General features: G+C 51.6%; 6 protein-coding genes across 18 annotated transcripts; 2 read left to right on the plus strand and 4 right to left on the minus strand.

Annotated features, from left to right (window-relative positions):
- Positions 1-70,899: 70,899 nt before the first annotated feature.
- DCDC2C (doublecortin domain containing 2C) lies at positions 70,900-151,234 on the minus strand. Of its 3 annotated transcripts, XM_043604618.1 has the most exons (11): positions 142,198-142,248; positions 133,343-133,419; positions 127,929-128,057; positions 123,464-123,601; positions 120,386-120,428; positions 114,692-114,818; positions 112,798-112,898; positions 105,052-105,120; positions 85,168-85,231; positions 71,191-71,387; positions 70,900-71,131 (listed from the first exon to the last, which is right to left on the minus strand). In XM_043604618.1, exons 1-11 carry the CDS (start codon positions 142,213-142,215, stop codon positions 71,072-71,074), a joined length of 1,023 nt encoding a protein of 340 aa, XP_043460553.1. In that variant the 5' UTR covers positions 142,216-142,248; the 3' UTR covers positions 70,900-71,071. The 3 variants fall into 3 exon arrangements, with proteins under 3 accessions (XP_043460553.1, XP_043460554.1, XP_043460555.1); XM_043604619.1 differs by having other exon boundaries at positions 70,900-71,387; XM_043604620.1 differs by lacking the exons at positions 70,900-71,131; positions 71,191-71,387; positions 85,168-85,231 and adding exons at positions 102,688-103,031; positions 150,886-151,234 and having other exon boundaries at positions 142,198-142,249.
- A 988-nt stretch (positions 151,235-152,222) lies between these two features.
- Positions 152,223-178,676, minus strand: ALLC (allantoicase). Of its 2 annotated transcripts, XM_043604621.1 has the most exons (13): positions 178,551-178,676; positions 171,308-171,404; positions 168,133-168,227; positions 165,918-165,968; positions 163,491-163,578; positions 162,249-162,374; positions 161,105-161,184; positions 160,145-160,277; positions 157,228-157,383; positions 156,762-156,835; positions 155,669-155,777; positions 153,262-153,386; positions 152,223-152,567 (listed from the first exon to the last, which is right to left on the minus strand). In XM_043604621.1, the coding sequence occupies exons 3-13, from the start codon at positions 168,220-168,222 to the stop codon at positions 152,361-152,363; spliced, it is 1,239 nt and encodes a 412-aa protein (XP_043460556.1). In that variant the 5' UTR covers positions 168,223-168,227; positions 171,308-171,404; positions 178,551-178,676; the 3' UTR covers positions 152,223-152,360. The 2 variants fall into 2 exon arrangements, with proteins under 2 accessions (XP_043460556.1, XP_043460558.1); XM_043604623.1 differs by lacking the exon at positions 171,308-171,404.
- Positions 178,677-185,202: 6,526 nt separating this feature from the next.
- COLEC11 (collectin subfamily member 11) lies at positions 185,203-214,087 on the minus strand. Of its 7 annotated transcripts, none has more exons than XM_043604626.1 (7): positions 213,943-214,083; positions 209,440-209,582; positions 202,382-202,453; positions 190,091-190,162; positions 187,254-187,307; positions 186,054-186,149; positions 185,203-185,916 (listed from the first exon to the last, which is right to left on the minus strand). In XM_043604626.1, exons 2-7 carry the CDS (start codon positions 209,555-209,557, stop codon positions 185,507-185,509), a joined length of 822 nt encoding a protein of 273 aa, XP_043460561.1. In that variant the 5' UTR covers positions 209,558-209,582; positions 213,943-214,083; the 3' UTR covers positions 185,203-185,506. The 7 variants fall into 7 exon arrangements, with proteins under 7 accessions (XP_043460561.1, XP_043460562.1, XP_043460564.1 ...); XM_043604627.1 differs by having other exon boundaries at positions 185,203-185,898; positions 213,943-214,080; XM_043604629.1 differs by lacking the exon at positions 190,091-190,162 and having other exon boundaries at positions 213,943-214,087.
- A 10,623-nt stretch (positions 214,088-224,710) lies between these two features.
- On the minus strand, positions 224,711-230,609 carry RPS7 (ribosomal protein S7). The gene is made up of 7 exons (XM_043604631.1): positions 230,517-230,609; positions 230,208-230,291; positions 229,876-229,947; positions 229,002-229,145; positions 228,242-228,306; positions 225,405-225,555; positions 224,711-224,818 (listed from the first exon to the last, which is right to left on the minus strand). The coding sequence occupies exons 2-7, from the start codon at positions 230,280-230,282 to the stop codon at positions 224,741-224,743; spliced, it is 585 nt and encodes a 194-aa protein (XP_043460566.1). The 5' UTR covers positions 230,283-230,291; positions 230,517-230,609; the 3' UTR covers positions 224,711-224,740.
- A 12,201-nt stretch (positions 230,610-242,810) lies between these two features.
- On the plus strand, positions 242,811-265,010 carry RNASEH1 (ribonuclease H1). Of its 4 annotated transcripts, none has more exons than XM_043604633.1 (9): positions 242,811-243,000; positions 243,867-243,982; positions 247,290-247,448; positions 249,298-249,397; positions 250,252-250,306; positions 250,638-250,722; positions 251,790-251,914; positions 253,655-253,773; positions 254,075-254,301. In XM_043604633.1, the coding sequence occupies exons 1-8, from the start codon at positions 242,870-242,872 to the stop codon at positions 253,739-253,741; spliced, it is 858 nt and encodes a 285-aa protein (XP_043460568.1). In that variant the 5' UTR covers positions 242,811-242,869; the 3' UTR covers positions 253,742-253,773; positions 254,075-254,301. The 4 variants fall into 4 exon arrangements, with proteins under 4 accessions (XP_043460568.1, XP_043460569.1, XP_043460570.1 ...); XM_043604634.1 differs by lacking the exon at positions 254,075-254,301 and adding an exon at positions 263,951-265,010 and having other exon boundaries at positions 242,813-243,000; XM_043604635.1 differs by lacking the exon at positions 254,075-254,301 and adding an exon at positions 254,358-254,638 and having other exon boundaries at positions 242,813-243,000.
- Positions 265,011-275,165: 10,155 nt separating this feature from the next.
- Positions 275,166-282,614, plus strand: ADI1 (acireductone dioxygenase 1). The gene is made up of 4 exons (XM_043604637.1): positions 275,166-275,377; positions 279,333-279,452; positions 280,498-280,677; positions 281,914-282,614. The coding sequence occupies exons 1-4, from the start codon at positions 275,258-275,260 to the stop codon at positions 282,031-282,033; spliced, it is 540 nt and encodes a 179-aa protein (XP_043460572.1). The 5' UTR covers positions 275,166-275,257; the 3' UTR covers positions 282,034-282,614.
- Positions 282,615-283,854: the final 1,240 nt, after the last annotated feature.

Raw genomic sequence — 283,854 nt, forward strand, 5'->3', positions numbered from 1 at the left:
AAAATCCACCAGCCTTGGGGCGCCTGGGGGCTCAGTCAATTAAGCATCTGACTTCAGCTCAGGCCATGAACTCACGGTCTGTGGGTTCGAGCCCCGAGTGGGGCTCTGTGCTGACAGCTCAGAACCTGGAGCCTTCTTCGGATTCTGTGTCTCCCCCTCTCTCTGCCTCTCCCCTGTTCACACTCTATCTCTCTCTGTCTCTCAAAAATGAATAAATGTAGGGGCGCCTGGGTGGCTCAGTCGGTTAAGCATCTGACTTCGGCTCAGGTCATGATCTGGCGGTCCGTGAGTTCGAGCCCCACGACGGGCTCTGTGCTGACAGCTCGGAGCCTGGAGCCTGTTTCAGATTCTGTGTCTCCCTCTCTCTCTGCCCCTCCCCTGCTCACGCTCCATCTCTCTTTCCTTCAAAAATAAATAAACATTAAAAAATTAAAAAAATATATTTTCAATTAACTTCTGTTTGGTGTTTAAAATGAATCCTAATAATAGCTCTTGGTTTGGGGCGCTTGGGTGGCTCAATCAGTTGAGCATCTGACTTCGACTCAGGTCATGATCTCACGGTTGGTGAGTTCAAGCCCCGAATGAGGCTCTGAGCTGACAGCCCACTTAGGATTTTCTCTCTCCCTCTCTCTCTGACCCTCCCCTGTGTTGTCTTTTTCTCTCTCTCTGTCTCTCTCTCAAATAAAGAAACATTTTTTAAAAAAGAAAAATCCACCAGGCTCAAAACAACAGTAGCAAAGCACAGCCACCTCTAGGAACCAAATCCTGGGGCTCCAGCTTCAACACGACCCCTTCCAGACAGACATCGTTTTCACGATTCTGTGCCACACGGCATGCGGGTCCAAATTGTATTCCCTTGTTCTTTGCAAGCTACCTTAACACCTGAATTCATAGCACACTCTTCTCTCAGGACTTGTGAGATATGAGCGAGAAAGGCAGGTAGGGCATCGCAGCCCAGGAAAGCCTCAGCTACGGGCTTCGTACCTCACGAAGCAAATCAGAGAGTTACAATACTGGGATGTCCACTGGTGATTTTTTTAAATCCATACTGATCCGTAAAGGTACAGATATTCAGAGGCCTTGAGGCCACTTCTAAACATCACAACGTAAGGATATAAAGACACATCTCCCTTGGGGCGCCTGGGTGGCTCAGTCGGTTAAGCATCCAACTTCAGCTCAGGCCATGAACTTGCGGTCTGTGGGTTCGAGCCCCAAGTGGGGCTCTGTGCTGACAGCTCAGAACCTGGAGCCTTCTTCGGATTCTGTGTCTCCCTCTCTCTCTGCCTCTCCCCTGTTCACACTCTATCTCTCTCTCTGTCTCTCAAAAATGAATAAATGTAGGGGCACCTGGGTGGCTCAGTCGGTTAAGTGGCCAACTTCGGCTCAGGTCATGATCTCGCAGACTGTGGGTTCGAGCCCCGCGCCGGTCTCTGTGCTGATAGCTCAGAGCCTGGTACCTGCTTCAGATTCTGTGTCTCCCTCTCTTTCTGCCCCTCCCCTGCTCACATTTTGTCGCTCTCTGTCTCTCAAAAAAAAAGTTAAAAACAAAAACTTAAAGACACATCTCCCTGCATCACCACCCCCCGTAGCAATCCTAACAATTTCTATTTTTTACATTTATATCCATATTTTACATGCATTTCACATGTGTCTTATCATGAAATGGCAAATATCCAAATAGCATGCATGTTTAAAGGATCCTCGCTTTGGAATATAATTTCACATTATCCCATCCCGGTGGGGAGTTTGCCAAAGCAGCCTGACTTTAGTTTCAACCATTAATGTTTTTTAGAGTCTGTTATGCCCCCAGGAAGGTGTGTGATGCCATGCAAAGAAAATGAGCTGAGTAAAGCCCTGACCTCAAGGAATTTCCACTTGATGCTGGATACTCTCTCCGTTGCCAGCCACTGCGGTCCAGACAGGCAAGCGAGGCGGGGCCGGATTGAAAAGGGAGCAAGGAGTAACGCCCCAGTGGGTGGTACACCTGCTCGGGTCCCTGCGACTCAGGACAGGAAACCCCAGGTGTGGGCAGCTGGTCGGGGAAGGTTTCTGTCACCAGGAAAATGTCAGCCACCCCCCTGCGTCCAGCCCTGCACCCTTCCCATCTCCCTCCTACTACAATACAAATCAGCTTTCCAAAACTCCCGTAAATATGTCATTTTCCTGTGTCAGATGTTTGCGTCGTTTTCTGTTATCTACAGAGACCAGCTACTTCATGCCCTGCAAGGCCCTCCAGAGGGGGCCCTGGCCTTGCTTTTCCAAAAAACCCTCTGTCACTCCAGCGCACTCCCTTCGAGTGTCTGTGTTTCTGTAAATGCTCCTCCCCTGGCCTAGAGCACCATTCTTCCTCACCGCGGTCCTCCTCCTGAACTTCTACTCATCCCTCAGAACCCTCTCTGAAATCCTCTCTAGCTTTGAAAACAGTCTAACATGGCTCCTCCTCGGGGTCAGCACCAGGCCATGGACACGGTTTATATTTCAGCTGCAATGATGTGTTTGCCTCCCCGTTCAGCCTGTTGGGGGGCGTGTGTGTGTGTGTGTGTGTGTGTGTGTGTGTGTGTGTATGAGTGTGCACACGTGTTTCTCCCAGATATCCACCTGTCGGGCATGTGACAGATGTTCTAAGTGCCCAAAAATGTTTCTTGAATGAACACTGGTCAAGGAGGACTCTGAGAAAACCCTCGGAGGACGTGGAAAAGCTGAAGAAAGCAGAACATTCAGCTTCAAGACCAGCACGGATGCCAGAAACGTCCGAATTCTCTCCCAGAGCTCAGGGAGCAGAGACCGAGAGTGGGAAATAGACGAGCCTGATCTTAAGCAAAGGTGTGTATGCGAAATACAGCGTTGGGGAGGTGAAGTTCGCCCCAGCACACCAGGTGGGCGTCACTGGGGACAACTGCACCGTCACAACCGGGAAGGCTGGACCCCGTGAAGAGAGACCTTAGGACACTGTGGTGGCACGCCTGAGTTTTGCCCAATGGAGAACGTTCCAGCAAGCTGTTTTCCGTACATGGAGGGCACGTCACGTGCACCACAGTGAAAGGCTGACGACAAAGCCAACACGATGTGCGTTCTGAACAAAAGGGGAAAATGTATGTACGATAAAATATGGCTCTCACCATCCTGATTACTCATCCCATCGCCGTTTCCACGCCGGACAATTTAATTTAATTTTCTTTCCAGGGTTGTCAAAACCTTTCATTATTTATTGGCCAGCCCTCCGGAGGTACTGTTGCAATGCATACATTTCCATATTGAACAATTTCGTTTTGACAGGGATGATGTTTGGATAGATGCTCTTTGTTTACAGAAAGATGCAATCAGCGTGTGAGGGCACGGGAGGACAGGCGTGTGTGTTCTAAGAGGCAGTGTTATAAACTAGGGCACAATACGCCACGGTTACATGCACTTAGCTCTGACAAGGTGTTAGGAAGGCAATTTTTCCAACGCAAAGTAATCGTGATGAGGTCATGGCTGGATCCAGAAAGCTAAAAACTAAACATCAAATTTATGCAGTGTATTTAAGGACTTTCATAACAGAAATTATTTACGTGTCAGGTACCATCTATCCTAAGAGGACCTACTTAGAAAACTTTTCAAATGCATATTAGCTACTTGATAGACTGACTAGAATAGCCCTCTAGAAATTACTGTCGTCTATCATGTATATGTGGAGCGTTGGGTCTTTTTGAAGAAGAAAATGTGTATTACGTTTTCAGTGGAGCAAAACAGCTTCCCTGAGCCCTCTTGGTTTATTCTATTAGTCCCTGTAAACCAACACATAGCCTTAGCTCCTTTACTAGGCATGGCCACAACCCTAGCACGAAATGTGATCAAACAAAACCGATCAGGTCTTGGATGTGGTCATTGGCAGTGGTTCAATACCACCTCGCTTTGTGTTGAAAAGTTATTGTGACATTTGCCTAAGCAGCCAGTTTAACCTTCCTCTGCAGAATACCCCTAAGAGGGCACCTGACTTAAGTAGACGAGTTTGAGCCCCGTAGACTCCTGCCCTGTTTGCCTGGAAACACCAGAGAACCTAGGAAGGATGGGAATAGACAGGTAAGAACAGAAAGGGAAACCCCTCTTTGGAAGGCGATCTTTGAATGAGTCCCTGACTGAGCGCTGGGGTGTGTGTGTGTGTGTGTGTGTGTGTGTGTGTGGCTGCGGGGGCGAGAATAACCCATGACCTCCCATCCACCACACACACAGAAGTTAGAGCTCTTTTTGGTTGTTTAGAGTCATTCACTGGGCTTGGGGTTTCTTAAGACAAAGGTACAGAACTCCTGGCAGGTATCTTATGTGGAGGTAAATTTCCTAAAGATAAAGGCATACGTATAGATTTCTTACATATAGATTTCTACCTTCCTGTTCCCATGGACCAACATAGGAATGTTTTCTTTTGCATGGATTTTGTTTTTCGAAATCAAGTTCTGAAACTGGCCCTCTGTGTCACTGAGTCATGGAGCATAAACTGTATTTGACTGGATCTGGTCTAGGCGGTCTAGCTGTCGTGTCTGGAGAGCACTGGGGATTGAACAGGAGAACTGGCATTTCAGTATTTTGTGTAAAGGAATGTTTTTGTCTTGGGCTCTCACGCTAGGTCTCCAGGGTCTCACGGCCTGAGTATGATACACACATTGCGGACACACTGGCTGGCACGGGCCTCCTAGCTCACATCCAGAGCCTGGGTACCACACCAAGGGGTGGAGGGACCCCGTGGTTAAGAGTATGTGTGTGGGCACCAAGACGGTCTAGATGACCCCAGCTTCATTCAGCCCCTGCATGCCTTTGGGGAACTTCCTAATCGCTCCCAGTCTCATGGCTAAAAATCATGCCTGTCTCAGAGAGCAGAGAGGACACAGCCAAATGCATTCCAGGAGTACCAGCTCCCAGAGTCAGGCCTCCTGTGTGCTCAGCGAGTGGCTGTGGGCACCTGTGGAAGTCACGGCTTGGGGCCCCATCAGACCATAGAGGAGGGTGAAACATGGACCTATCCCATCCACCTCTAGTGGGTTCTAATTTAGTCTCTGGTGAGAAGCAGAAAATCTCATCTCTTTCTTCCATAGGTTTTCTTATTTGAAGAATTCAGGGTCGCCACAGAGGAGGAGCTAACAAAATCCGGAATGGTATTCCCAAGCCTCATGGGTTATTCACGCCACTGTAATGCACACGATCGTGTGCATTCATACCTATCATTGTTTGCTAATAAAAAAGTAAAGCATCGTATAATAAACTTAGTATAATAAACAGATGCCTGTTTTTGCCAGAAGTTCATCATGAATGGGTGGGTAACTATCGGTCTGATGTTCACCTGCAAAGGACCAGGAGTTGAATGACCTCTTTTTGCACAGAGCTTTGCTGTTAATCTTCTGGAGACATGTAGGTATTTTCTTTGAATCAATTATATTATTTAAACCTACACTAAGAAATATTAAGTGTCATGCATTGTAATATATAACAGCACGATGACTGAAATCTTGGATCTCGGAGGCAGACAGACATCATTTCCAGTTTAGACCCCACCGCTGACCAGCACCAGCTTCATTCACCAGCCTTCGGTTTCACTGTCTGTGAACTTGGAATTTCTACCCCGTGGGACAGAGTTATACACACAGCCCTTCACACGGCCCCTGGAAGACAGGAAGCACACACTAAATGGCGGCTACCAGTGTTACTCTGTCAGAAGTTAAATAATTAAAGTCAACATAAACGGAGAGGCAGCACTGGAAGGAGGTTACACACTCCCAGTACGACTTTCCAGTACATTTGAGGACATGTTTTTAACCAGAAAAAACATGGGGGAGATTTACAGAAAAGAAACAGAATAACAAAAGGCAATATATAACTTCTCATGTAAGTCAAACCGCCGTAGTTAACCAAAAGAATTGCTAAACAATAGTGCATTAGGAACAAAAGCAGGACCAACCCACCGTGGCGGCGGCACTTAGCTACGAATTCAACCAAATGCCCGCGAGCGCTCTCTGTCAAACGCGGCGGGTAAACCGTGCTGTGCTGTCCATGACCTTCCTTAGTGCCTGCCTTTTGCTTTCCGCTTTTCCAGAAGGAAACATGACAGAGAAAGTGTTTGCTTTGACTCTTTCACTCCAGTATGTTTTCTCTGGGAGAAAAAACCTCTAATTTCATTAACTTGTGGTCATTCAAACCCGCTTGGGTGCACTCGGCGCGCTGTGGCGAGACTCCAAGGTAAAAGCGTGCGCTGTGTCCCGGGGTTCTAAAGGCCCAGCTGTCTTCACTCTAAGTGTCACCCACTAAACCATTGACCCCTTCACTCCACCAACCAACCAGTATTTATTTGCAACAACTGTGGCCAAGCATCAGGGGAAATTACAAGGGACAAGACGGTAAGGTCTCAGGTAAGGCGCTGGGCACCGCTCCCCTCTAGAGAAGTGAGAACACACCGCTTCCTACATTTCCTGGGAGAGCCCAACGTGGGCACTTCTGTATCCACATTCCTCCCACTGAATCTAGAAATACTTTAACAAATTATATGCACCTGGTAAAGGAAGAAAGGATGGAGGGAGGGGGGAGAGGAGGGAGGGAGGGAAGGGAAGGGAAGGAAAGGGAAGGAAGGGAGGAAGGAAGGAAGGAAGGAAGGAAGGAAGGAAGGAAGGAGGGAGGGAGGGAGGGAGGGGGAGAGAAGGAAGGAGGGAGGGGGGAGACAGGGAGGGAAGGAAGGAAGGGAGGGAGGTAGGAGGAAGAAGGAAGGAAGGGTGAAGGGAGGGGGAGGGAGGGAGGGAGAAAGGACACATTTCCTTTAAATTTCTTTAACATACATGGGGCAACCTCAGGAATATTCTGCTAAATCTGAAATGAAACTAGCCTTTCAAATAGAGTCTTGACTGCTGGGACAAGACAGTAATACACATGTTTGCCTTCCAGTTCCCCAAAGAAAATTGCTAAATAATCTGTTAAAAATTGCACACATCATATACACATCAACTTTACAGAGTAAACTGCACGTGTAAAATTATAGCAAACAGGAAATTCCTGGTTCTGGCCGTTCCCTCACAGAGAGGAGCCTGCAGAGGCTGGTGAGGACCAGAGGCCATTGGAAAGTCCCTGTTCTAGAGACACTTGGGAGGACAGAGGATGGAGAAGCCCATGAACGTGGGTGCATGGGTAAAGGCAGCACTGTTTTTTGATGAGGCTGATCCAGGGGAGGGGAGACGAGACAGCTTCCAGAACTGCGGCAAGTGTGATGAAGAAAACAAGCCAAATCTTTAGCCAACGTGAACCAGCTAGAGAAAGCTTCAAGGATCAAAAAACTGGTGATATGGGGGGATCGCCGCACAACAAATTGCCAAGTTCACAATGCCTCGTGTTCGTTTAATTCCTGTAACTCTGTGGGCAGCTCTTTGTCCCATGTTTCTGTTTTCCCAGATGGCTGGGGACGCGGGATGGGCCGGCCAGTGCTAGCTCATGAAACTAACTGACCATGGAGCGGCCAAGGTCTCTCCCTAAAGCGTTCTGCAGCCACGAACAGGAAGCCATGTGAAGCAGGAGGGAGGCTCTGCAGTAAAAAAGAGGGATGGTCTGAGCCTTGCCCCGGAGTTTCTGTGTGGCCTCAGACATCTCACTGACCTAGCTGGGCTTCTGTTTCCTGTCCGTCCCCACGAGGAGGTGGCTATAAAGACCCTCACTGCAATTACTTGGGTAGAGAATGTTAGTCCTGGCCTCGCATCTCAGGTACAAGAGATCTCTCTCATGATTTTCTTTAAATCATCTACATTCTGACTTTTACCGCCGCCCCAGTGAGGGAGCCAATGTTCAACCTGTTGTCATCAGATGATCCTCCTTTCGATCTTGTCCCCAGGGTCCCCCATAGTGCCCAGGCATCCCAGCCAGCCCCGGTTACCATCGAGATAGATGCTTGTGTCCCAAGCAGTGTGGACTCCTGGGTTGGTCTCTGACTCTGTGCCGTGCTTTAGTACAGGGAATTGGACAAGCCAAAGAGTTCTATTCCAGGGTCTTCCCTTTTCAGTTGCCACAAGCAATAGCGCCCATTGAGGCTGCCACCATCCCAGGTGACACCACCGAAAGGCCTGGAGAGAAAGGTCTCTCTCCAAGTCCCAATCTAAATCCACCACTATCCCTGTCTGGCCTGAACAAAGAGCCTCTCTCCCTCCAGGACCCACGTATGCCCTTGTGGAGGGTAAGTTTAGATTGTCACAAATAACAGGAGATAAAGTGTTCTGTGGACAGAGTGCACTGGGGCCCCAGGGTGGACGTAGCAGAGGCAGGTGGTCACAGGTGGCCACTTCCTTCAGAGAGGAACAGGGACAATACTCAGGAAGGACAAAGGCAAGCTGTGTGTCAACAAATGAGTCCCCCGCACCTAAACTCCTCGAGCACAGACCAGTTCGTTAATTCCAGAAATACACCAAGAAAGGAGACAAGTCACATGTCAGGGAATAACCCTGACATCAGAGTCCAACGGAAACCACCCACGAAGTGCACGGTCCAGCCACCAATACCCGCAAAGTGAATGTGCTGTTCCTCCCATCTTTGCTAAGAAACTAACTGTGCCCTGTTTCATGAAAGGATCAGGAGCTTGAAAGGGATTCTTTTAAACAGGCTATAACGGAGGGCAAAAACTGGGAAGGCATTAAAAAGTTCAGCTATACAATCACTATTTTGCTGTGAGGTTTCCCTGATGAAGACAAGTCCAAGGATGTATAAAATTATATAAATGTAGTATCTTCTGCAGTTTCGAATGTGACCATCGGCAAAAAACGTCAATGTGCTAAACTGTTTCCTAGCACATACATGCACATGTTGCTGTGCTTGTAGAAGTTGTGTTGCTGTTGCTGTGTGACAAAGCCCTCTGAAAACTTAGTGGCCTTAAACAATGATGGTTTTAGCCAACCCTCAGTCCTGTGGGTTGGCTGCATCCCCAGCAAGAGGCTCTTCTCTTTCATTCGGCGTCAGCAACGCCCGGCGCCCGCCCCGGGGCTAGGATGTCTGAAATGCCCCAGCCATCCACCTAGAGCCTGGGCAGGCCCGGCCAAAAGAGGACACCCTCTCTCTCTTCCCACAGAATCCCACAGCCCTCCTCTCTGTGGGGCCTTCCTACAGCTCTTAAATGGGGACTCAGGGCTTCCAAGAGCTCAGAAGCAGAAACTGCCCAGACTCCTTCGGGCTCCCATCCTGACACCTGTGCAGAGACACCCAGGGCACCTTCTGTTTGCTAAAGCAAGACCCTGCTTCAACATGGAAGAGCGGTACAGAGGGATGTGGAGGCCAGGGTCACCGGGGACATCTCTGGAGACCAGCTACCAGGAGTACAACAGGAAATGACATGATTTTCCTGATCAGCCCTCAAGGGGAAGATTACTAAAGAACTGAATTATCAGCACCTATTAAAGAAAAACCCTACCAGGCCACCAAGGAAAGACACAGAAACATGGCTCCCACTTCTGGTCGCATTCTACTTAGCACAGAAGCCGCATCTCGTGAGAGAAAATAAGCTGTATTTTAAGGAACTATCCCATCCTGATAAGAGTGCAGCTCTGATAAACACACAAGGCTCACTCAGGACAGAGGAGGGAACATCCTATCTAGCACCTTAGGAGTATTCTTGGTTTTTAATGAGAATGCACCCAGCAAGCCTTCGGTGGTGTTAAACGTACCTCACCTTGTTACCTACTAAGTAAAAAGGCACCGTGTGGGATTTAGCAGTGTTTTTCTCAGCGAACCAGGGATGCTGGCGCCACACCAACCACACCGTTGGCTGCAATTGTGCTGTCCTTCTCACCGGCTATTTCCCACGCCCCCTTCCACCCTGCTCCACCCCGCCGAGGGCCAGGTACTGAAGCCAACGCATAAAACGTAGTAGCGAAATCCGTACGTGAACAGTGTGTCTTAATCGCTGGAATAATTTCGCCAAATAGCGATATTCAAAAATCCTACCGGGAAATTAAGGAAGTTTTGGAGCACAAAGCTTTACACAATGGACAGACACCCTTTTCTCTCTCCTTGATACACAGCTTCATGTCTTAAATGGGCTCTTCTGTCGGATGCTGAGAGCACTGCGGGGTCTCCCGGTCACGGTGGGGAGAAGAAGGGAGCGCAGCCTGGAAGCGCCTGTCTCTCCCTCCTGTGTCCACGAGCACACCTCCTCCAAGCGCCGTCCCACTCGGTCCATCCCCGGACCTACAGCCCCAGTGCCCAGCCTTGCACACCTGCTAATCATGCCACACACACACGCACCTCCACCCACAGCTCGCTGTCCTGAGACCCACGCAGGTCTCTCCAGATGTGCCATCCAGCTGTGTGACACGGCCAAGGCCACCTCTCAGGTCACCTGGAGGCCAGCATCTCCCGCCAGACTCATGTTCTTCCCAGCTTTCCTCCTTCCCTGTCTTTCCAACCTCACCCCATGGCAACAGCGTCTGTCCACACCCGCTAGGAACTCACTGATGGGAAAGCCGGTTCTATTATTTGCTAAATGAGTCATTTGTGGGAAGGTGCAGCGTTTACCTCTTAGAGTCTGAGAAGTGGAAATAACACGCAAGATCCCAGCACAGGGCTTGGCTCAGGGTAAGGACACAAGAAAGATTAGCCATTACGTAAACTTGCCAGTTAGTCCTTATTCTAAAATTGTTTTAATGTTTATTCATTTTGGAGAGACAGAGAGAGACAGAGCACAAGGGGCAAGGAGCAGAGAGAGAGGAAGACACAGAATCCAAAGCAGGCTCCAGGCCCCAAGCTGTCAGCACAGAACCTGACGCGGGGCTTGAACTCACCAACTGCAAGATCATGACCTGAGCCGAAATCGGATGCTCAACCGACTGAGCCGCTTAGGCACTGCAATTAGTCGTTATTCTAAATACCCTATTCTCGAGTCTACCTTACCATTAAATGTCTACTAAGCTAAACAGCATTGAAAGGAAAATGCGGAAAATTTTCAAAATTAAATTAAAAAGCAATCATAAGAAGACAACTTTCACACACACACACACAATATATATGTGTATATATATAAATGCTCAATAATATATATATTAGCCAGTTAAAGAAACCAGATGGACAATTTACAGAGGATATTTTTAACTACATGCAGAAATGACAGTGTGAGGGGGCTATGTCCTCTCCAACATTTTCCAAACAGGAAAAGCTGTCAACAAAATGAGAAGGGGAAATAAAGAAAATACAATATTATTGTGGAAATGGTCAATTTATGGGTTCCTTGGATTTCGTGTAAGTTTGGAGAAATTACTAGCATGTTGGTGAAAATGTATAACAGCAGGAAACAAACCTGAGCCATGCTGTTTGTGTACTTTTGACAACATAATATTTCAGGGGGCAAAGGGGACATTTCAGCCACTTTGGGGAAAATGCAATTACCATGACAGTCTTCAGTCCCCCTCTGCGATCACCGTGCTCGTGTCTTTCAGCCATGACCGTGAGCGGGGTGGGCACCTGGTGGTGCCCCTAAAAGACAACACATTTCTTTGCAAAACTTAAAGAAGCACTAGCAGCTTTAAGTCTAAATCATCGGATCAGTTACCAAAGAATTTACATTTTCAAAATAACAAGCTGGGAACTCTGCAGATCAACTGACCTACAGCCTCGAAATGTCTGTCATGAGAGACAAGAAGCTGAGGCGCTGTTCTAGATTAACAGAGAGCAGAGACATGAGGGCTCATGCAGGGCATGTACTCGATGGGATCATTTGGGGATCAGCCTGAAGGACATTATTGGATCAACTGGGGAAATACATTAAATAGTTGCATTACAGCAGTGCTAAGTCTCCCAAGTATAATGGAATAATATTCTCCCCAAAAGACGTTCAAATGCTACCACTCAGAACCTGTGAATGTGCTGGATTGCACAGCCAGGGGGAACGAAGGCTACAGATGCTATCTCAGCTGACGTGAACGTGGGCTGGTTTCCTGGACCAGCCAGGTGGATCCAGTGTAGTCCCGGGAGACTCGGTGCCAGAGTGATGTACTTTGGGAAGGACTCCATCAGCCATTGAGGGCTTTGAAGATGGCAGGGGCCACGAGCCGAGGGGTGCAGGCTCGCTCCAGAAGCTAGAAAGGCAAAGACGTGGATTCCCTCCTGGAGCCTCTAGGCAGAGCGCAGCTCAACTGACAGCATGATTTGAGTCCAGTGAGACCCATTTCAGACTTCTGATATCCAGATCTGCAAGGTAATACGTTTGTGTTGCTTTAAACCACCTACCATGTGGCTATTTGTTACACAGCAGCAGAAGAAACCAATACAGCAAGCATAAGAATTCTTCTGAAATTATGGAGAAGAATGTTCTTGTCTTGGGAAGTATATACGGAAGTATCTAGGACTAAAATGTCACGCTGTCTACAACCATCTCACAAATATCTCAGCAAAAACAAAAAAGGAGGGGCATGGGGGGTCAGACACTAATATGATGATATGAGCAATCTCCTCCTCAGTCTCCTGATCAATCTCCATGAAGAATGTGCGTGTTCATCATACCAACAACTTTCCTGAGAGGGTTTACGATTTTTCGGAATTCAAGTTCTCGGAATGAAAAGAGAAAAAAGAAAAGGGAAGGTTGTGAGATGGTGTCAGAGTTCAGAGTCGGAGTTGGACGAAGGGTTCTTCTAATCCATTAGCAAAGTCTACCATCGGCAACTCCCACTGTGTATTGGGACACCCCAGATACTCCACGGCAGGGGGGTGAGGAGACAACCCCAGGTCCCCTCCAACCGCCCCCGCTCCCCAGCAGAAATCAGCAGTTTTATTGTCTGGAGTGTGTGGGTGGGGGGGGCCAGGCCAACTGAAGGTAGATACACCATTCAGACAACAGGGATCAAGTGAAAGCTTGCTTCCTGCACGTCTGGTCAGTCTCCACTTCCCCACGGGGCCCCTGGAACCCCGGCAGCTGACTCACACGCTCTGGGTGGGAGACTGGCCGAGTCTGCTCTGGGGAGTCTCAGCAGCCGCGAGGGAAGACGTCACTGCACTGCTGGTGGGGTCCCCCCCAAACTGGCCGTGGAGACCACCCTGCAGGAAAGACCACCCAGGAGCCCACAGCTTTCAATCATGGTCTTAGTGCAGCACTCTGCGGTATGAGTCGTCGTCTGACATTTGAGAAGTATTTTAATATGAAAGACACAGTCCAAAATAATACACTTTGTTTTGCAAACATTCAAAACATCCCCTAGCATTTTATTAACAGTGTCAGAGAATGGGAAAGGGTAGCACATCCATACAACAAACTACTAAAGAAATTTTAAAAAAGGGGGGGGGAAGGATATGTGGAGAACAAAATATTTGGAGAACAAAAATGTTTTGAAAACAAAAACAACTTTTGGAAACTGATATTATGAGAGCAGAAAATTTTTAAATTCAGTGACATAGTTGCGAGACGGAGTGGAGAAAACTTTACAACAGAGGAGTCCCCGGGGCTTCCCGGTTTCCTGTTTCCATGGTGACCAGTCACCTTCTTGGCCTATTTCAACGTGACCACGGTCTAAATGCTCTGCCCTGGGGGCTGACCAGGGTCACTGGCTGGGGAATCCGTGTTCCAGAAACGCTATCCCAGCCTCAGCCACTGCAAGATGCATGAGGCCACATAGGGGCCAAGCTCAAGGGGACAGAAGAAGTGTGAAACCAGATCCAGAGTCTGGCAGGAGGAGAAAGGTGATACCAAAGGAGGGGCTCTGGGGAGGCAGGTGCAAAGCCGAGGTGGGTGGCACCAGCTGACCCTGGGGCAGAGTGGGGACAGCTTACTCGGTGTCTCTCCCATGTCTTTGTCTGTCTCTGACCTGATCCATTCCATTTTGGTTTTTAGGTATAACCACCAAAAGTCAACCTGATTCAGCCACGTTCATCCCAACACCATAGGACATTTTTAAAATAAGTTCTCTGAAAGCAGAGAATCATAAATGTTTTGATGAACAAACATGTCTTCATTCCAACTTCACTGCAAGAATAGTTGACTCTCTGGGACCCTTCGTACGGGACCCAGTGTCCCTGTCCACTGATACCTGCTCAAAAATACACACGCTGCTTCAGTTCACAGCGAGCGTTTCTACTGGGCCCTTGGAAGTCTAGTCGCTGCAGCCAGAAGTGAAGTGGCCAGCCACGATCCTCGCCTGCGGGATGCATTCCACCGTCCATCCACTCGTGGTAACTAACATCGCATTTCATAGGGACCTATCACTAATAAGCGTCGTGTTCCCATTCCGTAATTATTTTTCCAATTAAAAACCATTTTTAATTCATCAAATTTGTAAGGAATCACAACGTTCACATTAACATGCCCGTAGCAATTTTCCTAATTGCAGAAGTCATCACAGCATCAAAGCTAAAATTTCCATTACTTTACAAGCAATGTTTAAATTTCATTTATTTGCTGACGTTTCCTACACAGTCTCTGGTCATGGGCACCGATGCCCAAGAGGCGCACTGCTAGCAGGCGACGTTTTGAAAATCCCTCTCTGACCGTCAGCCTGCCCGTGAACCACAAGGGCTGAACAAGGGGTCATTGGCGTTCCACTCCGATTCTGGTGCCCAGCCTTTCTCCTTCTTCCCCTTCCCCAAGTTTTCCAAGTGTTCCCAAGTTTCTCCGATGTTAGGGCACAGAATGCTCGAGTGTGAGAAGTAATGTCTCACAGGAGTCTGATTTGCTGTAGAAAAGCCTCCCACATGGAAGAGGCAGAGAGAGCAGGCGCCCATGCGGGGCGGCCCCCGTGCTCACCCCCGTCCCGGGTTGCCAGAGCACAAACAGAAGTACGGGGCATCTCTTGGGGGACGGGCTGAAAATTACTCACTGTCGGTCCGTCTGACATTTAAACTTAACTGGGTGCCTACGTTTCACCCAGACCAAAATCCTGGCCATTAAAATCAGTGCGGGCACACCAGCTTCCGGCCACGAGAGGGTAACAGCGTCCAGACGTACACTTGGCCATGGACAGCCAGAACCCTGGGCCAAAGTGAAGGTGCGGTTCCTGACGTTGGATGAACACAGGACGGCGTTCCCTGCGGGGGAGCAATCCACGGGAAGGGCACCCCGGGAAGGCCCAGCAGCCAGGCGGGAGGACAGGCAAAGAGATCAAGCCAATCCGAGCGGTGGGGCCGAGGGTCCGGGCCGAGCTGTGGCCAGCCCTGATTCCTGCTGTCACGGTACTTGCCGGGGCCCCTCGACCCAGCTCCCTGACAGCTCCTCCTACTGTCAGTGCCGGCCCACAAAGTCCCCACCGCTGCATGCCTAGGGAGCCTGGTGGCCTCTCAGCCGGCCACCGATGGCCTCGGTGGCTGGCGTGGCCTCGGGGCCCTCCCGGGGGATGTGATCTTAGGTGAGCTACCAAATCACATTCCCTCCGTGACACCCGCTCCTAAGTCTGCTCAGCCCGCCCTCCCACAAGGGGGTTCTCATACATGGAGTTTCCTCCCGGGTCCCACCCAGCCTCCTTGCGTCTAGTGCGTCCTCCGTGCCGTATGCATCACAATCCTAGACGGGTGAGGTCCCCCTGCTTCTCGCAAGCTTTGACCCATCACTGTGTTCGCGTCCCACCGGGGAGAATCAGTCACTCAGCTCAGCCGGTTAGGCTGTGTGCTGAGACTCGCGGTCGGGCCTGGCAGGCCAGATGCTCCGGGCATCGCTGCTCACTAGAGAAGGGAGAACACGAATCTGGCGGGCAGCCAGCTGCCACGGCTTTGCATTCTTGAAACCCCTCGCCCCTGCCCCTGATTTTGCACCTTGCACTGGGTTCTGGATTTTACTTCCTAAATAGCTCTTGAATTGGTCACCTCTTCTCCTCCAGCACCAATTCTTACCTGTGCTATTATGATGTTTCTAGAACAGTCTCTCCTCCTCTCTTTGTATTCTCTTCAGGCTGCAGCTAGAGGATCTTTCTAGAACACAAAATGGGCTTATCCTCTCCTGCTTCTCATCACCCTCTGGGTAGAGACCAAACTCAAACCTACACAGCATGGCCCCTCTCTGACCTCAGCATCACCCCGTCCCCACCACATGTGGCCTTCTTTCAACCCTCATCCCCGTGCGCCACCCCCGCCGGGGCTCCACGCCCTTCCTTCCCTCTGGGATGACCTTCACGGCCGACTCTCCTTCATCCTTCAGATCCCGAGCCCAAGCCAAGCCTCGCGGACCTCTCCTCCCAGGTAAATCTGCTCTTACACACTCCGGTAGCCCCACGAAGCTCTCCCCACGCCATTCGCACTCCTGCATTTCTTTGTTTAATGGCTTGATGGATGTCTGTCTAGAGTATGAACTTGAATAAGGGCAGGAGTCCCTTTATTTTTGCAGCGACTGTCACAGGGGAAGTTTCATGGGTATTTGGGGAAGAAACAGAAGAGACAGAGAGAAGAGAAGGCAGAAGCGAGTGGTGGAGAGAGAGCAGGATGAAAGGAAGGGAGGGAGCAAGGAAGGGGAAGGAGGGGGAAGGACAGACTCCCCAGAAAGACCCACACACGAGCCCGACAGTCACGTCTCGCACTTCTTAGGTGAGGACGGTGCACGTGGGAGGGCGAATGGGAAACTGAGGAACAGGACGCCCGACTCCTCCGGGGAAGAAGCTGTCAGAGGAGAACACTGGAAATGACCCAGGCCATACAGTCACAATGTGGTGCAGATGTGTCACCTTCCGGGGCCACCGGTGTTTACTTGGGAGCTGGCAGGAGCAAAAGTCAGCGGAGAACAAGGACATCCTCCTGGCAGGAGTCAGGAGCCGGCACCTGCTCATCTCCACCAAGAGTCTCTTACGGGTCAGGCACGCTCCTGAGTAATCAGGTGAGTACTTGGGATCCGTGAGTTTTTAAAAAGCAGAGCAGAGTTTTTCTGTGGTGAGTTCACATTCCAGTAGAAGTAAGCCTAGCGCTTTCTCCTCGAACAGATGGGAATTAGTCACTTTCACAGGTCACTGGACAGACTGGGCTTACAGGTGGCCAGCAGACCCCAGTCTCAGGGTTGGGACTGTGTCCTCCTTCCACAAACAGGCTTGAGCATCTGACTTCAGCTCAGGCCATGATCTCACAGCCCATGAGTTCGAGCCCCACATCAGGCTCTGTGCTGACAGCTCAGAGCCTGGAGCCTGCTTTGGATTCTGTGTCTCTGTGTCTCTCTCTTCCTCTCTCCCTCTCTCCCTCTCTCCCTCTCCCCCTCCCCCCTCCCTCAAAAATAAAAATTAAAACAAAATTTAAAGAATGCTGAATGACAAAATGGTATTAGCAGATAAGTCATCAAACCACAGCTACATGAGCAAAAATGAGGAGGTGAAAACAGTTTTACGTGTGGGGTCTACTCTTCCAAAGGAAGCCCACTCACCCTGCTGGGCTAACCTGCCCCCATTCGAGTAAGTTCTCAGAGAGCCCAGCCAAGCCTTGTCATCCCTATGTCCATAGCACCTGATGCACTGCCTGGTCCCAGGTGTTGGGCCCAGAGAGTAAAGAAACTGGATAATCGCAAACACACCCGTGCTATCGATTCTGGAAAGCTGACTCTTTCCTGTCCACACTCATGATTATGGAAGCCCTGGAGATAATCTGACTTTGTTTCACTAAAAACACCAGTACTGAAGAAGAAACTAGTGGGTGGTACAAATGGAGAGGCATTACCAGAATTGATTTATGGAGGAATGTTCGTAGTGGCAGATACTACCAGAGTGCCTGCGTTCAGAAGTTCACGGTCATTTCCATTACAAGCGGAGGTCCCTAAGTGCCTAAGAGTTATGTAAAGGAAAAAAGTCCTATCTTCTTCTCAGAATCATGCCATTTGGGTCTATAGGAAGAGAGAACCTGTTCAGGAATGCATAAATATGAAACTACGTGTATGCATCACACCGACATAAACAAATTACAGAACAGAATTGCTACGGTAAGATAATGCGTCTTCTGGAAGGAGCCAAGATGGCGGAACAGCATGGAAGCTTTCTGTGTGTCTCGCGTCCACAAAATACAGCCAGACCAACACTGAACCATCCTACACACCTAGAACACTGATTGGAGGATGAGCACAACAATCTGCACAACCTGAACCACAGAATTCAGCAGGTACGCGGCGCAGACGAGGGAACTTGGGGAGCGAGAAGCCGCGGGAAGGGAGGTGCTTTTGCCGGCGGAGAGAGGAGGGAGACTGGGGGAGGGGGGCGGGGAGAATACGGGAAAGCACCCCTCCCCCTCCCCCAAAGGAGCTGGAGAGAAAGTGGAAAACGGGAACCGGCCGCAGGGACTACAGGAGAAAGGAGAGGGTTTCAATCCCATTAAGACTCTAAAGGAGGGGAGCGCGAGGCTGCACCTCCGCAGCTCCCTACCTGGCGGTGCTCTGGTGGGAAGGGCGAGTCCCCAGGAGCAGAGTGGGGTCCGGGAGGTGCTCGGGCCGCACGGGGAGAGGCGGTTCCGCTGCCGGAAGGACATTCGGTGGAGACTGTGGAAGCCACCTGGTCCCGGCAGACCCCGGAAGGCGGCCGCGTTCGCCGGTGCTGGAACAGGGTCGTGGAGGGTGAAGCCTGGGGCCAGACGTGTGTCGCCATTTTCCACCATCCCCGACACGCTGCTGCTAGCCTGTCTCGCCAACTTTTTCTGGGGCGGGCTGGCCTCGGGCCGCGGTCTCGGGGCACCGGCAGCAGCAGGGTCCAGCGGGCGTTCCTGGCTGCGGCCGACATTCGGCCGTTGCTCAGGGAGACCTTCCCGCGGAGGGGCGGAGCGGGTCAGGGCCGCAGTCCTTCGGGAGTAAGGGGCCGGGGAAAACAGCCGCGTCTGAGGCAAAACTCGGGAGCGAGGTACGGCCTGGGGCCTGGTCACGGAGAGTGGAAAAGTGGGGAGCGGAGGAGAGCTGACGACGGAGGACGGGTGCGCCATTGCTGATCCGGGAGAACAGACCGGGTAGCTGCGTGACGCCATTTTGACCACTCCCGCGCAGACGCAGACGCACCTTCGAGCCCCATAACACTCCACCCCAGGAGGCTAGCAGCGCCATCTAGTGGAGAGCGGAGCCGTTGCACTGGGCTCCCGCCAGCTGGGCCAACCTCGCTCTTCAAGAACACAAGTCTCACCGCCGGCTTAGTTTATGGACTATAAGGCGCTACATAGACTGACTTCTAGAGAACACGAAGTAATTCAGTCCTTCTTCAATCTGTTAGCGGCTCCATCTATTCAATTTTCTTTATTTTTCTCTTTTACACTTCTTTCCTTTTTCTTGAATACAGAAAGAGAAAAAATTCATTTTTATTTTTGATTTTTATTAGAAATATTTTTCTTTCATTTTTTACTATATTTTTTGCTTTTATGTAATTTTTTTCAAATTCTATTTTACTTCCATCATTTTATTTTAATCTACTACAGTGTATTCACTTTTTCAAATTTTCAAACGATTTCCTTTTTTTCTTTTCTTTTTTTATCTTTTTTCTCTTTTTCGTTTCTTTTCTTTTTCTGGAATACAGAAAAAGGAAAAATTCATTTTTACTTTCAATTTCTATTAATATTTTTATTTAATTTTTATTACTGTATTTTTTGCTTTTATGTAAATTTTTTCAAATTCCATTTTACTTCCATCATTTTATTTTAGTCTACTACAGTGTTCACCTTTTCAAATTTTCAAATGATTTCCTTTTTTTTCTTTTTCTTTTTTCTTTTTCGTTTTTCTCTTGAATCCAGAAAGAGAAAAACTTTGTTTTTACCTTCAATTTCTATCAACAATATTTTTATTTAATTTGTACTACTATATTTTTTGCTTTTATGTAAATTTTTTCAAGTTCCATTTTACTTCCATCATTTTATTTTAGTCTACTTCAGTGTATTCATTTTTGCAAATACTCGAAGGATTTCCTTTTTTTTCTTTTTTTTATTTCTTTTTCTTTCTTTCTCTTTTTCATTTCTTTTCTTTTTCTTGAATGCAGAAAGAGAAAAACTTCATTTTTACTTTCACTTAATGTTAAAAATATTTTTATTTAATTTTTTACTGTATCTTTTGCTTGTATGTAAATTTTTATCAAATTCTATTTTACTTCCATCATTTTATTTTAGTCTACTACAGTGTATTCACTTTTTCAAATTTTCAAATGATTTCCTTTTTTTCTTTATCTCTTTTCCCTTTTTCATTTCTTTTCTTCTTGAATACAGAAAAAGAAACAATTCATGTTTATTTTTAATTTTTATTAAAAATATTTTTCTTTAATTTTTTTCCACTATATTCTTTACTTTTGTGTATATTTTTTCAAATTCTATTTTACTCCCATCACCTCATTTTAGTCTACATCAGTGTATTCATTTTTACAAATTCTCAAAGGATTTCCTTTTTTTTTCTTCCCCCCCCTTTTTGTTCCTCTAATCTGTCAAACCACTTTCAACACCCAGACCAAAACACACCTAGGATCGAGCATCATCTATTCGATTTGTGTGTGTGTGTTTTTAATTTTTAATTTTAATATATTTTTTAATTTTAATTTTTTTAATTTCAATTTTTCTACCTCATTAATTCCTTTTCTCCCTTCAAAATTACAAAACAAAGGAATTCACCCCAAAAGAAAAAGCACGAAGAAACAACAGCCAGGGACTTAACCAACACAGATACAAGCAAGATGTCTGAACCAGAATTTAGAATCATGATAATAAGAATACTAGCTGGAGTCGAAAATAGATTAGAATCCCTTTCTGCAGAGATAAAAGAAGTCAAAAATAGCCAGAATGAAATTAAAAATGCTATAACTGAGCTGCAATCACAGATGGATGCCGCGGTGGCAAGGATGGATGAGGCAGAAGAGAGAATCAGCGATATAGAGGACAAACTTATAGAGAATAAGGAAGCAGGAAAAAAAGAGGGAGATTAAGGAAAAAGAGCACGATTTAAGAGTTAGACAAATCAGTGACTCATTAAAAAGGAAAAACATCAGAATCATAGGGGTCCCAGAAGAGGAAGAGAGAGAAATAGGGGTAGAAGGGTTATGTGAGCAAATCACAGCAGAAAATTTTACTAACCTGGGGAAAGACTCAGACATCAAAATTCAGGAAGCACAGAGGACTCCCATTAGAATCAAAAAAAAAAAAGGCATATCATACTCAAATTCAGAAAATATTCAGAAAAGGAGAGAATCATGAAAGCAGCAAGGGGGGAAAAAAAGTCCCTAAACTACAAGGGAAGACAGATCAGGTTTCCAGCAGACCTATCCACAGAAACTTGGCAGGCCAGAAAGGAGTGGCAGGATATATTCAGTGTGCTGAATCACAAAAATATGCAGCCAAGAATTCTTTATCCAGCAAGGCTGTCATTCAAAATGGAAGGAGAGATAAAGTTTCCCAGACAAACAAAAATTAAAGCAATTTGTGGCCACTAAAGCAGCCCTGCAAGAAATTTTAAGGGGGACTCTATAAAGGGAGAAAAGATAAAAATATATATATATATAAATAAATAAATACCAAAAGCAACAAAAGATTAGAAAGGACCAGAGAACACCACCAGAAACTCCAACTCTACAAGCATCATAATGGCAATAAATTCGTATCTTTCAGTACTCACTCTAAATGTCAATGGACTCAATGCTCCTATCAAAAGACAGGGTAACAGAATAGATAGAAAACAAGATCCTTCTCTATGCTTTCACAAGAGACCTTAGACACCTTCAGATTGAAAATAAGGGGATGGAGAACCATCTATCATGCTAATGGTCAACAAAAGAAAGCCGGAGTAGCCATACTTATATCAGACAATCTAGACTTTAAAATAAAGACTGTATCAATAGATGCAGAAGGGCATTATATCATAATCAAGGGGTCTATGGACCAAGAAGACCTAATAACTGTAAACATTTATGTGCCAAATGTGAGAGCACCCAAATATATAAATTAATCATAAACATAAACTCATCAATAAGAATACCATAATAGGTGGAGACTTCAACACCCCACTGACAGCAATGAACAGATCATCAAATCAAAAAATCAACAAGGAAACAATGGCTTTGAATGACACACTGGACCAGATGGACTTAACAGATATATACAGAACATTTCATCCTAAAGTAGCGGAATATACATGCTTCTCCAGTGCACATGGAACATTCTCCAGAATAGATCACATACTGGGACACAAACCAGCCCTAAGTAAGTACAAAAAGATCAAGATCATACCGTGCATATTTTCAGACCACAACACTATGAAACTCAAAATCAGCCACAAGAAAAAATTTGGAAACGAACAAATACTCGGAGACTAAAGAACATCCTACTAAAGAATGAATGGGCTAACCGAGAGGTTAAAGAGGAAATTAAAAAGTATATGGAAGTCAATGAAAATGATAACACCACAACCCAAAACCTCTGGGACGCAGCAAAGGCGGTCATAAGAGGAAAGTATATAGCAATCCAGGCCTTCGTAAAGAAGGAAGAATGATCTCAGATACACAACCTAGCCTTATGGCTTAAAGAGCTGAAAAAAGAACAGCAAATAAAACCCAAAACCAACAGAAGACAGGAAATAATAAAGATTAGAGCAGAAATTAATGCTATCGAAACCAAAAAATCAGTAGAACAGATCAATGAAACCAGAAGCTGGTTCTTTGAAAGAATTAACAAAATTGATAAACCACTAGCCAGTTTGATCAAAAAGAAACAGGGAAGGACCCAAATAAATAAAATCAAGAATGAAAGAGGAGAGATCACAACCAACACAGCAGAGATAAAAACAATAATAATAGAATATTGTGAGCAATTATATGCCAATAAAATGGGCAATCTGGAAGAAATGGACAAATTCCTAGAAACATATACACTACCAAAACTGAATCAGGAAGAAATACAAAATTTGAACAGACCAATAACCAGTAAGGAAATCGAATTAGCAATCAAAAATCTGCGAAAAAACAAGAGTTCAGGGCCAGATGGCTTTCCAGGGGAATTCTACCAAACATTTAAGGACGAGTTAACACCTATTCTCTTGAAGCTGTTCCAAAAAATAGAAATGGAAAGAAAACTTCCAAACTCTTTCTATGAAGCCAGCATTACCTTGATTCCAAAGCCAGACAGAGACCCCACTAAAAAGGAGAACTACAGACCAATTTCCCTGATGAACATGGATGCAAAAATCCTCAACAAGATATTAGTCAACCGGCTCCAACAATACATTAAAAAAATTATTCACCAGGACCAAGTGGGATTTACACCTGGGATGCAGGGCTGGTTCAATATCCACAAAACAATTAACTTGATTCATCACATCAATAAAAGAAAGGACAAGAACCATATGATCCTCTCAATAGATACAGAGAAAGCATTTGACAAAATACAGCATCCTTTCTTGATAAAAACCCTCAAGAAAGTAGGGATAGAAAGAGCATACCTCTAGCACATAAAAGCCATATATGAATGACCCAACACTAATATCATCCTCAATGGGGAAAAACTGAGAGCTTTCCCCCTAAGGTCAGGAACAACACAGGGATGTCCACTCTCACCACTGTTATTCAACATAGCATTGGAAGTCTTAGTCTCCACAATCAGACAACACAAAGAAATAAACGGCATCCAAATCAGCCAGGAGGAGGTCAAACGTTCACTCTTCACAGATGACATGATACTCTATATGGAAAACCCAAAAGATTCCACCAAAAAACTGCTAGAATTGATTCCTGAATTCAGCAAAGTTGCAGGGTATAAAATCAACACACAGAAATCAGTTGCATTCCTATACACCAACAATGAAGCGACAGAAAGGGAAATCAAGGAATCAATCCCATTTACAGTTGCACAAAAAATGAAATACCTCGGAATAAATGTAACCAAGGAGGTGAAAAATCTATATGCTGAAAACTGTAGAAAGCATATGAAAGAACTTGAAGAAGACACAAAAAAAATGGGAAAAGATTCCATGCTCCTGGATAGGAAGAACAAATATTGTTAATGTCTGTACTACCCAAAGCAGTCTACATATTCAATGCAATCCCTATCAAAGTAACACCAGAATTCTTCACAGAGCTAGAACAAATAATCCTAAAATTTTTATGGAACCAGAAAAGACCCCGAATAGCCAAAGCGATCTTGAAAAAAAAACCAAAGCAGGAGGCATCACAATCCCAGACTTCAAGCTATACTACAAAGCTGTCATCATCAAGACAGTATGGTACTGGCACAAGAACAGACACTCAGATCAATGGAACAGAATAGAGAACCCAGAAATGGACCCACAAACGTATGGCCAACTCATCTTTGACAAAGCAGGAAAGAATATCCCATGGAATAAAGACAGTCTCTTCAGCAAGTGGTGCTGGGAAAACTGGACAGCGACATGCAGAAGAATGAACCTGGACCGCTTTCTTACACCATCCACAAAAATAAACTCAAAATGGATGAAAGACCTCAATGTAAGACAGGAAGCCATCAAAACCCTCGAGGAGAGAGCAGGAAAAAACCTCTTTGACCTTGGCCACAGCAACTTCTTACTCAACACGTCTCTGGAGGCAAGGGAAACAAAAACAAAAATGAACTACGGGACCTCATCAAAATAAAAAGCTTCCGTACAGTGAAGGAAACAATCAGCAAAACTAAAAGTCAACTGACACAATGGGAGAAGATGTTTGCAAACGACATATCAGATAAAGGGTTAGTATCCAAAATCTATGAAGAACTTCTCAAACTCAACACCCAAAAAACAAATAATCCAGTGAAGAAATGGGCAAAAGACATGAATAGACACTTCTCCAAGGAAGACATCCAGATGGTCAACCGACACATGAAAAAATGCTCCACCTCACTCATCATCAGGGAAATACAAATCAAAACCACAATGAGATACCACCTTACACCTGTCAGAATGGCTAACATTAACAACTCAGGCAACACCAGATGTTGGCAAGGATGTGGAGAAAGAGGATCTCTTTTGCAGTACTGGTGGGAAATGCAGGCTGGTGCAGCCACTCTGGAAAACAGTATGGAGGTTCCTCAAAAAACTAAAAATAGAACTACCCTATGACCCAGCAATTGCACTACTAGGCATTTATTCACGGGATACAGGTGTGCTGTTTCAAAGGGACACACGCACCCCCATGATTATAGCAGCCATATCAGCAGTAGCCAAAGTATGGAAAGAGCCCAAATGTCCATCGATGGATGAACAGATAAAGAAGATGTGGTCTATATATACAATGGAGTATTACTGGGCAGTCAAAAAGAATGAAATCTTGCCATTTGCAACTGCGTGGATGGAACCGGAGGGTATTATGATAAGTGAAATTAGTCAGTTAGAGAAAGACAAAAATCATATGGCTTCACTCATATAAGGACTTTAAGAGACAAAACAGATGATCATAAGGGAAGGGAAACAAAAATAATATAAAAACAGGGAGGGGGACAAAACAGAAGAGACTCATAAATATGGAGAACAAATTGAGGGTTGCTGGACGGGTTGTGGGAGGGGCAATGGGCTCAATGGGTAAGGGGCACTAAGGAATCTACTCCTGAAATCATTGATGCACTATATGCTAACTAATTTGGATGTAAATTTAAAAATTTTTTAATTTAAATTAAAAAAAAAGATAATTTGTCTTCTTTAAAAGTTCTCTAATGGGGCTCCTGGGTGGCGCAGTCGGTTAAGCATCCGACTTCAGCCAGGTCACGATCTCGCGGTCCATGAGTTCGAGCCCCGCGTCAGGCTCTGGGCTGACGGCTCAGAGCCTGGAGCCTGTTTCCGATTCTGTGTCTCCCTCTCTCTCTGCCCCTCCCCCGTTCATGCTCTGTCTCTCTCTGTCCCAAAAATAAATAAACGTTGAAAAAAAAAAATTTTTAAGTTCTCTAATTGCCTCGGTAATTATGCTCATCTGACAATAAGGCACTAATGTAGTCTCATATTTTTTAAATGTTTATTTTTGAGGGACAGAGAGCACAAGTGGGGAGGGTCAGGGAGAGGGGGGGACGGAGGATGCGAAGCACGTTCCATGTTGACAGCAGAGAGTCCAATGTGGGGCTCGAACTCATGAACTGTGAGATCATGACCTGAGCCAAAGTCAGACACTTAACGGACGGACCCGCCCCCAGGAGCCCCGAGAATCACATGTTTGTTTTCCATGGACAAAATATGAAAGAAGTGGCTGAGACTGAGGGAAGTGGGTGGAGTATCGGGTGCCACATACACATCTCTGCCCACAGACCTATTTTCTTTTCACACCATTAGAAACAAGAAATAAAAGTTAATAACATGCTCATCACCTGATTTTTCAGACTGGCGTTTTTCTTCTTTAATCATAAATGCTTGACTATTAAGTGGCTCATTTCACGGGCACATCTTCTCCCCGCCTTTCCAATAACTGTAATGATTGAATATGAAATAATTCCGTGTGTTAAATTGCTTCTCCCTTCCTCAACATCATGCTGTCCGGGAAGCTCCCGCCCTTCGGCTTCCGGCCAAGACCCCCGATGACAGTGCACGATTTGGTCCCGACAGAGGCGAAAACGTTGTCACTGAAGGTGCCAGGTTTCAATTTGACTAAAGCAGAGACGTTAAAGGAAACCGCCCTGCACACGTCCGTCTGCAGAGAGCACAGAGCCACCCTGCTCACCGGGCTACATTTGCACACGATTAACTTTCCGAGCCCCAGTTTATCATCTGGAGGGGTAATAAATTGAGCCCCTTGATTTTTGGCATGCCTTGTCATGTGTATTTGCTGTTGTGTCTTTTTCAAGTGTCTTTACCTTTGAGTGCACATAAATTCAGTCTTTCTGGGGGTCAGACCCTCATTAATTCACTTGACCGGGCCGGGAAACTGCTCTTTAGAAAGAATAGGGGTGGGGGGAGAAAATAAAACATTCTCCCCCAGGCTCGCCAGCAAGAAATCAGTGATATTAAATACCAGGAAAATCAGACCAAAGAAAAACATAATTCAGCACTGACCGTACAACCAACACCCAGGTCCTACCACAATTCCAATGTGATTGGTAAAAAGGAAGTTAAAACACCTTTTTAAATGGAAGTTTTACTTTTAGCTGCAATTAGAAATGCTAATAAAATCATAAGCTTGGCATCCACCGTCCCAATGGATCTTTAGACTCGGACAGACTCTAAGTCATGAAAGTAAATTATGATGCTGACTTTCAAAGTGCTTGAGTAACGTGATGTATTCTCTAGGAAGACCCCAAAGAAATAAATATTCCAAGCTTCTGGCCAAGGTCGCCCTATTGATTCAGCAGGAAAGGGCGTTCTAAAAGGCAAGTCATTTTTAAAAATTAACACTATACAGATGCACCTTAATGCTTTTTTCAGAAATGTCTGAAACGTCGGATGGAATGTCAATTTAAAGAGTTAAGAAAAAACTCCGCTCACAAAGGAGAAAGCGATATTTAGAAAGCACGGCATACCTCACTGCCCCATGATCCTGCCTCAGAGGAAAGCCAGCAAGGAGAGAACACAGAAGGAACCAAGCTTTCTTTAGGGATTACAGGATCGCTCTGCGTTAATGGGCACTGGATTCCCACAGCGTTCTTAACACTGGAAAGACAGGGAAGGCCAGAGGTCACGGGGTCTGTGGGGGAGGTCATGACCTTTGGAAGCATTAGCTCCATTTGTAAATAGCCATGGTTTTGAGGGAGAAGAATAGAAACTCATTGATAAGTTGGAAAACGTAACTGGGCCCATGCACCATGAGCAGGGGGGCTCCGGACGGCCCAGAGGGGCAGGTCACAGCGCGACAGGGCTGGGTCACCACACCCTGAGTGGACTGTCCACCTGCAGGGCCGCTGGGGAAGGGACACAGGGACTTTCCAAGTTCTGTGAAATGCTCACATTAACACACCGTTCAAGGTGCTGCTTCTTCAAGGCAGACAGGCTCAAAGGTGGAGTCTGTCCCCCAGACTTGCCTCCCGCTTCGGGATTTAGGTCTCTACCTCAAAGAGCGAATCTCTGGTGTGAGAGACACCCTGGTTTTCTGTCTTCATCTCATGGTTCACTTGCCCCACTCGATCTTGCTCGCTCCAGGCCTGGGGGGTGCGATGCGATGCAATGCGGGAGGAGCTGGCCTAGGCTCATCCCCCGCGAAGGGCATTTCCTTCACGTCGAAGTAGTGGGAGAAGTCGCCAAAGCCATCGCCTCAAATGTCTCTTGGGACTCTGCTGGCTTCTGTGCACGCGGCCCTTTCAGACCCTGTCCTGGAACCACAAGACGTCACCCTGCCAGGATTCGAAAACTTTAGGCTAAAAGAGACATCCGTGTGTGTTTACTCTACCGAGCTACTCAACGGTAACTATAATTTCACTTAGTCACATTGACTTAGCACCTAAACACACACCAGGAACTGTGCTAATGGCCTGAAATGTCTGTAGGAACGTGCTTTCTCTCTGCCTGTAAGGAGTCTGCCGATTTCTGCACCAGCAGTAAGTCCTAGACCCGAAAGCCCACTCGACACAGGGGTGGGGATTCTAGAATGCCAAACCCTCAATGGAGAGCCCGGCTCAACGTCAAAAAGTTTGACATGCAAAACAATGAAGGCCCACTGGCAGGTGAGGGAATATCCAGGCCCCCAAAAGGTCCAAATTCTTTCTGCTAGTGTTTTGTTTTCTTTGACCTTGAACTCTGAGCCAGAATGTTAACAGTTGGTTCAGGAAACTCAAGCACGTAGCTAACGCTCATATTTGTAACTGGAAATTCCTAGTTTCTGTCGTGTGTACCTGGCAAAGAAGTCTGACGTGGGGTCCGCTGGCATCTAGGGGGCTCAGAACCACAGACCGCCTGCGGGGCACTGGGAGGCGGGGGAGAGAGAGGCCAGTCTCCCTCGCCGCCCTCGCCACCACGCCCTCCATGAATCTTCCATCAGACCAGGCTGTCTGGAGGCTGAGAGAGCCCTCCCCGCAACACCCCTGCCGGGAAACATTGAGGTTGACACACGTGAGATTAAATTCTGTCCACTTAGCCTCAGTCCTCCCCAACTGACTCCAGTCCTCTCCCTCCACTCTGGTGAGCAAAACCCTTCCCTCACATCATCGTGTGGTCCATCACCACTCTTCCCTGTCTGTTGGCTACCCCCACGCCACTCTGGCTGCCCACCTGTCCCCACGCCTGTGTCTCATGCCCACGTCTCCACCTCCGCATCCACCTCTGTGACACGCGCCGCCTCGGTTGGAACTCCCATTCTGATGATAAAGGAAGTTTTCAGTGTTTCCTGTTTGTGGGCCCTGCTCCTGGGCTCTCAGGGACCCTACACTCCAACGTTCACCAAGGTCCGAATGACTCAGTAAAACCTCAAAGCACGGGCTCTATTTCTGCCCCGGAACACATTGTACAGCTGCATCGTTAAAGAGAAATCACCAAAAAGGAGCATTCTGAACACAAAAGATGAGGAAAAGGAAGAAACTTGACTGGTTCCCATGAGGTGAAAACCACACAGCCCTGCAGGGGCTAGAAGCTTAAGATAAGGTGTGCAGCTTTCTGAAATGCCCTTTATCTATTGACTCGTAGCTTTTTACGTAAAACCTGGGCATAACCCTACACCCCAAGTCCCTTTGCGGGAGCACTCTCCTCTTGGCGAGGACCCGGATCCCGGACAGCTGCCCTCCCTGGGGCTGGAATAAAACTGCCCCCCTTTCTCTGGGAAGTTCTGAAAGGTTTGTTCATTGTGGGACGCTGATAAGGATCAGCGCCCGTTCATACGCGTGGACGGACGTGCCGCACAAAGCGAGCTCCATCCGCGACTCCATCGAAAACGTGGCCGTGAGTGATGTCACCGGAAGACTGTCTAGAAACAAGGAAGATGTCGCGTCTCCCCTTTTCTGCGTCAAGCACCACACAAGGCCCTTGCTGTCGGCACTACTCTGATCAACTAGTCCTGTGATATTACACTCACTCTTTTCTGATACTGTACAAAAATGATAAAGGCTTCTAGATTCAACTAAGCTTTCCTATTTTACAAAAAATGCATAGAGGTGCCTGGGTGGCTCAGTTGGCTGAGCGTCCAACTCTTTCGGCTCAGGTCATGATCTCACGGGTTGTGACATAAAGCCCCACATCAGGCTCTGCACTGACAGTGCCTGCTTGGGATTCTAAATAAGTAAATAAATAAAATTTAAAACTTAAAATTTTTTTAAGGAGGATAAAACCCAAGATGCTTGTGTAAGTTTTCTCCTTGATTGAGTGAGGACCGTCATGCTGAAATGTGTCCCGTTTGTGACTCTGTTCTGCAGAGTTTAATTTCGCTTCACAGAGACATCCAGTGTGAGGGAGGGATCAGGTCCCACATCACCTCTTTAATAGGACCCATCGTTGTTTTAACCAGGGGAGGAAGGCATCCTCTGGGGACAGCGGACAGTCCTCTGCTCCCACCGTGGGCCCTTCTCACCTCGCCAGGATCCACACCTGTGGGAGTCATAGACCGGACGGCCGCACTTCCTGCTGTCCCGGGTAGGGACCGCATAGGTGGAGGGTGACAGCCGTCACCTGGGGGAGCCACCACCTCGCTGTCGGCCCAGAGGCCGCACCCGAGATATCTTACATTCTTTCTCCCTACTAAGCCTTGGAAATCCGGAGGGGTTTGGCGCTGGCCTGTGGCGCCTCGGGACTCGCCATATTTCATACACTCAGAGGGCAACGCAAGTCTGAACTCAGGTGTCAGTTTGTTTTCCCGGGGAAGCGTGACATTTTAAATAAAATCCACCCATCGCTTCTAAGCCGGGCCAGATCTTTTTTCTTGAACAAAATCCTTTTTTCTGAACCTGTAATGCTGTTCTCCTTGGACCGGATGCCAGATCTCAGTAGCACAGAGGAGTGGTCCGTGTCTCCTTCGTCACCCGTCCGAGGCCCAGAGCTCAGCCTGTACGCGAGCAGTGCTGGGCACACGCACACACCTCACGCACATCAGCCGGCAGATCCCCAGCAGCCCCCCACCCCCGAGCAGCTCACTCGGATGAATCCCTGTGTGCAGGGGTGAGCCGACTGCACGAGAAGGGGCACCCCTCGCTCTTCCCTGTGCTTTTCTCTGCTTTCGCGCAATGGCACCGGGTGATTGGAGATGGCTTTCCTGATCTTCCGTCTTCACTGATTAAACTAGTGGCTGTGTCTCTTTACGGGGCGGTGAGGGATGCGTCTGCTTCTCTGCAGGTGGTGCAGGTGGCTTTGTCTCCTCCTGGGCCTTGTAGTCAGGACAGTGTCCCCATCTCCCGGCCCTGGGCTCACTCGTCCTCCTTCTCCCGTCCGAAACTGTTGTGTGAGTCCACTGTGCTGAAATCCGCGTTGAAATGACAACACTACATCCAAATTTCAACAGCAATGGATATGATCAAAGGGGCTAAAACTCTGTGAAGATTAACCCAACTTCAGCTGCTGTGGCTGGAGCTCGGAGAAGGCAGCCGCGGACGTCCTGAGGGACGGCGGGTCTCAAGGCCACCCAGCCGGGAGGAATCTGCAAAGTCTTAACCTCGGTGCCGACAGCGGGGGGCTTTGCCTACTTGTCTTTGAAAGGAGCCGGCAGAGAGGAACTACAACATAGCGGGTCCCGGTCAGTCCTCTGATCAGCCCAACACCCTGTGGCCATCCGCGCGCCAAGCTGTAAGTCTGATCCACGGGAGACAGTAGGCGCTTTCTTTTTTAATTAGACGATTCCAACCTAGAAAGGAGGAGGGATTCCCTGCAAATGATACCATACGAGTAGCTGCTTTGAGCTGTGTTTAAGCTTGGTATTATATCATTATTAATATCCGGAAGGACTCAAGTAAGAATTTCCGGTATCCCCAACTCACCGACGTAATAAGATCACAATTTCCCTCCTGTCCCTGGCCAAGAGTGAGCAGCGGGATTCAGCACACGAGGCCTTTTACGCCGCAGACTTCTCTCACTGATCGTGGGAACTGGGCAGGGCAGGGTGTCTAAAGTTTTGTCTCGACCCTTCACTGAGGTCAGCGACTCCTGCCAGGAAAGCAGATCTTGAGAATCCAGAGTCCGAGGGCTGTAAACGCCAAAGATGATTATATGATCCACACGTTTGTACTTTGCTTTTTCACTGTGATAAAATAGCCCATGGTTTCAGGTGGCAGCTCTCAGAGAACACCTTGTGAGCGTTTCTCAGAGGGATCAAGTCTGTAGTTCAATGGCGTGCTGTCTCATGGCATGGAATATTCGTTTAACAGATCTGTACAAGCCCCACATCCAAGGGGCCGTGTACCCTAGAACCGTACCACCTGTAACAGAGCTCTGCTCAGAGGCGCCCCCTTCTGGACACTGGACACACTTTACGAGCGTCTGGATTGCCACGGGAACAGGTTTTTACTGTGCCTCACTTGTGTCCTTCCTTAGCATTGTATTATCGTAGCATTATCGAACATGCCAAATGTGGCAAGGTAAGGGCGCGAGGAGGCCATGTGTGTGACAAGAAGTAATGTGACGCCAGGGCTGGGCTCCAGGTGGTCATGCTGTGGCCACGCCCTCCGTCACACCAGACAACCCTCCGCACAGGCGATCCGGGCCATGTGCCACCTTAGCGTACTTCCAGCCCTATTTGGAAGAAAGGGAGACAGCCTCCCCTAACAGACAGCGTCCAGAACAAGCCAGTTCTAGGCACACATCAAGACACAGCAGAACCTGCGTGCAGCAGAGGGAGGGGCCAATAGGAGGACCCCAGAGGGTGTACTCCCAGCATGAAAAATATTGCTCAACCAGAGATGCTCTCTGTGGACGGTGAGAAATGATGGCACGTCATAGAACTTGGGTAATTTAAGCTACATCTGTGATGTTTGATGATTTGCCTTTTCTTGAATGTTTATTTATTGTTGAGAGAGACAGAGACAGAGCGTGAGCGGGGGAGGGACAGAGAGAGAGGGAGACACAGAATCCAAAGCAGGCTCCAGGCTCCGAGCCGTCAGCACAGAGCCCGATGTGGGGCTCGAACTCACAAGCTGTGAGATCATGACCTGAGCCGAAGTCGGATGCTTAACCGCGTGACCACCCAGGTGCCCCTGATTTGCCTTTTTTATAATAAAAACATCCTCCTGATATATTACGCATAGCTTATCTGCAATTGAAGAGCCCAAGCTTATAGAATATTCTCAGGATTTCTGGGTAGAGGCTTTTATTAAAGGGCAGATCAATACCAGGCACTCTCAAGCATTTATGCTGGTGTTTGGGGCCCCAAATTATCTCCACCTGGTTCACTTGCACAACCAGCTTTCTCGAACATACAGTCTTTTGGCTCCTGAATGTTCTACAGGCAAGGGCGGCAGGTTGGGGTAGGGGCTCGGCCGCAGGGTGACCCGTGCCGTTTCCGCCCCGGGGGGACGAGGAGGCTCCAGTTGGGCAGGCTGGAGCCTTGCAGGCGGTGAGGGTGGTGTGACCATGGTGGCTCTCGGGTTTGTGCAGGAAGACAGGGAGTTAGAGCCCGGGCCACAACACCAGCCGCCGTGCTATCGCCCGCGTGCAGGCCGCGGGGCTCGCTGTGCCAGGGGGGCTCTGACCTCCTCCTAACTGAGGCTCCTTGAATAAAGTCTACGTGCTGTCATCACCGCGCTCCGTCACCCAGGCGAAGGGCTGGCCCGGCGGCAAGGTCTGCAGACCACCAGGGCGCCCCGTCCTTCCCCCGCTGGGGTCACGCACCCCACAGCACTCACGTGCGTGTCTCCTCCAGCCTCCCTTTTGTTTTGTTTTTTTTTAATGGTTATTTATTTTTGAGAGAGAGCAAGCATGAGCGGGGAAGAAGCAGAGGGGGGACGTGGGGACAGAGGATCCAAAGGAGGCTCCAGGCTCCACGCTGACGCACAGAGCCCCACGCGGGGCTGGAACTCATGAATGTGAGATCATGACCTGAGCCCCCCAGGCGCCCCTCTCCTCAAGGGTTCCTGAGCGCCTCTCAGACGGCAAGAGCATGTCACAAAGGGCCCTCCGGTCCTGGGAACCTTGTAACCGCCGAGATAGACCCCCACCACATCCACTTCCCACTGGGCCTGGAGGGCAGGCGGGCCCACGTCGTGTCACCACGCAGTGAGGTCCCCAGGGCCACGGGCGACCACCGATGTGCCTTCCCCGGGCGGCAGGAAGTCGTGAGCCGGGCTGGCCTTGCAGGCATCTCCCGGAGCCGCAGCACAAAGGCAGCAACCCTCCTCTGGCCGGAGTGGAGTCCGGACTGTCTACACCCAGCCGCCCCCCTTAACACCGCCCCTGTGGTCCCCACCGTGGCTTCAGTTTGCAGTGCGGGATTTTAGGCAAGGGTCCTCCCAGAGGGTCTCTGCACCAGCCCAAGGCTTGAAAGGTGGTGCGAATCTAAGGCAGGTTCTCTCTCGCCCCGTGCTTGACGCTAAGGGTCCAGCTGGTGGCAGAAATCTGCTACTTTCCACACGACACGGCCATTTCCTCCCTGACTCCACCCTCGGCGCCTGCCAATGTCTGTGTAAGTTTACACCACACTGTGCCCCCCACGGGATGCCCGGCTTTCTGTACCCCCGATCTCAGTCAATGGCAAATTTTCCTGGGCTCAAAAACAGACCCCACACCCACTTTCTGACTTTCAGAAGGAAGAAGAGACACTCGCTTACTCTGCGTTATTTCATCCATGTGCAATTTCAATTCCAAAAGTCTATAGAAATTACCAGAAAATTGTAGATTGCAGACTCCAATTGTTCATTTTTCCAAATATGGCATCTATTTGTACCTTAGGAAAAAAAAACCTTCTTCAGACTTTTTTTGCAATTGTATGCAGTTGCCTACAATGCAAACGCACCCCGGAAAACGGGTTATGAGAGCTTCATAATGAGGGAGAAATTCAAGATTTTTTTAAATTTATTAAAGTATACCTCTATGTTCCCACATCTTTATTATTTATATATTTTTCCAAACTAACTGAATCACCACAGAACCTTTTCCAGGTAATCGTCTTCCTTCCGTATGATCGTCACTCATTTAAGGCCATTTAATGAAGAAATGTTCTCTCCTGAGATACTCTCTACAATCGGGTTTTTAAAAAATTAACACTCAACATGCTTCAAAAACAACAAGATTCCACAGGCAAAGTCCCACTGTGAGATGCAGACATGAGTGTAACCTGGCTGAAACAAATACGAGTGCCATCCGTGTCTGTCTCTACCTATGGAACTGAGCGCAGTGAATTTTACCGTCCATGAACTTGCCCCAATGTTGCAGAGTTTACATTCCACCAAATGGGAACGATTAATCTAAGGCTATCTGGTTGGTTGGCTTGACTATAAAAGAAGCAATTTCTCCTGATTTCTTGCCATTCCTTTATTTATGCCAGGATCATCTTTCATTTAGCCTAGAAACGAAATCTGAAGAGCTCCAGAAATGGAATCAGACACCAACGTGCGGTCACGCGTCCATAGGGACGGATGGCCCCTTCTGTCCTGACGATGTTGGCAGGTAATGAGAAGGGTGGGAGGGGAAGGGAACGTGGGGATGGACACACCTTAACAGGCACCGGCTTTGGGCAGGGTGCCACACGGGGTCACTCGAGGAGGGAAAGTCCCGGCCGCAAAGGGCTCACACCTTGGTAGCCTTCTAACCCTGCCTGTAACGAGGCAGGTTACAAATGCGGGAGACAGACACCCTCGGCGACAGACCCTGGGAAAGCCTCCCTGAAGTACCGACAACACTCTCCAGAAAACAGACACCAGCACAGAGGAGGTGAGATCTGTCAGCCTTAAGAGGTGCATGGGTTTTGATCAGCCAAAGAAGGCGGAGAGGATCTTGCCAACAGAGAGAACAGCGTGAGCAAAGTTGGGAGCTAGGAAAACACAAGGCATATCCGGGGATCAGCGAGACATCAGCAATTCACCCGGAGCCTTGGAGAAACCAGTCACATCACACACTCATCCTGAGACAAGACTTGGGTCGACCCCATTCCTGGCCCATTAATTCCAGGAAGCTCCGTGTCACGCGTCCTTGTCCTCGTCTCATTAGGAGGACGCGACAGAGGCAGAGGGGTGAGAAAAGCATGGCTCTGGCTCTGGCTGGTGGGGTCACGAGTCCAGCCTCGCCGTCCTTCCTCCCGCGGCTCAACAGTCAGAGTCAACGTTGCCGGCCGTAGTTTCTCGCGGCCCCTGGATGAATTCAGACTCACCGTTTCCTGAACACAGTCACTCTAACACCATTTGCTGAACACAGACACTCTAAAAAATAGTGAGAGGAGTTATTGCCGTGGCCTGGGATCGGCATTCGGGGAGACGGAAATGATGCCTTATTAACTACAATTGTAGTTATTACCCAGTTCAAAGAATGCTCATCTTTGATGATTATTGTAAGTAAGAAAACTCAAGTCCAAATAAAGACTTGGAAAGTATTTGTGAGTTAAAGGCCAGAAATAAGGAATGTGGGTGAAGAACATGATTATCCAAAAGATCGGAGTCCAATAGACGAAGGTTTCTCACCGTTGTCAAAATTCTCTCAATACACATGGCTACGAAGGACGGGACGGAAGAAAGGTTAAGAATAATCTGTAATCGAGCCCACTTTCAAAATCACTGCATAGCTTGACATTAGAGCTTTGTGTGAAGTTGCAAAATATTTTTTTTGATGTTTTTATTTATTTTTGAAAGAGAGAGAGAGTGAGTGGAGGAGGGGCAGAGAGAGAGGGAGACAGAAGATCCGAAGCGGGTTCCGTGCTGACAGCAGAGAGCCCGACGTGGGGCTCAAACTCATGAGCTGAGAGATCATGACCTGAGCCGAAGTCAGACCCAAAGCTCAACCAACCGAGCCACCCAGGTGCCCTGCAAAAGATTTTTAACAATATGCATTAATAATTTCCAAATTATTTATGGATTTCTTGTGTATATGTTTGCACAGAAGTCCTTCAAAAATAAAGAATTGAAACCACGTGCCCAGAGCTGCTTAGAAAGCCCAGTATAAAGCATCCCACACAGCTTTCCTCAGTTTATCAATTCGCAGAATTACCAAGGGGAGAAAAACAGACTTCACTCTGACAGAACGTCTAAAATCCTGCAGGAAAGTCTCATATGCAAACAATCTTGCGTTAAAAAACCCGAGGCATGTGACAGCTAAGGGGGTGGGGACAGTGAATGTTATAAACGCTGAGAGTCTGCATGTCAAAATAATTCCTTACCTAAGGAAAGGTCGATCTTTACCCCTAAAAAAAAATTCTTTGATTCTCTGCGTCTTCTACCAGACTGAATGATCCCCCTGACAAGGGATCGCCTCCCATGCAGGAACTTCTCAGGGTTCTCCCCGTACCTACGAGGTAGAGCCGATTCTCACACAGGGGACACCTGCAGGCACCACGGCCAGTAAGAGTCACGGAGAGTTTCCTGACCATCTTCCGCAAGTCACAGCCTGTGCTTGTAAGTATCACCCCGTTTAATCCTCATGAAGCCCTGGGACATGGACTCTTCAATTGTCCCAATTTCAAGATGAGGAAACTGGGGCTATAAAGCTATTTCTGTGGCCCAGAAAGCCACCTCTTTGGCTTACCAAAGAGCCACCTACCAGCCCCGGTGGGTTTTAAATCCCTGACACTCACGGCAAAATGAGGTGGCTACAGGCACTGACCGGGTGGCCCAGAGCCACACACACCCGCGAGGAGGGGACCGGGACACGGCCCGGGTCTCAGGCAGGGACCTGTGGCCCAGAGGCCCTGTACACCCCCCTCCAGGTCTCAGGGACATCTTAACGGAGACACGAGAGCAGAAACGGGTGAGGACAGCCAGCACTCACGGGACCCCTGGGGGGTGCCAGGCCCGGCTCTAAGCTCGCGAACATCAGCTGGCTTAGTCACGACAACCTGACGGTGGTGCCCAAAGCCGGGGAAGGGCCAAGCCTGGGCCTTCATTCTCCCCCAGGGGTCCAGCCATGGCCTCGGGATGAGACAAATTGCAGGAAGGATGCAGGACAGTTCCTTTCTCCTCCATCAGGGCAGGTGACCCCAGGCCACAAGGGATGATGGGACGGACACCCCAGAGCACATACTGTATCCCTGAAGCGTCAGATTTCCTGCCGGGAAACAGGCAGACTTACCCCCCGCAAATCCTGTCTTTTGTGGTTCTCTTTACGAAGCAGGACCTGCGAACGGACTCCCAGAACCCTCCCCTCACCTGCGGGCCCATCCCAAACATCCGTGACTCCCGCTCACACGTCCCTCAAAGCTGCCGGGCCTTCTCATGCGTTCAGTCACGTCCCCAGACTCACTCGTGCTAAGCGAGCACCTCAGAGCGTGAGCTCGCGTGGGAATGGGCTCCTTGCGGACGCTCTTGGCCAAGGACACGTCTCGCCAGAGCAGGACGGGTCCTCACCCAACACGACCAACACGACCACGTCCTCAGGAAAGGGGGGATTTGGACACACAGGGAACAGCACACCAGCCCGAAGGCAGAGACCTACTAGAAACGCCAACGATGGCCAGGCGGCCATGAGAAGCAGGGGAGGGGGAGCAGGCTGTCCCTCGCAGCCTCAGAAGGAACCGGCCGGGGCCGCCCCCATCTCGGGCCGCCGGCCTCCTGACTGTGGTCTGAGCCACGTTAGTCACAGCCGCCCCCAGGGAAGTCACTCGGCCGCCCTGTCGGCCCCGAGCTGGCCCCGCTCCCACTGGGCCTGGCTGGGCACATGGCCCGGGCACCGGCGGGACCCCCGTGGGTCCCTTCCACCCGCCGTCACCCCTGCACCACTTGAGCCCACGCTGCCCTGTCCCGCGGCCTCGTCTCCTCCAGACCCTCAGCCTCCAGAGCAGCACCGGCCCCCCCCCCCCCCCCCCCCCCGTCTTGCCTGCCCTCCGGGCCAAGCGCCACCACACCGCCAGAAGGACCCCACCTGCCCCGAACACAGAGAAGGCTTCGCGGCCCCCTGCTGCTGTCCAGGTGTGGCCCACAGCCCTTCCCGGGGACCGGTCTGCCGGCCGGGCCGCGGGGTCCCCGAGAGCAGGGCTCAGGTCTGTCCTCTGCGCCACTCACTTGTCCCCCACAAAGCACCTGGACTCCAGCAAACATTTTCTTTTCTTTTTTTTTTTTTAAGCTTATCTATTTTTGAGTGAGAGAGAGAGAGTGGGGAAGGGGCAGAGAGAGAGAGAGAGAGAGTGGGGAAGGGGCAGACAGAGAGAGGCGGGGGGAGGGGCAGAGAGTGAGAGAGAGTGGGGAAGGGGCAGAGAGAGAGAGAGAGAGAGAGAGTGGGGAAGGGGCAGAGAGAGAGAGAGAGTGGGGAAGGGGCAGAGAGAGAGAGAGAGAGAGGCGGGGGGGAGGGGCAGAGAGAGAGAGAGAGAGAGGCGGGGGGGAGGGGCAGAGAGAGAGAGGCGGGGGGAGGGGCAGAGAGAGAGAGAGAGTGGGGAAGGGGCGCAGAGAGAGAGAGAGAGAGGCGGGGGGGAGGGGCAGAGAGAGAGAGAGGCGGGGGGAGGGGCAGAGAGAGAGAGAGGCGGGGGGAGGGGCAGAGAGAGAGAGAGAGAGAGAGGACAAGAGGATCCCAAGCAGGGTCCACACTGTCAGCACAGAACCTGATCTGGGGCTCAAACTCACCAACCGTGAGATCATGTCCTGAGTAGAAGTCAAGAGTCTGGCACTTAACCAGCTGAGCCACCCAGGCGCCCCCCCCTCCCCCCAACATTTTCTTAAGTGACTTCTCTTGGGCCTGTGTGTTTCCTTTCCCACACAGAGTTCTGAATTTGCACACTGGTCCCAGTCGCAAAGAACACAGACGTGATGTGGCTCGAGAGGCGGGTGACCCGGGCTCGGCCGATCACACACACTTGCTGGATGTCCGCAACTGGGACGGAGAATTGCAGCCTCCAGGCGTCTGTAACGGTCTAATGCAAGACCGTCGCCCGGAGCTGCCCGCTGCTCCAGAACCGAGGGGAGAAAAGAGAGACAGGTACGCACCAGCTTCTAGAAGTCAAGAGGAAGGAAGATGCGGTCCGTGTTCCCTAGTCTGTAGCTGCCACGCACACGGCTGCCACTAACTTAGACTCGAATTAGTGGCATTTAAATTAAAATTAAATAAAATGGCAGCTCTGGGGTCTTCGCCACATCTCCCGTCTCCGGAACTGGGGAAAGGAAGCGGGGAGGTGGGGACCTACGAGCCTCTGAAGGCATTAGGGCAGGACAGAGGGAGAGCCCCCACCTCGTCCATGAATTAACAGGGCCCATCATCGCCAAAAGGGAGGGAGCAATGAGATCCGTAGGGTCCTTGCGTCTGTGGTTAAATAGCAGGTTTGGGGGCGCCCGGGTGGCTCAGTCGGTGCAGCATCCGACTTTAGCTCATGTCATGATCACACCGTTCCTGGGTTCAAGCCCCGTGTCTCCCTCTCTCTCTGCCCCTCCCCCCTCATGCTCGCTCTCGCTCTCTCTCTCTCTCTAAAATAAACATTAAAAACATTTTTTCAATAGTGGGTTTGAAATTGTCAGTAAAGAGAGTGGGAGGGAAGCTCGGGCAGGGGGGCTGCGGGATCAGCAGTGACCCCGAGTCCCCGCCACGTGGCTGGGCCCTGCTCCGTGGTTCCCACCACCTCCGCTCAGCCACCCCGGGGAGGGGGACCCCAGCAGCACAGCCTTGGAAGCCTTGTCTGCAGGTGCACTTGCCGCCCCCACCAGAGACGGGGAGACGCGCACAGGGGTGTGGGGTGAGGCTGGCCCCTCGGAGCCATTGTCCAAACGAGAATGCCGTGGCACCGTCTCAGAGCCCCAGCCCGGGCCCTGGTGGAAGCCTTCCCGCCCCCGACTCCGTTTGGCCTTTGCACCGTGTTCACGGAGAGGATGAAAACCACGGACACGTGACATTGTTAGTGAGCTGTGGGCACGGGTCAGGTACTTACCAGTACATGCTCGCTGGAGGATGAAAAAAGGAGTCTGTAACCTGGAGGCCCCCGATCCGGAGGGAGGCCCCTTAAAGCCCCTTTAAACCCCGCCTTCGTAGAACCCAGCAGGACGCGCAGAAGAGGGAGCACGGGTCGGGGCCCCAGCACACTCCACCCACACCGGCTCGCAGCCTCAAACCACTCGATCCTCTGCAGCCACATTCCCCTGGGCTGGAAACAGGGATCGGAGACGCTCACGAAAAGAGCTACCAGAGAAAAGTGGCGACCGCGTCTCACAAAGAGCGACGCAGAATTCACCTTTACTCCTCATTCTTCTCACCTTTGTGCTCATCGGCCTTTGTGCTCATCATCTAGGCTGTCGGTATCCCAGCCTGCAGAATACGCCGTCTCTAAAGACAGGGATGCTTTCCGGCTCCGGTCCGGTCCCCGAAGCCTGGCCCAAGCCTCGCCCTGCGAGGCGATTTCGCCAGTGTGATTCTGCAAATAAACGGGTGAGCCCGTGAAGACGCACTCAGTGCCCAAATGGAATTAGTGCCTTTTGAAAATGAAAAGCCCTGGGGCGCCTGGGTGGCTCAGTCGGTTGGGCGTCCGACTTCGGCTCAGGTCGTGAGCTCGCGGTCCGTGAGTTCGAGCCCCGCGTCGGGCTCTGTGCTGACAGCTCGGAGCCTGGAGCCTGTTTCAGATTCTGTGTCTTCCTCTCTCTCTGACCTTCCCCCATTCATGCTCTGTCTCTCTCTGTCTCTAAAATGAATAAACGTTAAAATAAATAAATAAATAAATAAATAAATAATAAAAAAAATAAAAAATAAAATAAAATGAAAAGCCCTGTGTCTGATCACCGATGTAAAGCAGGTTGAATTGAATGAAGTGCGCGTCCCCCTGATGAAGCTGTGTCACACCCGGGCTTACTTTCCAAAGATTCCCGGGTGCAGGGCTCAGGGGCCAGGACCCACACGTAAGCGTCCCCGTAATTTGGAGATTGGGGAGATCAAGTTCCAGCTCCATCCTGAGCTTTTGGAGCAACTAGAAAAACAAATCCAATGTATCTGTGAGTGAGTTGAGGAATGTTTTATGTGCTGAATGCTAGCGCGTAATTGATAGAAACACAGCTCATCGTGTTGAAGCAACTGAGAAAAACACGTTGAAAAGAAGTGAAACAATGTAAAATATAGCTGGAGCTCGTGAATGATACGCATTTATTTTCCTTGCACACCATATTGGATCACAGAGAAGAGTGATGTCATTATTTTATTATTTATCACTACTGGGACTTAGCCATATGAGACTTGGCTGAGGTATCTGGATTTCAGACCATTTGTTTTCTGCTTTTATCATTAATCATTCCTCCAGCCAAACACCGAAGCCATGGAAATGCAGAGATCCCAAGCCCCCAGCTGTTATGAGTGTGCGGGACTTACATGCACGTCTCCATGTGCGCCGTTGGGCCGAAGATGTTGCGAAAGCATAACGCCATGCAGGGCTGGCGCTGGGAGGTCTCTCAGGGGTCACCTGGGCCCCTCGCTTCCCAGGCTAAGGGTCGAGGCCTGGGGAGAGGCAGCATCACACCGGAGAGCACCTTCATTCCTAGATGCATGGTTTGGGTGAGTAATGTAAGTGCCCCCAACCTATTTTCTTTTTTTTTTTTAATTTTTTGTAATATTTATTTACTTTTGAGAAAGACAGAGAGACAGAGCGCAAGCAGGGGAGGAGCAGAGAGAGAGGGAGACACGGAATCCGAAGCAGGCTCCAGGCTCCGAGCCGTCAGCACAGAGCCCGACACGGGGCTCGAACTCACGAACCGTGAGATCGTGACCCGAGCCGAAGTCAGACGCTTAACCACCTCAGCCACCCCGGCCTGTTTTCTTATTTGCAAAATCCCCTCCTTGCCCTCCTCCTGCTCCTCCTCATCATGGTCCCCCTCCCAAGAGGGGAACGTTTGTGTCAAATATTCCAGAAGCAACATCACTCCGCAGAGGTGGGCTCAGGCACTCAGCTCCGGGTCACTGGGGCGTCCCTCCATGGATGCCCTAAGACGGCACAGATCACTCGCCTCCAAGGGGCATGACTCCCCGTGGCCCTTCAGCCACCGCACTGCCCAACACGATGGGCCACCGGCCACACCTCACTGTTGAGTCGTTGAAATGTGGCCACTCCAAACTGAGATGTGCTGTAAATGTAAGACATTTACTGGATTTGAAGGGCGAATACAAAAAGAGTCAATTATCTCCTTCACACTTTCCTGGTAATTACAGGGAAATGGCAACATTTCAGTAGAAGAGGTCCAATAAAATATATTACTAAAACTAATTGCACCTGTTTCATTTTCTTTTTTTTTATTTTTTATTTTGTTTCTTTTCAATATATGAAATTTATTGTCAAAGTGGTTTCCATACAACACCCAGTGCTCATCCCAAAAGGTGCCCTCCTCGATGCCCATCACTCACCCTCTCCTCCCTCCCACCCCCCCCATCAACCCTCAGTTTGTTCTCAGTGTTTCATTTTCTTTTAATGTGGCTACTAGAAAATACGAAATTGCACACGTGGCTCCCATAGGTGGCCCACATTCACTTTCTCTCGGAAGCTGTCCTAACACCCCCGCTTGGCCCAGCCTGGCCGTCACGTGAGATTTCCTCTTCGTTCAGCAGCACCCGCAGTGAGACAGCAGCCCAGCTAAGACGAGGGGGCTTGTCCGAGGCAGCCAAGCCCTTGGCCCCAGTCTGCCTGCTCCTGGAATCTTCACACAGCAGTAGGAACTCAGTCTACACCCGTTCTTGCCTTGAAACCTTCGCTGTCAATTTTCAGGCTTTCCCCATGGCATCATTTAAAACAGACACTCCAGAGATTCTATAATCCCAGGGCCAATGGCATAGTTGAGGGTTCTGGGTTAATTGTGTCCCCAGGTCCTAACTGCCAGTGCCCATGCATATGAACTTACTTGGAAACTGGGTCTTTGCAGAAGCAATTAGCAAGGATGAGGTCCTCCTGGACTAGGGTGACCCTAAATCCAGTGGCTGGAGATCTTATAAGAAGAGGAAATGCCTGCTGAAGACAGACACAGGAGCACGCCGTGGACAACAGAGGCAGACGGACGGCGCAGCCCTGCGGGCAGGGACAGCAAGGATGGATGGCCGCCACCAGCTGCTGGAAGAGGCAAGGAAGGGTTCTACCCAGAGTCTCAGAGGGAAGCCGGCCCCTGGTGCCATGTCACTTGTGGTACTTGGTGACAGCAGCCCTGGGAAATGAATATGCTGTCAGGGAGGGACCTTGCTGCAAAGCTCGCGTACTCTCCACGATGAAAAGACTTAATTTGGCAGGTTCGTAACTAAATAGCTGTCTTTTTGGAAAAAATGTGTATTTTTTAAATTGTTTTTAATGTTTTATTTTTGAAACAGAGAGAGAGAGAGAGAGAGAGAGAGACAGAGCACGAGCAGGGGGAGGGGCAGAGAGAGAGGGAGACACAGAATCGGAAGCGGGCTCCAGGCTCCGAGCCGTCAGCACAGAGCCCGACGCGGGGCTCGAACCCACAGACCGTGAGATCGTGACCTGAGCCAAAGTCGGACGCCTAACCAACTGAGCCACCTAGTTACCCCTGGAAAAAATACATATTTTATTAGTACTCATAAGACATAGCATCTAAAACAAAGCATGAAGAGTACATAATGCACAGTTCCATTTGTCAAAACACAGTTTGGTGACAGAGAGTTGACCAGCGGTTGCCCGGAACTAGGCGTGCAGGAAGAAACAGGCCACCGAGGGGCACGAGTGAACTTCTGGGGGTGATGGAAATGTTTTGAATTTTGAATCAGTGGCGGGTTCATGGGTCTATACGTTTTTCAAAAGTCTTCAAAATGCACGGTTCAAATGACGCAGGTCCTTGTATCTTTCAATTAAGTTGATAAAAAACAGCATGGCATCGTAATAAACTCGGATGTTATTCGATAAATGCTAGTAGAGTCATTTCCATCCTGACTTGGCGTTAGCAAGGTCTCTGTTACCCTGCACCACCTCTACTGTTTTAGCTTCTCGAACAAGCTTCTGGGCTGCAAAGTCGGGACTGTGAACTTCCGGTTGTAGGTGTCCGTGGCATAGATTTTATTATTTTTCATTGAAGGAAAGACTTTTGTACTGCTGACACAGTGAAAGGAAGTGAAAGTCAAATGTTAACAGAAAACAAACACGCTTTTAAAAATCACATTTAGGGGGCACCTGGGTGGCTCCGTCGGTTGGGCGTCCGACTTCGGCTCAGGTCACGATCTCGCGGTCCGTGAGTTCGAGCCCCGCGTCGGGCTCTGGGCTGATGGCTCAGAGCCTGGAGCCTGCTTCCAATTCTGTGTCTCCCTCTCTCTCTGCCCCTCCCCCGTTCATGCTCTGTCTCTCTCTGTCTCAAAAATAAATAAACGTTAAAAAAATTTTTTTTTAAAAATCACATTCAGGTCAGAGTTTTTATACTAACATTTTTAGCACACGTATAGCTGCAATTTTTTTCACCTTTTAAATATTTCACACAATGCCTCGTGTGGTCCCATTGGGTCTCTTAACCTTTCCTTTACACTTTCTGAGCATATTTTTTCACAAGTATTTTTCATCCATTTGAAAGAACAGGTGGAAATAAGAATGCAAACAAACGGTCAAACATAGGAGTCTTTAAAGTCTTGTCTAGGTGGGTCATATCTGCTTGACACGCTATGAAAAACGATTAATCACAAACTCCTCACCTAAAGAAACTGCTAATGCTCAGGCTAATCACAATGTTCTCGTCATATCAATAGAGTAAGCAAATGATGCAAATAGTATTTTAAATATCAGTGAATCTTGATGAAATTTTAGCTACCCGAGAGTTTTTTAATGTGAGACACACACGCGCCAGTTTTCTTCTAGCCTTAAGCGATGGCATCATCCACCATTAACATACAATCAAAAAAATTTTTCTGCATCCTTTCCACCAAAAAGTGACCACATAGTCGAAAGAGCTATCCCGTGCCATGGCACTTTGTGTTTACAAAGGCGCTCTGATGGCTTTCAGCCAAAGGCAGAGAGCTGGGACCTCGCTGGACATCGATACAATTTCCATGCACACCACGGTCACTCAGGAACTCCAGTGAGCACAGAGTTAGAAATACTTTAAAGATATTCTTGGAAAAAAACAGAAAACATCTGGATGAAAAGGGGTGAATATGGCCACCACAATGACCCACAACGATGTTCATTTACATGCTTTGCCCTGTTTTTCTTCCACACCACACAATTTCATCACATACCTGCTTAACCAATTAGAGATTCGGAGGCGGGGGGACTAGTTATTACTTGGCCATTGGTAGAGCGATTGTTGGCCCCATACGTCATCAGAAGCGTAGATAACGAGCTCCAACGCTGATAGGATTTTACCCATTTTTGTGTTCACCCACGCCCAATACTAAATAAAACGTACGTGCCAGCATGACACCACTGTAGGCAGATTTTTCAGAGAATTCAGACAAAGTTGAATTCTTTCAAATAAAATTATTTGTTAGGTATGGCCTATTGGATCCTTAAATGCGTTGATTTTTCAGTGATCAATGGAGCCTCTTACTAACAGACAGGTTCCCCCCTTTACTCTGTGAACCACACGGAGTTTTATTCAAATCAGTGAGACCATTGGCCCACAATGGTACCTCTTCTGGCATTTTTTTCACAGGACTTGTGAGAATGGCTGTAGCTGCCCACCCATCATCTCAAAAGATTTCTAAGGAAGGGTGTCTGGGGGCCTCGGTCGGTTAAGTGTCACCCTTGATTTTGGCTCAGGTGATGATCTCAGGGTTCGTGAAATTGAGCCCTGCGTCGGGCTCTGCACTGACAGCACAGAGCCTGCTTCAGATTCTCTTTCTCCCTCTCTCTCTCTGCCCCTCCCCCACTCATCCTCTTTCTCTCCCAAATAAATAAATAACATTGTAAAAAATCTTAAAAAAGAAATTCTAAGAACAGAACGCCCACACTGAGCTGCAGTTCTTTCATATCTAAACAAACAGAAAATCTTGGGCTGAACAGAGCTTATCTTTACCTTCAAGGTCAACAGCAGGACGGTCCTCAGTCAGGCTGACAGCCTGGTTCCTGGGCATCCCCAGGGCTGTACCGGGCGCTAGGCTGTCCTGACTCTCAGACTCTGCGTCGCTTTGCTTGGGGACGCCTCTCATGTCTTTGGAAATAAAAGACAAACAACATTCCAGCTGAAGTGGCGACAAAGAGATCATTGTTCCAGGGTTTGGCAGAGAGTAAAGGAGGCTCGGTGTCGTCGTGGCCAACTGCTATCACATGCAACGTTTTCTTTCCAGCCTTAGCTCACGACGCGGCCCAGAAATAAAGGTGAACGATCGCTTGTCAGACACGGGTCGGAATGAAATGTAATTAGGAAGAAATATGTGTCCTGACTGTCTAGAAAGACCGAGCTCCCTGAAAATCCAGGCAGCGCGAGCCCGGGGAGACTACTTGTGGGAGCAGAGCACCAGCCCCTCGCCCTCCTCATGACCCGAGGTCACCGGTGACCAGGGCCCGTCCGTCACAGGTAGGCCGTTAGCCTGCATCTTGTCCTGTAGGAAAGTGGATGCAGCGACGTGCCCTCGAGTGAACGCAGCTTTGTTGTTTTACATGCTCGAAACACGTGCGATTTCAAGGACTTCGAAATGCACGGTTTTGTTTATCAAGTACACACGCCTGGGTTGTCCCACGTACAAATCCCTCGCTTCTGAGGATGATGAACAAGCAAGACAACAGTCAAACAAGTGCACCGAGGCTCACAGACTCCAGTTGGGTGATGGAGGCCACACAGCAGGTATGCAGGGGCCCGCATCCCTGTATCCTGACTCCAAGTCATGCTCCACACTCCCCCGCCATGTGTCTGACCCAAGCACAGGTTGTCTGGGCCCCTTCACCACGGTCCTGTGGGGTCAGCCACGGGGAAGGACGCCCGACTTCAGAAAGACCAGCCAGAGAGGCTCTACCCTACTTGAACCAGGAACAAAGGGCTGGTGTATATCAACCAGCAACAGTTGATTTTTTTTTTAATTTTTTTAAATGTTTATTTATTCCTGAGAGAGAGAGAGACAGAGACAGAGCTCGAGTGATGGAGGAGGAGAGAGAGAGAGGGAGACACAGGATCGGAAGCAGGCTCCAGGCCCTGAGCTGTCAGCACAGAGCCCAACACAGGGCTCAAACTCACAAACTGAGGGATCATGACCTGAGCTGAAGTCAAATGCTTAACCAACTAAGCCACCTAAGTGCCCCTGGAATTGATATTCTTGGATCATCTGCTACATTCTGTTGAACGTGGCCTCTGCCCATGGGACTCCCGCCTTCTGAACATCAGCACACAAGCAAAATGGCGGCACTCTGGACTCATCTCAGCAGACTAGGTTTGGTTTGTGGTTGAGCTAAAGTGCTCTGCTTCAGCATCAGACATGAGCAGCACAACAGAGCCCCTCACTGAATGTTAGAGATACAGAAAACAGTCGAAGAGAGGCGAGGTGAGGTGAGGCGAGGCGAGGTGAGGTGAGGCGAGGCGAGGCGAGGCGAGGTGAGGCGAGACGAAGCAGGGCAGGGCCTGGAAAGGCAAGGCAAGGCAAGGCTGGCAAGGCTGGCAGGGCAGGGCAAGGCAAGGCGGAAATAGAAATAGACACAAATGAGTTACTTCAAATCTCTACTGGCATTCGTCGGGGTGTCAATTATTTCCAACTCCTTTCATTAGGAGAACTGGAAATGTACCCAGAGCAGCCCATGGCCTGGATTTACATGTAGACTTCTGACTTTGTCTTTGTGATCTGACGTTTCTAAAGGTCTAGAATGGAGAACTGTTTGTATTTTGTGGTGATGTTTTAGAATATGAACAACAACACAAAGCTGGTTGGCCATGGCCAAGGAGACCCCGTTGGCTTCGCGCCTGCTGCAGCGACGGTGTCTGTGGAAATTCCATCTGGGGCTACGGTAACTCCGTATCGGACCTATCGGGACCCCCGTGAGCCCGGGCGGCCGTAATTCCAAATTCCATGTAGGAGCTCACCGGGAGCTGTTTGGGTAAGTTATTTCCTGTAGAAAATAGTTATTTATTTCCTAGTTATTTCCTCTAGAGACACCCACGATGACTGTGGAAAAGGTTAAACTGGAACAGAGGGGTTTCCTAGCCCCTGTCCAACCTTGGTGCAGATCTACACAGCAAGCGGTTGTGAGCAATTTCCCCAGAGACGCTAGCCAACCAGAGGCCGGCTCTCGTTCTGCCCCTCAGTGTATTGTTATATACTGACAACCCACACCACTGGTTGTCGAATGGCATATTAAACATCAGAATTAACTGAGATGCTAAACCAGATAGAATAAAACTAGAATCACAATGAGAATTAACTCACACTCTCGTGAGGAGTGGGGTGCGTAGGTCCAGGCCAAAAACAAATACATAGAAAGTCAACGGCTGAGGGTGTGCGGAGGTGGGGCCCAGCAGGATGGTCCTCAGGGCCGCAGCCTGTCACCGTTCTGCCCTGTGTCCCCAAGCATGGTGGCACACGTGAGTGCCACGAAGGCTTGTGCGGGGCGCTGGAGTGACACTCCGGAGCGGGAAGCATCTAGGTCATTGAGTGGCCGCCCCCCTTGCTCTCAGAGAGCATGAGGCTAACGGTCCTGGACCAGGGTGCCACACCAGAGGCCCTTCCCTAGCTGTGTCCGGCTTCCTAATTCGTGCTGCCAGTGAATTAGCGCTTCATCAGCAACAACTACGCAGTGGGCTGAGGAACGTTTTGGAATATAAATGATTCCTAGGACCACTGAATTGGGCAGATGTAGGTCTAGATTCATCATGAGCGAAGCATAATACGGATTCTAGACATGGCGTTCGTGAAGTATGATCGTGATTCTTTACAACCAAAACTGGGGGCGGGGGGGCCTGTCATTAGCATCCGACTTCGGCTCAGGTCGTGCTCTCGAGGTTTGTGGGTTCGAGCCCCACGTGGAGCTCGCCACTCTCAGCACGGAGCCTGCTTGAGATTCTCTCTCTCCCTCTCTCTCTGCCCCTCCCCCACATGAGCTCTCTTTCTCTCTCTCTCTCTCTCTCTCTCTCAAAAATAAATAAACATTTAAAAAAATAAATTTTAAAAAACTAGGTAGATACTGAACACAAGTGTCATGGAATACTTTCATTTTTATAAAAGTATTTAATTAAATTTTGCAAAAAGTACATTTCGACTATCAACTTTATTAAAATAATTTTATTTAGTTTTTTTATATTCACTAATTATTGTTTCCATTTTGCCTTTTAAGAATTCTGAATATTTTACCAAGAAAGCGCTCTCAAAAAACATCATGAAAAACCCATCTAATTTAACTTTTATTTACCTAGCTTTATAATTTATTGGTAAAATGCTTACATTTTATATTTTGCAACTGTATTTTCCTTCCTTTTTTTTTTAATGTTTTTAAACATTTATTTTTATTTTTGAGGGACAGAGAGACAGAGCATGAGCATGGGAGGAGCAGAGAGAGAGGGAGACACAGAAGCTGAAGCAGGCTCCCGGCTCTGAGCTGTCAGCCCAGAGCCCGACGCGGGGCTCGATCCCACAAACTGTAAGATCATGACCTGAGCCAAAATCAAGAGTCCGACGCTCTACCGACTGAGCCACCCAGGCGCCCTTTCATTTCTAATCTTTTAGGTCAGGGGCGGTGGACTTTTTTCTATAAAAGGCGTGTGTTACGTCATCAAGAATGATCGGGGTTGGTATTTTCCTGCAAATAGAAAACCTGAAAACGGAACCTAAAGGCAGAGAAGAAATAGTAACAGAAAACATTTGCAGAGGCAGCCTGTCAAAATTTTAATAACAATAAAGATGAGCACACTTTTGTCAAATACGACCCACGTAAAATTTATGAACGGGGCATCACAAGTTTATTTTGTGCAAATTTAAGTATGACAGCAAATATGAGCAAGAAAGTTATTCTAAATCAAATCCACAACTTGAGCAATTTGCTATTTTTGCCAATTTCAGTCATAAAAAAAATGTAACTTCCCATATATTTTGATTTTGTTTCTATGAACAAATATTGATTATGAACAAGTACGAAGGATTTTTGTTAGCACTGTTTACAGCTTGTTTATAATTTTTAAATGTGAAACAAAAAACATAGTGTGTGGGTCTCCATTAGTCACAGGCTCTGCGAATGTCAGGACGGGCCCAGATGAAAGCAGAGGAGGGGCTGCTTTCTGGGCAAACAGGAGAGAAGCCTACCCACCGAGAGATATGCATCAGGTGTCTCCCTGGAAGACTGTGTTTGGCCACGGAAAGCCCAAATGAGAAGGTGCAGATCCCCATCCCCAAGTTGCCTCTGGCCCCCGTTCCTCAGGCTGACAGGCAATGATGCCCACGGCGTCTCCAGAATCTACTGTTCCTCCCTCACTTCCCAGCACAAGTCTACCCAAAACGTCCACTCTGGTGCACCAGCCACCCTGGCCTGCTGCCCGGCCATTGAGACCCGGGCTTGCCTGGTATGGCTCCACCGGCCCGCCACGCCCGTCTCGACACTCGGTTCACATCTGCCTCCTTGATGAAGCTTTTCCCTGACTACACATGACCGTGTCTCTTCTGTCACCTTGGACAGTACGTGTTCTCTGCACCCCAGGAGGAAGGTGCTCTGAAGTTATGTTGCCAATGAGCGATGCGTCACTCCCCAACCGGTTTATGATTCTGGTAAGACCCGGAATTTGCTGAGGCACTACCACACCAGGTACTATCAGGTACTCGACATCTGCTCTCAAGGTGGTAACAGTCATCCAATGCTATGTATCAACTGTATCTCAATAAAGCTGGAAAAATTTTTTCCAAAAAAAGAATTCGTAAACAAAAACAAAAGAGATGTAAAAGGAATTATCATGGGAAAGTTTTTACAAAGATAATGAGGGATCAGTGACCGGGGGTTAACAAGGGAGGTAGCTGATATTGGTATTTACAAAGCTGGTCTTCCCTACTTTTCATCTCCTTATATTTTCTACCAGCCTCTATTAAAGCTTTAACAGTAGCATAAAAAGTATATAAGTGATTTATGGGGCGCCTGGGTGGCTCAGTCAGTTGAGCGTCCGACTTCAGCTCAGGTCACGATCTCGCGGTCCGTGAGTTCAAGCCCCGCGTCGGGCTCTGGGCTGATGGCTCGGAGCCTGGAGCCTGCTTCTGATTCTGTGTCTACCTCTCTCTCCCCGTTCATGCTCTGTCTCTCTCTGTCTCAACAATAAATAAACGTAAAAAAAAAAAAATTAAAAAAAAAAGTATATAAGTGATTTTGGCTTTAAGGTTTTTCAAAAGAAATGAAAACATGCCAAAAATAAGTGTTTCTTGGAAAGCTCAAAGTTTTTGTTGGACAGATTTTTTTTTTTTAAATAAAAATAAAAGAAGAAGTTATCGTATCTCTGTTGGTGGGAATGCAGACTGGTGCAGTCACTCTGGACAAGTGTGGAAAGTCCTCAAAAAATTAGAAATTGAACTACCCCGGGGCACCTGGGTGGCTCAGTCGGTTAAGCATCTGACTTCAGCTCAGGTCACGATCTCACTGCTCATGAGTTCGAGCCCCACATGGGGCTCTGTGCTGACAGCTCAGAGCCTGGAGCCTGCTTCAGATTCTGTCTCCCTCTCTCTGCCCCTTCCCCACTCGCTCTCTGTCTCTTTCTCTCTCAAATATAAATAAAACATTAAAAAATGTTTAAATAAAAATAGAACTACCCTATGACCCAGCCATCATACTATGAATTTATCCAAAGGATACAGGAGTGCTGATTCAAAAAGGCACGTGCACCCCAATGTTTACAGAAATTCTGTCAACAATAGCCAAAGTGTGGAAAGAGCCCAAATGTCCATCAACTGATGAATGGTTAAAGATGTGGTTTATATATACAATGGAGTATTACTTGGTAATGAAAAAGAATGAAATCTTGCCATTTGCAACAATGTGAATGGAACTGGAGGGTATTATGCTAAGTGAAATAAGTCAATCAGAGAAAGATAGATATCATACGATTTCACTCATATGTGAAATTTGAGAAATTTAACAGACCATAGGGGAAGAAAAGGAAAAATAAATTACAAACAGAGAGGGAGGCAAACTGTAAGAGACTCTTGTACACAGAGAACAAACTGAGGGTTGATGGGCCAGTGGGGGAGAGGGGAAAGTGGGTGATGGGCATTGAGGGGGGCACTTGTTGGGATGAGCACTGGGGGTTGTATGTAAGTGATGAATCATGGGAATCTACTCCCGAAGCCAAGAGCACACTGTATGCACCGTACGTTAGCTAACGTGGCAACAAATTGTTAAAAACCAAAGAAGTTAAGACATCTAAGAGCTACAATTTGCCAGCCATCTCACCGGCACCTGCACCCTCAGGAGACAGGTATCCCCTCACCTTTCTCCCGTGGCTATCTGGAATTTCCCCATTATGCAGAATGCCAGAAATAGGTCAAAATAGGTCACTCTGAAAATAAGAAAAAAATGTAAACTCGCCAATTCTCAAATGTTTTAAATGTGAGTATCCTACGTGTGTTTCCTTCTTCCCCCAAGGAAAGGAGTCAGCTCAGTTAGCATATCAACTTGCTTTCCCACCGAACAGTGTGACGGGGAAACCTTATTCGAACTGATGTGTGTTGGTGTTACCGGCGTGCAATAGCACAGACACACCACATCTAATGTTACTTTTAAACCTCTCCGAGTGGGCCATCCTAAACTTCCATATTCACATTCAAATCTCCATTCTAACTGCTTTATTCCTGCACTTACAATGAGCAACAGAAGCTAAGGAGCAAACAGAGCCTCAGATGAGACTATGAGGTGCAGTTGAAGTTGGGCTTTCACTGAATTTTTCATTGTTTAGCTGAGTCACCAAGCACAGATGCTGCTTGAAGCACCCCAAAACCCTGGTGATGGATGGGATTCTCAGGCAAGATGCCTTGTACCCCCCTGCTTCTAGATGGATTTCTACATCACTAATATTTCATTAAAAGACAAGGTGCACCTTTGGACAACCCCAGAGGCGCTTTAGGAAATGACCAGGGAACCAAGTAAAGGGGTCTGCCTATTTCAGAATGAACAAGGAGGTATCACTTCTCTGTCCTACATGGACTCGTCCAAGATCCACAAAGCAAGCCCAGAAGGCTTGCAGCTGGGACCAGCCTGCACAATTTGTGATTCAAACTCATGCATTTTCCGCAAATGAGAGCCCCCAACATTCATCCACAGTCTTCCGCATTCTTGATTTGTATGTCCATAGGACACGTTCTGTTCTCTTGTCTCCAGGCTACGATAGATTGAAGGTAGTCAGTACTGTGGGGAAAATGAAGTGTATAGACAAGTTCAGTAGGGTAGTAAGAAGAAGAGCTTGCTGACAACAGAGCCAGAAAGAGAAGGACAAAAACAACGGGACACCATCACTCGGGACACCATCACGCAGGACACAGGGCTCTTCAGTCCGCACACCATCACACAGCAATCTGTCTTCATAATGCTCATCCTGAGACAATCACATTGAGTGAGTACGCAAGATGTCCTTGCACACAGATTTACCCTCCCAGGGTGTGCACACAGGTATGTGAGCATTCTGCAGCCAGAGTTCAGGGAACAACCACACCTGTACCCCAGTCCTTGCAAGGACCAGCTGCCAAAGTTACTAAAATCCTGTTCTGGGTTGGATGGGTGTCTGCTCCTTGAATGGTGCCCCTGGGTCAAGTGGAGGCATATACAACACCCTTCCATACCCCCTTCCTACACCTTCAGAAAAAAACAAAAAACAAAAAACTTGTCCACTTGCCCCAGGAAGAATAAGAACCCCATAGTCTACAATCACTCACCATTGATGGGCAAAATCTCTCACCCCACTTCCCAGGTATTTCTCTACCAAAATTATTTATTCTCCCCAAAATCACCTTTCCAAAGGGGCAAAAAGGCAAGAAAATGTTCCATCTCTAATACAGAGAAATTCTGACAAGAGACAGATCCCCTGGAAAGCACAAAACTGAAGGCAAAACCCAGGGCATCCATTTCAGGCCAGGATGGGGTAACAGGGGCTGGACACACTCTCTGCTTAAACAACTGGAAAACCAGACAAAATATATGATTTTAAGACACTGGACAGCCAGCCTAACTGTGGTCCCCAAAGAAGGGAAATAAACAAGGGGGCCATGATTTCTTGGCTTTCTGCCTGAAGGCAGTTTCCAGGCCAGAACAGACAAGTCAGGAGAACCCAACCAGACCCGGGGGTCTTGAGAATGGGGGAGGGGGAATCCGGGAGGAGGAGGCTGCCCAAAGAGCAAGCTCCAAGATACGCAGAGTCCTCTGGTGAAAAACTGATCTGCATATCCAGGAGACAGAACCACCCAAGAAAAGACCCACCATGAAGAAACAGACAACTCCCAAAGCCCACCTAAGCTGGAAACAGTTGACATCCCTGCCAGCCATGTGGGATGACTTCATAACACTTGGGATGTCAGATAGACTCTTCCTAAGCCTTCCTTCCCCGAGATTTGGAAGGCCAAGCCAAATGTACCCCTGGTATTCTGGGGATCTTCAGCAGGAAGCCACCCTTAGAACCCCACCACTCTGGACCCAGCCCGCTGAACAAAGGATGTGAGGTGGACCCAGAAGTCTGTCCTGTGGGCTGTGGGGTGATGTGACTCGAGTCCAGCCCAGCCGGGGAACCCCAAACCAAACAGAAACTGGCCGAGTTATCAGACCTTCTCCCTTTGCATTAGGTCAAGTGACAGTTTCTGCGAATTAATCTGGCTCCTTCTGAGCTTCCTCGTTCACATACAAAACGTGAAGCAGTAGCTGTTAACGTGCTGGCTCCAGACGAACATGCGGAGATTTAAGTCATGCCAGTTTCATATCAGTGACACCAAACGCTGAAGATAGAAAATCAATTTAACTAATTCCAGGGATGATTCCGTTTTTCATCCAGTTCATAGAACAAAGCAAGTGGTTTTGGAATCCCGTTCTGTTGAGGATGAAAGCACCTGACGTTACTGTGAACGTCATTGCGAATTCAGCGAAAAAGCTGAACGTAAGACAAAATAATGGGGTTTGTGGGGATCACGTGAGTCCACATTGAAGTGGAACACTGTGTGGTGGTTCAGTGATATTCTTACCAAACTGAGGACTGATGGAGTAGAAACGTACTTGGAATGGTCATGTGCTGCATATGTAATATTCTACCCACCGGAACAAAGCTGTCATTGTCAAAGCTGGTATTTTTATATATCAAAGAGCACGCCAACTACAATGCTTTTGTGATAATGTTGTCCAGCAAAAAATACCTCCCGCATGCCAAGAGGCCCTTCTCTCTCTGCCTCCTGTCATCAGCCATTGTGGAAATGTTTGCGCTTTGAGGAGCCACTCTGTAAATCAAACTAAGGGTTCCCCAGTGTATTAAATATTTCTTAAAGTCTTCTAAACTTTCATTGTATTTTGTTCAAAATCTGTTGTGAGCTTTGATGAGATTATACAACCCAAAAGACCAAAAGCTACTCTTGAAGTCTGGGCAGCTTGCAATTATTGGGGGAAAGCTTGAAAACAGGAGCTCATTGAAGTTTACCCTTACAAAAACAAGGAAAATGTCCAACATTTTGAATGACGAGAGACCAACTGGAGACCACGATTTAATTCTGAAATCCTATAAGTTTGCTTGAAAACATCTCAACCTTTAGGAAGAATTGTTTGATAAGAGAAATATTGTTAACTGTACGAACTTATATGTTGTACCACAATTAGGTAAAATTCAGAAGCTTCGTGATTCCGCAGTATGTAAGTTTAACAAAACATTTCAGGAATCGTCGACAGAAACAACTTCTTTGATGTGTTTATAAAAATATTTGTCAATGAAAGACGCCCTAAATGGAAGCAACAGAGACGATAACCACAAAAAGTATTTTCCTGAGACCTTTACAATTTCAATAGGTTTTAAACGGTATGGAGGCTTTTGACAAGATGGCAGTGCAGCATGGACGTTCTCTGCTTCTCTCGTCCCCGAAACGCAGCTAGATCGGCGTCAAACCATTTTGCCCACCTGGGAAATTGACCTGAGGATTAACTCAACAATCTGCATAACCTGAGCCACAGAATTGGGCAGGTACGTGGCATGGAGAGGTGAGCTGGAGGCGAGAGAAGCCATGGAAGGTAGCGAGTGGTATTTGTGGAGAGAGGACAGAGATGGGGGCGGCGGGGGGAGGGGGTAGTGCAGGAAAGGCACTCCCTCCGAAAGTAGCAGGAGAGAAAGAGAAAGAGTAGAAGCACCCACAGTTGCCTGAAAAGAAGGGGAGAAGGGAGAAAGGAGAGGGTTTCAACATCATTAAGACTCCATAAACAGGGCAGAGTAGCATTAGAAATTCCACAGCCCAATACCCAGCGGTGCTCAGGTGGGAAGGGGAATCCCCGGGCGCCAGCAGCGAGGTCCGAGGGATCCGTGGGCCACATGGGGAGAACTGGCTCCCCTGCTACCCTGCTAGGAGGGCATTTGGTAGACGCGGGATAGCCTCCCAATAGGCAAAGTTCCCAGCAGACCCCAGAGAACACGATTGCTGGTATTGGAACAAAAACGCCAGGGTGTGGTGAAACCTGACACGGGTTGTGTGCTGTGACTTACCACAATCCCTGAAACACTGCTGCCATGAGATCACATGATCCTATTCTAGGGCAAGCTGACAATCAGTCACAACTTCCGAGCCTCTGCAGCAGTGTGATTGCAGGAACGTTCCGGAAGCAAGCGGCATCCGCCCATTGCTCGGTGAGATCCTCCCCCAGAGGGTCATAGTGGGTCCAAGCCACAGGGCTCTCGGAAGTGAGGGGTTTGGAAACACAGCCCCATCTGGGAAAAAATTCAGAAGGGAGGTGCTACCTGCCAGGATATGGATAAAGGGGGACCCTCTTACATTGTTCTTGGGAATGCACGCTGGCACAGCCACTCTGGAAAACAGCACGGAGAGTCATCAAAAAGTTAAAAATAGAACTACCCTACAATCCAGCAATTGCACTACTAGGTATTTATCCAAAGGATACACATGTGCTGTTTCAAAGGTGCATGTGCCCCTTTTTGCCCCACAATGTTTATAGCAGCGCTATCGACAATGGCCAAAGTATGGAAAGAGCCCAAATGTCCATCAATGGACGAACGGATAAAGAAGATGTGGTCTATAGATACAATGGAGTATTACTCGGCAACCAAAAAGAATGAAATCTTGTCATTTGCACAGTCGGAGAAAGATAAATATCATATGATTTCACTCATATGAGGAATTTAAGGTATAAAACAAATGAACAGAAGGGAAGCAAAAATAATATAAAAACAGGGAGGGGGACAAAACAGAAGAGACTCTTAGAGAACAAACTGAGAGTTGCTGGAGGGGTTTTGGGTGGGGGATGGGCTAAATGGGCAAGGGGTGTTAAGGAGGACACTTGTCCGGATGAGCACTGGGTGTTACACATGGGGGGGATGAACCACTGGAATCTACTCCTGAAATCATCATGGCATTATATGCTAACTAACTTGGATGCAAATTTTTTTTAAAAAATGCTTTGGATGAGTAGAAGTTTTAATTTTGAATAGAGTCCAGTTTATCAACAACAACCAAAAAAACCGGAATTGAGAATTTTCCATATTTAGCAAAATTTGCTCTGAGCTCAGCAGGTTCCTCAGCACCTCTGAGAATTTTCTCGGTTAAAATCTGAAAGTGAATAGAAAAGAGTCAAGTGAAGGTGTCAGAATTTCCAAGTTACTAACCACAAAGTATTACTTTGGAGACGACTGCTGGAAATTTTATGAAAAATTAAAATTAAGTAGACTATATTAAAACACGCATTTTTGGGGAAACACCAAGGACATGGTATTAGATAGATAATTTTAGGATGCAATTAACACATATGAATATGTACCAAGAATAGTTATTTTACTTTTTTTAAGTTCAGATAATCAGTATCAAAAATCTCCATTTGTTTTATTTTAATGCACATAGATATCCATTTATTTTATTTTAAAAAGTTGTTTTAAAAACAGCTTTTCTAGGGGCGCCTGGGTGGCGCAGTCGGTTAAGCGTCCGACTTCAGCCAGGTCACGATCTCGCGGTCCGTGAGTTCGAGCCCCGCATCAGGCTCTGGGCTGATGGCTCGGAGCCTGGAGCCTGTTTCCGATTCTGTGTCTCCCTCTCTCTCTGCTCCACCCCCGTTCATGCTCTGTCTCTCTCTGTCCCAAGAATAAATAAACGTTGAAAAAAAAAATTTAAAAAAAAAAAAAAAAGATAAAAACAGCTTTTCTAGGGGCACCTGGGTGGCTCAGTCGGTTGAGCGTCCAACTTCGGCTCAGGTCATGATCTCACGGTCCATGAGTTCGAGCCCTGCACCGGGGTCTGTGCTGACAATCAGAGCCAGGACCTGCTTCGGATTCTGTGTCTCCCTCTCTCTCTCTGCCCCTAACCCACTCACATTCTGCCTCTGTGTCTCTCAAAACTAAATAAAAACATTAAAAAAAAAAACAGCTTTTCTAATAGAACTAATGTCAGATGTACCAATATGATCAAATTAATCTGGAGTCAATAAATCTCTTTTCCTCTCTCTCTCCCTCTGTGTATGTGCCTGCGTGTTTCTCTCTTTCTTTGTGTGTGTGTCTGTGTATCTATCTCTCTTTGTGTGCATCCCTGTGAGTAGGTGTCTTTCTACGCATGTGTGTCTCTCCTTCTCCCTCCTCCCTATCCTCCTTCCTCTCTCTCTCTCCCTTCCTCTTTACTCACACATACATATACTACATTATCTTGAGTACTTTTTGCTATTAAAAATATCCCAGTTCAGATAATAGGTGATATGATCATCCCAATCATCGGCTCAATGGACAATGCTTCTGCTTTTCCTCCCCTCCTTCCCTTCAAGTGGAGGGAGACAAGTGCTTCCTCCCACATCCGCCCAAGGTCAAATGAAGGAGGGGGTCATACCTACCGATCACAAAAATTGAGGGCTTGCAAGAGAGACAACCTGGCGTGCCATTCCCCAGCTGGGAGCCCATGTGGGCAGCTGGCTTGCTGATGTGCGTCTCTGTGCTGACACGAACCAAGGGAGAACAGAAGAAAATACAGCAGGTGCAGAAGTGGGGGAAGCCTGCAGTCCCAGCACTCGCATGTCAAGAATGCATGCGAGAAGCACTTCCGAGATGGCGGAGTGAGGGCCATCCAAAGACCACCCCTCTATACAAGCAAGGAAAACACTACCAAAAAGTGTCCAAATTGACTTTTCCGGAACTGATGAAATTAACCGAAATGTCGCAGCTATCAGGGAGCATGGAATCAAGACAGAGAACTGAATCTCAGTGAGAACAGCAAACCTACTTCAGTCTCCCTCTTCCCAGCTTAACAGCCATGAAAACGAACAGCCTCCTAACCGCAGAAGCTGTGAAAAGTTGCAGGTTAGTGGCCACTGGAGAAGGCAGAATGATTTTAAGACTCACCAGAGGTTCACACCCAGGTATCTGCTGTCTGGCAGCAATGTGAAAATCTCCATTCTCAGGGCTTCTCTCTCTCTCTTTTTTTTTTAATGTTTATTTATTTTTGAGAGAGAGAGAGACAGAACGTGAGCAGGGGAGGGGCAGAGAGAGAGGGAGACACAGAATCCGAAGCAGGCTCCAGGCTCCGAGCTGTCAGCGCAGAGCCCGACCTGGGGCTCGAACGCACAGACTGTGAGATCATGATCTGAGCCAAAGGCGGACACTTAACCAACTGAGCCACCCAGGCGCCCCTGGGGCTCCTCTTTCTTCGACCTGGTGACTCAGAGCTCTCTCTGTACAAACAGCCCTGTCTCCCTGGGACGCTTCCAGAAAACAATCAGTGGCAACTGTTTAATATCACAGCTGCTTGAAGGGGCACATTGGTTAGGGCTGACCAAACAATTCTAACTTTTTAAGTGTTAGTTTAAAGGAAAAGCTAGGGAATCAGATATCAACGGGGGGCTCTGCAAAGTTCTGATCGATTCCTGAGAATCTACAAGGCCATAGAGCTGTGTGCGTACCCAGGAAAGACCTGAGAAGGCCCTAAGGTCCCACCTTTGGCCGACCCTAAGACGTGCAACCTAAGAGGTGCACATCCCATGCTGGATACCGAAGGGTCCCCAACACACACACAGAGCTCTCCAGGAAAGGTTGGAGACTTTCTGGGTTAAGGTGTTTAAGAAACTCTGTCCAATCAGCAGCTGAACCCTAAACTCAACAAATTCCGAGTCAGATCAACTCACAGATCTGCAGCCACACACCTCATAATCAAACTACCCAAAGCCAAAGGCAAAGACAGAATCTTACAAACAGTATTTTGAAAAAAGCGACCCCTCGTATACAAGCAACCCACAGTACAACCGATACCTGTACTGCTAAGACCTACAGAGAGAAGCCCAGAGAGAATCACCACTGGGACAGCAGTCACCAGAACAGCCATTACTGGGACAAAAAGAACCCCAGCCCCTCAACAGTGATCCTTGGGACGATGTGTGCCCTTCCCACAACTTTGTCAGGGGAAGCCAGTCACAATCCCAGCCTTGAGTAACTTGCCTGGGCTAGCTACCTCCGCGGTGGCTAAAATTGTTTCCTTGGCTATTACCTTTTTCTATAAAGAAGAAATAACCTCTCGTTGTTCCTTTTTCTTCTGGTTTCCACTACCAAGTTCAAGAAGGCTCAGCAGAAGTTTGCAAACTCTCCTCTTCTGCTTATGTTCTCACTTTTCCTTGTTGCCCCATTAGGTTCTGACTCCTGTCACATCAGCAGGATTTCTTTGCACCCTTTCTTTCCCAACCAGAGATTTGTTTTCTGGCATTCTTCCACAATTTTGGCCTTGAGGGAGTTCCCACAGTGAATGGTACAAAGTTGGTAACTTTTAATGTTGTCAAAGCATTTATTGTTCATACAAGTGTTGTGCCTTCTCAGTTCTCTATGGTGTCAAATTCCACCGGAACTATTTGCTCCCGAGTCTACCATGTAACCAGATTCAACTTCACCTGCTAGTACCCTGTCCTCTAGAAGCCCCCGTTCTAGAAGGGGCTCTGTACCTGCCCTTATACACCCGACTCTGTAAACTACCCACGCAGTTTAGACCCGGCCCCTGCCCGAAATACTGTACCATCTGCATTCCTGTGATTGTGCTAGAAGTACTCTCTCTTGCCTTCTCAGTCCTGAGTCCTTAGGGGACAGTTGTCCAATCGCACAGATTACTGAATCCCCACCGGCATCTTCAGTGGGTTTCCTGTCTCAAGGTTCATGACCCTAGGCTCCCTTTAAGAAAATAATTCCATTGCACCCTCTTAAACTTCATCTCTCCCTCTCTGTGTTAGATTTCTCTAGGCTCCCACAATTCTTCCTGACATGATAGCAACTAATACTCCTTTTCCTGGTTTTGTCTTTTCTCCCCCCAGGCTTGTCTTTTAAGAGCAGTTTTAGAACCCTCTAGCCTGGCCTCCTGTATCAAAGTATCCCTCAAGGTCCGAAAGCATCACGCCTTCTCTAAGCTATCTTCTAAGATTACAAACTTTGTCCAAAAGAAACCCTCTCGTCTTCCAGGTGAAGGAACCTCCCATCCTTACTTTCTCTTCTCTGCTTCTTTTTTAATCTCAAGACCCATCCTTGAACTTGGTACATATCACTGCCCCTTTTCCTAGTAAGTGTATTTTATCCTTTTGCTCTCTCTTACAATTTCTTTATCCCCCCTTGACTCTCCATCACTGACTCCAATGCATATTTCATTAAAACCTATTAAAGCAACCTGAGATTCCCAGCAGCAAACCTACAACTGTGGCCACATCTATATCACTCTCCCACTCCCTCCTGCCAAGTATCCAAATAGCCCTCCCTCCACGTGCTCTTGCCTTCTGTCCCTGTGGCTTTCTTAAAACTGGCCCGTCGCACTCTTTCTATGGAATCATCCTAATAATGGCCTGCACCATTTTGAGCATCAATCATATGAAAGAAAGCGGAAGAAAGAAAAGGGGGAAAGGAAGAGGGGGAGGGGAGGGGAGGGGAGGGGAGGGGAGGAGAGGAGAGGAGAGGAGAGGAGAGGAGAGGAGAGGAGAGGAGAAGGAGAGAAGAGAGAGAGAAAGGGAAAGGAAAGAAGAAAAGCAAAGGAACAAGAAGGGAAAGGAAATTAAAAACTTCCCTGGACCCGCCCCCCCCATCTCCCTGCTGCCATTAATAGGATTGCTTCTCCCAAAGTTTCATTTCTTCTCCTCTCACAGGCCCTCTGTCCTCTCCTTCTGAGACTCCAATTTCACTTATATTAAACCTTTTCACGAGGTCATGCAGATCTCTTAGAGTCGTTTATGTGTTTTCTATTATTTTCTCTCTGTGTGCCTCAGTGTATTTTCTCTTGATCGGTTTATCAGTTTCCTAATCCTGTTTTCTGCTGTATTTGATAAGTTATCTCCATTCCTGTGTCACGTGGGTCTGTTCCAAAATTTCCTTTCGATCCCTTTCTGTAGATTCCACCTCTTTGGTAAAAGTCTCTGTTCTTTTCCTTCTATGTCCCTGAACATGCTGATTATTGTTATTTTGAAGTCCTTTTCTGCCGACACCAGCAGAGTAGTGTGAGATCACTACATCCCCTGTGCTTTTGCTGTTAATTCTCTTGATTCTCAGTGATATAATCCCGTGTCTCTTCACACCTGATCATCTTTTCTTGAATGCAGGGCATTGGGCATTTAGGACCATGTTATTTCCCCAGGGAGGACTTCCCCTTTCTGCTAGACTTTTAGTGGGGGTGGTATTTTAATCCAATTAGGGACTGAGCTAAATCAGGACTGGACTGCAGTGCTCCTGTGACTCAACTAACCTCTTTCTCCTACTGGAATAGAAATCCTGTGAGCGTGGGGCTTTGATGGCTCTTGCTCATCATTTTTCTCTTATGAAACATACAGAACTACTCCACAAGGCATCACAGAGGCTCTTACCAATTAGAACTTTGATGCTCCGTATTTTCAAAAAGTGGACATACAGGAAAAATGAACTGCGCATCATTATAAACATAATCACAAGAAACAGGAGTCCATAGATTTCACCAACCTTGTCTAATTAATTTAGTGATCAAACTGATTCTTGAAGATGCAATTACACGTATATAGCTTCCTGGTGGGTGATAACATGGAGGGATAATTCGTCAAATCATTACGAAAGAGTCTAATTTTTATCAACATAGCTTTCTGTTTTACTCCATTTCTAGCCACTCCATAGGTAAACCCAATCAAATGTATTTGGCAAAAAGATCAAGCAACTTAAAGGAGGAGGGTCACACATTCCAGATATAATCATAACGGGAAATTGGCAATTCGTACCTTCATTCTGGAGGAAATCTTTTTGATGGTGGCAGGGGCTCAGCGTGGTAATAAGATCCCCCACGTTTTAAACTGTCCCCCCATGAAAAGAAACACCAATAGAAGAGAAATGATTCAAAGGAAAAAACGTGCAAAATATTCCTAATGCCGAAGCATCGACCCCAAGAGCCGACGTGGGTTATGACTCACCAACTGCGGGTCCCATGTGGAGTTTCAACCACTCTGAGGAGATCCACCAGTGAAATGGTGGTAGTGGGTCTTTTAGGTGGATACATTTTGCAGAGACAGTCGTTAAATTGAAGAAAACAACAAACAAGATGCTTGGGTGGAAGGTGGGGGGTGGGGGGTGGGGTGGAAATGTGTGTTAATGTTTCTGTGGGTATTTCTGCAGCTCTGAAGAAAGCTAGTTGCCTGCAGGTTTGGTTGGTCAGTGTTTCTTAGGCGACTAGAAAAGGAATACAGAAAACAGAGCTCAAATCTGCCCTACTTTCTCTGAACAAACACAGAGACAGATAATATTACCTAATTAGCAGAGAAGCAAATGGGTTTTAATACATTTTAAATTTGCAAAAACATCCCTGAAAGTCTTCGTATGTTTCCAAGCGCGAGAGACCCTAAGCCCCTAGGTGTGCTCCGGGGACAGATTTCAACCTGTGGTTTTGAGAATCGACACAGCGACCCCGAGAAACTCCAACAAAGAAAATTACTCTACAGGGGGAAAAAAAGTTCGTATTCAACTTTTTATAAAAGACTAGTTTGATTTAGAACGTATGAAAATGGAATTACAAACAATGAGAATTCTTTGAAAATTCTGAAAATGGGCCCGTACAGTACATAAAGTCTGGCTGTTTTCAAAGGGCAGTATGAGTCTTGAACAATCTGATGATGTTCAATCATCAGATGAACAATCTGATGATGTTCAATGATGTTCAATCATCTGATGAAACAATTCAAACGATGTTTGAAGTTAAATAAAAATAAACTTGAGGGGCGCCTGGGTGGCTTGGTCGGTTAAGCGTCTGACTTCGGCTCAGGTCACCATCTCACGGTCCGTGAGTTCGAGCCCCGCGTCGGGCTCTGGGCTGATGGCTCAGAGCCTGGAGCCTGTTTCCGATTCTGTGTCTCCCTCTCTCTCTGCCCCTCCCCTGTTCATGCTCTGTCGCTCTCTGTCTCAAAAATAAATAAACGTTAAAAAATAAAAATTTAAAAAAAAAAAAACTTGAGTGCAGACCAATTTCCGAAACATTTTGAAGCATCGGTAAAAATATAATAAGATGAAACTATTGAGTCTATTGTCGATGGTTGTAATAGTTTAACCATAGCTGTAACAGTAAATGCCTTTCAGGTTTGCACATGACAGTGTTCCGTACCCGCCAAATGACACTGAAGTCTCTACTGTGAAAATTTTGCCTTGTAAGTAGCACATGATTTCTTTTTTTTTTTTCACCCAGATCTAAAGGCAAACAGCCTACAGCTTCTTCAACTAGGACTAGAATGCAAACGGAAAACAGATAAGTGCTCTTTGCTAACATTAAAATCTTTGCTGAAGAAAACTCAAATCTTGGCACTTAGTTGTATGACTATCACTTTTGTCTTCGTGAAAATACGTAAGTAAACTAGGAAAATCCTTTTTCCAGCTAACCTTGGATATGTTTTCCTTTTGACCTGATCATTCAGAGGGTAAAATATTTTCATACTTAGAACTTCATATAGCAGAGGTTCTAGATCCCTCTTGGTGAGAACAACACCTTCCCATAATGAGCCAGTATCTTCCAAAACACATTCCAAGGAAAACAAACAAGGGGCTATGCGCACGGGTGATTCCAAATTCCTCCGATTTTCCAAATGATCTTTGTGAGGCTTAATTACGAAGAACTACATGTCATTCTTTCAAATGTTTACTAAAAAGAAATGCCACCAAGAAAAGGACTTAGAACACTATGGGACCCTTTGGAAAGCCCTCATCTTTAGCTTTTGAGAAGACACCGTGCATGGGTTTGTTTCCCCCAGACATGGTGTTCTCACTGTTAAAATGTCCGTATGCAAGATGGAAACACTATGATTGAAGGAATATTGATGTCAGGTAGATAGAAAAGTGATTTTTTTTTAGTTTATTGGTTTCTACTCCCAGGCCATCTGAAAGACACTAAAAAAAAAAAAAAGATTATGGGACACCTGGGTGGCTCAGTCGGTTAAGCGTCCGACTTCGGCCCAGGTCACAATCTGATGGTTCGTGGGTTTGAGCCCCCTGTTGGGCTCTGTGCTGACAGCTCGGAGCCTGGAGCCTGCTTCGGATTCTGTGTCTCCCTCTCTCTCTGCTCCTCCCCTCCTCTCACTCTGTCTCTCTCACTCTCTCAAAAATAAAGATTAAAAAAAATAAAATGAAAAACAGATTAAAAGAGAACTTCCCAAAACTGTTATCATTTTACTGCATGTTCTGGGTGCTTTTCCAGATGGCAGCCTGTGGCATGTTGAGAATCTACAGTATTGCATGAAAATATCCCAGAGACACTCTTGCACTGTTGGTGGGAATGCAAACTGGTGCAGCCACTCTGGAAAACAGTGTGGAGGTTCCTCAAAAAATTAAAAACAGAAATACCCTATGACCCAGCAGTAGCACTGCTAGGAATTGACCCAAGGGATACAGGAGTGCTGATGCAGAGGGGCACTTGCACCCCAATGTTTATAGCAGCACGCTCAACAATAGCCAAATTTTGGAAAGAGCCTAAATGTCCATCAACTGATGAATGGATTAAAAAATTGTGGTTTATATACACAATGGAGTACTACGTGGCAATGAGAAAGAATGAAATATGGCCCTTTGTAGCAACGTGGATGGAACTGGAGAGTGTGATGCTGAGTGAAATAAGCCATACAGAGAAAGACAGATACCATATGGTTTCACTCTTATGTGGATCCTGAGAAACTTAACAGAAACCCATGGGGGAGGAGAAGGAAAAAAAAAAGAGGTTAGAGTGGGAGAGAGCCAAAGCATAAGAGACTGTTAAAAACTGAGAACAAACTGAGGGCTGATGGGGGGTGGGAGGGGGGTGGTGGGTGATGGGTATTGAAGAGGGCATCTTTTGGGATGAGCACTGGGTGTCGTATGGAAACCAATTTGACAATAAATTTCATATATTAAAAAAAAAAAAGGAAAAGAAAATATCCCAGAGCATCCAGACAGCAGTTTGCTCCCAGGCAGGTACGGTTACAGAAACAGAATTGAAAATTTATTTTGAAATTATTTCACTGGTCATCTCATATCTCATTAGTCCAGCGGTTGATGTAAAGCAGCCCTCTCCTGAAAAGCCAATCAAAACTGCAATGAGATATCACCTCACGCCTGTCAGAATGACTGGAATCAGCAACACAAGAAACAAGACGCTGGCGAGGGTGTGGAGGAATAGGAACGCTCATGCGCTGTTGGTGGGAATGCAGACTGGCACAGCCCCTGTGGAAAACAGTATGGAGGCTCCTCAAAAAGTTAAAAGTGAGCTACCTATGATCCAACAATGGCACTACTGGGTATTTCCCAAAGAATGCAAGAACACTAATTTGAAAGGATACACATACCCTGATGTTCAGAGCAGCATGATTTACAACAGCCAAGATATGGAAACGGTCCAAGTGTCCATCGACTGATGAATGGATAAAGAAGAAGTTACTCAACCATACAAAGGAGATCTTGGGGCAGCTGGGGGGCTCAGTTGGTTGAGCATCCGACTCTTGATTTCGGCTCAAGTCATGATCTCACAATCGTGAGATCAAGCCCCGCATCAGGCTCTGCCTGGACATGGGGTCTGCTTGAGATTCTCTTTCTCTCTCCCTCTGCCCCTCTCCCACACTCACACTCTCTCTCTCTCTAAAGTAAAAAACAAAAAAGTGGGGGGTACCTGGGTGGCTCAGTTGGTTAGGCGACCAACTTCGGCTCAGGTCATGATCTCGCAGTTTGTGAGTTCGAGCCCCACGTCGGGCTCTGTGCTGACAGCTCGGAGCCTGGATCCTGCTTCAGATTCTGTGTCTCGCTCTCTCTCTGCCCCTCCCCTGCTCACACTCTGTGTCTCTCTGTCTCTCAATAATAAATATTTTTTAAAAAATAAAATTAGGGGCGCCTGGGTGGCGCAGTCGGTTAAGCGTCCGACTTCAGCCAGGTCACGATCTCGCGGTCCGTGAGTTCGAGCCCCGCATCGGGCTCTGGGCTGATGGCTCGGAGCCTGGAGCCTGTTTCCGATTCTGTGTCTCCCTCTCTCTCTGCCCCTCCCCCGTTCATGCTCTGTCTCTCTCTGTCCCAAAAATTAAAAAAAATAATAATTTAAAAAAAATTAAATAAAGTAAAAAATAAATACACAAATAAATACATAAAATGAAATTTTGCCATCTGCAACAACATGGATAAATCTAGAGGGTATAATGCTAAGTGAAATAAGCCAGTCAGAAAAAGACACATATCACATGATTTCAATCATAAGTGGAATTTAAGAAACAAAATAAATGAACAAAAAGGGGGAAGAAAGAGACAAACCAAGACACAGACTCTGAACTCTAGAGAACACACCCACGGTCACCGGTGGGGCAGGGGGTTGGGGAAACAAGTGACAGGGATGAAGAGAACGCATCTCAGGATGAGCACTGAGTAAGGTACGGAAGTGTTGAATCACTATATCGTACCCCTGAAACTAATACAGCACTGTATGTTGACTGCACTGGAATTAAAATTAAAAATAAAATAAATAAAATACTATAAAATAAAATAACCCTTCATCCATCATCTCCCATTCCAACCTCGGCCCCACGTCTTCACATGTACTAAGACACCATGGTATTGTTTGGGTCTGCATTCTCGTTTGATTTTAATACTGAATAACTCTCCGAAGGACCTCCCTGGGGGAGGTCCTCCCCTAAAACTAGGCCCAAAATATGAACACCTTTGGATGAAGCAGTACCCACGTATCCGCAAAAATAAAACATATCCATATTACGCCAGGATAGTACTAGGAATTTCAGAGAGCCTCGTTTCATGTGCTTCACACACTTACTCAATAAGGTTGAGTATTACAGTGGATTTAGAACTAATTTGGGGGGGGGGGGGAGAAAGGAAAGAAACACGTGAGTCTGAGCCCTGCCCCTGCCACCGAAAGGTACAGTCACACAGGACTCTTGCGGCCTCCGACCCCCATGGTGACCCACGACGTCTGCTGTGCCCTCCACCATCTCTAGGGGTGCCCGCAGCTCCAACATTCTTAGTTCACCGAAAACAGCTCGTGCTTGGAAATGACACGTAAATGTTCAAGAGCATATGGTCAACGCAGGTGGCACCTAGACCAGACCGGCGGTTCTCAACCACTGCACCCTCTTCACGCGACGACATACACCAGGACAGCGCACAGAGACCCCAGGCAAAAAGGAGCAGAGGATGCTGTTGTAACGTTCTTTCTCAAGCACCAAAACGGGGACGATGCATGGAGCGACATCAACACCCACGGGCTCTCCACCAGAAACTTGTTAGCCAAAAAAAGCTAAAGATGAGACGGAGATGGTTTCCATTTGACCCCAATTCCCTCCTTAAGGAGTCGTAAATGCTACAGTCAAGTCCAACAACAAACCAAAAAATCCATAATGATGGCGACACAACGGCTTTCCTTTCTCCTTCCACACGCCAGCACTCTGTGACTAACCAGCCGTGCAGCACAGGTTTGATTTCTACCTGGACCCTGACAGTCCGAAAATCCTTGCTTCCATGTTGGTTCTGGCAGGTAAGAAGCTCAAATACAATAAGGATCTTAGCAGAGAACCTGAGCGGAATGATCTGCTTGTCTTCTCTCACTTAATAACAAACAGAGGGGCGCCTGGATGGCTGGGTCGGTTGAGCGTCCGACTTCGGCTCGGGTCATGATCTCACAGTTCGTGGGTTCGAGCCCCGCATCGGGCTCTGTGCTGATGGCTCAGAGCCTGGAGCTGTTTCGGATTCTGTGTCTCCCTCTCTCTCTGCCCCTCCCCCACTCGCACTCTGTCTCCCTCTGTCTTTAAGGAAATAAAATAACAAACAGAAAAACAACCAAAATGAAATAACAGTAATAACATATTTTAGTGTGTCCAGCATTGTTCTAAGTACTTTAGAATAAGTATTATTGCTTTAGGGGCACCTGGGTGGCTCAGTCAATTGGGCATCTAACTCTTGATTTTGGTTCAGGTCATGATCTCACAGTTTGTGGGATCGAGCCCCACATCAGGCTCCGAGCTAATAGCGTGGAGCCTGCTTGGGCTTCTCTCTCTCCCCTTCTCCCTGCCCCTCCCCTGCTTGCGCGCACTCTCTCCCCCTCTCTGCCCCTACCCCCCCAAAATAAATAAACCTTAAAAATAAGTGTTATTGCTTTAAAATATCCCAAAAACTTATAATTCGGTATTATAATTAGCCTCAATTTATGGAGGAGTAAACTGAGGCACAGACATAGTTCACACACTTAATGAGTGGAGAGGCCAAACTTGTATCATCTGACTTGAGAACCCATTCTCTTAATCACCAAAAATGTACCATTCCATGGGTTCCGCTATCAATTTCTGACATATAAAGCATTTGTGTGTGTGTGATGTATATGTTTGTGCGTGTATATATATGTACAATTATTATACGATACCCTAATTCACTGTTAAACAGAAAAAAATTAACCATAGATAACTGTGTAAATAAATATGTGCCATTTTCAGGGCAACTGAGTCACCTGGAACACTACATATGGACTGATACTCTAAGAAATGAAGGTGTGAGCCAGGTGGTGATACACATTACATCTCACTAATCACTTCCCTCCCCTCTCAGTTTTACTAAAATTCAGGGAACAGGGGAAGGAACTCCAGATGAATTTAGTCTTAATCATTTTTTTAAACTTTGACCACCAAAATATGAAATGCCCAATTTTAATATTGTACTAGCATACCTCTTTAGCATACCGTGAAATAAATGTCTAATTTGCTTTTCATTTGCTGTGCGATCCTTTCTAGCTTCTGACTGTTATTCTTTACAACATGGCTGATATGTTGTTTTCATGGTATTTGTTCAGTTTTTCCTCCGTGCGTCATCTCTTTCTGCCCCAACGATGGCTGTTCAGGTACGATGGTTCTCGTGTGTCAGGTATCTGTTCTTGGGATGATTGTGTCAAGGAGGACTGTTCAGATGGTTTCGTTTGTCGGGTATCTGTTCTTGGGATGGCTGCCCCCAGGATGGCTGTTTGAGCAATTCTTGTTCTTCAGGCTTTTCTTCTGATCGTCCTGATGATGATTCTTCTCGTGATTGCTGTCCCATTGGTGGTTGTCTTCGGTCTTCTATTTTCACTGGGGTTTCTAGTAGTACAGGTGTGTTTTTTCCCTCTAGAAGGTCATATGGTTCTTTTTCTTCAGTAAACAAAAATAAAACAAAATCACCAATAAATGTAGTAGCCATCTAAATCAAGTGACATAAATCATAAAATAATAAACATAGCTACTATATCATCAATTTCATATCGATAGTGATAATATTAATAAAAATAATTCTCACATGGGCTGTTACACTTCCAAGGTGCTTTACGTACATTATCACTTTTATTCTCACTTGGAAATAGAATCTTAAATAAGCATAAAATAGGTAGGATGTACTAGTATCGGAGAAGGTCAAGAGAAGCCAGTATAAACGATGTGCTAATATTAATTAAATAGATGTAATCCACTAGTTGTTTGAAAATTGATAAACCACAGGAAAGACTCTTGTGTTTTCACTAACATAAAAAAGGCACTTTTAGTAAAATCAAAAAGGACGAATCAGAGCGCAGGAGAATCCAAAACCACTGTCTTTCTCCAGAAGAGGCACCAACACATGAAAACAACCTATGGAAGCAGAAAGATTATGAGGTACTTGGGAATCTGTCACTTGCCAAACCACATTCGTCGGTGACGGTACCATCTGTTCCTACGGCGGAACGTGCCATTGGACACAGGGAATCAACGCTGCTCCTGGACACTGCAAACACCGCTGCTGTACCCGCGGAATGGCGTCTTCAGTGAGAGGCCTCACGGAACCTCCGAGAAGGCAGGTGTGTCAGCGGACGTGCTTACCTGTTGCCTTCCCCCAAAACCTGTTCTTTCTCTCCTTCACGGAAGCAAGACCCAGGCCCCAGCCCAGAACCTCCAACTTCACCCTTGCCCCTCATATCCAACCTGTGGCCAAGTTTGGTCAATATGGTCAAATTCACAAATCTTCCTGCAAAGTCCCTTCCCTGCGGCCCAGTCTCGTCCGGGCCTCCGTCACCTCGCGGGACGCTGTCCTTTCCCTGCGGCCCAGTCCCGTCCGGGCCCCCGTCACCTTCCGGGACGCTGTCCCTTCCCTGCGGCCCAGTCCCGTCCGGGCCCGCGTCACCTTCCGGGACGCTGTCCCTTCCCTGCGGCCCAGTCCCGTCCGGGCCCCCGTCACCTCCCGGGACGCTGTCCCTTCTCTGCAGCCCAGTGCCGTCCAGGCCTCTACCACAGAATATTGTGAATGAAGGTAACACTGTCACCTTGCCCTTCTCCCCTGATGTCCACATCATTATCTTAAACATCAATGCGATGATGTCACCCACCTGCTCTGACACATGAAGCCTCAGACCCTCAGAATGACACATCAGGCTGTGGCGGTGATGCCAGGGGCTGCCAGGCCGGCTCCCCTCCCCCATCCCTGGGGCAGAGCCACCAAAGACCCTTCCAGACCGCAGCCTCCACGGGGAGTGGGGGGGGGGGGGGGGGGCCAGACGCCCATTCTGACCAAAGGGCCGTGAGACGAGATGCCCGCCGCTCTGGGCTGAGGAGGCGACGGCCTGAGGCAGCCTCCTCCCCACGCAAAGTCCACCGTCACCTGTGGGAGACGGTGACGCGCCCAAACCGAGGCCCCCGCGTCACCGCTGGGGGGAGACACCCAGGGGAGCCTCCAGGCCTCGCTACACTTCGCGCGATCCAGAGAGAATCTCTGTGCAAAGTCCCCGACACTCCGCCCTCGCGAGTCCCAGCCTACCCGGTAGGACCTAAAACCGACCTGAGATGCACACGCGCCTCCCGCCCCCACCGGTGCCGCGCATGCGCCTGTGTGGACTGCAGACGCCTGCACTTGCCGCGTGCGGCCACCGCTGCGCCCGTGGCACCTGCGGGCCCTTCTCCGCGGCGCCCGCTTGGCGGCTCCCCACGGACCGTCCACACCCCACCCGAGCCGCCCTCTCTCCTTCACGGCACCACCTGGAAGTCCCTGCAGCCCCTCCCCGGCCCAGACAGGCCCGTGTTCTCCTTCAGGGACCTTCCACGGCACCCACACAACCTCCGCTTATGCATCCGCCCCCATCCCCGGTATCAGTGAGCTTCTCGGGCACAGCAAGTCCGAGCCTCACTCGCATGCACCCTCGGCGCCCAGCAGGTACCCAGCGCAGAACCGGCAGCTCCTCTGGGAGCCCTGCCCCGCATCTCCCACCCCCACCCCCCCCACCCCCGACTTCAACAATAATATTGGACGAGTCGCCTTCCCCTTTCTGGGTTTCAGTTCTTCCCTTCTTGAAAAATTGGGGTAAAAGTATGAATCTTAAAAATGTAGGATTAAGGAGACCAGTGAATGGAAGCAGACAGGGAGCTGTTAAAATTGACGGATACGTGAAACGATACTCACCGTGATCACATGCACGTTTAAACAGCAAAGGCGGGGTGGGGGACTAACATGCAGGCGACTGTGTGTCGAAGGAAAGGCAGAGGCGGCGAGGGCTGGCGCCGGGCGGCCGCGCTTTACAAACCCCGGGAGCCACGCAGGCTCAGAAGCTCGGCGTCCTCCCGCGGGCGCCCTCCTGCGGGTGGGTGCGATCCCCGCTCACAGTCCGCCGCCCCCCCTGGCCGCCAAGAGGCTGCCTCCCCCTCTTTGTCCTCCGGCACCCAGCTCAACCCCACAGGCCGAAGGTACTCAGAAAATGTTTGATAAATGAAAGAGGGCAATAAAGAATGAATGGACCAGCCATCCCCTCGCCCTGCACACAAGGCAATCCTAAAAGCAGAGAAAATTAGAACGTGCAAGGTTAAAAATAGAACGAAGATATCAAAGCATGTTTACGGGTAATGTATTACCATAAAATGTAATATAAAATTACATTAAATATTAATATAACATAAAATACTATATGCGTTATGTTAATATATAATAAAACATTATTGGGGCGCCTGGGTGGCGCTTCCGACTTCAGCCAGGTCACGATCTCGCAGTCCGTGAGTTCAAGCCCCGCATCAGGCTCTGGGCTGATGGCCCAGAGCATGGAGCCTGTTTCCGATTCTGTGTCTCCCTCTCTCTCTGCCCCTCCCCCGTTCATGCTCTGTCTCTCTCTGTCCCAAAAATAAATAAACGTTGAAAAAAAAAATTTAAAAAAAACAAAAAACATTATTTCAAAACGCCCTGAGCTCTCCTTGCCTCTCAAATGCAATCGCCGGTGGGATATTGCTAGTGTCACATACGCGTGCTGTATTTTCCTTCAGGACTGAACCCCCGATCCAAGAGACCTCTAATAACGGCTACAAATGGGTCACTTAGGGGCACGTGTTCACTTATTGGTCTGAAGTCTCCTGTCTGAAACCCGTACTTCGTGTTACAAGTTTCAGGAGCTTTATTTTTTCTCTTCCCTATTTTTTTTTTTTTTTTTACCAACTATCACGAGGGTACGCAGTGAAATATTAAAGCAATTCCACGAACCATGAGCCGACAGACAGCGCCACCCTATGGTGACATCCAAACCTCCACTTGTCAAGTCACCTCGAAACCGTGCCATGTAAAATGCAGCTTAGAGGGGTCCCTGCTTAGTCAGGAAAGAGTAAGTCGTTTGTTCAAAGCCACGTAATCCAAGCGGAAGGCAGCCTGTAAACAGATGGCCGTGGATGGCCAGGTCAGGCTGGGGCAACGCATAAAGTGACCTGCTTCGGACATTTTCAAAAGGGGAAACTCACAAATGGACAAAGTGAGCCCAGAGCAGCCATCCGCACGGGTCATTCACACCCCGTAAGCGATCATCGATAATTCACTCTCTTACCAGGAAACGGAACCACTTTTTTCTTCTCACTGAGGGTCTTGAGAGGTGATAAAAAGAGAGAAACATCCAGATATTAATCAACGGACCAACGGGTTTACATATTATGAGATTTAGATGTAAGAGCTAAAAGAATTGCTGGAATATTCCCATGGTGACTGGCTTTGAGAGAATTTAGAGCCAATTTCAGTAAAAGGATAATCGCGCGTTATTACGCAGGAAGTCATGCCAACATTACGTAAATTGTAGTTTCTGAGATTACAGGGCAACTGGCAAAATTGTGATCTTAGTTTTCTTCCTCTGAGGAAAAAAGGCCTTTGGGGCGCCTGGGTGGCGCAGTCGGTTAAGCGTACGACTTCAGCCAGGTCACGATCTCGCGGTCCGTGAGTTCGAGCCCCGCATCAGGCTCTGGGCTGATGGCTCGGAGCCTGGAACCTGCTTCCGATTCTGTGTCTCCCTCTCTCTTTGCCCCTCCCCCATTCATGCTCTCTCTCTGTCCCAAAAATAAATTAAAAAAAAAAAAGAAAGAAAGAGAAAAGGCCTTTGGTGACGGCGTTCTTTTCTCTTCAACTGTTTCCTCATGCGGTTTCATCGAGGGCAGTCAGGGGCATAGGTGGTATTTCCCTGGCTCCACACAAGATTTAGGAGGTAACAGAGTCTCTCCGGTTACACCAGTAAACCGTAAAATGCAGGCGTTGGGTGTACCCTCCGAACAACCAGAAAACGTAAACCAGCTCGACTTACACAGCAGCTGTTTTTCAAAAACCCCAAGAGTAAATAGCAATAAAAATAGAACACTCGGTCTAAAATGAAAAACACTAAAAGCAGACACGTATGACTTATGTCAACGCTTGCAAGGTATAACATGCTAATCCACGCAGTACGTGAATAAAGGCAATCCAGCTTCTGCGGATTTGCCCCATTTAACATCTTATCTGGAAATTTTGCGTTGGCTTCAGGGATTTGGAGATTTATGCAGTCTCTGCCGATTCACGCACGTAGCATGAAAATATCTGTTCCATTACAGATGCGTGCTTCTAAGTGTATCTCTGTGTCAAGGTTTCCACTGGCGTGAGTAACACAGAAATACCTTTGCTAATAAGCGCTTCAGTCAACTTGAACTCCGGGGCCAAACAGCTAGACTGAAGGCCTGACATTTTGGCGAGCAGGATGAAAACGATATACAAGAGCGGCTGGGGTTGCTGACAGCCGCTGGAGGAAGAAATCCGAGAAGCTGCTACAAGATTTGATTGGGGGGATTAAACTGCCAACAGCAGCAGCTGGGGAGTCTGAAAATCGGGGCAGAGGAGAGTGAACGAGAACCGGGAGTTTCAGGAGAAGGCTGGTTGCGACGACATCGCAGGCGGTCAGAGACCACCAGGAACCAGACGCACCACGACAGCCGGATGAGTTCACAGAGACCCCTGCCTTCGTCCACAAAGAATGCCATCACTCGTCTGCTTTACTGCATAATGTGACTTGAGTGTGCCGTGCGTAGAGTCGTCAGCGCTTGCCTTGAAGACTCCTGTTCGTTTGCACTTACTTTTGTGACTGCCGGAATACACAGCAGCTGCTGGTTATGAATTAAGATGTCAGGCTCAGATTGGTGAAAATAAATCCAGTGTGTGGGTTTAATTTATAATTCACTCGCGATAAGTTAGAAGCCCAGAGTTAGGGAGCATTTAACTTTTATATTCTGTAACGATTACCTAGCCGTCTGATTTCTCTGTGGGCTGGAATGTTTTCCAATAAAGTAGCAAAGGCATTTTCCAAGTCCTTAGAGGGAATTACAAGTTAAATCAAAAAATAGTTTGAATTCACGGCGTCTCCGATAGTGGCTTGAAGGATGCGTCTCGCCCTGGCGACCCGGAATAACAAACAGGTTAACCTAATGAGCCCGCCTGCAGCCAATATAGACATTTTTACTCTTAAAATAGTTTTAATTTTCGGTATTCAAATGTGCTTATGATAGAAAATTGGGAAAGCAGAGCAAAGCCCCCCAAAATGGAAATAAATTGAAGTCACAGACCCGCCACTCACTGTTAGAAGTTATAATCCACGCCAAGGGTGGCAATGGGGAATAAGAAATTGTCTGATTTTGTAGCCTTGGGATAAACTTCCAGAGGCGGATTTTGCTGGCTCAGAGGTGCGGAAGCTTCAAAGTGCCCCGCAGAAGAGATTACCCAAGTCATACCCTCCTGAGGACACAGTCTCCCCCGCAGTGTCCCCAGGTGGTGGCGGCTGTCTCTCCCGCATGCTTGGAGGAGGGGACGGGTCCTCCTCGCTGCTCACTGCCATTTCTAGACCTTCAGCCCTTCCTCCTCCCTCTTCATAGCCCATGTCATCAGACTCTTCCTCCCACCTATGTTCCTTGGAGTGGCCATGGCGCTCCCTTCCTGACCCCCCGGCCCTCAGCCCCTCTCTCCCCCTAACAGAGCCCCCGTCACTGTCCTTGGGGATCTCAGCGGCCACTCGAGACACACCTTCCAGGGTTGGCCTCTCAGCTCTGTAGCCCCATCCCATCCAGCAACCCTGTTTTCTATCCTTCTCCTGAGACCACGCCTTGGGCCTCGTCTTTCCCACACAGGGTAACGACCCGTGTCAACTTCACTCTCCAATCCTGACCGAGCTCCAATCCTCTCTTCACCCAGCTTCACCTGGTGTTAACATCTTACACAACCACGGTTCGTTTATAAAAACTAAAATCAACAGTAAGACAACGCTGCTTCACTGCAGCCTTGATTTGGAATTCACCAGTGTTTCCATTCATATCCCTTTGCTGTCCCGGGATCCAGTTCTCAATAGCACCTTGCAGTCAGTCCCCGCGTCTCCTAGTCTCCTCCAAACTGTCACAGCTTCTCGGTCCTTCCTTATTTTCCATGACCGTGACACTTTTCTTGAAGAGTACCGGTTGGGTATTCTGTAGAATGTCCCTCGGTTTGGTGTAGCTGATGTTTTATCAGGAATAGACTGGAGTCATGGCTTTGGAGGAATACTACTTACTATTCGACTACGCTACTAGAGAGAAGCAAAGCCCTTCTCACCGCCTCATACCAAGACATCTACTACATTATTTATCACTGGTGGTATTCACCTTGACCCCTCAGGCCGGTGCTGCCGGCCAGATGTCTCCACTCTAAAATTTTCCCATGTTTTCTTTCAAAGATTGAAAACCAAGGACTTTGTCCTTACCTTTTATTTCACAGCTAAAAAAGAAGACCCGGGTGGTGACGGGAGTGGAACCTCCTCAGAAGAGAAATTGCAGGGGAAATGGGGAGACTGGATCTTTCGGGTCCCTTCCTAGACTAAATTCCAACCATGTTGTAAGCTAATTATTCTTTTCTTCCTACCGATGAACACGTGTCAGCATCTCGTTTGAAAGAAACCACGACACATATGCCACAGGCCTTATTCCTGTGAAATTTGCCAAGAAATTCAAGCAAAGTATACGGTGCAGGCAGGGGAGATGCGTTCCTGGACCGCGCAGGGATATTAAGGGTTTCATCCCGAGCATCCGATTGGTGCACAGAGACCGGAAGATGCCACCCGGAGGACCAGTCGAAATCAGGTGTGCGGAGATGGCTGGCAACCAGGTCAAGATCCCGATGACGGTGAGCCACAGCAGGAAGGGGCCCCTCGGCCAGGCCGGGAGACGCAGGTGCCTCTACACAACACATGCATACAGAGCTGCAGAGCTCGGGGAAGCACCCAGGGATGAGAGCGCACGATGAAGAATTGCCCTACGTCTGTTTACAGTTTAGAGTTTTCGATACACCTTTACGTCACTTTTCTCATTGAACATCACAACGGGGCCGCGTGCCCTCGATTCCGTAGATGAGCAAAATAACGTTCAAAGACTCTGAGTTACTTGCTCGGATGCCGTGGGTACCAGGGGCAGGGCGGGCGCCCGACCCCAGCGCGCTCCGTCCGGCACGCCTCCCCCTGCGCCCATGGCCGACGAAGCGATTAAGGTTCAGCTGAATGCTCACTTCCTCTGGTTAACACTTTGCTTCTCCTTATCAATTCCCAAATATTTTAAAAATAATTTTTAGGTCATTACATATTAATGTTCTCTTATCAGTTTCAATCTATGCCATGACCGCTTCTCCAAGATCATCTTGGAGAAGTGATGTCAACCAACAGAAGGAAGGACACCCTGTTTTCGTGGCCCTCAGGAAGACAAGGAAATGGCCCCTCTCCCTGCACCCCTGTGTATAAGGCACAGTCTCCCATCACTAATGGAGAAAGGTGCCATACAAATTCAACTTGTTTTATGAACACCAAGACATCTTTATGAACTTGGAAGATCATTTAATCAGCTAAGGTTACATATCCTACAAGACCGGAGAGGGGCTTCCTATTCGGGCATGCCTCGTGTCACTGTTGCAACTTTCCTTTATTGCACTTTGCAGACACTGGGGTGTTGTTTGTTTGTTTGCAAATTGAGGGTTTGTGGCTACTCTGAGTCAGGCATGTCTGGTGACATCACTGTTCCAACAGCACTGGCTCACTCCGTGTCTCCGCGTCACATCTGGGTAATTCTTTCAGTATTTCAGACTTTTTCATTATTGTTATATGTGTGATGGTGATCTGTGGTTATGACTCACTGAAAGCTCAGAGTATAGCATTTTTAGCAATAAAGTATTTCTTGAAGTATCTACACTGTTTTTTTTTTAGACATAATGCCACGGCACGCTTAACAGGCCCCAGTGTGGTATAGACATAACTTTTACACACAGTAGGAAACCAAAACCTTCATCTGACTTGCTGTATTGCAGAATTCACTTTAGGGGAGTATTTGCTTTATTGCAGTGGTCTGGACCCAAACCACAGTATCTCCTAAGAATGACTGTCGACCAAATACCAGACGGGAATCGAGTTCTGCTAGCCCAAGAAGGAGGGGTCTTAGATTCTCAGAATCAACTTAGGTTTAGCGGTAAGGAAAGCATTTAAGGAGAAAAAAGTATAGTGAACACTTTTCTCTAGGATTACTTGGACCTAGTCCTGTCTGAAGGCAAAGACTGGGTTCAAAGCTCAAGCAACCCCCAGTGAATGAACGTCAGTCCTGCTGCACAGCCCAAGGGACCACTGAGCTCTCGTCCCCCATGGCAGCTGTCCCCACGGCCACCCTCCCGGGCCCTCCAGGCAGCCTCAGCACAGGCAGCACCACGGAGGGATGGGGCGGCTTCTCTGCACACGCTCATCAGCCGAGAAGAGCCATCAGAAGGAGCCGAACCACACTCCGATTTCACAGTTCAGCCCAACTCAAACCCAACCGAAAGGGAGCACCTCCTCTTAACCAATTCCACCCGCCTCTTTCTGGGGCCCCTGGGGCCAATCTGAGTTGACACCGCAGGTCCGGAGTTACCTCTGGATGCCTGGTGCTCAGTCCCCTGTGCACCACGTTGTGGAACTAAGCGTCATTTCATACTTGCGTAAAAGATCACAGGACATCACTAAATGAATGTGCCAATAAATGAAACCTCTCAAGCAACAACACTCATAACGTACAGAATGGAAAGCCATGGCACTCGTGGAGTTGCTGCCTACCAAACATCTCAGACCACACAGAAGCATGTAGGCGCGCCGACGGGTAAACGGGGAAGCACAAATCAGGGGCCAAACACCAAGCCAACCACTTGCTTCTTTCTCAGTCTTCCTTATCCTTGGTCAAATAAGATGTGTGTTCAGTGGAATCACTTTCTGCTTGGTTAGCATCCTCCCCTACAGACCAGGGCTGGCCTCACAGGCCTACGCGGCCTTACCGTCAGAGCCCCGTCACTTCCTTCCCACCCCCTTCCCAAGAGTCAGCTCGTTCTAAGATGGCTTCCAAGCACAAAGGAAGCCGGGCGCCACTGAACTTCACACTATGGGGTAGATAACTGGCAACAGCTCCTGGAGCAGAGGGCTTCTCCTCCGGCCACCCACAGGAAGAGAGAAAAGCAGGGAAGGACCCTCTGAGGGGTGGGGAGATGGGAAGGGCTGTGAGGGCTGCGCGGAGTCACTCTGATCAAAGTCATAAAACAGCAGCCTGGTTCAGGCAAGTCAGTCCCCTAGCTTTACCCAAAGATAGTGAAATGAAACTTTAAAAATAAGTCATCGTGATTAATTTTTCCAGGGCAGGGTAGGGCACCAGCACAAGTCAAAGGAGGCTGTGAAATTAGACCACGTTTAAGAAAAGCTCAGAAAGTCACAGTGTACTTCTGAACCAAAAATGTGTCGATCCAAAAGGCAAGCCCGGGGTACGTGCTCTCTGCGGTTTGGGAGGCCCTTCCTGCCTGCTGGTCCCACCGTCCCCACCAACCGCTAGTGGCTCTTTGAATGACAATCCATAAGTTACGATTGTATCTTAAATGATTCCTAAGTTTCCAGACTGACTAAAATCCTAGGAAGAAAAAAAAAAGACACGCAAGGAAGCCTCCGGAGAGCGTGAGAGTCTGGCCTGGCCACGCGTCGCCCGGTGGCTGCCGAACTTCGGCACACGGGGGAGCGCCAGGCGAGGGGCCCCGTCTCACGGAGGCTGCGAGAGCAGGTGTCTGAGCCAGGCACCCGGGCGCTGAGCGGAGCTGTGCTCATTCCCTGACTGCCCCTGGAGCTGTGAACACTTTGAAGCAAAGTAACAAGGCTGAAAAACCACAGTGGAAAGACACCGGTCTTTTTTTCCGGATTCTTTTGTTCCTTCACTTTGAATATCCCTCTACTTCCCAATTCTCAAAACAAGCAAAGATAACAGCAACAGAACACAGCCCAAAATGACTCTCAGTGAGATAAAACAAATGAGATTATTATCACCTTGAATTAAACTCAGGGACTTCAGACGGCCTCACTCCCCCAGAAAAACGAAACGTGCAAACTCTGACAAAATGCAGCCAGGCACTGCGCTGTTCTGGGAGCAAGGGTTACAACCTGCCAGAAGTCCAAGGCTTCGTGCACCTGCTTCCACGGGAGTTGATAGGACGGACAGCCACTAACAGCCACAAGCACTCGGTGGGAAAGGTGACATTTCTTCAGTGAGGTATGAAATGGGCTCATTCCCTTCTCCCAAATAAGTCACAATTTCTGGTGGCCTCAGATTGGCTGATTAACTCCAACAGCCCTGTGTAACGCACTCGGGTGAAAAACCGCCCAGAGACCTTGAAGCTGTTGTTGAACCACACATCTATTGAGTGGAGCCCAAAGGTAGCCTGGTCACTTGGAGCAAACTGGAGGGGTCATAAAATCACTCAAAGCCACCTCATCAGGTGACCCGGGGCTGGTGTCAGGGGTAAACCCACCGCAGACCAGAGCCAGTCCCCTGGGGGAGCTGGCCCACCCAGCACGGTGCCTCATCGGCTCTGGGTGGGGGCGGGGTAGAGGGAGGAGAAAAGGATTTGCTTGAATTTCTGCTGTTTCTTCTGTCACCTGTGTCACCGAGGACAAGACAGGTAGTCATTCTGTTCTCTGTGAAGTGAGGATTATCACCTGGCAAGGGGGTTGAAATGAAAATAAAAAGGAAAAGGGAATGTCTATGAAGGTATTTTGGAATCTGTGCATAATTTTAAAGCGCCGTTAAAGCAGATGGTTCAATATACATTTCATACACTTAAGGCTCAATAAACGCCTGCAGCACTTAATAGGGTTTTTTTTTAAAGTACTCAAGACCTTGACCGCAGGGGAAGGGCACAGGAGGGGCTGGCAGCGGGAGACAGGTTAGGTGTTGCTCGCTGAGACTTCTCCCTGTCATGAACTGTCACCTGAAGAGCATCCTTCAAATAAACAGCAAATAACAAGGGTGCCTGGGAGGCTCAGGCGGTTAAGTGTCCGATTTCGGTCCGATTTCGGTCCGATTTCGATCTCACGATTCATGGGTTCAAGCCTGGCGCTGGACTCCGTGCTGACAGCTCAGAGCCTGGAGCCTGCTTCAGATTCTGTGTCTCCCTCTCTCTCTGCTCCCCCACTCATCCTCTGTCTCCCTCCCTCTCTCTCTCTCTCTTAAAAATAAACATTAAAAAAAAAAATTTAACTCAAATAACAAAAAGAGACACAGTGGCTCAGACCCATATTCCACACCCGAAGGAACGCTTGGGCCCGACTTACGAGTGGCACCCGGGGGGTTCCCTTCTGGTCACCAGGTGGCGATCTGGGGCCCTCGTGGATGCCACACCTTCCAGTTTTAGCATCTGGGAGATAACCATTTTCTCTTCCAAACAAAACAAAACAAAATTCCCCGATTATCTGGTTGGCATTTAGCATACTCAATATCATTTTTTTCTTAAGGTATCAAAAACCATAGAAAATCAAACGGTAGCCATTCCTGAACATTCAGTGGAGTTTGTTTTCCCGACATCCAATAGAAATTGTTGTTGAGAGATTTCAATCGTGGAAATACAATTATAATGAAAATGTATTAATCTTTATTTTTTAGGTTTATTTGTTTATTTTGAGAGAGAGGGCACACGCACAAGCAGGGGAGCGGCAGAGAGAGAGGGAGAGAGAGAATCCAAATCAGGCTCCACACTGTCAGCACGGAGCCCCACATGGGGCTGGAACCCACGAACCGTGAGATCATGATCTGAGCCGAAATCAAGAGTCAGTTGCCTAACTGGCTGAGCCCCCCAGGCGGCCCTATAATGAAAATTTTAAATTGAACCCCAAACAGAATAAGGTAGAATGGGTTCCAAGCCAGCCTGTGTCCCTCACTGATTTTGCTCCCAGCCTACAGACAGGAAGTCGTACAGAAAGTCAGCCGACACGAAGAACCTCACTACCGTCATGCAGCCTGAAAACCACCGACGCTCCTATGGTCCAGCCTTCCTGGTCCCCAGGCACCGCCCCCTCTGTTCCGTAGTGGCTCTACCGAACACCAGCCCGGTGCTCTCCACCCCCACACCTTGAACCTTCAAGGCTCTCGTGAGAGCTAGTTTATGTTAAAAATGAGTAATGCTAAGAAAAGTCAGCCAGTGAGATGGGATGGTGACAGCCGGCCCACCGGACCAGGGAGTTTGGGCTCCCCTACTCCCTACGAGCCAGCAGAGCTCCCTCCGGCCTCCCCTGCAGTCGACGCCCCTCTGTCTACCTGCAGGGGGAGCGATGCTTGGGTCCTCCCACGTGGGTCCACGGAAGGAACGGGGGAAACAGACAGTGCTAGGTAATCCCTACTGCGAGGTACCCTCAGAAGGCGTTCCTGTCTCAGGAACTGGAATCGCCACACTTTAAAGGAACAAACGGCTGCAGGTGGTTTGTTTTGGGGGCTAAATTACACCCAGAGAGCACAGTAGTTACTGATAAGGATCCGAGGCACGATTCGTGGCTGTGGAATGAACTGCCCACAGATCCGAGACCTTCAGACCCCAGAAGGCACACCGTCGGAGTCCTGCTACATCACAATTCAGAAACAGGAAATGACACGTGACCTTTTGGAAAGGACTCCTACCCACTCTATGCCTCGGCTTCCTCATCTGGAAAATACCCAGTTTACATGACGAAAAGACAAGTAGTTAATACGTCCATAGGATTTTTACACTTTGCAAAGCATTTCCCAAGCATTATGTCATTTCATACAGTAATATATCATTTCCCACTCTTCATGGCTAGCATGTTACATCAGGAAGTCATATACATCAAACTACTTTTAAAAACACAAATCTAGGGGCGCCTGGGTGGCGCAGTCGGTTAAGCGTCCGACTTCAGCCAGGTCACGATCTCGCGGTCCGTGAGTTCGAGCCCCGCGTCGGGCTCTGGGCTGATGGCTCGGAGCCTGGAGCCTGTTTCTGATTCTGCGTCTCCCTCTCTCTCTGCCCCTCCCCCGTTCATGCTCTGTCTCTCTCTGTCCCAAAAATAAATAAAAACGTTGAAATAAAAACACAAATCTAAAAAATAATGATTATAAATAAACAGCTATGAAAAAAATTAGGAAACAATTTAAAATTTGGTGATGTTATTGGGTTTTGGGGGGGGGGGCAGAAGGAAATGGTGGGCAAGAAGTAAGACCTATCGAATATCTTCTGCATATTTTAAGTATATTTCAAGAGAAAAACTTGACTAGCCGTTTACAACAGGATCATACAAGTACCCGCACCCATGGCCGAATTACTACAGAATACACACATTTCTATTTCTTCCACATCTACATGACATACCTTTTTCCTTTGTGCTGTGTCTTAAGGAAAACCTTTTCTTAAAAGACATTCGTGAATTGTCTTCCTGAAATAGAAACCATCAGTGTTAGCAGCTGAAACTTTTCTCTCTGAGCTATAAACAGAGGTCCTCAGGAGCAGAACACTCAGCTACAACCAAACCCTGGGAACTGAAGTTTGCAACAAAGGTTAGTCCCCTGGAGATATCAGTGCACTCGACAATGATTTGCCAAAACATGGCAGCCCGTGCTGGAAGGCCAGCTACGTTTCCACGAAATGGCAGGTGCCCCTTTACTCTGGCCTTGCCTACAAGTCCAGACGGAGACAAATGAAGCCCACGGATCACCACGGATGAGAAAATCTCCCCTCGTCTGGCCTCAGGACCCAGCCCCAGTCTGTTGGATTCTTCACTCAACGGTAGTTCAGGGATCAAGCTGGAGACTGGGACCCACAGACCCAGCTCATACACTGATTCCCGTGGGTCACTCTAAGGTTTTCACCACCAATCACGTCCTCCCCAACACGTCCCATATCAAAAATGAGCCAGCTTTTCTCTGGAATGTGAAGAACTGGAAAGAGAGTCTCTCCTCTCCCAACAACAAGACAAAGTGAGATAATGTATGAAATTACAATTTTCTAGAAGTCATCAGAGAGTTGGGATCACGGGGAAACCAACTAGCCCAGAACTGAAGGACAGACAGACTCCGCCAAGGAGAAACAGGGCCTGAGTGCTGGCTTCCCTGGGGCAGAGTGTGGGAGGAAGACAGGGGTAAGAAGGGTTCAGGCTTGGATCAGAGTGGGTGCGGCAGGCCTGAGGGCACACAGCCAAGGCTCCCTGGACACATGACTGGTTCCACAGCAAGGGCAGGGAAAACAAGAGGGGCCTGGAGGCACTCGCAGTAACAGAAAAAAAGGAAGCTCTTAAACAGAACACGTCAAAGCAACGTGTCAAAGGGACCGGGAGCCGGGCTGAAGGAATTACAGTCCAAAACAGGAACAGTGAGAACAACAAATAATGCCACACTGGATTACAGCCCAAAGCAGAAAATAAATAGACAGGAATCCATCACAATACGAATAAATGCTTGAATAAATAAATAACCAAATCGGAGATAAGAAGCAAATTTTCCTTGCGGGAGAACTCCAAAGAACAGATTCATAGACTAAGCTTTGCCTCCTGGAGGTGGTGGTGAATTCACTTTACTTCCTTTGGAGGTGAGACTTAGCGATTCACTTCCAACACCACAGAGTAGGAAAGGGATGAATGGTAAGTTGACAGAGGAGAATCTGACAAACACTATGTCACTAAGGAATGAAGGTTGCCATTATCGGGGACATCACATGAATGTCCCCAATATGATACCAGGAGGCCACTTCACCTCTATGGCATTCTTCCTAAAAACCCAGCCTGATCATGAGAAGGCACCACCGGGGGACACATTATGGGGCCTGCCTTAGCCTGATATCAAACCAAACAAAGCCTTCTCGAGAAAACTGCAGACTAATAACCTTCTCGAAAACAGACACAAGGATCCTTCACAAATATGACACATCCAATCTAACTATACATAAATAAAGATCTAACTATACATAAAGAAAGAAATGTATCAGGAGCAAGTGGGACGCCAAAATGGCACAGCTGCTTAGGGAACCTGTGTCGGTCTTTATTTAGCAAAGTTAAATACGCTTTTACCCCAAGACCCGGCAATCTCCCTCCTGGGTATTTACCCAATCTGTGCGTCAACGTCCAGAGCAGCTCTTTTTAAAACTGCAAAAATCCGGGAACAACCCAATGTCCTTGATCTGGTGAATGGACAAACGCACAACGGTGCATCTGTAGAATGGAATACCACTCAATGAAAAGGGACCACTGGTTGGTACCTGCAAGACAGATGAGCCCCACAGAGGCCGCTTTCAGGCAGCAGACTTGAGCCGTGGAGACCTGAGTAAGGTAGAAGGGCCCACGGTGACGGCCAGGCTGAAAGCCAACACGCTCAGTGGGCGACCCAGTTCGAAACAGCCATACGTCCCAGCTGACCGATGGGCTACATACAACCAGGCCCGGGTACCAGAAAAGGAGAATTCCATACGTCCCCAGGCCTCCTCACTTTCCCCCCTTCACCAGAAACCCCCTCCCGACCACCGCCTCCTGGCAGACAGCCTCCCCTTTGCAGTCCCGATGCTGCTCCCTGATAGCACGTTTCAACAAACTTCTATCTCCCTTGTTCTGCCTCAGGTGAGGCCCCTCACGGCCCAGACCGCCGGCCACCGCCCGATCGGTTCACCCCACAAATCCCACACACATCACTGTAAGTGGGAAACACACTCCCAAGAGAACAAACCGCACACTTCTGTTCTGTGACTCTGTGCAAAAGGCAGGACCTCAGGACAGAAAACCACGGGTGGTGGCCAAGTCATGTGGGAGGGGAGAAAGGACAGGTGGTCGACTACAAGGGACCGAGGGACAAGCGGGAGTGGGGGTGCTGATGTCCCCCATACTGGACTACGTTGCCAGTTACATGACTGCACGGGTCCCCAACTCCTAGAACACCCCACTGGAAAGGCGAGGGTCACTGTACGTAAATTACACCTCAGTCTCTACAAAGGAGAGAAAATGGGCCCAACAAAGGAAGAACGGTATGACGTGGAGACTCGGGTGATTCTTCCCGCCGATTGGAATCATAAAACCAAAGAAATCACTACGGTCATTAAAAGCAGCTCTGAGTCCTTGGAAGGACCAGGGCAGGACAGACGGAAGACGACTCTCTGTCCACGGGGTGGGGGCGTGGCGGTCCCCTGCGTCTGCTGCTTCTGGCTGCAGAAAATCACAGCTTTTCTGCCCGGGTTGGCAGAAGTTGGCCACTCGGAGCAGCCGAACACCTGGAAATTTAAGGACGCAATTCTGGAAGCGGGGAAGTTGAGGAAGGATGGAGATCCTTCGTCTGGGTGGAAAGCCTGCCGCGCTCTCTTGCTCGCCGCTAACTGTGTCCATTTGTCAAAACCCCCGGATCCCCGTGGGTGTAAACTATACCTCAACAACACCGCTAAAACCAGATTCACTCTCAGAGGAAATGAACCTCAGGACAATACCTCTGGTGCTGGTGAGCCGAGCCTGCGAGAAGGGGTCTGCACGGCCACCTTTACAACGGCAGAAGGAGCAGAGGACACAGGAATCCGGGGGCTCAGAGCACGCCCTCCGTGACCTGAGATCTAGAACGCCCAAAACAGCGCTTGACGTCATATGACGTCACAAGGCCACGTGTGCAAGTTCACGTGCTCTGCCCGCGGGAAAGTGTGTCCCCCCTGGGAGTCCACTGGTGCAATTCCAGCAAGTTTCCCTCTGCCTCTTGCCCACGAGCTGGTCGGGAGCGAGCAAGCAGACAGCAACAGGAGGAACTTCTATTCCCACAGAGAGAGAAAGCAGGGAAAACCATACAAAGTTCACAGGAGACCCCAGAAAGCACAGCGGGAGCCGCTTTGCGAACAGACAGAAGCCTGGGAGCTCAGTCCTCTCTGGAAACACCAAACGACACAGCAAAGGGATCTGCCGTGTGCAAAATGATGGCTGGTTCATCGGGAGGCAGGATTTTCAAAATGAAATTGTGGCTTAACTACAGAGGCATCGCATAGATGGAAAATCGCTTTTGCAAAACTCAGCATGGCTTAAAAATGAGAGATAAGTGAGATATTTCTAGATTTGCATTTGATCACTGTTCTCACTAAAACTGTTCAGTGCAGCCCGCAGCATCACTGAAAGTGTGTGGTAAGCAATTCGTAAGTCCTCATACTGTCTCTAAGATTCAACACAAACACTTATTTGCAAAAACCTAGTCACTTCCTTTAAAAATACCATAAATACATAAAATACAGAAACACATAAAACATTTCACAGAAGCACGGGGCTAGAAACACAAACCCAAAAGGACGCATTCACTCTTCGCCACTCATCAGGGTCGCTAGGAGCACACGCGTCACACCGCTCCGCGGCCCCTGTGTTACTCTGACCCGGTGCGTGCCTTTTCTGGCTTAACCCACCTATAACTTCCACTCTCTTCTGCCCAAAATACCTTCTGGAGACTAAGCAGAAAGAATAAAGGATACATCGCTTATCATCAGCTCTGCCTGTGACTTTGTGGGGTTGGAGTAGGGACAACTCACGTAGGCGAGGTGACTTGCCTTGATTGTCATCCATAGTATTGACAAGGAAAAAAATGTTAACTCGACACATGTCAGTGATTGCTTTGATCCCCACTTCAGTTCCTATTTCCAAGTTTTGAATAACAATCCAGTCTTCTTCAAATAGACCCAGAAAGAAAACGTCACGAATAATTCAATAAAATTCCCTGAGACCAGAAGTGGGGGTAAAAGGTAACACCATGAAAATCTCACCAGAAAGGGCTCTTCAGCTGGAATTTCAGCCCAGGTAGAAAAGCACTCTGAAATTAGGCTGTTGTTTAAATATCCGTCGTAACAATGAATCGCCCTCGCACATCGTGTGCGTTCCTCCTCTTCTCTGGGATGAAGGAAAGGAGAGTTTTTAAACCAAATACTTACATTTGATACCAAAATTATTTCCTGGGAACACGGCAGGATTTTGGTAAATAGTGATGATACGGTATTAACGATGGCCTCTTGGAAAAATCGAGTGCGAGCAAGATAAGAAAAAACGTAAGGCCGCAGGACACACAAATCAATGTACAGAAGTCCACTGCATTTCTACACGCTAACAATGAAGCAGCAGAATGAGAAATTAAGAAAACAATCCCACTTACAACGGCACCAAAAAATAATAAAACACCTAGGAATAAACCTAACTAAAGAGGTGAAAGGCCTGTACCCTGACAACTATAAAACACTGATGAGAGGTGTTGACGATGACACAGATGGAAAGATATTCCACACTCAGCGGTTAGAAGAACAAATATTATTAGAATGTCTATACTACCCAAAGCAATCTATAGATTTAACGTATGGCACTGGAACAAAAATAGACACATAGATGCGCAGAACAGCTCGTATATGTGAGTTAGATAGAGAGCTCAGAAACAATCCCACAGTTATATAGTTAATTAAATTTCAACCACAGGACACAGGACTATACAATGGGAAAAAGACAGTCTCTTCAACAAATGGTGCTGGGAAAGCTGCACGGCAACGTGCAAAAGAATGAAACTGGACCACTTTCTTTCACCCACATGAAAATACACTCAAAATGGGTTAAAGACCAAAATGTGAGTCCTGAAACCATAAAAATCCTAGAAGAGAGCACAGGTAGTAATCTCTCTGCCCTCGGCTGCAGCAGCTTTTTTCTAGGTATATCTCCTGAGGCAAGGGAAACGAAAGCAAAAATAAACTCCTGGGACTACATCAAAATAAAATCTTTTGCAAAGTGAAGGAAACAATCAACAAAACTAAATGACAACCTACTGAATGGGAGAAGATATTTGCAGATGGCATATCTGATAAAGGGTTAGTATCCAAAATATATAAAAAAAAAAAAAAACTGATACAACTCAACACTCAAAAAACAAATAATCCAATTAAAAAATGGGCAGAAGACACGAACAGACATTCCTCCAAAGAAGACTTATAAATGGCCGACAGACACATGAAAAGATGTTCAACATCACTCATCATCAGGGAAATACAAATCAAAACCACACTGAGATACCACCTCACACCTGTCAGAATGGCTAAAGTCAGCAACACAAGAAACAACAAATATTGTGAAGATGTGGGGAAAAAAGGAACCTTCGTGCTCTGTTGGTGGGAATGCAAACTGGTTCAGCCACTCTGGAAAACAGTATGGAGGCTCCTCAAAAAGTTAAAAATAGAACTACCCTACGACCCAGCAATTGTACTACTGGACGTTTATCCCCAAAATACAAAAACACATTCAAAGGGACACCTGCACCTCTATGTTTACTGCAGCATTATCTACAATAGCCAAATTATGGAAACAGCCCGAGTGTCCATTGATTGATGAATAAAGAAGTGGTATAATATACACAGTGGAATATTATTCAACCATAAAAAAGAACGAAATCTTGAAACAACATGGATGGAGCTAGAGAATATATCGCTAAGTGAAATAGGCCAGTCAGAGAAAGACAGATACCGTATGATTTCACTCACATGCGGAATTTAAGAAGCAAAACAAATGAACAAAGGGGGAAAAGAGAGACAAACCAAGAAACAGACTCTTAAGTATGCAGAACAAACAGATGGTTACCAGAGGGGAGGTGGGGGGGAGGGAGAATGGGTGAAATTTTTAAAAACATTATTCACTGGGGAAATGGCAGGATTTCAGTAAATATTAATGATAACAAAATCACTACGATCTCTTAGAAGAATCAAGAACAGGCAAGATAAGAAAATGTTTCCACAAAATGCACCTGCTCCTGCTGAGTCCCTCCCTCGCAGATTCGCTGTCATCCTCAAGGTGGAGTTTTTAAAAACCAGAAGCCAGGAAACAAAATAGGGGACAACACACGCAAGAGACTAGACGGGGGTCCTCAGTAAGTCAGGTGTGATGGAGGAAAAGGGGGCAGACGGCTCCTCTCGAAAGATGGGCAGAGATTTCAGCTGAAGAGACAGAAAATAAATGTCGATCCTCATTTCAAGGGTCTATTTCCCGAAAATGTGAAATGTTAGCCAACCACCAGTTACCTTTTGAGCACCTGCTATGTGCCCTAGGTTCCGTCAGTCACTGCTGAGGGCTAGAGGGAAGGCAGGGCGTGCTCTCCACGGTCCTCCTGAGGGACTAATGAACAAATAGGAAGTGCGTGCCCAGTGAGAAAGCAAATAATTAAGGTATAATGTTAATAACCACATATACTAACCTTGTTCATACAGAGTAAGTCATACAGGATTTCAAAAACTACCAAAGGTTGGAGGGGTCAAAGGTGGTTTCACAAAAGTGGTCAGACTTGGGTAAGGACAATAACGGTTTTGGAAAGAGCAGTGACACAGTTAAACCGGAAGACATGGGCAGAGGCAAACAGAATCAGGGGAACTGTGTGAAGCCAGGAGTTGACCCATGTCGACCAGCACTGAGGCAGCAGAGCCAGAGGGAAGACTCGGGGAACAGGGCATCGGAAAGGAGCACTGGCCAAGTGGTGCCCCTTCAAGGAAGAACAGAGGTGCCATTGACGGAGACACGAAGGAACTGAGCGGCATTCAGGACGTGTCTTATTTGAGGGGACATCTACGTGGAAATGAAGAGGCTCGCGAAAAATCACAACGTTCTATGTGCTCTGAGGGTCTAGAAGAATTGAGGTCATCCAAGGTTCCATTAAGGACAAGGGACCAAAATGGCATTTGGAAACAGCAGGGGGACGGGGTGGGGGGGGGGGGGGAGGTCAGCACAACTGAAATGATCTCGGCCATCAGGGTAAACTCCCCGCGAGGGGAGCAGCAGAGAGGAGGGCCACAACAACAGAACGTTGGGGGTGGGCCAAGACGGAGAAGCCAACAGGCTGATAAGGACGGGAGAGTGTCAGGCCATGCAATGGAACGGAGGCTTTTGATGACCGAGGGGTTGATGGGCAGGGTCAAAATCAAAATCGAAGGATAGAGCAGGTGAGAAAGGATCGTCGAATCCACCCATCGCAGATGGGCAGCTATGGGGGACCGGGGTGGCGGCCGTGCCTCAAGGGGCCGCCAAGGAGCGAGAGGGAGAAAGCGGAAGGATTTCGTGTGGACCATTGGTGTGGCACGCCCAACACAGAAGCAGCCGCGGCAGACTTCACACGGAGCGATCCACGTCGGTCCGTGCAGGATGGCCAGGACGACCTCTCAAAGCAGACACCTCCGCTGACTGGAGAGCAGGACAGACATGCACGCGCGAGGGAGAGATCAACGACACAGTCAAGGCAGACAGAAATTGTAGCGCGGCGGCCCTCGAAAGTGGAGGGATTGGGGAAAAGGATGGGGGATGGGCTCATTCAGGAAAGAAGGGGACGTCTCTTCCTCTGGGGCCTGAAGCAGCGGTCTGACCTACCTACAGGCGACGTCGAGATACTGACCAAGAGGCAGTCCTAGATGTGTCTCCAGGCCCAAATGGCCACCCGTACCTTGCTCGCATCCAGAGGAGCCACACCTGACCCCCATCCCAGAATTCCGAAAATTACCAGAAGCCGCTGAGGGGTCCCCTTCTAGAAACACACGGGTTGCCTGAGATAGATGCTGCTGCCGTGACAGCAGCCCGCTTGGAAAGGAGGAGAAAACTCAGTCCTCGGACGTACGGAGGAAGCTCTCGACTAGATCCCTGTCACCCAGAAGACGCAAGTGGGCCCCCTGATCCTTTGAGGGCTTGAGGAAGAGCAAGCAAAACTGTGTGGACCACAAAGCAGGCTTCGTCTCCACAGCCTGCAGCCAGCCTTCCTGCAGGACGCAGGAGAGCAGCCATTCGTGTCGGATGACAAAGTCTCGTCCCACTGTGTCTGAACTTGGCACAGAGCCTTGTGCAACTCAACGGGCTCTGAATGCAGAGCCCGCCCTCCCGGGATGTCTGGAATCGGCTTTAGACACGCGCACTGCAAGGGGGGAAATCAGCACGAATCGCGGCATTGACAGAAGCCGAGACGTTTCCACTTACTCCCCAGTAACATGAAAGGACTGGGAAAGAATCATTGCCAGGGGTCCTTTCTGCTCGGACGTTAGGATCCCAGAGACCCGGCATGTTTCAGGGATGGACCGCCCGGGCACGGAGCCAGCTGCTGGCCTGACGCAGCCCTACCGGTCAGGTGCAGGTGCTCGGGCTTCAGGACACACGTTGGGACGGTGGCGACACAGAATGTTGAGGGAATGTCACACGGGCTTCTGATTCAGAGGGTGGAACCGAAGGACCTTTAGGAGCGTTTCACTCCGCCCCAAATAGACACACGGTTTGTTCAAACTCATGTGCATTCCGTGCCCACGATATTTACCAATCTGTGAAATTTACGGCATTTCAACGTGAGCTACAACTTTCCTTTTTTGATTTATCGCAAGTTCCAAAAAAAGGCCTGCCTTTCCCCCACTCATTCTATTTACAAGCAGAAAATGTGAATTTTATTTGTAGAACTTTTTTTTGCATTGCCCCAGATTCTCCTCCCTCAATACCAGGGTAGACAAGCCACGATGATGAACAAATCCAGAGCTCGCCTTGACCTGACTGACTCAGCATCACACGGCCTCACGGACGGCGTCTGCGTGTGACCTCAAGAGCAGCCCTCGGCTCTGAGTTACAGGTACCCACCATTTCTCATCCCGGCTCTCTCTAGGGGAAAAGCTGCCGGGTTCACAGGAGACGTGTGGAATCAAGAGAAAAGGCCCCGGAACAAAGTCACTGTCGACTCAAAGTGCCCGTGGGCTTTCCGGCTCCTTTCCTCTTCCTGCTTCTGATTTTCTTTTCTCCAATGTACTCATGGGAGGAGATATTTTTTCCTCCAAAAGACGGCTGTCAATTTTGGGTAACTAAGTAACACATTCACCTAAAAGTACCTTCCCGGGGTGCGGTAGAGGCAGTCAATTAAGGTTTCTCATTAAGCTTTCGCAGAAACGGGAATTTTAAATGCTCTTTCGGTGTCTGAACATTATATCTATGCCGCGTCTGTGTTTCACAAGCCTAACCTCCAGGTTGCTTGGCACCATCCCACACACTGTAAGTTGACCACATAAGTTCTCATAATGAAACACAATTTATACACGTTAAAAGTTAGAGACGGCATCTCTATAACTCATGTGGGAAACCAAGTAAATATGAACAAAAAGCTTTCCTTTTGCGACTGCAGTGGCTCGTGCACATTTTGATAAAAAGCCGCCCTCCCGAGGCCAGCAGGAGAGAGGGGAGAAACTGGCCGTGATGCCCTCGCTCCAGGGCTGGGCTCACAGCCGAGGGGACCACCTCGCTTAATGCAGGAAAACCCTCTCCCTGGCCCGTTTCTGCTACGTAAGCATTACAAGTTGGGCACAAAGTTCTGTTAAATTCCTTGCTCTCACCCCACAGGAGGTACCTCTGCTGATTAAGAGTTTGTCCCCAGCAAAGTCCTGGTGCTGTTCTCGTCTATGTCCCAGGAGATGTCTCCAAGTAAGAGGTTTGTCCATCTGCTGAAAATCAATTTTCTGTAACAGCTCGCATTGCCAGCGACCAGTGGATGAGAAAACACGCTAATAAGTGAACAGCCGAGAACCGGCTGCTGAGAAACAGGACACGTACCTGAGCATCTCCTTGGACTTGACCTCCCTTCCCTGCACGGTGACAAGGGTGACGGACACATCGGAGCTACCCCGGGACCCACTGGGAGCCAGAGAGAGCTGGGGACAGAGTCAGACCCATGCCTGGGGCAGTCCTGCTGAAGACAGCAGCTGGGGGAAGTCGCCCTGTCCCTATCTTCCTGGGAGGGGGGGCCCACCGCTCACATGGGGCTGGGAGAGGCGCGAGGACGGGCAGGCCCTGAGGGGATCAGGAGGGTCCTCAGCCCAGGAGCCGAGCGTGGATGTTTCCGAGATGAAAGGCATCATGGAAGACACTGGCCTGCACCTGCTGGTGTCCTTTCCCGGCCTTGCGGAGGTGTGACGGACAAGTAACAATTGTGGACATTTAGGAAGGACGACGCCGTGGTTTTTCAGGAGTACCACTGTGCAATGGTGACCACGGTCAAGTTACTGAGCACATTGCCTCGCAGAGACACCTGCTTTGAGCGTGTGGCGAGAACACATAAGATCTCCTCTCGGGTGAACGAGACCGCGTTGCTGGCCGCAGTCTCTGAGCTGTGCGTTAGATCCCTGGGGCTTTACGCCTCTTCTAACCCGCCCGTCCTCCTCCACTTCCTCCTTCTCTAGACAGGAAGGAAGCCATTTCAACTTCTCCTCCAGGTCCCTAACCGTGGTTTCTAAAATTGTCATCAATTCAACAATAGCGTCTCAGTGAAGAATACATGAAGACACGTCTTCAATACCTTCCGTCTTACTAATGAAGAGCGTTATATACATAGAGTTGAAGATAAAGAATCTTCTCTATCTCAAGGGAAAAATTCCCCTTTGTGCTCGAATCCAAATGATTCTCCTACGTATAGAGGAACCCGAGCCTTATTTTTGTAGAACCATGTCATTCTTTAAAAATGTCATTACTTAATGTTTAATTCGCCATATCCCACTTAGCATTATCGATGACTCACACTTAGCTTTCGAGACTCTAGCGCTGATCAATATGAACCTTGTCTCTCAGAGAAGCAATAAAGGACTTCGCTGTAGTGACAAAACGGTATGAAGATAATAAAGAGAAAAAAACGGTAACGATACTGGGCAAGCAATGAATTTCAAAAATCAATTAAAGAATCAATGCTGGTTTCATTTTGTCACAAAAACCCTGAGTCAGAGACAATGCGAGATCAAAAATGCCCTGGTTTTATTGGCATTTCTGGCAACGTTAATTAAATGAAAACCCTCCACGGACTGACCGATAACGCACACAACGAGAACAAAGCGCTGTCGCGGGTTTGCGAACCCACTGGCTGTGGCAAGATCCTTACGCGGCGATTCCAGCAGGGGCTGCAAGCGACAGAAAATGCGTCACGCCCTGCGCCTGGCATTTTTTAAGTATGTTAAGCCATTTAAATATGATTTGTGTCAGTTGATATAAACCATCACTATGATTACTTTTCAAACGGCCTCCCTGTTTGTCACTCCTTTTATAGCTAGAAACATGTCAACTACTCACTTTTCTTATCTGACCTTGTCTGGCATGAGGGCCACTGTTTCCCAGACTCGGGGACCACGTAGGGCAGGGAGCTTGTAAGGGGAAGTGGCCGACTTCCCTGGACACTTGATCCGCAATGAATGTTCGAAGCACAACATGAGATGGGGTGGAGTCATAATGACAAGAAAACCAGAAAACAAAATAGAACACGAATCTTTTCCTTTTCTTTTTAAGAAAATAAGCACACATTTGTCGATGATACATAACTCCTATTCTGTAACTATGGGATGAAAATCACCCACTCTTTATTTTGTTTTTCCATTTTCTTATGACTCCACCCAAATTCGTACCATGTTCTGAAACTTCCAATTTTTTAACAACATGAACGCTGAAGACAGGAAGTGACCAGAGGGCCAAGTCTCTGTCTGTCTCTCAGGCCAAATTCTAGTCCTACAACGCCCAGGCTCATTGAGTTAAGAATTTTTTGAACATGGGCGCCTGGGTGGCTCCGTTGGTTAAGTGGCTGACTTCAGCTCAGGTCATGATCTCACAGTTTGTGAGTTCGAGCCTCACATCGGGCTCTGTGCTGACAGCTCGGAGCCTGGAGCCGGTTTTAGACTCTGTGTCTCCCTCTCTCTCTGCCCCTCCCCTGCTCACGCTCTGTCTCTCTGTCTCTCAATAATAAATAGATGTTTTAAAAAAATGGTTCAATAGCCAGCATACAGCACACCTGGGTAGATCAGTTGGTTGAGCGCCCAACTCTTGGTCTCTGCTGAGGTCATGATCTCATGGTTTGTGAGTTCGAGCCCCACATCGGGTTTTGTGCCAACAGTGGGGAGCCTGCTTGGGATTCTCTCTCTCTGCCCCTCCCCCACTCTCTCTCTCTCTCAACACAAATAAATAAACAAATAAATAAAATAGCCAGCATAGTTGCCGAAAACAGGAAGCACTAAGAAATGACCAGATTGGGCGATTCCAACGCATCTTGGGAGAGGTGACTGGTGAACGGGTCGAAGACGCGGCATTGGAAAAAAACTGACAACAGGCCAGCAACGTAAGCTCCGAAGTATGAGAAGCGACACCACACGGATGGCGTTCCTCCGGGAGAAGCAGGGGCCAGCCCCCAGCCACAGGGCAAGAGTGGGCTCAGGCTGGAAGACGCACCGGCACCCCACAAAGTCACTCACACCCGCACAGCCAGGCATCACTTGACCACCCACCACTTCCCTCACCAGTGCCCTGTTTCTTCCACTGCCAGCATCATCCTCACCATGAACCTGCCGAAACACGTTAGCACCTCGTTGTGCGGAAGACACAAGCCTTGCCACTTAGAGACGTGCTCCAATCCCAGCCCAGGGCAAGGACCCTACAGGTTATTTGTCTCCAGACAAAATGATTCTGAGCGCTTCATCCCCAGATCGGAGCCGGGATAGCAGATTCTCAGCGGACACTCATCGGCTGGATGTCTCCGTTTATAGACGTTAAGATTTTATCAGAAGAGGTGACACTCAGATATATATATTTTATATACAGTTTAATATATAATAACAGATATCAAAGTTTACATATATCTCAAGGAAAAGAGTTAGTAACTAACAGACACAAGTTCTATTCAGACGTTGTTTGATATCATTTTTTTTCTTGCTTTTCCAAAGGGCTACAACATAAATGCTCCACAGGCAGACAGAGCCTGCTGTTTTCCCATCACATTTAACACAGAATGCTCAACAATTTTGCGGTGTGGACCGTGCATTTGAAAGGACTCTGCCCCTCATCTCGTCGTACATAACATTGTCATAAAACACACACAGTGGGGACGCCTGGGTGGTTCAGTCTGCTAAGCGCCCGACTCTTGATCTCAGCTCAGGTCATGATCTCACGGTCATGAGTTCAAGCCCCACATTAGTCTCTGTGCTGACAGCCTGGAGCCTGCTTGGGATTCTCTGTCTTCCTCTCTCTCTGCCCCTCCCCCACTCGTGCTCTTTCTCTCTCAAAATAAATAAATAAACTTTAAACACACACACACACACACACACACACACACAGAATATATCTCTAAAGGGACATAGACCATTTTATAAATCGATGAGTACATATGCCAAAAAGTAGCAAATTTAAGGCACTTTTTTTTTACTGATAGAATAGCACACTTATCAAACACTTCATGCTTGATATTTGAAGGCTTTGAGAAAAAAATGTCACAATTATCATTTCATCCCCTTACACACTCTGCACCTGGAACTTGTCACTATGGCAACCTGTCCTGATGCCTCTAAATCAGAAGCGATCTGTGTGTTCGTATTATATCCTAAAATGCAAAACCAAAACAAAACCACCAAATGCACCACCAGAGCATTCCAAATGTTCTTTGGTACATTTCAGAGAGTTATTATCTGTCTAACAGAGGATGGAATAATTCAACATCTGGATTCATGGCTTAAATTTTATTTTGCATTTTTTAATGTATCACTGGGTAAATTATTCCTTCTGTTTTCTTAAGCCTCTCAAGTTTTCACCACCATAACGAAATAAACCTAATGAGAAATCAAATGGAAAATTTATTCCAGTAAAAGAGAAATATAATTTTTTTTTGATCCTGGCATGCGATAAAAGGGTCAAAACAGATGCTACCCAAGGCAAACCTGTACCATTGCTCTGGAGGAGCCCCAATTAAGCACAGCTCACATGCTGTTTGGTTGGTTGTTTGGGGTTTTTCTTAATGTGAATGGAATCTCTGATCAAAAATATTTAAATCCAGGGGGCTCCCGGGTGGCTCAGTCGGTTAAGTGTCTAACTCTTTTTTTTTTTATCTTTTTTTAACATTTATTTATTTTTGAGAGACAGAGTGAGACAGAGCGTGAATGGGGGAGGGGAAGAAAGAGGTGGGGGGCAGACACAGGATCCAAAGCAGGCTCCAAGGCTCCAGGCTCTGAGCCATCAGCACAGCGCCTGACGCAGGGCTCAAACTCACAGACCACGAGATCATGACCTGAGCCAAAGTCAGACGCTTAACCGACTGAGCCACCCAGGCACCCCAAGTGTCCAACTCCTGATTTTGGCTCGGGTCATGATCTCATGGTTCATGAGATCAAGCCCTGAGACAGGCTCTATGCTGTCAGGGAGGAGTCTGCTTGGGATTCTCTCTCCGTCTGTCTCTCTCTCTCTCTCTCTCTCTCTCTCTGTGCCTCTCCACTGCTTGTGCTTGCTTTCTCTCTCAAAATAAATAAACTTTTTAAAAATGTTTAAACCTATTTCTAATAAATAAAATCAATGTTCTCAAGTACACTGAGAAAAAACCTTTAAAACACTGAAAGTATCCTAAATATTGATTCATAGTATTAATTAAAATAATTTAGGGGCGCCTGGGTGGCGCAGCCGGTTAAGCGTCCGACTTCAGCCAGGTCACGATCTCGCAGTCCGTGAGTTTGAGCCCCGCGTCGGGCTCTGGGCTGATGGCTCAGAGCCTGGAGCCTGTTTCCGATTCTGTGTCTCCCTCTCTCTCTGCCCCTCCCCCGTTCATGCTCTGTCTCTCTCTGTCCCAAAAATAAATAAACGTTGAAAAAAAATTTTTAAATAATTTAAGGGCGCCTGGGTGGCGCAGTCGGTTAAGCATCCGACTTCAGCCAGGTCCGATCTCGCGGTCCGTGAGTTCGAGCCCCGCGTCGGGCTCTGGGCTGATGGCTCAGAGCCTGGAGCCTGTTTCCGATTCTGTGTCTCCCTCTCTTTCTGCCCCTCCCCTGTTCATGCTCTGTCTCTCTCTGTCCCAAAAATAAATAAACGTTGGGAAAAAAAAAGTTTTATCATCAGCAAAGTCATGATCTCTTTAATACACTATGTAAAAAAGTTAATGGAAAATCACCCTTAAGAATACACACAAAAGTGAAAACCGATGCTAATCGGAGGAATTCGATGTTTTTTCTAGTTTTTATCTGTGTGTGTTAATAATTCTATAATAAATATGAATGTTTTATAATTTGATAAAGTATTCTTAATCTTAAAACACGGGGTATCATAGAAGAAAATTCAGTTTCAAAATATAATTAACGCCAACTGTGAATAAGGCACTGTGTGTGTCTGGCACTAAGAAAAATGAAAATATAAATCAAATGAAACCCCTGCTTCTAAGGACCTCGGGCTCTGGTGGGGATCATGGTTAGAAAGGAGGAGAGCAGTAGCCATAACTTACTCCATGCCCACCGGAGAAGGTACTCCAGGCATAGTTCTATGTTATATGGGCTGCACAGCTTGGAACAGAAGGAAACTGAGGCTAAGGGAAAGAGACTGCGCCCCAGACAGACACAGTTTACGCGTGAGACACGGTCGACACACGTCCAGGGTTTGCCCTTGCCTGCCATCCCATTGGCTAAAACATTCAGACTCAAAGAGCAAGGAACACGGAGACCAAACAAACGATATACTTTCCAAACAACCGCCTGACACGGCAACCTAAAGGACGTTATCTGAGCTCACAGGGATGTCACCAGGGACGCCCGTTACCGTTTTCCCAGCAGAGTGTGGACAGGCTGGTTGCTGAGATAACGGAATTGGGGACGGAACTGGAGATAACGGAATCGATGCCGCTCATTTTAACAAGAGAGTTGCGATCGGGAGCAGGAAAGTGTTCCATTTCCAACCGAAAAACACTTCTTTAAAACAATACAAACATCGGGGGTGCCTGGGTGGCTCAGCAGGTTAGAAGTCTGACTCTTAATCTCTGTTCAGGTCATGGTCTCACAATTCGTGAGTTTAAGCCCCGCATCAGGCTCTGTGCTGACAGCGTGGAGCCTGCTTGAGATTCTCTCTGTCTCCGCCCCTCCCCCAGCTCACACTGTTTATAAATAAGTAAATAAATAAACAAACAAACAAACAAATAAATAAAACATCGTTTTAAAACATAGCTATGTTGCACTTTTCAAGAACTTTCAAATCCATGGTCTCAATGGATTCTTTTGAGGTGACTAAACCTATAAACACGTAAAATGACCATTGATGGAATTAATGAAGTGCAGAGAGGTAAACTTTCTGAACCAGGGGCACCTCGAAAGTTTATGGAAGAGCTCGGACGAGAACACAGCACTTTCCCACGGCCGTGTGCACATTTGCACGCCAGGGATGCATTCGCAGACGGGACCGTAGCTCGCGTGGGCCTCTCCCCACGTGCTGTCAGGATTCTCTTACAATTCAGTTATCTCTGAGAACATAAATAAAACTCATTACATCGAGCATATTTCATATATACTGTCTCCAATCCTGGAGGTCGATTTTGCTATAAATAAACCATCGGACAAACTTCCAAGGAGGAAACCGAGGCTCTGGGATCCCACAGGGTTTTCCCAAGGCTCACATACGGGTGAGTGACGGACGGAGCGTTCAACCGTAGGTGGATCTCATGTCAAATCCCAAGTGGTTTTCACATGCCGGTTTTGATCGGGTAATTCCCAAATATGAGTATTTATGGCCCAAGTTCTCTAAGGAGTGATGAGGAGTCTAAGTGAACCAAGGTATAAGTAAATAGAATCTTGCGTACTCAGACAAAAACCATTACGGTCACTCAGTCATTTATAAGTAACAGTGAGACCTTGATTGTGCGAAGGCCGGAGCCACGGCAGGGAGGGCAGGACAGTAGACATGGATGTGTCCCTGCCTGCCCCGTGGGGCCAGCTGTCCAGGCAGGCGGCTCTAAATCTCATGGCTACGGGGAGCCCGTCCTCCTGTGCCCTCACGTGTTGACACATTTGTCCTCGGCCTCGTGGCCAGGTCATGGCCTGAAGGTGCAGGTTTTAGAGCTCCCCGGAAAGCCCAGGTGAGGGTCAGCAGGTGCCTGCTCGCGGCTGACTTACGAGGGTATCGAGGGTGTTCCCTAATGCATGACTCTTTTTCCCCTTCCACGAAGGAGTCTTCACTCTCCTGTCTCCCATCTGCCATCAGGGCGGCTCGGTCCCACTCTCTGAAATGCCTTAATGACCTCTCATTTCCTGAGTTTGCTTTCTATCTGTGGAAACAGAGCTACGATGTAGCCCAGCGGCATAGAAGTTCTATTCCTTACAAAGCACCCGGCAACATTTGGGAATCCACTGATCATCTTGTTAGGTCTGTCCTCGGAATACAAAACACAAAAAGTACTGAATTTGTGGGTACAAACCTTTCTTCCATTATCTTCATAAGACCCTTCATCTTCTTTTTCCTATTATTAAAAAGATATAGTAATCAACTTCGGGGCACCTGGGTGGCTCAGTCAGTTAAGTGTCTGCCTTCAGCTCAGGTCATGATCCCGCAGTCTGTGGATTTGACCCCACATCTGGCTCTGTGCCGGCAGCTCAGAGCCTGGAGCCTGCTTCGGATTCTGTGTCTCCCCCTCTCTCTGCCCCTCCCCTGCTCACACTCTGTCTCTCTCTCTCTCTCTCAAAAATAAATAAACTTTAAAAAATTTTTTAAAAAAAGAAAGACACTTTGATTCACTCTAAGAAATTAAATCTGCTGACTGATGTCAAGTTACTAATGCACATGAAACACTCCCAGAGGCCAAAGGAGATCTACATAACGAGTCAACAAGGTGTGGCTGACCAAGGTCAGTGGCTGGTCCACACAGGCGTTCAAGTTCTAGCACAAACTCAGTGTCACCGCGATGCCTGTGCCCTCTTTCTATTAACATATGGCGTTCGGTTATTCCATAAGTGAAACATTAGCACCGCTCTCCACTACTGCCCCGGTGCAAGCAGGTGATCCGCGTGACCCTTCACCTAACGCTCGGGGACAGACACTGCGCCGACTCTCAGAACACAGTCTTACGCTCTTGTCACCGAAGCAACGAAATATTCTCTTTCCTCCTCATTTCAAAGTCTTCCTGATTCATCTAGATACAGACTACACACTTTCACCGAAAACCGCCTCCAAATCAAAAATATTTAAGAACGTAAGGAAGAAAAAGTGAATTGCTTGAAAGAGTGTTCCCTTTGGCTGGCTGTTTTAGATCATAAATTCCACTGATGTTGAAAACCCCAGACTTCCTTTTCCACAAATGCCCTTTCCAGGGTGGGCAAGAGACAGGAGACAACTCCCAGTAGCTCCAGCCCCCTCCCAGTGGCCCCCTGGGGTCACTTCCCCCGTCCTTAAATGTGGGAGCCAGGAGGCCGCCGGGCACATTCAAGAGTGGAAAGGGATGGCTCACCAGGCCGTTGCATCCTCAGGTTTATTTACAGTTCTGGAAGCTTCGGCAGCAGAATAGACTCAGACCTGACACCCCAGACTTATTATGCAACCTCCTGCCTGGGGCCAAAAACTTTAAAACAAGAAACCAGCTTGAAAAAAAAAAAAATCTAGAGATAGAATTTTGACAACAAATTCCCAAAAATATATTTCTTACCTACATGAATTGTGTATTTAAAGTCAATTTTGCCTGACATGTTCTCAGCACGAAAGAAAAAGAGAGAGAGAGAGAAAGAAAGAAAGAGAAGGAGGGAGGAAGGGAGGAAGGAAGGAAATGGTAACTCTCTGTGGTGGCGGGTATGTTAATGATTTCTACCTGCCATATATTCTTCAATTAAAAAATTAAGATAAAAGGAAATTTTGTTTGCCCGACACACACGTTTCCTGTAGACAAGTCACATAATCTCACAGACGAGTCACCACGGGAACGTGCTTCCCGCATCGACGGTACCCCTCCAGCAGCTGGTGGAGGAAAGAGCAGACACGGAAGCCAGGCAGCCAGAATTTTCCTGGGCAAGCTCATGCTGCCACCTATGGAGTGTAAGCTGCCCGCGCCCCTGCTTCCCCAACAAGACGAGCTATTTACGCAACACCAACGACTCACAAAGCACAATGTCCGTGCTGTCCACGGACACCTACACGCCCACGCACCTGCTGCTATCCACCTCCTGATTCTGCCCTCTAAATACGTATCTTGAAATTTGTTGGGAAAACAGTTTTTCAGTCTGCGACCCGAAGCACAGTAAAGGTAACCAGGGCGAGCACAAAAGCCATTAAAATTACTCACGTCATTTCTGGCCCCCAGAGACCTGATCTAAGGTACAGCCCGGCGGGAAAACATGCTATGTGTCTAACTCCACGCCGATTTGTATCCTGGAACCAACTGGGCTCTACGGTTCTTTCTGCATCAAACGTGAGCTCCGCCCAGCATGTTAAAAGGAGAAGGGGGTCCGTGGACCCAGGCCATTCCATGCAAAATAAAAATAGAATCAGCTCACCTTGATGCTTTCGAAATCAGAGGGGTTATCGTGTATCTCTTCGTCTTCCGTGACTATCTCAGCCGGCGTCTGGAGAGAAAACAGAGCCCGTGTCAGGTTCGGTGGCGGTCAGCCTACATCAAGCCCCGTGAAAGGAGCAAACGGCAGTGAGACAGAGCAACTCTGTGAACCACTTCTGTGGACAGAGCTGAAAATGTGGCCGGTTTTTCCACAGTGGTTGCTTCAAACCCCACACTGTGTCTGCCCTGTATTTTTTTACCTCTTGCTCCGCTTACGAAATGCTCACCTGTTTAGTAAAATCGCTGGAGAAATCTTTAAGGAGAAACACTTGAAACCCCTCTTGTGTGAAAAGGTGTGGAATGCGGGCACCTGGGGGGCTCAGACGGCTAAGCGTCCGACTTCGGCTCAGGTCGTGATCTCGCGGTTCATGGGTTCAAGCCCTGCATCGGGCTCTGTGCTGACAGCTCGGAACCTGGAGCCTGCTTCGGATTCTGGGTCTCCCTCCTTCTCTGCCCCTCCCTCTCTGCCCCTCCCCTGCTCTCTCTCTCTCTCTCTCTCTCTCTCGCAACTAAATAAATATTAAAACAATAATAAAAGAGTGGATTACCCTCCTGATGCCACTGGTCAGCAGGTAGTAAATGCCTATTGGAGCCTCTGTGTGCCCCCGGGGACCACAACCGCCGCCCTCGTTCCCTGTGTTCAAGACACCCACCACAGCTCCTCACCCAGCGGTGTGTGCTCACACCCTTGTGTATTACTTCCCAGTTTTTGTGACTTGTTTGCAAGAGGCAGCGAGCTGTCTTTAACTGGCACCCTGGAACCTCTCGACTCGGGGAAAACCATGTGGTTCTGTGGCACCGAAAGAAAGGGCCCCCCAGGGGCTACTTCCGTTATATGCCTATACCAGTCGGAGTAGGCGGGTGAGACTGTAGCGACCATCACGCCAAGCATACGCGCCTCATGCCCACTGCGGGCTGGCCAGGGGGTCTGCTGCTCATCACGGTCACCCGGGATGCCCGACCGACGGGGACACCTACTCCTCACGTTTCGGTGATTACAGAGGCAGACGGGCGGTGTGGAGTTTACACATTACGTCTCTGCCAGGAAGTGTGGCTCGTTAAGTCCACTCACCTGTCTGCAGTGAAGGCAGGTCGCAAAACCACACCTGAGTTAACTAAGGTGGGTGGAGAAGTAGCCTCTCACCAGGTGACCACAGCTGGTGGTCATGATGAGCCCTAAGGACCCACCAGCCCCCGCCAGCGGATCCTCGAAGGAGCAAGACCGGAGTCGGTGGCTGTGTAGACGTGTGGGCGGCTGCCCCACAGCTGTTGCCGCTAGCCCGACCTCCGTTATCCAAACGTTCTGAAAACTCAAACACTGTATGAGGGCTCTCTTCCTACAGTCCACGTGGGAAAGTAATCACGATGAGTAAGATTCTGCGGGGACTGCTCCAATCACATGAAAAATAAACACGAAAAGCACATTCTTTCAAAGCATCAGTGATGTCAACCATTGCTTCATTTACTCAGTGGTACAGACGGAATGCCTGGGTCCCACGATGCTGAGATACAATAGGGACAGCGAATGCAAACCAGCGTGGCCCCCGAGAAGCTTCGTCATAGGGGTAAAGCAAACGTTAATCGAGTCACACAATCAAGTACAAAACCACAAAAGTGATACGCTCTGTAAGAGAGACACACGGAGTTAAATAGGACACGACGCGGGTTAACATACATGGGAGACCGCCGAATGCTCCCTCGGTACAACCTGAACTATGAGAGAAGAGGCACGTTCATATACGAAGGGCAAAGGAAGACTATCCCAGGCAAACGGAACCGTGCTGTGATCACAGTAGTGCAGCCAGGGGACGGCAGTAGTTGAGGCCAGCCAGACGGTGGTGTAGACGGGCAGAGTGGGTCGCTTCCGGACATGCTATTAGGAGGTAAAGCTTGCGGCCGTTGAGATGGTCTGGATATGGAAGAGTGGGAAAAGGTGGGTCTTGGAAATATCTCAGAGTTTCCTTCTGTCCACTGGATGAACAGGTGTCATACGTCCATGGTGTCCGTGGTTTGGGGACATGCAAAAGAACACGCATGGTCAGCATCTCAGAACATCTAATACATGATGTCAACTCATAGTGTGTGTGTGTCTGGATGTGTGTGTGTGTACAGACACATGTTTGTATGTGTGGATGTATATTTGTGTGTATGTATATATGTATGTATATATATATATATATGTTTGTATGTGTGGATGTATATATGTGTGTATCCAGACATATGTATGTATGTCTGGATGTGTGTATGTGGAGATGTGTGTGCATGTGTGTATGTGGAGGTGTGGAGGTATATTGGCGTGTGTGTGTCTGGACCTGTGTGTAAATGCGGAGGTATGTGTGTACATGTACGTGTATGTGTGTGCATGTGTGTATGTGTGTGCGTGCGTGTATCTGAGTGTCTGGGTGTGTGTGCATATGTAGATGCGTGTGTGCACACATGTGTGTGCGTGCATGTGTCTGGGTGTGCAAGTGAGTAGGTGCGTGTGTCTCTGGACGTGCGTGTAAATGTAGAGGTATGTGTGTACATGTACGTGTATGTGTCTGCATGTGTGTGCGTGCGTGTATCTGAGTGTCTGGGTGTGTGTGCATATGTAGATGCATGTGTGCACACATGTGTGTGCGTGCATGTGTCTGGGTGTGCAAGTGAGTAGGTGCGTGTGTCTCTGGATGTGCGTGTAAATGCGGAGGTATGTGTGTACATGTACGTGTATGTGTGTGCATGTGTGTATGTGTGTGTATGCACATATCTGAGTGTCTGAGTGTGTGTCATATGCAGGTGTGTGTGCGCACATGTGTGTGCGTGTGTCTGGGTGTGCAAGTGAGTAGATGTGTGTGTCTCTGGATGCGTGTGCGTCTGTAGATGTGAGTGTGCGTCTGCAGCCCAGGAGAGAGCTGGCGTCCCGGTGGCGGAGAGCTCTGTCTGGGGAAAAGTCTGGAGGGAGAAGAAGAGCTGCCCCGACCTGACCCATGCTGACCTCTGACCTTAAGCGCCAGGCTGAGAACGCGGAGTCTGCAAAGAAGACTAAGAGGCGCCTCGCAGGCTCATCAGAGGAGCGTGCGACTCTCGACCTCGGGGTCGTGAGCTCGAGCCCCACACCAGGCAAAGAGATTGCTTAAAAATAAAGTCTTACAAAAAAGAGGGAGGCCACGGGAGGGAGCGTTCTGCTCAGACCCGGCTGGCTTCCGGCCCGCGTACCGTCCAGTCAGGAGGACCCACGAGAGCGGAGAGGGGGATTCGATAACTGACGGCACGAGAGTCTCTCGAGGGGCCCTGAGGAGACAGGAGCGAGCCCAGGAGAAAGCGGGAGGACAGCCACGTCCACCAAGAAGACCACAGATTCGCGTGGACCCCGGGGCCACCTGCCCCCAGCCACCCCTCATCTCGTCCCTTCTGCTGAAAGGAGAGCCCAGTCCCGGGCAGCAACCCTACCATCCGGAAGAGCCTGGGCCCTCCCCAGACTCCAGAACCAGATTAGTCCCCTCCACCCAAGCCCCCTCGCCTGCCCCCAGCTGCTGACGGGGACTTGGCAGACAGACACAGGCAGCGCGTTTCCAAGGGGAAGGGCACAGGGAAGGAAACGGCCTCTCGATCCTTCTGCTCCACGTGTCTCAGCGCGGCTCCCAGGCTGGAGGCGAACGTCCGGAGTCTGTGAGGAAACGAAGCCGAGGCCAACACTCAGCGTGCAGAGGGAGGCTGGGCGCAGCGGCGCCCAGAACCAGCCTGCCAGTGACACCACTGGGCCTCTGAGCCGCCAGCTTCGGCCGGCCCGTCACACGGGAGGCCTCCAGGCTAAGTCACGTGGGCCCGTAAGTGCTCCTCGGGTTTAAGCCACTTCTCTGCAGGTTCACTGCTGTTTACAGCTAGAAGCATCCAACAGAGCACTAACAACGCTTTTTAACTCATTCATTAACGTGCGCACCCGAACGCCCTTCGCGAGCATAGTCCGAGTTCCTCCCCGCACCTAGAGGTGCCAACGCTTTAAAGCTCCACTGTTTTGGGGCGCCTGGGTGGCTCAGTCGGTTAAGCGTCCGACTTCGGCTCAGGTCACGATCTCACGGTTCGTGAGTTCGGGCCCCGCGTTCGGGCTCTGTGCTGACGGCTCAGAGCCTGGAGCCTGTTTCAGATTCTGTCTCCCTCTCTCTCTGCCCCTCCCCCATTCATGCTCTGTCTCTCTCTGTCTCAAAAATAAATAAGCGTTAAAAAAAAATTTTTTTTTTAAAAAGCTCCACTGTTTTTTCTAACTAAACAATCCGCAGATTCCACAGACAGACTGGCCTCCTCCTCGTGACTCCAAATTGTTTTGGTTTCACCTTCATTAGTGTCTCATTCTCAGCGCTTTCTGGGGCGTGGAATGAATTAAAGTTCGGCGGCCTTGCTCTGCTTGCATGGGACTCTGAGCAAGGACACGCTCCTCTTGTACTGAGCCTGGGGCCTCTGAAGGAACCGAATTTCAGCAGCCGTGGGACCCGGCCCCAGGTCTCTGTGATCTCAGGAGGCCCGCCCTTCCGAGCACCGACCGGGCGTGCCTAGCACCTGCCGGGGTCTCTGCACTAGAGGAGAGTTGGTCAGAAACGCTGACTTATCCCCCCTTCGACCCCGCAAACAGTCATAGCTCAGAGGCTTGGGCTAAACAGAGCCTGCAACTCTAGGCACTTTTCCGTCTTTTTTAAGTGTTTATAAAAAGAAACGTAACCTTAAATCTGGCAGAAGACATCGCTTTCGTGAAACACGTGTACCTTTAATCAGAACGGCAACATCGTTAAATCATCAGTGTCTTAGTATCTGGATGCCATTTGTGCGCAGATTGTAAGAGCCAAAAACTGCAGCGAGGACCCCGCCCAGGGGACCTGCCAAACCACTTCCTGCTTCCCCGCTCCACAAGACCACCTTCCTCCCTCCCCAGGGCAGGAAAAAGTCCTCGGGTACCGCACGCTGGCAGGGCCTGTGCCGGGTCTCCTGGGGACCCTAGAAGGAAAGCCATTCCTGGGGAAGGAGATTGAAGTTAACTAAAAGCTTACACAGGATCTTAAGTTTAGGGTCTCTCTGAAGCACCGGATGTGGGTCCCCCGGGGTGGGATGGGAAGGGCGGTGCTTCCCAAACCTACTGACCACAGGGACCTTGTTTTCAAAGACGCAGAGCTCAGCTGGGGACCCGGTCTGCCTAGTGAAGCCGCTTCACTCCAACCTGCGGTGCCCCTCACCCACTGTGCCATCGCTTGGGATTTTCTCATATCTCTTCAATGGGACTTATAAGCACCTGTTGGGTGTGAGGAAATGGGCGGTGAGAAGGCCCCCCCTCAAGCAGCCCCTCCAGGCCCTCCCCTCTGACCCCACCGGTCCACACACCACACACGCACTACTGACGTGGCCCCCACTCCCCCGTCTTTATGCCCATCGATGCCGCCAGAGCTGGGAGTCCCCTGTCCCCTTGTCCCTCAAAGGCACAGAAGTTGCTTTAACATCATCTCCGGACAGCTAGGGAGCCCCGGTCCATGGAGGCATTGGCCCTCCCTGGTGTGGAGAGGCAAGTTAGACAGAAAGCAACACATATGGGGCACCTGGCTGGCTCAGTTGGCCGAGCATCTGACTCTTGGTATCAGCTCAGGTCAGGATCTCACAACCCTGGGACTGAGACCCACCTCGGGCTCTGTGCTAGGCGTGGAGCCTGCCTGAGATTCTCTCTCTGCCCCTCCCCTGGTTGCACGCATGTGCTCGCTCTCTCTCTCTCTCTCTCTCGTAAACATTTAAAAGAGAGAGGGGCGCCTGGGTGGCGCAGTCGGTTAAGCGTCCGACTTCAGCCAGGTCACGATCTCGTGGCCTGTGAGTTCAAGCCCCGCGTCGGGCTCTGGGCTGATGGCTCGGAGCCTGGAGCCTGTTTCCGATTCTGTGTCTCCCTCTCTCTCTGCCCCTCCCCCGTTCATGCTCTGTCTCTCTCTGTCCCAAAAATAAATAAAAACGTTGAAAAAAAAATTTTTTTTAAGAGAGAGAAAGAGAAAGAGGGCAGTACAGCAGCCATCCTCTCTGACCACCCTGGGCTCCCCCGCCGTGGCGCCAGCCTCCTCTCTCCGAGCGCCTCCCTCACCCCCGCCACTCCCCTCCACGGACAAGCACCTGCGGTCTGCCCGTCTCTCCTCCCCCTACACACACCCCTCTGGGGAACCCAAGTCACCACACGGCCACGGATACAGCAGAAATCAAATACGGTACCAGCCACGGGAACTCAGCAGTACGTGTATCGATCACGGTGATGCACATAGTACTTGTGACACCAGGGGTTCGCTTGTGTTTAAAACTTGCATCAGACGCTGAGTCCACAGCCCAGAACAGTAAATTACCAAGGAAAATAATCAACGTTGGAAGGGCGTGGCGGGGGGGGGGGGGTTGCTAATTCTGCTATGAAAGGGACTGCCTAAAATGTCTTAATTTATTTACTACAGAAATTCCTTAAAGGTGCAGTAGAAATACTTAACCCGCTAGTCGGGATTTTATGAGAAAACGAAATCTTTTGGTCCCTGTCTGTCACGTCGAAGAAAGGAATAAAGAACATTACTCGCGATTTAGAAACTACAACGGGACACATGGGGAACGTGCTCAAAATGCCACAGGAAGTGCTAGAGACTTGACGCAGCCTGTAAAGTTTGTGAACGTGTCCCCGGAAAGAAAAATATCAGAGGTTAATAATAAAGGGAGAAAATTAAGAGTGACTGATTTTCAAAAGAGGAGCCAGGAGGTCACTGTCGCCCCGGCCGGGTCCTCTGTGACCGTAAGCACAGGGCTGGGGCCGCGTCCGTTCCAGAAGGACGAAGATGATACTCGGATGCAGACATGGACCTTCTGCATAAGATACGCTGTTTTCTCAAAGACTGAGGATGAGAAATGTGCTCACGGTGCTCTCAGGCAGACACTGCGGGCAAAGCTGTGCGTTTTAGAGCCCACCCAGCCCGCCCGCCCCGGGCAGGAGCAGGGCTTGGGGCCAGAGACCCGTGCAGACGTGACGTGCACTCCCAGGGGGCGTGGGGCCGAGCTGGGCGGGAAGCAGGGGGGGACCGGGCCGCCGTGCGTTTGCTCCTGTGCAGGCTGAGGCTCACTCCTCACACCTTCCCCACTTCCCTCCACCTCCCCTGGGCCTTCCTCACACTCCGTGTCACGCCTCCGTGAGCCCCAAGGAAGGAAGCAGAGAGAGGGGCCCAGCGCGCATCAGGCCCTGTACCAGGCACTCACACGTCCCCCCCACCCCGCCGCCACGTGGATAAGGAGTCGGGGGTCTGAGGTCAGAAAGCTAGAAAGTCAATGACCTGTGATTCCCAATCACATGACCCCGTACACCTCTTGTTCCATCACCCTGTCATCCCCCAGTGGTTATCAAGGGCCCCCTCCCCATCAGAAACTGTGCCCATGAGCACAGCAGGCCGTCCCCTGCCTCATCCAGTAACAGCAAAGCTAACTCTGCGGTCACAAACTGTGACAAGTGCTCGGAAGGGTCCCAACAGCAGAAGAACCCTCCAGGGAGAGGGGCGGGCAGGAAAACACGTGATGTAGGATACACAGCAGCTGACTGGAGAGGGCACAGAACATTCCAGAGGCCGGGCAAGCCGGGGGGAGGGGAGGAGGAGGAGACCGCAGTCCGCAGGGGCTGACGGAGCTGAATCGAAGGCGGGGGGCACGGTCTCGTGAAGCAGCTACCCACCTGGTCCACCGGCACCTCCACCTGCAAACTGCTGTCTTCTTTGACTTCTGGGGCCTCCTGGGTATCCGCGCTTGGAGTCTGGGCTCTAAACACGTCACCTTCTGGAGAAAAACAACACACGTGGGGTTCTTGGGCCCTGCTCCCAGAGAAGGGATGAGGAGAAGGAGAAGGCAGAGGGTGGCATCCACGGGGACCTCACATGTTCCAGGCCCTCTTCTGTCCGCTGGACAACTAACACTCATGCAAGCCCCCCACAAAACTACCGTGCCCATTGGTAGATCAGGAATTTGCCCAGGGCCCCAGGCTTGGGAGGGCCACGGCCAGAACCTGGGCCCCGGCACAGCACACGGCTTCCCGGAGGGAAGGTCTGATACACGCCATGTGGGACAGGCTTTGCCAAGAAAGACATTTTACGTGTGCTGATTAAATTCTCTATTACTCTTGATATGTTATAGTATCCCAGAGTATAACCTCCAGTGCTCTGCGGTATAATCTACAGTACTCTAGTATAACCTACAGTACTGTAGGCTCAGTAGGCTCTGGTGTTAGGCCCAACCTGGCCATGGTCAGGTTGTATCAGAACACGGCGTGGGCCGTGCCCACCAGGCAGGAGTACTGGCTAGAGAGGGACGTCTGAGTGCCCCACGTGCAGACCCGAGCCTGGCACACAGCAGGACGACGCCTTCATCTGGGATGGGAAGGTCCGAAGGGGGAGGGCGGGGAGCAGGAGAGAGGCGGCAGGAAGACCTTCCAGTCTGTAGCCTGGAAACAAGCGGAGGGTTTCCGGGAAGCCAAGACACAATCAGAACAGAGAATGGAGGAAACCGAAGGGAGCACCAGGGGAGGGAGGGGCTCTAAGAAAAATGACTTCCAAAAGTCGTCAAATGCTGCCAAGAAGCAAAGGGGAGCCCTCCTTTCCGGGCTCCTATCCTCTGCGTAACCAGCCACCGTCAAAACACCTGTGACACATGCTGATGGAACACGGGGCTGGCTCCCCCCGCAGGGCTCAGCCCCTCCCAGCCGGGACTCAGGCCCCTCCCAGCCAGTCAGGCCCCTCCCAGCCAAGGCTCAGGCCCCTCCCAGCCAGTCAGGCCCCTCCCAGCCAAGGCTCAAGCCCCTCCCAGCCAGGGCTCAGGCCCCTCCCAGCCAGTCAAGCCCCTCCCAGCCAGTCAGGCCCCTCCCAGCCAAGGTTCAGGCCCCTCCCAGCCAAGGTTCAGGCCCCTCCCAGCCAAGGCTCAGGCCCCCTCCCAGCCAGTCAGGCCCCTCCAAACCAGGAGTCAGGCCCCTCCCAGCCAGGAGTCAAGCCCCTCCCAGCCAGTCAGGCCCCTCCCAGCCAAGGCTCAGGCCCCCTCCCAGCCAGTCAGGCCCCTTCAAACCAGGAGTCAGGCCCCTCTCAGCCAGGTCTCCGCAGAGTAGAAGCAGGAGTTGAGCAAGTATTTTTGGAATTATTTCATTTTAAAATCAGCTCCAAAGTTTCATCTTTTAAATGTCCCTCCGACTCAAAAGATAAGCCCAAACCATTCAGACGGCTTTTAGTTTCACGTCTCCCTCCGAAGGCTAACTTGTCTGTGGGTTGTTCACTGCCTGCCTGGTCCTCAGGGAGAGCACGTCCCGCCCTGATGTACACAGAGGCACAGAATTACCGTACTGACCTGGCAGGGCTTCCTGGTCCGAGAGCCCCACTGCCTTCCGCACCGGGATTTTGTTTTTCTCCTCTCACCACCACGGCCCCTGGAGCTGAATGTCTCATTAATAAACCAGATAGTCACCCATCGAGTGTTAAAACCAGATAGTCACAAGTCACATCTCTGCGGTGAAACTGGCCCCGAAACAAAACACCGCCCTCAAAGGGTGGCATTTTTTAATGCCGGCAGCCAAAGGAAATTCACGTTACCTGAACCGCTTTGGAATGAGGGTTCCACCAGCGTCTTCTTCTTCCCCGCTCTGGCGTAAAAAACAGAATCCCGTTCCTTACGGGGAATGCTGTCATACTTAGGCGTTTCTTTTCCTTTGGAACCCTCCTAAGGTGCAAACCAAGAATAAAAAGTGTGGTAGGAACAGCAGTCTTATCAGTCACCGTGAGAACTGTCAGAGCAAGCACACGGCTCCTTGACTGCCTCGCTCAGCAACCTGGAAGAGGCGTCCCTTCTGGAACCATCTAGACGGCTCTGCCTCGGACACTTCTCTTCGTCTCCCTCACCAGGAAAGGGAGGCGCTGTCCTACTAACCGAAGGTGCCCACGTACCTGACAAAATGAGGAAAAGCTCTAGAAGGGACAGGAGAGTCTGAGCAGGTCCGTGTGGTTTTAGACACGCCTAACAGCCTAATAAAAATCACTGTTTCAACAGCTACGAAACTATTCCCGCTGGAGCTTCTGGGCAAGGCGGAGCATCTCGGACACCTCCTTCTTGTGATCATTTGCCATATCGTCAGCCTCTCAGACAAAGACACCAGCTACTTAAGTGTGTTACTCCTGAAGTCAGACTCAAGGGACAGGACACAGAATCGTCCCGGCCTCCTCACGGGGACACAAAGCAGCACTCAGCACAGAGTGAAACGCACGGCGGAGGCCAAGCAGAGCCGCGGCCCGGCCACTGGCCCCGTCACCTCAGGCTCTGGCCACGAGATGAAAATGAGCTGGTCCACGGCGCCCTGGAAGGTCACCTGAGACACACGGAACTTCAGGCCAGCACCACGGCAGGTGAAGAGAGGGCACGATGTCAATAAGTCGATTTTACTGTTTACTCTCACACCTAAGTACCTGAAGGAAACTCGAGTTTTTAAGAGCACCTTATCTCCACAACGTCCAGTGAAACCTGGAGCCGCCCTGGTTTGGCTTCTCGCCAAGTCTTAGTCCAAACCCTGGCTCGTCCCCTGTCCTCGAGGACACCCTGCCGCACTCACCCGCACGCCCGGTCTCCTTCCTCCCCCTCGCCCGGCGCTGGACGCAATCCTCCTTGTCTCTGGGTGGCTTGTTTAGGGTGTTTTTCGTTCACCGGTCACCACCCGAAGGCTGGAGGGCACAGGACCGGGGACTTTTGCTTGTCTGACCACGAATTCCCGAGCCGGCACGTAGCGGGCACGCGGTAAACGCCCGGCGAGTGAGCGCGGTGCGAGCGTGATCTGATCTCCTTCTGCCTTTCAAACGGGCGGCCGTTGTTGCAACCTCAGGGTGCTGTTCACGTGCCTCAGCTCGGAGCTGGGACCCTCAAGCCCAAGCCCACCCGCCCTCCTGGCGCTGCACACCCACCCCTCCCTGCCCCCTTGCCCTTCCAGCTCCCCTCCCCCCTCGCTTCAAATCCCAGCGCAAGCCGACCTCGAGGGCCCTGTGCCGCGTCCCCCGAAACGCTGCACGTGGTCGCCAGAGCTCGGCCGAGCCCTCTGCATCCCCGGTGCCCGGCAAACACAGTCCGTGCTCGGCGAAGGGATCCCGACAGCTGCTCTGCGTCTCCGCTGGTTTCATGAACTGAGTAGATGATGGGGAAAAGCAGGGGCACAGGAAGGGAGCAAAGACAGGGCAGGGCCCGACCGGGCTCACGTCACGCACACACACGCACACACACACACACACACACGGGCCTGCACCGCCGCCCCAGCCTGCCTTCCCGTGCCCACGGGGGGGCCCCCCACGTGCCCCCAACCTGCCACGCTCCCAGAGAGCCACCACCCCCTCCGGTGCAGCCTGCAGCCTCGCCTACGGGTCCTGCTCCGACGTGGCCACGTTCCAGGCAGAGGACCCCCGGTCGGCGCCCCACCCGGCGGCCTACACGGCCCCACGGCCACGCGCCTGCAGCTTCTGGCGCCCCTCGGGCCAGAGCTCCCCCAGGACCCGGCGGGGCTGCCGTCAGCTTGACACGCGCCTCCGGCCGCGGTGGACACTCTGCGTGTCGCCTGTCAGAGCAACGCGCGTTTACATGGAGGGGCTGAGCAGGAAAACGGGGAACCCGCTGCTCCCGCCCCCGCGGGGAGACTTTCAGACGTCACCCTCTGCTCCCCACTCCTCCCTGCCCCGAGTCCGGGGTGGAAATCAGGGCGGGCACCTCACGGAGGCGACAGGTGCTGCTTTTTCAACTTCATGTTTCTTTTTCCGACTACAGACATTTCCAGAAAACACGCCGGAGGCATCCCGTGCTTGCTTCTCTGGTGCTCTGGGAACTGTCACTTTTCTGCGGAGCCCATCTCATTCGCTCTATGCTTTCCTGCTGCTGTCACGGCCTTGCTCAGGCACAGGGAAGAGCCTCCCAAGGTACCGGGGCTGAATTAGCTCGTCAGGTTGGGGAACAGGGACCACCTGATTGAGTCAGGTTCAGAGTCAAGCCACTCTGGGGCGCAAAGCCAGCGCTGAATGCTGAGGGAGTGTCCCGCTTCCAAGCGGGTGAGGTTTCACATCGGTGAGCCAGCCCCGACTCCAAGCATTATTACAGTGAAAGATTTGCTAACATTTGGACCTGACTGTCGCACCTTCCGGCCACTAGAGGCACGCACAGACGCAGCCGTGGATGCCGTGTGATACTGCTATGATCTTGATGTTATTAGCCTGCAAATGGCATTTCCAAAGCCCTTACTCCGCACTGCACTTTACAGTTTAGACGGTCACTAAAGTGCGTGTGTCCCGTTGTATGCGTCTCTATGGCTGTTTCACACACACACACACACACACACACACACACGGCTTTAACTTGTCAATGTTTTTCTCTCCGTTTCTGTTCACAGACAACGTTTTTTGTGTTCTGCGCCCAAAAGAGAAGTAGGTAACATTAATGGTCTGGTTGTGGATGTGATATAAATACAATGCTTATTAATTAGTCACTGATATCTTACGGAGGCTTGTACACTCAAATACTCATTTTAATATAGGAATGCAACTTTAAACATTTATTAACTTAGCCTCGCTTCTTTGGAAAGTAATGGATACAAAATCACAGTAAATGCAGCTGCTGTAAAACTGAATCTGCTAGAACAAAATTAGAATACGTCTGTTCAGTGGTGCCTGAGTGACTCAGTCGGTTACATGTCCGACTCGGTTTTGGCTCAGGTCATGACCTCACGGTTTGTGGGTTCAAGACCCTCGTCGGGGCCTGTGCTGACAGTGCAGACAGAGTCTGCTTGGGATTCTCTCTCTCCCTCCCTCCCTCTCTCTACCTCTCTCTCTTTCTCTCAAAGTAAATAAATAAACACTAAAAAAAAAACAAAGAGTAGATTCATTCGTTATTTTCAAGGACTGAAACTGTCACAGCTCAACTTAACTGAGCCCTGGGCCACCCTGACCTCTCCCGCTCTCTCATCCACGACCACCCAGACACGCCAGTGCCCCTGCCCGGTATTTTTCTTCTCGTTTCATGGGACCGAATGCCATGAGGCACGTGGTTATCTTACGTGTTGCTAAGAGACGAAGCAAGCTACCAGCTAAACTCTGTCACACTGCTCCCCTGTAACCCGGGGGTTCTGTTTTCTGCTTCCTGGGAAAGCCCTTGGAGAACTTTCAGACAGAGGTGTTTATCACATCCCGTACCTGTGCATAAAGAAGAGGGCGGTGTAACAGACATAAATTGCTCGAACCCTCTTGAGATTTTACGTCCAGAGTCGGGCTCTCCTGAGCCATTTCTTTCTTTCTTTCTTTCTTTTTAACGTTTATTTATTTTTGAGAGAGAGACAGAGAAAGAGCGTGAGCGGGGGAGGGGCAGAGAGAGGGAGACACAGAATCCGAAGCGGGCTCCAGGGTCCGAGCTGTCAGCACAGAGCCCGACGCGGGGCTCGAGCTCACGAACCGCGAGATCATGACCTGAGCTGAAGGCGGACGCTTCACCGACTGAGCCACCCAGGCGCCCCATAAATAGAATAAATATTTAATAAAAGGAAGAGAAAATTCTATCCCTACCTTAAGGACCCGACAACATAATGAGATGAGGGCGTAACTAAAACGAGTGAGGGCTACCGCTCCCCCCAAACGACTGCTTCAGCCTCTGTGTGCTCAGAAGCTTCCAAAACCACGGAAGTATGGGATTCTGAGGTTGTAGCATTCACGCCAAGTACCAGCTTCAAACCCAGTGCCCACATCACTCGCGAGCTGGTTAAGGCAACCTGAGGAAAACTCCGTGAGGCTGGAACGGTGTGCACACCCACGCGGGTTCTTTGTCCCCCGAAACAGCTGCCCCCTTCGCTGACCCCTCGAGGACCTGCACTGGGTTTGCCGATCTCCACGTGTCGCCTACTCCCTGTCCCGCGAGCCATCACCCTGTGCATGTGACTCATTTACACGCCCCTTCTACGATGAGACAAGGCCATGTGTCATGTATCCTAACCAGATGAAACGCACCCTTAGGGCAGAATCACATCTGTCGTTTTCGTGCTCTCAATGAATGATTCTCGTTCTTTCATTCATTCAACAAACACTTAATGCTAAACTCAGCCCGTAGAGAAAGAAAATCGAAAATAAATGAGACGATAGTTCAGCTCGGGAAGCTACCGAAACAAGAACAGTCGATTCAGGAAATCCTTGATGCCAAAAGCCAGGCAAGAACAACACGAGAAAGAAGTATCCCAGGCTCATCTCCTCTATGAGCAGACAGGCAAAAAACCCTAACAAAATTTACCAAACCCCTTTCGAAAAGCGTTTGTGAGCAGTGAGGCTTTTCAGTGAAGGCAGGTGGGAAAGGAGTGATCTCGGCGAGAAGAGTCAGGTCGGTCGCGTTATCGTCGCCAGCAACACCGAGCTCCTTCGGCGCAAGCGTGGACGGGCAAGGTTCTGGGCCCGTCCACGGCTGGACTCTCGCCAGGCAGATGCCACGGGGGCTCGTGGGTCGGGAAGCCCAAGCATTTCCAAGAGCATGGGTAAGACAGTGGTTATGAAATCCAAGCTGCACCAGGAGAAAACCACTCCAACAAGGGCCGGCCACTAGATACCGGAAAATAGAGGTCGATACGTGGGGAGACGGGTCTCAAGGCTGGGAAGTCTCAGTACGGAGGGTCCCTGAGCACAGGGGCTGGGCAGCCAGGAACAGGCAAACAGTAGACACTCGACAGCTTTACTGAGCAAATCCTAAGGTCAGTAGAGCCACTGAAATGCAGTTTTTATAAGACGGTGGGGATATGTGGTCATCGTACACACAGGTGACAAAGACCCATATGGCCCCCAAGACCTGGCTTCTACCTGCCCATCCAGGCTCTTATCCTGACACCTGCTGGCCATGCTTCTTGTGCTTTATGTGCAACACACACATGCACACACACACACACACACACACAGTGAGCTGTGCCCCAGCCCTGAGACGCCCCCTCCCAGCTGTCCTCAGGCTCAGGGCAGCCACACCGGGCTTGACGCCCTCCCTCCTGTCTGTCCCCACCCCACACATCTTCCTCCGCACATTCACTGTGTGTATGTCACAGACATCTCCGTGTACCTCCCGGTTCTACACTCACAGCTGCAACGCCTCATTCCCCACACGCACAGGGGGCAAGCCCAGCACCCAACACTGTGCCCAGAAGTCTGCGTCCCCACCGCGGGGCCTCTCCAGGGAGGCGTCCTTATCAAGGTCAAGGACACCGCGGCCATCCACAGCTTCCACTTCACTGTGTGCAAAGTACTTACTTTTTTCTTTTCTCTTGAGTATTTCTCGATGTCCGCGTACTTTCTGAAAGACAAACGATAGTCAGCTAGAAATTGGTAAAGATCAGCCAAAAGTCTCTTTCCGAGAACGTAGACTACAGCCGTGGCCTTCCGGAAGATGAGGCCACGGGGAAGGCCTGTCCGGTGTCCTGACGGCCCGGGCTCACGTCCACAGCTGTTCCCCGGTCTCAGGAGCAGAAACAGCCCCAACGAGGTTTGCTCAGTTTCCTTCCCGGAGACCTTGGAAAATCTCCACTCACCAGTGTGGTAAACCAGCCCACGGGCAGCATACTTATGGGCACCTCTGTCCAAAAGCTTTCATACAGTCACGGGGGGAAACCTAACATTTTCGAGGTTTTTAAATTTAAGTCTTTTTATTTTTTGAGAGAGAACGTGCATACAAGTGGGGGAGGGGCACCGAGAGAGGGAGAGAGGCTCCCAAGCAGGCTCTCCGACGCGGGGCTCGAACCCACGGACTGTGAGATCATGACCCGAGCCAAAACCAACAGCTTGTCGCTTAACACACTGAGCCGCCTGGGCACCCACATGTTTGAGGTTTTTGACAAACGGCAGTCACTCCCACAAACACGATTTCTCGCAGTGACCTGTGGCACATGTATCACGTCCTCCCTGGGCTGGAGAGGACGCACGGCTCAGAGACGTGAGGGTTTGGTCAAAGCCGCGCTGCTGATCAGGAGAAGAACAGAGACCCCAAGCCCGTCCAGAACCCAGCCCAGCCTCCTTCCACCACGTGACAGACCCCTTGTCTAACCGCCACCGTGGCGCAGAGGCACACGCCCCGCTCCGGATCCCCGTGCAGGGGCGCTGACCTCCACCGCCGGTATGCGCGGGAAGGACACTTCTGGCACCGGCTCCCCGGCCGACGGGCACCTCCCTGGCCCACGGCGTGTACGGGAATGGACTTCAGTCTCCTAGCAGCTCTGCGGACGCTCTTCCTCCCGAGCCCCAACCTCTTCGGCGAGGAGAAAGATATTTAAGCGACCGACCGACGCAGTTCAGGGTTCAGCACATGAACGACAAAACCCGTTGAGAGACGGGGGCTCGGGTGGGGAGCAGGGGACACAGAGAGAACCACTCGACTCATTTCAACAGCCCCTAAGGTGTTTTGACCCACCACGCAGTTAGGACGGTCACCAAAGAATTAGCACATCAATAAACTCGGGACATGGCCGAGCTGCCAGGCACACGGGCAGGACCCTAACCTGCCCACCTGCCGCGGGGTCATCGTCTGTGGACAGGACGAAAGAGGCCACTCTCTGCCTCCAAGTTGAAACCCTAATGGCACAGGAGCGCACACGGGCACAAGGTCGCCACAGACACCGTCCCTGGCGTTGTCTCAGGGGCCCAGGCTCCGGGCGGGGAACTTACGGGGCGGGTGGGGGTGAACCCATCTGCCTGTCCCAGCACGAGACGAGCTCTGACAGCTCCTTCTCCTTCCTTGAGACAATGACCGTAGGAACCGTGCCGAGGAAGCAGCCCCAGGGAAGGGCCCTGGCAGGTCCTCAAACAGTTGTGCTGCGGCTGCGTGTGGCTCAAACACACCCCGGGACGAGGCTGCAAAATCCCACCGCCAGCTGGAAACCGCTCCTCCCAGCCAGACCCGGGAATCGGGAACTTTCCGGGTGCAGAAACGGGCGTGGGCGCCCGAGTTAAACACTGCCTCTGACGGACTCCCGGGCGGAGGGCTCCATGTGCCCTGGAGGGGGGCACCTGAACCCCGGGCACCAGAGCCCTGCCTTCCAGGACAGGCGACAAAGGCCATGGCTGGCCTGTCCCCCTGCAGCTCGAGGGCAGATCGGTGAGGCGGCCTGTCTGTCATCCCACGCCCCGCCCTCTCTTCTTCCAGGGCCCAAAGGCAACGAATTCAGCCTTAGCCTGAATGCCGGGGCTTTAATTTGGAACAAAAAATTGAGGATCTGGATCAGTACATACCTCTGAACTCCAGTCTTAGAGGTCACGTCCTTCCTGACCCACCACTGAGCCTGGACCCCCCTGCCCCGTACGAACACACACGAGCTCACCAGGAGCTGTCGCCGCTGAGAGCCCCAGACTAACAACCAGGTTCCCGTCCCTGCCAACACAACGTCAGAAAAGTCAGGAAGTGTTCTGGACTGTTGGCGGTCCCATGGCATTTGGAGCAGGGAATACTGAGGCTCCAGCACACATACAACTGAGAAGCAAGGTGGGTGGAGCACTGAAGTCTCTCTAAGGAAGCGTCAAAGGTAACGGCGCCCTGAGGACGTAAGTCACACACCTTATCAGGTGACTTCAAGGTCCACGAACCGTGAGAACTGCAGGCAGACAGGGACTCCACGCCCGTCCCCGTGAGCATCAGTGCGGGCCTCTGGACAAGCAGGTCCAGGGTGAAGCCGCTGGGCGTCCCTCAGGCACGAGCCTACAGGACAACGTTGTCCACTAATTCCTGGAGCTTGGCTGGCCCGTTCCAGACGGCGACGGCGGAGAGAGCAAAATGCACGGAGAAGGGACAGCCAGCCCTCTCCTCTCCGGTGACGGGACGGGAGCTCCCACCAACACCTTCATCTTCCCTGCAGACGTTCCCGCACGTCCAGAAGCACACGCCCTGGTGCACCTGTTAGCCCGGGGCGGGATCCACCATAAAAGTCACCACTGTGATTTCACAGACCAGTGAAAGATGTCAGACTCTCGATTTCAGACCAGGAGAAACTGACCAAACGAACAGGGCGCCGGAGGGAGCTCTGGGCTCTCACGCCTGTGCCTCGGGGCCAGGGCTACGACTGGTTTGCGCACTGAGACTCCTCTCTCTAAGACCCCCAGTGTCCCCAGAGAAAAGACAGCGCATTCAACGCGAGGGCTTACTGTCCCTGTGAATATTTCAAACCACAGGAGTCCCCCCACGCCTAATTTTGAAAATCCAAAACCGTGCCACTTATAAAACGAGAATATCAAGTTTCACCACAGGAAAACAGCCAATAGCTGAACAGGCCTTACACGGGGACAATCCTGGGGGAAAAGGCAGATTTTACCCACTCAGGCGGTAAAGGGGTGAAATGTGCTCACCGTTGGACCTCGCTGGGCACCTTAGAGGATTTCCAGTAAGGGAAATCTTTGAAGGTCTCCGGTCCTGCTGCCACGTAAAAGTGGTTATCTTGCAGATCCTTTGAGTTGTCCAGAAGATGTCCATTCATGGTAAATAATCTGTGAATAAAGAAAGAAGAAATGGGCCAGAGACTTTCGAGCACCAATCTCGGGACCGGGGGCGTCTGCAGACAGTACGACCGGGACGTGGGCTACCGGTGGGCGAGCTGGTGAACTCTAAGCAAGTGAAGTCCAGACAAGCTAATTAAAGCCTGTGGGAGCTGCCCTTCCAGGGTCAGGCTTGCCTTCCATTTTTAGCCTGTTTAATTAAAGTATATTTTTAATTACGTACAAGTGCTCAGGGGCCCTTGAGAGCATTTTAAGCTCTTGGTTGGTGTTCAATTAATTTTAACTAATAACAGCAAAAATTAATACAAATTGGCTTATTTTGTTGTAACAATTCTTGGAAAACAAACCAGTATTTATTAGCCAATAATACGCCTTTTTATGAGCACCAAAAGACTAATATTTGTCTACTTTTTATCCTATAGTCTTTTTTTGGCAAGTATTCATTCACTAATTCAGTCACTTAAGAAATTATTTAAGGGGCGCCTGGGTGGCTCAGTCGGTTAAGCATCCGACTCCTGATTTCAGCTCAGGTCATGATCACACAGTTCGTGGGATCGAGCCCACATTACGCTCTGTGCTGACCACGCAGAACCTGCTGGGGATTCTCTCCCTCTCTCTCTCTCTGCCCCTCCCCAGCTTGTGTGTGCACTCCCTCTCTCTATCTCTCTCTTCCTCCCTCTCTCAAAGTAAGTAAATAAACATCTTTTAAAAAAGAAATTATTCAATTCACTCAATGCTGAGCATCGATCACTCACTAAACAATGAGGGAGGCACTGTCTGGGATAAAAATATGGGTAAGGAAGTCACTGCTTCCCCAAAACCAAGGCTTGTACACAAACCTAGGAATGGAAATGTGACCAAAGAAGGGCAAAGATCCGGCCTTCCAAGAGGAGGACCCACCTGGAATCAACTGTAGGCCTCACAAAAGTGGGGGCACCAGTGGGGTGAGGATGTGGTAAGATTTCTTCACGTGCAGATGCGTAAAGCATTTGGGGTCGCAGGAGGGGCCAGGGCCAAAAGCCAGAACACGGGGGTTGATGGTCACTGAAGTGTGAAACACACACACAGAATTTGCGCATCAAAGTCTGGAGCCTGAAACTCTGGGGCGAGGAATTTATCATGGACTTTGCCGCAGTGAGTGGATGTCGCTGTGGACGAGCAGACAGGAGCTGAGTGTGAGCAATGGTCAGCTGACCACTGGGGATGCGGACGGAGGAAAGGAGCCTGTCCCGTAAGAGGAGGCTCAGGTTGCCACAGCAGGCGTGCGAGGCGATCGTGAACCAGAGCCGCGAGCACCAGAGTGGGAAGGGGAGAAGGGCAGGCCGAGCGGGTGGAAACCACAGAACCGCCCTTGCCCTCCACCCATCTCCCCCAGACCTTAGCATCAGAACCACCTGGACAGCTTGCCACCGTGTAGACAGCCGGGCCCCACGCCCAGAGCCTCTGACTCCTGAGTCTACGATGAGGCCGGAACACGCATTCCTAACAGTGCCGGCCAATGCCCATGCTGCTCCGGGGGCCAGGGGAGCTGCAGCCCTAGACCAGCCCCGGGGAAACAGGACCTTCCGGACAGGAGACAACCATGAGCAGCCATGGGGAGCTGTGTGGGCAGCAAGTGGCCTCAACCAGGAGCACAAGGTTTCCATGTGAAAAGCAATGCCTGGAATTCTGTTCTTCTCCTGCCATTTTGCCCTGGGACAGCCAGTGCCTGAGCTCACTGGAGGACCGCACAGCTGGTGACGTCCCCAGGAGTAAGTCAGGGAAGCGCTGAGTGGGCAGGGGGCACAGGGAGGTGGGCAGACTGAGCGGTGGCAGTGCCCAGGCCCCTGCCCGCAGACCCTGTTCCGACCCGCACACAGTGTCTGGTGGATTCCACCAGGAGCGGAAGCGTTGGATCAGATGGACCAGGAATTTGACATAAACACGAAAAACATTGTAGACGAAATAAGGGCAGAGGCTACCAATTCGAAACAACAAGGAAGTGTGGCAAAGAAACAACTAGAAAAGCGAATACAAAGAGCACATCCCGGAGGATGGGGAGACGCGGAGCAGGTGGGGAGCGGACGAGGTCCAAGCCGCTGTGGGGACTCCAAATCGAGGGCGTCTCCCAGAGGGAAGCAGGGGGAGAGAGAGAACGTGTCTGAGAGAAAAGCTGACACGTATGGATGAGTAGGAATGCCAACATTCAGAAAGTAAGAATCTCGAAAGATAAAGTGGAAAGGAAGAAAAAGGTACAGAAATAACAAAGACGAATTTCACAGAAGGAGAGAGAGAGGGAGGACCTCAAACTGAAAGTCAATAGACATCAAAGACAGAGAGGTCACAGAAAAACTCCCACGTAGGCACGTCAGGGGGACTTCTAAGGACGCAGGCCGGCGTCCGAAGGGCTCCCCCCACGCAAGAGCCCACTGACACACCACACACGCACCACCGGATTTTTCAACAGCAGTCGCGAAGGCCCAAGACAACGAAGTGACATCTTCTCAAAATCTGAGAAGAAACAAGTTCGAAGCGAGCCAAACCCTCAGTTAAACGGGAGGCCCGATAAAAGTACCGTCACCTTGACAAGGTCTTGGAAGATGGGCCACAGGGACTCACGGTAAGAACGTTTCTACAGGAAGGGGTTAAATAAAAAGGAAAGAGCGACTGCAGAGAGGCTGGGAGGGATCTGTGAAGCGGGGCGACCACGCGCCTTGGCACGATCCCTGTTGCCATTAAATGAAGTTCGATCAGAGAGAACATGTTCACGATAACCCAGAACTCAGCACCGGGGCCGGGGTTGTTGAGGGGGAGACTGAGGAGCAGGAAAACAGGCTTATGTTCCTGTCGGGGAGGGGAGAGATAGAGCAATCAGTTCAGAACTGACACCGGAGGAGATAGAGTCCAGATGTGACTCTGGGACCACGGCGGGAACCCGGCCGGCTGGGGGGAGGGGCGGTGCAGGAAAGGAGCTGTCCCCAGCGGTGGGGCTGCAGGAAAGCCGGGCCCTGAGGAAGCCCCGCTCAGATGTCCCAGACGCGCCAGGAGCTGCAGGCCAGCCCTCAAGCGAGGGGAGCCCCCCAGGGACGAGACCGGCGCCTGTGTGTTCATCCCCACGGACGTCCTCACCCGGAGAGAACTAAGGGGAGAAAGACTAAGTAGGCTTATTAATCTAATGTGCTCTTTTCCCTCCAAATATCGTGTTTCCTTGCCTCGCCTCTGCCACATCACGTGTGACACACGGGATTCCTGACCCTGACTCCTTCCGGAAGTGCGCACAAGTGTCTCCTCCACGCGACTGTCTCTCTTTTTTCAGAATAAAACGCTGGTATTTATAACCGCATTCTGGAATCATCTGGTCTGCAGGTGACAGCTAACTCCCCCGGCACGTGCAGGGTCACCTGTGACTCACCACCCTCCCTAGGTTAACGACGCTCCCAACAACAGTTTAGGTCCTGCTCCCAACAGACCCTCAGTGTTCATCGCTGGTGTCACAGCTCTTGATGGTAAATCAGTCGCTTACATTGCAATGTCCCCCCGAGAGAGACCATTGACAGAAAGTGAATTAGGAGTAAATGTTTTGGCTCTTCCGACCCAAGGCCACCTGGAGACCATCGCTGTCCATAAAGTGGTCCTTCCAACACTCAGGACCACTCCGCACCCCTTACTTTTCAGTTTCGAAGGCTTGTGTCTTCCCTACACTTTGTCAGCTCCTTCCCACAGTGGGGCCTCCTTATCCCAGAGGCGTTCCCAACACTGAGGCTTAACCTTTCCCTCTGCAACCTGCTAGCCTTGCTGCTCCCCTGCTCTCTCCTGGTCCACTCTGACCCTCTGATCCACACCAGGCCCTTGGCCTAAGTGCACCAAACTGTCCCCGGATTTACCCCCATAACAGCCACAGCCACCCTGCCTCTCCCTGGCCCCATGGCCACCGTACCTCTGTCGTCTCCGCTCTGTCCACCCACCACTGTCCACGCCACCTCTGTCCCTCCCACCTCTGTCCACGCCACCTCTGTCCCTCCCACTTCTGTTTACCCCCATGGTCACTTCACCTCTGTCCCCACTCTGTCCACCCACCACTGTCCATCCCACCTCTGTCCATCCCCATGGCCTCATTCACCCCATTCACCACACCTAGCACATAGTAGATGTTCAATAAGCTTTGTTCCATGAGAAATGAAAGAAACTGGCCAAAAATAAGTACGTAAAGGGACAAGAAATAATGTCTGCCCCCAAAGAATTAAAATCGGAGTTAATGAGAGAGCATTGTAGCCCTTGCTAGTCCCGGCAGGACATCCCCACACTGTGACCGGGTCTCCCCCAGGTGACAGAGCCTTACTTTTGAACGCCTCCTAGAGGGAAGACTTTTTCCCCAATCATGGCCAGCACGCTATTCCATTCCGTCAGACTGAATTTGGGTATGATAATTTTTACGGGTGGGATAAATAGTCTTCCATTTGTGAAAACACTGTAAGAATAAAAAAAAAAAAAGCATTCATTAGTACCTCACACTTGAGGGGGAAACATTGGAAATTCAAAGAAAGATCTAGAACGACAGAGCCATAAGCAGCACGCAACGCGCCAGGCAGCCCTCACACACGCCGCCTGCGTCCGCAGAGGGACCGTCACCAAGCGCCCGATGCTGGAATTCCGGTGACGCTGCACGACACCCGGAAACTTCTCTTCATGGAATAAAATATGCCCAGATGAACAGGACGGAACTCCGCTTTTTAAATAATATGCCTCCGCCATGGTGGGTAAAGTGAAGAAAATGGTGCCCATTTGGCAAACAAAAGGCAGGTTTTGCCATTAAAAGTGCAGTCACTTTCTCTTTCCACAGGCCAAGACAGTGTCCCCGAGGAAATAATGTGCGATCCTCCAAAAAGATAGTAGAAACAATTGGTTTCACCCGTGCAGTCTGGAGGCAGCTTTGCTGGAATCCCAGCGGGTTTGTTTTATTTTCCATACGTGTCCGGGTGGGGAGTGGGGGGGGCGGGGGGTACTCGATGCAAAGTTCTCCTGCTAATGAGGCCAGGCCACCCCGGTCCAAGCCACTTGGCAACAGTTACAGGCTCTTGTAACTCATACTAAAATCATGTAAACTATGAGCCTTGTTTCTTTAAGTATAAAAGTGATGAATAATGTTTTTTTTTAATTTTTTTTAAATTTTTTTAATGTTTATTTATTTTTGAGAGAGAGAGAGAGACAGAGCATGAACAGGGGAGGGGCAGAGTGAGAGGGAGACACAGAATTGGAAGCAGGCTCCGGGCTCCGAGCCATCAGCCCAGAGCCCGACACAGGGCTCGAACTCACGGACCGCGAGATCGTGACCTGAGCTGAAGTCGGACGCTTGACTGACTGAGCCACCCAGGCTCCCCGATGAATAGTGTTTAACACGAAGGTGCTCAATTTTACAATTCTAGTTTTCAATTTTTTACATAATTATTTGTGGTTGCTGTTGCTTCATTGTTACTGTTTTTCTGTAATGCAAATAATTTAAAACTGGATGAACGCATCGCCTTTTCAGATCAAATATAAACTTTAATCTGTGCAAAAAATACAGAGAATCCACTTTCTTTGCTAATGCGCTGTACCAAGGGGCTTCCAATCAATGCAGAAACCCCCTTCTCCCATATTTAAAATATTGCCCCAAAATAACCCTAGAAAAGAATGTTCTGCGCAAGTTATATTACAATGCATTTATGTGATATTATGCCCACAATAGATTTGCTACAATGTTTCCATCAATTGGTTTTCCTTATGCCGAAAGAATTCTTTCCAAACATGGGTCACTAATAATAATACAGGAAATAAATGTTTAAACAGGGTCATGTTGTGTTTTTGCTTAAATCTTTAAAGATACTTAATGTACACTCTTTACCTGAGTGTGGGGAAATAGGAACTCTTATGAACTGAATTGTGTCCGCCCCCCCCCCAAATTTTGGCATCTCTTGCAGACCTAAGACACACGCACATACACTGTGGCTGCAGCTCAAAGTGTGCACAGTCTTCCTCGGGGGCGAGTCAGTAACACAGACTGATGAGACGTCTGTGATCAATAACTATTGACCTATTCTTCCCACTTTGTGAAATCCAGCCCATGGAAACGAAACAGATTTACATGCAAAGATGTTTCCCATAGGATTATGTATAGAATCGAAAATATAAAACCAACCTGCATGTCCAGGTACCCAGGAATGTTACGTAAATCGTCGCACGGCCATACGATAATAAATTGTGCAGCAGTTTAAAATTGTTTATGCAGGATTTGCACTTACGGGGGGAAATGGTCAACTATAACGGATGCTGTAAAAAACACGACAGAAGGCACAAAGAGAACACTGAAGGTAAGCGTTCTTCAGGCCAGTGGCGGTTGTCCGAGGAGTCAGATAAGGGACGTTTATTTTATTCTTCACACTCTTGTAAGTTCCCACATTTATTTATAGTAAGAATGTAATTTTTAAAGACAAGGAAGGGAAGTAAGTGTTATTTCCAACTTAAAGATCAGGAAATTACAAGTTCAGAGGGCATGCGGGATGGAACACATCTCCCAAACTGAAGAACGAGCTAGACCCCTTGCTTTGCCCGGTTTCACAGATCAGACGGTCCATCCGCCACCCGACAGATGACCGACCCCACCTAAGTGCCCAAGAATGGTTTCCGGGGAGAGTCCGCCATGGAGCGGCAACGGACAGGCAGGAGCCCCCGAGCACTGGGCAAAAGCCAGGCGTGGTTAGATGAGGGAACGTCTGAAATTTGGAATGCTGTGTAGCCATAGTTTTAAAGCACAGCTTATCCACATGGGCTCCTATGGAACCACCTCCAAGATGCATCGTGTGGGGAGAAAAAAGAGGATACACAGAGGTATTTGTAGGATACATATGCTTGCCGAAGCCTGGATCTCCCAGCCTGTCTTACGAGGATACAAGGCCGGGGGTGGGGGGGGGGGCACTCACTTTGAACATAGAACTTTTAGAGCTGTATATGGCCATGGGCACAGATTTTTCGGGCCACAAAAAGACAGTTACATTTTTTTAAAAACTTGGAAATAAGAGAAGAAGTTAAAGGCATAAACCTACTACTCAACACTCCTTATAATGTGCTCATTGGGGTGTAATAGGAAATATTTTTAATTTTTTTGATGTTTATGTTGGAGAGAGAGAGAGAGAGGGACAGAGTGTGAGTGGGGGAGGGGCAGGGAGAGAGCGAGACACAGAATCCGAAAGAGGTTCCAGGCTCCAAGCTGTCAGCACAGAGCCAACACGGGGCTCGAACCCACGAACCGCGAGATCATGACCTAAGCCAAAGTCGGACGCTTAACCAACGGAGCCACCCAGGAGTCCCTAATAGGAAATATTTTAAATATTTCAAGTAGGACATATTTTAAATTCTTTACGATTTTTTTTTTTTTTTTGAGAGAGAGAGAAAGAGCAAGTGGGGGCAGGGCAAAGAGAGAGGGAGAGAGAGAATCCCAAGCAGGGCCTGCACTGACAGTGTGGAGCCCGATGCGGGGTTCGAACTCACAAAGCACAAGATCATGACCTGAGCTGAGATCAAGAATCAGACGCTTAACCGACTGAGCCCCCCAGGCGCCCCTCGAGTTTTTAAAACAGGAAATATTTTCAATTTTGTTTAAACAGGAAATAGCACAGAGATCTAGGAGCGGATCTTGGGTGACGATGATCCGCCATCACAACACCTGTCACGTCACAGCTTGCTTAGCGGCAGAAGCAGGACGTAAATCCGCGCCTCAGCCTCCACACTTCAAACCCACGTGGCCTCACCAGCTCCGTTCTGCGGAGACCCAGGCAGGCAGGGGAGTGCCGGGCTCCGGGTCCAAACTCAGCCGTGACCCCCCAGCACCCCGGCCCCCCCCATCTGTGAGGAAGGGAGAAACCACTTTCTCCCTTCAACATCGAAGCCTCCGGAACCCATCGCAACTGTTTTGTTTGCCCGTTTTTGCAGTTACAAGGTCTCCAAGCAAACATGATCAGGTCTTTGTAGAAAAGACACTGCGTTTGAATGGATATTTGGGTCCATCTAGTGGAATTTCTAGCACACCAATATGAAGGACGAGGCACAAGCTGCCGGGGGTAATGGTCTGTAACAGACAAAACTTGTCCGTCAAAATAAGTGAGAATCACTGATGTCTTGGCTCATGCCAAAAAAAAAAAAAAAAAAACCACGTAGGTTCTTTGCCAGGAAGGACCGTGAGATTTGTATACATTCTTCAGAAAGAGCTGCCCTTCACAAAATTTGGAAATGCTGTGCCTCCCGTCATGTCCAAGCAGCTCTCAGATTTGTAGAAGGTGCAGGGAAAGATCCCACCACGGAAGGCTGCGCCTTGCAGACACGTAAGGGGACGCATTTTACAGACGTGGTCGTCGAGGTTCGGAGGGGACGGGGAGGGGCCACGTTTGGCCAATAAACAGGGTGTGTTTCCTGCATCCTTCTGCTTCCCAGGCTGGGCTCTGACGAGTCTAACAGGGGGTGTGCGCCGAGGGGCCCTAGCCCTTCGCTGGGGGGCACGAGCGTGAAGGGCACCTGGTCAGGAGTGCGGGGGACGCCCGCTGGTGACCCTCAGACACGGTGAGCCCGCGCCTCTGCGAAGCCCACTGACATTCTGTCCACCGGGAGCAGAACGTGGTGAGAGGAGGGTGCGATCTCGCTCACGTCAGAGATTTCAACCTGTAAAGTATTAAAACCTCCCAATATAGGAAGGATTTGGAGAGTCTCTGCTCCGTGACCAGCCTTGGACGGGTGTCCTGGAGCTGTCACTTGGGGGCTCTCACCACCCCTGGAGGTGTCACTGGGGGGGCCCTCACCACCCCTGGAGGTGTCACTGGGGGGGCCCTCACCACCCCTGGAGGTGTCACCGGGGGGCCCTCACCACCCCTGGAGGTGTCACCGGGGGGCCCTCACCACCCCTGGGCGGGGGGGGGGGGGGGGGGTAACGTCAGGAAGCCAGTTCAGAAAGATGAGGTATGTGACCTCCACAAAGACGATGAGATGAAAATCCGGATTTGAACCCACGATGGTTTGAATCCAGCGTGTTGTTTCTACGGCCCCAGAACGTAAGGCAGACTGGCCCACAAAGCTGTCTCCATCAGCCCGGACGTACTGCCCCGGGCACCTCTACAGCTATAGCACCGGCTGTGGCTCCCAGGGCCACACTCCAGTCCTGCACCAACGCTTGAGCGGGAAGTGTGGTAACCCTACAGGTCTTTGCTCGTGGTGGGAAAATAACTTGTAAAGTGTCCTTTCCCCGTCCAGCAGCGACAACTGCTAGATGTTTTCTAAAAAGTGAAAAGCCTAAGACTAAATTCTGTGTGTGAGGCCCTCGCCCTTCCAGCCCCAAGTAAACTGTTCAACAGCCTGGCAACTGGATTGATTTCCAAAATCAAGGTTCAGAGAGAAGAAAGGATACACGGCACCTGAAAGGCTGAATCATACAGGTGTCCCTGTCGGAGAGAGAAGGAGAAGGGAGGAGAGGAGCACAGGAGGAGGGGAGGGAGCGGGGGGAGGAGGAGGGGAGGAGGGGAGAGGGAAGGAGAGAGGAAGAGGTGGGGAGGGGAGAAGGGGAGGAGGAGGGGAGGAGGAGGAGGAGGAGGAGCAAAGAGAGGAGGGGGAGGAGGGGGAGGAAGGGAGGAGGGAGGAGAGGAGGGGAGAGGGGGTGACGGCGAGTCTAACTGGAACTTTATCTTTAAGGAGCCACAGCAAGTAGTGATCTGTCGCCCGCGAGGCCTTACTCACTTGACGAGCCGGGACGTTCGCTGGAAGGTTTGCCACCTGGAAGGCACATTCAGGTCACAATGTACCACCGGTTTGATCTGCAAAAAGAAAAGGCAAGCCTCGGGACTCGGTGCAAACTGACAGCCAGTGGCTAAATACGGTTTGCCCAGCACCGCCCCCAAAACAGCAGCGCAGGGGGGCGGGAGGCCTTGCTAAGGGAGCACAGGGGAGGACCCAGGAAAGACTCCGGGGGAGCAGACTCCCTGCTGGGAGGGGCCGGGACTCCCAGACGCAGGGCAGGTGACCTCATGGGGACGGGGCGAGAGGGCTGTGAGTTCCGAGGCCGGAAGGTCGGGTGCGAGGGCGCGGAGCGCGGCGGCCGGGAGGTCACAGAAGTCCAGAGACACAGACGGGGCCGTTGTGCTGAGGACAGGCCAGCAGCTCGACCAGCAAGCTCCCGTGATGTGCTCCCCCGGCGCCCGGCTGGGCCAGACTGCGGCCCCAAGAACGGACGTGTGGCCCCTAAGTCAGCCCGTGGGGTTCCAGCTAGGACGTCCTGTGGCAGGGGACAACAGCCCCCCCCCCCTGCTCCCTGGACCCTTCTCTTTCCTGTGACTCCAACCTGGGGACTGAGCCGCCCCCCAGGGCCTGGTCAGCTTCAACCTCACACCCCCTGGGGCCCCGAGAGCGGGGAGGAGAAGGATGTCTGAGCCCTGCCACGGGAGTACTACTGTCGTCATTGACAGCCTGGGTGGGGCGAGATCAAGGCCACGGCCCCACACAGTCTCCAGGCCCCTCCATCACGGTGACCTCCTCTGAAAGCCGCTCCCCCGCTACGTTCCTTGTCTGTCCCACCTCTACAGGCTCCGCCCCTGAGACACCAGCCCCTCCCACCTCTAGAGGCTCCACCCTGACATACCAGCCCCTCCCACCTGTAGAGGCTCCGCCCCTGAGACACCAGCCTCTCCCACCTCTAGAGGCTCCACCCCGAGATACCAGCCCCTCCCACCTGTAGAGGCTCCGCCCCAAGATACAAGCCCCTCCCACCTCTACAGGTTCCGCCCCTGAGACACCAGCCCCTCCCACCTCTACAGGCTCCGTCCCTGAGACACCAGCCCCTCCCACCTCTACAGGCTCTGTCCCTGAGACACCAGCCCCTCCCACCTCTACAGGCTCCGCCCCTGAGACATCAGCCCCTCCCACCTCAGGAGACTCCACCCCTGAGACACCAGCCCCTCCCACCTCTACAGGCTCCGCCCCTGAGACACCAGCCCCTCCCACCTCTACAGGCTCCGCCCCTGAGACACCAGCCCCTCCCACCCCTAGAGGCTCTGCCCTGAGATACCAGCTCCTCCCACCTGTAGAGGCTCCGCCCCTGAGACACCAGCCCCCAACCTGTAGAGACTCCGCCCCTGAGACACCAGCCCCTCCCACCTGTAGAGGCTCCGCCCCTGAGACACCAGCCCCTCCTACCTCTAGAGGCTCCGCCCCTGAGACACCAGCCCCCCCTAACCTGTAGAGGCTCCACCCCTGAGACACCAGCCCCCCCCACCTGTAGAGACTCCGCCCCTGAGACACCAGCCCCTCCTACCTCTAGAGGCTCCGCCCCTGAGACACCAGCCCCTCCCACCTGTAGAGGCTCCGCCCCTGAGACACCAGCCCCCCCCCCACCTGTAGAGACTCCGCCCCTGAGACACCAGCCCCTCCCACCTCTAGAGGCTCCGCCGCTGAGTGAGACTCGGCATTCAGGGCCTACCTAGCCTCTCGTCACACCTGCTCCAGCACAGCGGGCACAGCGGTAGAGGGTGTCCCCCAGGGCCCCCGGTTGGGCCTCCCGGCCTGACCTGTCTGGATGTCCGGTCCCCCTCCACTCGCTGCCCCTGCCATGGTGCCCAGCTCATTTACACACAGAGACAGCCCAACCTGTGAGGTTAGCGCAGCTCTACTGAATCACCCCAGTGAGTGAAAGTATCTATAAAGTTCCTTCGCCAAGAATAACACCGACCCGCGTACCCGGGGTTCACCCTGGGGTGTAAGAGTGAGCTGCACGTACCCTTAACACGGGTGACAAGGTTTGGGCATCCCACGGTCTCCCCAGCACTATTTTTTAGATGAGGAGAGGAAAATGTGCTGTTCCGGGTCTTCTGAAGGAGAGGAGGAGGCAGCGTCCACGTGGGGCAGGTGGAGAAGGGTCAGGAGGACTGGGACTGAGCGGTGGAGAGCCCCTTCGGCGTCCTGCTGAGGGCCTGAGGCACCATTAGACGCAAGGGACAACTGGCCGAGAGGCACCGGGACAGCAGAGCGAAGCTGGGAGGCAGCCCGGTGGCTTTGGACTCGGACAGACCAGGGCTCACCTCCCAGCGCTCACTGTCCGTGACTTTGCCGGGACTGTCTCACCTCTGAGCTGCCATCTATGAACGCCTGCAGCGGGGACCATACACCTCGCAGGGTTTGGGGGAGAGAACGTTTTATAAAAGGCACAATGCCATACCTGCCACACAGGGATAGTCAATCCAATAAACATGAGTCTCCCAACACACAGAGACGCAGAGACGCGGAGAGACGGAGGTGGGGAGAGAATGGAGAGGGACAGACCACAGACCATCCGGCATCTCAGTCTCATCACGGCCCGGATAGAATCGCCGACTGTTCCCACAGCCCGCTGACCGTCCCCAGGCTTCCCGGTCTCAGGAACCGGTGCCAGCACAGACCCATGTGTTTAACCACAAGATCTGGGGACACCACTGTGTCGTCTCCTCCCTTACACCCTGCATCTCTCAATTCTGCCTCAAAACCGTATCCCCGGATGCGTTCACTTCTTGCTGCCCCCACCGCTGCCACACTGGCCCCGCGGCCCCATGTCTCCGCAGCTCGCCCCCCGGCCCCCACAGTCCCTTCCCCACAAGGAGCCACGGTCCTGGTAATCACCCGTCACGATGGGCTGCCCCCTGGCTTAGAACCCCAGTGGAGGAAACAGCGGCACACACCCGACAACCCCACCCCTCCCTACCTCCCCACGCCACAGCCCGCGTTTGCCTTCTTCCAAACATCAAGCTTGTTCCTGCACTAGACCTAGGGTCTGGAATGTTCTCCCGGGTCTTAGCACAGCTTGCCCTTTCTTGCATTAAGAAGTCAACTCAAAAACAGTTCCTCAGTGACCCTCCCCGACCAATATGGCCATCATAGCATGTAACACTGTCTAATATTTTTGTGTTTATTTATTTACTTATTATTGGTTCCTCCTCATAGAATCAAAGCCTCCTGAGAGCAGGGACCTCGGTCGTCATGTTCCACCAAGGACCCCACTGCCTGAACAATGAGCTGCCCACCGCAGGAGTTTGAGAAGTATGCCGTGAATATGGATGAATGAATGACGGATGAATAAATGATAAACGCTTCGGTGGCAGGTGATAAACAGCTCTGATACTCCAGGAGGAATCCTGGAAAAAGTGAGGTCACTGGAGATTGTGGTAATGCACACGTCCGTCCACTGTCACCCTCTTGTCACGTGGCATACAAAACTACTTTCTATATAGGAAATTATACACGCCTGCATACCGTTAGCCAAAAAACCAAAGCCGTATCAGCAATACCATGAATTTACTGACCTGGTTTATAACACAACAACAGAAATTATTCCCTGCAAAATTCTATGAAGGTACAACTACCCCAAGAAACAGCTTTCTGGCTGATGGCATAAAATTATGGAAACAGTGAGCTAATGGCTTTTTTTACGTGTTAATGATTCATTAACCCTGCTGTCACCTGCCTAATTAAATAACCCCAGCAATTAAATACATGATTCTGGATTTTTTTTTCCTGCATTTCACGTGATCTCCTAAGAAAGCACACGTGGCTTTCTGTCACTGCCCGACGGGGACGACAGGTTCCGACATGGTGTCTCACTCACCTGCCGAGAGGCTGAGGGGCTCAGTGGGCTTTCGGGCTCCGTAACCAACAGTCCGAGGTAATTAAACCAAATCCGCAGCAATGCCGGAAGACCCCCGAGGTAACCACAGCTGTGTTTCCCCGAGCGGCAGCTGTGGGTTACTGAACGCCTGCTCTGCGTCACACTACATTCGTGCCCAGTCCTCAAAACAACCGGGCAAAATACCCACATGGTGACCAATCAGAGCCACTATGCAATCTCCACAAGGACACACTGTCACTAAGTGTCCTGGCCATGACAGGCCATCAAAAATACCTGATGGTCGATTTTAGCCCATTGGGAATTGGAACCTATACCGGCGTGGCACTTGGGAGCCTGCGTCCGCGTCGTCCGCGATCCCAGCCCTGGTTCCACCACCGTCTCCTCACACCACCGTGAAGAGGTTGCTGTGCCCACACCCTCGTGTGTGAATGTGGATCCGCTTCCGGGAGGGACAGCGCCAGAGGAGATGACGCATCGCGAGGCGCTGAGCAAAACGCCAGAAATGAGTGAAGAGCTTTTGGCGGTTGTCATTGTTGTTGGCCTCCGAAGTCCTTGGTCTTTGCGCCCCATCGAGCCTCTCCAGCTACCCTCAGTGAACATCCTCCCAGCCTTTTCCGTGCAAAACTTCAAACCAGAAAGACTCAAGGGAGTTCTGGCACCGAGAAAAGACCTCGTCATGGAGCCATAAAGGGAGGATCTCATAATCAGCGAACGGCGCTCATGGGGGTCTGGAACGTGCAAGCTGAATTAACAGAGATGGCCCCTACGCCACTCGACAGTAGATGCTAAACACACACACACAGTCGCCACAGGTCACAGAAACCCTACGGAAGGCGCAGTGGGCTCCACATGGTTCATGTAATTCATTAGGGAAAAGGTCATCCTGGACCACCTCCGAAGTCACTTCATTCTGTGATCTTCTGAGTCAAAAAAATAAAAATAAAAAATCAGCGTCACTCTTTCCCCAAAACGGCCAAGAATCTCCCTAGGTTAGGCATTCTGGAGCAGTGTGCAAGGGACGGGAGGGAGAGCCAGGCCGATGCGAAGTCGCCCTTCATCCATCCCGGCACCGTTACCTGTAGAAATGGGGCAAATCTGGGCAAACCCTCAGCACCTTTGCAGCCCTCCCCCTGCGTTACACTGCATTGTACTCTCGAGGGGGACGTCAGGCACGTGTGTCCAACACATGGTTGGGGAGATGGGTTTTCGGCCTTCCTGGTCGTGATGAAAAAAAAGCAGAATCTAGGGGCGCCTGGGTGGCTCAATCAGTTAAGCGGCCGACTTCAGCCCAGGTCATGATCTCGCAGTCTGTGAGTTCGAGCCCCGCGTCAGGCTCTGTGCCGACAGCTCGGAGCCCGGAGCCTGCTTTGGATTCTGTGTCTCCCTCTCTCTGACCCTCCCCCGTTCATGCTTTGTTTCTCTCTGTCTCAAAAATAAATAAACATTAAAAAAAATTTTTTTTAAAAAGCAGAATCCATGAAATAGAAAACAGAACAAAGAAATCGAGAAACACAATGAAACCAGAAGTTGGTTCTTTGAGAAGATTGATCAAATTGATAAAACTGAACAGACTTGGCAAGAAAATACAGAGGAGACACAAATGACCAGGAATGGCAGGAATGAGGGAGGTCACATCACCAGAGGCCACAGATATTAGTTGGATAAGAGAACAACTTCATGCCAGTGGACAAATTAAATGGACATTTCAAAGACACAGGCTAGCAAAGTTTACTCAAGAAATAGACAATCTGAGGAGCCCTCTATCACCTCAGGCAGTTGGATTTGTAGTTAAAAACCTTCCCACAAAGACAACTCCTGGCCCAGCTGGCTCCACTGGTAAATTCTACCAAACACTTAAGGAAGAAACGACACCAAAACCAGAGAAAAACATTGCAAGGATTTAAAAAACTACAGACCAACATCCCTCCACGAACATAGTTGCAGAAATTCCAAACAAAATTTTAGCAAATAAAATCCAACAATAAAGAAAATGAACAAAATTTCATGAGTGAGATTTGTCCCAGGAATGCAAGGTTGAGTTAATAGTTGAAAATCCATCGGGGTGCCTGGGTGGCTCAGTCGGTTAAGTGTCCGACTTTGGATCAGGTCATGATCTGACCATGGGTTCGAGCCCCACGTCGGGCTCTGTGCCGACAGCTCGGAGCCTGGAGCCTGCTTCGGATTCTGTGTCTCCCTCTCTCTCTGCCTCTCCCCTGCTCACAATCTGTCTCTCTCTCTCTCTGTGTCTCAAAAATAAATAAACATTAAAAATATATAAAATAAAATATAAAATAAAATAAAATAATGACAAAGCAGAATGACTCAAAGATCTGCCGATAGCAAAGCTTAAATAATTATGATAGATTCACACGATGAAGTTATTAAAACATGTTGCAGAAGACCATCTACTGAATGAGATAATGGTCACAAAATATAGTAAATAAAAAGCAGATTAGAAAATAGTGAGCATTGACGGGTCCCAATTCTGCAGACATATATACACGTATGTACGCATGTACTGTGTGTGTGTGTGCTTCTGTGTATACCTACTTGCTACGTGTGCATAAAAAAGCACCTGGAAACAGACATGACAGAGTCAGAGCGCTGACCTTTGAGGGGTATTGTGGATGACCCCCGTTCTCTTCATGGAGTTATCTGCACAGCATCTTGGCATTTTTTTCTCAATAAGGACTCCTTTCATAATCAGATTTTTTTAATGAAAAAGTGTATACTCCTAAAGAAAAATTACAGAACTCTTTGGGGCGACTACAGTCCCATCGGTGTGAGGACACAGAGGTCCCCACTCCAGAGCACTTGCTATCAGGCACCTCGCCTAACATTTCTGATCAAAGCCTCCTCAGCTGGAAAGCAAGGGGGGCTGACAACATAACCTGGAAGCTGCCTTCCTGTCCCCCAGGGCTAACTGCTCGTTCTAATCGTAGCGCCGAAATGCACTCAGGGTACGCGTAGACTGAACTTGAGGGGAACTTCTCAGAATCGTTGCTTACTCCCGTGCCTGCCCCACCTGGAGATGGGAAAGCAAGTGCCCGGGTGTTAAGAATAATCATACACCATGCCCACTCTGTTTACTAAGGTGACCCTGACATTCAGTCACTGAGGGAATTGTTTCTTTTTTTTTTTTTAACTTTATTCATTTTTGACAGACAGAGCATGAGCGGAAGGGGCAAAGAGAGAGGGAGACACAGAATGGAAAGCAGGCTCCAGGCTCTGACCTGTCAGCACAGAGCCTGATGCGGGGCTCGAACCCACGAACTGCAAGATCATGACCTGAGCCGAAGTCTGACACTCAACCGACTGAGCCAGCCAGGCGCCCCTGGAGTTGTTTCTTATTGGAGACTTGCCCGCCTGCCCTTGGCAACTTACAGTAGAAGGTAGGGACGTATGACCTGACTCATCGCGCTGCCCTGAAATGCAGACTCTGAGGAGACAGCTAAATGCTCTGCAGGCTGGTGCTGGAGCTCCAGGGCTGTCCTTTACTGGAACTCGGGTGCAGATTCAAGGGCACACTAAACCCTGCTTCTCTAAACTGTGGAGGAAGAGGGCCAGCACTGATCTCTTTCTGGAACATTATGCATATTTCACCATTCGGTCCTCACACCGGCTCACGGAGGAGAAAACAAGAATACCAAAACCGGAGGTACCAGGGTGGCTCAGGACGAAGTGCCCAACTCTCGATTTCATCTCAGGTCATGATCTCACGGTTCATGGGATCGAGCCCTGCATCAGGCTCTGCGCTGGCAACACGGAGCCTGCTTGGGATTCTCTCTCTCCCTCTCTCTCTGCCCCTCCCCTTCTCTCTCTCTCTCTCTCAAAAATAAGCATTAAAAAAAAATAATACCAAAAGCACCACTTAGAGAATAACCTCAAAAATCTCCTCTTTGAAATACCCAACAAAATGACAAGTCCATTTTTTAAGAAAATTGTACATATTATATTATGTTATTAAATATATGATTCATATTTATACCATATATGATATATAATAAATATAATATTATGGATATTATATACTAATAATATATAGTAAATATATTATTATATTTACATATTATATTATATAACCTTCTAAATCATATTATAGTCTAAATATCAGCAGGATATCTTGCTTAAAACTTAGCAATTTTTGTTGCTTATTTTAAAAGGTGGATCTCTTATTTTTTTTATTTTTTTAACATTTATTCATTTTTGAGAGATGAGAGAGACAGAGCACGAGCAGGGGAGGGGCAGAGAGAGAGGGAGATGCAGAATCCGAAGCCAGCTCCAGACTCTGAGCTGTCAGCCCAGCACAGAGCTCGACACGGGGCTCGAACCCGTGAACCGTGAGGTCATGACCTGAGCTCAGGTCCGACGCTTAACGGACTGAGCCAGCCAGGTGCCCCAAAAGCTGGATCTCTTTTATACATATTAAATGGAGTTTTTGGGTTTTGTTTTTTTTTTTTTTTGGCTAAGAACCAGGTGATGTGAACAGAGCAAGAAAAGGTTCCACACTACAGAGCTTTCAAATGTGTATCAAGCACAAAAATGTTGAGAACTTGGGGCAAATCTTTAAATTGAGCATTATAATTAGCTTCAACGTTATGTAAATTAAAATAGCTTTTCCTGACACCCATCTTTCCAAATCCCCTGTAACAAAAGAAAAGTGAAAAGTTTCAGTAAATAATTGCACAGTGTGTCACAGATGACTATCTTTCTAACCGTGGTCTTAGGGTATTTTTCCTGACTTCCGTCACATTAGTTACTTAGGGGCTTCGACAGGTATGACAACCCCTCACAGTGGATTCGGGTTTCCAGGGCAACGGGCCTTTAGAGGCATTCCCTACAAAATGCTAGTCTTCTAAAAGTGACATTATTCAACAGTGGCATTCGGACTTTTCCCGGACCATCCAATTTATCCCACCGTTAGTCATTAGCACCGAACACTTACTTCCTTCAACTTGCTCATCTTTCCAGGTTTCCTGGGAACTATGTGAATATAACTGCAAAAGAAGAAAGAAAGACCTAATTAGAAAGTAAATAATTTAGATGGGAAATGTGAGCCTCTTCAGAGAGGACTCCTTCTCAGCACTCGGACCTGCAAATCCACAGCAACTTGAAACTGAAGTCAAGAGTGCCACAGTCTTCCGTCGACATAGAACAGCAGTGTCACGGTGGGACATTACGGACGGTGTCCCACTGGCTGCCGTCGGCATGGCCCATGGGACACTGTCACCTGAATGGCACTCTCCTATAATGTTATTAATCAAAAAGGGACCCGAGTCATCATTTATTCCACTTTCTTTTCTACCAGGTCACGGAAGGGCCCAGAAATGAGCTCATCAGAGTCCCACAGATTGGCCAGAGTCAGAGCAGAGTCCCCCACCCCCCCTTGCAGCTCATCACCACCTGCACTGTCCCCTCCTGTCACACAGAATTACATCCGTGTCCCCATTCTGCCCAACAGTGAACACCGGAAAAAGCCACCAGAAGAGCACGGGTGGGAGTCCGGCTAATACAATTCCTGGCACTTGGGGGCTTTTGGAGAGCCCTCCATATGCCTCAAAAATAGAACAGATGTTTTTTCATGATAATAAATAATTTGGTATCTTTCAAGGTTTCTTCCTGATTAAAAAAAAAAATTACATTTGAGTTTGCTGCTGTTTGTGACAGTTTTACAAGATTCAGAGAAGTGTTGCCTACATTGGCAGCTGGAAGGAAAAAGGAAGTAAGAAATATTCAGTAGAGCCCAGAGTCCCAAGCCAGGTGCCCACAGAGGCCAGACGGGCAGCGAGGACGCTTGCCCAGGGCAGCATCTGGGGGGAGGGGGGCGCTGCAGGGCGCAAGGACCCCTCCCGTCCTGGGTGAACACCTCCCACAGCCCCAGGGCACAGTTTCCACGCGACAATGCAGACAACTAAAAACTTAGTCCTTCCGAACAGTCAAATCCTCCATTTTTTTCCAATTAAACTAAAACTCTATACTATTCCAGGAACTCCCTCATTGCAAAATGTCCAGCCAATTCACATCTTTGAAAACTGTGATCCAAACTAAACAAGGCAGCGCTCGGGCCCCCCGGCTCACCACCTCCGCCGGCCCTTCCGTGAGCTCTTCCGGTTTTAAGCCCCCGCATTCCGTGTTTGATTGTGAACATCAATCCCCAAACGAGACAACTTATTGCATCAGTAAACGGAAACAAAAAGCAAAAATAAATGCGGAAACACTAGGCGTCAAAAGATCCAGCAAAGAACGTAAAATGCTGTTTGTTTCCATGCTGCATCCCAAAGGACGCATAAATAGAACAGAAAGAGGGGTTAAGTACTTCCTCAGAGTCTCCAGGCCGGGCGCTTGGAGAAGGCGTTGGTGGGGCGTGGGTTTCCCCGGGTTGGGCAGGGGGGGGGGGGGCAGGCTCCTGGCGTAGAGACTGGACGTTCGTGTGCAGCACCCTCCTTGCTGCTTCCGGAGAATAAAGGAAAGGAGGAAGCCGGCCACGAGAGTCAGGCCAGGCATCTGCAAGTGCTGCGTCCACAACATTCTCACAGCACCACTCGGGCTGTGACGCCACACCGCAGGTGAGCTAAGCCCATTTCGGTGGTGAGGACACCAGCCCCAGCAAGCTTATTCCATGTGCTCAATGCTACTGAGATAAGGAAAGGCCAGGATGCACTTCAACCCAGTTCAACCTTCTTCTGTCCCTGAGACCACGTTCCTGCTCCTCTGTCCTGTTCCTGCCACCTGCTATCCCCGGCGTCCAAATGGGTGGCAAGGAGACACGAGGAAAGTTGGGGTGCAGGCAAACTACGATAGTGTTATCGAAAGGGCCTTTGCCTCGTACCTCAACTGCAAACTCATAAGGCAAAGAGAGACCATTCCTGGGGCAATCCAAACCCTTCGGGGTCTCCCCCAAACTTGCACACACACCCCTGCACACGCACAATGCCCTGGTTTACAGTTTGTGTGTGTGTGAAGATGGCTCTCTCCTCAAAAAGAATCATGAGTTCTAAGCTTTACAGGACGTCTTTAAAGTAATGTTTAGCCTATAACGTTTTGTTCTATGGAGGAAAAAATCATGTTCTTCATCTCAGATTAATTCACTCCAGAAAATGTGAGAGATGCTTGAGTAATGATTGGATTTTATATCCAGCTAGATCTGATGGGGTTTGTCTCTTCAGTGTGGTGTTCTGCAGCCGTTGTTTCTAGAAGAGCCCCAGGATGGCTGATACGTCATCAGGTCTCACCGCAAAGTTCACTTGCCCGTGGCACAGTTAGAAGATTATTTGCTGGAGAAAATTAATTTTAATTGCTCACTGGCTCGGTAATTACAGGATATAAACTCCAACCAGCACCAGCGTACCGATACCAGCAGAAATCAAGCCAAAATATTTCCCAGAGCTGCATTCACCCGCGTCTGGGTGCTGATTTCATGATTCCTTGAGCTAAACAGTGGTGGAGACGGTGAGGTCTAAACATCACTCCGTGATCATCGTCACATGCAAACGGCACCCATCCACACGCAGCCCCGAAGCCACACGGATGACGCCAGACAACCGAGGCTTTGGCCACATGACAGCCCCCGTCTGGCCTCTGCTCTCCCGTCGCTGGACTGGACCACGCCGCCTCCCTCCCGGAAAACAACAACAAACACTAAGAGATCGGGGAAGAGAAACGCCTCAACGTCTCCATATTTCGGCCACGCGTCCAAAGAATTTCAGACACACCGTGCAAGTTTCCCTACTGAAGCAGCGGTCTAACAGGGTCTCTTAGAAAACGCCTCTCCCCACAAGACAGAACAGAGAGGAGCACGCGCTGAACAAGTTCCGGGCATGTCCACCTGTGCTGCCCCTGCCCCAGCTTCCTTCCTCGTCAGCTTACAGGAAAGACACATGTGATTTTCGCCAGGAAGCGTTTGGGCGGGAAAGTTAAGCGCTTTTCATTATACGTGCATTGAAAAGGACTCTAAAGTCAACTTTAGTAGGAATATCTTCTTCTCTTGTTGGAAAGCAACACTGAATAAGGATTCTAGTGGGAAATCGGAATTCAGCACATGCAATGTCTAAGCCTGTTTGGGCTGTGGTAGCAGAGATACCCCAGACCCAGTGGCTTAAACAACAAACATTTATTCCTCATGGTTCTGGAGGCTGGGAGGCTGGGATCAGGTACCAGGGTGAGTGGGTTCCAGTAAGGACCTTCTTCCTAGTTCACAAATGGCTGCCTTCTTGCTGGGTCCTCACGTGGTGGAAAGGGTAAGGCGCTCTCTGGGGTCCCTTTCGTAAGGACATGAATCCCCTTCATGACCGTTTCACTGCCATGACCTACTCAGCTCCCAAAGGCCCTACCTCCAAATAACCACACGGGGGATTAGGTTTCAACGTATAAATTTCAGGAAGACACAATAATTCCATTTACAGCCCAGTTAGAGTTATGTATAACCTAATATGTAACTAACCCTGAAAAACATCATCACAAAATCAAACATCTACAAAGGGCTATCTGTGTTCTTGTCAGCGAGTTCTCACACACAACAGGATTATCACCGTAATAAATTCAAATCTAAAACGTCGTGGCATTAATCCAATACCTCTTAGCAATTCGGGTGTCTGTGGATTAAGATTTTCCTTCAAAAACAAGAGGAGGTTAAATTTGCATCTTTGCAATGCCATTAAGAATTCGGATCACAGGGGCGCCTGGGTGGCGCAGTCGGTTGAGCGGCCAACTTCAGCCAGGTCACGATCTCACAGTCCGTGAGTTTGAGCCCCGCGTCGGGCTCTGGGCTGATGGCTCAGAGCCTGGAGCCTGTTTCCGATTCTGTGTCTCCCTCTCTCTCTGCCCTTCCCCCATTCATGCTCTGTCTCTCTCTGTCCCAAAAATAAATAAACGTTGAAAAAAAATTAAAAAAAAAAAAAGAATTCGGATCACAGGCCAGCTTCCTCATAAAATTACACTATCTGGGCGGTCCCCCCAAACTCCCATGACTGGCTGAATTTGGGGTGTCTCTGGGCAGAGAGCACTGTCGGCACGTGGAGAAGGAGCACAGGAGCCCTCTCCGGAGAATCTCACCTTCACCTCAGCCCTCCAGGAGGTTCCTCAAACAAAATCCACATAAAAGGAGTCACTCGCAGTCCGAAAGTAAACGAACAAGGAGGTTACTATCTCAGCTGAGAGAAACCAGCTGAAATAACAGAAAACAGAAACATGTTTCCGAGACCAGCATCACGGACGCAGAAAGACAGAATTTCAAGAACAGCCAAGCCTGACGGTACATGCAGGACCAAGAACACTGAAGAATGACACAGATTATTGAAAAAGAACCAGACAGAAGTTTATTTATTTATCTATCTATTTATTTACTTTTAAAGTTTATTTTTATTTATTCTGAAAGAGAGATAGAGAGCAAGCAGGGAAGGGGCAGAGAGAAGAAGACAGAATCCCAAGCAGGCTCTGAGCCGTCAGCACGGAGCCCAGTGTGGGGCTCGATCCCGTGACCCGTGAGATCATGACCCGAGCCGAAATCAAGAGTCAGACGCTTAACTGACCCAGCCACCCAGGTGCCCCAGATAGAATTTTTAGGAATAAAAAAAGTAAACAATTTAAGTTGAAAACCCAGTGAACAGGTGGATAGCATTTTATACACAGCAGAAAAATTAGCCAAAAGATCCGTGTGATCTGTGTGAAGGACCTAAGTGCAGCACAAAGGTAAAAGGGAGAAATTCAGGACCGAGTGGTGGACTCTTGGAGGTTACTGTCAATCATAAAGGCCAACCCACATGGACCCTGACACAGAAAGCACAGAGAGCATAAGACAGAGGCATCCTCTGAAGACAAAATGGCTGATGAAAGTTACCACACCAGACTCATGAGAATTCAATCAATCTGCACTTGGACGTACCATTTAAACACAATACACTGAGGTCAAAGAAAATGAATTTTAAGCAGCCAGAAAAGATAAAGTATTACTTTCAAATATGCAAATAATGATAGCAGACTTCTCATCAGCAAACTCGAAGTCAGAAGACAATAGAAAACCACCTTCCGTGGCCTGAAGGACACCGCTATCCACAGAACCATAGGATCATATGTCCAATAAAAATATACATGAAGAACAAGGGCCAGAAGGCTTCCCCCCCGGGAACCATGGGCTAAGCAACTCTGATCAACCTGTCCACTAAAAACTAATAAAATGAAAACATCTTCTTGAAACATAAGACATCTAACAGGATAATATCTGAGCAATCGCCAGGCCAAGATCCAGGAAATAAAGGGAATCCAAAGACGTGAGCTTGATCCCTGGGGCCACTTTAGCCCAGGGGTTACTCTTGACTATGGACAGAGTTGTTGAACCACATCCTGGACAGGCTGTGTGGCCAACAGGCGGAAGTACATGCTCAGGACACAGCAGAGGCCGTGGCTGCTTCTGAACTACCCCTCTTTGTGAGCCGGGACCCCAATTGGGTCCATCCTGTCTCCCAGCCACGTGGGTGGCCCAAAGCATCTCACATTCTGAAGCTGTATGAAGGTACTCCCGAACCTTCCCGAGCAGGTATCTGGCCAAAGCCCACAACAATCAGCTTTGGCCAAAGAGAAAATCACCCTAGACTTCAAATTATTTCTGCAAATGAGTTTTGAAAGTCACATCCAGCACAGACAAATAGGCAGATAGAGAGAAAAGACAGCAGACAGAGAACCAGCAGTAACAACATACTTTGGAGTTTCAGCCTGGCTCCCTCCTGGATCACTCCTGCTGGGAAGACCGGGCAGTAAGTCACCTACGGAGAGGATCCCACAAGGAGGAAGCTCCCTGCCTCGGCACCAGGAAGCACCCGCCCCAGTCAGGCCTTCAGATGACGGTAGCCAGCATGCTGACTGCAACCCCACGAGCGCCTCTGAGCCAGAACCACTCAGATAAGCTGCTCTTGAATCCCCGATCACAGGGACTGCACGATAATAAAGTTGTTTTAAGCCAATACGCTTGGAGTGATTGGTTATGCAGCAACAGATAGCTAATGCACCCTCCTAGAGAGAATCTTACCCGTACGCACCGGAAGACATGGAAAAGAATGTTTACAACAGTGTTGTTTATTTTAGCATAAAATTAAGAGCAACCCAAATTATCCATCAATAGATCGGACAAGTAAGGATGTTTTAGTCGATGCAAATAACATGGTGGTAAAAGTGATTGCCCTACGGCTACACTACTGACGTGAATGAGTCTCACGGCACATTATCGTGTGAAAAAGCACCAACAGAAAAGTATGTACAATGTAATTGCATTTATATAAAGTACACAACCATAAAATGTTGAAAAATCTGTCCTTGGGGAATGAATTTTTATAAAAGGATGATTATTACAAAATAGTGATTACCAGTGGAAAAAAGGCTGGAGGCGACAGGTTTTAAAACACTGGCCACGCTCTTTCTTAATCCACACTGTGGTTTACACAGAGTTTTGCTTAAACTGTACACAGAATTGTATATACTCCTGTATGAGCTGTGCACAGAAGTGTATACATTCCTGTATCTACAGTACCTTTCACAGTACAAGGAATGGGGTCAGCAGCAGTGTAAATAAAGACAATATATCTCTGAAAGGCAGACACAGGAAAGAGGTCAGGAGCTCACGGAGGAGGAGAAACAACTTTCCCCACTTGCATTTTGTAAAGGAAGCCTTTCCGGAGGTCCTGAGCCTAAAACAGAATCTGTCACAGTGGTGACCCCTTTCTCTTCTGTGCCGACTTGTTTCTTATGTCCCCCAAAACAGACATTGCAAAAGCTCTCACAGCCTGTGCAGCCCCCAGACACTACGCCGTGGCAAGAAGAGAACAGGAGCCTGACTCTCGCGTTGCAAAGACATTTGTATGATGACAGGTACAAAGAAAGTTTAGAGAAACTGCTGAGGGGACCGGAGTACCCTCGAGAAGAAAACAGAACTGTGCTGTATCACCCCGGGCGCAATAAGATCTCAGAGATTGTGGCGGGAGTCAGGGGCTCAACAAAAACGAATCAAACGGACGTCTTGGGCAGACACCATCCAGTGCAACTAACAAGCTGAATGTGGCCAATTTCCTGCGTGTGCCCACAGGCGCATCTCTCCAGGACAGTTCACGCCCCTCCCAGCCCCCGTCCCGATCTCAGCAGACACTGGGGAGGGGATTTCTTTGCTGCCCATGGACTTTCACAGAGTCTGTACACAGTGTGTGCTGGGATTCCGGAGATCACGGGCACAACACGTGTCCTCTGCAGGGTCACAGTCTAGCAAGAGACACCGCCAGGAGACGCATGGATTACACGGCTGAGCAAGTGCCTTCCTAGGAGAGTGAGTGAGCCTCCGGGTAGTCAGAACACCAGGCTGGGGCAAGCCGTGCAGGGGGTGACTGGGGGCTGGTTCCTGCCCCCCAACCTGCTTCCCCCGACTTCCTGGGCGTGGCTAACTCCCTTTATTCTTCCAGATCCTTGGGCCAAGGTGGCCTTTCCAGAGAGGCCTGCCCTCTTGGCCACAGCCCGCCCACTCCTCGTCCCCACGTCCCTTCTGACTCTAACGGAAGACGTGCTGACAGGAGGTGAACGCCAGCCCTGCCTGTGGCCAGCGGGGTAGAGCGGGCTGTGGGCACAGGGCGGCTGAAGGCAGAGGTGGGCTGAAGGCACAGGTGGGCTGAGGGCACAGGGGGGGCTGAGGGCACAGGTGGGCTGTGGGCACAGGTGGGCTGAGGCCACAGGTGGGCTGAGGGCACAGGGGGGCTGTGGGCACAGGTGGGCTGAGGGCACAGGGGGCTGAGGCCACAGGTGGGCTGAGGGCACAGGGGGGCTGAAAGCACAGGGGGGCTGAGGGCACAGGTGGGGCTGAGGGCACAGGTGGGCTGTGGGCACAGGTGGGCTGTGGGCACAGGTGGGCTGAGGGCACAGGGGGGCTGAGGGCACAGGGGGGCTGAAGGCACAGGTGGGCTGAGGGCACAGGGGGGCTGAAGGCACAGGTGGGCTGAGGCCACAGGTGGGCTGAGGGCACAGGGGGGCTGAGGGCACAGGGGGGCTGTGGGCACAGGGGGGGCTGAGGGCACAGGTGGGCTGAGGGCACAGGGGGGCTGAGGGCACAGGGGGGCTGAGGGCACAGGTGGGCTGTGGGCACAGGTGGGCTGAGGGCACAGGGGGGCTGAGGGCACAGGTAGGCTGAAGGCACAGGGGGCTGAGGCCACAGGTGGGCTGAGGGCACAGGTGGGTTGTGGGCACAGGTGGGCTGAGGGCACAGTTGGGGCTGAGGCCACAGGGGGGCTGAGGGCACAGGTAGGCTGAAGGCACAGGGGGCTGAGGCCACAGGTGGGCTGAGGGCACAGGTGGGTTGTGGGCACAGGTGGGCTGAGGGCACAGTTGGGGCTGAGGCCACAGGGGGGCTGAGGGCACAGGTAGGCTGAAGGCACAGGGGGCTGAGGCCACAGGTGGGCTGAGGGCACAGGTGGGCTGAGGGCACAGGTGGGTTGTGGGCACAGGGGGGCTGAGGGCACAGGTGTCGGGGCTGTGGGCACAGGTGCACTGGGAGCATCGCCGAACTCGCCGGGTCACCGCTCGCGGATGGCGACAGGTGCACCGCGGCGCTCGGCGGGTCAAGGCGCGGAGGGCAGCTGGCCACGCAGGGAAGGGGGGCCGCACTCACTCCAGCTTCTTGAAGGGCTCGCGGCCGGCCGCCACGTACTTGCCGCCTGCCTGCAGCGCCTGCAGCTCGCGCACCGGGTGCCCGCGTGTGGGCGTGAAGAGGCGCCGCACGCCGAACGGCACGTCCACCTGCTGGGTCAGCTGCTCCAGCAGCGCCTCGAAGGTGGGCACGCAGCGCCGCGGCACCACCAACCTCCGGGCCACGAAGAACGCGTCCCCGTTGCGGTACACCAGAATTGTCTTGGCCGGCGTCGTGTCCACCAGCACGTGTGGCCTGCGTGTGCCCATGGCCCCGCCGTCGAAGGGCCACCGGCCACCGCCCGCTGCGCTCCAGCCGCGGGGCACCCAGGGCGTGGGCGCGGGGACCGCGGGGCAGCTCCCTGCCGGTGCTGACGCGACCCGGCGATTGTGACCGCCTGCCTGCCACCTGCTGTCGGAGGGAAGCTGGCTGCGGGGGTGGGGGGGAGGGCAGGCACAGGTGAGGGGGCATCCGAGAGGTGGGGGTGGTTGGGGGCAGGAAGTGGGAGCAGGTGAGGGGGCATCGGAGAGGTGGGGAGGTGGGGGGCAGGGAGTGGGAACAGGTGAGGGGGCATCCGAGAGGTGGGGGGGGGCAGGAAGTGGGAACAGGTGAGGGGGCATCCGAGAGGTGGGGGTTGGGGGGCAGGGGGTGAGAACAGGTGAGGGGGCATCCGAGAGCCTGGACAGGTGGGGATGACAGAGCTCTAGTGAGGGGAAGGAGGCAGCCTCTGTGATCTCTCTGCAAAGGTGGCAAGAATGAGAGGCCGGACACATTCACAGCCACCTTCCCACCGCACTAGCCAACCTCCTATGCAGAAGAGGTTGGGGGATGGGCCGGAAGCGGGGGCCATCAGGACCATCTTAACAATCAAAACCGTGTCCATGAGGAATTGCGTGGACCCATTCAGGGCATGTGAGAAGCCGGGTTACAAGCACAGCTAGCATACAGTGTCCCAAAGGTTTAGCATCCGGAACGCACCTTCACCGGGGAAGAACAATTCAAGGGGGGTGTGTGTCCTTGTGAATGTCATTCCTTATTCTGGGTAACAACGGGCCCATCCTCTTGAGCTGAGAAGATGAATGGTTCCAGAAATATGTTTTTCCAGTGGTTTTGATGGGCTTAAACTTTTAAAGACAATAAGCTACAAGTATCACTTACCGAATCTACATGCAGAATGTACAGAATTCAATTCTGTAAATATCTTGTAGTGTTTTTTTTAAAAAGTGATCTTTAAGAGACCACCTATCTTTCACGACCACAGACAATTTTCACACAACCAAAAACGCTCCACAGCGACGGTAGATACACGTACCGATGTCTGAGCACGACCGCTTTATTAAATCACCAGGAATTACGCTGATCTTAAAAAGATTAATTGCCAGAAACCTCTTAAGTTTCAGATGTTAAACACCCTTCAAGAGAAGAGTGCGACGGGGCCACCGCACGGCCGCACGGAGTCACAGGTTGGCCCGGAAGCCTGCCTTCACGGAGAACCTCATCATGGGCTTCTCCCGGGGGCGCAGGAGGCAGAGGGAGCTGGGGAAGCCATTGAGGCGCAGGCGGCTCACACCCCCGTCCGGGGTGATGGTGAATCTCACGTGCGTGATGACGTCCTGGAGCTCCAGGGTCAGGCTGTCGAACAAGTGACTTTTGTCGGCGGACAGCTGAAAGAGAGGCAGGGAGCGGTCCTTGTAATAACGCGGAGTGAGGCCCAGACCGGCCGGCGTGGACTCAGGGCCCGTGACCCAGGCCAGTTACTCACTGATAACAGGCTGGCTTACCACAGAGGAAGGCTAGCAGGGGTCAAAAGCCCAGGTAATGCTAACATGAACACTCGGGTCCATGATGTTCCTGGTTCTCAGTGGTTAATTAAGTGGATACACCGATAAGAAAAAGAAAGTGAGAAGTGGCCATTGGTGCCTCCCAGAGGCCATCACCCATCACCACGTGGGAGCACCCCTCAACCCCCACTCTGACCCACAAAGGACTGTCCTCCTACTGGAGCAAAGAGGACGCTTCTGGAACATCTCCGCGTCCATCTCACAAGAGGACACATTGTTATAGCTTTAGCTTTAAATATATTAGTCACCCCTTCTAGAAAGTCAATACACTGCAGAAACATTTTCCACACATACATATGTCCTTTGTACATGATGGTTTAAAACAAAACTTGGTTGTTAGAAATGCACACGAATGAAAGACTAGAGCCTGTCTTTCTATTACATAAATGCACAGATACGGTTTTTAGAAGCTTGTGCGTCTTACTATTTAATCTGAGCAGAAGGTTTGGAAAGGAAATCTGAGCAAAGCGGCCCCGACGGCGGGTCCGGCCTTCCCGGGTCCCTGTGGGCGCCATACCTTCGTGACGGGAAGCAGCGGTTTCCACTTATGGCCCGGAAGCTCCCACTTCTGCTTGATCATGTCTTCCTCCTCCTGAGTCGTCAGGATGCAGCCGTCCAGCTTACAGCTGTCGGGCGAATTGCCTGTCGGGACAAATTCAGGGTCACTTCCTCCACTCTGCTTGCCCTCGGCAGTTTGGCTGACTTTTTCATCAACTCAAAGACCCAGCAAAGGACAAATCGTTGTTCTCTCTGAAGAAAAGCAAAGGCAGGACGCATGTGAGAGACGGAACGTACCCATCTGTGACGGAGGTGGATCGCCTGACGCGATATGCGGGAGTTCATTTTTCAGAGGAATCAAAACCCGCTCGGTGCGCGTTAATGGGCCGGCACCTTTGAATTTGCGTGTACGGCATTTTACTTGGGAAGTGGAAGGTACCTGATAAGCATCCCTGATTGCAGCATTAATTACTTGCACACTGCTATGTGGCTCATCCCAGACTATCGGGAGGCTGGAAGACACTTTCCTTACCTCACCGCATTGCGTCACGTGAAACAAAAAGAAAGACCGAGCCAAGTTAACCAGCCAGGGCTTGGCCTCGACCCCACGTGCCGTCTTCCAGGTGTGCTATGCCTTCGCCCAGTAACACATGTGGTCCTGAGTCTCTCTCCTCTCTGGAATTTCCTCAGAATCGTGCCCAGTGGGGTTAGGAGACCTCAGGGGAAGGGTCCCACACTCTCAGTGGGGAGAACTGCTGTAGGGGTGCCTAAGACTTTAAGATCAACAGAGGAGGGGGTTCTGATCACAGGAAAAAAATACTCAGTGCTCCCATGGCCCCTGTGGCGCATCTCTTAAGACGGTGACCTCCAAGGTGCAAGCACGCTGCTGAGGGCACATGAAAACCCAAAAGATGTGGGAGGAGGACACGAAAGCCACTCTTTCTGTTTCTGTTTCTTCAGTATCTACACACATCCGTGCATATCTGTTAGGTTTCGTGTACGTGAGATTACAGCTGGGGGCGGCACGCCCCTCGGGCCGCGACTGTGCTCGTGCTGTGATAGAACTGAGAGGGCCGACAGCAAATTCAGGACGGCGCAGCCCGGGCTCCCTGGTTACGTGCACGTACTGGCCGTTCCCGGGCTCTAACTACACTATCGCTCACAAAATTAGCAAGCGATTTACATCATCCATGCAGACACCCATGGACTGAAGATACTGCCAGAAACACAAGCACCCAGGAACCACAAGAAAATAGCAGGGCTGCATTCCCCCGACCCAAGATGAGCTGTTCGTCGGCTGTGTGCAAAAGTGAAAGCAGTGACCCGCTAATCAGATCTGAAATAGTCTTCCAGGGGCGCCTGGGCGGCTCAGTCGGTTGAGCGTCCCAACTTCGGCTCAGGTCACGATCTCACGGTTCGTGAGTTTGAGCCCCGCGTCAGGCTCTGTGCTGACAGCTCAGAGCCTGGAGCCTGCTTCGGATTCCGTGTCTCCCTCTCTCTCTGCTCCTCCCCTGCTCACACAGGGTCTCTCTGTCTCTCAAAAATAAATAAAGATTTTTTTTAAAAAAATTTTTTAAATAAATAAATAAAATAGTCTTCCAAAATTAGGTCACGATCATCCATACTGTGTCTTAAAATAATTAACTTAAATCCACTACCACTGAAGAAACTTAACACTTAACACACATACTGTGCCACTTAAACACATACTGTGCCTTGGCGCAGTCGTTAGTAATCGCGTGAGGCCACGATGATTCGCAAGACATTTAAACATCAGGCATCCAAGGTATGAACATAAACTGCCACCGCTTACTGAGACAAGTAAGCAGTCGGGAAACATCCAGTCCAGCACTTACCGAAATTTCACCCGACAATTATAAAGGTTTAATAACCCCTCTTGAACTGTGTCCATATAATGACACAGGTGTATATTTCAGAAGAAAGTAGGTTTCAAATGCCAGCGGCACTTGTCCGAATATGTTTTTACTAATAGCACACTTTTGAAAACGTGTAGCTCCCTGCCTTACAAGTCCACCCTGGACAGGAAATGCCCCCCCCCACCAATCTCCCTAGTCCCCCCCCCCAAGAGAATACACCCCCATCCAGTTCTTCTGGACGGGACTAACCAGGAACAACTGCACAGGCTCTTTCCAAATGAGACTCGGGACCCCTACAGTGAAGAGTCTTAGAGCATCACAGAATCTCGGATGACTCCGGGGGGGACCCAGCTCAACTCTGACATTTTACAAAGGGGGAAGTGGGCCCGCAGAGCTAAAGGAGGTTGCTCAAAACTGCACACCCGGAGAGTGCAAAAGCCAAGTGCCGAGCCCACCGTCCTGAGCCCCGCGCCCACGGACCACGTCATCTGCGTGGTCTGCGTTACCAGCACGCAGGTTCTGTGCGCTGCCTGATGGTTCTACATTCACCTTTAAAATACGTCGTATCGATTTCAATTTGAGTGATCACTCCAGGATGTGCCAGCCGGAAGACTGCCCATTCGCAACCCGGAACAAGGAGACTACCGTTCTCGTCATTCTGGGATTCAAAAGGAAAAAGAATAAAAAGAAGCCAGCTTGAGGCCGTTCAGGAAACGAATTCTGAAAACAGCGAGTGAAAAATGTCGACATGTGCGGATGACATTTCTTTTATTTCTTACCACGGAAGAGCGTCTCCTATGCCCCGGTATATAAATTACTTTCTGTGTTAATTGCCCCCCTTGTCTATTATTCCTTAAATGCCTCGTGTGGACTCAGGAGCTGATTGGGTAATTGCTACGTTTTTATAAATTTCGGATGTGATTTTCTATGTCGACTGTAAATCTGTGTAGAATGAGACACACGGAAGGGTCTGTATCCAACCCAGCCCCTAGGTACTCTAATCAATTCGTTTTGACCTTTCAAAGTAGACACGTTCTTGGTCAAATCTATACCACTGTGTAATCTGCCTCCAAACTTAGTTTCTGGCAACGGGAGTCGTCCGCTTCCCATTGGAAGTGTTGGCTGACACGGAGGCTAACCCAAGAGAGGGGTGTTGTCCGGGGAAGTTTTCAGTGGGGTTAACAAAGTGCAAGGTGTTTTGTTTTGCTTTTGTTTTGACTTTCTTATCTCGCATTAGTTACTAGGCAAACCGAACAGCTGAGCCCCCTGTCTGTCACACACTCATATACGTAGGCGGTCTCACCCAGGGACACGTAGGTACCGAAAACCATGACACTGGTGGGGGTTTTTTGCCTCCAGGTCAACCAGTGAACTTATCCACGGGTTTTATATCATTAAATTGTAGACCCTTTATTACAGAACCGGCGGCATTTCAACCATCCGTTGGAGTAGCGGGCGCGGCCAGCGTGTGCGCCTTCTGGGTCCCGCCCTGGTGTCACCGTGAAGCAGTAGGCGATGCGGGAAACGACGAGCAGGACTTCCGGAATGCTGCCTACGAGGTTCCGGAAGGAAGCGCTTCCGTGATGTAAACTTAAAACAAGACAGAGGAGACTCTGAATCGTGGCCGTTTTGAACTTCTCACCTCTAACACCGGTGGCCTGTCCGGCCTCCTTGCGGTCTCCCAGCCATCAGCCATGGACCTGGCCTTGCCGACTCCTGCCAGAAATGACATCATTTAATGGGAGTGTCACAGGATTTTATCTTAAGTGAGAGAATGAATGCATGGGAGTCACGAAACCACAGATCCCTTGTGCCTGAACGTTGCTACATAAATTATTGCCATTCAACTTAACGTTTTGATAAATTCACATGCAGCCATGGGGTAAGTTTTACTCTTCCCTTTCAGCCAAAATTAGGAAGGAAAATTAGGAAGGAAAACTGATTTACTTCACATCATAAGGGCATCCAATCCTGTGTGTGGATGGTTGATCTCATCCACCCCCGTGCTTCAAGATGACACCTCCTAAGTCGCTCATATCCTATTGGGGTGCTTAGTGCGGGTGCCCAGACGCCCCAAATGCAGGCCAGCTCCCACAGCAGCATCTCACCTATCATATTGTTGGGATGCCCGAAGTGTGCGTTGCTGAATCCGACACAGGCGCCCCCGTGAGCGATGGCTGCGAGGTCAAACGGTTCCTTGGGATCAGTTGCGGTCCAGTCCTTCTGTCCACAACCATACACTCTAAGACGTGCAATCCCACCGTCTGAAAAGGGAAGAGGCCGTGGTCATTTCTTACTCGGAGAGGGGGCTGTTTGTGGGTCATAAACGACAAAGCTCTCCACACCTGTCTGCTCTGTTTCTCAAATACACCAACCCAGCTGCCCCAGGGCCTTTGCACCCACCATTCCCTTGTACTGGAACTACTTTCCCAGCTCTGCAAAAGGCCATGTGTTGTTCTTGGGTGTCACCTTATGTGTCATGGCGTCAGAGATGCTCTTCCTGTCACTGTCTAGTTATCTCCCTCCAGCTCTGCCTAGCCCCGCCTGATTCTCCAGGTTGGGTGAGTCATCATCCCCTCCTGCGAATTTTTGCCAGAGCTCAAATCACAGCCTGAAATGATCTTGTCATGTATTTGTTTAAGCCCCTGCTATCAGTAGCTCAGAACCAGAATATAAAATCTTTGAAAGAGAAAGATCTATCTCGTTTGCTTCTCTATTGTCTCTACCTAGTACTGGTCCTGGCACACAGCAGGTGCTGACATTTCTTATTGGATTAATAACTCCAGGAAGGTCAAAGAGCTGTTGGAAGATCCACCAGAGATATAATGTTTGGGGCCACAAATTAGCGTTGCTAAATACCACACAGACTCATACAAGAGCCTTATGTTTCTATTTTTGTAAAAACACTGATTGAGAAGAGGGAAGATAGTGTTCACAAAACCAAATCGCTCTGAGAACCACAGCAGCCTAGAGTAGGTCTGCAGAGCACACAGTAGCCGCCCACATCAACTCACATTCTCGGAGTCTGAGAAAGCGAATATTTTATGTGTTTGAATAGTACTTCCTGGAAGATGGGAGGAAGCTTTGCATAAACAGCTTTCTTCGTTATTCTACTGAAACCAAGCCCCTATATTGTTCCACGAAAACCTTGATGAAAGTGAGTGGTCAGAAAAGAATTCAGTAGAACGGTCTTGATATTTGCAATAAATAAAACCAGACTGTGTTGGCATAAAACCCTAAAAATTACACCAGAGGGGGTCATTCAGCAGAAACTAACTTAGGGGAATCCCTCCTCTGGTTCACGGAGCATCGGGATTCACTCCGACGCACAGAACACACTTGCCTGTTGAGTGTAAAGCTGATTTTAGGTCTTTAAAAAATAAGATTCTTCTTTACAGACTTCATATCCAGCCTCGCTTTTAATCAAAACTGTCAGGGACATCAGGCATGCCACTCCACGCTCTGAGAGTGACTCATCTAAAGCAACTGTTGCCACTCCAGGACAAAACACTGCTTCCTTCCCCTTTATACTTGAACCCCAGGGAAAATATTTGTAAATCTGATAAAGGATTTGTATCTAGGATATACAAAGAGCTCTTACAATTCAACAATAAAAGACAAAAACCCAACTTAAGAATGGGCAAAAGATCTGAAAAGATATCTTTCCAAAAAAACGTGTAGGTATGTGTGTGTGTGTGTGTGTGTGTGTGTGTGTGTATACGTATATGATCTGTACATAAACACACACAAATGGCCAAGTACAGAACTGAAATATGCTCATCATCATTAGTCCTAGAGAAATGCAAGTCAAAACCACAAGGAGACCCCACTGCACATCCTCTAGGATGGCTCCAATCAAACAGGCAGATGACAGTACGTGTTGGTGAGGATATGGAGAAACGGGAACCCGCCCACGCTGTCGGTGACAACGTAAGATAGTGCCACCATGGTGGAAAACAACCGGAGGGTTCCTCCAACAATTAAAAATGTAGCTATCAGGGCGTCTGGGTGGCTCATTAAGCATCCGGCTCTTGATTTCGGCTCAGGTCATGATCTCGCTGTTCATGGGACGGAGCCCCACGTCAGGCTCTGTGCTGGCAGTGTGGAGCCTGCTTGGGATTCTCTCTCTCCCTCTTTCTCTCTGCCCCTCCCCCACTCACACGTGCATGTGCTCTCTCAAACTTTATTCAAAAAACGTAAATAAAAACATAGTTATCATATGGCCCAGCGAGTCCAATCCTACGTGTATACCCAAATGAAAACATATATCCACACAAAAACCCGTAAAGGAATATTTATAGCAGCGTTTTTATAGCCAACGGGTGGAAACATCCCAAATGTCCATCAGTAGATGAACACATAAACAGTATGGTTTATCCATACAATGGAGTATCGTTCCTCCACGGAAAGACATAAAGTACCCCTGATAACGAGCCTTGAAAACATGGTAAGCGAAAGAGGCGAGTCACAAAAGACCATTTATGTGAAATGTCCAGCATGGTCAACTCTGTCCAGACAGAAAGCAGACTGGTGGCTGCTGAGGGCCGAGGGAGGTGAGGGTTGAGAGCAAGATACAGGATTTCCTTTTGAGGTGAGAGTAGTGTTCTCAAATTGAGCGTGGTGATGGTTGCACCTATGCTGTGTTTTTCCGCATATACCCGGCTAAACCATAAACCGCTGAACGGTGCACTGCAAGTCGGTGAATTACATTACAACAAAGTTGTTAAGTAAGAGAAAATGAGGGACTTTGGCACACACCGCCTCATCTGCTGGTGCACCTGGCGAAATAGAATGTGTTAGGAGACATTTAACCTGATACAACTCCCTCCCATCACCTCCTAATTGACCTGGTGCTTTTTCAATAACTACCAACGGATGGCTGAGCCGCGACGAGAATTTCCTAGGGCACAAAAAGGGGCCACCTGTCACCCGAAAATGCTAGAGAGATAAGTGCCTTCACCCTGAAACGTGCCCACACCAAGTCAAGAGGCCACAAGACGGCAGACGGGGCCACATCGTACTTACCCGGGAAAATGTTGAGTCTCACGTGAGTCCACCTCTGCTGAGAGTCGACAGGAAAATAATTGTGGCTGGAAGCAGGCTTTCCTGGTTTAAGCTCTGTCATGGGAACCAAGTAATTCCAGTCGTTGGACCCCAGCTAGCAATAAATAGAAAGTGTTAGCAGTGGCCCCAAGGACAGTAAATTCTCTCACCCTGGTGCTCGTGTGGGGCCTACAGGATAGAGATACTTTGGAACAAAACCTGATGATGGCTGCCTAGTAAAATACTTCAATAAAAATACCGATAAAGATCAAGTCCCAGGTTTAATAAGCAGACTAAAGCCCTGAGGGCTTTTCAGCCAGATCGAAATAGGCACTGGGCGATGGCAGCAGGGGAACGGGCAGGGAGGGCTGGGAAGAAGGGACAAGATCTGGGACTCCCTCTGAGGATTCTAGAAGAAACCAGAATTGGTGACGTGAACATCGGTGCACACCAGGCTGCTCCCTTGGACCCTGAGACCTGGGGTGAACAGGTTGACCTGAACGTCGTGACCGGCATTCCTCAGACTGAAGGGCCTGTGTGTTGTTCCTCTCACTGTTTATTTCCCAGTCTGTTATGGATCAACACTTTCGTAAAACACAATATAAATTAACGACTGGACAGGCTTTAAAAGACAGGAATGTACAAAAAAGCACAAGTCCACGTGGTTCCTTTACCAGACTCGGCAGGCATAAAAGGTACGTAAAGTCATACTCCCGATTTCTGTATTTATCTTATCGGGGTAGCACCTGGCAGGTAGCAGGGCCGGGCAGACCCCCTGAGACACATCGCGAGACCTCACTCGGGCTGTAGAAACCATTTGTGACGCTGGACGAGTAGATGAGGAGAGGCGCGAGTGGGTGGGGTGTCCCTAAGAAGCACCCTCGTGGCCAGGCCTGTGCCCTGGCCACCGCGACAAGCCGCCGACCCTGTTAGCAGACACACCTTAGCAACAGCCTCAAACTCCGCCGGGGTGGCCGCGGCCCCTGTCCTGGCTCCTCTCTGTGGCATTTCGGGTGCTTTATCTGGAGGCAGAGGGACCAACGCCGTTACGGTTCGCGCTCGGAATCAAAGACAATATACTCCTAGTGGGCGGTCTGCTCGTTTTTATTCCGCCAAATCACCCCAGAGAGAAGCTTCCTTAAGTCAAAGTATCAGATGATCAAAGTGATAGACTTGCTGAAGTTCCTCGACATTTGAAATACTGAGTAATTCCAGAAGGTGCTGCAGTACATTTGGTAGTACTTTTGCTCGTCAAAATACAACACCATCTCCAGGGTGAGTCTAGCTGCAGCAAATCTATCACACGACTCGAGTTCTCAGGAGTCGGATCAATGGAGGTTCTGGAAAATTGCAACGTCAAGGCCAGAAGAAGACCGTCCCCCACGGCATCCTTGGAATCGACACTTGGGCGATCCCGGATCGGACTCCGAAGGAATCCTCCTTTTTGGCATCAGGCATTTCCTGCCTCTGCAGCAGCACCTGTCCTGTCCTCACCTACGTTCCCAGGTGCCCCCAGTGTCGGGAGCAGGGCCCGTCCCCTTCCGTAGAGCCTCGTACAGGGCTGTGGACACAGTGCTTTCAGCGTAAATCTGCCAACTGGCGGGATTTATCTTCCCTAAACATGTGTACGTACACACACACCGTGGTCCCTGCTTCTAAAAACAGTAACGCTGGGACCAGCATCAGACGGTACCATCAAAGGAGCAAAAGCAGGGGTCTGACTTGTACTTACGCTTCGTTCCACGAGGCACAAAGAACCCCTTCCTGACAACTCCGTGGCTGCCGCACTCGTGCCCACAGGGACAGCCACCACCCCACAGCCGGCCCACGCCTGGCTCCACACCGTCCAGCAGCCCGCGCGCTGCCCTCCCCTGCACCCTGCTCGCCCCGGTGAGGCCCCAAGAGCGCGGGAACAATGAACTCCACACGTGGCCAAGCTAAAACTCAGAAACCACGGAACACTGTACTGGGAACCCAAGTTCTAAAGCCTGTGGCACTAACGTGGCCTTAGACACGTTGCTGAACCTGTCTGGGCGGAAATTGCACGGGGCGGGGGTGCTGCGGGAGGGGGGGCAGGCCAAGGCACCTCCTTCCAAGTTTGCTGCTTGGATTGATATCCGAGGAGCGTAATCTCCCATGAAGTAGGAAATGTCCACGTCGAAGCCCCGGATAATCCCTTGTATCCCCAGCTTGATGATGCACCAGTCGTGACCTACGGGAGGGAAGCGAGGGCATCCCCGTCAGGCGTAACTCGGCAGACAAAGCGCGCGATCGAACAGGACCGAGATGAAGAAAAGACTCAGCGACACCCCCTCCCATCCCAGAAGAGGGCACGCAGGGTCACTCTCGGCTGTGACGCAAAGATGCCCTCAGAGCGGCCACACACGCCCCGTGCCCCCACGACAGCCCTCCGCCCCAGCCACGGGCCTTGGGTCCAGGGAGACCCGATTCTGGTTCCAAAGTGAAAACCGGCCCCTGCGAGCTCGCTTCTTCGACTGCGAACCAGGGACGAGATCAGCTTCCAAAACTCAAACGTGACTGTGTCCAGGGTAGAGAACAACCCGCCCCGCTCGGCAGGTGCTTGGCGCACAGCTGGGCCTCCGGCAAACGGCTTGCTCGCCGTCGCCTCAGGCTCTGCGGGGCCCAGCTGCCCCCTCCCCGCGGCTGCTAAAGCGCAAGAAGTCTACAAGCCACAGGTCACCCAGTACTTCCTGGCTACTTGTGGTCACGTGTAGACCCGGCCTGGAAATGCCCAGATTCATCAGCAGCTGCTAATGGACGTGGGAAATATCCAGGACCTCTGTAGCACTTGACGCAGCCGAAGAACCCAGTTATCAGCTGGATAAGAACCCGGTTACAATGCCGATTTAGTTTGCTCTCGCAGGCGCGTCTGCAGCTTTAACAGGTGTATTTTCATTGAGCCTGGTGAGGAGCAACGAATAAAAGCCGGCCCTTCTCACTGGTGACGGGACGGGGGCTGCGTGGGCGAGCCCGTCTACACAGCAGGCAAGGAGGGACCAGAGCACCCTCTTCAGAGAGCCGTGCAGACGCAACGCACACACGCACGCCACCCTGTGACGTCGCCACCCCGCTCGGGGAGGTGCGCCCCGCCCCCCGCAGCCTCACCAACACCCCCGCTGTCCCAGCAGCACATCCTCCTTTCCACCTGATGGCGCACAGACGACCCCTTCCGAAACCCTCCGAGCCTGATGTTCGGAAGGGTCACGTGAGGTCCGGGGACCCGGGACGGAGCTGCCGGAACGCACCCCAGCTTCCCAACACCCGCGTTTAAGCTTCGCCGCGTTGCCACGGGGAGCCGTCTCAGTACCTGGAATCCTTTTCCTCCTGGTCTCCCATCCATCCATCCACTTCCCAAACTCCGTGTATTCGTCTTCTCTGAAGCTTGGGCTTTTGCTCTAAAGCAGAGACGGAGACAAGGGGGTGGTTGCCATCCCTGCGAGGGCCTGGCCCGTTTTGTCCCCCCCCGAGGGACAGGAGACCCACGCCAACGGGGACTCGGAGGGAATCCCCGGCCGGCCCGGGGGTGCCTGCCGCGACCCTCGCACTGGGGTAACCCGTTCCAGATCAGGAGAGGCCGCCCCATTTGGCGACACCTCCAGAGAAAGAAATCCTGCTTCTCTGCGGCCCTCGATGCATAGAATTAACTGGCCGTGGCGACAGCTGAAACCCCATCGCAGTGAATTCCGTGGCCCCACAAACGGCGCACCCCCCCCCCAATGCAGCCTACGGCATCCTGAAAGAAAGAGCCAGAAAGGGTACGTCTCCCAGGCAACCCAGAAAAGACTGCTTAACAAGGAATCCGGCCCAAGCGCATGAGGCGTAGGCGGGACGCTGAGGCCCAGCTGTACCCTTGGACCCCGGCCCTCGGAGCTGCTCCGTGTGTAGACAGCTAGCCTATTCCTTTTAGTGGCTACACAGTGTCCCATATATGGAAGTTCATATGTGGGTCCCACCGATGGACGGTTGGATTGGCTCTTTCCCCTCCAAACAACGCTGGGATGAATATCTTCTACACATCTTTGCCTACTTTTGCAAATAAGATAAACCCGTGGAATAACAGGTCAAAGTGTGTAGGCATTTAAGTTTTCTATAGACAGGGGCGCCTGGGTGGCGCAGTCGGTTGAGCGTCCGACTTCAGCCGGGTCACGATCTCTCGGTCCGGGAGTTCGAGCCCCGCGTCGGGCTCTGGGCTGACGGCTCGGAGCCTGGAGCCTGTTTCCGATTCTGTGTCTCCCTCTCTCTGACCCTCCCCTGCTCGTGCTCTGTCTCTCTCTGTCTCAAAAATAAACAAATGTTGGGGCGCCTGGGTGGCGCAGTCGGCTAAGCGTCCGACTTTGGCCAGGTCACAATCTCGCGGTCCGGGAGTTCGAGCCCCGCATCAGACTCTGGGCTGATGGCTCAGAGCCTGGAGCCTGTTTCAGACTCTGTGTCTCCCTCTCTCTGCCCCTCCCCCGTTCATGCTCTGTCTCTCTCTGTCCCAAAAATAAATAAACGTTGAAAAAAAAAATTTTTAAAAAAAGGGGGCGCCTGGGTGGCGCAGCCGGTTAAGCGTCCGACTTCAGCCGGGTCACGATCTTGCGGTCCGTGAGTTCGAGCCCCGCGTCGGGCTCTGGGCTGACGGCTCAGAGCCTGGAGCCTGTTTCCGATTCTGTGTCTCCCTCTCTCTGCCCCTCCCTCATTCATGCTCTGTCTCTCTCTGTCCCCAAAATAAATAAACGTTGAAAAAAAAATTAAAAAAAAAAAGGGGCGCCTGGGTGGCGCAGCCGGTTAAGCGTCCGACTTCAGCCGGGTCACAATCTCGCGGTCCGGGAGTTCGAGCCCCGCGTCGGGCTCTGGGCTGATGGCTCGGAGCCTGGAGCCTGCTTCCGATTCTGTGTCTCCCTCTCTCTCTGCCCCTCCCCCGTTCGTGCTCTGTCTCTCTCTGTCCCAAAAATAAATAAACGTTGAAAAAAAAATTTTTTAAGTTTTCTAGAGACAGACATATGGTAATATGAAAAGAGCTTTGACATCTATTAGCTGTGTGACCTAGAACAAGTAAACCAACATCTCTGTTCCTCATCCTATTGTCATTGTCTCTGAGGAGGAAGTTAATGTATGTAAGATGTCCTTGGAATGTCATACTTTAACATGCTCTAGACCTGGCCAGGTCCTGCCCGGAAAGAGGGGCCCGGTCACCAGGGTGACGACATGGCCGGTAACCACGGTGGAGGACAGCATGCTGCCCACTCACGAGAACTCACACCCCACGGCCGGCGTAGCAGGGTAGCAGGATTCTAGCCGAGGTTCCTTTCTTCCCTATATTTTCAGGTTTGTTTTTTCTCTTGTTTTGTTAATAAGCACGTCCTACACTTTTGCAATTAGGCAGGTAAGACGCGTCCCCAAAATTCAACGTGTGTGCCAGATTTCTTCCTGGCCCAGATTATGAGCTCTGCGTGAGACAGAGGACAATATGCAAGGATCTCAGCGATTTCCCCATGAAGCCACGCGGCCCCCCACGTCCCCGTGTCCGATGCCCGTCTGTCTCCAATGTGTCTTAGCACGAGCCGGTGCGGATCTCTACATGCTTCTACTGTTCCAACGTGCCAGTTACCGGTCCACGCTCCAGGACTCCCATCTCAAACATCCGGGCAGATTCTAATTGCCGTGTCGGCACAGATGGCTCTACCCCAACGCTTCATGGTGCAGGATGCCCACTTACGATACCTTTACAGTGCGGGATGCCCGCTGACAATACCTTTATGAGGTTTTCCGCAGGAGCAAAAAAATCATCCGTTGCAAATAAAATCTAGACAAGGAAAGAAAGAAGTAAAGATAAAACAGCCATAAGTTAAAAACGATTTTCTTTCGTTTTGCAAAAGACGCGGTAGAAGGAAACGTGGAACTGCCAGGGGGAGAGAACGTTGTGCAATGAAGCCGCTATGCTTTTGACACGTCTAGACTTCGTGGCCTGCCTCAGCTTGTTCCAGCCTGTACTCTGCCCCCCTTGGCCATCTGGATGGGGACGTGCTGACTTCTCACACTCAGGAAGAAACTGCACCAACCCTCCTTTTCACGAATGGAGGACACTGGGCTTTGTGACTCGCTCGCACACAGAGCGATGGCCCAAAAACACCACCCTGGGCCATGCCTGTGGTTCGGCTGTCTCACCGTCGGACGCCCTGCAGGAGGGGGGCCCTGGTAATTCACCAGCCAAAGCAGGACGTTTGTGAGAGGGAGGGGGCTGCTACTCATCACCCCAAGAAAACAGGCGTAAATGGACTTTTCTGGACAAAACGGGCCGCGGCCCCACCGACCGAAGCCAGACCCTCGTGACAGCTGCCGTCGGGAGAGGACCCCGGGCACTGGTGTCGGGAGTTAGCCGGTGACGGTTGCAAGGCCACTCGTCTGTGGCTGAAGTGAGGTGTGTTCATCAGGGGGCATCTGTCTACGTGGAGGAAGCCGTGTCAGGACGCTGTCACCGGCACCTGTCGCGAGGGCTCAGCAGCTCGAGCACAGCGGCTTCGCGGAAGGGACACTGAAACTCCCACTACCGGGACTCTGTGGGGTCTAGGCAGAGGGTCCGCTCCGGGCAAGGCTCCACTTTGCCGATGTGAGTAGCTCTCCGGAGATCTCGACACACCGCGGCTGCCGGGGCCGAGCCTCCTCAGGCGGCCCTGGTTGGACCCGGGCCACGGTCTCGGCAGAAGGGACCCCTGCCCCTGCCCTGCCGAGGCCGCTCCTCGTGGGTGGCGGTGCGAGCCGCGTGACGGCCCCGCGGTGCCAGCCATCGGAGCAGCCGCCCTGCCCGCGTGCCCCGGTGCCGCCTCCAGCAGCCACGAGGGACCCGGGCCGGCAGCCGGCCCCCAGCTCTGGGCTGGAAGGACTGACTCTACGGAGAACCAGCTTGTAGAGAAGGACCCCTCGCCTAGCCCCGGGCTTCATTGATCTCCTCTCCCCGCTGCCTGGGCCACGAGTGTAGTTAGTGTCGCGGGTTTGGGCGTGTTGTCTAGGAATCGTGATCGTGCAGGCTACCAGTTGCTGAGCTATCATTGGCAAAGCCAGTCTCAGCCTCCGAGCATAATTCGCCTCTAATGACACTACCGTCCTCGGACCCCAGCCCAGAACCTACAGGTCAGGGGAGACCTCGCTGTTCTGCTGCGGATGACTGTCGCGGAGGCAGAGTGGAGGGGATCGCGGCTGTGTCGGGGCCGACCCGCCCGCTGAGAGTCTGCAAGGGCCAAGCCCGGGTGAGCGGAGCGGACACGCGGGAACGCATCCAGGCCCGTCGCTGGTGCCTCGGCAGAAACCCTCACGGGGCACCCGGGGCCTCTCCGACCTCCCCGGGCGCGTGCCCCCCAGCAAGCCCCTGATGACTTCCAGAAACACTCAACCAGCTGGGGCACGCCTCGCTGCCTCCCCCGGCATCCTGACCGAAGCGGCCCCTCGCCCCTTTTCCTCGCCGGCTCCCTCTCCCACTTGAAGACCCCCTGTGCAGACAGGGGCCGCACAGCCTTTCCCAGCACCTCCCGCCCGACTCGCGGCCCCCGGCTCCCGCAGCACCTGTCTCCCTGGGGGAGCAGGAGCCTCTGGAGGGCAGGACGCCCCCCTCGGCCCCGTCTGTACCGGACGACACACCTGCGAGGTGCTGGCGCTCAGTGCCTCTGCACTTTACCGGTACGGTATCGCAGTGCCCTGTGCTTGTCAACAACTGTTCCAGGTAATCCCCACACTGACATTTGAGGACCACTGTCTATACCGTGAGAAAACACAGAGGGACGGAGGACTGGTCACAGGTGCAGGATGTCTTTTTGTTCTAAGCTTAAAGCAATACTGCCTTTGCTAGAATTGTCCCCAGTTTCTTAAAAATTCTTCGGAAGCCTTTTGCGATAACGGGCTGGACTTTCGGCCCGATTCTGGCCATTCTAACTAGGTTCCTGCAGTGTCCTCCTTGCCGTGAGACCCCCACTTACCTCTCCTCCTACGGACTCAGAGGCCATGTCAACCAGCCGGGTGAAGTCCAGAGACCTGGCCGGTTTTCCCTCCCGGGGAGAGTCGGCCATGCTTCCTAGCAACGAGAAGGGAGGCTCGGTCAGCCTCGGGCGTAGGGGGTAGCAGAACCCGCGTGAGCAAGCGAGGCCCTCACCCGGGTCCCCCAAACCAAGGTCTGAGACGCTCGACAACACACATATTGTCCAGCGGACGTGGCGGGTGCCCACGCACTCCAGGGTCCCCAGCTCCAGGTTGTGGACTTTGCGCAAACACTGAACCGGGAGAGAATGAGAGCACACTCCCTCTGAACTACGTGAGAGCAAAGTTCCACCAAATACACGAATCCCACTGCCTCAAATTGCAATTTTATTTCATTTTTTAAATTTTTTTCCTAACGTTTAGTTATTTGTGGAAGATAGAGACAGAGGACAAGCGGGGGAGGGGCAGAGAGAGAGGGAGACACAGAATCGGAAGCGGGCTCCAGGCCCCGAGCTGTCAGCACAGAGCCCGACGCGGGGCTCGAACCCACGGACCGCGAGATCATGACCTGAGCCGAAGTCAGACGCCCAACCGCCTGAGCCACCCAGGCGCCCCTTTTTTATTTTTTAAAGGGGAAAATTTTTCTAGTTTAGAAAGGAATAATTTGCTTTTAATAGTGTTTAGATCCATTCAAAAATCACTTCTTGAGCAACTAGCTGGCAGGCCCTGGCTAGAAATGGGGTACACAGGAGAATGCATGCCCTGCCCACACGGAGTCCCCCATGGGGGAGACCGATGCCCCAGACACCCATGCCGAGCAATGCTCTGGAACCATCCGAGACCGCAGCACGGAGACGGCTCCATCCAGGAGCATCCAGGACCGTTTGTGGTATCACCAGTGGGGCTGGCGTAACTTAACCCAGCCCCCCACACCCCGCCGCACCCTTATTTTGAAGGTGAGAAAGCAGAGATTTGGAGAAGCGGGGGAGGCACGGGAGGAGGCCGGGGGACTCGGGGCCGGCCTAGAGGTCGCCCCACCCCTGAGCCAACGGATGACCTCCGTCCCTACCTTTTTTCCTACCCCTCGTGGTGAAAAGAGAAAACTACACGAAAAACATCTCATTAAGAATTATTCACACAAATCAAAACCACAATGAGATACCACCTGACACCTGTCAGAATGGCCCACATGAACAACTCAGGCACAACAGATGTTGGCCAGGATGCGGAGAAAGAGGATCTCTTTTGCATTGTTGGTGGGAACGCAAGCTGGTGCAGCCACTCGGGAAAACGGTACGGAGGTTCCTCAAAAAACTAAAAATAGAACCACCCTACGACGACCCAGCAATTGCACTACTAGGCATTTATCCACGGGATACAGGTGTGCTGTTTTATTTATTTTTTTTTTTTCAACGTTTATTTATTTTTGGGACAGAGAGAGACAGAGCATGAACGGGGGAGGGGCAGAGAGAGAGGGAGACACAGAATCGGAAACAGGCTCCAGGCTCTGAGCCATCAGCCCAGAGCCTGACGCGGGGCTCGAACTCACGGACCGCGAGATCGTGACCTGGCTGAAGTCGGACGCTTAACTGACTGCGCCATCCAGGCGCCCCTTTTTTTTTTTTTTTTTTTTTTTTTTTTTTCAACGTTTATTTATTTTTGGGACAGAGAGAGACAGAGCATGAACGGGGGAGGGGCAGAGAGAGAGGGAGACACAGAATCGGAAACAGCAGGTGTGCTGTTTTAAAGGGACACACGCACCCCCATGATTATAGCAGCACTATCGACAATAGCCAAAGTATGGAAAGAGCCCAAATGTCCCTCGATGGATGCATGGATAAGGAAGATGTGGTCTATAGATACAATGGAGTATTACTCAGCAATCAAAAAGAATGAAATTCTTGCCATTTGCAAGTACGTGGATGGAACTGGAGGGTATTGTGCTAAGTGACATTAGTCAGTGGGAGAAAGATAAATATATGATTTCACTCATATGAGGAATTTAAGATACAAAACAAATGAACAGAAGGGAAGAGAAGCAAAAATAATACCAAAACAGGGAGGGAGACAAAACAGAAGACACTCATAAATATGGAGAACAGGGGCGCCTGGGTGGCACAGTCGGTTAGGCGTCCGACTTCAGCCAGGTCACGATCTCACGGTCCGTGAGTTCGAGCCCCGCGTCAGGCTCTGGGCTGATGGCTCGGAGCCTGGAGCCTGTTTCCGATTCTGTGTCTCCCTCTCTCTCTGCCCCTCCCCCGTTCATGCTCTGTCTCTCTCTGTCCCAGAAATAAATAAAAATGTTGAAAAAAAAATTTTTTTTTTAATTTAAAAAAATAATAAATAAATAAATAAATAAGGAGAACAAACTGAGGGTTGCGGGAGGGGTTGTGGGGGGAGATGGGCTAAATGGGGGAGGGGCACTAAGGAATCTACTCCTGAAATCATTGTTGCACTAGATGCTAACTTGGATGTAAATTTTAAAAAATAAAAAATAAAACAAGATAGTAAAAAAAAAAGAATTATTCACAATAAGGGGGCACTTGGGTGGCTCAGTCAGTTGAGCATCTGACTTGGGCTCAGGTCACGATCTCACAGTTTGTGAGTTTAAACCCCGCGACAGGCTCACTGGTGTCTGCTCAGAGCCTGGATCCTGCTTCAGATCCTGTGCCCCCCTTTCTCTCTCGGCCCCTCCCCTGCTGGTTCTCTCTCTCAAAAATAAACAAACATTTAAAGAAAGAATTATTCACAATGGAAGAAACACAAACGGTCAATGCACATGAGAAGTCAGCTCTCCTTGAAATCACAAGAACGTGATTCCTCATAATATGACATTTTTCCTCATGAAATGGACACTTTTTTGTAACAAACAGACACCCACCATCTGCTGTCAGGAATGTGAATTGGAACACTGTCTGTGATGATCTTGTAATAACTCAAAGAACAGGCAGTTCCCCCTTGAGCTCTCCATGCTGGAGGGTCCCTGTCTCTGCTGCGTCCTCTCACCCCGGTGGCCCCACACGGTCCCCGGGCCCCTAACGTCACCCCCATGCTGGTTGTCCCCAAATACATATCGCCTTCCTGGATTTCCACCTGCCAACCCCAGCTGTCCCCGGGATGCGTGCCCCACGTGCGAGGTCCTCCCGGACTCAGGCTCCCCTCCCCCACTGGACTCACGTCGTCCTCAAGCCGCCCAAACAGCCTCAGGGTCACCTTTCATTTGTCTCCTCTTCCCCTGACACCTCGAATCCAGTCTGAAGTTGGATTCAGAACCCTGAAATGATACAACGTATGGAATTTCCTTCCGAATTATCCGAGAAGGAGAGGAAGTACTTCAACACGTGGATGAAACAGTCTGGCCAGGACTCGATAACCGTGTCAGTGGTGATGGGTATGTGAGGGGTCCAAAGATCACCTGCTTCTGTACACGATGAAATCGTTCACGGTAAAATTATACATCTTACACGCACTGTCCCCACGCACGAAGAGAGACAAAGTGGGGGGAGGCATCGTCGTCTCTCTCCTGCATCATGAAAACACCCCCAGGGGCCCTCCCTGTGTCCGTCCTTCCCTCTCTGCAGCCGTCTGTCCTCAGCGAGACACCAGACCAACCTTTTGCTAAGTAGAGTCAAAAGTTAAGACCCTGTGTGGTTTCCCAAACAGAGGAGGAGCTGGTGTCCTTCCGAGGTCCACAGGGCCCTCCCCCACCAGCCCATCCAGGGCCCCCTACGCCTCCCCGACCCCCCCCCCCACCAGTGCCACGGCATGTCCCACCTCCGTGGCTCTGCTGGGAGGCTCTTCCCCCCCTTCTGTGTGGCACACGCCCTCCCCTCCCTTCAAGCCTGTGCTCCACCATCACCTTCTCAGGAAGGCCCGCTCTGACCCCCAGGTAGAGTGACAGGTGGACACACGGTACGATCTGCTGGTTTATTATCATCTGTCTTTCCCAACTAGACGTGTGCTCCACGAGGACAATAATCTGTTGGTCCACTAGTGTTTCCCCAGGGCTTGGAACCCTGCCTGCTACACACAGGCTGCACAGTAATTATTTGTCCATTAAACGGGTGAGTGAATAATGTTTTCTAACTCATTTTCTGTTTGAGAATACTAGTTCCCATGGGGCACTTGGGTGGCTCAGTCGGTTAAGCATCCGACTTCGGCTCAGGTCATGATCTCACAGTTTGTGGGCTCGAGCCCCGCGTCGGGCTCTGTGCTGCCAGCTCGGAGCCTGGAGCTTCGGATTCTGTGTCTCCCCCTCTCTCTGCCCCTCCCCTGCTCATGCTTTGTCTCTCTCTCTCTCTCTCTCTCTCTCTCAAAAATGAATAAACATTAAAAAAACTTAGAGAAGTTTAGGGACACCTCGGTGGCTCAGTCAGTTGAGCGTCTGACTTCGGCTCAGGCCATGATCTCACGGTTCATGAGTTCGAGCCCCAAGTCGGGCTCTGTGCTGACAGCTCGGAGCCTGGAGCCTGCTTCAGATTCCGTGTCTCCCTCTCTCTCTCTCTGCTCTTCCTCCACTCACGTACGCACTCACTCTCAAAAAAAATACATACATAAATAGATAAGATACTGGTTCCCTCACTGAACTAAAATCTTCCTGAGGATGAAAAGGTGCAGAAGAAAACTGCTAACGCTGATCGTGAGTTTGCAATAACGTCACGCACAGTCCACATATTTTATGTCTTTGATCCACAACAGCTCTGCGATTTTATGTTATTCACATCTTGCAAATGAAGGGAATGCACCTCTGGGAGCTCGAGCAGCCCGTATAAACCACGCAGCCGGAACGCGAACCACATTTCCGACCCGGATCCGCCCAGACGAGACTGACACGCAAGAGCCCCGGGCACACGCGCGCGGCATGCGGGTCGACCGGCCTGCGACTGGGCAGTGCTGTGACGGCACCGGGTCCCACCCGCGCGGCGGGCTCACGTGGAGGGCAGGTCGCAGACACGGCTGGCGGTGCTGATCAAGATCGCAGTGGCGGACTCGCAGCGCGACCACCAGGGCTCCGGAGCTCCCTGCCAGAGCGGACGTCTGAGCTGGGACTCGAGGAAAAGAAGGGACAAGGGAGACAGCACGTGCCAGGCATGCGGGCGGGACGGGCCACGGGGGCCACGGAAGAAGAGGTCAACATTCGTCTGCACCTACGCTGTCCAACCGAGAAGCCACAGGCCATGCGTGGCTATTTAACACGTGGAAGTTTAATCGAAATTAAATAAAATTAAGAATGTCGTTTTCCCTGCCACTAACCACATGTCGGTGCTCAGGAACCACACGTGGCTTCCGTGTTGGACAGAGCACACGCAGCACCTTCCGTCCCAGGAAGTTTTATTCAACTGTGCCGGGAAAGCACTGAACAACGAGGGCGCAAGAGCCCAGCCCTCCACTGCCGTGTAGACTAACACTACCACGGACACTGCACCACAGGACAGACACGCGCCCTACGCGCAGGCTGACATCACAGGGCTTCTGCGTAGAGCTCTCCTGCCAGGTCAACCCGTCAAGGCCGAGACACTGGCGGTCTGCCGTGTCCCATCTCGGGCCCGGCGGCCTCTCCAGCAGGCAGCACGCGGGCTCAGGAGCGCAGAGCTCAGGGCCAGCCCGACAGGTGCCAAGACGGGGGCCTGGCCTAGCCTGTGGGTCGCTGCAGGCTTTCCCCCCACAGCAACAGCTTAGTAACCGACCTGTATCCTGGACAAGGTGACACAGTGCCAGGCCAGTCACGGGCACACCGCAAAGCCTTGCTGGGTATTTCATCGTCTTGATCACAAAACATTTGATTTACCTGGTCATTCTTTTGAAAACGCTCGATTTTTTTCCCGGGCGGTTGCAGCAAGCTCCCTATGCACCAGGACGGAGCGTTCTAACAGTTTGCCAAAGCCACCGATTTAACGCCCCTTCTCCCAGCTACCGGGTTTGGCGGAAAAAGCAAGGTGTCACGGCAGCGTGGGGCGGGGTCCTGCGGTCCAGCCTCCCCGCTGGCCGGAGAGCAGCGGGAGGGGGAAACTCTGGGCATCCTTGCCGTGTTTCATCTTTCTCTTCCGTGCGCCTCCCATCACCTCCACCAGGCAGTGCGTGCTGCAGGTGTGCGGGAGGGAGAGCAAGCCAGGGAGGCGTCTGACACGCTTCTCCCAGGGACCAGTCTCAAGCCATCCGGTTTTTAGGCTCCACCCTCCATCAGACAATAAGCCACTTCTGCTCTTGCTTTTAAAAAAAAGAATGCTCTGGGGCGCCTGGGTGGCACAGTCGGTTAAGCGTCCGACTTCAGCCAGGTCACGATCTCGCGGTCCGGGAGTTCGAGCCCCGCGTCGGGCTCTGGGCTGATGGCTCAGAGCCTGGAGCCTGTTTCCGATTCTGTGTCTCCCTCTCTCTCTGCCCCTCCCCCGTTCATGCTTTGTCTCTCTCTGTCCCAAAAATAAATAAAAGTTGAAAAAAAATTTTTTTTTTAATTAAAAAAAAATAAAAAATAAAAAATAAAAAAAGAATGCTCTAGCAACGTGGTTGGAACCAGAGAGTGTGATGCTAAGTGAAATAAGTCAGTCAGAGAAGGACAGATGCCGTATGTTTTCACTCTTATGTGGATCCTGAGAAACTTAACAGAAGACCATGGGGAAGGGGAAGGAAAAAAAAAAGAGGTTAGAGAGGAAGGGAGGGAGCCAAAACATAAGAGACTCTTATTAAAAACTGAGAACAAACGGAGGGTTGAGTGGGGGCGGGAGGGAGGGGAGGGTGGGTGAGGGGCATTGAGGAGGGCACCTGTTCGGATGAGCACTGGGTGTTGTATGGAAACCGATTTGATGATAAATTTCATATTTTAAAAAATAATGATAATAAATAAAAATTTAAAAAAGACTGCTCCCTTCTGGAAATGAATGTTTCCATTTAGCAAGTCAATAAATGGGAAGCTCGTCTTCAGAAAACATCAGTCAGGGTAGCGGTGCCCTCTGGGGCTGACGCTGTAAAGCAGGCGGGACGTTTCCCGTCCCGGCCTCTGAGGTGCAGGTGGCACTCGGGGTGACATAACCCAGCCCGTTCCTCAAACCGGATGAACACGCTTTCCCCAAGCTCCTTGAAACGCGCGTGTATTCCCTGAAAAGCACCGCGAAGCCAGGCCTCGAGGCCGATGTTTGTCTTTCCAAACGAAACCTGGTGCTTGGACACATCTGTTGGAATTGGCAGAAGTGAATCGCTTTGGGGCGGAGATTTCTCCACGAGCTTTGTCCTCAGCCCCCCGCCCCTGGCTGACCCCTAGCCTGTGAGCCCCACGGGGGACGGGGCGCCGTGAAGGGACCCTCGCGGCGGCCCCGGGACACAGTCACTTCATCATTCTCCTGCTAAGGCTCCAACTGTGGCCAAGCCCCTGCCCCTGCAGCGGGTCAGAAGGTGCTTCACCGCGATAAAAGAGAAACAAACAGGCCTTGTAAAATACCACAGAGGCGCCACCAGAGACAAATCCGAGAGGAGCATGAATCTCCCGATGCAATTTAACGGAAACAGCCGGGGGCGGGGGGGGGGGGGGGGGGACGCAGGTAAAATTCAGCCCCAATTCCCTCTGCTGCCACTCCCACCCCTTTCCACCACTTTCCACAGAGAAGTCAGGTCTGCAAAGAGCAGAGACTCTCCCCGTGAGGTACTGAGCACGCAAAGGGCGTGACGGTGGCCCAGCCCGAAGATGCTAGCCCGTGCCACATGGGTATGTAGGTTTAATCCGATGCAAAAGAAAAGTCGGTTTCGTGGTCACACTCGCCGTATTTTAGGCACTCGGAAGCCAGGTGGGGCTGGTAGCACAGGAGAGAGATTTCTATTGCTGGGGCAGGATCTGGCCATCAGTGCACGTTGCAGGAGGGCACCACTGTTTCCATTGTCGTCAATGACCTTAGTTAGACATAAGGCCGATGTTCAGGAATGATCTTAGAGCTCTCTAGCAGCCTCTCAGCAATGCCAGGAAAGCACCAGCAACGGTGCAAAACCAAGTTTTGCCAGCCCCTGTGACCGTGCGACCTCACCCGGCAATGGGGACTCTGCAGATGCGAGTGTGTCGACCGACCCTGAGAGGGGGAGGGGCTCCTGAACAAAACAGGTGAGTCCGCCGTCTAATCTCAGGAGACGGGGTGCGAGCAGAGACCTTTCTCTGGCTGGAAGCGTGCGAGGGCCGGACAGAGCCCTGGAGGCCCCAGCAAGGAACCAGGAACCTCAGCCCTGCAAGCACGGACGCGGCCTCTTCCCTCCCCTCCCTTGCCCTCCCCAGAGCCTCCTGCATTCAGGCCGGCACTCTGACTCCGCCTGTGAAACCCAGCAGAACAGCCAGCCGAGCCCAGCCGGACTTCTGAGCTGCAGATCGTAAGATAACAAATCTGCGTGGAAACCCTGAGGGTGTGTGACAACAACCTGACGCACCCCAGAGTTCTCTATTCGGACTTCACGACACACGAGGTCAGAGAGGCGCAGCGGGCTTTCACCTTCTGGGACGGACGACGAGGCCCCTCGGGTCCCGGGGGCCAGAGGCTGTGGCCGCATCGCCTGTGCCCGTTATCAGGGACTCGCGGGGGCGCACACAGGACGTTCGCTGGCACCGCTGGGGACCCCAGGCTGGCCTGTGTGTCTGGGGGCGCCCGGCCCTCAGCCCCCCAGATGCCCTGCTGACCGCGCTCAGGCTGTGCCGGCCTCTCGGCAGGTCCAGCCAGGTCGGCTTTAACTCACGTAGCCCAGTGAAGCTTGCGTGCAAGCTGGGGCCTCCGGGGGAAGTCTGGGTCTGGCTCTGGGCGGCTTCCCGCCACGCTTTCCATCCAGTAAGCGTCACCATGTGAGACGGGCACACGGAAGAGAACGGAGGTCTGCAAGCCTCAGCCCCGAATCTCCACTCCTGTCCTCGTGCCTTCCTCACGCCAGCCGGAGAGTGACACGCGACTGTACCCGCCGCAGAGAAGCCCGGAGAGGCAGGGTCACACGGTCACGCAAGGGAGGGGACGCGTTTCCAGGGAGGCCGCCCCGGCCCCTGTGTCAGAGCACAGCCCCACCCGTCCATTACCCATCAAGAAAACAGTGAAGTCTTCACTGTCTCCCCCGGAGCCACACGACTGGTGTCTGTTCCCCCCACAGTCTCGGAGCCCATGGCGTGAAGAGTCTCCCACCACAGACAAGAATGCGCCCCACGAGGCCCAATCACGCTACCGGGTATTTGCCCAGGGGTACAGAAGCACTTAATTCAAGGGGGCATGGGCACCCCGACGTTCATAGTGGCGTTATTTGCAGCAGCCAAGATAGGGAAACAGCCCAGGTGTCCATGGACTGACGCGCACACACACACACACACACACACACACACAACGGAATATCACTCGGCCGTGAGAAAGAACGAAATCTCCCCACTTGAACAACACGGATGGAGCCAGAGTGTAATGCTAAGTGAAGACAGTCGGAGAAAGTTAAAAACCACATGACTTCACTTATACGTGGAATTTAAGAAACAAATGAGTAAAGGGAAAAAGAGAGAGGGGGAGAGGAACCACGAGACAGACTCTTACCTACGGAGGACAAACTGATGGTCACCAGAAGGGGGCTGGGCGGGGGGTGGGCTAGGCGGGAGACGGCCATTGAGGAGGGCACTTGTGATGAGCCCTGGGTGTCGTCTGCAGGTGACGAATCACGATATCGTACACCCAAAACTAATATTACACTGTATGTTAACTACACTGGACCTCATATAAATAAAAAAAATTGTTTAAGTTTATTTATTTATTTTGAGGGAGATAGAGAGAGAGAGAGGAGGAGGGGAGGGGCAGAGAGAGAAAGAGACAGAGAAAATCCCAAGCAGGCTCTGCCCGGTCAGCACAGAGCCTGACACAGGGCTCAAACCCATGAACCATGAGACCATGACTTGAGCCTAGATCGAGAGTCAGATGCTTAACTGGCTGACCTGCCCCGCCAGGAGCCCCAATAAAATTTTTTTTTTAATTTTTTTTTCAATGTTTATTTATTTTTGGGACAGAGAGAGACAGAGCATGAATGGGGGAGGGGCAGAGAGAGAGGGAGACACAGAATCGGAAACAGGCTCCAGGCTCTGAGCCATCAGCCCAGAGCCCGACGCGGGGCTCGAACTCCCGGACCGCGAGATCGTGACCTGGCTGAAGTCGGACGCTTAACCGACTGCGCCACCCAGGCGCCCCTAAAATTTTTTTTTAATGTGAGGTGGGGAGAGGACGAACAGCAGGGGAGCAGGGTCCAGCCTGGCACCTCACTGGAAACACCACCTGGTGTCTGGCCAGCCCCACGCCCGGCCCCCGGTCCACAGGGTTTGGGGACCCGCCCCCGCCCTTACTTCCAGCTGGCAGATGCCCATGGTGCCATTCATCCCCCAAACCGTGGCAAGGACAACGTTAAAATGGGAAGTTATGTACAAAGGGGACCCTACCCTCACCTCGGAATCCGAGGTCCAGTGTTTAGGGCTGGATTTCTTGCTCCCCACAAGCCAGCCCAGGTCCCGTGGTGGTCTGGTGCCCGCAGGAGAGAATTATAGGGCCCTCACCTAGCAAGACGGAACTTTCTGGAGATTGGCCGAGCTTGTGTGATGTCACAAGGGCAACGGGGGGAGGCGGCTGGGAGGTGGAGCACTCTTCCTGGAGAAGCCAAGGAGTCTCATGGAGCCTTGCTGGAGACCCACATCCCGGTCCCTCCCACAAACACCCACCCCCACCGTGCCTAGTGAGTGGCCTCCCGCTCCTGGCCTGGCCAGCTATCACTCAGTCTTGTCTCTAGAAGGTTCCTGCAAATGCATTTACTCTGCACACCCGGCAATGCTTCTGGAGATGACAGCCTTTGGGGGATTCATCAGAGGGGAAGGTCTCTCGGCCCTAGGAAAATGCAGGTACCCCCGGAGTTTTCATGTGACCTCGTGGACCTTGATAAGCGGTGCTGCCCCTGGTGGCCAGTGGCAGACTGGCCTGGAGCCCACGGTCTGGAGGAAGAGGTCTCCGTGAGGCGGGAACAGCACAGGTACATGGCGGCTGGCCCTCGTGGCCACGCCACCCTGGGCAGCAGGCGGGTCCTGCCTCACAGGTGCAGAAACCGAGCTCCGGAGGAAGAAGATCTATCCAAGGCCACTTGAGTCCTGAGCCAGGGAACGGGAGCAGGAGCTCAGAGCGTCCGGGGAGGGGGGTCCCAATCACGTGGCCTGGGAGGCCCGGGGGGCGGGTAGTGCAGTGTGGGAGTCTGTCACAGTCCTTGGTTTTCTTCACCAGGCTTGGCCTGCCCTTCTGCCCTCCTGCCCCCCAGCTCTTCCTGATGGAACCTCCGGGAAGCTCCCGGCCTCTCCCCGGTGCCCACGTCCTCAGGTCCGTGCTGACACGTCTGTCTACCCTTCTGGAAGCGATTCTTAAGAACACGGGCCACATCCTGTCCCTCTGTACGTAGCAGATGGTGCATCAAATTCACAGATGTGACCCTGGGACCCTGTCCTGATAATCCCTTTACCCATGACCTGAGTCTAGGCCCCGGCACAGAGAACGGCCAAGAGGGATGCTCAGGGGCTGGCCAAGGCCGCCCGACCCGCGCGTCCACGCCTGGAGCCCGGCTCCCCAAGTCTGCTGTGCGTCCGGCCCACTGGGGAGTCTGCTCAAAGGCGAGTTTTGACTGCAGACTCGAGAGGCGCCGGGACCTTGACGCGCAGCAGGCAATGCTTGGAGGGCAGGTCGGCGACCACACCTGGAGGGCGAGGTTCTACAGGCCGCAGTGTCCAGCCGCTGGTTACCTAAAATCATACCTAAAATTTAAACTCACGGGGCGCCTGGGTGGCTCGGTCAGTTGAGCATCGGACTCTTGACTTCCGCTCAGGTCATGATTTCCCGGTCTGTGAGTTCGAGCCCCGGGCTGGCGGTGTGGAGCCTGCTTGGGACTCTCTCTCTCCCTCTCTGTCCCTCCCCCGCTGGCTCTGGCCCATACACGCACGCTCTCTCTCTCTCGTTCCCAAAAATAAACAAACTTTGGAAAAACATTTAAGTGTATTTAATACAAGTTCAATAAAATTTTAAATTTACATCCTCTGTCTCACTAGCTAAATTCCACGTGCTCGGTGGCCACGTGTGGCAGCCCAGAGCCTCACCCGCCACGGCGCACGCGATTGCAGTCGGCTCTGCTGGGGGGTGAGGACAGCAAGAGCAGAGAGAGCGGTGGTGCCGGACCAGCCCCGAGCCAGCGACGAGCCCGGCAGGGGCCCCGCATGCGGGCGACCGCGGCTCCTTCCCCCAGAGGCGCGAGGGCCACCCAGGAGGAGCCCTGGCCAGAACCACCGCGCTCAGCTGCCCCCACGCTCCTGGGCCACAGAAACTGTGCGAGACCACACACACGAGCTGCTGAAGCGTAGGGTGATTTGTCACACGGTGATGGAGGGCTGATCCCCGCAGGGGAGCCTCCCGGGGGTGACGGGTGAGACAGGTTTGGGATCGGGGCGACCGGCCCAGAAACGGTGCGAACGGGGACTAGAGAAACGGCACCCCGGCCTCGGGCGCTGCTTCAGTGCCGTCTGTCGAGGAGGCGAGGTGCCCCTCGGGGCCACCAGGGCTTGGCGCACCACGGCCTGATGGGGGGAGGGGGGGCAGGACACTGTCACCAGGAGCAGCCCGCTGTGCCTGAGCCCCGGGCAGTGCTAGAAACTTCTGCCTTGAGACCCGCCTCGTGCCCCCACCTCCTCCCAGGCCCCGGAGAGGTTTCTGAGCACAGGCCCTGCCCCAGTGCCTGCTGGACCTTCAGAGAAAGGGACAAAGGAACATTTCCAGCGTCCAGCTTGCTGGTCTCCTCCCGTGCTGTCCCTTCTGCCCACACGGGCCGGATCCCACGCTGACCCCCTGCCATGCCCTTCCTTCTCCCCCCTCCCCCGCCATCATGGACCTCGGCCCTTATTTGGGGCCACATCTGGCCGCTTCCCTGCAGGCGGCAGACGGCAGACGCAGCCACAATCCTCTACACCTGTTCGCAGCTCCTCCGGTCGACCCTCCCCTTGAATCTGGACTCACCTTCCGACTACTTGGCCTTAGACAGCGACAGAGCCATGTTGTTCCGGCTCGACGCTTAGGCCTCAGGAAAGCTTGTGGGCCCACTCTTGCTTTTTGGAACGGCCACCTTGGGAACACGCTCAGGCTGGTCCCTCGGGGATGAGAACCGGTTGCAGAGCGAGCAAGCCCGCCGGCCAAGGCGTCCTAGAACGGCCACCCCGGCCACTGCGGCAGCTGCCGGGAGACGTGTGAGCCCAGCCATGACCAGAAGACCCATCCAGCTGGTCTCAGCCCAAACTGCTGACCCCTAGAATCACAGGTAATGGGGAAAGACTTGGTCACTGCTTAGAGGCACTAAGCTTTGGGGTGGGCTGCCGCACAAGCAGAAGCTAACTGATGCGTGTGTTTGGTACACGCTCATCCTTGGAAAGCAGTATGGCTCCCGCCAGAGACCCTGAGAGCCTTGCACCTTCCCAGCCCCCTTCATAGCTTCATAGCACAGACACATGCCAGCCACCATGTTCCATGAATGGTGCCTCTGGATTTGTGCAGTGCACAACCTGTGCAGACACACAAACTGGCCCCAGAACACTAGGTACCCGAGCAGACCTGCCCCTCCAGACTCTGGATGGGGAGCTAGTGAGGTACCAACGCAGTGGCTATAGCCTGCTTGCACGGCGCCCACGGCGGCAGCTGCCAGCCACGGATGGACCCAGCAGGCCCATCTGTAGCATGATCTGTGGGCTCCGTTCCCTTCCACGCAGCCCCCAGGACGGTTCTCCAGTCTTTCCAAAATTCCCGCGAACTCCCAAAAACCTTTCAACGAATCCCCCCTCTGCTTAAATTAGAGAGACTCAGATGGTCTTGCTTGCGGCTAAGAAACACCTCGCACCCTCGGTTTGGATTTCCTGGATTAAACTGGGTTGTGCCTAGTGACCAACCTTGGTCCTCACCTGCCACCCACTCCCCCCAGGAAGCAAGGTGGGCCCGCCATCCAAACAGTCTCCAGGGGTAGCCACCCGCGTGGGCGGAGAGCGAGAGCGGCTGTGCAGGCATGAGAGGGGCAGGAACGTGACACGGGGCTGCCCGGGGAGAGGGACCGTGGACAGGAACCCCAGCTGCCCTGCAGAAACACCCCCGTCACCCTCCCGTTGGGCCTGGACCAAGCTCTGTGCAGGAGCTTCCGGGACCTGGAGACCAGAGATGAACCGCATCCCAGGCCTAGAGCTTATCCTCCTCCAACACTCAGAACCACCCATTCTTCTGACTGGGCTTTTGTCTGGCGGCTCTAGATGGCGGCCACCGCCCTGGGGACCTGGGGACGCCGGGGGAGGAGGAGTCACGTGGAGGAATCATGTGGTGGAGGATTTTCTGAAGGGCACAGCACCTCTGGGGACCGCAGCCCCTCCTTTCCCCCCCTGCCTGCCAGCCTTTGTTCCGCAGCATCTCCACCCCCCCACCCCTGCCTCTCACTGCTCACCCCTCCCCTCCTCTCCCTTCCCCTCTGTCCCCTCCCCCTTCCCTCCCCTCTCCTCTCCTCTCTTCCCCCGCCCTCCCTCCTCTCCCCTCTCTTCCCCTCCCCTCCTTCCGCTTCCCTCCCCTCCCTGATACACACGCACACGCATGCACACGCATGTATGTACACGCACACACGCGCTCACCGTCCTAAAGAGCTCCTGCCTGCGCTGCTTGCGACGGACGCTGGATGGCAGTGTGGACACGCGGATCCGGGCCGCGCTCTGCTTCCCCCGGCCCCGTCTCCGCCCAGCCTCTCGCAGCGCCCCGAGGAGACTGCGCCGCCGCAGCTCCGCGGTCACGCCTCAGTGCGGCACCTCATCAATCCCGGCTCTGTCCTCAACCACACCGCCCCCCCACCCCACACTTTGCAAATCAGACTCTGCAGTCTGCACAAGAGGCCCCTTCTTGAAAAGTCGGGGGATTCAATTAGGGGCAATGGTTCTGATTTCACGCCCGGGGGTTGACATCCTATCAGATGTGCTCTGCACCGATCGTAATCCCGCAGGAGCAGGTAGGAAGGCCCACGGCCGGTGTGCCTTCCCCGGCTGTCTGAGGACAGCTGAGAGCAGGAGGTGACAGGAGGGCTGGACCTGCTGAGCTCCCCCTAACTTCGGGAGACTTGGAGGCGACGTGAGAGCACAGAGGTGTTGACCCCCGCCCTCCTCACCTCCAAGTGAGGAAACGGAGGCCCCGAGGGGTGCCGGGGCTCAGCATGGACTACGCAGGGGCCAGAAGAGCCCATGGAAGGAAGGCAGGTGCACGCGTCTCACCCACCGTCGGGCTGACAGAACAGGGGCTCCCTGCAGGTCCGGAAAACAGTCTTGGGGCAGAGACAATGGCCCGTGAGGCTGTGCACCTCAAGGCTTGGGGCCCCTGCAGGGCCCTGCCCAGCCGCAGCCACAGGACCCCAAGGACTGGATCTGCCCCGGGCACAAGGCGGGGGGGGGGGGGGTCCGCGCACTGAGATGCCCCACATCTTCCCGACCCTGTGGATGGCAGGGGGCCTCCAGCAGGGGTCTGCTGCTTTGCCCCCCCCCCCGACCTACAGTTAAGCAGCGGCCAGTGTTGGCATGGGTCTGAGTCCCAAGCTCCAGTCCCCACAGAGCAAGTGACGAGGCCCAGGTAACACCTGTGTGTGCAGCAGGTGGTTCCAGGATAGGACCTGTGAATTTAGGGAACCCAAGCCCCCTTGAGTGGGCAGGAAGCTGCCACCCCTCCCTCTGGAGGGGGACATCACCTCCATCCTGCTGGCTTGTAACCGTGCCTGCCCATTGCTCTGGAAGGCTCTAGGCAAACATCCTCAAAAACATGGTCCAGGGGCGCCTGGGGGGCTCAGTCTGTTGGGCATCCCACGTCGGCTCAGGTCATGATCTCACGGCTCATGGGTTCAAGCCCCATGTCAGGCTCTCTGCTGTCAGCACAGAGCACACTTCAGATCTTCTGTTCCTCTCTCTCTCTCTCTCTCTCTGCCCCTGCCCCACTTGCTCATGCTCTCTCTCTCCCTCTCTCTCTTAAAACTAAATAAACATTAAAGAATTAATTAATTTGGAGCACCTAGGTGGCTCAGTCGGCTAAGCATCTGACTTCAGCTCAGGTCATGAGCTAGAGCCCCGCACTGGGCTCTGTGCTGACAGCTCAGAGCCTGGAGCCAGCTACAGATTCTGTGTCTTCCTCTCTCTGCCCCTTCCCCGCTCATACTCTGTCTCTCTCTGTCTCAAAAATAAATATTAAAAAATAATACTTAATTTAAAAAATAAAAACATGGTCCAGAACACTGGCCGGCCTCACTCACAAGACACAAGGAACACTGGAGGCCCCTGGAGAACTGCTCCCACAACCGCAGCTGGGTCTTCTGTATGTGCTCACGTGTTGTATTCTTGAAACAGGAAGAGGTTTACTTTTTACTAGGGATTCTGACGCACAGAGCGGAGAAGAAGCACAGGTGATCATAGCAGACAGTTCTGGAATGGCTCCCAGTGGACCTTGCCTCCCCATCCTGTGAAATCCCCTCCCCGAGCTGGCCTAGACATGGTGGCTCACTCCTTGTGAACAGAATATAGTGATGGGACGGCACATCACTTCCCAGACCAGGTCACAAAGGACCATCACGGTCCTGCTCTGGCCCTTCCTCGCGACTCTGACACAGCCAGCCGTTGTGTTGAGAGCTGCCCAGCAGAGGGGCCCAGGGGACAAAGAGCCGGATCCTGCCCATAGGCATGAGGGTCTGGCTAAACCCCCAAAAAAAGTCCTCATCCACGGGAAGCATGAGACACTCAATATTTGTTTTCGCAAGACAGTAGGTTCGGGGTAAGTTTGGGCAGTAACACCTGAAGCTCCTGGAGAAACCAAGGCAACACAGTAACACCAGGCGCTCACCTGTCAGGTCTAGAGAACTTTTCCTTTCCCCGAAACCTGCGTTTGCAGCAAGCAAAATGTCCCTGCTTGGACAGTAGTGGAGAGGAACATAGATTTTATCGTCATTTACAGAACTATTGGCTAGAGTCACGTGGGTTCTTTTCCAGACGGAAATTCAAAGGAAGACAGTGATTCAAGAGCCCACTACCATTGTTGGTACTTGACGATGATCATGTTTAAGCTTTTATTTTATAGTTGGGACAAAGGCAAGAGCAATTCTGAGTAATGATTCCATAATGAGACTTGGCTACAATGCAAGTGATAAAACCTCACTTGAGAAATAACCCCGGGAAACCTCTTTCCTCCCGGGCGCTCGTCGGCGGTTCAGAGGCCGCCGTCGCCCCGCCCCCCAGGGTGGCCCCGCCCCGCCCCGCCCCGCCCCGCGCAGGCGGCAGGTGCTTCCGGGCCGCGCGCGCGCGCGCACTGCTCCGCTGGGGCCACGTGCGCGGCGCGCTCACACGTGCTCCTTGTCGAACTCGCACAGGAAGTGCATGGTGACGTGGCAGGCCACGTCGTTCCAGCCGCCCGAGGCCACCATCTCCACGCAGTCCTCCTCGTCGTACGCGTTGTTGGGCTCGCCGCTGCGCCACTTGTTGAAGGTCTGCATGGGCGAGCGGTCCGAGTACACGAACGTGCCCTCCCTCTCCAGGTCGTTGATGCCGATGAAGACGCGGGCCAGGCCGGCCTGCGCGATGTAGGCGGCCATCAGCCCGTTGGCGGCCTCGTCCTTGGGCATGCCCAGCGTGCCCCCGCGGCCCTGGCACGACAGCTGCGCGTCCACGTAGCGCTTCTCCTCCTTCACCAGCAGGTAGATCTTGCTGTCGGTCTCGCGCACGCCGGCGACAGCTGCGGGGGGGGGCAGTGCTGGAAAGTGAGCGCTCGCGTTCTGTAAGCACACTCGGGGCGCCGCACGCGCACACCCGCGGGACGCGGACGTGGGGACACGGCCGCCCGAGTCCCTCCGTACTCCCTCCGCCCCCCCGGGCTGGGGTTGCGCGTACCATTTTTTATGAATTTCAGCTCCGCCGTCAGCTGGCTGACCTGGTTGTCCGTCTCCCCGATGGCCTTCCTCAGCTGGCTGCACTCACACGGGATGCCTGCGGACGCCGGCCCCTGTGTTAGTGAGACCGGACGGGACCGTGCCCGGGGTAGCAGCCCCCCGCCCAGATACAAACAGCATTCGGCGAGGAGCAGGCGGGGCCTTGGAGGCCGGGACACCCAGATAGCGGGCTTCGTCCCCAGGGCGAGGGGAGGGGTGCGGGAACTTCAGCAGGACAGGACCAAGCCCGACCTGTTTTATTTTATTTGTACCTTAAAGTTTCTTTATTAAGATAGCGCATAAGTGGGGGAGGGGCGGAGGACGACAGAGAGAGAGAGAGAGAAAGAGAGAATCCCAAGCAGGCTCCATGCCGTCTGTGTGGAGCCCACACTCACATACCGTGAGACTATGACCTGAGCCGGAACCAAGAGTCAGAGGCATAACCGACGGAGCCACCCAGGTGCCCCAGAGACCCACCTGTTTTAAAATCGGGCTCTGTTTTCGTGGGAAGGAAGAGGGGAGGTGCAGGGGAGGTGGGTGGAGGGTGGCCTTGTGGCAGCAACTCAGACTGTGGGGTTGGGGACGGCGACTGTGCGGAAGCAGAGAAGCCAGAACATCCGAGGAAATGAGGGCCCAGGAGCGCGCCTGCTTGGGATTCCCTGTCTCTCCCTCTCTCCCTGCCCCTCCCTTGTCCATGGATGGACCTGAAGGCATGCTTGCCGCGTGAGGTGAGCCAGGCAGAGAAGACAAATCCTGCAGGACCTCACTTACATGTGTGGTGGGGGAGGGGAGCTGGAGGCAGGGGGTCAGACGGTGCAGACGCCCCACCCCCACCCCGGCTAAGATAAATGCCCACCAGGGATCCGATACACAAAGTTAACACTGCTCTGTAGCACCCAGGGCGGCTGCCGAGAGACCCAGTCCCCAGAGCTCTCCTCGCAAGTCCTGCTTTCTTCCGTCTTTTCTTTTTATTGTGTCTACACGAGAAGACGGATGTTAGTGGAACCTACTGTGGCCGCTTTGCGGTATCTGTGAATCAAACCATCGTGCTGTACGTCTTAACCTTCTCCGGGGAGGTATGTCATTATTTTTCAATGAGATTGGGAGAAAGTGCAAGTTTTAATACATTTTTTTACAAACCCTTGGGCCCTCTGCGCCATACCTGGTTCTCCATTAGGGCCGGGGGGCCCTATGTCACCAGAATCTCCTTTTTCACCTGAAAAAGGCAAGCAAAGTCAAAATCACCAAGTGGAGCTGGGACACGTCACTCAAGTTCAGAATTATCAGGGTTAACAACGTTCCGTGTGTCGTGTCCTAGGATCTTCCCCTGGATAACAGTGTTGTTTCTTCCATGGTAACATTCTAGGAGTTTCCCCTGGACCCTCTTTTTGCTGTGAATACAGAGAGTTGTGTTCTATAGATCTCTAATTCTTCAGGCTCTCTCGATGTGACACGGGACACAGGCCTATCACTAGATTTTAGAGACTGCCAGACGATCCTTCTTTAAATCGACTCCAAAAACCCCAGATGTCTCATAGAACAATTTGTAGGTTCATGTCATGAACCTTTAACCCCCTGGGTCAGTAACAACTAACCCTGACTCCTACCTGTGCCCTCATGATGGCAGGGAAACTCAGGGAGAACGTTGTCATGTGGGCACTGGGGTGGACCTGGGGAAAGTCTCACCCCAATGGAGTAGAGAGTCCTTCCTGAGCCCTCTCCAAGGGCACCAGGGCCCCCACCTGGCCTGTCACGCTGCCTCCTGGAGACAGGATGTGCCATGCAGCCCTCCTGCCCAACCTTGCCCCACAGCTTATAAAGGAAAGGTGGGGGGGGGGGGCGCCTGGGTGGCTCAGTCGGTTAGATGTCTGACTTCAGCTTAGGTTATGATCTTATAGTCTGTGAGTTCAAGCCCCGCATCGGGCTCTGTGCTGACAGCTCAGAGCCTGGAGCCTGCTTCGGATTCTGTGTCCCCTCTCTCTCTCTCTGCCCCTGCTCCACTCGTGCTCTGTCTTGCTCTCTCAAAAATAAATGTTAAAAAAATTTTTTTAAAAAGGAAAGGGGTTGGACACCACCATGGCGACCAAGCTTCCTGGCTACCCTAAAATGAATAAACTTTAAAAAATAAAATAGATAAAATAAATATAAAACAATAAAATACACAGCAAATGTACAAAGGCACGTGAGCACTCCTACAGTGCCTTCTCCTCCCTGAGAGCCTAAACATCCACTTGGCGCAGGCGGTGGAGGACCAGTGTCCCCTCCCTCTGTGCAGTCTCAGCACATTCTGTCGGGGGGGGGAGGGGGGAGAGCGCGCCAGGTCCGTCCAGACGACCCCTGTGACTCTCACCAGCATCAGGGCTCAGGAATGACAGACAGGTCAGCCTGACGAGCACATAAACTAAGCTGCACGAGGGGCTTGCTGGCAAGCTGTCCCGCGGTGAGACACAGACATCTATTCAGAGCACACGCTGTACGTGAAAAGCACACACACCCCTACTCGTATGCCAACATCCATGGCGCTCTGCGCAGCACCTACCAGGACCTAACGGGTGGAAACAGCCCGAATCTCTGCCGACAGACACGTGAATAAGTAAGATGCGGTGTGGCCATGATTCAGCCTTAAAAAGGAAGGAAATGCTGACCTAGCTACAACACAGAGGAGCCTAGAACACGTTACACTCTGTGACATAAGTCAGACACAGATGACAAATCTAGTAGGATTCCATTTACGTGAATGACCTAGAACCTAGAGCACACAAAGTCATGGACCCCAAGAGTAGTGGTGACCACAGCTGAGGGGACCGGGGGACGCTGCCTCACGATGACCGAGTTTCTCTCTGGGGCCATGAGAACATTTTGCAAACGGTGGTGAAGGTGGTACATCACAAAGGTACTTCATGCCACTGACTTGTACGCCTGAAAATAGCTAATGTGGCAGATCTTATACTAGGAATGCTTTACCGCGATTTTTCAGAGCCTTTGCAAAGTACACGTCTCTCTCTGTGCCACGCATATCTATCTATGTGCTCTTTACGTAAGGAGTGGGCCATCCTGAACAGGTGCTCCCCGGAGCACCTGAGCTCCGCTGAGCTGGCCGCAGCGTCCGTCACACTCCTGGCCGAGAACCTGCCGGGGACGGGCTGAGGCCGGGGGAGGTGCGTGACCACCGATCAGAACAAACCACCAGAACCCACTCGCAGCCCAAACCCCCGAGGCAGGTTACTGAGGCAGAAGAAACCCGGCACCAGAGTTGGGCAGACCACATGGACCCGCCCCCTGCGCCCCACCCTCACGTTGCCAAGCCCTGGTCGTCCCCAGCCTCGGCCGCCTCATTAGCACCCTTGGGGGAGGTGGGGAGACCCCCGTGGCCTCGCTTACTGAGAGCACAGGGCACACCAGGGGCCCAGGGAGGGTTTGCTGACTGGGCGGCGAGAGAGACAGAGGGGCTGTGTGGCTCGAGGCCACATTCTGACCTGCCCGCCCCTGCAGGGACGTACGGTCAGAGGAGGTCTCAACGCGGACCCAGGCAAGTGCAGGCGTCTCGTCACTAGAGGGCTGCCCTCACAGGCTGTTGCCTTCCTGGGCCCCGTTTGCACCCAGAGACACCCCACAGTTTCAAAAAGTCACCAGAGCTGGAGGTGGACAGACAGCGTTTCCGGAACACCATCCTTCCATCAGTCAAACGGGGCTCCGGCGTCTCATCAAACTGGTTACAGAAGTGGTAGTGACCGTCCTGCCAAGCACACCAGCCCCGGATCCCCCTCCCGGGTGCCCTGTGCGCCCTCCGGGACAGGAGCCCTCGCCCCGCCCTGGTGGGCGCACAGCCAGCAGGTGAGTCTGACCACCACTGCCCGCTGCAAACCCTGAGACCACAGCATCACGTAGAAAGCACACAGAAGCACAGCCGCCAGGCGGGCCTGGCCAGTCCGCAACCATCCTCGAGCTCCCGCACCCTGAGCCCGGGAAGGAATAGGGCAAGAAGTGCGTCGCAAATACCTTTAGAACCAATGGGACCAATTTTTCCATGGCGACCCACACTGCCCTTCTGTCCTTTGTCACCCATGTCTCCTGTAGAAAACAACAAGATCAAAGTTGGTTGGTGCGTAGGTAATCCGGCACGCCTCCTGTTCAACATTGCACACGCACACGCACACACGCACAAGAGGAGACGGAAAACGTACATCTGTCCTCTTAGTCTCTTCAAGGTCACGTATGTGACGGACCCTGGAAGGTTCTTCACAGGTGGCTGTTGATACGTTTTCCAGAGGAAGACACACTGTGGAACGAAGGGGGCCCGCAGTGCATCCCTAATCCTGAACTCAGTCGAGACCCCTCCCGTTACGTCCACGGACAAGGTTGTCTGTCCTCCGTCCCGGCCCGTCTTCCTGCACCTGGCCCCAGACCAAGTTGAGCAGACCACACTCCTGCAAAGGGGCACACGGGTCACCCTCCACCGCCCGCTGGTGGGGGAGAAGGAAGGCAAGGAAGAGGGCGAGGAGGATCCTGGGAATGCTCGTAGGGTCACTAGTCTTCCAGCGAGGCCGGCTTGCACACCGCCTGCAGTCCCATCACCGGAGCTTGGGGGGGGTCACCAGTGCTGCCCCTCACCTCCTCCATACTTCCCATCACCACAGGCTGGCCCGGCGACTGGTCCTCACGCCATGACCCCAGTGACGTCCTCGTAACAGTCCCCATGCGACCGTCCTCGCCGACCAGCTCACTAAGACCAAGAACGGCCCTCCTCACCCACTCACGGAACCAATCACGTCAGCGGGGGGATTTTCTCAACACTCAGACTTTCTCCCAGAAAGTGTCCTGAAACTGTCAGCAGCCATACCTGCCTGTCCGCTGGTGATCGCCACAGACCGCAAGCCAAGCCGGCCAGCGTCAAACAAACACGCAGAACATTCGGTAGAAGAAACACAAGATGGGCTTTAATTTAAGAATCTGAAACTACATGAAACTCAGCATAAGCGGCTCGGCAGGAGAGACGTGGTCTAAAGGACTGTGTGTGACGCAGATGAGGCTTGGTCCTGCTGTCCTGACGCCCACCCTCTCCTTTAACCTGAGGACTTCCCAGCCAAGAGCTCTTAGTTTTGCGATATTCCCTAAGTTCGGGACAGAGACCAGAGGCTTCGGACGAGCTGCAGCTCAAACGGAAACACACCCGTCACACACACAGCTGGCTGAGGCTCACACAGGAAGCACACTCACGCCCGTTCTCTTACACGAGTGACTCACGACACAGAGGAGACGCAGAGGACCTGAGTGGCTTGTCCGGGTCAAGCACCCGGGGTACTGCAGGGCCAGGACCGAGCTGTGACCGCAGATCTGAGACCCCACGGGAGGCGGGGGGATGCCACAGAAACCAAGGCCAGGCTGGCCCAGCCACCACAGAGGCGACTCAGGCCACAGGTCCTGCGGACTGCGTGCTGTGCCTGGTGCCAGGGACACGGGGCGACAGGACTGAGACCTGCGGGGAAGATCTGGGAGCGATCAGACACCTGTAACGGGTGTAATAACCAGAGAGGGTGTGAGTAAGCCCCGAGAGGGGCCTGAACCCATGGACCAGGGTGGAGGAAGGATGGAGGGGGGTGGGAGTCAGGGAGGAGAGTGACAGGATGCCATTGGTGCTTGGCCCGCAAAGGGGCTGGAAGGAGGCGCAGACACAGGGTCGGGGGAGCAGGCCCCAGCGGGACGGTGTGGGAGCAGCAGTACCAAACGTCATGGACGGCCCATGTGAGGGGTGACAACGGCAGCAGGGGACCCTACCCCCCAGGGCACGCGGAGGTGGGGGGGGGGGGCAGGGAAAGGGCGCGGTCCCCTGGACCGCGCAGCTGGGGTGTGGGGCAAGGCTGGCCATGACTCAGTGTGCCTCGAGGGCCCCCGGCCGGTGCGTCTGCGGTTACTGGCAACAGGCAGCCTGGTGATGTCGCCCCGAGGGGACGGGCCCCGGGGACCCCACTGCAGGAGGGGGCCCGCAGGGTCAGAGCCCAGTGAGACAGGTGGGACAGGGCGAGAGCATGAGGCCCGGGGTGGGTGGGGTGGGGGTCCCAGTGGGGCAGCAACGAAGGGTGGGTGCGGAGACGGCGCCCCCTAGTGCGGGGCAGCCCCACTGCGCCAGCCTGGGGCACAGAGGTCCGTGTGCCGCTGAGCGCTATCTGCGCTGCTCTGTCCCCTGAGTCGCCAGCCCTGCCTCGCGTCCTCAGCCAGACGACCCTGAGTCGCCCGGCCATACTCCGGTCACCAGGCCGGCCTATCCTGCCGACGGGGTCCCCAGAACAGGCTCACCTTCATCAACCCCAACCGTGAGCCGCCAGGGCAGCAAAGGAAGACAGCCAAGAACAGGTCTCAGGCCAGCAGTCAGCCCCGCATGTGCCCGCCCGCCCGGTGATCCCGCACCAGACAGCGCCGCCCGCACCGCGTCACTCTCCACGCAGCCCGCGGTGAAACACGTCCGACATTCGTCTTCCCCCAGGCCGCGCCCTTGACCTTTCAGTTCTCACTGGAACGGCCGCCTCTTCCTCGGAGCACGGCCGTTCTCTCTTTGTTCATCTAGCGATGACACCCCCCCCCCCAGGCAGAGTGTCCCAGCACGGCCCGACCATCACCTCCGCAGGGAACTGAAGTGTGCCCCCCCCACCCAGTGTCCGCTGCTGAAGCCCTAACCCCTAACCGGGGGCTGCAGGTGGGCCTTGGGAGGTGACCAGGCTTAGATGAGGGCACGAGGGTGGGGCCCTGGTAGGAAGGAGAGACGCAGGTGGGGGAAAGAGCACTGTCCCCCGCCGGGGACGAGGTCCTCACCAGAGGCAGCCGGATCTGGACGTCCAGCCTCCAGCACCGGGAGGAATTAATTCCTGGTGACTGTGGCGTGTCCACTCAGCCTCTTGCAAAGAGCGTTCTGCGGAAACATCAACGTTCCCTGGGAGGCGACAGTGCTGCGCACGGCCTGTGCGCCCGCTGCCGGCCTCATTCCCCAGGCCTCCCTTCCAAAGGCTAACCTAGCTGTCCCCCAACTCTCCACGGGGCCCCCTTCCTGGGGCCCCGGGAGGGATCTCGAGTGCCGGAGAAGCTGGGCTGGGCCGCAGGACAGGTGTCAGGATGACCTCAGCACGTGTGCCTCTGTTAACTGTCGCGAGTCCCCCACACCTTAGGTCGTTTTGCTTGTTTTCACTCAGCGGTCAGCCGTGACAGCAGTCTGCTGGGACATTCGGTATCTCGTCCTCCGTCCTCACGGGGAAGGTCAAGCCCACTAAATACCACACAAGCTCCAAACGGTGCTCCCACGAGGGCAGCGTCCAGAGCAGGACATCTCGGTGGAGACCGCCCGACCGAACCCTGTCTCCAGATGGGAAGGCAGAGGCCCAGAGAGACCGGGAGGCTTGCACCTGCGCTAACCCTGGGCCCCCGCTGAATCCCCCAACACAGGGGCAGGGCCACCACATCCCGGAGGATGATGGAGTGCGCCTTCCTGTTCAAAAGCCCGAACACCACAGAGGAGACTGGGAGCCACAGTAGAGCACAGACTGGATGTGAGTGCGGCCCCATCACGTGACTGAAGAGCCTGCTGGCCGCTGGGAAGATCCCACCCCGAAACGTGGGAGGGGATTCTTCCTGAGCCCTACCCCCCCGCCCCCCCTGCCCCGCACAGAGAAACTGAAAACAACACCTGGCCCTCTGCCCCCATCCAGACGGCTCGCCTCCCTCCCGCACAGGGAAGGGGTGGGGAGAGCCAGAGGAGAGTGCCTGCCTGCAGGTGCGTGGCTGCTAAGTGTTTTCCCCACCTCCACAGAACGATTAATTACTGATTGATTTCATCAGCGGAAAATGCGCCCTGAGGGTCCGCACACATCCTGCCTTCTGAGTAACTTAAAACCCGGGAGTAACTTGAGAGCATTTGGCTCTTGGCCCAGCTCCGAATGGCACGGCCAACGGCCAACGTTAACGCTGATTCAAGGTCGCTGCTGTCACGTGCCCCCCGGCCCCTGCCCTTGGAGAAGTGTGGGACAGTGCCTTGGGGGCTCCGGGGAAAATGGGTGCCAGGAGGGACATTGCGCAGCTCACGGAGCAGGGTGACAGAGGTGGTCATGGGGCCCTCGGCACGCTGGCACCTGGGTCTCAGACATCAGCCTCCAGAGCCGCGAGAGAAACAGCTGTTGTTTACACCCCCGGGCCCGTGGTATTTGTCGCGGCAGCGCTAACAGTCCAGTACGCTTTCTCTGCCGCCAGCGAAACTGGGATTCAGAGAGGCAAAGCCACCCGCCTCGAGTCACACAGCAAGCTGGGCAGGCCTGTTGTTCAGTGGCCTGGAGCACGGACCCAGCACATGAGACCCCGATCGCAGTCCTTAGCCCATGCAAGCTGGGACAAGTTACGGTCCTCTCTGAGCCTCTGGGTCCTCTCTGTAAAGGGGACCCTGGGTCGCTGAGCACATGGTAACGTACGTTCCGTTCAGACTGAGGTCTCCTTCTCCAGCCCACACCTCGGCTGAGGAGCAGGGGGCCGGTCTTCCAGCACCAGAGAGGCTCCCCGTGGAGCCAGTCACACCCGGAAGGCTACACTGCCACGAGCGGGGCTGAAAGTATGCTACGGACTTATGGGAAGACAAACACCACCCCCCGCCCCGGGCTGCCTCGGCCGAGGCTGAGGACACCTGGCCACGGGGACCCGGGACAGCTGCCAGTTGGCCCCACCTTACCTATCGCCAGACTGTCCCTTTTGCCCTCAACAATGTCCTCTTCCACCGGGCCCCCCTCCACAGGCCCTGAGACGTGGCAAAACCCGGTCGTGCCACACACCGAAACAACCTTACAGGAGGGCCGGTGTGGGGAAGGGCCGGCCCTGGGGACCTCGAGGCCTGAGTGCGGGTCAGAGACTCCACACCTCCATGCACGGCTCCCACCCGCTGTAGACCTGCTTTCACTGAGCAGAATGAGCAGAGCCATCCTTTGCCGGTGCTGGGCGATGCACACATGAACATACGCACACAACGTGCATATACGCAAGTGTGCAAGTATGTGTGTGTGCACACGCGTGTGCACATATACACATATGACACTCATGCAAGCACGCACCCATACGTGCCAACATAAACGCAGGTGTAAACGCGTGTCCTTGTGTGCACACACATACGTGCCAACATACACATGCCTATTCCGACATACGTACACACGTAGAAGCATACGCACAACCCATACACCCGTGTGTGTGCACAAGTGCACGAACACAAACGTATCTTTTATCCTCACACCTCTCGAGGTTGTGAAGCTGGTAAGCACTGGCTGGGCTTGAACCCAGACCACCAGGGCACCCAGGAGGCCCCCCGCACACTCGCCCCCTGCCACAGCCCCTGTGCACTGACCTATCCCTGGGGTGGCTACCGTTCCCAAGAGGAACGTTCTGTGTCTTGGGTGTGTTGGAGACACAAAGGTAAGAACCATTAAACTCCCCCGAGATGGTCAGCACATTCTCCATAGCGATCCCGGGCGGTTTGTGTAGCTGACTTGTTTTCACTCGCAGACGTTTCTTGGGCGGAGAAATAGTGTGGTAATAAGCCCGGAGGCTCTCACGGGAGCACCGATGAGAACGAGAGCTCTTGGCCTTTTTGCCTGCTTCCGGGAAGGTTTTCTTGCCCTCCAAACGACAAGAAGCTTTTTGCAAAAAGCAAACAAATTTCCCTGCCTCGGATGTAGGAGGTGATTGCAAATGCACCAGACGCACTTGGATCCCGTCCCCGTAAGTTTGAAGAGCTGGCGGAGGCTCCCCGGGGAGCCGGGAGCTGACGTGATGTCCCTCCCTCGTCCCGTCCCACTAATGAGAAGCGTACAAGAGCGTGTCTGTCCTCTAGACACACAGGAGGAACGAAGGAGCGGGAGCAGAGCACAGCAGGCACGTGATTCTGATTAATTTTAATGAAGATCTCACACAGTCCTTTGAAGTGGAGACCGGGGAGAGAGGGCACTCGGAATTCACTTCCTCAGCGATTTTTAACGAAGGGTAATGTGCACGTTGCAGAGCCCAGAAAGCCTGTCACCGACACAGGGTCACCCTCCACCTTGGCGCGCCAGGAGGGCCCTGGCTTCCAAGGGGAGCGGCCCGGGGGGCCCCCTAATCTTGTCCTCCTAGCAGGGCGCCTTGAAAACGTGGACGACACACTTAGCAGGCCGTGTCAGCAGAGCCAGCCCTGTACGGTTTCCACCTCGCTGTGCAGGCTAGAAATGTGCAAATTACGCTTATTTCAGTAAAGGACAAAGGACAGCAGGAGGTTTCTGAAGCCCCTTCGGCTGGACTCTGTTATTTCAGAAAAGGCATCCATCGGCTGGCGGGCACTTTCTCCTGTTTGAGTCCCCCTGGCAGGGGGGCTGCTCCGTGTGCCCACCCGAGCCCCTCCCCCCTCCCCAGCACACAGCAAATCCGCCAGAGGCCCCACGGGACGCCTCCACGGGACGGGATCCGAGATGAGCAGGGCACCCAGGTGAGGGCGAGCAGATGTTCACGACCAACCTGCAGCGCAGACGCTGGAACGCTGTTCCAGGCGGGAACAGCAATGCCTGGGCGCCTGCCGACGGGTGCCCGCGTCTCAGCCGCCTCCGGAACGGAAGCTGCACTGTAAGGAGGGCCCGGCTGGTTCCCTTGTGCACCACGGTTTGAGAAGCAGCAGCGCGGCAGAGCCAGTGAAAAGAACCCAGCTCTGCGTGGCCCGATCCTTGGCCACAGACCCACAGACCCATGTCTGCACCCCTGGGGCCCTCGGCACGGCAGACAGGGTCACCGCAGATTTCAAAGATATTTGAAGAGGCTGAATTTGAAATTATTTTTCAGTTGATCGTGGTCTTTCCAAGCGCTGGGTCTCGTGTGAGACCAAGATGAAAGCAGGTGGGTCACGCCCACCACGCACGGTGCGGACTTGCCATTAAAGGCCAGTCACCAGCGGGGCCACTTCCGAAGGACCCCAGGAGAAATGCCCCTCAGGCCTCGATGCCAGAGACACTTTGCAAGCGTAAGCAGCTCACGTGTTTTGCCAGATGGAGTCCGAGTCCCATGGTCTAAGGGACCTGCAAAGCCCTAAGAGTAGGCGGCAGCCTGGGGGGGCGGGAGGGCCCACGACGTCCCGGAGCCCGCAGGACCCCCTCTGCCTGCAGGTGCTCCATGCTATGGACACCCGTGCTGCTTCACAAAGAGAGGAAGTTTGAGAGTCGCTGACCTAAGTGGCTGTGTCATCCTTCTGGCACTGATGTGAGAACTTTGGACCCGTCTTGGCGGGTCACCTGACCGAATGCAGAGGACCTCACTGCGTGATTTCATCCAGATAACCTCATCCGGGGGCTCCTGGGTGGTCCAGTCGGTTGAGTGTCCCACTCTTGACTTGGGCTCAGGTTACGAGCTCCCAGTTCGTGGGTTCGAGCCCCGCGTCGGGCTCTGCTCTGACAGCACGGAGCCTGCTTGGCATCCTCTGACCCCCTCTCTCTCTGCCCCCCTTTCTCTGCAGATGCGTGCACTCTCTCTAAAGTAAAATTTTATGTAACAATCTCATGTTATCCATACGTATTTTGTGGTGTCCAAAATTTTCTACCTTAGCTGAAACGTAGTATGTTGTATTTTAAACATGCCATGAAACAAAACAGAATGGGGAGAAGGGGAGGGAGAGAGATTAGCGGATTAGCCGCGGAGGCAAAGGGCGATGTAAGGGTCCCTCCCACACTTCCAGCAGCAGCCCCGGGGGTGAGGGGCACTCTCTCCACCGTGGGGAGCAGCAGGCCCCCATCAGCGGCTCCTAGCGATCTGCCCAAGATGTGAAGGAGGGGCTGAGCCCCATAGGCAGCGTTGGGACCACAGATCCATCCAGTCCCGGGACTTCCCCAAAGGGAGGAAGCCCTGCTGTGGCGCACTTGTGGAAAATAACTCGTCGGGGAAGGGACCCACCCTGCAGTGGTGAACAGAGAGGAGGGGAGGGACTCGCCCAGACACTGAGCCAGAAGGTCAGGAGGCTCAGGGTGTCGTCAGCACTCACGAGACCCAAGGCTGTGGAGCCTCAGATGAGAAAGTGGGTTGGAAAGTTGAGGGCAAGACTCTGCACGTGAACCTCCTGGCAGCGGTTGGGCCAGGTGCTGGAGAGAGGCTCTGGGGACCCTCAGCAGCCACCGTGAGGCAGGTGGACGACACCGTGAGAAGGGCGGAGGACCCCACCCCTGAGGCCCGGACGGCGCCCCGCCTGGCACAGCCAGATCACAGCTGAGGAAGCTGCAGGGCGGTGCTGTGGGCAGGAAGCCGGCGTCGGGGCAACCGGGTGAAAGCTCAGAACAGCAGCATCGGTCACCAGTAAAGTGTGATAGAGATTTAAAAACTAATAAACTTTTTATGCTTCTCAAGGAGTCCAGTAATATTTACACGGAAAAAAATGATTCCGAGAAATGAAAAAAGGCGGCGGTCCCTTTGTCCACGCCCAGGTGGTGCCCGGACTGCTAAGAGCAGACACGTCCCGGACCCCCGGTTCCTGCAATGCTCGCTGCTGTCCGCGTGCGTCTCCGCGGGAGAGAAGAGCCTTCTGGAAGCTACAGGTGTCGGAGACCGGGCACCAGGAAGAGTGTGGCCGAGCGGTGGCTGTGAGCCACCAAAACCCTCCCGGACAGGAGGGGAGGGTGGGAAAGAGGGTGGGAGGACCCTCAGGCCCTGAGCGGCTGCCACCCCGTGCTGCACAGAGGCCAGGGGGAGGGGGTCTGTGGAGGCCCCGGGAGCTGAGCTCATCCTTCCTGGGAGCTTTGCCACAGGGGAGCCGGGCCTGGCACTTCCGAGGTCGCCCACAGCTCTCTCCACGTCCAGCGCAGACCATGAGCGCACTGTCAGCACGCGGGGTGTCTGCAGGAGGCCAGAGACTACAAACCCTCACCCCAGGGACACCTGCTGTAGGTCCAGCCATCTTTATAAAATGTGCCAACATCAAAAATCAGCTCGTGGTCTTTGTCCAGAATACCAAAAATACAGAAGGAACGAGGAAGGGGCACCAGGGTGGCTCAGTCGGTTAAGCATCTGACTTCAGCTCAGGTCATGATCTCACGGTTTGTGGTTTTGAGCCTCGCGTCGGGCTCTGTGCTGACAGTATGGAGCCTGCTTGGATTCTCTCTCTCCCTCTCCGTCAGCTCCTCTGTAGCTCTCTCTCTCTCTCTCTCTCTCTGCCCCTGTCCCACTCACTCTCTCTCTCAAGATAAACAAAAGAAATAGCATGCAAATTTATGTGAACAACGTAATCACAACAAAGCAAAAAAAAAGCACGAAAAAAGGAAACATACCGAAAATAAGTAGCAGTCTCTGGGTGATTTTAGTATGGCTGACTTTCTCACTTCCGGTATGCATAAACCTTCTACCAGAGCACCTGTCACTGCTGTGCGTCGGAGAGAGCTGAAACAAGGCAGTTACTTAATGAAGGCAGGACTTCCCTGCCACTTGCCTGTTGAGCTCAAACACGGTGACTTGGAAGACACATCAGTGAAACGGGATCGTGAGATGAATTTGTGAGCATCTAGGGTTGGGGAGCTAGCCCACTTCCCAGCTGCACAATATAGAATCATTGTGAAAGAATGAAGCAGAGAAGCATCCTCTTACCACCGTGTAAATTTCATACCTAGTTCAGTAATAAAATTAGAGGTACATGTACAGCACTTTCCACTTTCCTGAGAAGTATGGTAATAAACTAAAAACAGCAAGCCCTGTAGTTCTGAGATTGTTATCACAACCCAAGCACTTTGCGAAGCACAAGCTGACCACGGAGCCCGCCCCGCCCGCCCCCCGGGGCCGACTCTCCTCCCTCCTCCTCCCGGTCAGCTGGGCTGGCATCCTGCAGGGGCCCCAGGAGAGGGGCTCCTGCCTCCCTCACTCCTGCTCCACGGATGGAGTGCTCCAGAAAACGGGAAGAGTGCACCGAGGGGTACGCACGGATCGCCTTTTTGAAGTATTCTAAGGAAACGTATTCTAAGGAGATATTCAGAGGTAGGAAAAGTATCTTACATACCAAGAAGAAAAAGAACCCGAAAGCATTTTTTAAAGGCTGAAAAAGACACAATAGAAGAAACCAAAAGAAAAGAAATACAAATGGCTTTTAAATACACGAAAAGTGACTCTGCTTCACTCAGAGTAAGAGAAGCAAAGTGAAGCCTCCTAAGGCGGCATTTTCCTATGGTCAGACTGGCAGCCTTCCCACCTCAGCGAGGGCGTCGGGCGACGGTTCTTTGTGTTGACCGTGAGAGAGCGCATTGCCTCCATCCTTTGGGAGGGCAAGATCGACCAAAATGTCAAATGCTTGAGCACGCTGACCTGGCGATCACACTGTTAGAAATTCACCTTCAAGCCGTACTCATACACGCTTAAAAAGGACACATACTGGATCATTCTCTGCAGCAAACCCCCCTCCAGGAATGGAGCCCAGTTGAAGCAGGATGAGTCCACACGCGGAATCCCACATCACCACGGGGGAGGAGGCGGGAAACACGTCCGTGCCCGCATAGAATGATCTCGGGGACATATTGTTAAGTGAAAGAGGGAAATGCAGATCAATACGTGTACAGTGTAACCGTCTGCACAAAAGGAGGGAGGAATAGAGCGTACACATCCTTGCCGATTCGATTCACGGACTATCTCTGAAAAGAGAGGGGCGCCTGGGTGGCACAGTCGGTTAGGCGTCCGACTTCAGCCAGGTCCGATCTCGCGGTCCGTGAGTTCGAGCCCCGCGTCAGGCTCTGGGCTGATGGCTCAGAGCCTGGAGCCTGTTTCCGATTCTGTGTCTCCCTCTCTCTCTGCCCCTCCCCTGTTCATGCTCTGTCTCTCTCTGTCCCAAAAATAAATAAACGTTGAAAAAAAAAATTAAAAAAAAAAAAGAGAAATCAACCCAGTGTGGGGGAGGGTGCCAGGGAGAATGGAGTTTCTTTGAACTTTGAGAAGGAGTAGGCTTTGAACTTTGAACTATGAGAATAGTTCATTTATTTTTTTAACTAATTTGTTAGGAGTGAAGGAGAAAACAAGAAATAAAAATCATCAGGGATGATGGAGGCATCGTGACCAAAATACTCTGGGTCTTGAACGTGACCAGGGGCTTCCCAGGTGTGTGCAGCTCTCCGACTCATGACTCGTGCATCAAAAGGAGCATGTCCAGAAATCATACCTCAAAAAAGTGAAAAAGTAGTGCATATGCTTGAACACACAGTAAAGCCTTGGTTTGTGAGCATAATTTGTCCAAGAATCACGCTTGTAATCCAAAGCGCTTGTATATCAAAGCGAGTTTCAAGAACCATTGGCTCAGATGTGATCACGTGACATCCAGTGTCACGTACAGCCCATATTGCAAGACACCGCTCGTTTATCAAGTTAAAATTTATTGGAAATGCTTGCTCGTCTTGTGGAACACTCGCAGAACAAGTTACTCGCGATCCAAGGTTTTACTGTATATGCTCAATGGCCTTTATCTGCATTGTTGTAATAACTTTTTGAAAACTGGAAACCACCTAGCTCTCCAGTGTTACGGGATCGACTGGGGGACCAGCTGGGCGGATGGCAGCGTAATTCCCAGAGCACAGTGGGTATACGCTGGCACGCACCTCTACCCCGTTTACTGCGCAGCGACTTCGCGGGTACGATCTATTTCCTGTAGGACTTGGCACGGCCCCCGGGGGATAGGGACAATGACACTGCTGTACTAAGAAAGAAGCAGAGTCAGCAACTAGGGTCCTTTAGCCAAGGTGGGGGAGCCACTGTGTAGCCCCACACACACCAGCCAAGTCTGTCCACTTGGTCCTTTGCACACCCCCATCACTGCTCGCACGCCTCCTTATCTGCTCACACACCTTATCTGGTTAAATGTTCCCATCACTGCTCGCACGCCTCCATCACTGCTCGCACGCCTGCTTAACTGCCCGCACGCCTCCACAAAACTGCTTGAAGTCCTCCATAACTTTTGGCACACCTCCATCACTGCGTGCACTTCTCCATAACCGTTGCACAGTCTCACAGTTGCACTTGTGTGTGTAATGTTCACAAATGATCCCCATTTTGCAGAGGACGCTGGCGAGGGGCTAGGCCAGGACTGAGTTTTCACGCACGTGACCACCCTATTATGTGGGAAGGGGCACTCTGCACCCTGGTTCACCCCAAGGTGTCAAATTCCTTTCGAATCCCCGCCCCCCCACCCCCCACCCCGTGGCTCCTGCAGGAGCCAGAGCACCAGCTGGTTCCTCTCGGGCAGATCTCTGAGGGACCGAGAAGGGCCAGACCTGGGGGAGGGAGGGGGGAAGGGGCGGGTACCTTTCTCTCCCGTGGGGCCGACTCTTCCGGGCCGTCCGGGTGCACCTTTGTCCCCCTTCTGTCCGGCATCCCCTGTGGAAGAAGTCACCGCATTTAGGACCTCGTTCTGGGCTCACGCTGCAGTGTGACATGGGGAGGACTGACAACAGACGGCTTGTCACCGTATCTGAGCTACCAGCCAGGCCCCGTGGCCTCCTCTCCCCCATCCCAGCCCCCAGGAGATTTTATCTCTCATTCGGACCATCTCCCACCCCCACAGGCCTTCACCCCTCCTCCCGGCCCCAATCACGGAGATCTCAAGTTGCCCCGCCCCAAATCTGTGTGGGCTCTGCCTCTGCCCCCCGCCTTCCCTCCGGGGATGTTGTGTGTCCCTCTCTCCAGTCATGCCTCCGGGCCAGCTCGCCCTCTGGTGCACAGTCCTCCCTGAGACCCTCTCTGACTGCCCCGCTGCCCCTCCGCCCCCACGGCCACTTGAGGGGCCCAGGGGTCTCTCGGATCCCCCATGGCCAGGTGTCCTTCTGGCCACCCACCCTGCGTCTGGCTGATGCACCCGGGAAGAATAATCAGGTGCCCATGTCAGCACCGCCTGGTGCCTTCAGCACGAGCCCCCCACCCCCACCCCGCCACCTCCACCCCCACAGCACATGCTCCTGCTTGGGGGCCGGGCACCTGTGACCAGGTGGGCACATCCGCCTGATTCAGTTCGTTATCAAGGTGGGTCCTGCTCTCAGTCACTGTGCGCGCCCCCAGATGTGTCCTGCTCTCCGCCCACACTACATGCCCCCGCCTTTATCACGGGTCCGGGCATGTTTTGGTGGCAGTCACCGGCTGTTCTTTTATCTGTTGCTGATTTCATTCAGAACTGAAACAGGGAGATGGGCTGTTAAGTCTCCTGAGACCCCACACTGGCCACAAATGGACCTGATGGCTTTTCCCCAGGGATGAGTCCGTCCTACAACTTTCCTGGTTCCGGTGGCCACACTGATGCTCCCAGACTGCAAGCCCGGGCCCAGCTGTCACCTCTGCTTTTCTGCGTCCCTCATCAGCTAAGTGCAACCCCCGCCCGGGTCTGTGAGGTCTAACTGGCCCACTCCCTGTCCTGTCCGTGTTCTGTCCCCGTCGGACTGGCCCTGGTGACTGCCCTCAGGCTGCCCATGCAGGACAGACGGGCACAGGACGCGGAGGCACCCGGAAGGAGTGGTGCAGGCGTGGCTGGAGCAGAGGACAGGGTCCCAATGTTGGGGGGACATCAGGGTCCCCCCAGTCCTCCCCACCCCCCCAACCCACACCTAAAACACAGATCCGATGATGTTATTTCCCTTCCCAAAACCAACAACAAGCTGAATGTGGTCACAAATAACGTCCCCTTTCTAAAGCCGTCGTCCTCAGTAGGTCTGTAGCCCCCGCGTTGACGGCCACCTTCTCACCTGACTCTCCAGTTTGTACCCCCAGTTCCCTCACCAGCTGCCTCTTCTCTCCGGAGGCCGGGACCTCGTGCCACATCCCAGCCATTTTTATATGGCTCGTCCGCCTAATCGGGGTGGTGTTCCTCCTATGAGAGCACATGGGTGCCGCCTGCGGCCGGGGCACCTGCCCAGGTGTGCGCCATGCCCACCAGCGTCTGCGTAACTCTGATCCTCTGCGACTCTCCTAGGCACTCACACGTGGGGAGAGGCTTAACTGGGTTACAGATTCCCCAGCGGGATTCCCAAAACTGATCATCTGGCTGGAAGGAGGGGACGTTCCATTTAAATTTAAGTAAACGAAGAGAGGGCACCTGGGCGGCCCAGTCGGTTAAGCGTCGGCCTCTTGGTTTTGGCTCAGGTCACGATCTCACGGTTCGTGGGTTCGAGCCCCACATTGGGCTCTGCGCTGGCTGCAGAGCCTGCTGGGATTCTCTCTCTCCTTCTCTCTCTGCCCCTCCCCTGCTTGCTTGTGCTCTCTCTCTCTCTCAAAATAAATAAATAAGCCAAAATATTTTTAAAATTTAAGTAAACAGAAAAGCAAAGTGAGTGCCAACAAAAACTAGAAGACAGAGCTGGCATGTCACCGTCACCCCCGTGCCACAGCCAGGAAGGCTCTGGCCAGCCCCCCGGCGAAGGGTGTGCTGACATAAGCCTAGCACACATGCGTGGCCCTTAAATCTCTGAGTCGTTTGTCTTTCTTCAGAGAGGAAATTATTACAATAGCAATTCTTGGAGACACATTGAGAGACCAGTGGGAAATACCAACTAACAGGATGAACTCACCACCAAGAACGTGCAGACATTTGGGGACACCAACGTCAGGAAAGAGAAATAGCAGAGGAACAGAACTCTTGGGGCAGTCAGAGCCTGCTCTCAAATCACACGCTGAATATCTTCATCAAGATAAGACATGGGGCACCTGGGGGGCTCGGTCAGTGGAGCGTCCGACTTCGGCTCAGGAGTTCGAACCCCTGTAGCTCAGAGCCCGGAGCCTGCTTCTGCTTCTGTGTCTCCCTCTCTCTCTGCCTCTCCCCCATGCACACTCTATCTCTCAAAATAAATAAACGGTTTTAAAAATAAAAAAAGATGAGAGAATAAGTGTCTATGAGCAAAATGAAAAAGCACTGAAAAAGAACCAACTAGATCTTGTACACGAAATTAATTTTTGAACGGAATCGCACTACAGAAAGGCCGAGAAGCAGAACGGCCCATGATACAAGCTAGCTCCTGAAACAAGAAATGAGGCTGAAGAATTTTTTTTTTTTTTCACAATGCAACACGAAGAGATAAAGAACTGGAAAGCTTTGTTTGGACTTAAAAAAATAAAATAAAAATAAAGCTATCAAGTTGAGAGTGAAGAAAAGCCCCACCAGTTCCACCATCCACCTTAAAGGAATTCCAGAAAAGGGGGAACAGACACTGGGGCCGTGAGAGCGTGCAGATTTAACAGCTGGGACCTCCCGGCACCAGGGGAAGGTGTAAAAGAGCACGTGGCAAGCGCCCACGGAGAACCACGCAGGAGAGACGCGCAGAAACAACCTGGCCGTGTCGGAGTGACGCACGGAACATCGAGAATGAAGAGGAATTGCGGCGGCTACCCAAGAGGAGCGGGAGGTTGTAAAGGCTTCCTGCGCGTGAACGAGAGTCAGGTTGACGTGAGAATCGTCATTTGCAACGCGGGATGCAAGATAAAGTGAGATAAAATGAGGCAACGATCTCAACCTGAAAAAGCCATAATTCAGTTGAGCGATCGGAAAAGGCCCCTCTGATGAAGAGACTTCTAACTGAGAGGGGCTGTTGCCAGGCAAGGAACAGGGAAAAGGGTGTCTGAGACGGGGGCGGGGGGCAGCGCCTGCACAGGTGAGGGGCCAGGAGACCGGGAGAGACTGGTCCACAGGAGCCCACGAGGGCGGGGAGCAGCCAGCGCTCAGACCTCAGGCTTGAGGGCCACATGAAGCCACCAGGGCCGTTACAGGGTCCACCCGCCGTGTCGGGGCAGAACAGCGAGTGTGCTACTGCAAGCGTCCCGGCGGGGGCGAGCGTCCATCGCCGCACGTGCAGCACCAGCAATCTGCTGTCACGCGCCACGTCCTTGGCCTGAAACTCCTTGATGGCACAACTTCTGCCCGCTCTCCAGCGGCTTCACGCGCCTGCATATAACCTGGTCGGACCGGCGTGCGTAGCAAGGATCTGAGGCACCGACACACCCTCACAGCCCCGAACGGCCCCTCGTGTCCCACAAACCCCTCTTCCTAAAGCAGGAAAGGTGACTAATACGCATCATTAAACATGAGTCTTCCTGATAACACGGGTTTTCTTGGGCGCTCTTAGAGTGTTAGAAAGTCCCTCAAACTTCATTCTCCCCACGATTCTGCTTCCTTGACAACCGACCGTATTAGCCAACGTGTTGCGGCCACTACTGGTGGCAGGTGCCCTGAACTCCTCTGTGGTCGCTGTGGCTCCGTCCAGAGCCCAGAGTCCGAGACCCTCCCCGCCACCTGTGCCTCGTGGACTCTCCAGCTCCGGGGACGGGACGTGCTGTGTCCTGGAAAACACCAGCCGCGTGGGTGTTTCTATGAGAAGCCGCGTCTCGCCCCTCGCCGTTCTCGCCCAAACTCGGGAGTGGCAGCGCCTGGGGCCACAGAAACCATCGGCGGCGGGACTGCCTCCTGGTGACCTTGGCCTCCTCCTTGGAGCCGAGCCCTTGATGTGCTTCTCAAGAACAAAGCTGCTTTGGTCACGCAAAGCGGCACTGGTCACGGTCGGCAGGGTCCGAAGGGCCTGCTGTCTGCTGGTCTCAGGAGGTGGGGTGGCTGGGAACCTCTCCCCTCAAAACTTACACGCGTTCTGGGCCGCCTGGGGGGCTCGGTCGGTTGAGCGTCCGACTTCGGCTCAGGTCACGATCTCGCGGTCTGTGAGTTCGAGCCCGGCGTCAGGCTCTGTGCTGACAGCTTGGAGCCCGGCGCCTGCTTCGGATTCTGTGTCTCCCTCTCTCTCTGCCCTCCCCTGTTCATTCTCTCTCTCTCTCTCTCTCTCTGTCTCAAAAATAAATACACATTTAAAAAAAACCTTTTTTTAAACCAGTCGTCTCTCTCTCCAAATGCACAGCGAACGTGCTATTGTTAGGTCTGAATAGCAGATACATTTCATCCCAAGTGCCAACACCAGTCGGTGCAGAAGGGCCGGCAGGAGTCGGGTCGGGAAAGGTTCTGAAGCCCAGTCTGGATCCGGCGACTGACAGGGGAGGCCTGTGTTCGTGTCCCCGTAGCGGCCCTCCCTCCGGGCCCGGCCCGTGGGGTCTCAGGGACGTGTGGAGAACGAAAGAAGACATCGTTTACGTGCTGGTTTCGTGTTCAGAGCGGGGCCTGTATCGCGCCCGTATTCTCACCTCCGCTGACGGACGCCCGCGCACCAAGCTGGCTCTCGTGGCCGTGCAGGCCGAGCGTGGCCGTCCCAGAGAGGGCAGCAGGCCGGGTCGCCCGTCACCGGGGCCACTCACAGGCGGGCGTTGAAGCCACCACGCCCCCGAGCCCACCGAGAGTCGTCGTCGGGACGACGCGGCAGCGATCTCTGCCGCCGGGGGCGTCGTGTGGGGGCGGCGTCACGAACTCTCTGCCAGGTCGGACCAGGGGGCTGCGTCCAGGGCGAGGACGGCTGAGCACCCGGGCCCCGTGAGGCCGCTGCAGACGGCAGAGGGAGGGGCTCCTGTTGCAGGAGACAAAAGTCTGCCGCATCCTGAACTTGCCTTGCTTACGAGCCCCGAATCATTTGGTCTTTTTTGGCACAGATTTCTCTCCTCTCCCCTCCCCCTGCTGCCCAGGCTAAACAGCAGAACGGTAAAATCCGGACGCCGAGTAAGGGCTCTCTGCATCCGGTCGGCCAGCTCACGGCCGTGTTGCCCCCTGGGTCCTGGGTCACCACGAGACCCCCAGGCCTCGCCCCACCCCCCCCCACACACACAGCATGGGACGGTGGGAGGTGTCAGCGGGCTAACGAATGTGGCTGTGACGTCACTTCACGAGGTTTCCGTGTGTTCAGTCGTCCCCCTGAACACATACAACCTGCCAGTTAAACCTCAATGAGGCTGGACATAAAAGCGGGACGTCCAGGTTGTAAGGACCTCGGTGAGTGTGAGAAGGCGTTCTCTACGGAATTGTCCCTTTGGGGTGGCCAGGCCGGTCACTCTGGGGCAGGGCTGCGCTTGACCAGCACGTCTGGGAGACACGCTCCGCGGCCCCGAAACATCCCGCACGGCTCCACACGACCTGGAAACGTGTCTTGTTACCCGCTAGAGGACAGGCCCTTGGGAGCACGGCATCCGGGTCCTGCAAGGAGCCCCACCCTGTCCTGCTCCCCGGGGACTCCTGCCTGGTCCACCCCGAGCTGGGGCCTGCCGCCTCACCTCCCACAGGTCTCAGGAGGCACCTGGCTCTGACTTTGGTGGCAGCCATTCTCGTCACGGGTCCACAGCCCCTAAATGTGAGTCTACGTCCTCCAACGATCTCCGTGGGGAGAGCCGCAGGCATTCCCGCAAAAGTCCCATCCGGCAGAGACCAGGCTTTGGGGCCCGGGGTGTGCGCCGTCCAAGTGGGAAGGGAGCAGAATGGAATTCGGGGGCACGCGAGGCGATCAGTGCAAGTCGTGGGCCGGCCCCTCCCGCCCTTGCCTCTTGCTCCTGGAGCGAGAGGCCCAAGCTCGCCCACCCCGCGTGGGGCATGTGCCCTGGCCCTGATTTGAAGTCTTTTTATAACTCTGAACAAGAAGCCCACATTTGCATCTTGCACTGGGGCCCTCGAATGGTGGATCCCACTTAGGAGTCACAAGGTTGTGGAATCTCTTGCCCGAGCTACGGAGAAACCGGGGACCTTTTCTGAATGAAGATGCCAGTCTGAGGGCCCTCTTTCCCCTGTGCTGGTGCCCGCCCCCCACTGGCTCCGCCGGGCAAGCTCCACCGGGAGTAAATTATATGCAAACCAACAAGAGAAAAGTGTTGGGGGGTTTTGCTTGTTTGTTTTTTAAAATAGGAATTTAGAGCTCTCAGGAACTGGCATAGGACCACTGGCTTCGTAGCCTGAGTGACCCAGTTTGTTTGGCAAATTGCTACATGTCCCTGGGCCTTGAATGTCCTTATCTGCAAAATGGACCAGAGGCCGGGGCGCCTGGGCGGCTCAGTAGGTTGAGCGTCCGACTTTGGCTCAGGTCATGATCTCGCGGTCAGTGAGTTCGAGCCCCGCGTCGGGCTCCGGGCTGACAGCTCGGAGCCTGGAGCCTGCTTCGGATTCTGTGTCTCCCTCGCTCTCTGCCCCTCCCCACTCACGTTCTGTCTCTCTCTCTGTCTCAAAAATAAGTAAACATAAAAAAATGGGCCAGATGAGATCTCACTCTGCAAGTCATTTGCGATAACGTGTGTGGTGCATGGACCACACGTCAGCAGTGGCTTGTAGCTTCAGAATTACAGGATCTCTTGGCCAAAGAAAGTGTGCACATTATGTAGTCCAACCCTTAATTTTGCAGATGGGGAAACTGAGGTGCACGGAGGTCAGACCCTGAACTGGCACTCGGCCGCGCACGGGAGGCCGCGGTCAGGGTTACCTTTGAGGCCCGGGACGAGGATGTGCAGGGAACAGGCGTCTTCCGCCGTCTGCTGAGGACGCCCAGACGGGAGCAGCCACAGGAAGGCCACGCCGAGGAGAGCCAGACCCCTCCTCATCACGAGCGGTGCGGGACGCTGACTCCTGCAAGAGGGAAGGGGACACAGTGACGGGAACTCAGAACCCGGGGCCAGGGCGCAGGTAGCTGTCGGGCCTGTCCCCGCATTTGGGGCCCTCCCTCGTGGGCCCGCCCGTGCCTCCCCTGCCGGCCCCGCTCGGACCTCCATCCTGACAGCGGCCACCGGACTCTCACGTCTGCTTCCCTGTGGCGGATACTTGGTACACACGGAGGCAGGGGCGCGGTCGCATGGAAAGTACCACACTTCTCCCAGCACAGTGGCCCCGCAGTCCCCGGGCCCAGGACCACCCCAAGCCCCTGAGGAGCCTGGCTCTGGGGCCGTGAACGTGCATCTCCTGCGGTTTCCTAACTGGCATTACCGTAGGCCTCTGCGTTCTTAAACAATATGTTGTGCAGTTTGCTCGGTTTGGGACTTTATAAGGCACCATAGTCCTCTGAGTCTCGACTGTTTTACTCGACCTTCTGCCCTAGGCTCACCCACGCTGCCACGTGCAGCTACAGCTCATCGATTATCTAAGTCTATCACCTACACCACCAAGATCAGTCCCTGGGGTGGGGGGGGGGCAGGATGGGGACAGACCCTGGAAGGCGCAGGGTGCAGAAAGCTGGCCGTGCGTCCCTCCCCCAAGTGCCGGTGGGAAAGGCTTGGTGGAGACACCCAGACACCCCCCACTCCGAGACTTTTATGTTCACGTGGCACAGCGTTTGGGCACAGCCACGTGCCCGGCTGCGGGCCAGCACCGGGACCAGTGCCCGGGCCGCATCACGACTCCGTTGTCAGCCTGCGCTCACCTTACAGGGGAAGCTGGAGCCCCCGAGGTCCCCCTGAGGAGGAGCCATGGAGCACGAGAGGTCTGCAAGGGGCTGGGCCCATGCGCGGCAAGCACTTGCTGAAGACAGCATGATGCTGCCGTCACCACGCGGCGTGAGGGCCTTGCGGCCCGCGACAGCTCCAGACAGAGGAAGCCAGAGTCTCTGAGCTGAGACGTCGATGCCCTCCTTAGCGTGCCCATGCTGTGCCACGTTCTCCATGAAAAGGACGCAGGCAGAAACCGCCTGTGCTCCGTGACGCCTGCAGGGAGGCCCCAGCTCCCCTCTGCGTGACCACGGGGTGGACTGTAGAGGGTAGGGGTGAGGCTGATTGTCCCTCGATGGGGGAGAAGAGAAGGCCCACGGAGGTCAGCACACTGCTCCCGTCCCACCGGCCAGGGGACCACAGATGGGGGACGAAATCAGCTGCCCAGAGTTACCCCTCGTCGATGGGGACGGTGGGGTCAGGACCTGGGGCCTCCTGACGCACCTGACCTGTCCCCTCTGCTCCCGTCAGCCACTGAGCACCAGAGTGGGCCCACCTGCCCGCGTGCATCACGCTGCCGTGGCTTTTATTGTGTGTTGGTTTATGTTTGGTAGAGAGAAAAGGAGCCACCATTTATTACCTAACCCAGACACGTTGATCTTATTTCGTTCCCAACACCACCTGGGGACCTGGCTTCTCGCCATGAGGGTGGCGAGGCCCAGGCCGCGGGAGGCTGAACGGCCAGCGTCGCACCACAACTGGACCAGGAGGCTGGCGCTCGGCCTGTGGCGCTCACACAAGTGACCGACTGCAGGAGGGAGAAGACGTGCGAGGTCGCCCACAGCCCACAGGGCTGACCTTTGCCCTTTCCCTTCTCCTCTGCCGGCTGGGCCGGGGGTCCCCGAGCCCGCAACGTGGTCGGGAAGTAGGTCACGCCCGCAGCTGGCAAAGCGCTCAGGGCACCCTGGCCGAGTGAAGGAAAGAATCCGTGAATGAACGAACGAACGAACGAACGCACAGAAGTTCACAAGCACAACACACAGAAGTGGATGCTCTCTTCCTGCTACTGCCTGTCCAGCTCCCCAAGGGTTTTCCACGCCTGACGTCCGCACGGGATTCCCAGGGCCAGCCCCTCGGACACACGGCCGCTGCAGAGCCAGGGGCCCACGTGGACACGGCCTCGCAGTCTGTCTGCCACGCGGCCGTCAGGGTTCCGGGATCCCTAACAGTTTCTGAACAAAGGACAGCCCGGCCTGGTCACTGCAGTGTGTCCTTCACTGCAAGGATCTTAGCTGCTGTAGAAGCAAAGGCTTTGGCTCTTTCCAGGATGTAGCTCCGAACAGTGTTTGATAACGTAATGTTGTATGTCAATAATCTCTCAATTTTAAAAAAGTCACGGTGTGCCTGGGTGTCTCAGTCGGTCAAGCGACTGACTTCAGCTCAGGTCATGATCTCGCAGTTTGTGGGTTCAAACCCCGCGTCGGGCTCTGTGCTGACGGCTGGAAGCCTGGAGCCTGCTTCGGATTTGTGTCTCCCTCTCTCTGCCCCTCCCCCACTTGCCCTCTGTCTCTCAAAAATAAATAACCATTAACAAAATTTTTTTTTAATTTTTTTTAAACATTTAATTATTTTTGAGACAGAGAGAGATGGAGCATGAACGGGGAAGGGTCAGAGAGAGAGGGAGACACAGAATCTGAAACAGGCTCCAGGCTCCCAGCCGTCAGCACAGAGCCCGACGCGGGGCTTGAACTCATGAACCACGAGATCATGACCTGAGCTGAAGTCGGCCACTTAACCGACTGAGCCACCCAGGTGCCCCCCCAAATTTTTTTTTTTAAGTCACGATACGAGCTTCTGGGCAGCTCAGTCGGTTGAGTGTCCAGCTCTTGATTTAGGGCTCAGGTCAGGATCCCAGGGTCGTGGGATCGAGCCCCAAATCGGATTCTGCTGAGTGTGGAGCCTGCTTGGGATTCTCTCTCACGCTCCCCCTGCCCCTCCCCTACTTGCACATGGTCTCTCTCTCTCTCTCTCTCTCTCAAAAAAAAAGAGTCATGACAAACATCTGTTCCACACCTACTTTCGTGAGGAAGCCGATGGGCATTTGCTGGTATGTGGGGAGGCAAACAGGGTTTAGGTTTTGGGGTGTCAACAGCTGGCCTGGAAACTTCCCCTCCGGATAGAAGGGGTGTGTCAAGAGACCGCCACGCTGTTCAGCCCGACCCACCGCCCTCACACGAGGCGGCTTGCTTGCCACCTGCCCAGCAAGGAGGTGCCCAGGGAGGGGACAGCCCAGAACCAGCGGAAGCCAGAACGCCGCCCTGAGGCCCTCGCTGCTCGCGCATCAGCAGGGCAGAGAGCAGGGCGGCCCTGGGTGGGAGCCCCTTCCCCAGGGTTCTGGCTCCCCCGCCCCGGAGGAGAGGAATTCTGTTTGTAAACACAGAAGCTCCTGGCCTCCTTTAAGAATAACATCCTTATCTCCCGGCCAGAGACCAGGAGGTTCCCACCCTCCCTTCAGTGAAGGAAGCCAGGGTTTCAGAGGGGAGATGCAATTTGGAATTCTCAGTCGCCCGTTCCTTATAAGAATGAAGGAGACGATGAAAACAATGTGGCTTAATCTGCCAACCGTACAGTGGTACGTTTTCATTAAACATCCACATTAGGGCCCACCATTTATAGCCGGAGAACCACATCCAGGAGCACCGGGGCGCTGGGGCCCCCACCCCCACGAGGGGGTTGCTTCCTATGGTGACGGTGACGCTGATGAGGGCTCCTTCCCCAGAGCCCACCCGAGAGGCACACGCAAAGTAAGAGGCTTTTCCCGTCGTGTTCTCCGACCTCTGTCTCCTCTCCTCACTCACAGACCTCTCAAGCTTGTGGATGAACCACAATAGCCGTGAGAGGTCGGGGCGCGGCTCTGGCCCCCAGGAAAGTCCTGTTACACATCAGAAGTCCTGTTACGCACACACGGCGGCTTTCCAACTTTGCCTTTTAAATTCATAAGCACCTCCTAACTTCTGCCTCCAAGTTGTCACAGCCAGCAGGCCAGGAAGGGCCCCCCCGTCTCACCATGTCTCATCCAGTTTGGGAGACGAGAAACCCCCACTCCGTACCAGGCGACCCTCTCTGCGCTTGAAAGTGACCTTCTCCGGTCCTATCTTTGCCCACATCTGGCATTCCCATTACTGAACCCCAAAACAGAGCTACCGGCCACGGGTACGGGTTACTGCTGTTGTCCGTGCGGCCCCACGCTGCGACTGGCGATTCGGAAACTGGCTGCCCCACCTCTCTGAACGTGTGCAGAGCTGAGAAGGCCTCCCCCAGCCGTCTGGTAGCTGGCAGCCCTAGGTCGTCGTCAGTTATCCCCGGCAAGTTTCCACCACGAACTGGTGAATTAACAAAACGGTGGAATTCTAGTGCCTGGTTCACGTGACACCCCATCCTTTGTGGGGACCTAAGAACAGATTCCCGTCTGTTCTCCCATCTCTGGCCGTACCCGGAACCTGGCCTCGACCAGGCGACCCCCGTCCTGCCCTCCAAGACCGCCAGGTCACCCGGCAGAGTGTCCCTACCTGCAGCGCACGCTAGGCGAAGGGGGCGTCCTGACCGTCGGGGACCCACGAGGACACTGCACCCGGGAGCCTCATGGCTGCTATTTACAGAGGCCGCTGAGCCCCACAGGCCAGGCGAGCGGGGGCCCCGGCTGTCAGGCTGCCCAGCAAATCAGGCTGCAGCCTTATCTGCAAAGAGCTTCCTGTTTGAAATACATCAGCTGCCCCGCGGGAGGGCGGCGAGGAGGGTGTGGGAACGTTGCAAACTCCCTGAGGTCAGGGCTCCCGGCAGACCATGGACCCGCCCCGAGAGTCCTTCCAGCTCTTCACCCCTGACGCCACCCCGACTGTCCTGGGTCTGTTCTGTGCTTCTCTTCCGGGAGGATGGTGGGGATGCAGGAAAGCATTGAGTGGTCCTTATCACCTGGTGTCACATCAGACAGAAACACACGCAGCTGACACGCTTCCTCTCCCGTTCTCCGTGTGGGCTTTCACTTCACAGCATTAACCTCGTCTACTGGTCGAGACCGAACCCGCAGCGAGACCCCAGACTCACCGCGCTCACTGAAGCTTCGTATGTGCCCCAGACTCTCTCTGTGCGGTGGGCTGGGCGGGTCCAGCTTCTGCGCAGCCTGACTCTTGGTGGGGGGGGGGGGTGCTTCTTTAAGAAAGAGATACACACATAAAATTAGGATCATAAAAAGCTACATTCGGGGGCACCTGGATGGCTCAGTCGGTTGAGTGTCTGACTTCAGCTCAGGTCGTGATATCACAGTTCGTGGGTTTGAGCCCCGTGTTGGGCTCTGTGCTGACAGCTCGGAGCCTGGAGCCTGTTTCGGATTCTGTGTCTCTCTCTCTGCTCCTCCCCGGCTCGTGCTGTGTTAGTCTCTCTCTCTCTCAAAAATAAATAAACATTAAAAACATTTTCTTAAATGCCACATTCAATGGTGCATTTGTATTTATACCGAAAAGAGAAATCTTAAGAGATTACAAATTTTGTAAAACCTGTCAGATTCCATGCACATCGCAAAATCCACGAAAAAGAATGGATCCTTTATTAAAACCACCTAATTGCATAAATAAATCTCACAACCTGGACCAAATGGGCCACTTCCAGGGAAACACAGGATCTACCACAATGGACCCAACATGAAATAGATGACTTAGCAGCCCCATAACAATGAAGGGAACTGAATTTGTAACTTAAAAAACTCCCAAAAAGGAAACTCCAGGCAGGCCAGGTGATTTCATATGAGAATTCTACCAAACTTTTTTTTTTTAATTTTTTTTAACATTTATTTATTTTTGAGACAGAGCATGAACGGGGGAGGGTCAGAGAGAGGAGACACAGAATCCGAAGCAGACTCCAGACTCCAAGCTGTCAGCACAGAGTCCCACGTTGGGGCTCGAACCCACAGACTGCGAGATCATGACCTGAGCCAAACTCGGACGCTCAACCGACTGAGCCACCCACGCGCCCCTTTACCAAACTTTTAACGAAGAGTTAACACCAAGTTTACATACCTCTTCCAGAAAACAGAAGAGGAAGGAGCATTCACCAATTCATTTTTTATGAAGTTGGCATGACCCTGATACCCAAACCAGACAAAGACAGTACGAAAAAAAGAAAGAAAACTGTAGACCGATAACTCTCACGAAAACAGATGCAAAAATATTTAATGAAATGCTGGCAAATAGGATTCACAACACATAAGAAAGATTTATAAACTGCCACCAAGTGGAGTGTTTCAGGGATGTAAGCCTGGGTCAATATTCAAAAGTCCAGCAGTGTCATCAACCGTAGTAAAAGCTAACAAGGAAAAATTGCATGATCATATCAACAGGTACAAGAAAAAGCATTTGACAAAATTCAACACACCTCTTCATGAAAAAAAACTCTCTGAAGGGGGGGCTTTCTCAACTTGATAAAGCAGCATCAATGTTTAAATAAACCTACGATAACATCATACTCAGGAAAGACTGAACATCTCCCTCCTAAGATCTGGACACGGTAGGACATCCACTCTGACCACTGCAACGCGGTGCTGGAGTCCCAGCCAGGGCAAAAGACACGGCAAGGAAAGAAAAGGCACACGGGTCAGAAAAGAAAAACCGAACAGCCCCTTGTGCAGACGACAGAAGTGTCTGCTTGGAGAATCCCAGAGAGTCTACAGAAATTCCTAAAACCAGTAAGGGGGCTCAGCAAGGCTCCGAGTACAACATGAACGCACGGAAACCCGGGCACTTCCACGAGCGAGCAGTGAACACGTAGACTCTGAAATTAAAAATCATTTACAATCGCTCAAAGGAACGAAATGAACACAGAGACTCCGAAATTAAAAATCATTTACAGTCGCTCAAAGGAATGAAATGCCTGGATGGAAACCTCACAAAACACGTGCAGGACCTAAGTGCTGAAACAACGCGCCGACCGGGACAATCGCAGCAGGTTTAAGAAACCACGAGGCGCGTCGAGCTCCGGGACGGGAAGGCTCCGCGCGGAAAGGAGGCCGGATTCCCCCCAAAGTGATCTACAGGCTTAACGCGATTCCTATTGAAATCCCAGCAGGAAGCTTTGTAGACAGAGACAGGATTCTTCCAGAACTAGAAGACGAAGGAAGCGGAAGAGCTAAAACAGTTTGGAAACGAAGAATGAAGTAGGGGGAATCAGTGTGCCCAACGTCAAGATTCCTTACATGGAGAAGCAGAGCAGGGAACCCACACAAATATACCCAACTGCTTTTTTAAAGTTTTCTCGTCGTTGTGATAAAATACACACGACGTACGGGGCGCCTGGGTGGCGCAGTCGGTTAAGCGTCCGACTTTAGCTAGGTCACGAAATCGCGGTCCGTGAGTTCGAGCCCCGCGTCAGGCTCTGGGCTGATGGCTCAGAGCCTGGAACCTGTTTCCGATTCTGTGTCTCCCTCTCTCTCTCTGCCCCTCCCCCGTTCATGCTCTGTCTCTCTCTGTCCCAAAAATAAATAAACGTTGAAAAAAAAAATTAAAAAAAAAAAAGCCAGGTTTTAAAAAAAAAAAAATACACACGACGTACGATTCACCGTCTTAATCACTCTTCAGTATACAGTTCGGTGGTATTAAATACATTCAGATGTCACGTGACACATCCCATCCACCTCCATGATTCCTTCCCTCTTGTGAAACCGGACCTCCGTACCCATTAACGCCACAGCCCCGTCACACCCCCACCTCAGCCCCCTGGCCACCACTGCTGGACTTTCTATGATGTTGACTATTCTAAGACTCTCACATAATGGGAAGCAAGCAGTATTTGTCTTTTTGTGACTGGCTTATTTCACAGAGCGTAACGTCCCCAAGGTTCATCCGTGTGGTGACAGGTGTCAGAACAACTTAACCAACTGAAATCCAAACTAACACAGCCCAACTTGACTTCACCCCTGCCCGGGGACGTTTGGCAGCATTCTGGAGATACCGTCACGCCGTGCGGTTGGGGGCGCGGTGCTGGCTTCTGGGGGGAAGGGGCCGGGATGCTGCTGAGAGTCCCACGGTGTTCTGGACACTCCCCACCACGAGGAAGAGCCACGCCCCAAAGACGCCCCTGGTGCCACAAGCGTCACCGGACAGGGGGCCTGAGACCGCAGTCCTGGGTGACGGCATACGGTGTCCCGAGGGTGCATCCCCTCGCCCACGCTCAACGCCAGCTGAGGGGAAGGCGCGGCATCCAGGTGCCAGCAAGGACCCCCAAGTCAGCCCCTATTCAGTCCTCAGCACTAGCCCTCCCACGAGGCGCTGGCACTGTGGCTAGAGCGCAGGAGACAGGGCGGAGAGTGACAGCCCTTGCCCAGCTCATGCTTTGCAGACCGCGTGGGACGAGCAGACAGCGAGCCTGTCCCACGCCCGCCCTCCCCCCTGCAACCCTCCTCCTGTCTCACCACTGACCTGGGACACTTACCTTTTGTTCTGGGTCCCGAATTGTTGAGGGCTCTTTCAAAAAGTGCCAAAACCTGAGAGTCACTCTTGGTTACAGAAGAGGTGGTAACAGTATACTAACGTACCTGCTTCAAGTAGCTTGTAAGTTGGAACCGAGTTTCAGTGGGGAATCGCGTTTACGCCTGCCTGGCCAACAAGTACCAAAAAGTCATGAGGAATCACTAGGCACGTCTCCCTCCAGACCTTCTCTGTCTTCCGTCCCGCCCTCAGTTTTCGTCTCGGAAGCGCGCAAGTCACGGCCCTGGGCTCGGGCTTCTCCCGGTGAACCCCGACCCCTCCAGCAGCCTGGCCCCGCGCAGTGGGTCACAGTGAGAATCTGCCAAGGCTCCCCAGGATTATTTACATCTCCCACAGATAGCGGGGCCATCCGCACACAAGAGCCGGACCAGGCCTGTCTGTCTCTGGACAGGAATTTTCCCTGGAGTCACCCGGCCGTGCAGCTGTGGCCGTGGACGCTGTCCGTGAGGCCGTTCACCGTGCTCCCCCCGTCCCAGGCCCGAAGGCTCTGTTTCCCCAGAGTTCCCTGAAAGCCTCCCTCCGCTGGCGAATCCCACCCCTCAGCCACACTGGTCACCGGTGGGCACAGACCCCAGACGGTCAGGGAACACTCGCGCCCACCGGGCCGGGACATCCGGCTCTGACTTCACAGTGTCGCTCGCCAGCACGAGGGCTGTTAGCCACACTCAGGGATGCTACGACTCACCACAACCTCTGACCACACCACAGCATCCAAGGTCATGAGAGCACCCGAGATCGCAGGGTCTCAAACGTGAGCGTGCACTGGAACCATCCAGAAGGCCTCTGAAAACGCAGACAGGGCCCACCCCAGACCTTCTGAGTCAGTGGGCTGGTGCGGAGACCCGGGAACTTTCATTTCTCACCAGTTCCCAAGCCGGGCTGGGGCTGCTGGTCCCGGGACCGGGCTCGGCGAAGCCCCGCCTCCCTCACAGGGTCGCTGCGAGGCATCGAGTTAACGAGGCACCGGACACGCGGGGACGCTCACGCGTCAGGTGGTAGCCGTCGTGCAAATTCTCACTTCCCACCTTCCCTCCTTGGTTGCCCCGTGAGACCGCACGCTCCTGCCCTGGCACAGGGACGGACGCCAACAAACCTGTCCCTGCTCCTTGCGGGAGGAGGGAAAGACCTGATGGATGTGGTCCCCGCCTCCCGCAGCAGCCCCCCCAGGAGCGGCAAGGGACGGACGGCCACAGAACCGCACCATCAGGCCCATCGACGGGCCCGGTGAGGGGGAGGCCGCCTCAATCGGCGGGGAACAGCCTGAACTTGAACAGCACGGGGCAGCTGTCAAAGCTGCTAACCCCACACGGGGACTCCTGGGCCGGGGTCCTCAGTCTTTCTGTGGTCCCTCCAGGCCGCCCCTGTGCACCTCGTCCTGGGTCAACAGAAGCCAAAGGGACGGACTCCGCGAGCCCCAGGAAGGCAAACCTTCTTACCTACAGCGCGTCAGTAACTGCGAAGTCAAGGCCGCCTGGGTTCACGACCGTCAGACGTGTCTGCCTCGGGCCCTGCACACTGACGACCTTCTGGGCAGAGGCTGTAACTTACCTCGTTTTTCCGTACCCTGGGTCTACTGGAGGATCCGCGTGTCGCCGGCCTCAAAAGCAGGGGCCTCTGCACAGCCTGGGGCGCCTGGGTGGCTCAGTCCGTTAAGTGTCCGACTTTGGCTCAGGTCATGATCTAGCGGTTCGTGAGTTTGAGCCCCGCGTCCGGCTCTGTGCTGACAGCTCGGAGCCTGGAGCCTGCTTCGGATTCTGTGTCTCCCTCTCCCTCTCTGCCCCTCCTCCACTCGTTCTCTCTCTCTCTCTCTCTCTCTCTCTCCCCCCCCCCTCAAAAATAAATACACTTTTTATTTTTTAAAAAAATTTTTTTTCAATGTTTATTTATTTTTGGGACAGAGAGAGACAGGGCATGAACGGGGGAGGGGCAGAGAGAGAGGGAGACACAGAATCTGAAACAGGCTCCAGGCTCTGAGCGGTCAGCACAGAGCCCGACGCGGGGCTCGAACTCACGGACCGTGAGATCGTGACCTGGCTGAAGTCGGACGCTTAACCGACTGCGCCACCCAGGCGCCCCTAAATACACTTTTTTAAAAATTAGAAAAAAAAAAGAATAAAATGTAGAACTTCTTTGTTCCGCTCACGGATTGAAGGGTTGCAGACCGGGCTCTTAGCCACCTCACTTCCCAGTACCTGCGAGATAACAAACCCTTCTTGTTCAGGAGACTGATTTCACGGATTCTCACTCCTTTCAAAAGTAACATAACCGATTTGTTTTCCAGGACAAGACTGCTCATATATTCTTTTTTTTTTTTTTTTTTAATTTTCTTTTTTTTTCATGTATCCTTTCAACAAACAGCGGGTCTGCGTAAGTGTCACTCTCCAAAGGACATACAGCTCCTCGGCGGGGACTGACAGGTCATGTGCTCTGACAGCGACCCTTACGATCGGAGGAACCAGGAGACTCGGCCAGGCCGGGCCCCGTCCTCCGCTCTACACACGAGAACTCAAGTCGGAGAAGCGAGGCAGCTCCCGGAAGGCCCCAGCTCCCGCCCGGCGACGTCCCTAACAGACCTGTGCCGAAGGATTAAAACGGGCCCAGTGGTCAGCACTGCCATCGGGCCCTCACTGCTCCGTGTCCGCAGTCCAGGCTTGCAACGTGCCAAACGGGAACGGTTATGAATAGAATTAGCGGAGTGACGAGGCCATGGCTGCGGGCCATAGCGGGCTCAGTCGCGTGGTGATTACAGACCGAACAGGGTTTTTCCCCACTTCAGGGAGGTGGGAAGGCTGTTTTGGGAGCAGAGGGTAGCGTGCTGGATACAACAGACCCCTCACGTAAGTACATCACTACAGACCATGAACTTGATTTTATCCGTATAGAATTCTGAGTAAAAATGTAACTGCCGGAGGAAGAGGCATTCAGACTGAACTTCCTTATAATCAGGCACCCACTGTTGCTGCTGTCTTGATTACAGCGAGAACATTCCAACTGAGCTGAAGGCACTAACTGCTTCTCCAGCAGTGAGAGCGATCTTTGTGACCAGAACCATCTCTGATAATTGAAGTGTCTCTATTTTCATTAGATATGGTTTTATTGTACTGTCACAAATTTTTGTAAGTATCAAGTGTAGTATTAAGAGATCTAAAATTATGGGGGCGCCTGGGTGGCTCAGTCGGTTAAGCGGCCGACTTCAGCTCGGGTCATGATCTCGTGGTCCGTGAGTTCGAGCCCCGCGTCGGGCTCTGTGCTGACGGCTCAGAGCCTGGAGCCTGTTTCGGATTCTGTGTCTCCCTCTCTCTGACCCTCCCCCGTTCATGCTCTGTCTCTCTCTGTCTCAAAAATAAATAAACGTTAAAGAAATTTAAAAAAAAGAGAGAGATCTAAAATTATGTATCTCAGCACCTCAAGAAGTTGAAAATGTTCCACTAAGGAACTTTGCGGCTTCATATACCTTTATCGGTTCTTTTACCATATTGTAGGAATTAGGGACTAAAGGCTGGACTGATACACAAGCTGAAGGGAAAAGGAAGATTCAAAAAGTTACATCTGGGGCGCCTGGGTGGCTCAGTCGGTTGAGCGGCCGACTTCAGCTCAGGTCATGATCTCGTGGTTTGTGAGTTCCAGCCCCGAGTTGGGCTCTGTGCTGACAGCTCAGGGCCTGGGGCCTGCTTTGGATTCTGTCTCCCTCTCTCTCTGCCCCTCCCCTGCTCACACTCTATCTCTCTCCCAAAAATAAACATTAAAAGATAAAAATTAAAAAAAAATACCCCAGCAAAAATAAAAGGGGGTGGGAGTAGATTAAATAAGACCGATAAAGCATCCAACTGCTGAAGCTGGGTGACGGCTGACATTCCATTATACTTTTGGATGTGGATGAAGGCTTTTCCAAAGACAGACGTGAACAGAAACACATCACTGGTTATGCCTCGTCAGTTGGGCAACTACATTTGCCAACACCAAAATTTTCCACCTTTCCTGGTATTGGGGTAATCTTTGCTCTTATAAAGCAATTGGAAATGATTTGATATTTAAGTTTCTAACAAATGAATGCTAAGTCAACTGAGTCTTTGGAAGTTTTTAAAAGTGTTAGAATATTCTTTTCCAAGTTGTTACCGTACGCAGATTTTACAGGTGACACGTTATCGAAAATGAAAGCGCTTCTCAGCGGCCACCTTAAAATATACTTGTTCCTTGGCGCACGCTAGTTTCGAAAGCAATTGTTTTCTCACAAAGTGCTAAAATGTATTTTCTTGGGACATGGATTTTGTTTTAATGTCACTTGTCATCAGAAAAACCAACAGATTCAGAATTGTTTAAAAGAAAAATTTCTGGGGGCGCCTGGGTGGCGCAGTCGGTTAAGCGTCCGACTTCAGCCAGGTCACGATCTCTCGGTCCGTGAGTTCGAGCCCCGCGTCGGGCTCTGGGCTGATGGCTCAGAGCCTGGAGCCTGCTTCGGATTCTGTGTCTCCCTCTCTCTGCCCCTCCCCCGTTCATGCTCTGTCTCTCTCTGTCCCAAAAATAAATAAACGTTGAAAAAAAAAATTTAAAAAAAAAAAAAAAAGAAAAATTTCTGGAAGCTTTCTGGAAAGTTTACCAATCTTGTTTCCCACAGAATGAGACTGAATGTAGCAAGCTTCATGACCACTCGGTATCTGATGCAAAGATTCAACCACTTAATATAACCCACAAAACCCCCATCACTAGGAACTTGTAACTGCAGTATTCTCCCAGGTTACGGGGCTGTGGCCATTGACCCCAGAGGCCTGACACGTGCAGTTTAATGAAGTGCACACTTAAATTCCTGGGCACTGGTCACTTCTTTAAAAAAAAATCACTATCTTGTTTTAGAAAACAGGCTGAGTGGCGACACCAGAGAATGCTGTGTTCTTATGGTGATAAGTAAAACCATGTTATCAACCTACAGCTCATCACTAATTTCTGGGTTTATGGCCACAAAGACTGAATTTTCCTTCCTTACATTCATCTGGCATTTTCTTTTCTTTTTTTTAATTTTTTTTTTCAACGTTTATTTATTTTTGGGACAGAGAGAGACAGAGCATGAACGGGGGAGGGACAGAGAGAGAGGGAGACACAGAATCGGAAGCAGGCTCCAGGCTCTGAGCCATCAGCCCAGAGCCTGACACGAGGCTCGAACTCACGGACCGCGAAATCGTGACCTGAGCTGAAGTTGGACGCTTAACCGACTGAGCCACCCAGGCACTTTTTTTTTTTTTTTTTTTTTTTAAGATTTGTTAAATGTTTATTTTTTGAGAGAGCCGTCAGCAGAGCCCCACGTGGGGCTCAAACTCGTGAACTGTGAGATGATGACCCGGGGTAAAGTTGGTTGGGCACTTAACCGACTGAGCCACCCAGGCGCCCTTCAGCTGGTATTTTCTGAAGACCAAAGTATATGCTAAACGTTGTCAAAGACAATTAGGCAGGGGCCCTCGAGCAGCACAAAAAAACGCAGAGCCCGGGAAACCAAGATGGCTTCGCGCCAGGGAAGGGCGAAGGAAGGGCGAGGAGGGCTTGCGGCACATCATCCGGGGCCTGAGAAAACCAAACTTTACCCCAAACTGGGAGCCACGGAGCTTACCACGGTGGGGACGGTATTGTGAGGAAATGGCAAATGGGGTCCTCCGAGAAGAGCTGAGTTCTGGGCGACTGCCTCCCCTGGGGAGGCCTTCCTTACCCAGCCACCGAGCAAAGCTTGAGCCGCCGAGCTGGGGCAGCACCAAGGGGAGCCCTCCCTAAAACAGCCCAAACAGCCCGTCTGGGATGGCCTCGACCCTCACGGGCCCGACCCCTCATCTTGCAAAATGGGGAACTACCACCAGCTCTTCTCCCGGTGTAGCTGGGTCCGAATCTCCTTGCAGGGCTCATTTGGTGCAAAAGGCCACTCGGGGCTGCCTCCAAGGATGTTTCTTCCCCCCAGTGAAGAGGGGCGGCTCTGAGAGGCAGTTTTGAGGCTTAGCAATCGTGTGTCCCAGAACTCGACACCTCCCCCTCCCCCAGCCACCTGGGAGAGAGCTGGCACAGCTGGGGCCCCTGCTGCTTTGCCCCCCCCAAAACTTCTCGTCATAGGGACACCGGACCGTCGCGGACCGGACCGCGAATCTGTGCGTGACAATGGATTCCGCAGGAAGGGGAGCAGGGGGCTGCCTAACGGGCAGCCTCAGTTCTCACAGGATCCCACGTTCACAGCAGTGTAGGCACCTGAGACCACTGAACGGCATCCTCACAAAGAATAAAATGGTAAACTTGTATATGTGGTTTTCTTTAAATGTTTATTTTTGAGAGAGAGAGAGAGAGAGAGAATAAACCCCAAGCAGACTCCACACTGTCAGTGCAGAGCCCAACGTGGGGCTTGATCCCACAACCGTGAGATCATGACCCGAACCAAAATCAAGAGTCAGACACTTCACTGACTGAGCCCACCTCACCCCCACCGGGGGGCCCCTGAAGTTCAACTTTGAGGTGGACTTTCCAGGAGACACGGTACCCGAGCAGAGCACCTCGGCGGGACTAGGATGTACCGTCACCCTGACTACTTGCGCTCCAGTTCCCGTGGATCTTTGGGATGAACTTATCAAAGCGCCAATACTTGGCCATTTGGGGCCATTTCACGTGGTCCCGCCCCCTCCAACATCACCGACTCCAGGTACACCCCTCGCGTGCATCCCGTTTCCCCGAACAGCCCACAGACACCCTCTCTGTTCAGCATCTTCCAACCTGTGCAGGAAGCTACCGGTAATGCATCCACATCTCCGAAAGTCTGAGAACCACGCCCAAAGCAGAATACTGTGAATGTTTTATTTAATCATTTTGTCTACAACTGAAACTCTGGGAACTCAAAGTTAACATCCTTGCCCGTGAGCTTCTTATAGACGCCCGAGAAGGTTTCCACCTACGAGCAAAGAAAGAATTCGTCACAAAACTCTTAAATATGCACATTCATCTGAAAGCCTAACGATTATGTGAAACTGGGCCCTGCATGGCTTCCCCCACCCCAGCAGCCGGGCACACAGGGCACGAGGGGTACACAGGGCGTGCCCGCCTGCCAACGCTGGGGACGAGCTCATCTCTGGTGCTGAGGGACACGGCTCTACGGTCTGTGCCCGACTGAGGTGCTCTGAGCCCGTGAGGGAGCCCGGGGACCGTCCACCTCAGTCACGCTTTCCCGGGAATGAAGGGGACAGTTCTCCCAGATTCTGACACCACCACGTCTCACCCCCAGAAGGATCCACAGCCTTGCTGAGAGCAATTACCTTACTTCCAATGTTCCTAGTAACTTAAAAGGTAGAGAGTTTTGACTTTCAAAACATCCCCCACTGTGAAACCCGACACGGAATCCAAAGGGAAGCGCGCAGAGGTTCCGATGGAGCAAAGCTGGCCCTGGGTTTACGCTCACTGGCTCTGGTGACACCGGAGACAGGCCATGCCCTTTGCCCTCCCTGTGTCCGGACCCTCCCGCAACGCGGTCACCCCATTACCTTGTGTTCCACGTTGTTCTGCTGTGCTTTATCCAAATGAACCTTTATGAGCCGGCTGCCGTCCAGTTTCACACGGATTCTCTTGCCCACAATCTCGCTCGGGAAAACCAAGTCCTCCAGGATCGCGTCGTGCACGGCGGTCAAAGTGCGGCTGAAAGAACACAACGACGGAAGTGAGAAACCTGGAATCTACGAAGGCCTGCCCTCCCGTGAGCCCCTTCCAAGTCAACAACGTAAAAGGCAAATCCCAGGCCCCTAAACCAAGTTACCACTGGGTTTCCAACGGACGACTTCCATCTAACCCGTCGCCAGGGCCGGTGCCAAACTAGACAGGGGACGAACACCTACGGCTTTCCTTCAAAGCTTAGGGGGAGTTCAATGTGACGCCTTATAAACCACACACGCCGCTCCCGGTGGTCATCTCCAGGGAGCGGGAAGGCAGGGAGGACTTTCACTTTTACACACAGCTGTAGGTGTATTTTCGGGCACGGTTTCGACCGAACACCTCCGTAACCTCCTAACCACTCGCTCTTCTGCAGAGCCATCCTTCTCCGAAGTTGTCAAATTATCTACAAACTCCTGTGACCACGTAACTTCCTAACACAAGATCCTTCAAGAGCTCGCCATGACCTCCGAAGCTCCTCCTGGTTCCCTGGGGCGGGATGGGGCACCTCGGTCCCCAGCTCCTGTGCCCCCACTCTCATCCCGCCACGCACGCCTCCGCGATCGTCCCACTCGCGTCCCTGACACCGCGTCAAGTCCACGACCCACGTGGCCGCTTGACGAGGAGGTTCGACTGATTCCGAACCCCGAGCGCTAACGGGATGCCGGGATGAGACAAGAAGGGGCGGCCCTCAAGTTTAGAGGCACCTGTGTCACGGAGCCCATCAGGTCCCCTCGCCCCCAGCACGTCCGAGACCACGTTCCCCTCATCTGTGCTTCAGAGCTGTCAGTTCCTACGCACACGTCACACCTTCTAGGGGCTCCCGGATGCCTCCCGAGGGCTTCCTGTTCCACGGCCACGGACAGGAGGCTCAAGGGAAAGCCACTTCCCAAATCCTGCATCACCTCTCAGAAAGCAAATGACAAGGACGCCGCCCCAGTTAAGCTTTTTCCCACAGTACGAGGAAGAACACAAACACGGACAAGTGTCTACCCTCCCCCTTAAAGCATAAATCAGAATGGAATCACAGCGGCCGCGCATCTTCTGACTCCAACACGGTCTATTACAACGGGGAGGGACGGGGATGCAACCTTGACCGTCCCGAGCCCCAGGAACGGAACCGGCTCAGAGCAGTAATGGAAACCCTGCTATAGATTAGAAACAAGAACAAAAACAAAAAGAAGTGAGTCTCAGGACCTCACGTGTACGGGAGAAAGCCGAGTACTGAAGGAGAAGAACCGTGGAGGCAGGAGGTCAGGCTGGGAAGCGGTGAAGGGCCGCGGCCGGCCGCCCAGGGCTTAGCGCAGGAGCACAGAAGGCCCCACGTGTGGGGGGCAGGTCACCAGGGGCGTGGTGAAGTCGTCGTCCCCGGAGCCGAGGAGGGAACACACGTCTGGGAGGGGGGACGGCCAGAGCTGTGGGTGGGGGTCAGTCCTGCAGCAGCCGCCCTCAGAGCGAAGGCTTCGTTCTCACGCTCCCCATACCGACGCGGGCTCTCACGGCCCGCGGGCTCTCCACCACCCCGCGTGTCTGATCTCGGGGTCACAAACTACCCGGAACACCACAAATGCCCTGAATCCTTGTTACTCCAACTGCCCAGGATCAGGCTCAAAGCACTGAAGCCCAAGATGCAAGTTCCAGAAAGTGTGGCCCCAGCCCTTCCCTTCCCCACTCCTCTCCCACAGGAGCAAGTATCTGCCTGTAAGACTCGAGTCCCGTCCCTTGTTCAAGTGGTTTTACAAACAAGATGAAGTTAAAAACAGCCCAGCATTACTGGTCTGGCTGAAAAGAGTCCGTTCTCCTTACCCCTTTAGAAATAAAGATACGAGGCACAGTACCGACTTCACCTGGAGGTTAGACAGGTACCAGAGGAGTTTCCCAAATGGTCCCCAGGGCAGGGCCTGCAAGGCTTCAAGAATCCCACTCTGCGAAACGAGACTTCAACAACACACCAAAAGGCCCAGATCAAGGAGCCAACAACTCTCAATCTGAGTTTAGGCCAGAAAACCCTAAGCCAATCAAGTTTAAAGAACACCGTTCGTGAGCATCTATAACCGCAGCAACACTTTTAATCTGTGATGTCAGCAACAGAAAAATATGCCTAATTTCTTAGCCTTAATTCACTGCAAAAATAAAAATCAAAGACCCATCTCCGCCCCCCTCCGCTACATCCAGTGTGCTTGATCCCACAGCTCTACACTGAGGATCCCCTCACTATTCCTGTCCTTTACCCAAAGAATTGGAGAAAACCCTCTTTTCTGAAAGCAACAACCTATTCATTCTACCTATGTAAACATGCAATTCTTACTCTAGAATTCATTTTAAAACATTTATACATGGGGCGCCTGGGTGGCTCAGTTGGTTAGGCGACCGACTTTGGCTCAGGTCACGATCTCGCAGTTTGTGAGTTAGAGCCCTGCGTCAGGCTCTGTGCCGACAGCTCAGAGCCTGCGTCGGATTCTGTGTCTGTCTCTCTCTCTCTGCCCCCTCCCCTGCTCACGCTGTGTCTCTCTCTCAATAGTAAATAAATGTCTAAAAAAATTTTAAATCAATAAAATAAAAACTAAAATAAAAAAGCAACCTACCAAAACCCTTAGTACAAACAACCGAGCAGATAAGGAGTTGTTCGTAAGGGGTTTACAGCACACTTTTTCGATGCTGATAAAATACTCACCTTCTGGGACGCTTTTGCTTGTTTTTTGTACGGCTTTTTCGAGTTGGCTTAGGCAGAATTCTCCTCTGTGAAGATTACCGTGGAAAAAGAAAAACCTCAGGTTAGCAGAAAGCGGGCAACTGTCAAAGTGCTTCAAAAGGCAAAGGGCAGTAACAATAAATTCAAAGTTTGCAAAAGTCAAACCACCCAGACCAAACAAGCTACTGAGAATTCCCCGATTTCTCATTAATTCATTCAGAATCCAGAGAATATATTCAAACAGCGCCAGAAAAAAAAAAATCCCTCGCTCCTGATTTGAGCCCCAAATACTGCACACCTGCCACAATGCCAGGCCCGCCACCTACCGTCGGTAGGAACAGGCCTGCGGAGCCACAGCGCTAGTTAAATTTGTCACTTTGGCATTTCACCCCCACACATCTGTTTGCACCAAGGCCAGATCTGAACTTAAAAAAAAAACACAGCCACCTTTCTTGACTACGGGCCCCTTTCCAGGAACTATTCCTCACCATCTGCTTTCCTCCCAAAGCGTATAGCCACCCACTTCAATTCTGTCCTGCAGACAAACCAGGGCTCAGACCCACCACACGTCCATAATTCTCTCGTAAACGCACTACATTCACGCCGTTGTAAACGTGGAGAGCCGTTTTCACGTTAACAGTGGAAACGTACTTATCTGTTTAATCTACCGCAAACACAAAGTGAAACACAAGTGATTTTAACAAAATCCCCAAAACAAACCATTCCCCAGGACAACACACACCTGAGCAATAAAGACCACATGCTTCCCACTGAACTTTTTCTCCAGCTCACGCACGAGCCGGACTTGGATTTTCTGGAAAGACTTCAGTTGAGGAACGGGAACAAAGATGATGATAGCTTTGCGACCACCGCCAACTTCGATCTCCTGAAGGAAGAACACAGAACACCAGCGTGACCTTAAGTTCACACGCCCATCTTTCCCATCCGAGCCCAGCGCTGAGCGCAAACACTCGGCTTGAACGTGGTCAAATACTCTAGCACACCAAAATTTTAAAGAAATCCTCCTCCTGCGCTTTCCCACCGCCAGGGCCAGACCTCAGACTCCCCTCCCTCACAAACCCCACGCAAGGATGCGTGGGCAACGCTGTGCTCCAGGAGGCAAACGTGCGCAGCCGGAAGTGAGGCTACTTGTCCCGTGCGCAACCTCCAACCCTGTCCACACGCACTGCAGCTCCTAAACTAAAGACGAGAATTTGAAAAAGTGAATTTCCCCAGACACAGAGTCCAGACCGGCAGCCTGGAAAGTAGACCCGTAAACGCTGCAGCAGAGGAGCCCCGGGAACAAGCGGGAAGGAAGCGCGTTGTTCTCGCTGCCAACATGCCCACGTTAAGAAGGCCAAGCCTCAGACTTTCTCTGCGAGATGCTCCTTCCAGGACCAGGGAGCGGGGACGGCCGGCTCGGCCAGGTCTCTGACCCACAGTGCGCCTCCCCGCACACTGTGCCACCTCGAAGACGACCTGGGGCAGACCCCCCACCCGCACGGCCGCACCTGCACGGGGCGCGCGGGAAGGGGCCAGGCGGCAGATCCCGCCACCGCGCCCCGCGGACGGTCCGCCTACGACCACCCCCACCCCCGGCATAAACCCCCCTTTACCTTGGCCGCCGTGATGTTCAGCTCCCTCAGCTGGGCTTTGAGGTCGGAGTTCATCTCCAGCTCCAGGAGGGCCTGGAGAGAGAAGCAGCCAGAGCCGACCCTCAGCGAGGCGCCCGCACCGCCCACGTGCAGACACTCGGGGCCTGCTCCCGGACGCGTCCCCACCTCCACCCGGGGTGACACGCGCCGTGGGGGGGGGGGGGGTGCTGGCTGGTGCCGGGGCGCGGGCGGCACTTGCTGCCGGAGGATGACGGACACTTGTTGGGGAGGCGAACGCGCGCGTGGGGGCGGGGGGCACACGCGCCGGGGCTCCGGCCCTGCCCTCCCCTCACCTGGGAGATGCCAGACTCGAACTCGTCCGGCTTCTCGCCATTGGGCTTCACGATCTTCGCGCTCGAACTGAACATGGCCTTCTCCTGCAAGTACAGGGCGCCCTAGCTCAGGTGTCCGCGGCCCCAAGCCCCAGACCCCCGCCGGTCCCGGCCCCGCTCCACCCCGCAGAAGCCATCGGGGGGCACAGCCCGGGTAATCGGCCGTATCCCCGCCGGGTGAGCCGGGCCCGCCGATGCAGGGAGGACTCCGACATGTGTAGTCCTCAGAGTCGGCGGAAAAGTCCGCCGGAGAGAAGGCCGCCAACATACCTCGGTAAGAGCGCCGGTCTAGGAAGAGGCCTAAGTCTCGCGAGAGCGCCTCAAATCCCGGCGGCGCAAGGGAAGAGGCGGGAACAGTGCGCGAGAGAAACCGGAAGAACCACCGAGAAAAGGTCGAAGCCGAGAGAGTCCCAGGAAAAGGCTCGTGGGGTCGGGCGCGTCGGGAACGCTCCTCCGGAGGCGCCGCGTCCTAGCAGGCGGGGGCCGGGCGGCCGGGCCGGGGTCTGGGCGGGAGACGGGGGCCGAGAAAAGCAACCCCACCCCGAAGAGCGGATGTTCAAAAAAGTCTCGTTTAACCCGAAGAAACTCACTTCCCCACCGAAGCCATGAAAAGGAATCAGAGGCTTGGATGTCAGTTCAGCCCGGAGAGAACCCGATGAGACGACGTTCGTTAGAGCTCTTTGGAAACGAAGTGCTTTACGAGTAAACGTGGTTTTCCGGCCCTAAACAATTTAGCCCTCGTCCCCACTGCTTGGTGCGGCGGACACTTGGGGACGTCCGCGGACACCTCTCGTGCGGGCGGGAGCGCAGCGAGCCGGGGGCGGCGGGGCGGGGGGGGGGAGCCTGGGGCCCGGGGCGCCGACGCGAGCGGGGCAGAGGGCTCGGGGTGCGGTGGGGGACCATGGGCAGAGCCAGGTCGGAGCTGGACAGCCGGGGTCAGCCGGCCCTGACCTCAAAGCCGGCAGAGATCGCGTATGAGGAAAGATTGGGGGATGACACATCACTACTGGGTTCGACAAAGAAGTATTTATTAGAAAAGTGCCTCCCGTTGTGCCGTGCTGTCACTCCCCTCCCGCCCTAGAGAGGAACGAAAAACATAATGCAGAAATACTCTACGATGTCTATACTCTGTGCTAATGCTGCACTAGGTGCTAGCGATTTAGTAGAACCCGCTGAATCCTTGCCCTCGGGAAGATTACCTTTTGGTGAGGAAGACGGAACATAAAGTGGCAAGACCAAGCATGTAATGCCAGATGATAGTAACAAACAGTAAAACGAGTCAAGGGGAGAAGAAGGATTCATGCTCTAAGAAGTCAGGGAGGTTTTTGAAAAAAGATGTGGAAGCAGTAGGAGCTGTTCGCCAGGAAGAACATTCCAGACAGGGAACAAGCTGTGCTAAATTGTCTGGCCGTGGTCACATAATTTAATCTCTAGAGGTCCGGCTTCCTTGACTGTCATATTTAATGGGCCAAGCACTGTGAAAACTGCTGACACCTGTACACCAGCTGATCTCTAAGATTCCCCACCACCTTTACTAAGCTAAAATTGAGTCCATCTTAGAGTTTTAAAGCTAGGTACGTTTTTCTAACAATGCTTTTTTTTTTAAAAAAAAGGCTACTATCTCCTTGGAAAATTAAGAGTCAACTTGTTCAAGAAAGAAAGAAAAGTTTAGCTGCACCTCTAATCTTATCGGGGCAGTCATTCCAAACACTGGATGAACTATTGCCATTTCCTTAACTCTGCACGCCTTTCCAGCCTGGGTCTCATCTCTGCGGCCCTACCAGAGTAGCACAGGAAGTGTATTCAGCGAAGTTCTTCCTGGTTTCCCCTGCTCTGCTGAGTATTAGTAGTGCGAGAGGCCATGCTTGTCTTGTTCCCCATCTGGGGGAAAGCATTGTCTCATCAGAAGTATAATTTAGCATTAGGGTTTCTTTTTTGTGGGTGTTCTTTATCAGGTTGAGGAAGAACCCCTTTATCCCTGTTTTCCTTAGAGTTTTTATCTTGAGTGAGGTTGTGTCACATTCTTTTCATGCAACAATTAATAGCATCTTTTGAGTTTTTCTTCTTAGCCTGTTAATCTGGTGGATGACATTCACTGATTTCCAAACACTGAAGCTGCCTTGAATCTCTGTTATAAAACCCCACTTGTTCGTGGAATATCATTCTTTTTAATATTGCTGGGTTCCACATACTAATATTTTGTTGAGGGCTTTTTGCGTGTCTATGTTCACAAGGACCATTGATCCCTAGTTTTCTTTTTTGTACTGTTATTGTCTGGTTTTGTATTAGGTTAATCCTAGCATCATAAAATGAGAAGGGGAAGTATTCCCTCATCTTCTGTCTCCCAGAAAAGATTGTGAAGAATCAGTGTTAATTCTTCAAGCACTTGGTTGAATTCTGTCGTAAAATCATCAGGGCCTGGAGATTTCTCTCTTTCTTTCTTTCTTCCTTTCTTTCTTTCTTTCTTTCTTTCTTTCTTTCTTTCTTTCAGAGTATTTAATATTACAAATTGAATTTAGTGGTTACAAAGGTATTCAAATTATTTCCTATGGGACTGGATTTGGTAGTTTGTGCTTTTAGAGGAATCTGTCCATTTCATGTAAATAGTTAAATTCATGGAGGCGCCTGAGTGGCTCAGTCGGTTACGCTTCTGACTCTTGGTTTTGGCTCAGGTCATGACCTCACAGTTCATGAGACTGAGCCCCTTGCTGGGCTCTGCGCTAACAGTGCAGAGCCTGCTTGGGATTCTCCCTCTCTCTCTGCCCCTGCCCCATTCATTTGCTCGCTCTCAAAATAAATAAACTCTAAAAAACCAAATTGTTGAATTTTTGTGGGTAGAGTGGTTCATAGTATTCTCTTATTATCCTTTTAATATTCCTAGTTTTTTCTTAGGTATATTTTTAAGTAGGTTTCACAGGGAACCTTCAAGTCAACACATTATTATAACCCTGATGGAATATGCTGAATTTTTAAACCTTGGAACCTGATAGAGTGTTGCATGTGTACATTTAATAGGTATTTTTAGGCTCACGTTCAAAACTTAGAGGTCAATTTACTAATATTTATGTTGGGGAACTAACTGGTATTTGTGCGTTTACTAGTTTCTTTAACTGGAAATGAGTCCGTAACATCAACAGGACTGATTAACAAATAACAGAAATGTAATCTCTCCTGTTCACTTTTATTTTGTCAACCACTTTTGTGTGCATCATTATGGGCTCATGACTGCTCATCAGCCAACCTCTGCCAGTATTCTGCTTTGATGTTCAAGTTGTCTCACTCAGTTTTGGGCAGCAAAACTGTAAACGACTTGAAGCATTAGCCCCTCTTATGGGGGCACCTGGGTGGCTCAGTCGGTCCTTGATTTTGCCTCAGGTCATGAGCTCACGGTTCATGGGATCAAGTCCCTAGTCAGGCTCTGCACTGACAGTGCGGAGCCTGCTTGGGATTCTCTCTCTTCTCTCTCTCTGCCCCTCCCCCACTTGCCGTGTGTGTGTGTGTGTGTGTGTGTGTGTGTGTCTTTCAAATAAGTAAACATTTAAAAAACGATAATAATAAAACAGCCCCTTTTTAGATGAGTTTCTGTGTCCCATCATCTCTATTAAACTTTGAGCACTGTGCTTTTTGGCACACGGAGCTATCCCAGGCTCATTTCATACTGTTCTGTCTCAGACATGGGGTTAACCTTTTCTCCAGAAAGCTTGGCTCCTTTTACTGGAAGAATGGTATTGGAAACCAGAATCTTGACACAAGGGTGCATCATGGGGGGCTTCCTGAGGCCGCCTTGATCTTCATAACTAGCATGATCTTTAATAGGTGTTCTTAAGGTCATATGATTTACTAATCCTCCTTGTGTGTCTGTAAATTTTAGTCCTTTTGAGGAGACGAACAGGAAGCCCCCACATGTCACAGAACAGGCATTGGACCTCTCACAGCCCTCAAGCACTGAAAGCTAATGGCAGGCACCACTGAATCACAGGGGCAGGCAATGTGGCCATTGCCCCCACTTGGTCATCGGAGACCCCTGTCCCTTTAAAACCCTCTTGGCTAGGCAGAAACCACAGAGTTGGCTTTTGGACCAGAGGCCACCTTCTTCCCAGGCGGTTGGCCTCCTGTGTAAAGCTCACATTCCTTTCAATCAACACCCATGTCTTGAGCATTAGCCTTTTTAGATGGGCAACCAAACGTGAGATTTAGCGACACTCTTAAACCATGTCAGTGGACAGAAGTAGAAAAGATGCCCATCGTAAATCACTTTTTCACGTACAGATACAAGTTCATAGTGCTATTTCCAGCCCAGTTCTAATAGGACAGCATTCCTTCTGAAACCCTTGATTCCATAGTTAGATTTCCTTTTCTCTTATAATAAGCATCTTGATCCCTCAGCACATAAATACGATCACTTACTTGCTTTAGTTGGCAATACGGGAAAACAAATTCAAAAGAACAGTTCAATGTGGATATAAAACCTACAATTAAGAAAATTCACAATTTCTCTAGTAGGATTTGCAGTTAGTTTGCTACGTTCCACAGTTGACTCATGTCCCACTCTGGCATCTTTTGAAGTTTCTCCAGTGAAAGTTTGGGTCCGCTGTTTGAGCTTATTTTCACTTTGCGGGTTTTGACATCCTAACAGCTGCTAGTTCTGAATACACAAAACAAGGTGGCTCTCAGCTACTAGGAGAGAGATGGTCTACTCTACATCGAGACAATGGAAAGAACTTCAACTCACTCTCCAAAATTGTCTAAGTTGGGTTTTTTTATGTTTATTTTTTTTTAATTTTTTTTCAACGTTTATTTATTTTTGGGACAGAGAGAGACAGAGCATGAACGGGGGAGGGGCAGAGAGAGAGGGAGACACAGAATCGGAAACAGGCTCCAGGCTCTGAGCCGTCAGCCCAGAGCCTGACTCGGGGCTCGAACCCACGGACTGCGAGATCGTGACCTGGCTGGAGTCGGACGCTTAACTGACCGCGCCACCCAGGCGCCCCTATGTTTATTTATTTTTGAGAGAGAAAGAGAGAGCATGAGTGGGGAAGGGGCAGAGAGAGAGAGAGGGAGGCACAGAATCTAAACCAGCTTCAGGCTCTGAGCTGTCAGCACAGAGCCCGACACAGAGCTGAAACTCCGAAATGGCGAGATCATGACCTGAGCTGAAGACGGTCGCTTAACCGACTGAGCCATCCAGGTGCCCCTAAAATTCTCTTAAGTTTTTTTAATGTTTTATTCAGTTTTGAGAGAGAGCATGAGCAGGGGAGGAGCAGAGAGAGGGGGAGACACAGAATCCGAAGCAGGCTCCAGGCTCCGAGCCATCAGTACAGACCCCGACACAGGGCTCGAACTTATGAACCACGAGATCATGACCTGAGCCGAAGTCAGACGCATAACTGGCTGAGCCCCCCAGGCAGCCCAGTCTCCAAAATTCTTTACGTGGATTCACTTAGCTGCCTTCTGAGTTATCCACCCACAAAGATATGCAGCAGTACCAAATTCATAGAAATGGGCGCCTGGGTGGCTCAGTCAGTTACACGTCTGACTCGGTTTCAGTTTAGGTCACGATTCCACAGCTCGTGAGATCAAGCTCTGTGTTGGGCTCTGTGCCGACAGCATAGAGCCTGATTGGGATTCTCTCTCTTTCTGCCCCTTCCCCACTCATGTTCACTCTTTCTCACACTCTTAACATAAATAAACTTTAAAAACCAAAATTCATAGAAATAAGTGCTAGCTGAACAGTTAACTTCCCCTTATTTTTAAATTTCAATACCAGAACTCAAGTATTGCACATATTCAGAGAAAAGTTTTAAATATCTAATTCTTGTGTTGATCACTCATGCTTTATAAGTTTCTCTTTTTAAGCTATAAGTTCCTTTTCATTTTACGATCTATAAAATCTATAAATCTATAAAATCTATAAAATCCCCTTCTGACCTAACATATTGTTATACCAAAGTCTGCAGTATGCAATCCACCAAGGGTTCTCCTGACGGTATTTTGTTGGTCCATGTCAATGCTTACAGCCAGAGATCACCACGAACACTCCTATAATTGAACAAGGTGGCTTATTACACTCTGCTGCAAGGGAGACACACATCCTGAGCAGCTGTGAGACACTTCATAAGATGTGAGGAAAGACTTATTAGAGGATTGGGGTTGTGTTAGGGGATTTGGGAGAAAGCTTAAGGAGGGGGGCGTTTGTACCGGGGCAGATGCCGTCAGGATGCAGGGTAATTTATTTATTTTTTATTTTTTTATCATGAAGTTTATTGTCAAATTGGTTTCCATACAACACCCAGTGCTCATCCCAACAGGTGCCCTCCTCAATACCCATCCCCACCCATCCCTCCCTCCCACCCCCCATAAACCCTCAGTTTGTTCTCAGTTTTTAGGAGTCTCTTATGCTTTGGCTCCCTCCCTCTCTAACCATTTTTTTTCCTTCCCCTCCCCCATGGTCTTCTGTTAAGTTTCTCAGGGTCCACAAAGGAGTGAAAACATATGGTATCTGTCCTTCTCTGTATGACTTACTTCACTCAGCATCACACTCTCCAGTTCCATCCACGTTGCTACAAAGGGCCATATTTCATTCTTTCTCATTGCCAAGTAGTATTCCATTGTGTATATAAACCACAATTTCTTTGTCCATTCGTCAGTTGATGGACATTTAGGCTCTTTCCATAATTTAGCTATTGTTGAGCGTGCTGCTATAAACATTGGGGTAAAAAATGCCCTTATAGGATGCAGGGTAATTTAATAAACCTCACGTACAGGGGCGCCTGAGTGGCCCAGTCGGTTGAGCATCTGACTTCGGCTCAGGTCACGATCTCGCGGTCTGTGAGTTCGAGCCCCGCGTCGGGCTCTGTGCTGACAGCTCGGAGCCTGGAGCCTGCTTCCGATTCTGTGTCCCCCTCTCTCTCTGCCCCTCCCCCGCTCATGCTCTTTGTCTCTCTGTTAAAAATAAATATTAAAAAACCAAACTCATGTACAATGAGTGCAGACTAGAGCAAGGCTATAGCTACAACAGAGAGAGGCAACAGTCACTCCTCTGAGTCCAGAGAAAGGGTTTTTTGGTACTTTGTAGCTTGGACAATGTTTACGTTCAGTGTGTGTTCAGATCTTGGAGGGGCCTTATTCTTGTCTTCACCAGTCATGGTCACAAAGTGGCCTTCTCTGCCGTCCATGTTCAGTGGGAAAGCTCCAGGGACCTTGCTGTGGGCTCCCTACCGACTCCTGGAGGTCAGGCTTCTGCTTTTTCTCACCCAGTACCAGCCTACCTTCCGCTTTCCTGAGGGGCTCTAGGAGTGACCAACGACATTAGAATTTCACATGATTGGCAAAGGACAACACGTGAATACATTTTTTTTTTTTAATTTTTGAGAGAGAGAGAGAGAGACAGGGCGTGGCGGGGGGGGGCGCAGAGACAGGGAGGGAGACACAGAATCCGACAAAGACTCCAGGCTCTGAGCTGTCAGCACAGAGCCCGATGCCGGGCTCCAACTCGTGAACCGCACACAGATCATGACCTGAACTGAAGGCGGACACTTAACCGACTGAGCCACCCAGGTGCCCCTTTATGAATACAATTCTTGAGTCACCTAAAAATCCTAACGGGGTACAAATCAGATTTTATGTATTTACTAGTATCCATATATTTTTAAGTTTATTTATCTTGGGGGGGAGGGGCAAAGAGAGAGGGAGAGGAAGAATCCCAAGCAGACTCTGTGTGGTCAGCCCAACTGGGGGCTTGATCTCAGGAACTGAGATCATGACCTGAGCCCAAACCAAGAGTTGGACGCTTAACTGAGCCACCCAGGCACACCCAGTGTCCATATTTTTACTGTAGAAGTCATAAATGTAGAGTTTCAATTTCTGCGAAGACTTGGGATAAACATAAGTATTTATACTTTAATGCTCACCCAGTTGAAACTTCCTAACACCAATTGGGGATGTTATAAAGTATAATCAGAGTATATTAAAATAAATACAATTAAAATGTTTAAATAACTGGGAAATACGTCAGATATTATACTTTTAAATCATATCCAAAATTTCAAGTGGAAATTTTTCCATATGTTTATGTTACTTTCAAATTATCTGAATCTTGCTAGAACTGGTTCATAAAAGACACCAATATATATAATTATAACAAAAGGTAATTGCAATACATTGTAATACCATTCCTGTTTTACATCACAATTACCTAAGTCTTCAGCTATTTAATTTCAAAAAAAATTTTAATGTTTATTTTTGAGAGAGAGCAGGGGAATCCCAGTGAGAGAGAGAGAGAGAGAGAGAGAGAGAGAGGGAGAGAGAGAGAATCCCAAGCAGGCTCTGTGTTGTCAGCACAGAGCCTGATGTGGGGCTCGATCTCATGTTGAACTCCTGACCTGAGCAGAAACCAAGAGTCGGTTGCTTAACTGACTGAGCCACTCAGGCACCCCTTCAGCCATTTAATTTTAAAGAAGAAATCATACGCTTCCCTGAAACCAAGCATATCATGTCCTGAATTCCCCAACTACACATTCTTCATTTATCACTGAAAGACAAAATTATATTCTTTAAATTTATGTTAAGTGATAAAGTCTCCGATTTTGTTGTATATATGGATTTCTTCCCCCTCCTTTTGAGATGTGAATCTCATGAATTAAAGTAAACGATCTAGGTTTAACAATTAGTGTTTCGGGGTGCCTGGGTGGCTCACTTGATTGAACATCTCTTTATCAGCTCAGATCATGATCCCAGGGTTGTGGGATCAAGCTCCAGGTTGGGCTCTGCCCTGAATGTGGGGCCTGCTTAAGATTCTTTCTCCTCCCTCTGCCCCTCTCCTGCTCACGTGTGCGCTCTCTCTCTCTCAAAAAAAAAAAAAAAATCAGTGTTTCTACAAAGTTCTGAATATGGAATAAACATAAACGTAAAAAGAAATCATCTTGAAAATACAGATTCTGATTCAGAAATTGGGGGCTGGGGCTCAATATCTTATATTTCTAACGTTCGCAGGTGAGGCCCATGAGACTGGCCCAGGGACCACACTTAGAGTAACAAAGGACCCGATATAGAGAGGAATTACAAGAGACATAGTAACCAGGAACTGAGAAAGATTCCTTGCAGCATGAAGGAAATGAATCACAGTATGGACGTTTTCCTCCTGGAGGGACCAAGAGACCCTGCCTGGGTAGTTCTGGTCATGGACAGAGCACTGTAGGGGCGGGGATGCCGTTAAACAGCTAAGCTCTGTTGTCCTTTAAGAAAAAAAAAAAAATACTAGTTCTATGTTGCATAAAGTGCCCCATTGAAAATGACCCAGCAGCGGGAATGTATGATGTCAGCACTGGAGGCAGAAAGCCTAGAGGTCAGGCAGATGAGCGAGCCCAGACTGCAAGGCCGTTCCCTCCACACCGCTGCGCCCAGCGCTCATAATAAAGTGACAGGAGGAGAGTTACAGTGGAGTCCTTGCACGTGAAATGAATTTATGGACCTGTCTGGCTGAACAAAAATTAATGGATTGAATTTAGCAAAAGGTTTTGTCTATCTCCTCCCCTTACGGCAGCCAGGGTTTTTATCATTATTTCCTCTTGGCCAGGGGGGAGCATGGGAATGAATGAAGGGGCAAACCAGTGATGAACGTGAAAATCAAATGCATACAAGGAAGCAAGGTCACTGGCTGCCTCTGGAAAGTTTCAAAGTCACTCTTCCTATGTAACAATATATCATCTGTAGACATCCGTGACCTATCAGGGGGATGAAAGTTAACTGCTCAAATATTAATATCTAAAATACAGAAATACACTTGATTTTTATCATAAGCTGATAATTTGCTCATCTTCAATATATTTCATCAAAAGCAGCACCGGTGTTCCCATTAATCTTCACGGAACATGGACAGGATGAAAAGAACTAATGTGACATTGGGAACGCGCTTGGTGTATCGCACCAGGTCAGAGGCTGCACACTGTCTGTGTTCACAGCCACTGCGCACAGCGTCATTATCTCCGTGTTTCAGAGGAGGGAACAGAGACTTTCAGCAACTCACCAAGTTTATACAGCTGGTAAACCGTAGAGCTGAAATTTGCAATCAGTGTGTGTGAACCACCTAGGTCGGGGACAGGGGAGGACAGGTGCGTGCACACACACGCTGCATTGCTACCCTCGCCCTCCCCCCCACCCCCGCGGAGGGCTCATACCACATGCCCCGCAGAAGTCCACACCACTCCACGGTGCCAGCACACCAGTAACCTCACCCCCGTTCGCTGAGGTCCTCCTGAGGTTGGGAAAGTTGATCGACAGAGCCCTGCTGACCTGACAATCCTCAGGTATTACACTTTGCTAAGAGGTCACCTTTAGGTAAATAACAAAAAAAGTACACTGTCTCTGGAAGGTGGCAGTTAACATGTCCTTAGCTCCATAATCATGTTCCTTAGGCTACATGGGGACATTTTCTACAGCTATTCCGGCTGAAGGGGCAGATTTGGAAAACCACCCCCAACTACTAGAAACCTGCGGTGTGCACGTGGAAGGGGCAAGTGGGGGGGGGGGGCAAGGATATCCCAAGCCCGTGTGATGCCCAGCGTTTACTTTGTAAACATCCTTCTCCAGTCAGTAAAAATATTTTCAGTTAGAGGTGGCTGGGTGGCTCAGTAAGTTAAGCCACTGACTTCTGCTCAGGTCATAATCTCACAGTTGGTGAGTTCAAGTCCCCCATTGGGCTCTCTGCTGATGTGAGGTTTTGCTGCGGAATGTAGCAATGTAGTTTTGCTGATTGTTTCCTTCGTTGTGCAGAAGCTTTTTATTTTGATGAGGTCCCAGTAGTTCATTTTTGCTTCTGTTTCCCTTGCCTCCAGAGACATGTTGAGTAAGAAGTTGCTGTGGCCAAGATCAAAGAGCTTTTTGCCTGCTTTCTCCTGGAGGATTTTGATGGCTTCCGGTCTTACATGGAGGTCTTTCATCCATTTTGAGTTCATTTTTGTGTTCGGTGTAAGAAAGTGGTCCGGGTTCATTCTTCTGCATGTCGCTGTCCAGTTTTCCCAGCACCACTTGCTGAAGAGACTGTCTTTGTTCCATTGGATATTCGTTGCTGCTTTGTCAAAGATGAGTTGGCCATACGTTTGTGGGTCCATTTCTGGGTTGTCTATTCTGTTCCGTTGATCTGAGTGTTTGTTCTTGTGCCAGCCAAGTTAAATTTAAATTAGGGAAGTTGAGATTTTTAAAGTGGATGTTCCCTGAGTTCACACGCAAGAACACCGTTGACCATAGCAAGCTCTATCTCCCCTTTGCTGTTCCTTCTTCCTTCGCTGTGCCTGATGCAAGTGCATGGACAGTGTTGGCTTCCCGCCCCGCCCCGGGGTTGGGGGGCGGGGTGGGTACAGTCAGACTCTCCGGTGTCTGGCACGCACTTCTCAAACAGGTGGCTGGGCGATGTGGTCTCCTGGGTCACGTGCCCATCTCCGCGGTTCCTGGGTGCTCAGCTTGCCTTACTCTAGTTTGCATACTCAGGGCTTGGGCAGCGCGCGCTAGCTGTTCCTAAGATTTCCCGAACTGAACACGGAAGGAAAATTAAAGTCATTTAAAATTAATTAGAAAAGCAAGGCTTGCCAGTGGACTGGACTTTTCAAAGAAGTTGATTTGCTTACCAAACAAGGTCAGACATCGGGCAGAATTCGAACGAACTGCCTTTTCAGCTAAATTTGCTCCCTGGGTCATTAAGAGTAGGACTCCTGGGTCACACACCCACGTGGGTGGGGTGGAGGCGGCCCACCCCCTTTCCCAGGGGCGCTCCTGAGGGAAGGCGCTGCCCTGCCTCCGGCCTCGGCTTTTTCATCGCGCAGTGCCAGTGTTTCGAGCCACTGAAGCAGTAGGGCGCAAGCCACCTCTTTGGGTAGTGCTAACAACACACCAAGGGAGCAGAGATCGTCCGCCACAGCAATGTGGAGGGGCCTCTGGTGGCACACGCCGTCCACCGGGCCCTGACCCCGCCCTTCACTCAGCCCCGCTCCGCCCTCCCGGCTCAGACCCCGCCTTTCACTCCGCCCCGCCCCGCCCCGCCCGACCCCGCCCCTCATCGGTTACCGCCACAGACTCCGCCCTTCGCTCACCACCGCCCCGCCCACCCCGCCCAGACCCTCCACCCCTTGCGCGGCCCCGCCCCTCAGGAGGTACCGCTCTGCCCACACCGCCTAGACCCCGCCCGTACGCGGTACCAAAATGCACACACCGCCCAGACCCAGCTTCTTACTCGGTACCGCCCTAGACCCCGCCCCTCACGCCGTACCGCAGCGCACACACAGCCCAGACCCCGCCCCCCACGCGGTACCGCCCTAGACTCCGCCCCCCAGACGGCACGGCCCACACCGCCCAGACGCTGCTGGGCTCCTCACATTGTACTCCCAGCCCACACCGCCCTAGTCCCCATCCACCTCCGTAGGCCCCACCCCTCCCGGACCGCCCACGTCCGACTGTCTGACGCCAGAAGTTGATCCGGAAAAGCCCAGGCGCTAGGCCCCTAGGCCCCGCCCCTCGTCTGCGGCTCTGCGGGGACGCGCGTCATCTCCCCGCGCCGCCGCCGGAAGCTGAGTGTGTGTGACGACAGCGCCAGGCGCGGAGCTAACAAGTTCGGCGATGGCTGGCAGTGAGTGATGACCCGGTTACTGTCCGTTGCGCGCCGAGTCGTTTTGGCCGCCGTGCGCTGCAGCGCCCGCGGCTGCAGCGGCCTCGGCATGTTCTATGCCGTGAAGAGGGGCCGCAAGGCCGGGGTCTTCCTGACCTGGTGAGTGGGCGGCCCCGAGTCGCGCCCCCGGCAACCGCGCGGCTGGGAGTCGGGCTGTCACGCGGAGCTCGCGGCCCTCGGCCTGGGGTGCAGCGCGGGGGGGCCCGCCGCCGGCCGCGCGGTGGGAGCCCCGGGCCCGTCTCCGCCGGCGTCGGCTCGCAGGTCCCGGCCGGAGGCTCCGACTTACGTTCCATGTCTGTTGGCATTGTCAGAGATGCCACGTATAGTGTAAGGTGACCAGGGCTCTCCGCTTATTCCTTCCTTTTTGTTTCCAAGTGGTTACACGTAGCGGAACTCTGAAGGTACCTAATCGAATCTTCCCCGTGTCTTTAAAAAGAGCAGTTCTTATAAGCTGATATTTTAGGTCCCTGTAACAACCCTTTAGGTGGGTGAGTTTATTATTTTCAGGTGTCGTTCCCGTGGTCAGGAAACTCATGGGGCTAGTAAGTGATGCGGTAGGACTTGCATGCAGGTGTTCGGATTCCAGGCCAGGACTCGCCCCGCCGTAGGATACCAAGGTTTATTATCCGTGTGTGTCCGTGCCCGCAGTTGTTTACCTGTGCAGCGGTGCTACTGAGGTAGAAGCAGCTCAGAGGCTCACCTTTTTGCTGTAATGAAATGTTAACAGGGTTTTCTTTTTCGAACACCCCAGAATTCTAATGTGTTTTGAGATTGAGGAAACTATTCCTGACTGGTGTGCCGTCTGGCTGGGACGCAGCACTACAGGGTGAGGTGTTGGACGGGAAAGAAGGCTACACATGGTTTGCCCCCACGGAGCTGGCGGATTTTGTCACGCTATTCCTAACCTCAGAATCCGCTAGAGGATGAGTAAGGGAGGAAGGAGGTAACATTGCACTCTGTTCCAGGAGCGAATGTAGAGCCCAGGTGGACCGGTTTCCTGCTGCCAGATTTAAGAAGTTTGCCACCGAGGAGGAGGCCTGGGCCTTTGTCCGAAAGCCTGCAAGCCCGGATGGACCAGAAGGTAGTCAGCCGCTCTCATCGTGGTGGCGTTTCATCAAAGCCTTGCACGGCCCAGCGTCACTTGATCTGTGTAGCTGCCTTCATAGGCAGATATGGATCATTTGTTTCCATCTTGCAGACAAGGAGACAGGCGGAAGGCAGTTTACCTTAGGGAGTTCTGTTAGTACCTGAGTTAGAAACAGGCCAGGACACCAGTCTCCTGCTCCATTCAGTGTCCTCACTGTACTTAATTTTCTCTTTAAAAAAATACTTGTTCTGTTATTGAATTGAATGGGCTACAGTTTTAAAGTGGTGAGCGTAGGTTGTCTCAGTGCATGCACCTGTATGGTGTGTCCTTTTTGTGTAGGACAGTCACATGATCAGAATTTCCCCCAGTTTCACGTAGTGCAGAAAGTACAGTTAGTTAATTGAAGCGTAATTCCCAGTATAAGGAACACCAGGTGTGCAGGACTAAGGGTGACTGCCTTATAGCACAAAATTTTAAAAATATAGTTAACCCATGAACAACATGTGTTTGAACCACGTGGGTCAGCTTATGTGTGGACTTGGTTGTATTTATTACATAGGTTTATTTGTTACATTTTCCTTAATAACATTTTCTCTTGTCTAGCTTATTCTATTTTAAGAATACGATATATAAGACATATACAAAATATGTGTGAATTGATTATTTACATTACCAGTAAGACTTCGGCTAACAGTAGGCTATCAATAGTAGTTAAGTGTTTGGGGAGTCAATGGTTATACTCAGATTCTCGACTGCGCAGGGTGTTAAACCCCCCCAGGTTGTTCAGGGGTAAACTATATACCTTAACCGACTTTGAAAAAGTGGTGTTTCATTAGCTTTACTCAACAGACTTTTTTTAAGTTTATTTATTTATTTATTTTTGAGAAGTGGAGGAGAGAGAGAGCAAGACGGAGAGAGGGAGAATCCCAAGTGGGCTCCACACTGTCAGCGCAGAGGCTGACGCAGGGCTTGAACTCATGAACTGTGAGATCATGACCTGAGCTGAAACCAGGAGTCGGACACTGAACCCACTGAGCCACCAGGCGCCCCTAGTGTTAGGTGTTGTGATCATTGTTATAATCCCACTGGCAGCCCAGATGCAGACTGTGTCCTATTCCAAATTCAGAAGTATGGCTCTTGTCTTAGTTGTGTTCTTTTTTTTTTTTAATTTTTTTTATGTTTATTTATTTTTGAGACGGAGAGAGACAGAGCATGAATAGGGGAGGGTCAGAGAGAGAGGGAGATGCAGAATCTGAAATGGGCACCAGGCTCTGAGCTGTCAGCACAGAGCCTGACGCGGGGCTCGAACTCGCGGACCGCGAGATCATGACCTGGGCTGAAATCAACCTGGGCTCAACCGACTGAGCCACCCAGGCACCCCATGTCTTAGTTGTGTTCTTAACACTTCCTTTTCACTGCTTTTTTGTTTTAACCAATTAGCAATTTATTCAGACTTCAGTTTTCCGATATGTTTCTGTTCATTAAATACTCTAAGTCCTAGGGAAAGGTATTTCTTTATATCTAGGAGTCACCTTTCTTAGAAGTTTACAGAGACTTCCTAGTTAGTGACTGATGTATGTAAATTGAGATTTAACATTTTTGGTGTTCAAAAATTGTAGCAAAGCAAAAGCGTTAGCCTCTTTCCCAATTTTTCCCTTAGTGTGACCTATATTTTTATTTTGGGATTTTTGAGCTATTTGCCAGTTACTGCGATTTCTGTAAGATGATTTGGGGTTAACTTACTCAAAAAAACACAGTTTTGTGAAGGAAAAAATTATCTGACGTGGCCTCTTTTTCCTTCAGTCTTATCCTTTAAAAACTTTCATGCCAGGGGCACCTGGGTGCCTCAGTCAGCGTGTCTGGCTCTTTACTTCAGCTCAGGTCATGATCTCATGGTTTGTGTGTTCAAGCCCCACATCAGTCTCCGTGCTGATAATGGGGAACCTGCTTGGGATTCTCTCTGTCTCCCCCTCTCCCCCTCCCTCTCCCCCTCCCTCTCCTCCTCCCTCTCCTCCTCCCTCTCCCCCTCTCTCTCCCCCTCTTGTGCTCTCTTTCTCTCTCAAAATAAATAAACCTTTAAAAAAAAAACCTTAAAAAGTAAAAACTTTCATGTCAACTTAACCCTCTTTTCCTATAAATAAAATCGATGTTTAGAGCAGTATTAAAATTCTGCAAGATTACCCTTTGACCTGTACTTGTGTTTTGGGGTTTACGTGTATAAAGTACCTAGAGGTATATTTTTAAGGTACATACAGGGTTACACAAATGTAGCAGAGTGGAAATACCAAACGTTACTCTATATGGTGACTTCACTCAGATTTTGCCTAGATAACCTTCGCGGCCTTCCGACAGGTGTGGGTGGAGAAGCTACTCCAGGCAGGACATCCTGGCTTGGATGTTAACAGGGTTTTCTTTTTTGAACACCCCAAAATTCTAATGTGTTTTAAAATTGAGGAAACTGTTCCTGACTGGTGGACCTATGTGGTAGGTGTTCAGTCAATATTTGAGCTCCATTTCTCCATCCCTGGTTTAGGGGTTTAGAGCTTAAAGTGAACTCTGTAGTGTTGGGCCTAGTTGTTGTTTTGGAGATAGAGTCAGCTGCTCCTTCTGTGGCCCTGTTCCCGCTCCGTAAAATGATAATGTAGGAGAAGGTGCTCCCACATAACGTGAGAGAGTACGAGAATCCCTTCGGGGTTGATCCCGACTTCACCTTCCCCTGAAAGAAAATCCTGCAGCTACTGCCCTGGAGGAATTCAGTCCCTTCTGCTGTTTGTTTCTGTTCCCTTTCTCAGTGTGTCCCGTTATCTGTTTATGTGAGGTCGGGTTACCCATGCCCGCTTACCTTTCTTGGAGGCCTTGACGGAGTCAGAGTGTCTACAGTAGGGGGTAAGTGTGGAACCATGGACGCCACTGATCTTACATACAAAAGTTAAGGCCTTGTTTTCTTTGTCTGGGGAGAGAGTCCCTCAGACTTTGACACTGCCTGCCATCCCCGTAGGATGCAGAACCTTTGGTATCTACTGTCTCTGTCAAAACCAGATTGCTATTACACTAGAAATGTTGCTCCTGCCTTCAGATCGCCCTTACCAAGCTTTTCGTGGAAAATTCAGAGTCATTTCACAGGCCATCAAAATCTGAGATGGTGTGGACTGCCTGAAGTCAGTTCCTCTTTATAGGGCTACGTATAGAGGGTGTTTAAGTCTGATTCGGTGATAATACAGAACTTACTGAATTTCTGGATTCTTAAGCATTTTATGTGTGTTCCCTTTTTCCTGGTTTTTGAGTAGACTCTATCTTTCAGGAGAGAAAAATGAACATGTACAAGAATCACAAGTGAAAACAAACAAGCGAGTCCGTGAGCCATTGGACCGAGATGAAAATGCAGAACCGTGTGTGAAGCACGTGAAACAGAACACAGAATCGGTGCCTTCAGTTAGCAAAGACACTTTTTCTTACATGGGTATATTTTTCTTGGATTTTTAAATATTCTATGTAATAATCATGAAAATAGGTGTAAAAACTATTCCCACTTAATGGGGGAAATTTGAGCTAATGTTTACCATCTTTATTCTTTAAGAAAAGGTTTTTTTTTAATGTTTATTCTTGAAAGAGAGGGAGAGAGAGAGAGAGAGAGAGAGACAGAACGTGAGTGGGGGAGGGGCAGAGCGAGAGAGGGACGTAGAATCCGAAGCAGGCTCCAGGCTCTGAGCTGTCAGCACAGAGGGTGACGCGGGACTTGAACTCAAAGACTGTGAGATCACGACCTGAGCCGAAGTCGGATGCCCAACCGCCTGAGCCACCCAGGCGCCACCACCTTCACTCTTATCTGAAAAGATTATCTAAAAATCTACGGTTACTCTTTTAGAGTTGATCAAACTGCAGAATTACTAAGACTTTGGACTTTCATTAGAAAAGCGTTATGTGGCCTACAAATGAAAAACATTATAATCTTTTGAAATATCAGTATTCTCTGTGCACACAGGCTTTCAGGTCACACGAGAAAGTGCAAAGGCTTCAGCTTCTTCACATAAGAAAGGGCCTGCACAGAGCTCTTTCAGCACCAGTATCTTTACTGTGGACGTTTAGCCTTTGCAAAACATAAATGATCTCACCTTGTCCTCTACCTCTAACTCCAGGGACCAGTTTATGTTTAGTGACTTATGGCATACAAAGCACCTTTTTGTTTTTTAGACGTATGAACAGAAAATAGGAATAAGTAGCATTTTTATATAAATCACTGTATTTGTGGTTCCAAGTTTTCTCCAAGAATAAGCCATCTCATAATTTAATTCAAGGAAAACCAGTAGAAAATGTTTTGTTAACCTGTATCACAAATGTATAAATCGGAGCGGCTGGCTGGCTCAGTCGGTAGAGCATGTGGTTCTTGACCTAGGGTTGTGAGTTCAAGCATCACGTTGGGTATGGAGCCTACCTTGAAAAAAACAAAACCGTGTAAATCAAGTTTGCAGTTAGGTAAAAAGACCAAACGTTCTTGATTGGGTTGTTTGCCAGCAGTAGTCACAGGTGTATCTGTGGAGTGATTGAGCGATGGCCATTTCTAAGGTACTAACGGTGGCTTAAGGTACGGTGGCACCTGGCACAGTGCCTGATGGGTACTCTCATTTGAAACAGTTCGGTGACCAGGAAGGTAGTCATGTTGTGAGTGCCAAATTCAGTTGAGCCAGGGATCCTCGCCCGACACCCACGCTCCCCCCACACTCCCAGCCCCCGGGATCCTCGCCCGGCACCCACGTTCCCCCACACTCCTGGCCCCGCTCTGGTCGGGAGCGCGCTGTTCTATCACTTAACACCTTCCCTCTTCTTCCCTCCCTCTCTGCCTTGTCTGGCCTGCAGTCCTTTTGACAAACAGCTCATAGAGCCAGGCCTCTGTTTGCTCCCATGGCCCTGCTTTTTAAGACCTGCCAACTCAACCCCTCCTACCGCCCTGCTGAGCGTGTTCTGGTCACATCTGGGGCCCTAGAGTGGCCTCACGTCAGTCCTTTTCTGCCGTCTTCCTTACAGCACTGGTATGTTGATCAGACCCTCTGTCCCGGTGGAAAGAATAAAGACCATAGTTTCCTTGAGGCAAATATACTAAGAAAAAAAATTAGACTAACGTTTATCAGAGGACTAGACCTTCTAGCGGCCAGGGCAGGAACTGATCATGTTTTCCTGGACAGAAAGTACTGACCGCATCGAACAATACCCTCGCAGTTTAGCCTGTGGACGCTAGCTCAGTGAGTTTGTGAAATAGATCCTCAGTTTTAGTGCTCTTGATCCAGTGGCACTCACTGAATTCCCTCTTCCAGGAGACTTTGTCGTTGTCTACACTGACGGCTGCTGCTCCAGTAACGGGCGCAGGAGGGCACGTGCGGGAATTGGTGTTTACTGGGGACCGGGCCATCCTTTGTGAGTAAACAAAAAAGCCTTCAAATCTGAGTGAATCTTGGCCCAACACTTGTGAGGGAACGACCCGGGGCGTGACCACCTGGCGCGCGGCTTTGGCGGAGGTGATGGAATGACGAGCTTCGGCTGGTGCTGACACTGACAGCTTTGTTGCTCAAGACAGAGGCCTCAGCCTTCCTTTCTTGGCTCTGAGTCCTGACGCGTCTCTGTGTCTCGCTGACAACCTCTTATACCCAAATGACCTCCCTGCCCCCGCTCGGCGAGTCACAGGTCTCCTGTGGGGTGGTTTTGGCAAGGATGTCCCAGGGGCAGGTCGCCAGACTTGGAACCCCGCGCGTCCCCATGACTCTTCCGAAGACCTGGGGGCTCAGAGGTGACCTCCCGTTTTCCACAAGGCGCAGAGTCGGGATGATGCCAGGTGTGGTCATTCACAGGTACCCGCAGCAGTGTTAGGCATAATGTAAGATAAACTGTTCGGTGATCATAAGGCTTGACATTTCTCTTGATCTGTGGTCTACTGAGTTCTTTCCCCTTGGTATCCCACTTTAGCTTTGAACCCTGTAAGAGGTGGCGAACTTGGGTTGCACTGAGTGTCTGGGCTTAGTGTTCATCTGAGACCATGCACTAATGTATTTTAGGGCCAGAAATAAAACTTTGCTTTTGACTTCTGGCCCAGGATTCTTTACTAGACCATCCCGTGATGCTTTTCCATAAAATGTTAGTACTGTCGGCTAACATTCCTTTGTTTGATGCTTTGATATGTCAAAAAAATATATACAAGCCTATCCTCCATTGAGAGGCTTATGGAATCACTTTGAGAATTAACTTCATCTTCCTTTGTATCGTTTTGAAACCAGGAACTTAGGCATTAGGCTTCCCGGGCGGCAGACGAACCAAAGAGCAGAAATTCATGTAAGTCGTCACATTTCCCACCAAGTGTTCAGTCCATCGTGGCGGTGAGCTGCATACACGCTGTGTGTGTAAGATACTCAGAGTCCAGAAGAAACTCAGTTTGTGGTTAGATACAACTGCAATGGGTAGGGATTTCCCAGAAAAGTCCTAGAAGTGCTTTCACAAAAACGTGCAAATAGCTGTATGTGTAGCATGATTTCATAGAAAGAGTATACCCCTTACACTTAGCACAGAAAGAGAAAGACTGTTAAAGTGGCGAGTGATTTTGAGCGTTAGTGAAGTTGAGCGTTGAACAGTTTCTGTAGTGTGCTGACTGACTGCTTTCTTCAAGGCAGCCTGCAAAGCCATCGAGCAGGCGAAGGCTCAGAACATCAAGAAGCTGGTTCTGTATACGGACAGTATGTTTACTATAAATGGTAAGCTTTTACCTTTCGCTGCTTCTGGTGTTGTCCTAGTAAGCACAAAGAGAAATGGTATTCCCTTCTCCCGTAGGAGGGATTGCATCGGGGCAGAATGCAAATGGCTGGTGGGGACCACGTTTGGTTTGTCAGAGATCAAGAAAAAGGGGAGGTTCTGGAGCCCAGTTCTGCTGCTCCGCTGTGTGCCCCACAGTCAAGGTGTTTGTCAGGCACCGAGCACAGGGCAGTGGGGTCGGTGTGCCCCTGCTCTCGTGGTCCTTAGAGTGTAAACAGCATAAGTACCTTTCAGGGGGCCGTGCTGACAGCTCTTTCGGGAAATTCCGTGTTCAGGACACGGGTGGGGGCCTGGGGAGGCGGAGAAGGTGGCCTCTTAGGCTGGGAGCTGTGGGTCAGCACAAGTCTGAGCGTTGGGCTGAGCAGGGGAGCGTGCCAGGCCTGTGCCCCGGGCCAGAGGACAGCCCGTGCGGGCAAGTGGCAGTTGCACACGCTGGGCTTCTTGCATCCGCACGACTCCTGAAACAATGCTGAGGGTACCAGTGACAGTCACAACAAAGTTTATTGCCATGAGAGGCAAGGCCGACCGATCGGGACCAACACTCTTGATCAGCGTGTGGCCTCCAACAGCCGGGGTACAGAGTTTTTATAGCCGATCACATCGTTTTATCATCACCTGGGAACAGAACAGGGAAACAGTTCCCAGATGAGTTAGAAACACCCCAGATGAGGTGATCATTTTAGACTTTCAGCCGTTAAGTCGCAACCAGTGGATCCTCCTGACCCTGCCTCTGACGCTCTTTTCTTTGAACTTTTGTTTCCTTAATTGGCGAAGCCTAATTTACAAGAGTATGAAGCATAATTTACAAGAGTAAAGCAAGGCTGTTATCTCTTAACCTTCAGTGTCAGAACAAAGCTGTTATTTCTCAAGCTACACGTTAGCCCTACACTAGTTTAACCGTTACAGGCGGAAGAGTGGGCGGGTGAAGGAGGGAAGTCTGGGGGAGGAGCAGAGACCGGGACTTTGGAGCTCGCGGAGCTTACTTGACGAGAGCGTGTACTTCTTACAGGGATCACTAACTGGGTTCAAGGTTGGAAGAAGAACGGGTGGAAAACGAGCACGGGGAAAGACGTGATCAACAAGGAGGACTTTGTGGCGCTGGAGCAGCTGACCCACGGCATGGACATCCAGTGGGTGAGTGTGCTCCGAGCCGGTGCTGTCACCTGGCCGTCAGGACCAAATGTTCTAAGTTAACTGAGAGATCAGTGGTTTCTGTAAGTGATGTAACGACTTGAGAGGTAAAATAACTTTGCACGAAATTAACATCATAGCGCATATTCGACATTGGAACACATTTGACTCTCGATCATCACAGAAGTAACACTGCTCATTCTTGGTATGATTGTGTGTAGACCACACTCTTCAGGCAGCGTTACAGACGGATGTTCCGTATTCTTTCTGTTGTCTTTGCGGTGCTTACTAGTGCCTGGCCTGGGCTCCCTCTCCTCCCCTCCCACTGTTAAAGTGACTTGTGACAGTCACTGTTGGTGTCTTGGGAATCAGCCGTAACGTCAAGATAAAACTAATTTATGAGGAATTTTTAAAAAGTAAAGCGTGGGGCACCTGGGTGGCGCAGTCGGTTAAGCGTCCGACTTCAGCCAGGTCACGATCTCGCGGTCCGTGAGTTCGAGCCCCGCGTCGGGCTCTGGGCTGATGGCTCAGAGCCTGGAGCCTGTTTCCGATCTGTGTCTCCCTCTCTCTCTGCCCCTCCCCCGTTCATGCTTTGTCTCTCTCTGTCCCAAAAATAAATAAACATTGAAAAAAAAAATTAAAAAGTAAAGCGTGATAAGACTTTAGTAAAATGACTTCTTTTCCAACATGGAAATGTTTTTCTTTTTTTTTTTAATTTTTTTTTTTTTTTTTTTTTAATATTTACTTACTATCGAGAGACAGACACAGAGCATGAGCAGGGACGGGGCAGATAGAGGGGGAGACACAGAATCTGAGGCAGGCTCCAGGCTCTGAGCTGTCAGCACAGAGCCCAGCGCGGGGCTCGAACTCACAAGCTGCGATTTCATGACCTGAGCTGAAGTCAGACGCTTAACTGACTGAGCCACCCAGGCGCCCCTGGAAATGTTTTTCTTATAATAAGTAGTTTTTAGGGGCACCTGGGTGGTTCAGTTGGTTGGTTGAGTGTCCGACTTCGGCTCAGGTCGCCATCTCACAGCGTGTGAGTTCGAGCCCCGCGAGCCCCGTGTCGGGCTCTGTGCTGACAGCTCAAAGCCCAGAGCCTGCTTCATATTCTGGGTCTCTCTCCCTCTCTGCCCCTCTCCCCCTCATGCTGTCTCTGTCTCTCAAAAATAAAAACTACAAATAAAAAAATAAACATTATAATAAATAGTTTTTATTAAAACTATCTGTTCAAGCAATACAGAGCACGTTGAACGACAAGCATTGTCTGAACCCTACCCTGTCGTCCCTCCCCAGGACCACTGGGAGCAGTTTGGTGAACTGGGGTTTAAATTTGCCTTTCAGCCATTTAGATGTGAACAGTGGTTATATACGTACATCCCTTCTTTCGGACAGCATTTAAAGACAGTAAAGTACGTGCATTGGATACGTATTTGTGTGTCTGTACATACATGTGTTTTGCCGGGAAAGCCCTCCCAGTTCCATCATTCAGTGGGGAAAGAAAGCAATACAAACAGGAAAATCAAGTTTGTGGAGAATGAGAATGGGATTGTTGCCAATGCCTGCATTGCACAGGTGCCCTGGGCAGGCAGGCTGTGCTGTCGAACTGTGTCGGGGTGGGGGGGTGAGTCCTGTCCCACTCTGGCCACTGGGAACAGTTGCGTTTTTTACAGTAAGGGTGTACTCGTGTATTGCTTATGTAAAAAACCAGTGAAGATAAAAGAAACAAAATTTATTTAACAGATGCATGTTCCTGGCCATTCGGGATTTATAGGCAATGAAGAAGCTGACAGATTAGCAAGAGAAGGAGCTAAGCAATCTGAAGACTGAACGAAGTGATTTTAATTCTTGGAAAAGCTTCCGTGAGTGACTCTTTTCTTACCTTTCCTTACCGGTGTGAAAAATAAATCAGAAAGTACATCAGAAGGTCATTCTGTGATTCCCTGTGGTTACATGTATAATACATTGAACAAATTTGAGATTTGAGCATTATTTGAGATTTCAGCGTTATGCTCTATTGGGTTGGAGACTGTTCTCATTAGTTTTATGACCATCTGGACAGAAATTTTAGGACTTGATTTAATAAGGCATGAATACAGCAGTGGTTTTAAAATGCAGACAGGAAGTCTGGAAGTATTCTAAAAGTGTTTATTTACCTTACAGTTGGCAGGATTCAGTCTCAGAATATTCTGGTTGGCTTGTACCTCTCTGTGGAGTAGAGCAAGTCAGGGCTGGGCCCACACCTCGGTGCAGAGAGAGCGGACTGGGTCTTACCTGCACGGGCACGTGTGCGCAAGGCAGGCCTGCACATCCGTAGTCCTGGCTGCTTGACCACTGATGGGAGCAGTTACTTACACAGCAAAATGCATAAATAAACCTTTTAAAATTTCTTTGGCTGTTTTTTTTGTTTTAATTTTTTTAACGTTTGTTTATTTTTGAGAGACAGACTGTGAGCTGGGGAAGGGGCAGAGAGAGGGAGACACAGAATCCGAAGGAGGCTCCAGGCTCTGAGCTGTCAGCACAGAGCCCGACGCGGGGCTCGAACCCACAAGCCGTGAGATCATGACCTGAGCCAAAGTTGGACGCTTAACCGACTGAGCCACCCAGGCGCCCCACTTTGGCTGTTTTTCTTAAAAGCACTGTGCAGGTTAAAGTTTGATATAATTGTTTACTTTTACCTTTATTTGTTTACTACTTTGTTTTATCATAAAAACCTACAGAAAATGACACAAATGTATAGCTTCTTGAATTATTACTGTAAGGCTAATTCCCAGGCGAGAACTAGAACTTTGCTGGACACCCCAGAAAGGCTCTCCACGTTCTCCAATCACAGCCCCTCCCTCCCTCCAAAATTAATCCTGACTTTTACAGAAATGACTTGCTTGTGTTTCTTTATGGTAATTCGGCCTTGTGTACTTTTTTTTTTAACTTGAGATTTCTTAAGTTTCTTTAATTTACAGGTTCCCCTGCCATTTATTGGGATCCTCACAAGGTTTACCCGTTGAGGAACCTTGGCCACTTGTCCTGTCGTTTCCCACGGTCTAGATTTCTCCATATACACTCTTCCGGCACAGTCTGGCATTTTCTTTTGTCTTCTGAATTTCCTGCAAGTTGGCAGCGGGACCCAGAGGCTTGATCAGGATCGGGTTCCACATGTTCAGCAAACGGTAGATGGTCGCGCGCGGTCACTTGCAGCTGCAGGCTGCGGTCGCCTTCTTGATTTGGCAGCTGCCGGTGCTCAGTGTCCGGATCCACTCGTCGTTCGGGCTCCAAAGTGGTGACACTCTGGGATGTTGCCCATAGTTACCGGCTGGAGTGGTTTCACAAGATGCTTCCTGTCGCCTATCTGGTTATGCCGTGGTGGCGTTCATTTAGGGAAGTCAGCAGACATGCAAAGATGATTGGTCTGTCGTCTTTAGAGGGCGACCGATCAATCAAGGTTTTTTATTTATATGTTTTCGTAACGTGTGTCGTGAGCTTGTGTACTTATGCCTGCTTGATAGGTTTCAGGTCATTGCGGTTTTTATCTTTATTGAACCCACATGGTAGCTTCTTTGGCCTGTAGGAGGGAGGTTCTTCCGGTTGGCTCTTGATTTCTTTGGATATTCGTGTGTACACACATATGCACTGACCACACCCGTTTACACGTATAGACCACAGGCACACTCGTGCACAGTCCACGTGCCCTGGCATGCTCACACACAGACCACGTGTGTATGTGCCCCAGCCATCTGCTCCATTGCTGTCTGCTGTGTGGGGACTCAAGACCCATCTGTACATTTCCTCCTCCAGATCTGGAATTGGCTGTTCCTCTAAGAATCTCCCCTCCCCACCCCTCCCCTCCCCTCTCTTTCTTTCCCTCCCTTCCTCTCTTTCTCTCTCTCTCTCTTTCTCTCTCCCTCCCTCCCTTTCTTTCTTTCTCTCCTTCTTTCCCTCCCTCCCTTCCTTTTTTTCTTTCTCTCTCTCTTTCCCTCCCTTCTTTCTTTCTCCCTCTCTCCCTCCCTCCCTTTCTTTCTTTCAAGGTAAGGAATGTCCACACCCAATATGGGGTTTGAACTCATGACCCCAAGATCAAGAGTTGCCTGCTTTGCTGACTGAGACAGCTGGGTGCCCCTGGCAAAAAAGGTATTTCAGGTGCTCATTGCTGTGGGGTTGGTCTTTGCCTCGAGGCCTTTTCAGGGAACAGAATTCTAAAACATGCACGTACACATATTTTAAAGATAAAATATTTGAGTTCGTGTTGATATTCTCAGTAGAAACTCAGGATTTCAGAGTACTTAACTCTTGTATGTTATGTCTGTGTCTCCTTCTACACTGAGGATCCTGGGATAGATATTCCTTAATTACCAGCTTGCTTTTTTCCACTTGAACATGCAGTGTGTGGATACGAACACTAACGTGTATTATAGCGAAAACAGTGCTGGGTGTACGTTGCCGGCCATTACTTGAGAAGATCTCCCCCTCTTGCCCTCCTCTGGTTTCCCTCCTGTGCATTTCATGGCCACACAACCAGTGTTTGGTCAGTGTCCTCTTGGAAACCAAATTCCCTGAGCTCCCCACGTTGAACTTTGTTTGTTTGCTTTATGCTTGAAAGCAGTAGGATAGAAATCCTTGGCTCACATTTTCTTTCCTTGAGTATCTAAACTACCGATTTTGTTTTCTTCCAGCATGAAAAGTCTAACGAGTCTTACGTTCCTTCTTATAAGTCATGTGCTCTTTGCCTAGATGTCTGTCCAAGGCGTGGGTTTCTTGTTCTTGTCTCTCCAGTCCTTACTGTGTCAGACTGTGTCCCCGTGTCCCGCGTCGGTTGCCCGCGGTCAGAATTTGCAGGAATATGGTGAGCTCTTGGCGCGTATATTTCCAAATCTGCTACTTCAGGAAGCTTGCCTTGAACTGTGGCTTAGAGTTCTGTTTTTCTTGGTTTGCTTTGGGGGTGGGGGACCTTGTTCTGGGTATGGGAACATCTGGTTTAGCCATCCTTGGTCTTTTCCTCTTTTTCTTGAATCTCATTTATGTTTTAAGTTTCCTTTGTTTTTCAATTAAAAGTTGTCCTCCTGGTGACGTCCTGTCTCTGAAGGCATTACTTACTGTCTTCATTTGCTCTCGATTCTCATTTCTGAAAGTACTTGTCTTTCTAGTTTTCTTGAGCTCTGTCACCTTATTTCTGGTATTTTCTAGCACTGATTTGCCACCACCCTCCCATCTTGGATCTCGTCGTTTGAGGCTCTGGAGCCGCACATTTGGACCTGTGTGGTGTCTGTCTGGAGTGCTCTCGCTGTCAGCAGGCTTTTATTTTCCTTTTCTTTTTTCTGAGAACAGCTCTGCGTGGGTTCGACACTTTCCTGTCGCTCGTTTTCCTAAACATTTAGTTCAGGTCGTTGTTCTCACTCCACAGAGCTCTCTGCCCTGTTGAATCTTGAGTAATGCTAAAAATGTGGCGGCTGGCTCCCAGCACTCTCCCGGCTCTGGCCCTGCCCCGCTTGCATTGGGTCCCTCTCCTTCCTGTCTCTTGTCCCTGTGCTGCGCTGCTGGCTGTGTCCCCACAACACGGGTCCCTGCCGGCTCGGCTGTGGTGGATCTCGGGCTCCACGGCTCCAGCCCTCCGACCTTCTTGAAGCGGGTCCCTTGCACCCGTCACCACTGGGGGAGGACAGCCGCCCTGCTCCGGCCACCGGCCTCAGGCCGGCCCACCATGCTTTGCAGTGGACACCCGCCGTTTCCTTTGGGGTTGTCCTTTCAAGGGCCCGTCAGGACCCAGTGGCCTCGCTGTGCTTTTCCCCGTGGGTGTGCGGGCTGTGCTGGGCGGGCCGTGCCCTTCACTGCCGCACGTTGGCTTTGTGGAGTCCCCACACCACTGTGCTTTTTAGCGGCTTTGTGGCGGTGTGATCGACAGGCAGCAAATGGTGTGAAGGTAAAGTGGGCTGTGGACTCACCTGGGAACCTCTCACCAGGACTGCCTGTCATCCCCCCCCCCCCCCCCCGCCCCTCTGTGATCCTTCCCTCTTTGACCCCATCCCCCGGAGACCTTCCGTTTGCTTTTCGTCGCTGTAGACTAATTTGTGTTCTTTGGGATTTTGTATAAATAGAGTCATGCAACATAAACTATCTGTGGCAGGAGTTTCTTTTCCTCGGTGTGATTATTTTGCGTGCCCCTCCCCCCCGCCCACGTGGGTACCAGTAGTTGGCTTCCCTTCACTGCTAGGTGGTGCCCCTTGTAGGCATGTCCCAGTCCGTGCGCCCATCCTCCCGTTCGAGGCTGTCCCCTCCGTTTGGGCTGTTGTGGAGCGAGCTGCCTGAGCACCGACGGGCCAGTCCTTCTGCGAGCACGTCCTCTGATTTCTCTAAGTGGAACAGCTGGGCCACAGGGCAGTGGGTGCTCGACTTCAAGGAACGCCAGCTGACCCCTCTGGCCATTCGACTTTCCCACCAGCAGGGCGGGAGAGTTCCGGTTCGCTCCGCGTCCCCGCCGGTGCTTCTGCTCACCTCGTTCTGTTAGGTCCGCGGTTCTGTTTCGGGTGAAGACTCGGGAAGATCCCACAGCGCCCTCGCTGCCGCCACTGCCCTGCTCCGCCCCCGAACGTCTGATTTTGCTTTAATGGGGCGGCGCCTCTTCATGGGCCCAGGATTGGAAGTACAGAGGCGAGAGATCGTGCCTCCCAGACCTTCCAGGCTGCTGGGCAGTTTGCACAAGTGCACGTACCGTCCGTGCGGAGCCGAACGTGCGTGGAGCTCCAGGTAGGAGGAGGCCCGGCCGCTTTCAGTGAGAAGGGGAACAGGACGCCTTCGGGAAGCACGTTCCTTCTTGGGGTTGCCTAACGTGCAGCTGCCTCATTACAGCTCCAGAGAGTCGTGGTTCTGTCCGCTTTGTCAGCTCCCGGAGACATTTGAGGGCTGCCGCGTAGACCAGGCGGGGCGCCGTGCCGTGAGGGACTGCCGCGTAGACCAGGCGGGGCGCCGTGTCGTGGAAGATACCAGCTTTTCAAAAGCTGCTGCTGCTCTCAAAATGTGCTCCTGATGCTTTGCAGACAGAGGCTGTTGGAGCGTCCCCGTGTCTTCTACGCCAGAGCGACGAGGCGGCTCCATTGCTGGGGGTCGAGAAAACCGAGAGGATCTCTGCCTTCTTTCAGGACAGGCTCATGGGATGTGGGCGAAACGAAACAAATCCGGAGAGCCGGTCCCGGGTGGGCAGCCTGCGTGGTGGTGAACCGGCGCCGTGAAGCCACACGTCGGTCCCAGTGGGATCTGTCCCGACGGGCGAGCCTGGGGCCTTAGGTCACGTGTCTTAGAAAGACCTTGGTCTCCATTTCCAGATGTCTCTTAATGCTCACATCCTGGTAGTTCCGGAACGGGACGGGAGAGCTGCTCGGGAACAGCCCGTTCTCTGTGACGGGTCGGTCGGACTCTCGCCGCTCCGCCACAGCAGGTGTCCGAACTAAGCATCCAGCACCTCCGCAGAGGGTCTCCTTGACGTACAAATCCTGCTTTAACCTAATTTTAAAACCCAGAGGCCACCTTACTTGAGTCATAGCTGCGATGGACTGTGTCCCCCAAGTTCGTATGTTGAAGCCCTGACCCCCAGTGTGGCTGGTATATACAGATGGGGCCTGTGCGGAAGTAATTCAGGTTAACGAGCTCACTTCCTGCCTGCCCTGGCCACTGAGGAAAGAGGAAAGGCGGCTTGAGGACACAGCAAAGCCAGGACGAGAGCCCTCCCCGGAAGGCAGATCACTGACACCTTGATCTTGGACGTGGCCTCTGCTGGGATCGTGAGAAGTCAACGGTGGAGCCCCCAGCCGGCGGCGTTCTGTCCGGCCGCCTGAGTGGGGTCCCCAGCCACGGAGGTCTGCTGAAGGCCAGTCTCCCCTCCTGGGGAGGAAAGGAACGTGAGGCCCAGTCCTCTACCCCTCGGTGGCTACCTCTCCTCTGCTTACCGTGCGGACAGCATGACTGCGCCACGTGAGCCAGGGCGCGTGATTCTTCGGAGATTCTCCGCTCGGTGGGTGTCGGTGAGGCAGCCCTGCTCTGTTCGGTGACGGGTTCTCCGAATGTAAGTTGGTAGCGACCACGTTGTTTTGCTGAAGCCTAGGAAACCAAAAATAAAAGTCGAGAAATAGGACTGTAGAGAGAGGAGATGATTACTCCCATATTTGGTCTGTGGTTTTTTTTTTAAACTAGAAGAATGTCTAGTTATTTAGATTTAGGAATCTCGACACTGGCTGGGACTTCCTTCTCTGTGCCAGGCCCTATGAACTGATTGCTGTGCTTAAAGGTATTCAGACAGACTCTCCGAAAACTGCGAGAAGAGACCCGTGAGATCTGTGTCTTCCAGCAAGTGCTTGTTCTGCGTTTTCAAAGCCAGCGGGTGATAAGCAGCGAGGCCTGCTCTGGTGTCCGGACCTCTGCTGGTGACCTTCGTTTTTTTTGTTCTTATTTTATGTTTTGTTTATTTTCGAAAGAGACAGCATGAGCCGGGAAGAGACAGAGAGAGGAAGGGACAGAAGATCTGCAACGGGCTCTGTGCGTGGGGCTCGAGCTCATGAACCAGACCGGGAGTGTTATGCCCAGAATTCGTGATCCCCAAAGACCACTAGGGAGCCGAGTCCGATGCAAAAGCAAAGAGCCTTTATTCGAGCTAGCTCGAGCTCAATCCCCTACCTGCACCGACGCAGCGGTGAGATACCAGGGAAAGAGAGCGAGCTTCAAAAGGACAAAGGTTTTATTGGGGCCTGGGGGCAGTTGGTGAGGTAATGGCTATGGCCTCAGCCGATTGGCTGGGGAAGGGTCCTGGGGAAGGGTCCGAGTCCTTTTAGGCAGGTGAGGGAGGGTTTACTCAAGGGGAGGAGGTGTGGTCAAGGTGAAGGACACAGAACAAGATGGAGTCGGCTGGCATAGGCCCGCCCTTTCAGGAGCTCATGGCCTCAGCTGACTGGGCCGCCCAGGCGCCCTCATTTTTTGCTTTAAATGCTCGAGCAACACGAGAAACCCCTGTCTTGAGGCAGACGGAAGCGATCGTGGTCAGGCCTGGAGGACCGGGCCTGGGGACCCGCTGGCTGTGAGCCGGACCAACGTTAGCGGTGCCCGGGACCTGTCCCCACCGCATTGTGTCAGCAGAGGCCTTCGAGGCACAAGTCGGGTCAGCGCACAGCTCCCTTCTCCCTCTGAGTCTTCTGTAGGCACATGCGCTCCTAACACGTATGACCTCACTGCAGTCCCCTCATGACCAGTGCACCGTCCAGCGGCTCCAGGCTCCGTCCCGAGGGCATCGTGCTGCTGAGAGGGCCGCCCAGGACACTCCTGGGGACCCCCTCTGCCGTGTCTGGTGCGCCTGTCTCCAAGGCCTGCTTCCCACCATCTCTGGGTGGAGCGGCTCGAGGCCCGACGCAGCCTCCGTGTCAGCCGGAACCTAGCACGGCGTCTGCTGGTGCGGGTGACGGCACCGCCAGCCAGGCCCTGAGCACGTGGGATGGAGTGTAGCGACCGGTCTCGGTGGTGGTGTGTTCTAGAACTGTAAATGATCTTCAGTTTTTAATTAAAAACAAATTCTCGGTGCTTTCCTTTTTTCTTTTTCTTTTTTTCCTTTTTTTGACGTTTATTTATTGTTGAGACAGAGAAAGAGCATGAACAGGGGACGGTCAGAGAGAGAGGGAGACACAGAATCTGGAACAGGCTCCAGGTTCTGAGCTGTCAGCACAGAGCCCGATGTGGGGCTTGAACTCAAGAGCCATGAGATCACGACCTGAGCCGAAGTCAGACCCTCAACCGACTGAGCCACCAGGAGCCCCTCCTTTCTTCTTTTTAAATGTTTTATTATTTTGAGAGAGAGAGATACACGGCGAGTGGGGGTGGGGCAGAGAAAGAGGGAGGCGGGGAAGCCCAAACAGGCTCCCTGCCGTCAGCACGGAGCCCAACGCTAACTGTGAGACTTTGAGACTTTGGCCTGGGCGGAAATGCAGAGCCAGCCAGGTGCCCCTTGGGGGCTTTCTTAAGGTTTTACGTGTGCTGATTCGTCTCTAATCACTCCCTCATTGTTGTTGAATCGTTCTTTTCTTTCCCGAAGAAGCTCACTTGACCTGGAAAAAAGTTACGGAAGGCGGTGGGCCTCTGTAAGGACAGAAGACTGCTCAAGGAGTTTCACTTGTTAGGAAGGGAATTCTCCCGCAGAAACTTCCCGACCCTGCAGGCCTGCCCTCCCCCTCGGAGCAGAGGGCTCCCCGGTCTCCCCATGTCTGTCACATCCCGCAGTGAGAGCGGTTCCTTTTGTTTTTGTGTGTTTGTTAAAGTGTGATGCGCAAGTCCCGCCTTGAGATTGTTGGGTGTTAAGAGAATGAAGCGTAAAAAGAGAAATTGAAACGAAAACAGAGTTTTCAAGGTTATATGGCTCTTCCTCCCGTATTACCCCCAAGAAGCACATCCTTTATGGTTTTTTGATAAAGGCTCTGAAAACGATTCTTGGGTCATTGGATTATAACTCCTTGGCCACCACATTGTCACCATTCAGCATGACCCATGCCTTTCCCTAGGGCTGTGTTGGTGACCCACCCTCAGAAGGGCATCTGTGTGGGGCTCCCTGTTTGTCACAGTGAATTTGCTGGGCCTCACCCAGGGCCTTGCGGTGAATGACTCTTTATCCTTGTCTGCAGTGAGGGCAGGGGAACAGTTCCTCTGGAAAATTGTCGTGACGGGGCCCGTCGTAATCTCGTCTACTGTATGGGTTGACCGAGAGGTTGGGAAGGCACTTCCCTACTTGTTCTGTGATCCCCAGAGAGAGGAGGCCACTCTGGGTCAAATGTACGTGTGTGTGTGTGTGTGTGTGTGTGTATCCATACTGCTTTTCAGAAGCCTTTGCATTTTTCATAAAAAGTATCCGTAAGTCTGTACCCGCACTAATATTAAGTCTCCCCATACCTTTTCTGTAGATACTTTTTCATCTTTGCCAAGGCCCTTTACCAGACTCCTTGCTCTAACTTACATTTGAGATTTCTGGAGAGGTTGGAAATCTTTTTATAAATCTAGATGGTTTTCCATCTAAAAAAAGTAAATACCACACCTTTATTCAAGCCTTTTTAAAGGTACTTCAGAAGAAGAAACAGGTATGGCATGTGACTATAGTTGATAATATTGTACGGTATACTTGAAGTTTGCTAAGAGTAAATCCTTTTTTTAATTTTGAGAGAGAAAAACACATGATTGGGGAGGGGCAGAGAGAGAGGGAGAAAGAGACCATCCCATACAGGCTCTGCACTTACCAGCACGGAGCCTGATGTGGGGCTCGAACTCATGAACCGTGAGATCATGACCTGAGCCAAAGTCAGAAGCTTAACTGACTTGAGCCACCCAGGCACCTCTGCTAAGAGTAAATCTTAAGCATTGTTCATGGACACGTACAAATAAAAGTTTACCTGGGAGGTGATGGATGTGTTAATTAACTTGATGGTAATAATCATTTTACAGTGTGTGTATAAATCAGCACATTGGCCAAAAGTAGACCCACACAAGTATAGTCACCTTGTCTTTGACGAAAGGGCAAAGACAACTCAATGGAGCGAAGATAGTCTTTTCAACAAATGTTGCTAGAAAACTGCATCCACACGCAAAAGAACGAATCTAGACCCAGACCTGACACTCTTCACAAAAATTAACTCAGAATTGGGGCGCCTGGGTGGCTCAGTCGGTGAAGCGTCCAACTTTGGCTCGGGTCATGATCTCACAGTTTGTGGGTTTGAGCCCCGCGTCGGGCTCTGTGCTAACAGCTCGGAGCCTGGAGCCTGCTTCGGATTCTGTGTCTCCCTCTCTCTCTTCCCCTCTTCCGCTCGTGCTCTGTCTTAAACATTAAAAAAAAATTTTTTTTTAATTAACTCAGAATGGATACTAGATCTAAATGTAAAACACAAAACCCTAAAACTTCTAGAAGATATCATAGCAGAAAAGCAAGGTGCCCTTGGGTGTGGCGGTGCCTTCTTAGATCCAACACCAAAGACACAAGTCATGAACGAACTAATACTCTGTACTTGTTAAAATGAAAAACTTCTGTTCTTGAAGGACACTGTCGAGAGAATGAGAAGACAAGCCACAGACTTGGGGAGAGTATCTGCAAGAGGCACCTCTGAGAAAGGACTTCTCCAGAACACACAAAGGACTCAAAACTCCAGGATTAGCAAACCAACCCGCCCAGAAAACGGATCGGTGGCCTTGACAGAGACCTCACCGAAGAAGATACACAGGTGGCAGGTAAGCACCTGAAGAACCGGTCCATGGCACAAACCGTCAGGGACAAGCGGTTTACAGCCGCCACGCCGCTGCACACGTACCAGAGTGGCCCAAACCCGAACTCCGACGGCACCAGATGCTGGTGAGGACACGAGGCCCAGGATGCAGGGTCACGTGGCCGGGGACGCAGGGTCATGCGGCCACTTGGGAAGACGGTTTGGCGGGTTCTTACAAAACGAAACCTACTCTCACCACGCGACCCGGCAGTCACGCCCTTGGTACTCACCCCAAGGGGTTGAAAACTTACGTCCACCCAGAACCTGCACACGGATGTTGGTAGATCTGTGTGTAATGGCCAAGCCCTGGAAGCAACCGGGTGACTGGACAAACGCCCTGGAACATCCATATTCGCTAAACCGTAACCAATTATCAAGTCACGAAAAGACTCGGAGGGACCGTAAATACACGTTACTGAGTGAAAATCGAATCTGAAAAGGCTATGTGCTGAATGATCACAACTCTAGGACATTCTGGAAAAGGCAAACCTGTGGACACAGTTAAAAGGTCAGGGGTGGCCAGGGGTTGGGGTGGGGGCAGAGGGAGGGACGGGTGGGTGGAGCCCACGGGATTTTTGGGGCCGCAGAGTGCTCTTCATGATACCGCAGTGCTGGGTGCACTTGGTTACCATTTGTGGAGACCCCCAGAACGTGCGAGACCACGAGTGAGTCCTACGCAAATTCGACGCCGGGGGATGATGCCTCAGTTTACCTTCGTCAGTTGTAACACATCGACCCTGGGGGGGCGGGGCTGGGACGCGGGGCTCTAGGGGCAATCTACCTTCCTCCTAACTTGGCTGTGAACCTAAAACTCTAAAAGAATAAAGTCTTTAAAAAATCATGTTGTACGTTTACATATAATTTTGTCAACTCTGCCTCAATAAAGCTGAGGGGCGCCCGGGGGGGAGGAGGGCGCCCGGGGAGGAGGGGCGCCCGGGAGGCTCAGTCGGTTAAGCGCCCGACTTCCGCTCAGGTCATGATCTCGCGGTGCGTGGGTTCAAGCCCCCTGTTGTTCATGTTCTCTGTGCTGACAGCTTGGAGCCTGGAACCTGCTTCGGATTCTATGTCTCCCTCTCTCTCTCTCCTCCCCTGCTCGTGCTCTGTGTCTCTCAAAAATAAACATTAAAAGCAATTTAAAAAAAAAAGGAACAACAGTGGATGTGGACTTCCTGAGTTTATGTCCCGGCTCCTCCTTTAGTTTGGCGCCACTCAGATAAGCAGGGACTTGGGCCAGACCTGGGTGCGGTGCTCGGGTTGCCAGGGGGGAGCCCCGGAGCTGGCGAAGAACAAACAGCAGGGCCCAGGCGAGGCGGGAGGGACAGGAAGCCAGACACCTGCAGAACAGAGTCCTGCGACTCCCCGGGGCCACAGCAGGGAGGTGGTGCCGGCTCGGAACCGGACCCTCCCGCCTGCAGCCTCCGGGGTGGGCTCGGGTGTTCACCTGCTCCCGCTCCTGCGAGACGCGGACCAAGGGTCAGCAGTGTGTCCGGAGTGGGCTCTACCCAGATTCCAGCCCGATGTTTCTTCAGCGTCTCCCCTCGGACCTCTGACAGATGTCGCAGACACAGCCTGTGTGACCCAGACTCCGCTCTGCCCCCACCCCAAATCCGCACAGTCCGTAGTCCACGGTCTCCTCCATCTCTACCCGCCACGACTCCGTCCTCACAGGCTCTCAGGCTGCAGCCCCAGAATACCCCTGACCGCCCCGCGCCTGTGCCTCACATCCCTGCATCGTCAGCTCTGGTTGGCCTTCGTGCAAAACCAATCTAGAACCTGACCGTTCCCACCACGCACATACTAGGTCCTGACCCAAGCCCCGACCTCTGTCACTCGGAAGATTGCAGTAGCCTCCCCGGTTTCCTTGCTTCCGTCTAGCCTGCCCTGCAGGTGGTTCTCCGTCTAGAAGCCCGGCTCCCAGGCTCCCATCACACCAGGTGGCCGTGAGCGTCCCCACGCTCTGGCCCTGCCGCCCTCCGGGCCTCCTCCTGCTGCCCCAGCTGATGCACTGTAGGCCCCGAGGTCCAGGACCCAGCGCCCCAGGCCGTGTGCTGACCGTTCTCCCTGCTTCCTCCAGGTGTTTGGGCTCCCCCCTCCCCCAACTCCTTCCATTGGCTCATACCCTGCAGGCTTCCCTGCCCCTTCCCACCTCCCCACCTCCCTCTGGGTCCCTCTCCCCCTCTGACGCTGTCCTCCCCTCCCCGCCGTCCTCCCCTCCCCGACCCAAGGCGGTCACGTGTTACTCCGGTTTCCCTGCGTTACGTTCCCCTCCCCGTCTTAACGGAGCTCACGCGTGCCAACGTCCTGGGATCCGCACTGCCAGATATTTGGCCCGTGAGAATCTATCACGCCGGCCAAAGTTGATTTTCCACGAGAGTGAGATTTGAACTATTTCCCAAATGTATCTGTTACTTCTACGTCCTTGTGGTTTTTATTACTAAGACTTAGTCCCAGTGCAACTGTAGTTGTTGGGTGTTCTCGTGTTTCCGCTGCCCTGCCCCCCAGCGTTGGCGGGTGTTAGAATCAAAAGCCAACGGAGACCTGCCTGGAAAATCCCCTGAGCAGACAAAACCAGTTTGGTTATACAAACAGAGATTAATGTTTATTTTGCAAGACTAGCCCGACCTGGGCCACTTCTCGCTTAGGCCCCTGGAAACCGCGAACAAAACTTTTCTTTCCCAAAAGTTTCCCAAAAGTTGCTATGAGCTAACCACTAACCAATCCTGTGTCGTTAAAGAAAGTCTAATGTTGTGACGACTCCCTGTGAATCTCGAAGTCCCTGCCTCCTCACCTCCTGCGCGGCTGTCTGGAAATGCGGCCCTGAGCCCCGTCTGTGCTTTGGTTACGAACTCCCAGCTGGGAAGTGGTCTTTTTGGCGAACGCGCGGTCCGTCTTTACTAGTTGCTACTTCAGTCACTTGCTGCACTTTTGTCAGTGTTCACCAAAGAATGTCGTGCGGGACGTTTTTGGAATGAGTACGTGCCGTCCTCCAAGAGGAGGAGTCTTATCACCCTTTCGCGGCATCTTCGTGACGAGCCTCACCACTTTCCAGAAGAGAGTTAGCATAGGAGTACCCCTCAAAGTTTTTGACCTCAAAAGGCTTTTCCCCCCGATCCTTTCTCTCAACGTATGTGACATGGAGCACGCCTGGGGAAGAGTCTCCTCGGAGCAAGTGTTTGAGGACAGTGTGACGCAGGTATGATGACGTCTGGAGAGAGAGAGACAGGGGTGCGCACACTAGAATAAACATGCGTTTACTTGCATCCTGGAAGCCCAAGGGCGAGGGATGACTCACTGAGAGGCTGCAAATGGGGCTGCCTCTGTCCCCAGGGCAAGAGAGGGTCGTACTCACTTCTTTCTTCTTTGAAAGAGTTGTTAAGAGCCCGAGAAATGCTCTCCTTTTGACCGCGGCCTCCAGGGGCTGCGTTCTCCGACTCCCTTTTTTCAGGTATGAACAGTTCACAGTTCGCGCACAGCTGGCTTGTTTCTGAATGCAAAATACCACAACTTTTTGTAAAAACCATTGAAATTGTCCAAATATACAGGCAAAAAGAATAGTTTTATGAACGTCCGTACATCCCTGTCACCCAGTTTCATTGTATGAAAGTCTCTTTCAGCGGACTGGCCAGGTTGTAGGATAGGGGACGGGCCCTTTTCGTCCCGCAAGTCCTGTGTCAGCCCTACGTTCCATTTCTAGACGGGCCCTTGTGTTTCACGGCCAACCTTTATTTTCGGCCCTTTCTTTTCAACGATAATTTTTATCCCGGTGCACCCCTTGCTTCCAACCATTGGCACCTCTGCTGTTATTTATGACGCCAGCACTCCCTTCACACTTCCTCTCTTCTCCAGAAAGCCCTCAGGCTTTCCGTGTAGAAGGCATGAGCTGAGCTCTGGCCCTGACGGGTAAGTGGCCCAGACACAGGCTGCTCCGTGGGGCTGGGCTGGTCTCCCTCGCACGTGGGCGTCAATAGTGAGGGGCCGCAGGGCACAGGGCCCGAGGACAGGGACAGGGACGGGTCGCGCCGACTTGACAGCAGTTGCCAGGCCCTCTGCTCTCTTCAGAGAGACACCCACCGAGCAGGAGGGCCTCGGCAGCCCAGTGTTCCAGAGCGTCTGCCCGGTTGTCTGCCCGGCCCTCCTCCTTCAGGTCCTCGGGGGTCCCGGCTTTGTCCCAAGGGGCTGCCAGGCCCAGCCTCGCCGGATGGCCGGCCTCGGGCTTCGGCAGAGATCCAAGGGGGTGGATGCGTGGCTCTGCCTGGGCCATCTGGAACCTTCCATGAGACTGGCTCTCCAGACACCACGTAAAAGAGCCCCTTTCTCGTGAATTACAAGCATGGCTGCGGAGCTACTGGGGGCTGGGTTTCCTGTACCGACAGGAAGCTCATTACAGTAGGTGAGAATTGAGCCAGCTCTCGGAGAGGAGAGCCGAGGCAGGCCAAGGCCGAGGCCGGGAAGGAGGGAGCCCTTAGCACCCTCTGAGCCCCAGCGCAGCCTTGCTTGAGGCGAGGCCCCCCAGCCCGCGGCACAGCCAACCTATCTTTGCTCTGTTTTGTTTGCTTTGCACGTTGCGCTCCTGTCCCCGGAGCCACGAAGCTGGGCCGTGGTTCCTAAAGCACGAGGGGCTGCGGTGTGGAAACACCTCCCCGGGAGCCAAGACGCGGCGGGCCCTCCTGTGCCGAGCAGCGCGGTGAGGGGGCAAAGGCCGCGCCGGGGCAGCTGCCGGCGCTCGTGCGACACTCCCGTGCCACCTGCCGCCGTGGCTGCTCGGACACACGTGCAGGAAAGCCGGCCAGACGTGAAGCCCCGCATCTCTCGAGAGATGAAGAAAGATGAGGAGGCCGTAAACAATTAGGAAATGTCGACGTCTGCGTCGACGCGTTAATGTCTGTGACGCAAGGGAAGCGCACAGAAAGCATCTCTGCTATCAACCCAAGTGTGACCGTTGCCAGGAGAGAGGCCCCGACGATTGGCCTGCAGGCCGAACTCGCCCCCAGATCACCATCGCTGTTCCAGCCAGGGCGCCCGGCAGACGCTGTCTCAAAATTGAGCCGAGCGAGCCTGCCTTCGCAGTCTGACTTGACTCAGCGCGCGGTGGTCGCCGGGGGCGGGGCGCTGCTGGAACCGAGAGGGGAACAGTAAACACGCGGCCCTTACTGAGGCCGCGGTTACGATGGCCGTGCCGTCCAGAACCCTCCCTGCCAGAAAAAAATTGTGATCGTCTCCTAAGGCTTACCCAGCTGTCGTATACTCTGGATCTGGAGTTCCCTCTTGTCCAGCAACAGGGCAGAAGCGGGATTAAAATATGAGAGGCTAATGTCCGGGAGGAGACAGGAGCCCCAAGTAAGGGTCCTTGCTCCGTTTTTATTGGGGTCAGAAGGCTTACAAGCGTGATGGGCGTGTACCAAGAGACAGTGAAACCGTGACCATTAACTCATGGGCAGGAGGGAAAGGGGGTGTTGAAGACATGCACTGTTAGGGGTTTGGGTCAATACAAAACAGACTCCTGACACTGGGTGGAAGGTTGTTTACAGCAGACGTGAGGCCCCACCTCTGTTTACCTAAACTGGCCTAGGGGATGAGAAAGACCGAGCAAGCTGTGTCAGGGTCACCAAGGCACCTTTCTTTTGCTAATTAGTTCCTCTCTGGGCAACTACGCCCCACCGAAGTCTATAGCTCTGTTTACCTGTTCACCTAATTTGGTCCTTCCTTCCTGTGAAAGCAACTTTCTGCTGTTGTACTAAGTTGGGGGGCATTTCCCCCCTGAACACCTAATCTCGTTTACTATTTTTGGATGCTTTCATCCTGCGATTTCCTATTCCTATACTTTTGTCCTATTCTGGGGGCCTTTGCCCCATTTACCTGACCTTTTTTACCCAAACTTGGGTGTGTTCATCCTGTGGCTATTTCTTTAGGCCTCGTTAACCCATCTGTGCAGGCTCAGGGAATTCCTAAGCTTATTCCCCACGCCTAGCAACTTGAGGAAGTGTCATGCTTGAGTCAAGGTTATTCTCCTGGCCTCTGTAGAGGTTTTTTTTTTTTTGTTTTTTTTACTGTATCTTAAAAAGTTTTCTAGTTACCATCAACTTAAGAATCCTAAATCCAATGAAACCGTGACATTGATAACTGTGCTTATACCTAAAACATGGACAGCTGGTAAATAAGTAAAAGTGAGCAGGGGCCACTTTTTTTTTTTTTTTAATATTGACCTATTTTGGGGGAGAGCGCAAGCTGGGGAGGGGCAGAGAGAGGGGGCAGAGGGTCCGTAGTGTAGCGGGCTCCGTGTTGACAGGCTGACAGCAGCGAGCTCAACGTGGGGCTCTCATGAACCCTGAGATCATGACCTGAGCCGAAGTCGGACGCTCAACCAACTGAGCCACCCAAGCACCCCTGGTGCCACCGTTCTTAACCATTTTCAGTCTCTGCTCAGTCACTGTGACAGTGAGTAGGGACAATACAGAGACTTATGGATGTGGTAAGCAGCATTTTGAGATTTCCCCCCCTGGTGGACAAGCCCTGTATCAGACCCTTGAGCGTGGGTGGAGCTGTGAGTCTGGCTGCTGGTGAAATTACTGAGCCTTACTGCAGGAGTAACTAAAGCCCCAAACCACTGGACTCGGAGTTCATCAAAATGGAGGTGATCTTTGGTGAGCCTGAACTAATCGGGCGAGATCTTCTTGGAAGGAGAGATTCAAAGGGATAAAGCCTTTCCTGTTGGCTTAGAGAAGTGGGCATCTATGTTATGGGCAAAGGACTGAGGTCATCTTCTGGGCATAAAGAGCAGCTCCTGGTCACCAGCCAGTAAGAAAAGAGGGGTCTCGGGTTTCCTGAGTGAGTTCTGCCAACAAGCACGCTCCAGCAAGGAGGCAGCCGCAGCGACCTTGACTGCAGCTTGTGACGCTGAGCAGAGGGTGATCCTCGCCGTGCCCACACTTCTCACCTTCAGGACCGTGAGCACTCTGTCATATTTCCAAGACTCTGTCCAATAAATGCACATAGAGCGGGTCCCAGTTCTCCACGGGCCTCTGACATTTCTGCACACACACCAGTGGGATCCTACCTACCGTTGCAGGGATCTTTGTTTAGCCCAATGGCCTTGGAAGACCGATGTGGTTGGTGTGTCCCTGGAGCAGGGGCAGGCGTGCTTCCTGCCCGCTATAACGGAGATCTAGGTTCCTAAGCTCAGTGCAACCCGCTGAGCACACGGGTGTCTTCTGGTCTCTTCGTGTCCCCTGGGAGGAGCCGGTGCAGAGACACTGACACCAGCCACTGCCGTTGACTCGGGCGCTGGGCCTTGCCTCTGACCCAGGAGACTCGGGTCTTCCGCCCGCATGCACAAGCTTATGGCAAGCCCCCTCCTTGGCTTGTTAGTAGCGTGAAATCTGAGACTCTGACAAAGTGCTCCCCACAGGCCAGGGAAATAAAATTTTAATGTTATTACTGGGATACAGTGGGGTCAGCAGATTCCAGCCTGATGCCTGTTTTTGTATGTTCTGTGAGCTAAGAATGGCTTTTACATTTTTTTAAAAGTTTATTTTGAGAGAGAGAACAGGGGGGAGGGGTACAGAGAGGGGGAGACAGAGAATCCCAAGCAGGCTCCCCGCTGTCAGCACGGAGCCTGACGCAGGGCTCGAACCCACAAACCGTGAGATTGCGGCCTGAGCTGAAATCAAAAGTCGGACGCGTAACCAGCTGAGCCACCCAGGCGCCTGTTTTTCACATTTCAAAACGGTTGCTACTGAAGGACCCATCTCCTCTGCTGGATTCTGCCTCTTGGCCCACGAAGCCCGAAAGACCCTCGCAGAGGAAGCACGTCGCTGGCACGGGCGCACACCCGTGGATGGGTGGCGGGCGTGCGGGCAGGGCCGCAGGGAGGGCGACCATCTGCCTTTCAAAGCATCTACAGATCCTTCCCGAGCTGCCCACTTCGGGGTGATAAACTCCGGTCGCATGATGTATTTTTTGGCTGGAAGAAGCAGTTCAATTTCAAGAGACTTCTTCCCTTCTAAGGAGGATTCCCGGAGGGCAGCACCGGTCACAGGAAAGCGATGCGATGCGTGCTGTTCGTGTCTGCTTCTGCCTGCTCGGACCCGCTCTGCCAGCCAGCGCCAGGTTCCGCGGCCTCTTGTCCTGCTTTTCCACAGTGTGGTTGTTTATACAGACATAAAACAGCTCCCTCCCTCCTCCCCAATAGTGAAAAATAAATAAACGAGGCTCCTGCTTAACGTGGAGGCCAACGAACGGTGACACACGACGGTGCTGTGCTGCCTATGGTGGCGGGGGGTGGGGTGGGGTGGGGGCGACCCTGCAGGTACTTAGTTCCAGGAAGCGGTCATTCCCCCCAACCGCCGCACGCTTTGCGGGGAGCTCAAATCCCAGCCTTGCTCCTTCCTGGCCGTGTGACCTTGAGCCAGTTATGAGCCCTGCCTGCCTCAGTTGTCGTTAAAGCGTGGGTAGTAAGGGGGGCCTGGGTGGCTCAGTCGGTTAAGCGTTGGACTTCAGCTCAAGTAGCGATCTCACAGTTCATGGGTTCGAGCCCTACAGTGGGCTCTGTGCTGACAGCGCAGAGCCTGCCTTGGATCCTCTGTCTCTACCTCTCTCTGCCCCTCCCCTGCTGACACCCTCTTTCAAAAATAAATAAACATTAAAGAAACGTGAGGGCAGGTGAGACCACGTGTGGGAAGCCCACAGAAGATTACCCAGCGCACAGCATTATTTTCTAGGGAAGGAGATTTGATTGGAGTTAGGAGGGCACTTGTAGTGATGTTGTGGAAACTCTGGAGTGCTTCTCATCACGTCCTTGCTGTTTTCATTGAGCAGACTTCTTTTTGTCGCCTGTCACATACCAGGCACTGGTCCCTGGAAGACACACCCTGACCCCAAGACACAAGTCGTCACTGGCAACACACATGTATTCATTCAGCAAGCACCAAAAACATGGGGCCGGCGGTCCTAAGGTGGAGGCTGACATTAGCCAAATACATCATTACAGACAAGCACCAGGAGCGTGTGAAACAGGGAGACCTCCCAGCCGCGCGGGGTGCGGTCAGAAGGCCTCTCTAGGGAGGGGTCCTAAGCGGAGAAGGGAAGCGCGCAGGGGAGAACGTGTCTGCAGGATGGAGGGAGGGAAAACGCACTGGCAAAGGCCCCGAGGCAGGGAGGACGGCAGACTCAGACGCTGAGAGACCCGCGCGTGTGGAGGGCAGAGAACAGGCGGGAGGCAGAGGCTGGAGAGGTGGTCGGCAGCCGGCGGTTGGGAAAGGAGGGCCAAGCAGACAGGTGACACAATCCCGTTTGTGTGTTTTAATACACGCTCTGCATGGAAGTGGGCAGCCGCAGAAACGGAAGCAGGGGGTGAATTTCAGTAAGTCCATTTCATCAGGCAAGAAAAGAGGGCAGAAGGACCCGGGATGGGGTAAGTGAGTGGATGTGTGGTGTGCTTTGGAGGTCAAAGCGACAGGATTTGCTGCTAGACTTGGCTGGATGCTGAGGGGAGGGGAGAGGAAACACAAAAATCCCTAGACGTTTGGTGCCGCTGTTGGCTGGGTCAGGAAAGGCTGGGGAGACACGGCCGGGTGTGCAGGCGCTCGACTCCGTTTCGGCTGAGTTAGGTCTAGACACCAACCATGCGTGTGGTGATGCCAAGTTAGACATGGAGCCTGGTCTCAGAAGAGGTCCTGGCTGGAGACAGATGGTGGGGGTCAGTCATCGATGTGTACTGCACCACACGAGCACACCTACAGCGTGTGCGGATAGAGGACAGCACACGGAGAGCCCTGGGCACCCCAGCACATTGTGGCCACGCCACCGAGAACCAGGAGGGAGCGGAAGGGAAATGACAAGAAATGTCTCGGGAAGGGAGTAGGCGACTGTGACCAACTGACTGAGAACAGAAGCACAGACTGGACCTGGCAACAGGGGGGCGCAGGGGCTGCCTTGTGGGAGCAGCCGGCAGGGACTGGCGAGCTCTGCGGCTCTACAGGGTGGGCTAAGGGGAGGGCGTGGGGTGAGACCACCATCAACCACCACGTTCCGCAGCTTTGTCACGAAGCGCAGAACAAAACCGGCAGTGATGTCCAAGGTGGAATCCTGGAGAACGAGCTGTCGCTGGTCGAGCTGGAGAGGCGGGCTCTCCACTGTGCAGACGCTGCAGCAGCAGAACGGACACGAAGTAAATGTGTGCCTTGTGTACAACCTGGGGAAGTTCTAGAGGGGACTAGAGCCGTCTAGTTTAAATCCCATACCTTTCCCAGTTACTTGATTCCCTGCTAGAGACGGTGGTGAATGGCTGAGATAATCCCATCTTTTCTGGTTCATTGCTTTGAAAGAAACGAACCTTTCTTTTCTTTTCAATCTGCTAAACGGATTATCAATTCAAAGACTGGTAAAGGGAAGCTTGTTTATTTCTCCTAGGACGTTAAGTCCTAACCCTGGGAAGGGGGATGGGCGGTTTAAAAATACAGGGTCGTACTGTAGACCTGCTGCTGTTACAAAGAAGGGGGGAGGGGTTGGAGAAGGCACAGTCTCCTGAGTGACACCTGTCCTGCGTGGTGACTTGACCTGACCTCGAGCCGCGCTAGGTCCCACATCAGCTGCGTGGGTTGTGATAAAACCATTTTTGGATGGCATTTAGTTTCCTTCCTGTAAAATACTGTTTGTTTCACAAGATTCTTCTGGCTGTCCAGAGATCGTAGCACCCGGCGCCACTTGCAGAGGGCTGGAGGACGCTGAATTTTACCTGCGCCCCGTGCCCCCCGAGAGCAGGGCAGTAGGAAAGACTCGGGACGCCCCGTTTACCTAGAACGAGGCCAGACTCGGTGCGAATTCCGTCTATCTCACCCACGCGGTCCCCGCTGAGCGGCAACAAGTTGACCCTTGGCCCTGGGGCAGGCTCTTCGTCTGGTCACCAGCCCCGTCCCCCCGTCGCACCCCCTCCCCGCCCGCCCCGCTCCCCGCAGTCCCCCTTCTCTCCCCCACGCTCCGCCCCCTCCGACGGGCACGCCGGCCCCGCCCCGCCCCGCCGCCCCGGGGCAAGGGCCTTCCCCGCGCGGCGCGCCCGTTCTTCCTCCGCCGCGTCCCCGGCCCGACCATGGTGCAGGCCTGGTACATGGACGAGTCGGCCGACGACCCGAGGCTGCCCCACCGCGGCGACCCTTGCAGCCCGGTCGGCCTGGAGGAGCTGCGCCGGCTCGGGGTTCTTTACTGGAAGGTACGCAGCGCGGGGGCGGGCGGGGGCGGTGTCTCTCCCCCACCAACCCCGCGCTCCCCGCACACCCGAAGCTTCGGCCAGTGGGGACCGCGGCCAGGACAGGGCCGGGGGAAGAGCTGCGCATGCTCCTACAGGGGGTCAGGGGTCGGGCGGTCGGCGGCGCCCGGGGCACGCAACGCGCACTGGGTAGCGGGGCTGGAGTCTAGGCGCCCCGGGAGCGGTGCGCATGCTCACGATCCGGCCGAGCGGCGGCGTGCGGGGCGCTCAGCGCTTGCGCGCCTCTAGGGGGCCTGGGCGTCCTGCGCATGCTCGGCGTCTCCGCTGGGTGGTGGGCGGCCTGGGCGTGCTGCGCATGCTTGCAGAGGGGTTGTGGGGGCAGTCGGGTTCCCCGCGAGGTGTCGGGGCGGGGGTTTGGGGTCTGTGGTCTGACGCGGCGGGTGGGTTCGCGGCGTTAGCGGACTGCAGCGGGCGAGAGCGGGGAAGGAGACCTTGGGCCACCCGGGGTCCCTGTGCGGTGCGCCGGCGGCAGGTGTGCCCTCCTGGCGAGGTGCACGCAGGGGTGCGGGGTCTGGGGGTGGGGGGTCTCGGCAGGACCGCTCTCCCCCCCCTCCCCCACCGCGGGCTGCAGGGGCCCGGCTGTCGGAGTCTGCTGTGACGTCCGCTCCCGCGCGCATGCTCCATCAGGGACCAGAATGAAATAAAGTCTGATTTGTTTTGTAGCGACGCTTTACCCCCGGTGGACAGGCTCGTAGAATGTTCCAGCCTAACAGCACTTTAGACCTCATCTGGTCTCTCTTAGATAAAGGAGAAGCAGGTCTTCTTGGTACCTCTGGTTGAGCAGTGTTAACGTTCGTTTGTTCGTTCTTTCTCTCTCTCTTTTCTTTCTCTTTCTTTCTTTCTTTCTTTCTTTCTTTCTTTCTTTCTTTCTTTCTTTCTTTCTTTCTTTCTTTCTTTCTTTCTTTCTTTCTTTCTCTTCCTTCCTTTTCTCTCTTTTCTTTTTTTTCTTTTCTTTATTTTCTTTAACTGTTTAAGTAATGTCTACACCAGACATGGGGGCTCGGACTCACAACCCGGAGATCAGGAGTCGCATGTTCTAGGGACTGAGCCAGCCAGGCGCCCCTAGTAGTGTTGACTTTCAAAACAGAACTGCCCCGTTATTTTAGCAGTGAAAATGGGTTTATTTAGGAATAGAGGATTGCAGTCCAACCTAAGCAAACCACAGCAAAACCGTGGTCAAGTCCCCTAATAAATGAGAGGAACAGTCTTTTATTAAAAAGGTGGAGGAGGAGTTGGGAATGCTGTTGGAAACAAAAACCACTCTGGAGCAAACTGGGAGCTGGAGCGGTGGCTTCGCGGGGCCGTTGCTGGGGTGGGAGGAAACCTGCAGGTGTAGTGAAGTAGCAGCCACCTGCCGGGCGAGGCTTCTCCTGGTGGGTCGGCCGTTGACGGGGAGCGCGGGGCGTCGGAGCGCCCCCTGCCGGCCTCCCCCTCCCTGGTAAGCAAGGCTCCTTTGATTCATTTTCACATGAGCCAGTGTAGCAGCACGGCTGGCCTTCTCGCCATTAAAAGGGCTTTTGTGCCTGTGTTAATGTTTACGGAGTATTTGTCTTTTCCCAGGCTAAGGTTAAAACACTTACCCTACTGGGAGGTACCATTTTTGAAACAATCAAATGGTATACAGTGTCTGTTACAGAGGGAAATTTTGTTTTATCGTAAAATCAATTACCTGCAATGTAAACAATCAGAAAGGTCAAGTTACTGTGCTTTGGGGGTTTCATTCTGCTTTTTAAAGCTTAGAACAAGAATGAGATATTGGTCAACTTGTGAAAGTATCCAAGTAATAAAATATGACATTTTATTAAAAACATTTTTTTTTAATATTTACTAATTTTTGACAGAGAGAGAGAGAGCATGAGCGGGGAGAGGCAGAGAGAGAGGGAGACACAGAATCCAAAGCAGGCTCCAGGCTCTGAGCTGTCAGTGCAGAGCCCGACGCGGGGCTTGAACTCACAAACCACGAGATCATGACCTGAGCCGAAGTCGGATGCTCAACCGACTGAGCTGCCCAGGCGCCCCTAAAAGACTACATTTTAAAAGGCATCTTTTAGTAATTCCATGGGTCAAACCCAGTTCCTCCTGCCTTCTGCTTCTGCTGTGGGTGGATAAGTCAAAGGGCTGTAAAAATTAAATTATGTTTATTCTGTGGTTTTTGTGTCCTGTGTATTCTTTTTTTTTTTTTTAAGTTCATTTTATTTATTTTGAGAGAGAGGGAGAGAGAGAATCCCAAGCAGGCTCCACACGCCCATCAGCACAGAGGCCGATGTGGGGCCCGAACCCGCAAACCGTGAGATCATGACCTGAGCCGAAATCAGGAGCTGGAGCCTAACCGACTGAGCCCCCCCAGTGCCCGTGTCCTGCGTATTCTTACGTACTGTCTTCGTAGTAACCATTCTTGATCATCGGGAACCGACGGACCATTTTTCTTGTCTGCTGTCAGCGACACAGCAGAGTGATACAAAGCTCTGACACACACCATTTGAAGTAGATCGGTGCTGTGCACGTCCAGGGGTGGACTGGATAACTTGGGGAGTCAGCTATGCAGAAATTAATGTATCGATGACTAGTACTTGAAGATATTCTGGAGTTGGGGGCGCCTGGACGGCTCAGCCGTTACGCATCTGACTTCGGCTCGGGTCATGATCTCACGGTTCATGAGTTGGGAGTTCCGCATCTGGTGAGCTCGGGCCCCGCTTTGGGTGAGCCCCACTTCTCTCTCTCTCTTTCTCCCCCTCCTGGGATTCTCTCTGTCTCTCTGCCCTTCACTCACTTGTGCCCTTTCTTCCTCTCTCTCTCTCTCTCTCTCTCTCTCTCTCTTTCAAAAAAAGGTATTCTGGAGTTTGTTGTTTAGTAGTTGTGATGAAATGTGCATTCTATCGCAGTATAGGGCCAAGGATACTAAATTCATTTCCGATAGTTTGAAGTAGGAGTGCAGACTAATTCTGCCTAGAGCCCTAGGGGAGGGCTTCATGACCAACGTGGTGTTAGAAATTGGGCCTTGAAGAATAGATAGGATTCTGATAAAATGGTGAAGGAACTTTCTAGGTGGGGGAAGCCATCAGGAGCAAGGATGTGGGGATGTGAACCATCAGGTGTCTTTTGGAGAAGCAGATACTCTTATTCGTTGATTTAGGATGTAGATTAAACAAAGCAGGGAATGAGGGGCACCTCGGTGGCTTAGTCGGTTAAGCACCGACTTCTGCTGAGGTCGTGATCTTGCAGTTTGCAAGTTCGAGCCCTGCACCCGGCTCCATGCTGACAATGCAGATCCTGCTTGGGATTCTCACTCTCCTCTCTCTTTGCCCCTCCCCATATCATGCCTTCTCTCTCTCTCTTTCTCTCTCAATAGATAAACTTTAAAAATAAACAGGGAATATGGACAGAGAAGAGGAGACACCCAGGGCCTCATGATGGAAGGCCTCGCATCCCAGGGCGGTGAACCCGGGTTATATTTGCAGCCCTTCAGAACAGGAGTCATTTCCGCCCAGGGACACGATGGACCAGAGACGTGCTGTAGAGAGATCAGCCAGACCTGCAGAGGGCTGGCGCTGGAGGAAGAGGATGGGGGGCGGGGGGACGGTTGGTGCCCTTGGACAGGCTTGGCCACTTTACCCGGGCTCCTGGCAGTGGGACTGGGACGGTGACGTAGAACCCGCAGGAAGGACTGCTGGGGGGAAGGGAGCAGGAGTTTAACACAACTGCGGCCTCTTCAGCTGGTACAGAGAAGATGGGGAAGCCCTTAAGAGAAACAGGGAGGGCGGGGAAGGAAGGTTAGGTTGTGACTGACAAAGGACTCGCTGGTACATTTGGAATGTGATCATTTAGGAGATCCAGAAAGAGATCCATGTTTCCTTTCATTAATGGGACCTCTTTTTTGTTGCCGTTGAAACTCTTATAGCTTGATGCTGACAAATACGAGAATGATCCAGAGTTAGAAAAGATCCGAAAAGAGAGAAACTATTCCTGGATGGACATAATAACCATATGCAAGGATAAACTACCAGATTATGAAGAAAAGGTAATGGAGTTCTGCACTGTGTGAGGAGGAATCATTCTATTTACTACTAGTAAACACAAGCTCTTTTGTTTTGCTTTTTTAAATGTTTAGTTATTTTGAGAAAGAGAAAGCAGGGGAGGGGCAGAGAGAGGGGGAGAGAGGATCCCAAGCAGGCTCTGCGCTGTCAGCACAGAGCCCGACGTGGAGCTTTGAACTCACAAACCGTGAGATCACGACCTGAGCCGAAACCAAGAGTTAGAGTCTTAACTTATTGACCCACCCAGGCATCCCTTTTTTTCCTTTTAACGTCTTCATTTGAGTTTTGTATCAGAGTAATGGCGGCCCATAGAGTAAACTGAGAAGTGTTACCTCCGTTTCTCTTTTTTGGGACAGTATGTGTACAGCAGTTTTATTTTTTCCTGAAATGTTTGGCAGATTAACCAATGAAGCCCTCTGGGCCTGGAGCTTTCTTTTTTAAAGTTTTTTTTTCTTTTTTTTTTTAATTAAAAAAAATTTTTTTTTTTAACGTTTATTTATTTTTGAGACAGAGAGAGACAGAGCATGAATGGGGGAGGGTCAGAGAAAGGGAGACACAGAATCCGAAACAGGCTCCAGGCTCTGAGCTGTCAGCACAGAGCCCGACATGAGGCTCGAACTCACGGACTGTGAGATCATTACCTGAGCCGAAGTCGGCTGCATAACCGACTAAGCCACCCAGGTGCCTCCCCCCTTTTTTTTTAAGTTTATTTATTTTTTCTGAGAGAGAAAGAATGTGAGTGGGGGAGGGGCAGACAGATGGAGATAGAGAATCCCAAGCAGGCTCCATGCTGTCAGCACAGAGCCCGACGTGGGGCTCAAACCCACGAACCCTGACCTGAGGGTCATGACCTGAGCTGAAGTCAGATGCTCAACCGACTGAGCCCCCCAGGCGCCCCCAGAATATTTCTATTTTTATGAAGGGACCCTGCCCACCCCGGTCCTGGTCTTCGAGGGCGGGGTCGGTGGCTGGACCTGTGCTGACTTGGGGACGGGCCCTGAGAGACGTGGCGGTGTCCTGCCCGTCTAGATCAAGATGTTCTACGAGGAGCACCTGCACCTGGACGACGAGATCCGCTACGTCTTGGACGGCAGCGGCTACTTTGATGTGAGGGACAAGGAGGACAAGTGGATCCGCATCTTCATGGAGAAAGGAGACATGATCACCCTTCCCGCTGGGATCTATCACCGCTTCACGCTGGATGAAAAGGTAGGATCGCTGTGTTGAATTCGCAGGTGCCCGTGCACGGATGTCGGCAGCTCGCGGCACCGCCCTCTCAGCGGCGCCCCCGCCGCTCCGGAGCTCGTGAGCCGGGGCCCCAGGCTCCCCCGGGAGAGGCCGGCGGGAGCCTGGGGGCCACTCGCCATCTGCGGGCCGTCAGGAAGCTCCGGCTTTGTCCTTGGCCGGTGGCGGCCCATGTACACACGCGACCCGCGGTCCCCGGGAGGCCAGGCAGGTCAGCAGGAAGGGATCCCGCTCCTTTAAGGAGAGAGCACGTGGTTGAGCGTAGGGGTGCAGCTCGGTGGGCGTCTCTAGGTCCCTGCTGCTCTGTCGCTTTCCCGGGCGTTTCCGTTCGGAGCGAAACTGTAGTGCGATACCAGTCCTGGCGTGAGGATCGGCCGTCAGCACGGAAGCGAGGTCGCTCTCTGGTTGGGGTTTGGGCCAAACCCGAGAGGTAAGTATGGTTTCCGAACGGAAACTAAAGGCATGTGGTGTAAACCCAGAATTCTGGAAGGGCGCCAAGCGGCCGGCTTCCTTTCTCCCCCGCTGCCCAGCCCTGTGCGCTCCGGCCAGTGTGAGTGTTGTGTCCTCCCGGCACAGGACGCGGCGGCCTCTACACGAGGTTCCACGTTTCCCTTCCCCGGGTCTGCTCTCGGATCATTTCCTGGCCGTGGGTGGGGGGCGGGTCCTTCCGTGCAGCCTCCTGGCTCCGTCCTCAGACGAGCCCCAGACCCCCACCCGCCTATTCCACGGTCAGGACGATCCCTCCTGCTGGGCATGTAGACCGCTCCCTGTTTGCTATGGTGAACCGTGCTGGGACTAATAACCTTACGCGCTTGTCACTTGCACAGGTGTGACTTTGTCACCAGGGTAAATTCCTAGAAGTGAGAACGGACTTGAACGGCACGTACATTGGTAATTTGAGGGAGGTCGCCGCGCCGTCCTCGCCGGTGTTGAGCGGCGCGGGGCCCTGACGTTAGGAGAGCGGTGCCGAGGGGAGCGCGCAGGCAGGCGGTCAGCGCGGGTCGCGGGAGTGGGCTCAGCGCCGGACCTCCACGACCCGTGCTTTCCTGGGCACGCGAACTTGGGGCCCTGGCGGCCCATACCTCCTTTCGGAGAAGAAACGTGGCCGCGTGGTTAAGACGCAGGAGCAGGAGCAGACGCAGCCAGGGGGGTCACCCTGAGGGCTGGTTTGACAGCTGGGCGTGTTTGTGTGTTTTCTAGAACTACGTGAAAGCCATGCGGCTGTTTGTGGGAGAACCGGTGTGGACGGCGTACAACCGGCCGGCCGACCATTTCGAGGTTCGGGGGCAGTACGTGGAATTCTTGGCGCAGACGGAGTAGCGGCGCCCTGGGGGCCTCGCTCACCCTTCGCCCTTGGGAATGTCCTGAACTCGATCCCAGCGGAGGACCTGTCCTTCCTCTTTGCTTTTCTGCTGTAGAGCGGGGGCCACGAGAGCCTTCCTCCGCGAGGTTATTTGATTCGAGGGCGTTTAATGAGAGGAGCTTTTTATACGAGTGATTTTTACATGTTAGCAGCTCTGGGAATGTGGACAAATCACATTTTACGTAATTCGAGATTGGCGGCCGGCAGCCGTGTGTCAGCGCGCACAGTCGATTTTACCGCAAACGAGAGCACCTTCCAGATGTGAGTACTGAGCCGCCCCGCCACACCTGGCGCCCGCACAGTAAGCACATGTCGGTCGATGCCAGGTCTGCCTCGTAAGCGGGTGTCACGGTGGATGACAGACTGGCCAGCTAGAGGACACTTTTCTCCCAGAACTGGGTGGAGACTGCGGTCGGGGGACACTCGGGGTTCCTTGTGCACTTTCTTGTTGGAAACAAAGTAGCTGCCTTAATTCTGTGCTCTGGGCTTGGAGTCCTTATTCGGGAACATACCGGTCATTAAAATCACCGTTCAGATACTTTCTGTGGTCGTGGTCATTCATATACGCATATAAGGAATTTATATTTCATCTGTGTTAGTGTTTGTTCACTGAGATTTCCAGGTTGATTTTCCTGTTAACTCTTTTACAAGCAAGGTTTTTTGTTTGTTTTTTTTAACAAGAAAACTAGGACATTCTCTTTTTTCTCAACGATTCTGAAATAGGATTTTGCCTAATTTGTTACAATAATAGACCCCAAATGAACCTCTTGTTTTGATGGGCAGATTGTGTTAAGTGTTTTTTAAACTGGATTAAAAATCTTTATGTTAAAATTCATCTTTTTTTTTTTTTAATGTTTTATTTGAGAGAGAGAGCATGAGCAGAGGAAGGGCAGAGAGAGGGGGACGGAGGATCCGAAGCAGGTTCCAGGCTCTGAGCTGTCAGCACAGAGCCCGACGCGGGGCTCGAACCCATGAACCATGAGATTCTGACCTGAACCAAAGTCCACCGCTCAGCTGACTGAGCCCCCCAGGTGCCCCACAGTGTGTCCTCTGTTCAAAGCCATGGAGCACATAGTGGTGGGTGTTCCGTGGCTGGGATATTGATCAGTCAGAACACAAGCGGGTATCTTCCCACTGGTTTACGCGTTGGTGTGATAAAGAAATACCCATTTTTACTTTATTCTTACTTAGGGTAAATGACACTGTGAAAGTCCCCAGCTGGGTCTCGGGCCTGCATTGGTGTCTCCTATTAAGAGGCAGATGGATAACCCAGGAACTTCCCAACCCTGTACTGGGATCCGGATTAACCACTGAGCCCCAGATACTTTATCCGTTTGGAATCTAGCCTCTAAGAGTCTCACATGCCTGTGGCTTTCCCTGGTTGCCTTTGTCCACGGTTCCTGAGTGAGCGGGTCCTGTCTCCGGTTTCCACTCTCTTCCGGCCCCCGTTTCTGTCCCTGTCTTTACGCAGAAGGAAGAGCTGGCGAGGGAGGAGGGGCCCCGGTCCCATCCGAAGAGGCTCGTGCTGGATCATCTGAGTGGCCAGGTGTTTCAGTGACTTGCCGATCAACCACAGGCAGAGCTTTGCGCCTGTTCGTTATTTCTGCCCCTCACGTGAGCTCCCATCTGTCAGCTTGGCATTCCCGACTCCCCACTTTGAAGACCCTACCTGACTCTTTACAGAAGTGAAGGCAGCATGGTGGGCGCGTCGGAGGGGTGCTGGAGTAACCCCCGGGAGAGCCGGCAGCGGCCTCTGGACGAGTGTTCTCCTGACAGGT

The sequence above is a fragment of the Prionailurus bengalensis genome, chromosome A3 (genome assembly GCF_016509475.1).
Source record: "Prionailurus bengalensis isolate Pbe53 chromosome A3, Fcat_Pben_1.1_paternal_pri, whole genome shotgun sequence".
Taxonomy (NCBI): domain Eukaryota; kingdom Metazoa; phylum Chordata; class Mammalia; order Carnivora; family Felidae; genus Prionailurus; species Prionailurus bengalensis.

What these genes read in the sequence shown, in the direction of transcription:
- RNASEH1 (XM_043604633.1), top strand. Translation starts at nt 242,870, where the DNA reads ATGACCCGGTTACTGTCCGTTGCGCGCCGAGTCGTTTTGGCCGCCGTG. An exon ending in AAGCCCGGATGGACCAGAAG is followed by an intron (nt 243,983 to 247,289) that starts GTAGTCAGCCGC and finishes TCTATCTTTCAG; the next exon opens with GAGAGAAAAATGAACATGTA. An exon ending in TGGGGACCGGGCCATCCTTT is followed by an intron (nt 249,398 to 250,251) that starts GTGAGTAAACAA and finishes TTTTGAAACCAG; the next exon opens with GAACTTAGGCATTAGGCTTC.
- ADI1 (XM_043604637.1), top strand. Translation starts at nt 275,258, where the DNA reads ATGGTGCAGGCCTGGTACATGGACGAGTCGGCCGACGACCCGAGGCTG. An exon ending in TCGGGGTTCTTTACTGGAAG is followed by an intron (nt 275,378 to 279,332) that starts GTACGCAGCGCG and finishes AAACTCTTATAG; the next exon opens with CTTGATGCTGACAAATACGA. An exon ending in TACCAGATTATGAAGAAAAG is followed by an intron (nt 279,453 to 280,497) that starts GTAATGGAGTTC and finishes CTGCCCGTCTAG; the next exon opens with ATCAAGATGTTCTACGAGGA.
- RPS7 (XM_043604631.1), bottom strand. Translation starts at nt 230,282, where the DNA reads ATGTTCAGTTCGAGCGCGAAGATCGTGAAGCCCAATGGCGAGAAGCCG. An exon ending in TCGAGTCTGGCATCTCCCAG is followed by an intron (nt 229,948 to 230,207) that starts GTGAGGGGAGGG and finishes TTCTCTCTCCAG; the next exon opens with GCCCTCCTGGAGCTGGAGAT. An exon ending in ATGTGGTCTTTATTGCTCAG is followed by an intron (nt 228,307 to 229,001) that starts GTGTGTGTTGTC and finishes TAATCTTCACAG; the next exon opens with AGGAGAATTCTGCCTAAGCC.
- ALLC (XM_043604623.1), bottom strand. Translation starts at nt 168,222, where the DNA reads ATGGCCGACTCTCCCCGGGAGGGAAAACCGGCCAGGTCTCTGGACTTC. An exon ending in CAGGAGGAAAAGGATTCCAG is followed by an intron (nt 162,375 to 163,490) that starts GTACTGAGACGG and finishes TCCCTCCCGTAG; the next exon opens with GTCACGACTGGTGCATCATC. An exon ending in CGATACGACGTATTTTAAAG is followed by an intron (nt 153,387 to 155,668) that starts GTGAATGTAGAA and finishes TTGTCCCGACAG; the next exon opens with GCAATTCGCCCGACAGCTGT.
- COLEC11 (XM_043604624.1), bottom strand. Translation starts at nt 203,947, where the DNA reads ATGTGCTCTCATAGGAGGAACACCACCCCGATTAGGCGGACGAGCCAT. An exon ending in GGTACAAACTGGAGAGTCAG is followed by an intron (nt 202,454 to 203,808) that starts GTGAGAAGGTGG and finishes CTTCTTCCACAG; the next exon opens with GGGATGCCGGACAGAAGGGG. An exon ending in CGGCCCCACGGGAGAGAAAG is followed by an intron (nt 190,163 to 202,381) that starts GTACCCGCCCCT and finishes TGTTTTCTACAG; the next exon opens with GAGACATGGGTGACAAAGGA.
- DCDC2C (XM_043604620.1), bottom strand. Translation starts at nt 151,172, where the DNA reads ATGGGCACACGCAGGCCACACGTGCTGGTGGACACGACGCCGGCCAAG. An exon ending in CCTCTAGGAGGCGTTCAAAA is followed by an intron (nt 123,602 to 127,928) that starts GTAAGGCTCTGT and finishes CTTTATTCACAG; the next exon opens with ATTATTTACCATGAATGGAC. An exon ending in ACTCAAGAGAAAAGAAAAAA is followed by an intron (nt 114,819 to 120,385) that starts GTAAGTACTTTG and finishes TTTGCACCTTAG; the next exon opens with GAGGGTTCCAAAGGAAAAGA.